General features: G+C 37.2%; 11 protein-coding genes and 2 long non-coding RNA genes across 26 annotated transcripts in view; 6 read left to right on the top strand and 7 right to left on the bottom strand.

Annotated features, from left to right (window-relative positions):
- Positions 1-1,716: 1,716 nt before the first annotated feature.
- Positions 1,717-6,219, bottom strand: mTerf3 (mitochondrial transcription termination factor 3). 2 transcript variants are annotated; one of them, XM_067786665.1, is made up of 4 exons: positions 5,228-6,219; positions 3,059-5,151; positions 2,857-2,972; positions 1,717-2,615 (listed from the first exon to the last, which is right to left on the bottom strand). In XM_067786665.1, exons 1-2 carry the CDS (start codon positions 6,174-6,176, stop codon positions 4,874-4,876), a joined length of 1,227 nt encoding a protein of 408 aa, XP_067642766.1. In that variant the 5' UTR covers positions 6,177-6,219; the 3' UTR covers positions 1,717-2,615; positions 2,857-2,972; positions 3,059-4,873. The 2 variants fall into 2 exon arrangements, with proteins under 2 accessions (XP_067642766.1, XP_067642765.1); XM_067786664.1 differs by having other exon boundaries at positions 1,717-2,972.
- Positions 6,220-25,037: 18,818 nt separating this feature from the next.
- Positions 25,038-31,652, top strand: LOC137253760 (vesicle transport protein SFT2B). The gene is made up of 4 exons (XM_067791190.1): positions 25,038-25,259; positions 26,103-26,272; positions 26,391-26,508; positions 26,587-31,652. The coding sequence occupies exons 1-4, from the start codon at positions 25,188-25,190 to the stop codon at positions 26,716-26,718; spliced, it is 492 nt and encodes a 163-aa protein (XP_067647291.1). The 5' UTR covers positions 25,038-25,187; the 3' UTR covers positions 26,719-31,652.
- Positions 31,653-86,261: 54,609 nt separating this feature from the next.
- On the bottom strand, positions 86,262-153,421 carry Pss (phosphatidylserine synthase 1 homolog l(3)77CDf). Of its 4 annotated transcripts, XR_010953581.1 has the most exons (8): positions 152,682-153,416; positions 102,563-102,821; positions 102,061-102,513; positions 96,156-96,268; positions 95,672-95,882; positions 95,501-95,594; positions 89,649-90,161; positions 86,262-89,376 (listed from the first exon to the last, which is right to left on the bottom strand). XR_010953581.1 is itself a non-coding variant. In XM_067788399.1 (7 exons), the coding sequence occupies exons 1-7, from the start codon at positions 153,008-153,010 to the stop codon at positions 90,109-90,111; spliced, it is 1,512 nt and encodes a 503-aa protein (XP_067644500.1). In that variant the 5' UTR covers positions 153,011-153,416; the 3' UTR covers positions 86,262-90,108. The 4 variants fall into 4 exon arrangements, 1 of the variants encoding a protein (XP_067644500.1); XM_067788399.1 differs by having other exon boundaries at positions 86,262-90,161; XR_010953579.1 differs by lacking the exons at positions 86,262-89,376; positions 89,649-90,161; positions 95,501-95,594; ... (1 more) ...; positions 96,156-96,268; positions 102,061-102,513 and adding an exon at positions 132,318-134,315 and having other exon boundaries at positions 102,683-102,821; positions 152,682-153,421.
- A 1,056-nt stretch (positions 153,422-154,477) lies between these two features.
- LOC137254062 (distal membrane-arm assembly complex protein 2) lies at positions 154,478-155,536 on the top strand. The gene has a single exon (XM_067791759.1). It carries the CDS (start codon positions 154,611-154,613, stop codon positions 155,463-155,465), a length of 855 nt encoding a protein of 284 aa, XP_067647860.1. The 5' UTR covers positions 154,478-154,610; the 3' UTR covers positions 155,466-155,536.
- LOC137254063 (coiled-coil-helix-coiled-coil-helix domain-containing protein 7) lies at positions 155,379-155,975 on the bottom strand. Its single transcript, XM_067791760.1, has 2 exons — positions 155,722-155,975; positions 155,379-155,666 (listed from the first exon to the last, which is right to left on the bottom strand). Exons 1-2 carry the CDS (start codon positions 155,932-155,934, stop codon positions 155,553-155,555), a joined length of 327 nt encoding a protein of 108 aa, XP_067647861.1. The 5' UTR covers positions 155,935-155,975; the 3' UTR covers positions 155,379-155,552.
- An 8,469-nt stretch (positions 155,976-164,444) lies between these two features.
- Positions 164,445-165,528, bottom strand: LOC137252106 (uncharacterized). The gene is made up of 2 exons (XR_010953451.1): positions 165,405-165,528; positions 164,445-165,123 (listed from the first exon to the last, which is right to left on the bottom strand). It is a non-coding gene; the product is annotated as an uncharacterized lncRNA (long non-coding RNA).
- A 5,197-nt stretch (positions 165,529-170,725) lies between these two features.
- Positions 170,726-217,371, top strand: Pitslre (cyclin dependent kinase 11B pitslre). Of its 4 annotated transcripts, none has more exons than XR_010947593.1 (4): positions 170,726-171,272; positions 208,872-211,896; positions 212,755-215,151; positions 215,206-217,371. XR_010947593.1 is itself a non-coding variant. In XM_067757407.1 (4 exons), exons 3-4 carry the CDS (start codon positions 209,104-209,106, stop codon positions 213,322-213,324), a joined length of 3,363 nt encoding a protein of 1,120 aa, XP_067613508.1. In that variant the 5' UTR covers positions 170,726-171,272; positions 172,918-173,268; positions 208,872-209,103; the 3' UTR covers positions 213,325-217,371. The 4 variants fall into 4 exon arrangements, 3 of the variants coding, with proteins under 3 accessions (XP_067613508.1, XP_067613507.1, XP_067613509.1); XM_067757407.1 differs by adding an exon at positions 172,918-173,268 and having other exon boundaries at positions 212,755-217,371; XM_067757406.1 differs by having other exon boundaries at positions 212,755-217,371.
- Positions 173,617-208,862, top strand: LOC137233889 (uncharacterized). Of its 2 annotated transcripts, none has more exons than XR_010947594.1 (3): positions 173,617-173,853; positions 173,946-174,190; positions 203,973-208,862. It is a non-coding gene; the product is annotated as an uncharacterized lncRNA (long non-coding RNA). The 2 variants fall into 2 exon arrangements; XR_010947595.1 differs by lacking the exon at positions 203,973-208,862 and adding an exon at positions 180,186-180,892.
- Positions 217,372-233,688: 16,317 nt separating the features above from the next.
- On the bottom strand, positions 233,689-235,111 carry Pex16 (peroxin 16). Its single transcript, XM_067757409.1, has 2 exons — positions 234,890-235,111; positions 233,689-234,824 (listed from the first exon to the last, which is right to left on the bottom strand). The coding sequence occupies exons 1-2, from the start codon at positions 234,999-235,001 to the stop codon at positions 233,824-233,826; spliced, it is 1,113 nt and encodes a 370-aa protein (XP_067613510.1). The 5' UTR covers positions 235,002-235,111; the 3' UTR covers positions 233,689-233,823.
- A 3,439-nt stretch (positions 235,112-238,550) lies between these two features.
- LOC137253626 (organic cation transporter protein-like) lies at positions 238,551-261,946 on the bottom strand. Of its 5 annotated transcripts, none has more exons than XM_067790904.1 (9): positions 261,304-261,515; positions 261,067-261,223; positions 260,766-260,998; positions 257,531-257,808; positions 257,185-257,443; positions 257,020-257,123; positions 250,863-251,632; positions 250,619-250,800; positions 243,027-245,359 (listed from the first exon to the last, which is right to left on the bottom strand). In XM_067790904.1, the coding sequence occupies exons 4-9, from the start codon at positions 257,788-257,790 to the stop codon at positions 245,180-245,182; spliced, it is 1,755 nt and encodes a 584-aa protein (XP_067647005.1). In that variant the 5' UTR covers positions 257,791-257,808; positions 260,766-260,998; positions 261,067-261,223; positions 261,304-261,515; the 3' UTR covers positions 243,027-245,179. The 5 variants fall into 5 exon arrangements, with proteins under 5 accessions (XP_067647006.1, XP_067647005.1, XP_067647004.1 ...); XM_067790903.1 differs by having other exon boundaries at positions 257,531-257,826; XM_067790905.1 differs by lacking the exons at positions 243,027-245,359; positions 260,766-260,998; positions 261,067-261,223; positions 261,304-261,515 and adding exons at positions 238,551-238,911; positions 261,810-261,945.
- LOC137253629 (vacuolar protein sorting-associated protein 26C) lies at positions 241,271-243,162 on the top strand. The gene is made up of 4 exons (XM_067790918.1): positions 241,271-241,423; positions 241,487-242,032; positions 242,732-242,954; positions 243,019-243,162. Exons 1-4 carry the CDS (start codon positions 241,364-241,366, stop codon positions 243,129-243,131), a joined length of 942 nt encoding a protein of 313 aa, XP_067647019.1. The 5' UTR covers positions 241,271-241,363; the 3' UTR covers positions 243,132-243,162.
- Positions 243,142-288,358, top strand: part of Trl (Trithorax-like) — a 291,079-nt gene continuing 245,862 nt past the window's right edge. The window contains exon 1 of the mRNA XM_067790909.1: positions 243,142-243,265. The gene's annotated coding sequence lies outside the window, so the exon portion shown is untranslated. The remainder of the gene's footprint in view (positions 243,266-288,358) is intronic.
- LOC137253628 (organic cation/carnitine transporter 2-like) overlaps positions 287,699-288,358 on the bottom strand; it is a 17,719-nt gene continuing 17,059 nt past the window's right edge. For both annotated transcript variants that reach the window (XM_067790915.1, XM_067790917.1), the window contains exon 7: positions 287,699-287,931. In XM_067790915.1, the coding sequence (XP_067647016.1) occupies positions 287,758-287,931 (174 nt within the window). In that variant the 3' untranslated portion in view covers positions 287,699-287,757. The remainder of the gene's footprint in view (positions 287,932-288,358) is intronic.

Consider the following 288,358-nt stretch of genomic DNA (forward strand, 5'->3'; position numbering starts at 1 on the left):
TATTGGGAAAAATTTTTTTTTAACTTTTTGTCTGATTTTATAATAAAATTAATACAACCGAGACCTGGAGAAATTTAGTTTAAAAATACGATTTTTATGTAAATGAAACAGAACTAGTTTGGCTTGTGGCACGGGTTTGCTGTAAGGTTTTTCGTTAAAACTATTATTTATATATGCCTTTTTGTTAGAATGAAAGTGTATGTGACTTTGTACTTTACCACAACCGGAAATCAAAGATTTTACAAAGAATTCGACACATTCGTGAATTGCCGAATTGTTTGCAAGCCAATTAAAACAACAAAATTTAGTGCATTTCTTTGGGATTTTGTCCTTCTTTTCGATGAATTTTGGTCCCAAATGAAAATATGGTGTGGCAGCCGTGCACAGGAGTGCCATGGTTTCGCCAGAAATGTCTGTGCTTCTCATTCTTTCTTGAGCAACGACCCCGTATGAACACATTCGATTAAATAACTGTATTCATGAGTTTTTTTTTTTTGTGTGGAATTTCAATTCTATTTGAGCACAAGATTTTTTTTCTTTTGTTTAGTGCATCGAACATTTTTTTTCGCAAAAATCAGTTCAATGCTTATATAGAATTATTGTAATTCGCTTTAGATTTGCGACTTTTCGACATGTTAACCCCCGGCTACTGGTCTGTTAAAGATTTGTGTTTATATTTGATGCTCGACGCTGCCGAGTTTACCAGTACACACATTAAATTTTTAAGCTTTTGATCTAAACTTTTTTCAAGTGTACTGTCAGAAACCATAAATCATTTGTAATTCAGAAACAATAAATTGAACTTCAGATTAGTCAAATATATTTCAGAGGACGAAAATGTTCTTCAGACTAGTCAAGTATACATCAGAAAACGTTAGTGTATTTGAGAATAGTCAATTTCAATTCAGAAACAGTAAATGTATTTGATAATAGTCAATTTCATTTCAGAAACCGTAAATTGTACTTCAGAATAGTAAATAGTTCTTAAGAAACCGTAAAATATGTTTCTTAAAGCGTTAAATGGACTTCAGAATACTCAACTGAACTTCATAAATCGTAAATTGTGCTTAAGAAACCACTTATTGTGCTTTAGTAGTTGCACTTCAAAAGTATTATACTTTACTTCAGAATCAGAACATGCTGTTCGAAGACAGACCCTACGGTGTTGTGACGTTCTAGGTTTCTGAAGTACAATTGACTTCTGAAAAATATTTTGCATTTTCCGAAATCCAATAGTTTGTTTTGAAATTAATTTTACGATTTCTGAAATGCAATTGGCAACTCTGGAGTACATTTTACAGCTTCTGAGTTAACATTTTTTATTCTGAAATCAATTTTACGGTTTCTGAAGTACAATTTACGTTTTCTGAAGTGCACCTGGATATGAAGTTGTTGCCTCTAAAAAAAACGTTTGCTACATACATATATATTGGCATTAGACCGTATCAAAAAGTAAAGTTTATCCCAAACCATTCAACACATATATATATTCAAAGTATTTTATGCAACTTCCAAAAAATACAATCTCCACACTTCGAATGAAATCTGAAATGTGGTACACACATAGATATATACAGCACAATTGTATTCGAATGACAATGATGTGAGCACTGCATTGCAAGGATTCTTTATATTGAATGTAAGGAGAACTTATTCATTTTCGATACGGTCTAATTACTATGCGTACATATTTATTCAAATGGAACAAATGGATTATAATTTTATTTTTAGATTTGATTAAAGAAATTTAAGTGAATTTTATTAAACAAGAAAAAAATACCTATTAGAAAATATCGTTAATGCGCATAGTAAAAACCTTTTCCCTATATACAATGAGTACATAAAACTATATTATATACATATATATATATATATATATATATCTACACCTGTGTATATGCATTATTATATAATTAATATATATTATAGACATTTTTGATAAAATAACAAAACAACAAATGGAAAAAATATAAGTAATGCATTAAAAAAATAATAAAAAAGAAAATATAAATTGAGAAAAAGAAAAAATTATGTTTTCAATTGTCTTTTCGATTTTAAGTAACTCTTCAGGGCTTTTACTCCACATCACATGGGGATAGATAGATAGGGGAGTAGTTGCCTTGCCAGAGCGCCGCATTCGCAGAGAATATGAACCGGGTTTTCATCCTGTAGCCCAAAAGAGCGACAGATTTGAGGATAGATTTAACTTACTTAAGTGATATCGTAGACTACAGCGTGTCCAGCATAGTATCCAGTGAGGGGTTGTAAGTTATAATTAAAAATTCTCTTTTTTTTTAATGTATTTTGGATTATATTTTCTGATCTTTTTAATTCTTTTATTTTACCAACTTCAAACAATGAAAATTTTTGATCATTGAATAATCAATATTGAAAATTAAAATATTGATAAAACATTTTAAAATTGCAAAGTTCAAAGTAACTAAAATCCAAATTTAAATAAAAATAATCACCCCTATCATGCATTTCGATTACGTTCCCGCTCTACGCTCCGTCGGAGTAGAAAGTAGGTATCATGCGTTGCAATTGGATTGAAAGAAGAAGAGGAAGAGCTATAAATCTTTCGAAATCAGCTGTTTGCCATGAAATATGTGAAACTGGAACATAACAAAGCAAAAATACACAAATTAGTGCTGTTCAAAGAAAATAAATAAAAGTAAAATTTTTATTTATTTATAATCCTTATCCGCGGCGATATTACTGGTTGAGGAGGAGAGCAGCGCATCTCAGAATGCTGTGGTGAGAATTGAAAGGAGAAGATTGCGAGATATGTGCGATCCCTTCCAGATGATCGATCGGCTGTAAGTAATTGCACGTGAAAGTAGACAATTTTCTTACAATTTGGAGCCTGCACATCTTCCTTCGGACGCTGGTGGAAACCGTTGGCTATATCTGGCTTACTCTCCATCATATCTGCCAATTTTCCATATTGCTCTGGTGTTGTTGTTTTTGACCTGAAAGCATATCAAAAAACATCATTCGAGCGCAAAAACTGGAAATATCGTGAGTTTTACAACTCTTAAATAAAAGTTTTACTTACATTTTAAGAAAATTAAAAAAAAATCACGCAAATTAATAAAATTTGTACAGCTAAATAAAAAAACAAAAAGTTCTCCGCCAACAAAATTGCAACTTAGAAAAACGGAGCTACGATCGAAGTGCATGATAGGCAGAATTGTAAATTTCGAAGTTGAACTGAATGGAAACGGAACGCATGATACCAAAGTTGCCAAACGGAGAAAATTTCCATCCAAGTCGAAATGCATGATAGGGGTGAATAAGAACCCTACAGGGGTTTCTGCTTAGATTGAGATTGGCTGATACTCTGGCTGCTGGGAGTATAAACAATTTGGCCTGCCTCTGCCCTGGGCAGTGCAGTTAATCTAGTGTCGTCTGAACGGCTAAGTTTCCCTAGTGTCTTTTTTTTTTAGTGTCTAGTGTGTGTCTTTGTGAGTCCACAAAAGCGATCTGAACCATCCTAATAAAACCTTGTTTGTGTTTCCATAGATCATTTAGGATTCCGTTGCGTTCATCCACTAGCTTAAAAGAAATTATGTTAAATTGTAAGGCACGTAAGGCTCCCGGGCTCTGATATAATAAGGATACTCCTCGAGCATAAGCCTCTTCGTAGCTCTTCAACCGCAAAGTTTTTTTACATGGATTTCTGCCTGAAAAATAGTGGGGTAGCATCCCATTGGTACCGATTTCTTGAAGTTTGGCCCATAGACGTCAGCTCCCGTTTATCAAGTTTAGATCCATCCAACCAGACCTCTGACTCAGGGTCAGTATATGGATTCCCTGTCTCCCAAAGAGTTCTATCCACAATGGGCAATGGACACCTCATTCCCGCTAGATTCTGAGCGTTGGGCCATTGCAATGCGGAGCTTGCTTTGAATTTCCTTATTAATTTCATATGCCGTCATGTTTCCGCCCTTTAGCTCAGAGATACTTTGAAGTTTTAGAGCAGCAAGCGGTACCTCTAGGGAAGGGAAATACTCCCGGTATTTCACGGTGAATCCAGTACTCAAAGAACAGTACCCAAAACTCCAAAACTTGCGGAAGAGGAACGCATACTCCCCAGGGAAACGCGAGTCACTCTAGCTCAACTTCGATCTGGATACTGTAACAGGTTAAACTCTTACCTATCCAGAATTAACCCCGACATACAAAACGTATGCCCCGCTTGCAATGTGTCCCCACATGACACCAACCATCTCTTTAATTGTAATGTGGAACCAACGCCTCTAACACCCCTCTCATTATGGTCCTCCCCTGTTGAAACTGCAATTTTCCTTGGACTCCCGTTAGAGGATATTTATGACAATTTGTGATCGGTCGCACCTATTGGATGGGGCGAAGCACTGCTACAACAACAACTTCCACTAAGACCTACTTGCAGAATGGCAAGTTATCTTTTTACTCAAAGTTAACCTGACACGAGCGGTTAAACTCATCCGGTATGCTCCGGTAACACAGCACCATTAACGAACGATTTATGTGGCCACATTAAACCTTCAGGCCACGCACGTAGAGTGAAGTGTGACTTATTAGTCCCTTCCAGCTCAATACTGATTTTTTCTTCTCATTAACATGTCTAACACCTAGCGAATAATCATGCTACAACAACAATAATCATGGGGCTTATTTCCTTGCCAATCATAGCACTCTTTTTTAATGCAACACAGGACTTACGGGAAATTGAATTTCATGCTTTGATATGGTGGATAACAAATAAATTACGGTACATGTTTTAAAAGTATAATATAGTTTGTTCTACAGTTTAAGAAAGTTGTGTGAATATATAGTGTAGATATAACAAAAACAAAATAACACATACATACATATTGTAATCTTTCTAAAGTGTTTTCAAAAACAGTTCATACGTCTGCAAATCGCTCTTAGCCACATTTCGCACAAATTGATAGTCGTTGCCACTAACTAAATCTCTTGGCGAAATATATAAATCTTTTTCAGGATCATATTGGGCCCGCCCCAGTGTAACAAGAAATCCATGACGTTGACTCAAACGGAATTCCCGCGATGCAAGCACTTCAGGAAATTGTAAAAGCATACCATGTGACAGCTGCATAGTTTGATGAGCATAAGCAAAACGTTCAATAACGTCATCACTTTCTGCAAATAAAAATAACAAAAAAATAAAAATATTTGCGTTAGCTATATTTATCTCAAAGCTATATCAAGGACTCACTCATCATCCATAAGCGTGGTTTATTTAAGAGCAAACATTTTATTTCATCTTTATCAAAACCCATTTCTTCGCGTATGCAAAATGTTGATTTGCGTATATGTTCCATACTGTATGTAATAAGACGTGGCTGTTTTGTTGTTAAAAAACGTATATCATCGCCACTCAATCTAAATTCTTTTTGAAAATGTCCCAAACGTCGATCGATACGTCGAGTGGAGAACATCAGCCAATATGGGTTGCGTGAAAATATGCGTAGACGCTGTTCAACTGTAAAGTTTTTCGATTCTAAATAATTTACCCGGGTTTGCAAATCATCCACGTCAATCTTGAAAATTAAAGGATTTTTTGTAATGAATTCACCGAATAAATCTGGCGAGACACCTTGATCTTGCAAAAAGTAAAGATATGGTTTCACATCCTTTTCAAATTCTAAGCCTAATAGAAATTTGGCCAAGCCTTTGCGTCTCTCAATGCTATGTAAATTGACGCCAAGTTTTACAAATTGTTGCAGTGTTGGCGATTTATTGACATAAGCTGCAAAGTTGAATGTGGGTACATAGTCTTTTTTTGCCTCACCAACTTCCAATGACGACTCTTCTTCATTTTCAATATTTGTGCTAATTGGCAAATGTGAGTTGTTGTTGTAACCAAATGAAGATGTTGCTTTAGTTGTGCTAGTATTCGGATCATGCTCCTTTTCCATTTGCCGCAGCTCATCTTTTAAATATTTATTCGCAGATTCTCTAATGCGGCTATGTATGTTATCAACTTGCGTTGTTTGTCTTCGATGATTGGGCAGCTCTCTATCAACTTCCTTTGCTTCGTCCAATTCTAAACTTTGTCTTGGCAGATTGCGCAACTCTCGTGCAATTTGTGGCACATATTTTACTGCAGCACCATTTTGTTTAACAACTTTTGTTAAAAAGCAAAAATTTCTACAAATCAACATTTTCAATTTTATTACCAAAACAAATACCAGCTGGTTTTGACAATTGCATGCCATGTGTACTTTATGCCGATGTGTGGGTGAGAGTTAATTGCACGGTTGCACTTTGTTGTACCAGAAAAAGCCTACTACCCAAACGCTCCACGTCATCTAGTCGCTTGACCGACATTGTGCGGTCACGGCCCTTGTTAAATTTTAGTCACGTTTGCACTAGCGAGAGTAGATTTTTTTACATTTTTTTCCCATTTCGTACCTATTTATGTGATTGTGCATTCCGCTCCCACTTATAGGATGTGGGCATAGTACTGTGCTGCTCACACACGTCACAATGCTCGTCAAATGGCGGTCAAATTTTCGGTTTTTTCCTCTACATTTTCGAGTCATTTGACAATCAATTTTACTGCGGTTTTACCGTTTATATAACCGCCATATAACTTGAATTTTACCTGCCGATTTACTTTACCTGTAGCAGCCACGAGAATAAAATATGAACCAAAATAATTTAATTTTCAATATTTATTTTTAATTATAATAACCAAACATAACATATAAAATAAAAAAAAAATAAATGTAAGGCGCGATAACCTCCGAAGAGATCTAAGGCCGAGCTTCTCTTCCAATTTGCGTCGTGCTCCTCTTGATTTTTCCCTACAAATTGGCCGGACGGGACCTACATGTTTTATGCCGACTCCGAACGGCATCTGCAAGGCAGATGAGTTTTCACTGAGAGCTTTTCATGGCAGAAATACAATCGGAGCGCTTGCCAGACACTGCCGAGGGGCGACCCCGCTTAGAAAAATTTTCTTCTAATTGAAAAATCTTATTTCTAAAATTTTGATGTTGCTTTGCCCGGGAGTTGAACCCAGGGCATACGGTGTGATAGGCGGAGCACGCTACCATCACACCACGGTGGCCGCCAACATATAATATAAACATTTATTTAAAACATATCATTAGATTTAGTCAATTTTTGCCAAATAAAGAATATATGAGGCGCCTAGATGCAAAACCAGATATTTAAAAATTTTAAAATGATATTTAAGTTGCAACAATATTGCATCGCCTAGCAACATTCTAAAAACCCGTATTGAAAATTCATAACAATTTACAAAATTTCAGCTTTTTTGTGCTTTTCTAAGTTTTACATATCATGGATTCATCTGGTTTTGCATCTTGGAGCCTCATATATTCATGAAATTGCAATTTAAATTAATACATTTAATATAAAAAGGAAGTAAGTACTTTAATAACAACATAAAAATATATTAATTGCTTTGAGCTATATTGCTGCAGCTAACTTGTTTACATGGTTTCGAATACAAAATTTGATTATTTGAATCAATTTAAGTCTAAAACTTAAAGCTAAGTAGAAATTCAGATTAGATTTACTCTTGTTTTCAAATCAGGAATAATATTCAAAGGTGTCGTGGAATCGGATTGCTGTCGTAATTGAATTTGAAAGTGATAAAGTAAAATATGAATTAAAAAATGTAGGACTATTAATTGAGTCAGAATTATTATTGTTCTAAATCTAATCATTCAAGCAATAATTCTGAAACCCTAGCAGGAGTATTGATTGGTTTCATATCTAATTCCAACAGCAATCGTATCACGACATACCTTATTATATATGTACATGAAATTGTAACTTAAATTAATACAGTTGATAAAAAAGAAAAGTAAGAATTTTAATAATAAATAAACTCGCCTTATTGGTTTTTATTTTCCAATTGAAATCTTTTCCAAGTGAACAGAAAATAATTTTAAGCTTCAGAAAAAACTCCAATTATTTAAATAATCTACAACTTAAAGCTTAGTAGAAATTCAGATTAGGTTTATTCTTTTTTCAGATCAAGAATATTCAAAGGTGTCGTGGAATCCGATTGCTGTCGTAATTGATGAACTTAAAAATGTACGAATTGTAATTGATTCAGACTTATTATTGTTCTAAATCTAATCATTCAAGCAATAATTCTGCAACCCTTAGCAGGAGTATTGATTGGTTTCAAATCTAATTCCGACAGCAATCGTATCACGACATCCCTTATTATATATGCACATGAAATTGCAACTTAAATTAATACAGTTGATATAAAGAAAAGTAAGTACTTTAATAATAACATAAACTCCTTAATTGGTTTTTGTTTTCCAATTGAAATATTTTCATGTGCAAGCACATCGCTAACCTGTGTTGGCAAAAGATATGATTATACTGTCTTCGATAGATAGTTGGACGAGCCGCTACTCGGCGAAGTAGAGATGACCGTTGTGTCGGTGGCAGCTGTTACAACAGCAGTTTCTAACTTTACACCATCCGTACAGTGTGATGAATGCTTTACTGCCTTTTCCAATTGCTTGGCGCCAGCAATTTTTGCTGTTTGTAAAGCTTTAGCTGTAATTCAAATATATAAGGGGGACTCATGTAACCGTATAAATGCCTTATAAAGTGTGTAAACGTATAAATTTATCTAGTTTACGCACGAGCTGTCAAATTTTGTATGAAAAATCATTTACACATGTTGTATAAATTTACGCGCACATTTCATTGTGTAAACGCGGTAAACTCAAAGGAATGCAACCTTGCAGACATTACAGCAGGCATTTTTATCAGAAATCTCCAACATCAGCAAGTCATTTACAAGAATAACTTAGTAAAGACGTTTTAGTTTTGATTTTTCACTTAATCCTGGCATTTTTTAATTTGTTAACAATCAAACAATTTTTGTTTGGCAATAATACATCTGATAAACAATCAAGTTTATCAAGAGTATTTCTAGGTGCGTTCATATAACAGCGTGTGTAAATGGATATAATTTTACACCTTATAAGTTTATATGCTATCATGAGTCCCCTAATAGATGGGCTAAAGTGGTTTTCGTATGTTATTCAACAACTCACCCTATACCATCATCACAGCCTCCTCATCGATTTTGAATATGTGTACTGTTTCAGTATTCAGACCAAGTTCGTTTGGTGCAATATTTTCGATTTGATGAATATGTATACTATGCGTTAGGCAGACAATTAGGTGCAATCGATTCATTCATATACTGTGGGTATTTGACGCAATGGCAGATATTTTGATTCTTTTTGAAGTGTAACATTTGTAAACAGTTGGGTTTCTCTGCTGTTACCATCACCACTAGAGAGCTATTGAAGCAACGCTCGACCAAGATAATATGTGAGATTTACACGCATAGATTTCTTCCACCTTTTCACAGTTATTGATGGAGAAAATGCGAAAGCCATATTTACCATCCAATACCGAAATAGAACTGTAGAGGAAGAAACATTTTATAAAATTTAATAAAATCAAAAAATGATAGTTGTGCTAAAATGGGGTAACGTATTGTATGTTAAAGTATAGCGAAGTCTCAGCGGCTTTGTCCTGGTGAAAATTGAGTTTGAATAGGTTTTATTCTTCATACTTAGAAACATGTACGAAGGTACCTGGTAAGATATTAAAAATCCTCAACGCTTTTTTTGCTATAACTTAAAAAAACTCATATTCAAACTTCTGCTTAACTTCTACATATCAATAGCTACCTTTACCACCAGGAGTCACTATTACTTCTACGCCTATGCTATTGTTTCCTACATCGATGAGCTTTGTAATAAAATAAACAGCTATCTCCCCAATCTCTCCAGTTTTGTCGCCTCGCGAAACCTGATATTGTCACCAACCAAATCATCGGTGACCTTATTTAAAACATGACCGCGCCAAATGTCGACCATATGGCATTACCCTACCGACTGTCTTACACCCTAAAATTTTGGGTGTGACTTTCGATCAGGATCTACATCTTGGAGAGCATGCACTAGCAATTGTAACGAAAATCGTCGTTGGTGTGAGAGCTTAGCCGATCTCCATAGCGCCGGACTATGAGGAGGAGCTGTTTAGGACTGGCATCTACGCTATTTCGCCTCATAGGAGGGCGGCGGGATGTCGGTGACCAAGAACTGCCAATCCCCTAATCCAGGGTGTTATGCGGACCGTGCCTATTGGACGATTTGTAGCCAGGGGATAAATTCGGCTGTATTCGAACGGAGCCTTCCCGATACCGGACCACCTCGGGAAGTAGGAATGATCCTATACAGTAAGCTGTCATGGAAGCTCAACGTGGAGGAGAGGGTGAGGAAGGCTTCAACGGCACTTTATGCATGTAAAAGAATGCAAAAGAACCGGCATATACGATCAGAAGGAACTCGATGACGATGCCTCAAAACTAATAACCAAAAGCAATAATTATCATTTCACTGACACAAATTTTATAGTTTTTTTTTTCAGGATTTGGACACAATGTTGTTGTTGTTTTTGTAGCGATAAGGTTGCTCCCCGAAGGCTTTGGGGAGTGTTATTGATGTGATGGTTCATTGGCCGGATACAGATCTGGTACGCTCCGGTAACACAGCACCATTAAAGTGATAGCCCGACCATCTCGGGAACGATTTATGTGGCCACAATTAACCTTCAGGCCAACCCTCCCTACCCACCAACCCACCCCCCAGACCCTCGTCTGTTAGTGAAACAGGATTCGCCGCGGATAGGTGAGGTTGACAATTGGGTTTGGAGAAGCTATATATTGCGCTGGCAACCTGAAGGGTTGCGCTACACAGCCCCTTGAATCTGGTATTTTAGTCGCCTCTTACGACAGGCATACCTACCGCGGGTAAATTCTGACCCCTAACCCGCTGGGGGGTATTTGGACACAATCTTTTCATTATATTACTTAACAATTTAAAGGCTTCATTCTGTATTACGAACGACAACCAAATCACACAATCCAAAACATATACACGAAAACCAAAGGCAAAATCAAAAAGGAGCAACTACACAATGTAATCTACGAAATACCATGTGGGGGAGGAAAAGAGGGGGAATTTTGCGGGAAGGTATACATAGCACAAACAAAAAGATCGGTCAACACGAGAATAAATGAAAACAGGTTAGACGCAAAAAACAACAAAAACACCACAACTTTAGCGCAGCACCTGACGGATTGCAAGCACGCAGCTGATTTCGATAATGTAAAGATTTTGGACGTGGAGAACAGAATAAGAAGAAGATTGACATTAGAATTGCTGCGCATACAACAAAATATATCGAAAGTTGTAAATTATCGAGAAGATGTAGACAGCATAAATTGCGCGTATGCAAGCGCCATCACATTAAATGTTTAGCTTTTGAGAGGGAATGATGTCACAGTGTTTTTATATTGTGTGGTTATTATCTACTGATGTAATGATATTATATTTAAATTTCATACAAAATTTGTGCACTAAGTAGCAAAAAGATGTAAGTCCAATATGTTCAAAACTGTGTATCGTCTTATGACTAAGCTAATTTCCAACAATTTATATGTTTTTCGTTTTTGTGTAATAAATAGAAATCCCTGAGGAAGACGCAATACAGCGTCGAAACGCGTAGGATGAAGAAGTAAACATTTGTTTTATTTTAAAGGAAAGCCGGCCAGAAAGCTCCAAAAAAGATGTCTACTAGAGTTTTACGGCTGGATTCACAATATCCAATAGTTTCATAATGGTTGCCCCATCATTTGAAATTGTGGCCTTACCACTGGAATCAACAATATGCTTGTCCATACTACGTGAACCCAATGTAGGGCGTACAGTGCCACAATTTAATGCGAGGCATTGATGTTGGATGTGAGTTGAGGTTTACCATGAGAGCTATCGGTACCCAAGCCTTTTTTACATAAATACTCATGTACCCAATAGAAGTTCAGGACATTCATATTTATCGACACGCTGTCCGGTATGGCCCAAATGTTGGAAATATGCAGTTGGCACTGTTGAGAAAAAATATGGATCAATGAACACATGTAAAAGTGAACGATTTTTTTACCATCTCTTGTTACTTTACACATTAGACATTGGAAACGACGACCAGCATCTACAAGTTGCTATTGAGCCTTGCAACGATTACATCTAATTGCACCCAATTCACCAAAATTTACAATGGGTGGCTCATATTCACCCTCAACCGTGCGTGCCATTGGTGAGACGGTAAGTGTGATGGACAAAGCTGTTGTTTTTAATAAATCAGCTGTTGCAGGTATGCAATACAAAGACGAACTGCAAAGAAGAAAGATCAATGTAATTGCTAAACAAAACATTAATTTCGATTATCGATACCTAACGTAACGTGGCGAGGAGTTACCCTGATCTTCCACCACATATTTTGTAGTCACCAATGGGGGTAATTAACCCTGTTCATTAGTAATAAAAGCACCACCAGCGGTATTTTGATTTTCAATGATAACGCTTATCGGATTTGGCATCTGATCGGGATCCAAACGGCGTTGGGCTTGATCATACTGTTGCGGCTGTTGATATTTACCAGTACCAGGTGCAGGTGGTTGCTAAAGAAAATAACACAAAAATAATCATCAGCAAATTTGTAAATTATTAGTTGTATTAGCATACATTATAACCAGGACGTCCCGACGTGTCCGGGTATTGGGGGTTGACCCGGATTGGGTGGTTGACTGAGCATTGGCGTCTATCCAGGTTGTGTTGGTGGCATCATAAAAGCCATCAATAACAAGTGCCAAGAATATATCCGCGGCATACCTGCCGACCAAAATGATTCGAGGGGTTGTGATTACCAACCTCACCTACCCGTGGCGAATCCTGTACCTAACAATTTGGTGTGAACAATTGGTGCCAGTTAACCCTCTGAAATAATCGGCGCAAGCCATTCGTACCATCGTGCCTTACATTGCTTGGCAGATTTGTGGTGCAGCAGTGATGCAATACGTGACCACTGGTTTTTGCCATATTTCATTACAGTGCCTGAAAGTTATCAATTTAGTTAATAAACGGCCAAGAGTAACCAGTCGCGTCAAATGCTTACCTCAGTGTTTCTCCACACACCACCTTTTATCATAATTCGCGGCATGGTGCTATATAATTGTGAATTCTTTCGATGAGCACAAAAATCAAATCAAAAATTTTTGTCGAAATAAACAGCAAAAATCATTGTATATTAAAGACTTTGGGAAAATTTTAGAATAGCACCCCCCGAGTTCGGGGTAAAACTTGGTATCAAATGAAAGAGGGAGTTCTCCCGATCACAAATATATATATTTTAAAGTGCGCAAACTTATAATTTAAAAGTTATTTGTTGTTAAAGTTTGCAAATTTAGCAAATTTTTATAGCACTTTAAATTACAATTTACATATCTTTCAAAACCTTAAACCACATACATATCTATATAAATTGGCAACGATAAACTTAAATTGCATTTTTGTATATTTCACATTTCATTTTTGCATTGTTTTTACTTATTATAAATGTTTTTATTAAATCAATCGCGCTTTTGTAGCAACATGCACATATATATATATCAGAGCTGGTGAAGAATGAAATCATTTGCTTTTTGAAATTAGAGTTTTTCTACAATCAGTATTTCACAATATTTTCTTCATAAGAGAATTATGCTTCATTTCTTTAATTCTGCAGTCATGCGGAGAAAGAAGGATTTCATTCAGCATCGCATGCAATTGTAGAGAATGCTAAATCAGACTGCAGAAATGAAAATACTGAAATCAATGAGTGCACTCAGGTGATTTCACATTTTTGTTGTGTGAAGTCATGCATTCAGTACCAATCACACACTACAAAAATGCTAAAGTACTCCCAAAAATGGTATGAAAACATTTTGAGTATTTTTTGTGAAAGTAAAGTTTTAAAAATTTGTTAGAACATTTTTTATGACAATCTGCCTCATGAAATAAGTTCAAGTCTCTTATTGACGTGTAATAAATTAGAAAATTTCAGAATAATGAAAAAAAGGTATGATAACGGGTCGTTGAACAGCCCTGTCTTTCATATCAACTTCTTCATTGGTGTGGCAGATGTGGTGATTTTTAAAATTCGGCGTATTAAAATTAACCCTTCAAGCACATATTATGAATATTTTTGAAACTATTTCGCTTTTTAAGATACCTCTTTCGAAAGAAATTTAGACAAGGATTATAAAAAATTGCAGGCTACCCAAAATGTCATTTTTGATATATAATCGTATATTAAATTTTGCATATTTGTAAAGTTAGTATGTAATAGGAGGAAACTTTTTATTTTAATTTGAGCAATGAAGAAGATACATTTTTTTTGTATTTAGCTAGAGGCAGACATGCAGAAATTTGAGTCTAAAACGTTTTCCTAGCCAAGTATTCATATATGATATTGATTTGCTTATATTGATATATAGATGTTTCGCGCTGAGCTAAAAGATACAGAAATTTCAGAGACTTTGGTGGTTGCCGCTGTAGTATTATAAGTGTTTGAGTATTTTGTTAAAGGTTTCTAGAAATTATGTTAGTTTCAAATCTAGGATTCCCGCTTTTTGAATCAAGGAAACTGTTGTACATTAAAACTTGTAGCTAATAAATATTTAAAACAAGTCTACCGAAATTCCATCGTATACTTATAAATCATTTTTAGTTCCAAAAATTGTCAGTCTTCAATAAAATTACAAATCAAAAATGTGTGAGGAATATTATTCAGAAAATATACTTTTGGCGGAGATAATTTCCGGCGAAGGGATGTGTTTTATTGAATCACCAAATCCATCTCAGGATATCCAACATGTAAAAGAGGCAGAGGACGTAATATCTATTTTGGACACTCAAGAGTAAAAATTGGAAAAGAAAAAGTTGTCTACAGTAAGTTTTCTACCCACATGTGAAGTTTGCATCATCGGTTTCAATAAATTTCTTTTTTCCCCGTGATCATTTTGATACATGAAAGTCTTTACTTATCTCGATTAGTTTATGCCATTACGATGCAGAGTGACAGATTAAACCAATAACCTTATTATCTTGGGTAGAATAAAGTAAAATAGATATATCCAAAATTTCACATCATTTGCACACCATACAATAACATATGGCACTTTTGTATAAAAACCTGTGAAAATCGGCGTGATATCGAGCAATCTATTTAAGTGCGCTTTGGGTGTAAACTATTTACTTTACTACAAAATTTCTAAACTGTACCTACTCGCTAAGAACCACGGATCTTAATGATCTTGGTATTCTTTATTTACGTTGTTTTTTTCGTGCTCTTTTTTCATAAAAAAAAGTTTCTTGCAGTTTTAATGTTTTTTATGTTATTAGTAAAAATATATATATAGGTACTTACCGTACAGGTTTCTGTGGTCTCGAAAACTATAGTTTTAGATAATTTTTTCTAGTTTCCAAATAATAGCAACATGTGCCGCCAAATGGGTTAATGAATATGCCAACAAATTCTAAAAATTCACCGTATATTAGGGATGTCAATATTTTATAATTTAGGAACCCCGGGATTTAGATATTCTTTTGATTTCACAAAGTTAACCTAACTAAAATTAATTCAGAAATAAATAGGTTTCAAACTTCGTTGCATAATATTTTCAATTCAAACTAACAATCACATATTTTGAAAAAAAAAGTAATATACATTGTATAATAAGACTATAATTTCTTGAAAACCATTTAATCTATTGTAATCAGATAAGTCAAAGAAATTTCATAACATCCTACTTATGTGTATGTTCTGCTTTTAATACTAAGCAACATTCAAAAACTTCAAAAAGTATTCCTTCATTCAAAAAAGTACTACTACTATAAGCTTGTATGTATTCGTATGTATATGTATGTGTGCATACTAAATTAATATTGAATTAGGTAAGCTTTAAAAAGCGATTTTCTGACGGCACTTCATGTTTCTTAAGAAATTCGGAGTCCCGAAAATGCTAGAATTTGTCTTAAAGGTGAACTCTCTGAATTTACATCGTTAGCATGCATGTTTAGGCAATTGTCAATTAAAAATAAAAAATGTATTCAAAAAATTTTACACACCAAGCGAACCAGTAGGAAATGAGCGCATGTATGGCAAAGTTTCTCCAAGCCTATTTAATGGGGATTTCCTTTATTTCTTATTGTTGCTACTTAATAATGTAAAGATCACTAAATTTGTACACAAAATGATGATTTTTCGGACAATATTTTATTAAATGAGGACGCAAACTTGCGGGAGAGCTGCGAAAATCATGTAATATTTATTCCAGAAAAGAACACAAACATGTCCAAGAGTGGGGAAAGAGTTTTACAAGTTGGTTTTATAAACTTTACTCTTAAATTGAACAATTGAAGTCTAAAGGGCCCATTACTCATACTTAGCATAGACTTAACTTGACTTGAGAACTGTCCTGTTAAATGAACATTGCATGTTACTGATTACTCAAAACTTAGCAACACTTAAAGCCCCCATTACTGATACTTAGCATAGACTTGACTTGACTTGTCGTGAACTTGGCAACTTAGCCACGATTATACTCAACTTGGCGCATAAAATCTGGCATCATAATCAGCGTTGAAATTTATTTTTAAATAAATGTCAATTTGTATAACAAAATGTCAAAATTAAATGGAAACAAACAAATGGCATCTCAAAATGTAAACGTCACTTAGAAATTACATAGAAAATCAAAATTCAACAGACTTCTAAGTCAAGTTAAGTTTTGAGTAATCAGTAACATGCAATGTTCATTTAACAGAACTGTAAGTGACAGTTCGAAAGCCAAGTCAAGTCTATGCTAAGTATCGGTAATGGAGCCTTTAACTTGACTCAGAAGTCTGTTGAATTTTGATTTTCTATGTAAGTTCTAAGTGACGTTTACATTTTGAGATGCCATTTGTTTGTTTCCATTTCCTTTTGACATTTTGTCATACAAATTGACATTTAAGTCAATAAGTGGAGTATAATCGCGGCTAAGTTGCCAAGTTTAGGCAAAATCAAGTCAAGTATAAGCTAAGTATCAGTAATGGGCCCTTAAGCACTTCCGCAGTATTACTTTAACAATTTTTTTTGCATACTGACACATTAATTCTGTTTAACCGTTTCCCCAACATTGTTTTTTTTTTCAGAAAAATATTCCCAGTACTAAGAAGTTGTTTTAATGATATAAATCAAAGTAGAAAATTATGATTGTTAGTGTACGTTTTGGCACCACCAATTAAAGGACTTAAAGGATTTAAGTTTTTATTACTTTCTTTTTAAATGATCCCATCAAGCAAATTGAGCATTTTAGAAAATTCTCTTTTAAACAAAAAGTGTTCAAAACGGAAAGAGTTTTTTTTTAACATTTTCTTTTATGAACGTTGTGATAGCGCACTGCCCTCAAATCGTCCAACGAAACCAGTTTAATCCTGTTCATGCCGAGTCGTTGGAAGGCAATGGTTTGTTAACCTCGAAATCTAAAATTGCTCAGCTACAGAGGAAACCTGATTAGCTAAGTAAAATAAATGCCGTATTAATATACATACATTTAATGGATGGAATTAGTGGAAAATGAATTCAATATGTTAATGAATGCAGTTAGTTGCTGTTAAGAGAGGACAGAACAAATTTTTTAATACAAAGAAGCGAGTCCGAAACATCAAATAAGCTAGATTGGGAGTTGTAATTGTGACACAAACAGCGGAACGGCTCATTTAATTCAAAATTTGATCTACAATGTTTTGAGTAGCGAGGTTTAAGATGTCTTAAAGGCCGGACTTCGCTCAACAGAAATAAGTTAGAGACCGAACCATTTAGTAGTTTAATCATAAATACAATTCCAAGCATTTCCCTACGACTAGCAAGGAAATCTCTTAAGGAGAAAAGTAAGAATTGTTTTTGGACCGATTCTAGTCGATCAATATGAACCTGGTAGCTCGGGTTCCAAACTATTCCAGCGTATTCTAATATTGGCCTGACTAATGTTGTAAAAAGAGCTTTAGTAACGTACGGGTCGCTGAATTCTTTATACCATCGCTTTACAAACATCAGAACACGTCTAGCCTTATTAACAGTTGCAGTAATATGAAGGTTGAAGTTAAGTTTACTATACGTATAAAGGTCTATAAAACTGTATACCTCTTCTGTGTTGATTATAATTGGTAAAGAGTGTAGGAAGCTGGCTGAAGTAATTTACATAAATCTGCATTTTTAAGTTTAAGTGGCATATAGTTGATGGTGCATCAATTGAGCAATGTGTCCAAATCTGTTTGTAAAAGGGACCTTTCTTCGCTTGACGTATAGGATAAACAAATTTGTACATCTTCATTTGCAAGAGAACAACTAATTATTATTATTAACTTTTTTATTTGCGCGAAATCGTAAATTTTCTTACTACCATATTTTTGGAAAAGACACGGCGATATATATTATATGAACAATAAAGTTTCCAATTGGGTAGGTAGTCCAATATTGTGCTCATGTCATTAATACAATTTTTTTATTTTTATATATTTTTTTGTTTATTACAATAGAAAAAACATCGACTTCCAGACACAGTGTAGCATTTTCAATAAACTTAAATATAAATAAAAAAAGCCTATAGCCAGCTAACGTGATTAAAAGTACAATATAGTTACGCTATTAATAAAAAATCATGTTGTCATGCAAATTTCATCTTTTTATATAAACGAATTTTCAAAAAGCCTTCAAAACGATACAGGTCATATTTTTCATTAAAAAACTGGCCAATTTTGATACAATTAGCTGCCAAAACTTTCTAAACTTTCAAAAGTATTGCAGGGGCTCCGAGAAAACAAAAAAATCGTTTTTGTAAATTATAATCTGTACAAAATTACCCTTTCTCTTTGGTTTTGATCCCGTTTATGCATTAATTTGTACCAAACGTAACGGGAAGCTTAGTCAGTGCACAGAGATATCACACCCCCAGATCTAGTGGAAATTAACTATCATATCTTGGCTTATTTTATGTTACGCACACAATGCCAAAGACTTTGTAAATCGGAAACATGGCTTTTTTAAGTGTCAGAGTATGTTTTTTGTAATCAAAGAATTATTATTTTTATTATTTATTTATACGGCTTTCTTAAATCTAATTTAAATCTATTTTACAATGTTTATAATTGTATTCTGGGCTATGCAATCTAGAATAGTTACATCTGTGTCCAACCGTAGAGTACTATGGATGGGAGATCATGCGAACAAAGTGTTGTGCTTGTGTAGTATGTAGGCATTTTACGCATGTTAGTAAAGCGCGAAGGCAACATCTGCACGGCGATGTACTGAGTTAATCGAGTGATGAGTTTCAGTATGTGCTTCGGCAACCTTTTTTGTATGCGTACAAGAGCTTGGAAGCCTTGGCGCTACATAGCAGAATAGTTTCGCTGCACTTCTATCGATGCTATGGAAGCCCGCCTGTCCAGCACTAACAAGCCAACCTAATAAAACCGCACTGCGTTTTTTTAGCGCACGAAAACAACCGGCGTTTTTTGCCCTAACCCAAATAAGCATGCTTTGCGACAATGTAAAGCATGTGTGCAAACGTCAAATCTAAATGTCACGCAGAACAAAAATTGGAAAACGAGTTAGGTTTTCACGCAGCAAATTCAATTTGAGTTGCTCTCATACAAGTTGTATGTGCATGAGACATTTTTGACAGAAAATTACTTGCGTGCGTTTATATTAGGTTGGCTTGTAAATTGGTAGTGTTCTACAATAATTGTACAATTTTTGTTTAAATTTGTTGGAATGACATGATTTAATATCATTTGGTAGTTCATTATAGGATTTAAGACCCTTATAATACAGATCACATTTGTCTGCTTCAGTTTTATAAGCCGGAAGATTAAAATAATTTTTATTACGCGAATTTACAGAGTACATATCTTTTACATATTCAAGTAACTTATGCATGGTGAAATAGACAGAGGTTTAAAATGGTTTAAAATTATAAAATGTTAAGTCACTGATTATCAAAGTTAACCATATCAAGAAATGTTGAAATAAATATATTGCAAATGCAAGCTTATATCTGCAAGTGAAATAGTCTCGCGGTCTGAGAATATATATTTGGAGAAGATCAAAAAATACCGCGCTTTTGAATAATACAATCACATTTTATGTGTTTTTGACATAAAGAGGAACACTGTGCACAACTATTTGACGTATACCGTTTCAGGTTTTTAAACGCATTTTTCTCCACCTCCACTGCACTATAACCCACAAAAAGCACTTCATTATATTCCTTATTTATGTGGCAATTGATTTCTTCTTAACTTTTAAAAAAATAATGCTTATTTTTGTAGAAAATACCAAAATACAGTTTTACAATATAAAATGTCAAAACATTGAGTCAGAGTTACCGTCGCTATTGAATGCGAGAACCACATTTGGGATTTATGATTGGAAATTATTTTATTGGAAATAATATTTTATTCAAATTATGTTTTATGAATAACTAACTCATTTATACGTGCTTCTTATTTATTTCCATCAGAATTGAAGCATGCAAAATTGAATTTCATTCATTTGGGGCAAAATCCCCGAATAAATCTTTTTAGAATCAAACATAATGTTTTAAATGAAATATGGCAGCCCGGTTATCTATAACTAGTTTGATACCTTCAAACCAATCACAGGTATGTTATACTGTTTTCACACAGAAACTTAATGATCTCATTTCACCTGATAATGAAATCGTAAATTTTTTGCTTTCACACAGAAGTAACTGCTCGATTAGTATGAAGGATGAGACAGACAATCATGGCGGAACGTTACAAGGTGGGAGCATGTTGACATACCTACAAACAAAAAAAATTCCATGTACTTGTAAATTCGATGGACAAATGTCAAAATCGTACTGCGCCGGTAGTTGATGTATCAAATCAAATAAAAAAGGTTATAATCAGCTGTTCGATGCGGCCACCTTGTATCGTTCCGCCATGCAGACAATAGGGGGACTCATGATAGCATATAAACTTATAAGGTGTAAAATTATATCCATTTACACACGCTGTTATATGAACGCACCTAGTAATACTCTTGATAAACTTGATTGTTTATCAGCTGTATTATTGCCGAACAACATTTTTTGATTGTTATACAAATTAAAAAATGCCAAGACTAAGTGAAAAATCAAAACTAAAACGCCTTTACTTGCTTATGTTGGAGATTTTTGATGAAAATGCCTGCTGTAATGTCTGCAAGGTTGCATTCCTTTGAGTTTACCGCGTTTACACAATGAAATGTGCGCGTAAATTTATACAAATTGTGTAAATGATTTTTCATACAAAATTTGACAGCTCGTGCGTAAACTAGATAAATTTATACGTTTATACACTTTATAAGGCATTTATACGGTTACATGAGTCCCCCTAATGACATTTGCTTCGAAAACTAAGAAACGGAAACGGAAGCGTAACGCTGCCAACAGAGTTGCATTGTGCTTTTGACCTCATTAGGCATTCGATTATCTACTAATGAAATAATAATAGATTCGAATTTTGTAGGGAAGATTGAGCTCAATAAGCGCCTTAATGTAGAAAATTACCTTTATTTTTCAATAAGCCGTCTGTGTGAAATTAGTATTAGCCATTAAAATTACGAAAGTATCAACCCTGAAAACGGTTATTTCACTGGAACTTGATGAAAAAGTGAATGCAATCAACAAATTTTGCAATCATTCGTGAGTGGGAGTGCTCTCGATGCATTCACAATCAAGCTGAATGCTTTTTTTACAGTCATGCAATCACTAAGGGAATTTTTGAATGGAAAAAATGAAATCGCATTCAAACTTGGCTTATATATTTGAAATCAAACAATCATATTTGTAAAATGAATCAATCTTGATTTATAACTGTATTGATTGAATCATTTTACACCTCTGATATATATATATATATTTTATTGATGACATTACAAAGCTGGGCTGCCACATATATATACGTATACACATATAAAATTTGTATAGAAATTTGCAAAGTTTAACACCAAATAACTTTTAAATTATAGGTTTGCTCACTTTAAAATATATACATTTGTGATCTGGAGAACTCTCTCTTAATTTTAAATCTTTCCGGAGATATTCCATTTAAAACTCTCAAAATTGAAAAAATTTTCCACCACCAAATGTTTTGCTGTCTCTGCTGAATTAGAAATGGCGGATTTTTTTGCACGCAAATATGACGTATTTTGCTATCCCTATAAAAATAAAAGGTGCGAGAGAGAACGATACATTGTGGGAAAGCAAAATTTGTCAGCATGCTATTTCATTTCCACAATTTTTCATTCCAAATCGTCACCCCAGTCAAAAATTCGTGTGGCTGTGTGCGTTTTTGGTCACACGATTTTTGCAGGGTACAACCTAAAGGACCAATTAACATGCCAACCTCATATAAACGCACGCAAGTCATTTTCTGTCAAAAATTTCTCATGCACATACAACTTTTATGAGAGCAACCCAAACTGAATTTGCTGCGTGAAAACCTAACTCGATTTCCAATTTTTGTTCTGCGTGACATTTAGATTTGACGTTTGCACACATGTTTTACATTGTCGCAACGCATGCTTATTTGGGTTAGGCCAAAAAACGCCGGTTGTTTGCGTGCGCTAAAAAAAACGCTGTGCGGTTTTATTAGGTTGGCATGTAATGGTGACTTATTCATAATCAGATAAGACAGCTGATCGAACCAACCTTATGGAAATCAATGTAATCGATTAATGGTGCCATACCATAACGCTAAAGCCATAATCAAATTATTAATCATATCATAGCCAACCAAATGGTTTTTGGTTTTTCGCCATATCCATATCCTGAAAATATTTGAGTTGGAGATTTTATTAACTTTTTGTAAATTTTATTTATTGTTTTGGATACGTTTTGACTAAGACACTTTTTTTTGTGGTATATGTTTATAATTTTTTGCGTTTTCTTCATTTTTATGAAATTTTCACGGTTTTTAGGTTAAGGCACCAATAACTGATGCTAAGAGATAAGTAAAAATATGGTTATGACTATGGTGTTAGGGTTAAGGAATTTTAATTGGCCCTTATCACGTTTACATATGTACAAAACTACAATTAACTCAGAATAGTTAATCTCTCACATATTTGCCACCCCTAAGAACTTTAATATTGGCTGTAAGGTTTTCTCGTTTCTCTTTTATTTCGGTCTTCCCTCTAGAGATGACACCAAAAAGATGGTTCTAAGTCTAGGAGAAAATCTTCATCTCGAAAATTTGTTTATAACTATCAGAAACGCCTTGCTGATTTGTTCGCTTTGAAGCTTTCAAAGCTCAGATTAACCTTCATCTATAAATGAATAACTGCACAATGGGTTTAAGGGTAGCTTAATTGACAAACTGAGTCAAACTTGTGCTGAAAAACCAGACCTATGTGTTACCAGACATTGTCACCGACCAAATCATCGGCAACCTTATTTACAACATGAACGCGCCAAATGTCGACCATATTGAACATCCACGTCAATGGCATCACACTACCGACTCTCTTACACCCTAAAATATTTTTAATGAATTCAGTAGGCAAAATTTGCAGTTTGGCTGTGTTTTGTCTGTTGAGCATCTTTTATCTGGCTCATTTTTTGACATTCCATCATAATTGCAATTAAATTAATTGCTGGTTGGCGTAAAAAAAACGATCAGAATGCGATTGATGCAAATGATGCCTAATAATTTAGTACTTTTTAGTTCATCGTTCTTATGTAGCTCTGTTTTTACATGGGTAATAAAGTTAAAGTTTCTCGCCGTGTGGCTCAGACTGTCAGTCCATTTGACATTTCAACCATTGTTTACTATATAGTTTGGCAGCTTAAAAGAGGTTATGTTGCGAATAGAGTGGAAGGCAGTGGACTAGGCAGTCGAATGTCATATAATGAAGGAATGGTGTTCGGAGTCTTTTCAAAGTTAAAAAAAAAATGATAAAGCGTTAATATAAATAAAACTATTGTTTTAATAACAACAAAAACGCCTTATATATTCTATAGACATAACTTCGTAAGGATTATCTCACTTTAAAATTTGAGTTAAAAAATCAAAAGTTTTTGTTTGAAACTGAGTCGAGAACTGTGCGTGTGAATGTGCGAATTTTCACCGATCAGCTGTTAGTTGCGCTACTTGGTAAAATTTACAATGATTTCAACTTTCCGTGTTTTGCCATTGTACAGGTCTACAAGTAGGATATGTAGCAGCACGCACATACACAGCCACGCTCACCTGATAAAATTCTTGTTCTTGTTCGTTTTTTTTGTGGATGCTATTTGGCACTGTTGTACTTCTTAGGACCAAAAAAAGTTTAGTAGCTGCTATCGAAAACTGCTTAAAATTTTATTTTCTTATATTACAAAGAAATATACTTATTTACTTTCAAACGAGCACTTAATTACATTTCTCTTTAATAACCATATATTTTGGACAATTTTAATTAACAAATTGTGATACTTTATTACCGGGGACGATTGCTAAAACACGACCAAAACCGTCGGGGGAGGTATTAATAGACGCGTTTTTGCCTCGCTTCCAATAATTCGAATACTTTTTCTCTTCGGACTATTGACAACAGGACAAAACGCGTCTATTAATTTTTCTTTCCGCTTTTTTGGACGGGTTATTGCAGTCGACCTCGGTTTCAAACTGTTTTTCGCGGAGAACTTTTGAACGGGTAGAAAAACTTTACTCCCGTGTTTGTATTCTTAATACTGAAATAACTACGCGTCCTCAGATACCCCAACTGAAGACTTTTTTATAATTTTCTGAAGGACCCATATGGGTGCACTTAAAATTTCCTACTAAATTCGTTCAAAAAAATTTACAATCACAGCAACCCATATCTGATATTCCGATCCCTTTTTTGCTTCCCTGTGTCGCTTTCGACGAAGCAACCCCGGTAATTTTGACACTTCGTTCAGTGTCAAAACTCATGTTCCACACAGGTTCCACGCTAGTTTGACACTGACCGAAGTGTCAAACTGCCGTGTGTTAGAAAGGGAAAGAAATTGTTTCCCTCTCATACATATCATACTTGTAAACCTGTACAATGACCTGTACAATGGTGTTTTGCGACTTTGTTATATTTTACAGCTTTTTCGTTTATTTGGGTTTTACCAATTATAGATTTTGATTTAGCGTTTTGGTGAAATATTTTGAATTTACCTTCTATTAACAAGCAAGAAATAATTAAATATAGTAAATATGGATAAATTAAGACGGGTGCTAAATGGAAATGATTCAACTCCGGAGGAGGAGAGCAGTATTATTACACAGGTGATATTATGTATACGTGAAATAAAATATTATGCTGATATATTATAAACAAATATATTGCTTATTTAACTTAAATTTAATCATTTGGAAAAAATAAACAGAGAAGCAAGTTTACCTAAAAAGTTACTGCGTTTGCTGACTCAACAAGTGTCCGTTAGCGATTAGGTGCAGGAAATTGCAAGATGAGGGGGTGGTAGTGATAATTATCTTTAAAAAAGCTAATAAACAGTAAAACGCTATTGAACTAACATAGTTGACTATTGTGTATTGCTAATAAAGTTCCAAGTAGAATGCATTGATGGGCGTCAATTTGCAGAAAGCTTTTATTCATGCTCGTAATTTTGTAAACCCAAATGGGACAGATATTTTTGTCTACTACTTATTCCAAACTGACGCCTCTTAATATATATATCCTCTTTGGTAAACCTAAATATGCTGCATGTCTAGACATTTAAAAACACCCCCAGCGGGTTAGAGGGTTGGAATATTCTCGGGGTAGGTATTCCTGTTGTCGTAAGAGGCGACTAAAATGCGGATTCAAGGGTTTGTGTAGCGCAGCCCTTTCAGGTTACCAGCGCAATACATAGTTTCTACAAACCCAATTGTCAACCTCACCTATCCGTGGCGAATCCTGTTTCACTAACAGACGAGGCTCTGGCGACCCCAAGCTCGTCATGGAACTTGCGGGTGGGGAGGGAGGGATGACCTAGAAGGTCGCATGTGGTCATAAGGGTTGCGCTACACAGCCCCTTGAATCTGGTATTTTAGTCGCTTCTTACGACAGGGGGGCTTTTACCCTTTCGAATATTATTGTACTTCATATATTTACACCATCCATTACAGATTAATGAAATGTCAACGCTCAGTTGGTCGACACGAATCAGGGGATTTTGTATTTGTTTTGTACTTGGTATCGTATTAACGTTTCTTGGCTCGCTAGCACTTTTCCTGCATCGCGGCATAGTTATATTTGCGGTCTTCTATACGCTTGGCAATATAATATCAATGACTAGGTAACTATTAACAACCATATATACGTATGTATTTACGTATTATTTACGCTCTAAATTATTTTACAATCTTATGCACACAAATAAGCTTCAATACTTATCTATTAATCTTCAATTACAGTACCTGTTTTCTTATGGGCCCAGTTAATCAAATCAAAAAAATGTTTTCATCCACACGTTTGATAGCCACATGTATTGTACTTGTGTCCATTGCTATGACATTTGTCGCTGCTGTTATGGTATAATTGCATTTTCAATTTTTTATTTTATCTTTGTTTTATTTTCATTTATTTTAATTTTTTTCTTTTAAAACTTAGCTACATAAACCTGGTTTGACATTGATTTTCATCATCATACAATCCTTAGCTATGACTTGGTACTCACTTTCATACATCCCATATGCTCGCGATGCCGTAAGAAATACAATATCTGCATGTCTTGAAGTTTAAGCAAAAACATTCATATTGTAATCATTAAAAGTAAGGTATATTTTGTGGGAGACAGTGGTATCTAAGCTGCCGCAGCCAAGCGCTTAAAGTGCGATTTTAGTTGCTTCAATTCTTCTCAATTAGAAACTGCATTTTTAAATGAACCCCCCACCCCCTCCCTATTGCGAGACCGCTGAACGATAATCAGGTATTTTCATAATGGTCAAAAAGTGTGTTATATATATATATCGAATAGCGAAAGAGTTTCGAAATTTGTTTCGAATAAGCATACTGTTTATAATGGTCCATAGATTAAGTATTAAGTTGCACATTTACAAAATTAAATGAAAAAGTTTGGATCGACAAATAGTCCATTCAATTCCGATCGACACTCGCAATAGGGTTGAAACTTTTAATTAGAATTTTCTCATAGTCTAAGAGCTGTGGCTGCCATACCTTTGTCATTTTATAAAAGTTGAAATTCCGTCAGTGCATACTTCCAACTGAAGCAGGATAGTTGGTCTATTATAAAACTTGAGTCATAGTGGCTTTAACAAATATCGTGCAAAAATTTTGCAGAAAATAGACCTTTCTTTTGTCATGTTGTAAAGACTGATTTTCATATATGGTCTTCGTCCAATATAAGAAGCCACTAGCCTCATTGCCAGACACTTTCCATAGTGGGTTTGCCCAGCCAGACACTTTTCATAATGCAAAACTGTACTTTTTCATAAAGCTAAATACTTTTTCATAAGCTGACAGTTTTTTTACGACAAACAAAATTTCAAACGTTTTTTTAAAGATTTTGTATTCGAATTTCAGTATAAAATTGCTTCGATGTTCTTTTAGGAGGATTAAAAGTGTCTGGCTCACAAAGCCACTATGGAAAGTGTCTGGCAATGAGGCTAGTGGCTTCTTATATCGTGACGAAGACCACATATGATAATCAGTCTTTACAAAATGACGAAAGAAAGGTCTATTTTCTACAAAATTTTTGCACGATATTTGTTAAATCCACTGTGACTCAAGTTTTATAATAGACCAACGATCCCGCTTCAGTTGGAAGTATGCACTGACGTAATTTCAGCTTTTATAAAATGACGAAGGTCTAGCAGTCAGAGGCTGTTGTTGTTGTTGTTGTAGCGATAAGGTTGCTCCCGAAGGCTTTGAGGAGTGTTATCGATGTGATGGTCCTTTGCCGGATACAGATCCGGTACGCTCCGGTAACCCCGCACCATTAAGGTGCTAGCCCGACCATCTCGGGAACGATTTATATGACCACGTTAAGCCTTCAGGCCTTCCCTCCCCACCCCCAACTTCCATGAGGAGCTTGGGGTCGCCAGAGCCTCGTCTGTTAGTGAAACAGGATTCGCCGCGGATAGGTGAGGTTAACAATGGGGTTTGGAGAAGCTATATATTGCGCTGGCAACCTGAAGGATTGTGCTACACAACCCCTTGAATCTGGTATTTTAGTCGCTTCTTACGACAGGCATACCTACCGCGGGTATATTCTGACCCCCTAACCCGCTGGGGAGCAGTCACAAGCTCTTCTTGCTCTATCAAGAAAGTTTCAAAAATAAAATTCAATACATTTCGGAAAAACTGAAAACGCTATTTGTTTGCACCGAGTTCTAAGATAGGGCATTTTTGAAACAAATTCTGAGGTAAGGCTTCTAAATTCGTTAATTTTTCAAATGTGCGCTTATATTATGTAAATTTTATAAATTAGTAAAATAGTTTTGATATCACACACGGCGTTTTGTTTTTTCTGAACAAATCAACTTATATACATATATTCGTGCACCCAATTTCAAGCAGAACCATTACAAATTGCCATTTTGTGGCATTCGGCTAAAATTGGCGAAGCTGTCAAACTTGAGAGAGTGAAATAGATTTATTATTTCTAGAAAAACCGTTATACGTTTTTACGAATTATTTAACACAAAATAAGAAATTATACTATTCACACAAATTATATATTGAATATAATCAGAAGGTTCATAGTCCGACTAGAAAATCTGGTACCTTACAAATTTACAAAGAAAAAATGTGTCTTTCTAAAAGCTTATAAGTGAACAGAATTCCTATAAGAGCACCACCAATTTTGCGCACTTGTTTGTAGACAATTCATCGCACTACTACTGATGTTTTGAAAAAAAAAATTCACCATTTAAATTGTATAGAATATTTTATTAGGAAGTGGCTATTTTTAAAAAAAGTTCTCTTATCGGGCAGACTAACGTATAACGAAAATTATTAGCGAAAAAGAGAGAAAACAAACGAGTTAAAAAATTCGGACATTTTTGGTACTAAATTTTCCCCACGAATGGGGATAGGTCTTTTTTCCGAAACTTAAGCATCCTTCATAAGCTTTGACTCAAAGAAAATACAAAATAATGAAATGCAATATAAAAAAACAAAACCACCATAGAATAGTTTTTTTCGAGTTTGTTTGTATAAGGTAGTCAGTTTTCATGTAGAACTAAAAACCCCTTAAAAGTACACATTCTAATATTTATTATATAACAATTAGATACGTAGAATCGTATCATATATATACTATTCATAAGGATGTGAAAACAGAAATTTTTAAATAACTGGACTTCAATAAACAAGGGATTTATTTTAATTGTGAAAAAAAGAAAAGCTTATATACATATCCGTAAAAAAGGAACTGCAACTCTGCAACTCGATTCGAACGGAAGTGCGATGCGAAAGCTGTCAAATCACATACACTTTTCAAATCCGAATGAATTTTGTTCGAGTCGAGTTGCATATGATACATTTTATATCAAAACCTATAAAAAGGCACATTGTGAACCCGACCCCCTCAGATTTTAACTATACAAACACCACCTCGTTTTTAGAAATTGCATTTTTGAAAAATTGTGGGCGTGGCAAGTTGTGAAAAATGCGTGAAAATATTACGGTAATAGGTACCTGTGAGCTGTGATAACTGCAGAATGGATCAACCGATCTCCAAGATCTTGGTACCATTAGAAAGGTATTCAAATAGGCTTTCAAATACGTATACTGCAAGCATTTTTTATTTCGTTGAAAAGCCTTTTTTTTTTAGTTTTTTAAAAACTAAACTTGGAAAAATTACAAAGATCAAGCATTTAAAAACAAACAAAAATTATTTTCAGTGTAATAAAAATTTTCTCAGTGTACGATTTCGATAACCGATTCGAATACCTTTCCAATGGTACAAAGATCTTGGAAATCGGTTGAGCCATTCAGTAGTTATCACAGCTTAAAGGTACTATGATATCAAAATATGTGACCCGGGCTATGAAAACGTGGCTAATGACTCAAAAAAGAAAAAAATATTTTTTTAAGATATATTTTATTTTAAAACACTTGGCCTTTGAATTTTTTTCCAAGTTTAAAATTTTATTTTTGAAACAAAAAATTTGCCAGTGTAATAAATTTTGCGTACAGTGTATATTTTCGAAAGCCGATTCCAATACCTTTCCAATGGTATCAAGATCTCTGAAATCGGTTGAGCCGTTCCGTAGTTCTCACAGCTCAAAAGTACCATAATATCAAAAATAAAGAGATGCATTTACTTAAAAAGAAAAAATTCCCCATTTTAGTTTTTGGATATGTTATATATATTAAATAGACCTTTCTAAAAATATATTTTATTTTAAAACGCTTGCCTTTGGAGTTTTTTTTTTAAGTTTAAAATTTTATTTTTGAAACAAAAAATTTTTCAGTGTATGTTTTCGACATCCGATCTGAATACATTTCCAATGGTACCAAGATCTTTGAAATCGGTTGAACCATTCCTTAGTTATCACAGCTCAAAAGTAATTTTTCACGCATTTTTCACAACTTTGACAACTTGCCACGCCCGTAAGTTTTCAAAAACGCAATTTCTAAAAATGAGGTTGTGTTTGTATAGGTTGTTGTTGTTGTTGTTGTAGCGATAAGGTTGCTCGCCGAAGGCTTTGGGGAGTGCTATCGATGTAATGGTCCTTTGCCGGATACAGATCCGGTACGCTCCGGTACCACAGCACCATTAGGTGCTAGCCCGACCATCTCGGGAACGATTTATGTGGCCACATTAAACCTTCAGGCCATCCCCTCCCTCCCCACCCCAAGTTCCATGAGGAGCTTGGGATCGCCAGAGCCTCGTCTGTTAGTCAAACAGGATTCGCCCCGGATAGGTGAGGTTGACAGTTTACAGCTGTTTTTCGCAAAAAAAAAAACAGTTCTCGCAATTTCTTTTTTGAGTCATAAGCCACCTTTTCATATATAATAATCCGTTATACGAAATTTATATGAGTCCCATTTCTTACAGATTTTTTTTTTGCATTCCGTTTCTACGAATATGTTTACAAGTTTTTCCTTAATTCCCTCTTAATCTAAATGCACTTTTTATTTGCGGCCATTCATGTATGTATGTATGCTAGTATGAAATATATTTTGTTGAAAACAAAATTCTTATTTTTAATGAACCGTAAAACATTAAGTTGAAATTGCTTAAAAAAAGAAAATTTACATTGCTATAAAACGTTATATTTAAGAGCTTTAATTTATTATATTGATCAATTAATTTGTTTTAAATTTTTGAAAATGCATACACTATTAGAGCAAGTTTTTTTCTTAAACTAATGTATGTATGTGACGCTCTGAAGAAAGTACCTCTGACACGAAAAATCAATTTTACATTTACGATTTATTACAAATGAAAGTTCCTTCATGGTTCATGGTAAAAACTGGAGATGGATATCTTAATTACTTTTTGAGTTATAAGCAGTCAAAATCGACAATAACTGTCGTCATGCGTAAGCTAGCGCACACGAACCACTTTACCTCTCGCCGTGTAAAGTCAACGGCATACGAATCAGCGGCCTTGGCGCGCAGAGCGTTACATATATACATACTATGTATACTTTGGAAAATGTTAGCTAATGGTTAATTCAGTAAAAATTTCTGATTGCTAAAAATATCGTTAGTTTCTGTTTTCAAAAACTAGAAATGGGGCTTGATGTAACTTACGGTACAATTCTTGCATATCGAGCGGCAACCGCCAAAAAGAAAGTCTTGCTGTCATCGGATTTTTGTTATCGAAAAAGTTGATAAAAATAACTGCTATCCATGTTTCAACTATATGGTTGGCTCATCTCTACAGCAACAACATACCTTTGTTCAGATTGTCAAAATATGCGCGTTGATGTTAGGCGAATGGAATGGAGAGAAACTATAGAATCTTTAAATTTTTGTGGGAAAATAATGCGCTAAATTAGATTCATTTACTAAGCTACAACAACAACAACTAAAAAAATTACTTAAAGTGATGTGAAACTATTTTTTAATAAAAAATTTACTACCACAGCTGTAAATAATTGTCAATGTGTTGGTTACATGTTCTTTTGACAATCCTTATGCTAGAGAAATGCAAAACAATAAAATGAGCTGAACCAACCATATAATTGAGCCATGCTGCTAACGCTTACAACTTTTTATCCCTTTTTTCTTACACATATTAAATTGATTAATACTATGTACAAACACACACCAAATTGGAAATTTATACCATTTGGGCAATTTATTGCGTAATTTCTCATAAAATAAATTGTAATAATAAATTGCCAATTTAAAAAAAAATTGCGTAATAAAATGTTTCAAACTGCAAATGCAACCTTGTAAAGTATGTTTATTGAGTAGATTTAAACGTCAGTTACGCATGGCTGAACTATATGGTCGGCTCATCTCATCAGCTGATTTTATTTTTTTTTCATCTCGCTGGAGTAGGGATTGTCAAAGGAAGGTGGCAAACTCAAAATGGAACCAAAACATTGAACACATTTTCTTACAACACACAAAAATTTCAAAGTTTTATGTTTTCATTCCATTCCATTCGCCTAATACCAACACGCCCATTTTGACCGTCTGAACAAATGAATGTTGTTGCTGTAGAAATGAGCCAACCAGCTATCAAATTATTATTGTGTGAGCTAAATTGAGTTACATGAGTTATTATTCTGTTTGAACATAGTAGAAGTAAATAACTATTGACCTTTGTAGTGATAAAATTCCCCATTTTAATACATAACGACACATCTGGTAACGCCATTGTCGACAATGCAAGATGTGTCATTGTGAATGGTGCACTCGGTAAGAAAGAGTAGGAAACATGTTCATATCATATTCTAATAAGTAGTCAGCTACTGTAATACAATGTGTAAGACAGTATGCAAAGTAGTTATGTAAAATGAAATATAAAAATGACGAAGGGCAATAGCACCATCGGCATTTTTATATTTCATCACGACCATTCCATTTTTGGGTAATAGTCTAGTTGAGGGGTCGACTGCTAATACGCTACCAAAAATATCGAGAGAGGTGTCAAACGACGCGTATTAATCTCGAGAACAATAATTTGATGTCGGAAAAGAAAAATTTTATCTCTGTCCGGAGATATTTGCATTTGAAGTTGGCGATTTCCATGTGGTTGTTGTTGTGTTTGTACCCCCAAAAAAAATTGTGCATCACCGTGGCGGTAGCCACGGTTATACCACACACCCGGACTTGGCATGGCGTAGCCCAGGGTTATTTTTTATAATCGCGGCCGAAGGCCGCCAACGCAGAAAGGTGTTCTGCGCAAAAATACTATGGATCCGACCCCCGGTTTCGGAGGTACCCGCGGGTCTTTTTTCGGTTTTTCGTTAATATCTTTTGAACGCGTTAAAATTTTTATTTTCCGCCTTCGGATTATTAATACTGATGTCAAGACGCGTCGTTTGACACCTCTCTCGATATTTTTGGTAGCGTATTAGCAGTCGACCCCTCAACTAGACTATTACCCATTTTTGTGCAACTAAGTGCTCGGAGGCAAATTTTAATAAAACTAGTCATTCCTTATTTCGGGTTAATATAAAACAATTAAATAAATAAAGTATTTGTTGAAAACCCATTCGAAGAGTTTTTAATTGTAAAAATCGGCACCAAGACAGCGATACCAAGGGATTTAATCCCAAGTAGCCACGGGTGAGTTACTTTTTGCTCGGCTAGCGAAGCCGGGCGCAATATGGCGACCGTGAGAATGGGCACCAGTGCAACAATATGGAGGCGGCGCCCTCCAGATAGTAAAGGACAACCGAAGTTGTTCACCGTGAGGCTGGAGCCTCGTTCACTTTCAATTTTGGCATCGTGGCGAACCGGACATTTTTTTCATTTTTGGACAGCAGCGGTGAGTAGAGTGGAGAAAAGTGGAAAAGTGTTGGTCAGTGAAACTAAATTATTAGAACAAAATTAAAACAAAGTTAATAAATTTATAATACAAAAACTTTAATGCTACGGAGATAACAAAAAAAAAAATTCTACAATTATAATATAAAACACTAATACTAGGTTCAAACACACACCAAATTAGCAATTTATACTATTTGGGCAATTTATTACGCAATTTATCATATAATAAATTGTAATAACAAATTGCCAATTTAAAAAAAAATTGCGTAATAAATTGTTTCAAACTGCAAATGCAACCTTGTATAGTGTGTTTATTGAGTAGATTTCAACGTCAGTTGCGCATGGCTGAACTATATGGTTGGCTCATCTCATCAGCTGATTTTATGTCTTTCATTTCACTGGAGTAGGGATTGTCAAAAGAAGATGGCAAACTCAAAATGAAACCAAAACATTGAACACATTTTCTTACAGCACACAAAAATTTCAAAGTTTTATGTTTTCATTCCATTTCATTCGCCTAATGCCAACACGCACATTTTGACAGTCTGAACAAAGGTATGTTCTTGCTGTAGAGATGAGCCAACCAGCTATCAAATTACTATTGTGTAAGCTAAATCGAGTTGTATGAACAGCATTCAATTCAAATCGAAATTTCCTCAATTTATTTTTCTGTTTGAACATAGTATAAATCTAACAGAAATAATAAAAGAGAAATCAATCAATATAAATCCTAATGCTACGGAACTAATGGAAAATTTTACAATTATAATTCCACAAAACTAAATTTAACAGAGATAATAGAAGAAAACTGGGTACATAATGCAAAGAACTTAATCCTACGGATATAATCGGAAATTTTACAAAACTAAAGTACGAAATTTAAGGACGGAAGAGAAAAATCAATTAAAAACGAAATTTTTTTACGATTAAATACAAAATTTACCAAAAGAGTAAAACCATAATATAAAACAATTTTAATCGACACAGAAATAAAACAAAATTTTCGAAATAATAAACTCAAATAAAACAAACAGATAATACAAACTAAGAACAGCGGAATTAGAAAGAAAATCGTTTTTCAAAAGATAATTTTAAAATACCTAATTCGCTTAAGTAAGAGAAAAACTATACCAACCACATTTAATAACGGCATAACATCCGCCATATTCCTCCACCTACTCACATAACGGAACGCGAAAAACCACTCCACCAATACAACGCCATTTTTACCGCCACCAGTAGCAGCAACAACACCAGCAGCAATTCAGGTCTGCCAGCGCAGCAGCAGCAGTAACGGAAACTAACAGCAGCGAAATTAAGTATATATATATGTGTGTATTTAAAATTTTTCTTTTGCTTACGGTTTTTTCTTCAAACATATATACGTATATAAAACATTTTAATTCCCATTAAATGCAATGCATTCGCTTTTCATATAATTAACTTGGATTGTTTCAATAGCATATAAATTTTGGATTTTGATAGTATGGTGGTTTTCGATAAAACCAATTAATTTTTTTAATACATACGGTGGTTTTCGATAAAACCAATTAATTTTTTTTTGATACATACGGTGGTTTTCGAAAAACCCAATTAATTTTTCGGTACATGCGGTGGTTCCGTTAAAAACCAAGTAATTTTTTTTGACAATATGCGGTGGTTCCGTTAAAAACCAATTTTTTTTAATACATGCGGTGGTTCCGTGAAAAACCGAATTGAGATTTTTTTGAATAAAGCGGTGCGTCCGTGAGTACATTTTAAGACTTTTACCAATTAATACGTACATACTTTTGAGCCATTTTAAAATCATTCATTTTTATAGATTTTTTTTTTTTTCATACAAATTTACTGCAGTTTCAATTAATTCTTCTAATAAATTGTTAAATATTTATTTAGCGACTATTCGCCTGCAAATCAGTTCCATTTTATAAAATTTTTTTTTTCCTTCGCTCTTTTTCCTCAACAATTTAACTTCAAATATAAATTCAACATTCAAACAAGTGCTTCATTAATTTCATATGTACAACCTTAGAAGTGGTAGACAAGTGCAAAAAACTTCAGATTCAGAATCCGATTCAGATAAATCAGGCTCAAGCTACGAAAGTTTAGCTTCATCTTCGACCGAAAAAGTCACAAACCAGGAAAATAGATTTTATTTATCAACAGATTTTCCAGGCTTCGAAAATTCTTCCATTAAAAATTTAACTTCTAATTTAGTGTCAAATCTTAACGATTCAAATAGTGAAATTTTAACTTCTTCTACTCTAAAATCAGATCCTAACGACCCAAATAGTACAAACTTAGTTAACCCTTCTTCTAACGTAAACCCAGATCTTAACGATCAAATCATGGCAACTCCAGAGGAAAAGAGAATTTTTATTAACACATGTGCTGATTCTATTAGAGAAAACTACAGTGGTGATCCACTAGCACTTGATTCTTTCATAGACCAAATTGCATTTGCCAAAAAAGTTGAAGATTTAGCTGACTCACTTGAGCGGTCTCTTATTATTGAAGAGATCACTCAAACAAAAGCTCATGAAATGGCAGTCGAACAAACGGTTAACGTGTGTCGTTTAAATGCAAAATCAAATTTAGTAAAAACCATCTTAGCCTCAACGGCATTTACTGATCCGAAAGACGTAGTAGCAAAATTAATTGTAGAACAAAACAATGAAGTAACTGAACGTCAGGTTTTAGCTTTTCGATCACGTGGTAACAACACATTCAGAAATTCACGTGGTAGTTATCGAGGTTTTTACCCAAACCGCGGCTATACTGGTTATAGAAATAATAGTTAATTTTCATATAATAGTAACTATAACGGTAACAATAATCAGAGATATCGCTATGATAACAGAAATAGATACCGAAATAACAACAATAATAATATACGTCCAAATTCCAATTCAAATACAAACAGCGGTAACATTAGAGTTAACAATTCTAGATCATCCAACGGTAGAGGTAGAAACGCAAACGTTCGCGCTTTAAACGCCAGTGCCCCTCAGGAGCGAACACTGAGGGAGGACGAATTAAGCGAGTAAGCGAACTTCCCTCACCAATAGCCATCTATTGTTTAAATTTAAATTACTCTGATTTTATAGAATTACAACTAAACGAGTCACAAAAATTTTGTTCTTTCCTAGTAGACACTCAAGCGGACATTTCCTTAATAAAAATATCATGTTTAGACAGAAGTATTTCCTTAAATACGAACGACATTATTAACATTACCGGTGTCACTTCCAATTCAGTTTCCACTTTAGGTAAAATTACCGTAAATTTAAATTTTCCCAACTTTTCTATTAAACATACTTTACATGTAGTAAATGAAGATTTTAATATTCCATCCGATGGCATACTGGGTAAAGATTTTCTGAAAATTAACAAATGCATTATTAATTATGAAAGAAATAGTATTTCCTTTTGGGTAGGTAATGAAAAAGTTGCGATACCAATCCTACACGGAACAGAAAGCGGCAGTTGTATCATTCCACCAAGATGTGAAATATTCAGACTTTTTGATTTAGGAGATTCACCCGAACCACTTTTCGTGAACTCGCAGGAAATTGAAAAAGGTGTTTTCACAGCTAGGTGCATTGTTAATTCCAGTAACCCAATAATCAAAGTCATTAACACCACGGATGATGTAAAGTATGTAAAAAGAAAAAGTATTCGGACAGAGAGACTTTCAAATTATAATGTTTATACAATTAACAAGACAGAAGCATAAGACAAACGTACGAAAAAACTGACTTCAATTTTAAAAAATCAAATACCTCAACATGCTCATAGTAAACTAATTGACCTTTGCATAGATTATGCCGACATTTTCGCTCTTGACACGGACAAAATGACTTTAAACAACTTTTACGAGCAAAAATTAAGACTGACAGACAACGAACCGGTATATGTTAAAAATTATAGATTGCCATACTCTCAACGCGAAGAAATAAATCGCCAAGTAAATAAATGATTTGATTGAACCCAGTTATTCAAATTACAATAGTCCTTTGATTGTAGTCCCAAAAAAAGATACTAAGGGTCAAACAGCATATCGTATGTGCGTAGATTTTCGCGCAGTAAACAAAAAACTCATAGCTGATAAATTCCCACTAGCTAGAGTTGACGATATTTTAGACAATCTCGGTAGAGTAAAATATTTTTCCACATTAGATCTTTTTTCAGGATTTCATCAAATCCCCTTGCATCCTGACTGTCGTGACATTACGTCTTTCAGCACTTGGCGCATTTAGATGGAAAGTGCTTCCATTCGGCTTAAATATAGCACCAAATTCATTCTCACGAATGATGACCATAGCTTTTTCGGGTATACCACCCAATGTCGCACTTTTATACGTCGACGATATCATCGACATAGGTTGTAGTGAAGCACACCATATTAAAAATCTTTCAAAAGTTTTCGAACTTGTAGGTCTTTTAATCTCAAACTTAACCCAAATAAATGCAACTTTTTACGACCAGAAGTTACATTTTTAGGTCACAAATGTTCAGCCAAAGGTTTGTTGCCAGACGACTCTAAAATAAACGCAATTAAAAAATATACAAAACCGACTGACAAAGACGCGGTACGACGATTCGTCGCGTTTGCAAACTATTACAGACGGTTTATACCTAATTTTGCGTCTCTGGCAACGCCTCTAAACCGATTAAGCAGAAAAAGAATTGAATTTGTATGGGATGTTGAGTGCGAAAGAGCATTTTTATCTTTGAAAGCAGCGTTACTTTCACCAAAATTACTTCAATATCCAGATTTTACGAAACAATTCATTATTACAGTTGATGCTTCCACAACTGGATGTGGCGCTATTTTGAGTCAAGAAAAACAAGGTAGTGATTTACCAATTTGTTTCGCTTCTAAAGCATTTAATAAAGCTGAACAGAAAAAACCCATTATAGAATTAGAGCTTTTAGCTATTTACTTTGCAATAAAGCAATTTCGACCATACGTTTATGGCACCCATTTCATTGTAAAGTCAGATCATAGACCTCTAGTATACTTATTCAACATGAAAGACCCATCTTCAAAACTTTCAAGAATAAGACTGGAACTATCTGAATATAACTTTACTATTGTATACATAAAACGTAAATCAAACGTTTGTGCTGATGCACTATCGCGTATAACAATCGATGAGATTAAAGAAGCTAACAAACAAATTTTGGCAGTACAGACAAGAGCCATGACAAAAAAGGCAAACGACAAAAATTTACATAGGAAAACAGACAAAAACGACGGAAAACAAATTACTTTACATGTCTACGACAAATTTTCATTTAATTTTTCGAAAAAAGTCCCACGAATAAGATCCGCCATTACGTACGATAAAAATAATAAAACAACAAATTTAAGAATTTTTGCACATATTAAACATAAGAAACTCGAGTTACTTAGTTTTGAGCTTGTTAACGAAATAATGACTTTAGAGAAATTACTTCCGAGGCTTGAAACAGAAGCCGGCAAACGCAAAATTAAGAAAATTGAATGGCCTAAAAACAATATTTTGTTCGAACATTACACCATTACAAATTTCAAAAATATTGGAAATAAAATTTTAAAATCATTAGAAATTATTTTATCAGATCCAGTGGAGACAGTAACAGATGAAGATACAAAATTAAAACTTATGAAAATTTACCATAATGATCCCATTTCTGGTGGACATTGCGGAATGAAAAGACTTTACGCAAAATTGCGAACAAAATTTTATTGGAAGAACATGACTCGTGATATATCGAAATATATCAAAAATTGTAAAGATTGTCTTTTAAACAAGGTTAAACCTAAAACAAAAGAAGAACTTGTTTTAACACCAACTCCTTGTAAACCATTCGATATATTAGTAATTGACACAATAGGACCCCTACCTGAGTCCAAATATGGTAACAAGTTCGCAATTACCATGATTTGCGACATGACTAAATATCTGGTAACAGTCGCTGTACCAGACAAATCGGCAAAAACAATCGCTTCAGCTATTTTTGAAGGATTCATTTTAACTTACGGCACAATGAATGCCATAAAATCAGATTTAGGTACTGAATTTAAAAATGAATTATTCGAAGAATTAACAAAGCTTTTAAATATTCAACATAATTTTTCAACTGCATACCATCATGAAACTGTTGGCACGATTAAACGTAATCATAGAGTTTTTAATGAATACTTACGTGCATATTTAAAGATACTTTTTCTGATTGGGATGTTTATTTAAAATACTTTACTTTCCTACACAACACTACGAGTAGCACAGTTTTCGACAACCAATTTTCGCCTTACGAGTTGGTCTTTGGGAAAAAGGCAACTTTGCCTAATGAATTAACAAAAGAAAAAATTGACCCGATCTATAATGTCGAAAACTATGCCAAAGAAGTTAAGTTTAGGATGCAGAAAACGCACAAAATGGCACAAAATCTAATTAATAAAAATAAGTTACAAAGTAAAAATCTATACGATAAAATGGCACGACCTTTAATTGTAAAAATCGGAGATATAGTACTTTTACAAAAAGAACCACATCATAAACACGAAAATATTTATCAAGGTCCGTTCATCATTACTAAAATTAACGAACCTAACGTAACTATTTTCGATGAAGTCAAAAACAAAGAAAAAGTAGTACATAAAAATCGCCTAAGTAAAGTAAATTAACATTACTTTAATACTCTGACTAAACTTTAAATTTAATTAAAAAACAATTCCAAATTTTACTTACTAGCATTTAAGCATCCACGAAGGCAAAAAAAAAAATTGTTAAAACATAAAAAAAAAGAACAAAAAAAAGCACAAAATTTTGTACATATATCCAACAAACATATTTCAAAACAGCAAAGACTAAAAATGTAAAACAAATCTAATATATATTCCAATGTAACTATTTACAAAAGAAAATTCAAACAAAACAAACATACAAAGTATTTTACTAATTTAAATTGAAATTAATATTCTCGCCAATAACTTTCTAGTTCCTACCAGTAAACAAACATGAATGTAAATAAAATTTGAGTATTTTTACTTCTAAGTTCATTTGTAATAATCAATCATAAAAATGGTTCCGAACCAACGAATTAAAAAGGGGAGGTACACCCTAATATAAATATATATTCGTTTGTTCGCAACAATTTTTATAAGTTTTTGGCCAAAGAAGAATGTGACAAAATTGATCACTTTGTCAATTCTTCTTTTCCCCAAAAAGGGTGATGTAGTGATAAAATTCCCCATTTTAATACATAACGACACATCTGGTAACGCCATTGCCGACAATGCAAGATGTGTCATTGTGAATGGTGCACTCGGTAAGAAAGAGTAGGAAACATGTTCATATCATATTCTAATAAGTAGTCAGCTACTGTAATACAATGTGTAAGACAGTATGCAAAGTAGTTATGTAAAATGAAATATAAAAATGACGACTGGCAATAGCACCATCGGCATTTTTATACTCAGTTGAGCAGAGCTCACAGAGTATATTAACTTTTTTTTTTTTTTTTTTTTTATGGACGTTGTGGCAGCGCGCTGCCCTCAAGTGGCCCAATGAAACCAGGCTAATCCTGTTCACGCGATCGATTTATATATATATATAATAACTTTTTTTTTTATTTTTTTTTTATTTTGCCGAGTCTTTGATGGGCAGCGGTTTGTCAAGCGTCACGATCTGAGACTGCTCAGCTACAGAAGAAATTTCATCAGCCAAGCGTAATACTTAAAGAGAACAGAAGCAAACGTATTATACATTAATTTAGAGAGGTGAGAACAATCTTTTTTATAGAAAAAAGGGAGTCCGAGCTATCAAATATGTTTGAGTGAGAGTTATAATCTTGGCATAAACGCCGAAAAGGTTCATTTTGTTAGAAATTCGTTCTACATTGTTTCAGCAGAAGAGGTTTGAAGTGTCTCGATGTCCGAGAGGGAACGCAAAAGTTCACTTCATTCAGAAGGAATGGGCTCGAAATTGATCCATTTAAAAGTTTTGTCATAAATATTACACCAAGCATTTCCCTTCGACTAGCAAGAGTTGGAAGATTGATAAGCTTTAATCGATTAGTATAAGGTGGAAGATTAGTTAAAGAGTCCCATTGGAAATTTCTTAAGGCAAATAGTAAAAACTGTTTTTGTATTGATTCGAGACTGTCTGCATGGACTTGATAACGCGGATTCCAAATTATCGAGCCGTATTATAATATTGGCCTAACTAATGTTGTAAAAAGTGCTTTAGTTATGTAAGGGTCGTTAAATTCTTTTGACCACCGTTTAACAAATGCAAAAACACCTTTGCCTTTATTCACTGTAGCATTAATATGAAGATTGAAACTAAGTTTGGAATCCATCATGACTCCCAAGTCAATAAAATTATTTACAGTTTCTAGACTATAGTTGTTAATTGTATATGAAGCTGGTGGCGAAACTCTCCGAGAAAAACACATGAATTTACATTTTTTGAGATTGAGCAGCATATAATTTACATTGCACCAGGTAACAAAGTGATTTAAATCCATTTGAAGCAAGGAATGTTCCTCAACCGAGGCACATGACTTGAAAAGTTTTACATCGTCTGCGTACATCAAGATTTTTGAGTATTTAATTGTACCAGACATATCGTTTATGAACAACAAGAACAGAATCGGACCAAGATGGCTGCCCTGAGGAACACCAGAAGAAACATTGATGACCCCAGAAAGTGTATTTTTAAAGATTATTTTTTGCGTACGATAACCAAGATACGAAGAAATCCAACATATAAGACGGGGTTGAAACCCGAGTTGACTGAGCTTATGAATAAGTAATGGGTGTGATACTTTGTCGAAAGCTTTACTGAAATCGGTGTAAATTACATCAGTGTGAAGGCCTTTTCTAAATCCATTAGAAACGTGGGTGGTAAATTCTAGTAAATTGGTGATAGGTGATTTGCCCTTGCAGAACCCATGCTGCGAGCTTGCAATTATGGGGGAAATAGAGAATGTTAGGTGGTAGGTAACAATAGCCTCAAATAACTTTGGGATAGCGGATAACTTTGCTATGCCCCGGTAGTTTTCTATTGAAGACCTGCTTCCATTTTTATGAAGCGGAATAAGAAAAGATTCCTTCCATATTGTTGGGAAAACGCCATAAATTAAAGATAAATTAAATAAATCTGTTAGCGGCTGATAGATGTTTGCAGCACATTTTTTAAGAAAGTGTGTCGGGATCCTATCGGGGCCGTATGAATATGATTCTTTTAAAGTTTTTAAATAAGATAATACATCTTCTGAAGATATAAATGGAGCTCTGATTGAATTACATGAATCAATATGGTATGGGTATTCATTAGGTGAAACGTTGGTCTCAATAGAGTAATTTGATTTGAAAAATTCCGCAAAGAAGTCGGCGATCTCTTGATCATCGCTGGAAATATTATCTTGGAATTTCATGGATGATGGAAACCCTTTCACCCTGTGTTTAGAGTTTACGAATCCGTAAAATGCCTTCGGGTTGCAAGTTATATTTCTTTTCGTATGATTTTTTAATAATCGGGGATTGCCCATATTGCTTTTCTAAATGTATGAAAACATTTATTTGAAGCAATTTTTTAATTTTATAATTTATTTAATAATTTGGGAAAAATTTGTATGATTTTTTAATAATCGGGGATTGCCCATATTGATTTTCTAAATGTATGAAAACATTTATTTGAAGCAATTTTTTAATTTTATAATTTATTTAATAATTTGGGTTGTTTAAATTTTTCCCAAATTATTAAATATATTTCTTTTCATTTTACAAAGATAAGCTTTGTAACACTTTTTGTTCAATTGAAAATACTTGCAGCATAGAATCGAGTACTGTAAGTAATGGTTATGTAAACCCGTCTTTTTGAACAACTTGAAAGATCGAGACTTTTTATTCTTTAAAATTTTCAGCTCTTTAGTGAACCATACTTGGCTTGTATCGGAATGTACACAAATCCGCTTAGGTACGTATTTTTCAAAAAGACAGTAAATGGTATTGTAAAAGTGAGAAACGCATTGCTCCACATCAGCATTAAATATTGGCCACACTATTCGAGATAGATCACGATTTAATTTTTTAAAATTGGCCTTCGCAAAGTCGAAGCGATAACTGGAGTTGCATCGTTTATTTCCGCTGTTACAAGCATAATTTACAACTTCGTAAACTATTTTGAGGGAAGGGTGGTAAGCATCTTCAGGTTCAATAATGGGTTCGCATCGACTAATGGAATATTTAGATTCATCATCCACAAAGGCTAAATCTAACACTCTTCCGAATTTATTCGATTGGATGTTGATTTGTTGAAGGCACAGCTCAGACATTCCGTCTAGAAATTCATTGTTGGAAGACTTTGACGAAACTGGTACAATATTAAAGTCAGAGATGCACCATGATATGTGTGGCATATTGAAGTCACCCAAGACAATAATGGAATCGGAAGGCTTTAGCATCGAATTAACAGTTCTTAGCAAGGAAATGTGATGCATATAAACGGACAGTTCAGAAGATGGCGGGATATAACAGATGGCCAAATAAATGTGGATATTTGCTAGTTGTGTGCGTATGCACAAGAACTCAGTTGTATCGGTGGCGGTTACGCAAATCTCTTCAGATGGTATTGAAGAGTGTACAGCAAGCAGAACCCCACCTCCAACCCTGTTCAGGCGGTCATTTCGATATATCTGGTAGTCATTACAGAGGATCTCTGAGTTAAAAACATGAGGTTTCAGCCAGGTTTCGGTTAAAGCAATTATATCGTAGCTTGAGTTAAATGATTTTAAAAACAGTTCTGTTAACTTGGTGTTTAAGCCTCTAACATTTTGGTAAAGAATATCTAAAGCAGATTTTTCGTTCAGTTTTTTGACTCAGTGTTATTAACAAGGATCTTTGCTAAGTTTGGAACACTCTTATTCCGCCTATATTCAAATTCCCGCACAAGTGCCCCAGAGGGCCAAAAATCGTTACTCAAGATAGTGTCAAAATGGTCAATAGCTACATCTAATCTAAAGGAAGATACGTTTCTTTCATAACTAAAATTAAATTTCCGAATTGTTACGTCATGGGTTATCCTTTTTGATTGGATAACGGTTGGTTGTACAGGTATAAAGGAATCGGGATAGATATAGACTTCCATATATCAAAATCATCAGTATCGAAAAAAAATTCGATTGAGCCATGTCCGTCCGTCTGTCCGTTTGTCCGTTAACACGATAACTTGAGTAAATTTTGAGGTATCTTGATGAAATTTGGTATGTAGGTTCCTGGGCACTCATCTCAGATCGCTATTTAAAATGAACAATATCGGAAAATAACCACGCCCACTTTTTCGATATCGAAAATTTCGAATAATCGAAAAAGTGCGATAACTCCTTACCAAATACGGATAAAGCGATGAAACTTGGTAGGTGAGTTGAATTTATGACGCAGAATAGAAAACTAGTAAAATTTTGGACAATGGGCGTGGCACCGCCCACTTTTAAAAGAAGGTAATTTAGAAGTTTTGCAAGCTGTAATTTGGCAGTCGTTGAAGATATCATGATGAAATTTGGCAGGGACGTTACACTTATTACTATATGCCTGTTTAATAAAAATTAGCAAAATCGGAGAACGACCACGCCCACTTTTAAAAAATTTTTTTTTAAATTCAAATTTTAAAAGAAAAGTTAATATCTTTACAGTATATAAGTAAATTAAGTCAACATTCAACTCCAGTAATGATATGGTGCAACAAAATACAAAAATAAAAGAAAATTTAAAAATGGGCGTGGCTCCGCCCTTTTTCATTTAATTTGTCTAGGATACTTTTAATGCCATAAGTCGAACAAAAATTTACCAAACCTTGTGAAATTTGGTAGAGGCTTAGATTCTAGGACGATAACTGTTTTCTGTGAAAAAGGGCGAAATCGGTTGAAGCCACGCCCAGTTTTTATACACAGTCGACCGTCTGTCCTTCCGCTCGGCCGTTAACACGATAACTAGAGCAAAAATCGATATATCTTTACTAAACTCAGTTCACGTACTTATCTGAACTCACTTTGTATTGGTGTAAAAATGGCCGAAATCCGACTATGACCACGCCCACTTTTTCGATATCGAAAATTACGAAAAATGAAAAAAATGCCATAATTATATACCAAATACGGAAAAAGGGATGAAACATGGTAATTGTATTGCTCTATTGACGCAAAATATAACTTTAGAAAAAAACTTAGTAAAATGGGTGTGGCTCCTACCATATTAAGTAGAAGAAAATGAAAAAGTTTTGCAGGGCGAAATCAAAAGCCCTTGGAATCTTGGAAGGAATACTGTTCGTGGTATTACATATATAAATAAATTAGCGGTACCCGACAGAAGATGTTCTGGGTCACCCTGGTCCACATTTTGGTCGATATCTCGAAAACACCTTCACATATGCAACTAAGGGCCACTCCCTTTTAAAACCCTCATTAATACCTTTAATTTGATACCCATATCGTACAAACACATTCTAGAGTCACCCCTGGTCCACGTTTATGGCGATATCTCGAAAAGGCGTCCACATATAGAACTAAGGCCCACTCCTTTTTAAAATTCTCATTAACGCCTTTCATTTGATACCCATATCGTACAAACAAATTCTAGAGTTACCCCTGGTCCACCTTTATGGCGATATTTCGAAAAGGCGTCCACCTATAGAACTAAGGCGCACGCCCTTTTAAAATACTCATTAACACCTTTCATTTTATACCCATATCGTACAAACAAATTCTAGAGTCACCCCTGGTCCACCTTTATGGCGATATCTCGAAAAGGCGTCCACCTATAGAACTAAGGCCCACGCCCTTTTAAAACACTTATTAACACCTTTCGTTTGATGCCCATATTGTACAAACGCATTCTAGAGTCAACCCTGGTCCACTTTTATAACGATATTCCGAAAAGGCGTCCACCTATAGAACTAAGGCCCACTCCCTTTTAAAACACTTATTAACACCTTTCGTTTGATACCCATATTGTACAAACGCATTCTAGAGTCAACCCTGGTCCACTTTTATAACGATATTCCGAAAAGGCGTCCACCTATAGAACTAAGGCTCACTCCCTTTTAAAACACTTATTAACACCTTTCGTTTGATACCCATATTGTACAAACGCATTCTAGAGTCAACCCTGGTCCATTTTTATAACGATATTCCGAAAAGGCGTCCACCTATAGAACTAAGGCCCACGCCCTTTTAAAACACTTATTAACACCTTTCGTTTGATATACATATTGTACAAACGCATTCTAGAGTCAACCCTGGTCCACTTTTATAACGATATTCCGAAAAGGCGTCCACCTATAGAACTAAGGCCCACTCCCTTTCAAAATACTCATTAACACCTTTCATTTGATATTCATATAGTACAAACAAATTCTAGAGTCACCCCTGGTCCACGTTTATGGCGATATCTCGAAAAGGCGTCCGTCTATAGAACTTAGGCCCACGCCCTTTTAAAATACTCATTAATACCTTTCATTTTATACCCATATCGTACAAACAAATTCTAGAGTCACCCCTGGTCCACCTTTATGGCAATATCTCGAAAAGGCGTCCACATATAAAACTAAGGCCCACGCCCTCTTAAAATACTCATTAACACCTTTCATTTGATACCCATATTGTACAAACGCATTCTAGAGTCACCCCTGGTCCACTTTTATAACGATATTCCGAAAAGGCGTCCACCTATAGAACTAAGGCCCACTCCCTTTTAAAACACTTATTAACACCTTTCGTTTGATACCCATATTGTACAAACGCATTCTAGAGTCAACCCTGGTCCACTTTTATAACGATATTCCGAAAAGGCGTCCACCTATAGAACTAAGGCCCACTCCCTTTTAAAACACTTATTAACACCTTTCGTTTGATACCCATATTGTACAAACGCATTCTAAAGTCAACCCTGGTCCACTTTAATAACGATATTCCGAAAAGGCGTCCACATATAGAACTAAGGCCCACTCCTTTTTAAAATACTCATTAACACCTTTCATTTGATACCCATATCGTACAAACAAATTTTAGAGTCGCCCCTGGTCCACCTTTATGGCGATATTTCGAAAAGGCGTCCACCTTAAGAACTAAGGCCCACGCCCTTTTAAAATACTCATTAACACCTTTCATTTGATACCCATATCGTACAAACAAATTCTAGAGTCACCCCTGGTCCACTTTTATGGCGATATCTCGAAAAGGCATCCACCTATAGAACTAAGACCCACGCCCTCTTAAAATACTCATTAACACCTTTCATTTGATATTCATATCATACAAACAAATTCTAGAGTCACCCCGGATCCATCTTTATGGCGATATCTCGAAAAGGCGTTCACCTATAGAACTAAGGCGCACGCCCTTTTAAAATACTCATTAACACCTTTCATTTGATACCCATATTATGCAAACGCATTCTAGAGTCACCCCTGGTCCACTTTTATAACGATATTCCGAAAAGGCGTCCACCTATAGAACTAAGGCCCACTCCCTTTTAAAACACTTATTAACACCTTTCGTTTGATACCCATATTGTACAAACGCATTCTAGAGTCAACCCTGGTCCACTTTTATAACGATATTCCGAAAAGGTGTCCACCTATAGAACTAAGGCCCACTCCCTTTCAAAATACTCATTAACACCTTTCATTTGATACCCATATAGTACAAACAAATTCTAGAGTCACCCCTGGTCCACCTTTATGGCGATATCTCGAAAAGGCGTCCACCTATAGAACTAAGGCCCACGCCCTTTTAAAATACACATTAACACCTTTCATTTGATACCCATATTGTACAAACGCATTCTAGAGTCACCCCTGGTCCACTTTTATAACGATATTCCGAAAAGGCGTCCACCTATAGAACTAAGGCCCACTCCCTTTTAAAACACTTATTAACACCTTTCGTTTGATACCCATATTGTACAAACGCATTCTAGAGTCAACCCTGGTCCACTTTTATAACGATATTCCGAAAAGGCGTCCACCTATAGAACTAAGGCCCACTCCCTTTCAAAATACTCATTAACACCTTTCATTTGATACCCATATAGTACAAACAAATTCTAGAGTCACCCCTGGTCCACCTTTATGGCGATATTTCGAAAAGGCGTCCACCTATAGAACTAAGGCCCACTCCCTTTCAAAATACTCATTATCACCTTTCATTTGATACTCATATCGTACAAACAAATTCTAGAGTCACCCCTGATCCATCTTTATGGAGATATCTCGAAACGGCGTCCATCTATAGAACTTAGGCCCACGCCCTTTTAAAATACTCATTAATACCTTTCATTTGATACCCATATAGTACAAACAAATTCTAGAGTCACCCCTGGTCCACGTTTATGGCGATATCTCGAAAAGGCGTCCACATATAGAACTAAGGCCCACGCCCTTTTAAAATACTCATTAACACCTTTCATTTGATACCCATATTGTACAAACGCATTCTAGAGTCACCCCTGGTCCACTTTTATAACGATATTCCGAAAAGGCGTCCACCTATAGAACTAAGGCCCACTCCCTTTTAAAACACTTATTAACACCTTTCGTTTGATACCCATATTGTACAAACGCATTCTAAAGTCAACCCTGGTCCACTTTTATAACGATATTCCGAAAAGGCTTCCACCTATAGAACTAAGGCCCACTCCCTTTTAAAACACTTATTAACACCTTTCGTTTGATACCCATATTGTACAAACGCATTCTAGAGTCAACCCTGGTCTACTTTTATAACGATATTCCGAAAAGGCGTCCACCTATAGAACTAAGGCCCACTCCCTTTCAAAATACTCATTAACACCTTTCATTTGATACCCATATAGTACAAACAAATTCTAGAGTCACCCCTGGTCCACCTTTATGGCGATATCTCGAAAAGGCGTCCATCTATAGAACTTAGGCCCACGCCCTTTTAAAATACTCATTAATACCTTTCATTTTATACCCATATCGTACAAACAAATTCTAGAGTCACCCCTGGTCCACCTTTATGGCGATATCTCGAAAAGGCGTCCACCTATAGAACTAAGGCCCACGCCCTTTTAAAATACTCATTAACACCTTTCATTTGATACCCATATAGTACAAACAAATTCTAGAGTCACACCTGGTCCACGTTTATGGCGATATCTCGAAAAGGCGTCCACATATAGAACTAAGGCCCACTCCTTTTTAAAATACTCATTAACACCTTTCATTTGATACCCATATCGTACAAACAAATTCTAGAGTCACCCCTGGTCCACCTTTATGGCGATATTTCGAAAAGGCGTCCGTCTATAGAACTTAGGCCCATGCCCTTTTAAAATACTCATTAATACCTTTCATTTTATACCCATATCGTACAAACGCATTCTAGAGTCACCCCTGGTCCACTTTTATAACGATATTCCGAAAAGGCGTCCACCTATAGAACTAAGGCCCACTCCCTTTTAAAACACTTATTAACACCTTTCGTTTGATACCCATATTGTACAAACGCATTCTAGAGTCAACCCTGGTCCACTTTTATAACGATATTCCGAAAAGGCGTCCACCTATAGAACTAAGGCCCACTCCCTTTCAAAATACTCATTAACACCTTTCATTTGATACCCATATAGTACAAACAAATTCTAGAGTCACCCCTGGTCCACCTTTATGGCGATATTTCGAAAAGGCGTCCACCTATAGAACTAAGGCCCACTCCCTTTCAAAATACTCATTAACACCTTTCATTTGATACTCATATCGTACAAACAAATTCTAGAGTCACCCCTGATCCATCTTTATGGAGATATCTCGAAACGGCGTCCATCTATAGAACTTAGGCCCACGCCCTTTTAAAATACTCATTAATACCTTTCATTTGATACCCATATAGTACAAACAAATTCTAGAGTCACCCCTGGTCCACGTTTATGGCGATATCTCGAAAAGGCGTCCACCTATAGAACTAAGGCCCACTCCCTTTTAAAATACACATTAACACCTTTCATTTGATACCCATATTGTACAAACGCATTCTAGAGTCACCCCTGGTCCACTTTTATAACGATATTCCGAAAAGGCGTCCACCTATAGAACTAAGGCCCACTCCCTTTTAAAACACTTATTAACACCTTTCGTTTGATACCCATATTGTACAAACGCATTCTAGAGTCAGCCCTGGTCCACTTTTATAACGATATTCCGAAAAGGCTTCCACCTATAGAACTAAGGCCCACTCCCTTTTAAAACACTTATTAACACCTTTCGTTTGATACCCATATTGTACAAACGCATTCTAGAGTCAACCCTGGTCCACTTTTATAACGATATTCCGAAAAGGTGTCCACCTATAGAACTAAGGCCCACTCCCTTTCAAAATACTCATTAACACCTTTCATTTGATACCCATATAGTACAAACAAATTCTAGAGTCACCCCTGGTCCACCTTTATGGCGATATCTCGAAAAGGCGTCCATCTATAGAACTTAGGCCCACGCCCTTTTAAAATACTCATTAATACCTTTCATTTTATACCCATATCGTACAAACAAATTCTAGAGTCACCCCTGGTCCACCTTTATGGCGATATCTCGAAAAGGCGTCCACCTATAGAACTAAGGCCCACGCCCTTTTAAAATACTCATTAACACCTTTCATTTGATACCCATATAGTACAAACAAATTCTAGAGTCACACCTGGTCCACGTTTATGGCGATATCTCGAAAAGGCGTCCACATATAGAACTAAGGCCCACTCCTTTTTAAAATACTCATTAACACCTTTCATTTGATACCCATATCGTACAAACAAATTCTAGAGTCACCCCTGGTCCACCTTTATGGCGATATTTCGAAAAGGCGTCCGTCTATAGAACTTAGGCCCATGCCCTTTTAAAATACTCATTAATACCTTTCATTTTATACCCATATCGTACAAACAAATTCTAGAGTCACCCCTGGTCCACCTTTATGGCGATATCTCGAAAAGGCGTCCACCTATAGAACTAAGGCCCACGCCCTTTTAAAATACACATTAACACCTTTCATTTGATACCCATATTGTACAAACGCATTCTAGAGTCACCCCTGGTCCACTTTTATAACGATATTCCGAAAAGGCGTCCACCTATAGAACTAAGGCCCACTCCCTTTCAAAATACTCATTAACACCTTTCATTTGATATTCATATAGTACAAACAAATTCTAGAGTCACCCCGGGTCCACCTTTATGGCGATATTTCGAAAAGGCGTCCACCTATAGAACTAAGGCCCACTCCTTTTTAAAATACTCATTAACACCTTTCATTTGATACCCATATCGTACAAACAAATTCTAGAGTCACCCCTGGTCCACCTTTATGGCGATATTTCGAAAAGGCGTCCGTCTATAGAACTTAGGCCCATGCCCTTTAAAAATACTCATTAATACCTTTCATTTTATACCCATATCGTACAAACAAATTCTAGAGTCACCCCGGGTCCACCTTTATGGCGATATTTCGAAAAGGCGTCCACCTATAGAACTAAGGCCCACTCCTTTTTAAAATACTCATTAACACCTTTCATTTGATACCCATATCGTACAAACAAATTCTAGAGTCACCCCTGGTCCACCTTTATGGCGATATCTCGAAAAGGCGTCCACCTATAGAATTAAGGCCCACGCCCTTTTAAAATACACATTAACACCTTTCATTTGATACCCATATTGTACAAACGCATTCTAGAGTCACCCCTGGTCCACTTTTATAACGATATTCCGAAAAGGCGTCCACCTATAGAACTAAGGCCCACTCCCTTTCAAAATACTCATTAACACCTTTCATTTGATATTCATATAGTACAAACAAATTCTAGAGTCACCCCTGGTCCACGTTTATGGCGATATCTCGAAAAGGCGTCCACATATAGAACTAAGGCCCACTCCTTTTTAAAATACTCATTAACACCTTTCATTTGATACCCATATCGTACAAACAAATTCTAGAGTCACCCCTGGTCCACCTTTATGGCGATATTTCGAAAAGGCGTCCGTCTATAGAACTTAGGCCCATGCCCTTTTAAAATACTCATTAATACCTTTCATTTTATACCCATATCGTACAAACAAATTCTAGAGTCACCCCTGGTCCACCTTTATGGCGATATTTCGAAAAGGCGTCCATCTATAGAACTTAGGCCCACGCCCTTTTAAAATACTCATTAATACCTTTCATTTTATACCCATATCGTACAAACAAATTCTAGAGTCACCCCTGGTCCACCTTTATGGCGATATCTCGAAAAGGCGTCCACCTATAGAACTAAGGCCCACGCCCTTTTAAAATACTCATTAACACCTTTCATTTGATACCCATATAGTACAAACAAATTCTAGAGTCACCCCTGGTCCACGTTTATGGCGATATCTCGAAAAGGCGTCCACATATAGAACTAAGGCCCACTCCTTTTTAAAATACTCATTAACACCTTTCATTTGATACCCATATCGTACAAACAAATTCTAGAGTCACCCCTGGTCCACTTTAATAACGATATTCCGAAAAGGCGTCCACCTATAGAACTAAGGCCCACTCCCTTTCAAAATACTCATTAACACCTTTCATTTGATATTCATATCGTACAAACAAATTCTAGAGTCACCCCTGGTCCACTTTTACAACGATATTCCGAAAAGGCGTCCACCTATAGAACTAAGGCCCACTCCCTTTTAAAACACTTATTAACACCTTTCGTTTGATACCCATATTGTACAAACGCATTCTAAAGTCAACCCTGGTCCACTTTAATAACGATATTCCGAAAAGGCGTCCACATATAGAACTAAGGCCCACTCCTTTTTAAAATACTCATTAACACCTTTCATTTGATACCTATATCGTACAAACAAATTTTAGAGTCGCCCCTGGTCCACCTTTATGGCGATATTTCGAAAAGGCGTCCACCTTAAGAACTAAGGCCCACGCCCTTTTAAAATACTCATTAACACCTTTCATTTGATACCCATATCGTACAAACAAATTCTAGAGTCACCCCTGGTCCACTTTTATGGCGATATCTCGAAAAGGCATCCACCTATAGAACTAAGACCCACGCCCTCTTAAAATACTCATTAACACCTTTCATTTGATATTTATATCATACAAACAAATTCTAGAGTCACCCCTGATCCATCTTTATGGCGATATCTCGAAAAGGCGTTCACCTATAGAACTAAGGCGCACGCCCTTTTAAAATACTCATTAACACCTTTCATTTGATACCCATATTATGCAAACGCATTCTAGAGTCACCCCTGGTCCACTTTTATAACGATATTCCGAAAAGGCGTCCACCTATAGAACTAAGGCCCTCTCCCTTTTAAAACACTTATTAACACCTTTCGTTTGATACCCATATTGTACAAACGCATTCTAGAGTCAACCCTGGTCCACTTTTATAACGATATTCCGAAAAGGTGTCCACCTATAGAACTAAGGCCCACTCCCTTTCAAAATACTCATTAACACCTTTCATTTGATACCCATATAGTACAAACAAATTCTAGAGTCACCCCTGGTCCACCTTTATGGCGATATCTCGAAAAGGCGTCCACCTATAGAACTAAGGCCCACGCCCTTTTAAAATACACATTAACACCTTTCATTTGATACCCATATTGTACAAACGCATTCTAGAGTCACCCCTGGTCCACTTTTATAACGATATTCCGAAAAGGCGTCCACCTATAGAACTAAGGCCCACTCCCTTTTAAAACACTTATTAACACCTTTCGTTTGATACCCATATTGTACAAACGCATTCTAGAGTCAACCCTGGTCCACTTTTATAACGATATTCCGAAAAGGCGTCCACCTATAGAACTAAGGCCCACTCCCTTTCAAAATACTCATTAACACCTTTCATTTGATACCCATATAGTACAAACAAATTCTAGAGTCACCCCTGGTCCACCTTTATGGCGATATCTCGAAAAGGCGTCCATCTATAGAACTTAGGCCCACGCCCTTTTAAAATACTCATTAATACCTTTCATTTGATACCCATATAGTACAAACAAATTCTAGAGTCACCCCTGGTCCACGTTTATGGCGATATCTCGAAAAGGCGTCCACCTATAGAACTAAGGCCCACGCCCTTTTAAAATACACATTAACACCTTTCATTTGATACCCATATTGTACAAACGCATTCTAGAGTCACCCCTGGTCCACTTTTATAACGATATTCCGAAAAGGCGTCCACCTATAGAACTAAGGCCCACTCCCTTTTAAAACACTTATTAACACCTTTCGTTTGATACCCATATTGTACAAACGCATTCTAGAGTCAGCCCTGGTCCACTTTTATAACGATATTCCGAAAAGGCTTCCACCTATAGAACTAAGGCCCACTCCCTTTTAAAACACTTATTAACACCTTTCGTTTGATACCCATATTGTACAAACGCATTCTAGAGTCAACCCTGGTCCACTTTTATAACGATATTCCGAAAAGGCGTCCACCTATAGAACTAAGGCCCACTCCCTTTCAAAATACTCATTAACACCTTTCATTTGATACCCATATAGTACAAACAAATTCTAGAGTCACCCCTGGTCCACCTTTATGGCGATATCTCGAAAAGGCGTCCATCTATAGAACTTAGGCCCACGCCCTTTTAAAATACTCATTAATACCTTTCATTTTATACCCATATCGTACAAACAAATTCTAGAGTCACCCCTGGTCCACCTTTATGGCGATATCTCGAAAAGGCGTCCACCTATAGAACTAAGGCCCACGCCCTTTTAAAATACTCATTAACACCTTTCATTTGATACCCATATAGTACAAACAAATTCTAGAGTCACCCCTGGTCCACGTTTATGGCGATATCTCGAAAAGGCGTCCACATATAGAACTAAGGCCCACTCCTTTTTAAAATACTCATTAACACCTTTCATTTGATACCCATATCGTACAAACAAATTCTAGAGTCACCCCTGGTCCACCTTTATGGCGATATTTCGAAAAGGCGTCCGTCTATAGAACTTAGGCCCATGCCCTTTTAAAATACTCATTAATACCTTTCATTTTATACCCATATCGTACAAACAAATTCTAGAGTCACCCCTGGTCCACCTTTATGGCGATATCTCGAAAAGGCGTCCACCTATAGAACTAAGGCCCACGCCCTTTTAAAATAGTCATTAACACCTTTCATTTGATACCCATATAGTACAAACAAATTCTAGAGTCACCCCTGGTCCACGTTTATGGCGATATCTCGAAAAGGCGTCCACATATAGAACTAAGGCCCACTCCTTTTTAAAATACTCATTAACACCTTTCATTTGATACCCATATCGTACAAACAAATTCTAGAGTCACCCCTGGTCCACTTTTATAACGATATTTCGAAAAGGCGTCCACCTATAGAACTAAGGCGCACGCCCTTTTAAAATACTCATTAACACCTTTCATTTTATACCCATATCGTACAAACAAATTCTAGAGTCACCCCTGGTCCACGTTTATGGCGATATCTCGAAAAGGCGTCCACATATAGAACTAAGGCCCACTCCTTTTTAAAATACTCATTAACACCTTTCATTTGATACCCATATCGTACAAACAAATTCTAGAGTCACCCCTGGTCCACGTTTATGGCGATATCTCGAAAAGGCATCCACCTATAGAACTAAGGTGCACGCCCTTTTAAAATACTCATTAACACCTTTCATTTGGTACCCATATTAAACAAACGCATTCTAGAGTCACCCCTGGTCCACTTTTATAACGATATTCCGAAAAGGCGTCCACCTGGAGAACTAAGGCCCACTCCCTTTTAAAACACTTATTATAACGATATTCCGAAAAGGCGTCCACCTATAGAACTAAGGCCCACTCCCTTTCAAAATACTCGTTAACACCTTTCATTTGATACCCATATAGTACAAAAAAATTCTAGAGTCACCCCTGGTCCACGTTTATGGCGATATCTCGAAAAGGCGTCCACATATAGAACTAAGGCCCACTCCTTTTTAAAATACTCATTAACACCTTTCATTTGATACCCATATTGTACAAAATAAATTCTAGAGTCACCCCTGGTCCACCTTTATGGCGATATCTCGAAAAGGCGTCCACCTATAGAACTAAGGCCCACGCCCTTTTAAAATACACATTAACACCTTTCATTTGATACCCATATTGTACAAACGCATTCTAGAGTCACCCCTGGTCCACTTTTATAACGATATTCCGAAAAGGCGTCCACCTAGAGAACTAAGGCCCACTCCCTTTTAAAACACTTATTAACACCTTTCGTTTGATACCCATATTGTACAAACGCAATCTAGAGTCAACCCTGGTCCACTTTTATAACGATATTCCGAAAAGGCGTCCACCTATAGAACTAAGGCACTTAACACCTTTCATTTGATACCCATATAGTACAAACAAATTCTAGAGTCACCCCTGGTCCACCTTTATGGCGATATTTCGAAAAGGCGTCCACCTATAGAACTAAGGCCCACTCCCTTTCAAAATACTTATTAACACCTTTCATTTGATACTCATATCGTACAAACAAATTCTAGAGTCACCCCTGATCCATCTTTATGGCGATATCTCGAAACGGCGTCCATCTATAGAACTTAGGCCCACGCCCTTTTAAAATACTCATTAATACCTTTCATTTGATACCCATATAGTACAAACAAATTCTAGAGTCACCCCTGGTCCACGTTTATGGCAATATCTCGAAAAGGCGTCCACATATAGAACTAAGGCCCACGCCCTTTTAAAATACTCGTTAACACCTTTCATTTGATACCCATATTGTACAAACGCATTCTAGAGTCACCCCTGGTCCACTTTTATAACGATATTCCGAAAAGGCGTCCACCTATAGAACTAAGGCCCACTCCCTTTTAAAACACTTATTAACACCTCTCGTTTGATACCCATATTGTACAAACGCATTCTAGAGTCAGCCCTGGTCTACTTTTATAACGATATTCCGAAAAGGCGTCCACCTATAGAACTAAGGCCCACTCCCTTTCAAAATACTCATTAACACCTTTCATTTGATACCCATATAGTACAAACAAATTCTAGAGTCACCCCTGGTCCACCTTTATGGCGATATCTCGAAAAGGCGTCCATCTATAGAACTTAGGCCCACGCCCTTTTAAAATACTCATTAATACCTTTCATTTTATACCCATATCGTACAAACAAATTCTGGAGTCACCCCTGGTCCACCTTTATGGCGATATCTCGAAAAGGCGTCCACATATAGAACTAAGGCCCACTCCCTTTTAAAACACTTATTAACACCTTTCGTTTGATACCCATATTGTACAAACGCATTCTAGAGTCAGCCCTGGTCTACTTTTATAACGATATTTCGAAAAGGCGTCCATCTATAGAACTTAGGCCCACTCCCTTTTAAAACACTCACTAATACCTTTCATTTTATACCCATATCGTACAAACAAATTTTAGAGTCACCCCTGGTCCACCTTTATGGCGATATCTCGAAAAGGCGTCCACCTATAGAACTAAGGCCCACTCCCTTTTAAAACACTTATTAACACCTTTCGTTTGATACCCATATTGTACAAACGCATTCTAGAGTCAGCCCTGGTCTACTTTTATAACGATATTTCGAAAAGGCGTCCATCTATAGAACTTAGGCCCACTCCCTTTTAAAACACTCACTAATACCTTTCATTTTATACCCATATCGTACAAACAAATTTTAGAGTCACCCCTGGTCCACCTTTATGGCGATATCTCGAAAAGGCGTCCACCTATAGAACTAAGGCCCACTCCCTTTTAAAACACTTATTAACACCTTTCATTTGATACCCATATAGTACAAACGCATTCTAGAGTCACCCCTGGTCCACGTTTATGGCGATATCTCGAAAAGGCGTTCACCTATAGAACTAAGGCCCACTCCCTTTTAAAATACTCACTAATACCTTTCATTTTATACCCATATCGTACAAACAAATTTTAGAGTCACCCCTGGTCCACCTTTATGGCGATATCTCGAAAAGGCGTTCACCTATAGAACTAAGGCCCACGCCCTTTTAAAATACTCATTAACACCTTTCATTTGATACCCATATTGTACAAACGCATTCTAGAGTCACCCCTGGTCCACTTTTATAACGATATTCCGAAAAGGCGTCCACCTATAGAACTAAGGCCCACTCCCTTTTAAAACACTTATTAACACCTTTCGTTTGATACCCATATTGTACAAACGCATTCTAGAGTCAGCCCTGGTCTACTTTTATAACGATATTCCGAAAAGGCGTCCACCTATAGAACTAAGGCCCACTCCCTTTTAAAACACTTATTAACACCTTTCGTTTGATACCCATATTGTACAAACGCATTCTAGAGTCAGCCCTGGTCTACTTTTATAACGATATTCCGAAAAGGCGTCCACCTATAGAACTAAGGCCCACTCCCTTTCAAAATACTCATTAACACCTTTCATTTGATACCCATATAGTACAAACAAATTCTAGAGTCACCCCTGGTCCACCTTTATGGCGATATCTCGAAAAGGCGTCCATCTATAGAACTTAGGCCCACGCCCTTTTAAAATACTCATTAATAGCTTTCATTTGATACCCATATCGTACAAAATAAATTCTAGAGTCACCCCTGGTCCACCTTTATGGCGATATCTCGAAAAGGCGTCCACCTATAGAACTTAGGCCCACTCCCTTTTAAAATTATCATTAACACATTTCATTTGATACCCATATCGTACAAACAAATTCTAGAGTCAGGCCTGGTCCACCTTTATGGCGATATCCCTAAATGGCGTCCATCTATAGAACTATGGTCCACTTCCTCTTAAAATACTCTTTAATACCTTCCATTTGATACACATGTCATACAAACACATTCCAGGGTTACCCTAGGTTCTTTTTACAACATGGTGATTTTTCCTTACTTTGTCTCCACAGCTCTCAACTGAGTATGTAATGTTCGATTACACCCGAACTTAGCCTTCCTTACTTGTTATATTTCATCACGACCATTCCATTTTTGTGCAACTAAGTGCTCGGAGGCAAATTTTAATAAAACTACTCATTCCTTATTTCGGGTTAATATAAAACAATTAAATAAATAAAGTATTTGTTGAAAACCCATTCGAAGAGTTTTTAATTGTAAAAATCGGCACCAAGACAACGATACCAAGGGATTTAATCCCAAGTAACCACGGGTGAGTTACTTTTTGCTCGGCTAGCGAAGCCGGGCGCAATACCTTACAGTATCTGCACTGAATAAACTAATCAAATAAAGTGACAATTGGCAAGACTAAAAGCTAAATAAATTATTGAAGACCTTTATTGATATTAAAATAATTTATATATTTGTATGCTGTAGCTATATTTTTGATAAATCTTATTGTAACAAATATACAAATAAAAAAAAAAAAAGAAAAAAAAAATAAAAAAATTAAGTGTGTTATTATGCACCAAATTTGACAGTCTTATTCAAAATGGAGCAGAATTTTTGGAGCACTACTCCAAATCTTCACAAATAAAAGAATGTTGAACTTTACATTTATTCTTGATTTATTAAAAAAATATACATAAGAAAATATTAAATCAATCAAAACATGTCCATTAACCTGGGTAGATTTGTATGGACGAAAGTTAACCGATATCGCGCCATCGATTTTTCTATAGGATTTGGGCTCAGGAAAAAAAGTTCCACTACGCATACCCAAAAATAAAAATTTTCGAGCCTGCGAAAAAAAATGGCGAAAGGGTAAATTTTTCGACCAAAACACTCCCCAAAACCCAAAAAATATTTTTTTTTTTTTTTCAAAAAACTGTAAAAACGTTGGCGTCGCAGGCTCGAAATTAGTTTTTTGGGTATGCGTAGTGGAACTTTTTTTCCTGAGCCCAAATCCTATCGAAAAATCGATGGCGCGATATCGGTTAATAAATCGACCCAGTCTAATGTCGGGATTCATGGGGTGGTGTAGCGCAATATATAGCTTCTCCAACCCAATTGTCAACCTCACCTTCGAGCAGCGAATCCTGTTTCACTAACAGACGAGGCTCTGGCGACCGCAAGCCCCTCATGGAACTTGCGGGTGGGGAGGGAGGGATGTCCTGAAGGTTTAATGTGGCCATATAAATCGTTCCCGAGATGGTCGGGCTAGCACCTTAATGGTGCTGTGTTACCGGAGCGTACCGGATCTGTATCCGGCAAAGGACCATCACATTGATAACACTCCGTAAAGCCTTCGGGGAATAACCTTATCGCTACAACAACCCAGTCTAATGTCCATATCACAGTAAACAGTAGTTTCTCTCAAAATATGTTAAACAAATTAATAGTGAACTTGATAGTTATCTCTTCTCTGTAGTTCTTGCGTCAAATAAAAAACGTGTTTAACCCTTTGATTTAATAAAAAATTTTAATATTATATAAAATTCTTTCGTTTTAAAAATTATGTTGAAATATATAGCCATTGTGGATAAAACAAGTGTGATATCTTATCCGTCAACTGCCTGGCATAGTGTACCTATACAAGTGTGTCAACTAAACGATAAACGTCAAAACTACAAACAGCCTCGCTCACCTGATGCAAATCTCAGGTCTAGAGTTGCATTTTTGGTACGTAGGAGTACTTCAAGCTGAGTTGCATTTGATAGTTTAATAAAACTTTGTAGTATTTACAGATGAAATAGTTGCATATTTTCCGCGAAAATTTATTTAAGTTAGAGTCAAAATATAAAGCGCCACACGTGTAACATGGACAAATTTCACTTCTAAGGCTGTTTACACAAATCGCCAACTTCAACTGCAAATATCTCCGGATATAGATAAAATTTTTCTTTTCCGCCATCGGATTATTGTTCTCGAGATTAATACGCGTCTTTTGACACCTCTCTCGATATTTTTGGTGGCGTATTAGCAGTCGACCCCTCAACTAGACTATTACCAAACAGAAAAAACCCATGTTCTGTGCTACCCTTCGTACCAGATAATATGCGTCTGGACTGCCTGTGGAAGTAGCTACGGTGGTTCTTTACATTAGCCCCAGCTGCTATGTCTCACCCAAGAAATATCGCGACAGGTGCACACAGACGCGCTTTGGGTCCAGAATCACGGATCCGAACGCGGAACTCAAAAAGTTACATCTTCCGAGAGATATTTGCAGAAGAAATTAAAAAAAACTTCATATGGTTGTCGTAATTTTGAGGGTTTTGATACCCAACCAAAAAATTGTACACTTATATAAGTGTTTTGCTCAGATTTGCGTTTTTATGCCCAGACTAATTAAAACTGTTTTTCTTTTCTTTCTTCATTTATTTTCCAGTGCGTACCTTAGGAAACTCCAGCTTTAGGTCCTTTGTTCCCTGTTGCCACACTAGAGCGGGACAAGGTGCGCTCCAAGCCCAACGCGGGGAACACCCACACCCTAACACGCAAATATAGTGAACTTGGGTACAGGAATTCAAATTAAAAAGTTTTTCACAATAATTTGAAAAACTACGTTTTCTTTGCTTTTTATACTTAAAGGAGTAACCATCCGTAATAAATTAAACTTTTAATGAAAGTCAATAACTCTGAACTGAACACTTTTCGCCATGATATGAAATTAAAATGCTGTGGAACAGGAGCAACACTTTTGTGACTACATAAACCCTGTATCAATCTTTTAAGTCTCTGCACAGAACCCTAATTGACCGTTTTCAACCGAAACAACAATGGCAACCCAGATTTTCCCGTTATGCTCACTTAAGCGAGTGCTGCCTGGCTGGATTATGGTTACTTTTTAGCGTTTTGGCAGCGTTTTGACAGGGTGTTCAATATGGCGGCGCATAGGGCCGGCTATCTTCAGCGGGTAATAGAAAGAGATATAGAATGAGAAAGCGATAGTCAACAAAAAATCAGGTGATCCATTATAATTGTAATTTTATGCGGAAGTTATCACACTTGTCTTATCCACAATGTATATGGCGTTGAATTACGAAAATCATATATGCATATAATCGAGTCTAACGGTTCGTTTTGTTGTGTTCCTATATACATCGAGTCTAACGGTCCTTAGGGCGCACAATAAGCGAAAATTTGACAATTTGTGTTAGCAAAAATGTTACGCGTATTCGTATAAAAAATTACGAGATCGAAAACATTGACGCCTTGTGCTGTTTGCGAAGGTTGCCAGGATAATGGCAGCCATTCGGTGCTTTAGGAATTCTAGTTGCGACAAAAGGCGGCGCCGATGTGAAAAATAATTGTGGTCTGGCGTTAAGCAACCCCGCATATTTGCGAAAAACATTTCGCAGCGCAAACCAGTGCTTATAAGAAGGCACGTTTGTTGCCCAGTGCGGTACCTGCACTTTGGCAGTTGCAAGAGCCCAAAGTATTACTTGATGCACCGCCTCTGTACGTTAATAAAGAGTTTTTGTATAGAGATGCGCAGACGCAGACTGAGTAAATGTAGGAGCAGCCAGTATTCTGGATCACAGTTGTTGAGGTTCGCAATTTAAAAGCCGTAACGGTAAGGCGTTACATGGGTTAATCGGTTTATGGATAGCTACTGTGGTGACTGGCAGATAGCCAAGAACAAATTGTCTTTCATTCGTTCAAATCGAAACACTGGTCGATTTCAACGTTATCGATGACACAGGGATCCGATACTTATGTAAGATCGCTGACAATGACATTTCCATCTTTCCTTTTTATACTCAGTTGAGCAGAGCTCACAGAGTATATTAAGTTTGATTGGATAACGGTTGGTTGTACATATATAAAGGAATCGAGATAGATATAGACTTCCATATATCAAAATAATCAGGATCGAAAAAAAATTTGATTGAGCCATGTCCGTCCGTCCGTCCGTTAACACAATAACTTGAGTAAATTTTGAGGTATCTTGATGAAATTTGGTATGTAGGTTCCTGAGCACTCATCTCAGATCGCTATTTAAAATGAACGATATCGGACTATAACCACGCCCACTTTTTCGATATCGAAAATTTCGAAAAACCGAAAAAATGCGATAATTCATTGCCAAAGGTGGTTAAAGCGATGAAACTTGGTAGATGGGTTGACGTTATGACGCAGAATAGAAAATTAGTAAGATTTTGGACAATGGGCGTGGCACCGCCCACTTTTAAAAGTTTTGCAAGCTGTAATTTGGCAGTCGTTGCAGATATCATGATGAAATTTGGCAGGAACGTTACTACTATTACTATATATGTGCTAAATAAAAATTAGCAAAATTGGATGAATTGCACACGCCCACTTTTTAAAAAAATTTTTTTTTAATTCAAATTTTAACAAAAAATTTAATATCTTTACTGTATATAAGTAAATTAAGTCAAAATTCAACTCCAGTAATGATATGATGCAACAAAATACAAAAATAAAAGAAAATTGCATAATGGGCGTGGCTCCGCCCATTTTCATTTAGTTTGTCTAGAATACTTTTAATGCTATAAGTCGAACAAAAATTTACCAATCCTTCTCAAATTTGGTAGAAGCATAGATTCTGTGACGGTAACTGTTCTCTGTGAAAATGGGTGAAATCGGTGGAAGCCACGCCCAGTTTTTATACACAGTCCACCGTCTGTCCTTCCGCTCGGCCGTTAACACAATAACTTAAGCATAAACCAATATATCTTTACTAAACTTAGCCCACATACTTATCTGAACTCACTTTATCTTGGTATAAAAAATGGCCGAAATCCGACCATAACCACGCCCACTTTATCGATATCGAAAATTACGAAAAATGAAAAAAGTGCCATAATTCTATACCAACTACGAAAAAAGGGATGAAACGTGGTAACTGGATTGGGTTATTGACGCAAAATATAACTGGAAAAAACTTTGTAAAATGGGTGTGACACCTACCATATTAAGTAGAAGAAAATGAAAAAGTTCTACAAGGCGAAATCAACAGCCCTTGGAATCTTGGCAGGAATACTGTTAGTGGTATTGCATATATAAATAAATTAGCAGTACCCGACAGATGATTTTCTGGATCACCTGGTCCACATTTTGGTCGATATCGCGAGAACGCCTTCACATATACATCTAAGGGCCAGTCGCTTTTAAAACCCTCACTAATACTTTTAATTTGATATCCATATCGTACAAATACATTCTAGAGTCACCCTGGCCCACCCTAATGGCGATATCTCGAAAAGGCGTCCACCTATAGACCTAATGCCCACTCCCTCTTAAAATGCTCAGTAACATCTTTCGTTTGATACCCATATCGTACAAACATTCTAGAGTCACCCCTGGCCCACCCTAATGGCGATATCTCGAAAAGGTGTCCACCTATAGACCTAATGTCCACTCCCTCTTAAAATGCTCAGTAACACCTTTCGTTTGATACCCATATCGTACAAACATTCTAGAGTCACCCCTGGCCCACCCTAATGGCGATATCTCGAAAAGGCGTCCACCTATAGACCTAATGCCCACTCCCTCTTAAAATGCTCAGTAACACCTTTCGTTTGATACCCATATCGTACAAACATTCTAGAGTCACCCCTGGCCCACCCTAATGGCGATATCTCGAAAAGGCACCCGCCTATAGACCTAATGCCCACTCCCTCTTAAAATGCTCAGTAACACCTTTCGTTTGATACCCATATCGTACAAACATTCTAGAGTCACCCTTGGTCCACCTTTATGGCGATATCTCGAAAAGTCGTCCACCTATAGAACTAAGGATTACTCCCTTTTAAAATACTCATTACCACCTTTCATTTGATACCCATATCGTACAAACACATTCTAGAGGCACCCTGGCCCACCCTAATGGCGATACCTCGAAAAGGCGTCCACCTATAGACCTAATGCCCACTCCCTCTTAAAATGCTCAGTAACACCTTTCGTTTGATACCCATATCGTACAAACATTCTAGAGTCACCCCTGGCCCACCCTAATGGCGATATCTCGAAAAGGCGTCCACCTATAGACCTAATGTCCACTCCCTCTTAAAATGCTCAGTAACACCTTTCGTTTGATACCCATATCGTACAAACATTCTAGAGTCACCCCTGGCCCACCCTAATGGCGATATCTCGGAAAGGCGTCCACCTATAGACCTAATGCCCACTCCCTCTTAAAATGCTCAGTAACACCTTTCGTTTGATACCCATATCGTACAATCATTCTAGAGTCACCCCTGTCCCACCCTAAAGGCGATATCTCGAAAAGGCGTCCACCTATAGACCTAATGCCCACTCCCTCTTAAAATGCTCAGTAACACCTTTCGTTTGATACCCATATCGTACAAACATTCTAGAGTCACCCCTGGCCCACCCTAATGGCGATATCTCGAAAAGGCGTCCACCTATAGACCTAATGCCCACTCCCTCTTAAAATGCTCAGTAACACCTTTCGTTTGATACCCATATCGTACAAACATTCTAGAGTCACCCTTGGTCCACCTTTATGGCGATATCTCGAAAAGGCGTCCACCTATAGAACTAAGGATTACTCCCTTTTAAAATACTCATTACCACCTTTCATTTGATACCCATATCGTACAAAAACATTCTAGAGTCACCCCTGGCCCACCCTAATGGCGATATCTCGAAAAGGCGTCCACCTATAGACCTAATGCCCACTCCCTCTTAAAATGCTCAGTAACACCTTTCGTTTGATACCCACATCGTACAAACACATTCTATAGTCACCCCTGGCCCACCCTAATGGCGATATCTCGGAAAGGCGTCCACCTATAGACCTAATGCCCACTCCCTCTTAAAATGCTCAGTAACACCTTCCGTTTGATACCCATATCGTACAATCATTCTAGAGTCACCCCTGGCCCACCCTAAAGGCGATATCTCGAAAAGGCGTCCACCTATAGACCTCATGCCCACTCCCTCTTAAAATGCTCAGTAACACCTTTCGTTTGATACCCATATCGTACAAACATTCTAGAGTCACCCTTGGTCCACCTTTATGGCGATATCTCGAAAAGGCGTCCACCTATAGAACTAAGGATTACTCCCTTTTAAAATACTCATTACCATCTTTCATTTGATACCCATATCATACAAACACATTCTAGAGTCACCCCTGGCCCACCCTAATGGCGACATTTCGAAAAGGCGTCCACCTATAGACCTAATGCCCACTCCCTCTTAAGATGCTTAGTAACACCTTTCATTTGATTCCCATATCGTACAACTAGATACACCCCTGGTCCACCTTTATGGCGATATCTCGAAACGGCGTCCACCTATGGAACTAAGGATCACTCCTTTTCAAAATACTCATTAACAGCTTTCATTTGATACCCATATCGTACAAACATATTCTAGAGTCACCCCTGGTCCACCTTTATGGCGATTTCTCGAAAAGGCGTGCACCTATAGAACTAAAGCCCATTCCCTTTTAAAATACTCATTATCACCTTTCATTTGATACCCATATCGTAACACATTCTAGAGTCAGCCCTGGTCCACCTTTATGGCGATATCCCTAAATGGCGTCCATCCATAGAACTATGGCCTACTCTCTCTTAAAATACTCTTTAATACCTTCCATTTGATACACATGTCATACAACCACATTCCAGGGTTACGCTAGGTTCATTTTCCTACATGGTGATTTTCCTTATTTTGTCTCCATAGCTCTCAACTGAGTATGTAATGTTCGGTTACACCCGAACTTAGCCTTCCTTACTTGTTTCTTTTGATCTTAGATCCGATCGCACGTGTAAAGCAAACTTTATAACTTTTAATATATTGGTAATTAAATAAAATATAGATTAGAACACAACCGTACGTATACTTTCATTTGGATTAACCAGCATCCCCAACAATTGGTGACCCCGACGTTGCAAAACACAATGGTCAACGGGCAGGCAGACGGAGCTGCCGCAGCACCACCAGATGATAGAACGATCATTAATAAAGTTTCGGTGAAGGTTCCACCATTCTGGCCGGAGCAACCAGAGATTTGGTTTGCGCAGGTCGAAGCGCAATTCAGCGTATCTGGAGTGTCCACCGACATTTCTAAATTTAACACTGTAGTTGCCGCTATAGAGTCAAACGTTCTAGCGCAAATTTCCGACGCCATTTTAAGTCCACCTGAGACTGGCAAATATCAGAACCTTAAAACACGTATTATAGAACGCTATTGCGAGAGCGAACAAAAGAAAACTCAAAAGCTGCTTTCGGAAATAGACTTAGGAGATAAGCGACCAACGCAACTTTACAACGAATTAAGCAGCCTTGGGAAGGGCAAAGTTGGTAGCGAATTTCTGAAATCACTTTGGCTACAGCGGCTGCCGGCGCAGGCAAGAGCCATTTTGCAGGCATCAGATGCTAAACTTCCAGAGCTTGCAAAGCTGGCCGATAAAATTTTGGAAGTAGGCGATTTCCAACAAATGGCAGTCGTTGGTGCGCGTAGTACCGGAGATCCATCGGATTCCCAAATAGATAAACGTATCGAGCGCCTCGAAATGAAGTTCGAAAAACTAATGCGAAAAGGCAACCATCATCTCGTCACGACGTCGTAGCCGTGCAGACACACCTAAACGGGCAAAGGAAGAATACTGCTGGTATCATCAAGTACAAGGAGAAAATGCTCGTAAATGTCGGACACCCTGCACGTATGAACAATCAAAGCCAGAAAACTAATACAAATTTCGGATCAGGCGAGCAGATCTGAAAATATCCAACGAATTGCTCGCATACTTGTTCATGACGCCAATATAAAAACGAAATTTTTAGTTGACACCGGCGCAGATGTGTCGGTGTTATCCGAACAAAACGCTAAGGCATTCAAAAATGTAAGCTCGACGAACCTCTACGCCGCAAACGGATTACTCATAAAAACCTATGGCGAAAAGCGACTGCGGCTATCTTTTGGCTTAAGGCGTGATTTTTTATGGACGTTTATTCTAGCCGATGTCAGTTCTCCCATAATAGGTTCCGATTTTTTAAGGCACTACGATCTTCTCGTAGATAGTAAGCGAGGTATGCTCCTAGATAGGCATACGCTTTTAGAAACGAAAGGTACTTTCACGCAAGCAAACGTATCACAGATCCTTGTTTATGACGTCCATGGAAAATACGCAAAATTACTGCGTGAGTATCAAGACATCGCCACGATCAACGCAAACAAGAAACCTGTCAATTTAGATGTGACACATCACAACGATAGGTGCACCTGTGTTTGCAAGGCCAAGGAGGTTAGCGCCAGACAAGCTGCGTGAAACGAAAAAGGAGTTCGAATACCTGCTGCAAAAGGGTATTTGTCGGCCGTCAAAAAGCAACTGGGCGAGCCCTCTACACCTCGTTCGAAAGCAAGGCGGGACATGGAGGCCGTGTGGGGACTATCGAGCACTAAACGCTATCACGGTGCCTGATAGGTACCCAATTCCATATCTACACGACGTTACGAGCATTTTACATAAGAAAAAGATTTTTTCGGCAATCGAACTTCAGAAGGCCTATCACCAAATACCCATAGAATCATGCGATATTCCCAAAACGGCTATAGCCACACCATTTGGGCTATTTGAATTTGTTTTTATGACATTCGGTCTGAGAAATGCTGCACAGACATTCCAGCGACATATCCACCAGGTACTAAAGGGACTCGACTTTACCTTCGCATACATCGATGATATTTTAGTGGCTTCGGAGTCTGAAGAAGAGCACGAAAAGCACCTGCGAATAGTGTCCGAACGCCTTCGTCAAAGTAACCTAGCCAAATCACTCGGCAAATGCAAATTCGGAATGAGATAGCTTAAGTTTCTAGGCCACACGATAAATGCAGAGGGTATAAGACCACCCGATGACAACGTTGAAGCAGTACGCAATTTTAAATTGCCAACCGTAGCCAAGGAGTTGAAGAAATTCCTAGGCATGATTAATTTGTATCGATCCTTTATTCCACATGCGACGAAGAACCAGGACATCCTTCAGCGCCTCATCGTTGGCAATCGAAAAAATGACAATACTACTATTACTTGGTCAACGCGTGTAAAGATGACTTGGCGAACGCAACATTAATTAGCTATATGGCACCGAATTCCAAACTGATCTTGACAGTAGACGCTTCACACGACGCGGTAGGAGCGGTGCTGCATCAAATTGTGGATGGGCAAATTCAACCTTTGGGTTTCTATTCACAGAAGCTGACAGCGGCGCAGAGAAAATATAGTGCGTACGATAGGGAGCTCACCGCGGCGTACCAAGGCGTACTTCATTTCAAATACGCTCTCGAAGGAAGGGAATTTACATTGTTTACCGACCATAAACCTCTCATTTTCGCGTTCCGTCAAAGCAGCGACAAGGCACCCCCACGAAGAGCACGTCAACTTGACATAATTAGTCAATTCACTACAGATATTCGTCACTTACCTGGACGTGACAATAACATAGCCGATATGCTCTCCAGAATTAGCACAATACAGAGCGACGCCATCGATTTTGATCCTATGGCGGTAGCGCAAGCGAACGACCAAGAACTCCAAGACCTCATCAGTTCAGGTGAGAATAGTTCAATTTCGTTAAAAAAAGTCTCACTTCCAGGCTCACAAGAAAAACTTTTCTGCGACGTCTCCAACGGAAGAGTGCGACCTTACGTACCAAACAGCTTTCGGGTAAAGGTGGTTCATAAGCTACACAATTTGTCTCACCCTGGGATAAAAACAATGCAGATTTTAGTAGCGGAGCGATACATTTGGCCTCGAATGGCCGTCCAAGTTGCTAAAATTGTTCGCGGATGTATTCCGTGTGAGAGAGCGAAGATACAACGACACACGAAGTCACCACTAGGAAGTTACGCGAACGTACTTACTTACTTAATTGGCGCTTAATCGTCTAAACGGTTATGGCCGTCCAACAAGGCGCGCCAGTCGCTCCTTCGCTCCGCCAACCGGCGCCAATTGGTCACACCAAGGGAGTTTAAATCGTTTTCCACCTGGTCCTTCCAACGGAGTGGGGGCCGCCCTCTACCTCTGCTTCCATAGGCGGGTTCCGATAGAAACACTTTCTTGGCCGGAGCATCATCTTTCATTCGCATAACATGGCCTAGCCAGCGCAGCCGCTGCGTTTTAATTCGCTGGACTATGTTGATGTCTGCGTATAGCTCGTACAGCTCATCATTAAATCTTCTTCGGTACTCGCCATCGCCAACGCGTAGAGGTCCATAAATCTTTCGAAGAATTTTTCTCTCGAACACTCCCAAAGCCGCTTCATCTGCTGTTGTCATGGTCCATGCTTCTGCCCCATATAGCAGGACGGGTACGATAAGTGACTTGTAGAGTATGATTTTCGTTCGCCGAGAGAGGACTTTACTTTTCAATTGCCTACCTAGTCCAAAGTAGCATTTATTGGCAAGATTGATTCTTCGCTGGATTTCAGTGCTGATGTTGTTGCTAGTGTTGATGCTGGTTCCCAAATAAACGAAGTCTTTTACTATTTCGAAATTATGGCTGCCAACAGTAGCGTGGTTGCCAAGGCGCATATGCGCTGACACTTTGCTCGATGACAGCAGGTACTTCGTTTTGTCCTCATTCACCACCAAACCCATCTTTACCGCTTCTTTTTCCAGCTTGGAGTAAGCAGAACTAACAGCGCGGGTGTTTAGACCGATGATATCAATGTCATCAGCATATGCCAGTAATTGCACGCTTTTATAGTATATTGTTCCAGTGCGGTTAAGTTCTGCAGCTAGTATAATTTTCTCTAGCATCAAATTAAAGAAATCGCACGATAGGGGGTCACCCTGTCTGAAACCTCGTTTAGTTTCGAACGGCTCGGAGAGGTCCTTCCCAATTCTGACTGAGCTGATGGTGTTGCTCAACGTCATTTTGCACAGCCGTATAAGTTTTGCGGGGAAACCAAATTCAGACATAGCGGCATATAGGCAGCTCCTTTTCGTGCTGTCGAAGGCGGCTTTAAAGTCGACGAAGAGGTGATGTGTGTCGATTCTCTTTTCACGGGTTTTTTCCAAGATTTGGCGCATTGTGAAAATCTGGTCGATGGTAGATTTACCAGGTCTGAAGCCGCACTGATAAGGTCCAATCAGCCGGTTCACGGTGGGCTTCAATCTTTCGCACAATACACTTGAAAGGACCTTATATGCGATATTAAGAAGGCTGATTCCACGATAGTTGGTGCATTTTGCAGTATCCCCCTTCTTGTGGACTGGGCAAAGAACACTTAGATTCCAACCGTCGGGCATGCTTTCGTCCGCCCATATTTTGCTAAGAAGCTGCTGCATGCGCCTTACCAACTCCTCGCCGCCGAACTTGAATAGCTCCGCAGGCAATCCATCAGCGCCCACGGCCTTGTTGTTTTTCAATCTGGTTATTGCTATTCTAACTTCGTCATAATCGGGCGGGGGGACATATATTCCATCATCATCGATTGCGGGATCGGGTTCTTCATCTCTGCGCGGTGAATTGCTGCCTCCATTTAGGAGAGCAGAGAAGTGCTCCCTCCATAATCTAATCGCGAACGTGGATGATAGATTTCAGCACATTAATATTGACATCATTGGACCACTACCAACTTCTTACGTGTATAGAAAGGTTTTCGAGATGGCCTGCGGCCGTACCTCTAGTTGACATAACAGCAGAGAGCGTAGCTAATGCGCTGATTAGTGGTTGGATATCAGAGTATGGCATACCACAGAATATTTCCACCTACTTAGGGCGCCAGTTCGAATCAGAGGTATTCAAATCATTAACGAGAATCCTGGGCGTACAACATTTCCGTACTACACCATATCACCCCAGTCGAACGGGCTTATTGAAGGCTGGCACCGCACACTTAAATCGTCAATCAAGTGTTGCCCTACCAGGAACTGGATCTTTGCTTTACCTCTCATCCTTCTTGGAATGCGTACTTCCGTGAAGACAGACATCGGCGCGAGCCCCGCAGAAATGCTTTATGGTACACAGTTACGAATACCAGGCGAGTTCCTACACGAGAGAAAAAATCAACTTACAGAAGCAGAATTCATCGAAGTTTTAAGAAAAGCAATGAGGGATTTGCCAATAACAAAACCAGTTCGACATGGAGAAGTCTCAGCTTATGTACAACCAGCGCTAAAAGATTGTAAATATGTTTTCGTACGAATGGATCGCGTTGGCGAACCATTGGAGCCAAACTACGAAGGACCGTACGAGGTTATATCGAAAAACGAAAAATACTTTGTAATACGAATCCGACAGAGAGAAACAAAAATCTCTATCGATCGATTAAAAGCGGCATTCATTTTTAACGATAGCGATATCGAGGATACGACGCCCACAGTACAAGGTCCACAGATTGAGCCCGCGACGTCCAACGCAAAAGACGCAGTGGCGGTAAAATATTCATCATCAGGACGTCAGGTCCGAATCCCTCTTCGGTATCGTTAGTCGAATAACTAGCCGGGGGGTATTGTGGTGACTGGCAGATATCCAAGAACAAATTGTCTTTCATTCGTTCAAACCGAAACACTGGTCGATTTCAACGTTATCGATGACACAGGGATCCGATACTTATATAAGATCGCTGACAATGACATTTCCATCTTTCCTTTCTTCTTTTGATCTTAGATCCGATCGCACGTGTAAAGCAAACTTTATAACTTTTAATATACTGGTAATTAAATAAAATATAGATTAGAACACAAACGTACGTATACTTTCATTTGGATTAACCAGCATCCCCAACACTACTTTCCATTTGTGTGTATCTCTTGAACCAAACTAAATGACGAAGTTTTTATTTTAGATTAATCCACAATTTGACATAAACCTCTATCATTAACCCTTCAGGGCAAAATGGGAACTTATCGGTACAGAAATGACCCAGTGCTTAAATTGTCCGATATCTCTTGAATCAAGCAAGATTTTTGAAACTTTTTTTTTGTATTATATAGCTACCTACTTGTAGATTAATCCACCACATGAAGTTCCATCATTAACCCTTCAATGCAAAAATGGGAGTTAACCGGTACACCAATGACCCAGCTCCTAAATTGCAGTATATATCTTGAAGCAAGCACGATTTTTTAAACATTTGTTTTTCATTATAAAGCCGCCTACCTGTAGATTAATATACAATTGGTTTCAAGGTTCTATCATTAACGGTTCAAATGCTACGTGAGATATACGGTTTATCGACAACTACTGTCACTTTGCGTATATCTCTTAAATCAAGCCAGATAACATAGTTGTTTTGCAATACATAGGTACTTGGTTTAAGCAAAAATTTTTGAAGATAAAGATGTTGCATACGCGAACTTCAGTGGGAAGCAGCGGAGCGTAACAAAATTCTAGTAGGTTACTTCCACCACACCACAAACTTTAACACAAGTTTTAACAAAATTCAAGCACACAAAATACACTGATTGTAGTTTCAGAGTGTAAAAATGTAAATTCTGAACAGATTAGTTGAATAAAAAGTGTTAAATAACAAATACAGACAGTGGCAGTTTAACAAGTTCTGCTGTGGTAAGTGGTGAATGTGACCTACTAGAATTTTGTGAAGCTTGCTTCACACTATTTTTCGTCCCTGCAACATCTTTATTCTTCGATCAATCTTTGGTTTAAGATTAATCCATTTTTCGATATAAACTTTTTAACCCTTCAAGGCAAAAATGGGAACTTATTGGTACAAAATCGTTTTTGTTGCATTATATAGTCACTTTCTTGTAGATTCAGGCAAGATTTTATTCAATATTCTATCGTTATTAGTAAAGGCGCTAGATGGATTAATCGGTTTTTCGATAAATACTGTCACTTTGTGTATATCTCTTGAAGCATGCCAAATAACATATTGTTTTTGCAATACATAGGTAGGATGGTGTTTTTGGTATTTTCTCAGAAATTTAGAGACTTTCTTTGTGCTACATAGTCCATAGCAGTTGGGAACGCAAAACGCAGGGAAATAAAGAATTTTAATATCGACTTTTACCTGAATTTTCGGACGTAGCTTCGAGTCGAATGAAAATGCAATATTGGGGATAAAAAAATCTGCCAATTAAGACAGGGATCGAGTTTTAAGGAAAATGCATATAGAATAGAGGTTTACGCCGATCACTTTATCGGCGGCGTAGGCGGCGCGCCGGCGTACGCCGGTGTTCTTACTTTAAAAAGCTTGATTTTTTTTATTTAAAAAAATAATATTTAGGAAAGGTTTTGTTTGTATGTATTTAAGGAAATCAACGTGTTGGCCATTTCGAAAGATCCGTGGTTTTTGCCTCAGGATCTCGCAGACCGTTCAAAAATGTTCAGGCGCAGCTCCTTGCGGAGGCATTGTCCCTCGTTCACTTACTCCAGAGGGGCTTCGAACCTAACCCCGGTCTTTGGAATTGGTACTGCTGCGTCTGCAGAAAAGAAATAGATATACATAAAATATGCATACTTTTGTCTGTATATTTGGTTGGTTTATTTATTTTAAACCCCCAAATTGCTTCCAGTTACGAGAACGACTATTTAATTATAAGTAAAAAACTGCGGTTAATAAAGATCAATATTTTATTAACTATTGTAACTGAAAAAATATGTTGATGATTTTTTATTTCGCTATGGTATATGCGCGCACTTGTTCGCCAGTAAGTATTGCAAAAAGAATGGTGGAGAGAAAATGAATAACAACTACAGGTGTACAAAATAGAACATATATAGTAAAAGCTAGTATGTATGAAGATGAAATAGTGCAGGGTGCCACAGTACTCCCCCGCTAGATGAAACTACCGGAATCGATGTGGTATGCTAACGTGTCTACCACTGCGAGTATGTTTCATCGAAGTATGTTTAGACTGCTTCTCTGTATTTTGCGTGACAGTCGATTCCGTACAATCGGGATTTGCTATGAATGCTGGCTTTAGGCGGTCTATGCTTATATTCGTATGGCGTCCTCGTACAAGTAGTTTGAAAAATTTCGGCGATCGCTTGACTACAGGATACGGCCCGTCGTAAGGACATGTTAATGATGGTCGTACAGTATCGTTGCGCACAAAGACGTTAGTTGATGTTTGTAGGGCGGGCGATACGAACATTTTTGCTGTTGTATGATGTGCTGTCTGTGTGGGTTGAAGGTTCTGCATTGATAGTCTGAATTGCGATACCGTGTCTTCGTTGACATCGTTTAGCTTCCTAGTTTGGAAGAACTCGCCAGGAATGCGTAGTGTGGTACCATAAACGAGTAAAGCGGGACATGCTTTGATGTCAGGCTTGAAGGCGGCGCGTAACCCCAGCAAAATCATAGGTAACTGTTCAACCCATTTTGATGGCTCGTGGCATAAAATGGCGGCCTTTAAACTCCTATGCCACCTTTCGATGATACCGTTTGATTCCGGGTGGTGCGGAGTCGTTCGGAGATGTGTTGCACCGATTGTGGACATTAGTTTTGCAAAAACTGCAGAGTCGAATTGCCTGCCTTGATCTGACGTTATGCGTTCTGGAACACCAAACCGTGCTATCCAATAGAATATGAGTGCTTTTGTGACGGATTCGGCGGTCATGTCAGGCATAGGCGCAATTGATTGTTAAGCAATATCGTTGCCCCTCACTAGGTGGGAAAGGGCCAACGATGTCTATGTTTATATGAGAAAATCGGTCTTTTGGAGGTTCATATCTCGAAGGCAATGATTTCGTATGGCGATGAACCTTCGCTCTTTGACATGCTTCACAACAGCGAACGAAATTTGCGGTGTCTTTCCTGATACTCGGCCAAACAAATCTTTGAGTCATTAGCTTAACCGTTGCACGGACACCTGGGTGTGACAAACCATGAACTTTTCGTAGCACGATCTCTCGAAACTCTTTTGGGACGTATGGGCGGACGGCTGATGTTGATGTGTCGCATACTAATTGAGCTGTGCTGTTGGATATCGGAAACATTTTTAGTACTAGTGAGCTGTTATGCATACCTGGTTTATTTAGAAGTGATTGCACCTGAGTGTCAGTTTGTTGCGCGGCTGCAACTTTTGTGTAGTCAATCATATGCTCGATCGATTGTATCCGCGAAAGTAGACCTGCTGTAACATTTCCTTTTCCGGCTACATGACGTATGTCGGTTGAAAATTGCCCAATAAAATCGAGTTGTCGGAGTCGGCGGGGTGCAGCTTTTTCGGGCTTTTGACGGAATGCATAAATAAGTGGACGACGGTCGGTCATGATGTAGCATTTTCGGCCTTCAAGCATATAGCGAAAATGTGACACGTCTTGGTATACCGCAGCCAATTCGCGGTCGTACGTGCTGTAGTTGCGTTGCGAAGCAGTGAACATTTTTGAGTAAAATCCGAGCGGCTGCAGCTCACCATTGACAACTTGATGCAGTGCAGCTCCGACAGCGGTATCTGATACGTCGACGTACAATGCTAACTCTGCATCCGATGCGGGGTGTGCCAGAAGCGTTGCGTTTGCCAATTCGTGTTTGCAGCGTTCAAAAGCGGCTTCGGCTTCGGCATCCCATTGAATAGGTGTGCGGTCGTTTTTCTTATTGCCGATGATGAGACTATGTAGATGTGATTGATACGACATCGCATTTGGTAGGAACTTCCTGTAGAAATTTACCATTGCTAAAAAACTTTTTAATTCTTTGGCGACGGAAGGCTTCGGAAAACTGCGAATGACCGAAACTTTCTCGGGCAATGGGTGAATGCCTTGGGCGTCGAGCAAGTGTCCCAGAAACTTAAAGTGATTTCTGCCGAACTCGCATTTCGAAGGATTTATAGCGAGGTTATGTTCGCAGAGACGTGTAAAAACTGCTTTTAAATCGTGCCGGTGTTGCTCGATGGACATGGATGCAACGCAAATGTCGTCGATGTAGGGAAATGTAAAATGCAGCCCACGCAAGACCTCATTTATAAGCCTTTGAAAGGTCTGCGCGGCATTGCATAGACCGAACGTCATGAAACTAAATTCATACAAGCCGAATGGTGTCGTAATCGCCGTCTTTGGGATATCATCCTCATGTGTTGATGATTTTTTATTTCGCTATGGTATATGCGCGCACTTGTTCGCCAGTAAGTATTGCAAAAAGAATAGTGGAGAGAAAATGAATAACAACTACAGGTGTACAAAATAGAACATATGTAGTAAAAGCTTGTATGTATGAAGATGAAATAGTGCAGGGTGCCACATATATCTCGTGCAAAGCGTAGTTACCTAGTCACCCTCATCGCGAAGTTCACGCGGAAAAGTATTCGCCTTCACTTTTTTTGTTCGGGTGAACTTTTTCCGCCTATCAGCAGTTTCGGGCTCTGATGCTCTATAGTGCACTAGCAGTGAACAAATAATTTACTTGCAATTGTGTAAATTTTGTAAACAAGCATATATTTCCTTAAAATACAACAAAAATAGAAATAAAAAATGTATAAAATAATGTTTAGTATTGCACTTAGGTTGGTATTGATTGAGCGCGAGGAGAATATAAATGTGAAAGCGATTCGGAGGCAATTAAGGGACAGTTCTAACTTTTGAAGCTGAATGATTCACTGTAAGCTAAAAATTTTCAGCACTTTTGAATAACAAGTTATATTTTTTTCAATTAGCTTTCGCCAATATGACAGGGTAAACAAGCCGACATTCTAATATTTTTTATAGATATCTTACCAACTCCTTGCCCCCATTGAAGCACAAATTTGGAGTTCCACCAATTGTAAAGTTGAGTACATGTCTTCGTTTTTCGCATAGGGAAAGGCGTTGGAAAGGACCAAGGAGTGGGTCTTAGCCAATCTTGTTTCTGCGAGGTGCTCAACATTTTGGAACCGTTGCTTTGTCCACAATGGATAACTTGGCCGACTGATACGTTGTCATAAAAAATAGAATTTACATACTTAGCAATACAGGAATTTAACTTATTTTCCACTCAGCTTCCGATTGTGCATTATTTATTGATTTATTTCTAATAATAAAAGTACAAATAATTATAAGAGTACCAATTTTCAAAACAAAAAATTACTTACATGTTTTCCTCTCGTTCGCCTGTAAAATATAAGTGAACAAATTTGGGTTTCCCCGCTGTTCATTTCGCCCGAACAAAGAGTTGCCGATAAGGTGAAATCTTTTTCGAACACGAAAAATTCTTTCGCCATCCTCTGCGATATGGTGAACAAAAACTGTGAATATTTTCGGGCGAAAAAAATTTCGCGATAAGGGTGAGTGTTAACTCCTAATAATCGTCTCGAACACAATTTCTCTAAATCATTTGTGGCTCTTTGGTGGTCACGCACAAAGGCGACTTACGGTTGCTATTAATGGTCTATTAATACTCATGACTCTCGTGGCACAGGGCGCCTCCAGTTTTTTCGGCTGTTTTTAAGAGCTACAATTCCCGGTGTGCGAACAGTAGTAATCCCGAACACCAGTCGCTACCACGCCTCCTGACCCTCACACCATATGCCAGCACAGAAGCTATATAAATGCGACTTCGAACTCATACCTTCGTCGACGTCACTTTCCTAGAAGCTCTAGGTGTAGCTCCGATGACTTTCCAACGGATGCTTTTGTCGCGCTATGCTGCCGTGCTACACCAGAGAAACACCTTGAAACGTTAGGGAGTGACTATTCGGCCAAGGATGCCGCCCTCGAAATCATAAGCAGTCTAAAAAGATGTCATTGGGTAATGGGTGAAAATCGTATAATCCTCGGCGCTTCTACATATATAAAATTTTACAAGGACCCTGGTTAAAATTTTTAAAATGTAAAGCAAATTTTGCAGACGTTTCTGTTCACAACATTGATTTCAATAGTCTTCGTTAAATCAAAACGATATTTTAAAATGAAAGTTGACAGATTTTAAGTTGAAAGATGTTAACTGCTGTTTTCCGGCCTTATGATATAAGATCCCGTTATGGATGACTGCGTAGCTTCAGTTTTCAGACTAGTTCGACTGTCCACTACGTTAGGGTAGTAGCACACACGGTCATTAGTTCGACTGTCTTGGGAAAGCTTTTACTTCGCCACTTTGAGTGTTCTTGCGAAGGACAAAGCCTCATCTGGTAAATATATGTGCCTACGTATTCACATTTGTAAAAGGAGCCGTAACGTGTATTTAAACTTGGTTGATAGGCTATAATCAATGTGATTCACTCCAAGGGACTAGTTTTGGATAGGGCCGCCAACTTTGTGAAATGTCAAACCGGGAGACATGGGTGATGACCGATGAAGTGTGAAAATCAAAATTTAAATTTCACTGACTTCGTTTATTCTTTCAGCGAATCGCAATATAAAATTAAAAAAAAATCGGCACCTTTTTGGGTAATTTGGTTTTTTTTTTAACAACTTGAGGACAATTTGAAAACATGTTCGCCTTGGGTAATTTTATTTGAATTGATTGTTCATTATTAATTTTTTGAAAAAAATATCCAAAGTGAGCATATAAATTTATAATATAACTCTTCTTTTAGTGTTTTGTTTTAATAAGTCCGTGTTAAGCTGCATTGAAAGTGCCTGTTTTTTTAAATAACTTTTGAAAAGTTAGAAAGGGTTAAATTTCGCAATTAGTTTCTTATAACTGGCAGCGATGAGCATCCGTTGATACCACTTTCGACCATATCCGACCAATTTTCGCCATGAACAATAAATGGCCTAAACAGTCTTAAGCTAGTAGAAAATATAGTACCGCGCCGATATTTTTGACATTCGGCGGCGGCGTGCGAAAACGACCTAAATCGGTGGCGTATATCTCTAATACAGAAGAGGAGAAATCTTTCGATCAATTTCCAAAAAACTTCCCATTGAGATTCAAATTCTTTAGGTGTAACTTTCCTACGAGCTAGAGACTTAAATCTTTAAATGATGGTGTTGTGCATGAGACAAAAAGGTTCTGTGGTTTAGGTGGAGCACGCGCGAATCGAAATAAAAAATGGTACGAAACGGTAAAAATCTTGCGACACATTTTAAGGAGTTTTTTCATTGACATACAACCGAACAGTGCCGAAGCAATGTAAAGACAATTTTTGGTAGTAGATTTAAGCCACAACTTTTAATTAGTTTCAAAATCGTCCAAGATTGCTTGAAATTTTCCGCTGAATTTGCATCCATATTATAGGAATGATCCAGAAATAAGTAGATCCTGCAGGCTGCCAGATTACAGCAGCGTCTCTCAGGCGGAAACTGTAGCCGCCGCAGCAATTTAGGAACTGGGCTATTGGTGTACCGATAAACTCCCATTTTTCCCTTGAAGGGTTAATTATGGAACTTTATGTCGCTTTGTAGATTATTCTACAACTAGGCAGCTATATAATACCAAAAAAGTAAAATCTTGCCTGATTAAAGAGATATGGGACAATTTAGACGCTGGTTCATTTGTGTACCGAAAAGTTCCGATTTTGCCCTTAAGGGTTAAGGTAGAAGTTTATGATGTATATTGGAACGATTTTCCGTCATCCCTTGTCAAATTTGGTTTTGAGACAAACCGGTTTCGGCGTTTTGCCATCATCAGTGTCGATTTTCGTTCTGATCTGTTGTTGTCGTTTGTCCTGTATTTATAGTTCGTAGGTATATGAGCAGGTATTGTCAAATTGATGCTTGTGTATATTTAGTTATGTGTATGTGCTGTGTGTTCATCAGAACCGAGGGTGGTTTACTAATCGATTTGTGTGGCTGACTGGGGCAGGTAGAAATCTGTGATTTTAGTCGTTTTACCTTCTTTGTCGATTTTTTGTTTTGGTGTGTTAATTGTTTTGTGTTTATTTGTTGTTGTGTGTTTTTCTGTTGTACCTGTGTGATTAAGTTGTTTCCTGTAAACAAGTTTTAAAGGCTCGAATATTGTGTCAGAAATTGTGTTTATCTGTTCGTTTATTATTCTACCGTCGAATGTTTTCTGTTTGTAGATTTCCATGTTTTCGAGTACGTTGAGACGTCGGCCCTTTTCTTCTATGTGAAGACCCCTAACTGTTTTATCGATGTTTGCTGGGAAACATTCATTCTCGACCATGTGATTCGCGAAGTTAGACTCGGGTATAATGTTTGGATTCCGTATTTTTTTGTTGTAATCTCTAATATGTTCTCTGAACCTCGTTCTTATTTGCCGTCCTGTTTGTCCTATGTTGATTGAATGTTACTCCGAAATTCGCAAAAATAACAATAAAGGCAAATACCAAATCTAGCAGGAAACAGTTAGAAAAGCGGAAAAGGATTTTTTAAAATATGAATTGGAAAGCTTATACTCGAAGAAGGATGAGATAAATGCCGAGTTATTATCTATCCATTTAAGATTGGCAGAACAACTACATACATTAATGGAATGTTTCGACCGCATTAAGGCAGAGGTCGATCAGGAACTATAACAAAAATACAGGTCGCTGAACCGAAAATTGGACAAGCTGGCAGGACGACAAGAGGGTAACCAAAACCAAAACACTCACCAGTTTGATGACAAGTTCGTTAACCTCACAACAGTGGCCATTACCAAGGAAGAGGCACAACTCCTCGAAAAGGACCTGAAGCACAATATCATGGACCAGAATACAGTAAGAAAAACGGAGCAAGCGATTGTAGATGCGGAGATCGTTGATACCACAGGAAGAACAGGACCACGCAAGACACATGTGCAGGGAAATCATAAAAAAGGAGGTGAAAGCACAGGAAGGACAAAAATCGAATACAGAGGAGAAAACAATAAAGAATCTACGGCATAAACTAAGGAAAAACAATATTGTCACAACGACAAGGAAAAGGAAACACCACTGTGCTAATCGAAAAAGAGCAATATATATCCAAAACCGAGGATCTCATAGAGGAAATGAAATGTCGTAGAATGAGAGAGGATCCCACAGATGAATACCAAAAACAAATCAAAGTTGCTATAAAAAATGCAACAAGTATAGTAAATTCTAACATGGCACATAGATTGGTCCAAATGAACCCTTCGGCTCGTCCACTGGTTGCGCTACCAAAAATCCACAAGCCGGACACGCCAATTAGGCCCATCATTAATTTTAAATCGGCACCATGCTACAAACTGTCCAAATATTTAAAAACGATATTGATAGATACTCTGGAGCTAAGGAACGAATATGCAATAGCTAACACAACAGAACTAATAGAGAAACTCGAGATCATAGAGCTAACAAGAAACAGCAAATTGGTATCTTTTGACATAAAAGATTTATACCCATCTATACCACTATCGGAGACTTTGGACATAGTTAGCTCAACAATAGTTCTTAACACAAAAAACAAAGTGAAAAGTATGCAAATCACAAATACGCTAAGAACCACTTTACGTCAAAACTATTTTCAATTCAACAATAAAATATATAGACAAACAAACGGTCTTGGAATGGGAAGCCCCACATCAGCAATTTTTATGGAAGTGTTCATGCAAAATCTGGAAGAAAAGTACATACAGGAGCTGAAGTCCAAATTAGGCGTGTCATTTTATGCTAGATACGTGGATGATATAATATGCGTTTTAACTACTAATAACGAAGAGCTTGTACTGGAGTACCTCAACAAGCAGCACGGAAATATAAAATTTACAATGGAAACCGAAAAAGACGGAGGAATCAACTATGTAGACCTCACGATAAATATTGATAAAGAAGCCAAAAGATTTAACTATGACATATATAGAAAGTCAACGGCCACCGACACAATAATACGCAATACCTAAATTACCCTCAACAGCATAAAAACGCAGCATTAAGGCACTTGGAAGAACACCTCTTACACAAGAGGCATATAAGAGAGAACTTGAGGTCATATATAATATCGCTGCAAACAACGGATATAAAAAAGCACTAGTAGATAAGCTCAGAAGGACAAATGGAGAACCAAAAAGAAATAATGAAAAGGAAAATAATAGCTGAACGACTATGACATATACTGGAAAAGCAACATATAAATTGGCAAACTTCTTTAAAAAATACAACATTAACACAGCATTCAAAACATCGAACAATCTAGGGCGAAAACTAAGAACTAACATTAACTCAGAGGATCCGTTTAGCAGCCACGGCGTATACAAGCTTACCTGCGGATGCCAGCAAAGTTACATAGGACAAACAGGACGGGAAATAAGAACGAGGTTCAGAGAACATATTAGAGATTACAACAAAAAAATACGGAATCCAAACATTATACCCGAGTCTAACATCGCGAATCACATGGTCGAGAATGAATGTTCCCCAGCAAACATCAATAAAACAGTTAGGGTTCTTCACATACAAGAAAAGGGCCGACGTCTCAACGTACTCGAAAACATGGAAATCTACAAACAGAAAACATTCGACGGTAGAATAATAAACGAACAGATAAACACAATTTCTGACACAATATTCGAGCCTTTAAAACTTGTTTACAGGAAACAACTTAATCACACAGGTACAACAGACAAACACACAACAACAAATAAACACAAAACAATTAACACACCAAAACAAAAAACCGACAAAGAAGGTCAAACGACTAAAATCGCAGATTTCTACCTACCCCAGTCAGTCACACAAATCGATTAGTAAACCACCCTCGGTTCTGATGAACACACAGCACGTACACATAACTAAATATACACAAGCATCAATTTGACAATACCTGCTCATATACCTACGAACTATAAATACAGGACAAACGACAACAACAGATCAGAACGAAAATCGACACTGATGATGGCACAACGCCGAAACCGGTTTGTCTCAAAACCAAATTTGACAAGGGATGACGGAAAATCGTTCCAATATACATCATTTATCCACCCTGTCGGAAAATCAACCAAACATGATAAGTAGAAGTTTATGTCAAATTGTGGAGTAATCTAAAAGTCGGAGCCTATATTTTATTTAGGATTTATTTAATTCATTCTGTACGAATATTTCTTAAGTAAATACAAAAAAAAAAATAAAAAATGAAAAAAGTCCCAAGAATTTTTTTTCGAAATTTCCAAAAAAAACTTGCAGGTTTATTTCACCAATAGGGCAAAGTTAGACATGTTTACGAAAAATGGAAATAAAAAACTACCTGTATACGTCAAATTTTTTTTAAGCGAAACTATCTTCAATATTTCGTGAATCGAATATCGCCCTATCTCGGCTGCCGCTTCGAAAACGCCCTATTTCAGAATTTGGTTGAAGACCGCCCATGGCGAATCCATACCAGGTGGTGACTGTCAAGTCAAAAGAAAATTTTCATTGATTTCATTTAACTGACATATTGTAGTACAAGGCGTTGTATGGATCAAGAAGAAGCAATCAGCTGTTGGGATATCAACACCTGGTACTGAATTCGCCTTGAGACCGCCCTATCTCAGGGTTTTTTTCATAAACGACCCAGCTAATGTCAAAATGTTTTGAATTTGAACTCAGATGGGGCGTTTTTGATTCAAATTCTGGGAAAGAGCGTTTTTGAAAGCTACTCTGAAATAGGACGTTATTCAAAAGATAAGGCGGTTCGGAACGGTAGTTGCGATAGCGTAATATTCCACTCAGCGGTCGATTTATACATTGGTTCCAAAGCGAATCCATACAAGGTGATAACAAAGCGAATTCAATCCAATTCGCCGTGCAGCGCCGATTTAAAATCCAAAATTGAGAATTAATCTGACAAAGAGATCTAGTCACTTTTTATAAAAATGATGAATGCATAACAATGTACACATATTTATTTAATTATTTATTATTTTAATACAAAAATATGTGCCTATACATTTAAAAAAAAAATTACACCAGATTATAGAAAATTTTAAACATTAAAAAACTTGTATGGAAATGTTAAAAAAATCAAAGTTATGATATTTTTAATGATGTACATTTTTCTTTTTTGTCATACATATACTTAAATCTTAAATTTGGCTTTTATTACAAAACTATTTTTTCCCTACGAATGTTTTTAACTTTTTCAATATTTTAAACAGCAGACCAAGGTGAATTGAGTACCAGGTGGTGTTACGCATCAACTGATTTCCAAGCAACGTCTTTGTACAACTTTATGTCAGTTAATCGAAATCAATGCAAATATTTTTTTGACTTGACATTCTTCTGTACTTCGGATTGGTGAATTCGCTTTGCCACCTCCTGGTATGGATTAGCCTTGGTATAAATTTATGTCAGTTAATCAAAATCAATGCAAATTTTTCTTTGGCTTGACATCCTTCTGTGCGGCGAATTGTGTTGAATTCGCTTCGCCATCACCTTGAATAGATTCGCCTTGGCGCGAAGAGAAAGTTTAATTTTTTAGCCTAGGATTTAAATTGAGAAATGAAATGCTTTCAGACTTTTGCAATCTATACAAGGTGACGACAAAGCGAATTCAACCCTATTCGCCGCACAGAAGAATGTCAAGTCAAAAGAAAATTTGCATTGATTTTGATTAACTGACATAAATTTGTACCAAGGCTAATCCATACCAGGTGGTGGCAAAGCGAATTCAACCAATTCGACGTGCAGAAGAATGTCAAGTCAAAAGAAAATTTTCATTGATTCCGATTAACTGACATGTTGTAGTACAAGGCGTTGTATGGAAAATAATCAAGAAGAAACAATCAGCTGTTGGGATAACAACACCTGGCCTTGATTTGTACAAAGACGTTGCTTGGAAGTTATTAAGAAGAAGCAATCAGCTGATGGTAATGAATTTGCCTTGCTTCGTGCACAGGCAGAGTTCGCCACCAAGCATAAATACAACATAAAACGATCTAAGCAAGGCTTATATTGTAACTTATTTATATAAAAACTAAAACTTCAATTAATCTTGCTATAATTAATTTTTCCTTAAGAAAATATGACTATCTCCTACCATAACGTGCCCGTGAATCACAAAAATCGACTCAGTATAATGCTAGATTTGTTTAACTACATAAAACATCTTAGCTCTCATTTTTTATAGAAATTTCTTGATGTTTTCTAGCCTAAATGATTAGCACTTGGGTTGGGTATATAAAAAATTTAATATATATTTCAAAATTTAAAAGCTCCAATCTATGTAACATTTAAGAAAACTAGTTATACATTTTATTTGTTCTTTTTTTTAATCTTCTTAAACTGTTTTATGTTTGAGGAAATCGGTCTTTTATGTGAAAACACTCACGAGACGTCGATCGATAAAGGTCAGGCTTTTAGCTCTTTCATTTACCACGCATCTACCCTTTTTTTTTGTATTCAATACCCAAGTTGTTCAATTAGGTTTGTTTGTTTAATGGTGTGTTCAATTTATACTTATTATTTAAGGATTAATGAGCTTCACACCGGCTTATAATAATTGAATATTCAATTATTATGTTTTTCTAAGAGAAACTGAAAAGAAAGAAAGAAATAAACATTTACTGGCATATTGCGATGGTACCATTTCGAAAACCACCACGTAACCATCATCAGACAATTTCGTAATGTTATCAAAAATTGCACCGAGATTCGAACCGCGAATCACACGGTGAAACTGCAGTTATATATATATTGCATTGCCTGATGATGATTACGTGGCGGTTTTCGAAATGGTACCATCGCAAAATGCCAGTAAATATTTCTTTCTTTCTTTTCAGTTTCTCTTAGAAAAACATAATAATTGAATATTCAATTATTATAAACCGGTGTTAAGCTCATGAGTTCTTAAATAATAAGTTGTACAGTTAGTTTTCTTCGGTTTTCAAAATTTCTCAATTGTAGATACGTGGTTAACGAAGAAAGGGAGCGATATATTTTAATTCGAACATTTCTTAATATATCATAATGTACTTTATATATGTATGTATATATGTATGTTTTTACATAATTAAATATATGTTCTTACATAATTAATTACTAATTTCACCTTAATAATAAGGGAGAGCCCTTTTCGTCCGGAAAAAAGAGTACACATGTTTTTGGATTTTTTTTCTTTTTTTTTTGCTATTTATCTTCACTAAAATTCATTCTGGCTTACAAAAAAAAAATTCCGGACGAATAGCCACTTCTAATTTTTAATTGTAATATATTATTTATATCAACATTTTTTACGAATATCAGCCTCTCCCTCTGCTGAATGTAACTTATTCAGAGAGGAATATCTTGGGAAACGAACATATGAACTTTCGATAGAGAGCTGAGGAAGAGTTAAAGTTATTTTTAAACAAGAAGACTCCTTTAGAAAAATTTGTCGAAAAATACAAACAATAATGAACTGCAAAATAATTAATTTTCAATGTGAAATGGTGGTATCAAGGCGAATTCAGTTCCAAGTGGTATTATGTTGTTGTAGCGATAAAAACACCCCCGAAGGCTTTGAGGAGTGCTATCGATGTTGATGGTCTTTTGCGGGATATAGATCCGGTACGTTCCGCTAACAAACACCATTAAGCTGCTAGCCCGACCATCACCGGAACTATTTATTATGACTACATTGGCCCTTCTAGGCCTTTCCGGCTCCCTTGATTATTCGCTCTTCCATTTTGCATAGCAAACTTTGGATGTCAATCAAGTCAAATCTATACAAGACGATTCAACCCAATTCACCGTGCAGAAGAATGTCAAGTCAAAAGAAAATTTGCATTGATTTCGGTTAGCTGACATATTGCCTACCCAAAGAGGATAGATATAATAAGAGACGCCAGTTTGTACTTTTTGCGATATTCATTTGTAACGTACCACTTGCGGGATAATTTTAAACTGCTACTACACATTTTCCTGAGATATTTTTGTTTGTTTTAATGGAGTGTATTAATTAAACAGTTCATTCTCTTTTAAACAATCACAATATGTATAAATATAAACTTTTAAAAAATGTGTAAAAGACAAGTAGGTACCAAGGCGAATCCATACCACGTGATGGAAAGCGAATTCAACCAATTCGCCATGCTAAAGAATGTCAAGTCAAAAGAAAATTTTAATTCATAATTGATTTTGATTATTTATTTACATACATACGGTACCGGGTGCCATCAACATATTCACGGATGGTTCTAAGCTTGACGGGAAGGTGGAAACAGATCTCTTTTCACCGGATCTGGGTCTAGAGGTCTCTTTTCGCCTACCAGATCACTGTAGAGTTTACCAAGCGGAAATGCTGGCAATACACAGGGCTGTGAATTATCTCGGATGCCTAAGGATGGTAAATGGGTGTTTATTTTCTCAGACAGCCAGGCCGCATTAAAGGCCCTGGACTCATTCGTCGACAACGCAAAGTCGGTCACTGAATGCCGCAGATCTTTTAACGAGATGACTCAGTACTTCAGTATCAGCCTTATATGGGTACCTGGGCACAGGGATTTTGAAGGAAACTGCAGAGCAGACGAGCTGGCCAGAAGAGGCACCACCGACCATATCCTTCCGGGAAATCATTCGGTAGGCATACCCATGGCCACTTTCAGGCTTCGTGTGAATACGCTTAGTAGGCGTAGGTTGGCCATCCTTGGTAAACCTTTTCTACATTACCTTGCTAAGGTCTCTAGCTATGAAGTCAAGGCTCTAGCAAAATATATAAATTCCACGAAGTGGTTTGACCCGCTTTAGGCAGGGTAGGGGTCCTCTTTGAGACCGTATAGGGTATTACAATGGGCTCATTGGTGGCCTTAGTAGTGAGCTGTTACCATGGTATCCAGCTCAGCCCTTGCAACCTAACCTACTTAAATACATTAAAAGCCTTCACATACAGTAGTGGGCTGAAAAGTCAAGCTCAATAGATCTAAATGAAGATCGCAGTGCATCGAGGCCTAATAATAATAATAATAGCCTAGCTCCCTAGTATGGGGCGTCCACTTTTTCAAACTTCTATAAATATTGATTATACATACGAGTGTTCAGATAAGCGGATTTTCGTGAAATTGAGTGTTTGCTGATAACATTAGTTTTTAGAAGTCAGTCCGAAATCAGATAGAATGTCAGATTTCTCAACAACTAAAATTTTGCTATTCAACCCATGTTTTCTTTGGAGTGTTCTCATGGCGGTATTTGTTGTATGCTATAGATATCTTCTAAAATTTCGATTCAATTCGTTTTTGAATTAGTTTGCTTAAATTTAAATTATCAATAAATAAATTTATTTGTTATTACTATATGCCGCAGTAATTTGAAATAAGCTAGCATAAAGATTTACATACATAAGTATTAATATTTTATCATCTCAACCATATTAAGTTTTTTATTTCTTATAGATTTTATTGTTTTTCTTTTTTTAATCTTTTTTATACATAGTTTGATTATACACAGTTTACTCTTTTAATTAAAAAAATTTTTTTTAATTTTTGTAATTTGTTTATTTTTTCTTACTTTTTTGTTTTTGTTTAAGCCCAACTTTCGAATTTTATTCAATTTTCTGTATATTGCGCTTTGGAGATTTTTTTGGTGATAGGTTGCCTAAAAAAGAAGAGAGACAAAAATAAAAAAATCAAAGAGAAAAAATTTGATTAACTAAAATAAGCTAGGTATAGTAATAGTAAAATATGGGATGAATTTGATCGTGAAAGGAAATATAAAACATTTTTTTTTTAAATTTGTAAATGAACATTGAAATCAGGCTAAACAAAAACAAAGTGGGCCTTGCAGTGAACGAGGGTAAGGGAAGACTTGTTGACCGTGTTGATTTCTAAAGGATTTTGACAACGAAGGAATCAGTATTAAAGCAAAAACAATTTCAGCCTATAAATCCAATGGAGAATCTTACTCGCCAACGAGTGTGAAAATCGCACTCTATAAGTCCATCATAATACCTGTGGTGCAACTCACTAACTTTTAACGATGCGGTTTTTCGAGACTGGTCAAATGGGCAACTATTCCCACAGAGGTCGCGTCACACAGAACACAGAACACGTTACCCAACACTCCACACTTGACACAAGCAGACAAATACACACATAAACATAGACACTTATTGTAACACAACACACCACACCTGTCAACTTGTTTAATTGTTTTATCCCAATTTTGCGAACATCAACGCGACAACACGTCGATCTATTGTGCCGCCAATAACGTGCTTCCTACGCCTCAAACTCGTGCGTTACGATTTATTTAAATTTCGACGTAAGTAGTGCCGTGCAAGTGGCCCTTGGTCTCTCTTGAGTGAGTGAAGCGCCCCAAAGTCCCCTAGCACTTAGAACCCGGAAACACTGCGCGAGTGCGAATGCCCCTGAGCCCATACCCAATTGTTTAGAGACTAACAATCGATTTTTTGTTTAAAATAACGACTGTGCTTTCCACTAACTGAGTTTTAACATGGCTAACGAAGTGAACATAAATTTTAGTTTGAATGCAAAAATAATGGAATTCCAGTCAGTGCCATTGTCAATCTTAACATTAGCTTCCATAATTTAGCTACAATAGCTGATCAAAGTCTAACGAATATCGATAAAAAGTGGTTACTGAATATCAAAATCTTTATAGTTATCGATTCGCCAATATATCGATCGCGAAAATCGTTCAAAAAGTTATACAGCCCATACATGACACAAAAACCTTGCGCAAATATAAAACGACGGAATTTGTGCAAATGAAAATTTTTACATACACGGCTCAAAAACACTGCGCAATATTCATTTTTAAAGTAGCGCAACAAATGAAACATGTATTTTAATTGTATAAAAAAGGCATTAATTTTATAAAAATTCACTATTTATTTTCTACAGTGCTGGTAATTCACGGTATTAGTCGAAAAACTCGATTGTATTTATAAAATATATATTTTAATTGCAAGACCAGCTCAACTCATTGCAGCACTGCGCAATACTCATTTTTCAACTACCGCAACAAATGAAACATGTCTTCTAATTGTATAACAAATTATTATTTATTATTGAATTTGTGTGAATTCCTGTTACAAGCTAGAGATGGTCCTTGCGCCTTTGATATTAACATTTTTAAGCAATAATTACTGATGTTATATTATCAGGAACCACAGGTAAACTGTGTAAGATTCACCACACACGAAGAAAAAAGCATGTGCAATATTTGCAGACATGCGTAAATATCAAAATCGTTTTGAGTTTAGCGCAGTTTTCTGCGCAAATAGCGCAACCAGTGCACACACCGGGCAAATCCTTGTGCAAATTGGTAATTGGCACAAGGATACTTGAGCCGTGTAATTGGCGTATTAGTGAATTTCACTACTGACCTGTAATGGAATGCGCTACCTTTGATTTATGGACTTTATCGAAATTAACGAATTTTCGCATGTGATGCCGATTGTTCTATTTAATCAAGGTCAACATCGCTAACAGGATGAGAATTATATTTGGTTTAAACGAGTGAAAAGTGGCTTTAAAGATAGCACCGTTAGCGACTTTAAAAAGTTCTTGTATCTTTATCGACAACAGCTGATTATAACTTAACGAATATGTATAAAAAAAATATTATCTGAATACCGAAATCGTTTTAGTTATCGATGCCGAATGTTGTTAAAAAAGTTAGTGTATTCCACTCGAAATCAGAGACAATGTCTCGAGAAGATAAGATGGCGCGTGGAGTATTCGAGAGACAAGTTCTCCTAAAGATTTGGATATATCACCGGCAGTTTCAACTTATCATCCCAGTAACTTCTATTCCCATCTAAATAGTTTCTGCACGCTGTCTCGTTTCTGTATCAGAAAGCTTATACCTATTCTGAATAATTGCGATATCTTCTGCGGTGTTTTCCGCAGAACAATCCTATCGTAAAAGTGACATCCGCCATAGAAAATGCTGGCAGGGTACATAAATCCATTTATAAAGCGAATATGGAACACCGGAATTAAGTTTCAGAAAATGTTCCAAACAACGACTTTGTACACTATATATAAGATGAGGTTTTTAAAGTTACAGCTCACAAAAGAGTTAAGTCATTACTTTCGAAAACAATTAACTTTTATTTTTCAGTGTTGACTGATTTCATGGGCTTCTATCGCGATCCCTAATTGAAAGTTCAAAATTAAGTGTCAAAAAAATTACAAATCTATGATATAAATTATTTAATGTTTTTCAAGAAATGAAAAAAGGATTTTTTACAATAAGTTTACGAGCTGATATTTGGAATGACTATATTTTATACTTCTACTTTCACAATCCATTTGTTGAACAAAAGGTTAGGTTAAAAATGTTATATATAAAAAAAATAATAATTAATTGAAGTGCTATTCAACTGAATGTAACTTCTAACTGAAAAAACATTCTTTAAATACTAAATAATTTTTTTATTATTACAATCGTTATTTATTATTTATACTCTAAGGTATTTTATAAACGCAATATTAATTTATTTCATAATTAAATAATTTTTATTTTAATATCATAAGACGATTCCTCAATTAGGTCGATATTTTCGCTAAAAACACTGTTTAGCTTGTGGATTTGCACATTATTGCTGGCTAAGGCTAATAATTTCGGATGCCAAAGGTAATCGAAAGCTGTGCTGGGACAACAAATTAACGACAATTTTATGGAGAGAAAGAAATGTATAGTTTAATAAGTACCATAATGTGCATAGTGAAAATGTAACATGGTAATGAAGTGCAATTTATAAAATAAAAGTATTAGTTAAATTAAAAGTTAAAAAGCGTTTAAAGAGTAAAGAGATTTAAATACTTTGTAAAACTACTTAGCAACCTTTATAGAATGGTGCAATAATGTAATGTAACATCACTGTATCACAATTTTTTTCTATGATATAAAAACGAAGATAATCTTATGGCATCATTCTGTATTACAAACGATAGCTCAGACGAACGTTTCGGGTCTGAGGTAATTGGATCTAGCATTGGGCGCATTCAGCAAACAACACTGTTGCTTAGTCGTTGAGTGATAACTTTCTGAAAGCAACGTTGAGTATTTTTGATCTACAATCAATTTACTGAGCATACATGTTTTCGCTTCATTCACTCAACCTATTTATTCGCGTGTCTTGCAGTTCTTTGACATTTTTCGTCTTAATATAATAATAACTTGAGAAGTCCTTTTCCTTAAAATTAAAGATAATTGTTTCATTTGGCAATTGGCTGAACTCGCCCTTCATAAAACCAAATTTTTATTATATATTTTTATTGCAACGTATCAATAAAACTTGTGTTCGCTAAAGTTTCATGCACATTATACGACGCGACATGTAGCGACACGTTTCGACAAAATTTTCTTTGCATGTATTCTTATGGAACCATGCAGACCTAGCGACAGTCGTACGACACGACACGACCCGACACGACCAAGTTGACCAACTAGGCAAAATGCCGCGCCGTGTGGTTCCATTGTCGCTAGGTGTGCATTCCCTCGCGGCACTTCTACGACATGTCAAATCATGTTCAAATATTTATTTACAAGCATGTCGCTGATGCCCAACATGGCCTGGACTTATTGAAATGGTATAAAATACCTTATTACTTAGTTCAAATGTTATTTTACAAATTTATTGAAACACGTGTTTACACAAAAAAAAATTATTTTTGTCGGAACGTGTCGCGTCACTGTCGCTTAGTGGCATTGACAAATTTTGTCGGAACGTGTCGTGCCGGTGTCGGTACATGTCGCGTCGTATAATGTGCATGAACCTTAAAAACGCTCTCTATCATTTTCGTTCGCCATTTGCCTTGTTAACGTTATGTGAAAGAGGAAGGCGAAAGCAAAGACACGAAAGATTCGACTATGAGGCGAAATATGAGCCCCTTAATATGTGTGAAGTTGGCATAAAATAGTAGTTTTGCGTAATTGCCCTAGAGATGCTACCAATTAAAATTACAAAACACTAAGGGCGTTCAGGTTTTTGTGCAAATGGCTTAGCATAATTGCATTGTAAACTTCCGTAGCATATCTTTTACAGCACATTAACAAAATCCACGGCTATGAATTTGCTACGTCATTGCAAAAACGCAACATCAAAAACCCGAGTTTATTTTTTCAATATTGAATAGCAAGTCATCAGCTGTCAAAACAAAACAAAAAGTGTAAAAACAAAATTCAAAATGAAAAAGGTTGTCCCGATCCATAGCTTATATTTGCTAAAGCAACGTTTCCAATGTCAAATCACAAAATTCTGAACTCCCTTAGTATCTTCTGTTTATTTTTAGATTTCTAAAGTTTTTTTGCAATACCGCTTTATTTTTTCACCAACTTTTTCTTACAGATCCGGTTTACAACGATCTTCTGACAGAAAACCCCGCCATCGACTCGCTCCATAGAAGAGTATGGACCTGAATACCATCTTTTTATATCATCCTACGACAACTGAGGACCCAGCTCTAGCCTATGACCCCCCTGCAACAGTACAAGAGACCATAGACCTATCCTCAATTTAAAGTTTAGTTCCTAAAACATTTCAGCTTATTACAAAGTATCATCGATATTCTCCTACTGAGCGAGGCCTATAAAACTATGTAGTTCTGTTTTGCTAGGTTTGAAGGTCAAACGCCCGGGGAAATTGAGTCCGAACTTATCTTTCAATTCGTTGCGTGCTACATTAAAAATTCTACTAAAAATAAGCCTACTCAAAACGACATCTGAAAGGCAGGGGAATTTGAGGTTTTGTTATATACACTAAATTATTATTATTTAACTTTCACTGGGACTTGAACCTAGGACCTTAGGTATGACAGGCGAGCATCGTATGATAAAATATAATATGCCACTTCTGAATTTACGCTATTTCAAATACGAAACTAAAAGATGATATAACTTTAAAAATGATACTGAATTTTATGCAAAATTTACTTATATCATTATATATTACACAAACTTACTTTTTGCTTCCCTTTTCACCGCTGTATTCGACTTTTGTGCGTTATTCTTTTTACTTGGTGATTCTGACAATTTATTGTATTTTTCTTGGGCACGCTAAATAAAAAAGAAACAAGTTTACAAAATTTTAAAAATTTACTTAAGACGCAGACATTTAACGACTCGAAACTAACCTGCCACAACATACAGCCGTAAACAAATGCGACCGAGACAACGACCTGTATAATTAGCCACAGAACAATATTTATGGCTTGTGTTCGTTCAAATAGTTCCTTGCCATTCTTTAGACAAAGTATTGCTTCAGATACCATAATAGCACCATATACCCAACATTGGGTGCCGACGCGCTTGCAACGGGTATCTGTCACATAAGTGTAATATTGTCTGAAAGAGATGAGAACTTATGAAACAAACCAATCTTACAAATATATAGCACCCTCAACCAAAAAGGAGTATCGTTTAAAAAACAAATTAAATTGATATTTTGGATTTATTCGACTCATGAAACCATCACGAAATAACTCTTTTTTTTTCTGAACAATAACACTTAATTTACAACTAAAGAACGATCGTCAATAAAATCTGGCTGATTTTGAGTTGTGACTCCCTTCGGCTTAGTGTGTAATATGTACACCGAAGTTTACAAAAACTACTTACCTCACTGAGGGCGCCACAAAAAGGCCAATAAATACGAGCCGGCCAATAACTAGGTAATGATCTGCTGGCATTTCAAATATATGTTTTAGGAAGAATGTATTCAGTTCGGTCACCTATGAAAAATTAGTACAAAAACAAGTAAGGAAGGTTAAGTTCGGGTGTAACCGAACATTACATACTCAGTTGAGAGCTATGGTGAAAACATAAGGGAAATAACCATGTAGGAAAATGAACCGAGGGAAACCCTGGAATGTGTTTGTATAACATGTGTATCAAATGAAAGGCATTAAATAGTATTTTATGAGGGAGTGGGCCATAGTTCTATAGGTGGACGCCATTTAGGGATATAGCCATAAAGGTGGATCAGGGTTGACTCTAGAATGCGTTTGTACGATATGGGTATCAAATTAAAGGTGTTAATGAGTATTTTAAAAGGGAGTAATCCTTAGTTCCATAGGTGGACGCCGTTTCGAGATATCGCCAGGGAACAGGGGTGACCCTAGAATTTGTTTGTACAATATGGGCATCAAACGAATGGTGTTAATGAGTATTTTAAAAGGGAGTGGGCCTTAGTTCTATAGGTGGATGCCGTTTCGAAATATCGCCATAAAGGTGGACCAGGGGTGACCCTAGAATTTGTTTGTTCAATATGGGTATCAAAAGAAAGGTGTTAATAAGTATTTTAAAAGGGAGTAATCCTTAGTCCCATAGGTGGACGCCGTTTCGAGATATCGCCATAAAGGTGGACCAGGGGTGACCCTAGAATTTGTTTGTACGATATGGGTATCAAATTAAAGGTATTAATGGGGGTTTTAAAAGGGAGTGGTGGTTGTTGTATTAATGAGGGTTTTAAAAGGGAGTGGTGGTTGTTGTATACGTGGTCGCCTTTTCGAGATATCGCCATAAAGGTGGACCAGGGGTGACTCTAGAATGCAAAAGGTGTTAATGAGTATTTTAAAAGGGAGTAATCCTTAGTTCCATATGTGGACGCCGTTTCGACATATCGCCATAAAGGTGGACCAGGGGTGACCCTAGAATTTGTTTGTTCAATACGGGTATCAAAAGAAAGGTGTTAATAAGTATTTTAAAAGGGAGTAATCCTTAGTCCCATAGGTGGACGCCGTTTCGAGATATCGCCATAAAGGTGGACCAGGGGTGACCCTAGAATTTGTTTGTACAATATGGGCATCAAACGAAAGGTGTTAATGAATATTTAAAAGGGAGTGGGCCTTAGTTCTATAGGTGGACGCCGTTTCGAAATATCGCCATAAAGGTGGACCAGGGGTGACCCTAGAATTTGTTTGTTCAATATGGGTATCAAAAGAAAGGTGTTGTGAAGACCCCAAAGTGCAGGCGTTTTGGGACTCCACAAATATTTTATAAACTTGAATACTTTAAGCTTATACACATTTTTTCTGAATTGTACCTTTGAATTGTATATTTTAATTTTATAACATGAAGTACAACCATATTAATTTAAACTATGTCTTTTTTATACATATATATATTATATACAATATAAGTTCTATATAGTATACACCTAGTATAAATTACTTGAAGTTTTAGGCGAATACTTTTGGCACAGCCTATAGGAAGTCATGAACATACATATGTACACATAGATAAGGAATGTGAAAAAGCACAGCAAGAACATTATTGATGTAAAGCCAATAGATTATTGCTAAGCAGCAGCGACCGACTACCACAATCGTATAAAAGGAGCGGCCACTACCAAACAAAAGTTAGTTAGGGGCTGACCAGCCAAAGAGTAGGCATATAGTGGGACGCGTAGCGACCACTACGGAGCAACTGGTAGTGACCACTCAGGTTGCTTAAGTTACGTATATTACAAGGCAGGAAAGTATAGGTATATAGTGGGACGCGTAGCGACCACTGCGGAGCAACTGGTAGTGACCACTCAGGTTGCTTAAGTTACGTATGTATATTACAAGGAAGGAAAGTATAGGTATATAGTGGGACGCGTAGCGACCACTACGGAACAACTGGCAGTGACCACTCAGATTGTTTAAATTACACATTTTTCGAGTTAAGAAGATATAGGCATATAGTGGGACGCGTAGCGACCATTACGGAAAATCCATACCCTAATAAGAACCGAATAAATAAATTGGATATTTTAATTTAACATAGAGGAATTATTTTCTTTGTAAGGGAACCCATCGACCGAGTTATACCCTGGCTATAGACCCGGACGACCGGGGTTCGTTACAGTGTTAATAAGTATTTTAAAAGGGAGTAATCCTTAGTCCCATAGGTGGACGCCGTTTCGAGATATCGCCATAAAGGTGGACCAGGGGTGACCCTAGAATTTGTTTGTTCAATATGGGTATCAAAATAAAGGTGTTAATAAGTATTTTAAAAGGGAGTAATCCTTAGTCCCATAGGTGGACGCCGTTTCGAGATATCGCCATAAAGGTGGACCAGGGGTGACCCTAGAATTTGTTTGTTCAATATGGGCATCAAACGAATGGTGTTAATGAGTATTTTAAAAGGGAGTGGGCCTTAGTTCTATAGGTGGATGCCGTTTCGAAATATCGCCATAAAGGTGGACCAGGGGTGACCCTAGAATTTGTTTGTTCAATATGGGTATCAAAAGAAAGGTGTTAATAAGTATTTTAAAAGGGAGTAATCCTTAGTCCCATAGGTGTACGCCGTTTCGAGATATCGCCATAAAGGTGGAACAGGGGTGACCCTAGAATTTGTTTGTTCAATATGGGTATCAAAAGAAAGGTGTTAATGAGGGTTTTAAAAGGGAGTGGTGGTTGTTGTATAGGTGGTCGCATTTTCGAAATATCACCATAAAGGTGGACCAGGGGTGACTCTAGAATTTGTTTGTACAATATGGGTATCAAAAGAAAGGTGTTAATGAGTATTTTAAAAGGGAGTAATCCTTAGTTCCATAGGTGGACGCCGTTTCGAGATATCGTCATAAAGGTGGGCCAGGGGTGACTCTAGAATTCGTTTGTGCAATATGGGTATCAAACGAAAGGAGTTAATGAGTATTTTAAAAGGGAGTGGGCCTTAGTTCTATAGGTGGACGCCTTTTCGAGGTATCGCAATAAAGGTCGACCAGGGGTGGCTCTAGACTTTGTTAGTACGATATGGGTATCAAATGAAAGGTGTTAATGAGTATTTTTAAAAGGGAGTGGGCCTTCGTTCATAGGTGTTCGCCTTTTCGAGATAACGCGATAAAGGTGGACCAGGGGTGACTTTAGAATATGTTTGTACGATATGGGTATCAAATTAAAGGTATTAATGAGGGTTTTAAAAGGGAGTAGTGGTTGTTGTATAGGTGGTCGCATTTTCGAAATATCGCCATAAAGGTGGACCAGGGGTGACTCTAGAATTTGTTTGTGCAATATGGGTATCAAAAGAAAGGTGTTAATAAGTATTTTAAAAGGAAGTAATCCTTAGTTCCATAGGTGGACGCCGTTTCGAGATATCGCCATAAAGGTGGGCCAGGGGTGACTCTAGAATTCGTTTGTGCAATATGGGTATCAAACGAAAGGAGTTAATGAGTATTTTAAAAGGGAGTGGGCCTTAGTTCTATAGGTGGACGCCTTTTCGAGGTATCGCAATAAAGGTGGACCAGGGGTGACTCTAGACTTTGTTAGTACGATATGGGTATCAAATGAAAGGTGTTAATGAGTATTTTTAAAAGGGAGTGGGCCTTCGTTCTATAGGTGTTCGCCTTTTCGAGATATCGCCATAAAGGTGGACCAGGGGTGACTTTAGAATATGTTTGTACGATATGGGTATCAAATGAAAGGTGTTAATGAGTATTTTAAAAGGGAGTGGGCCTTAGTTCTATATGTGGACGCCGTTTCGAAATATCGCCATAAAGGTGGACCAGGGGTGACTCTAGAATGTGTTTGTACGATATGGGTATCAAATTAAAGGTATTAATGAGGGTTTTAAAAGGGAGTGGTGGTTGTTGTATAGGTGGTCGCATTTTCGAAATATCGCCATAAAGGTGGACCAGGGGTGACTCTAGAATTTGTTTGTACAATATGGGTATCAAACGAAAAGAGTTAATGAGTATTTTAAAAGGGAGTGGGCCTTAGCTCTATAGGTGGACGCCGTTTCGAAATATCGCCATAAAGGTGGACCAGGGGTGACTCTAGAATGTGTTTCTACGATATGGGTATCAAATTAAAGGTATTAATGGGGGTTTTAAAAGGGAGTGGTGGTTGTTGTATTAATGAGGGTTTTAAAAGGGAGTGGTGGTTGTTGTATACGTGGTCGCCTTTTCGAGATATCGCCATAAAGGGGGACCAGGGGTGACTCTAGAATGCGAAAGGTGTTAATGAGTATTTTAAAAGGGAGTAATCCTTAGTTCCATATGTGGACGCCGTTTCGAGATATCGCCATAAAGGTGGACCAGGGGTGACCCTAGAATTTGTTTGTTCAATATGGGTATCAAACGAAAAGAGTTAATGAGTATTTTAAAAGGGAGTGGGCCTTAGTTCCATAGGTGGACGCCTTTTCGAGATATCGCCATAAAGGTGGACCAGGGGTGACTCTAGAATGAGTTTGTACGATATGGGTATCAAATTAAAGGTATTAATGAGAGTTTTAAAAGGGAGTGGTGGTAGTTGTATATGTGAAGGCGTTTTCCAGATATCGACCAAAATGTGGACCTGGGTGACCCAGAACATCATCTGTTGGATACCGCTAATTTATTTATATATGTAATACCTGCCAAGATTTCAAAGGTTTTTATTTCGCACTGCAGAACTTTTTCATTTTCTTCTACTTAATATGGTAGGTGTCACAACCATTTTATAAAGTTTTTTCTAAAGTTATATTTCGCTTCAATAAAACAATCCAATCACCTTACCATGTTTCATCCCTTTTTTCCTATTTGGTATAGAATTTTTTTCATTTTTCGTAATTTTCGATATCGAAAAGTGGGCGTGGTCATAGTCGGATTTCGTTCATTTTTCATACCAAGATAAAGTGAGTTAAAGTAAGCACGTGAACTAAGTTCATTAAAGATATGTCGATTTTTGCTCAAGTTATCGTGTTAACGGCCATGCGGAAGGACAGATGGACGACTGTGTATAAAAACTGGGCGTGGCATCAACCGATTTCGCCCATTTTCACAGAAAAGAGTTATCGTCATAAAACCTATGCCCCTACCAAATTTCAAAAGGATTGGTTAATTTTTGTTCGACTTATGGCGTTAAAAGTATCCTAGACAAATTAAATGAAAAAGGGCGGAGCCACGCCCATTTTGAAATTTTCTTTTATTTTTGTATTTTGTTGCACTATATCATTACTGGAGTTGAATGTTGACATAATTTACTTATATACTGTAAAGATATTAAATTTTTTGTTAAAATTTTACTTAAAAAAAAAATTTTTTTTAAAAGTGGGCGTGGTCCTTCTCCGATTTTGCTAATTTTTATTAAACGTACATATAGTAATAGGAGTAACGTCCCTGCCAAATTTCATCATGATATCTTCAACGACTGCCAAATTACAGCTTGCAAAAGTTTTAAATTACCTTCTTTTAAAAGTGGGCGGTGCCACGCCCATTGTCCAAAATTTTACTAATTTTCTATTCTGCGTCATAAGTTCAACTCATCTACCAAGTTTCGTCCCTTTATCTCTCTTTTGTAATGAATTATCGCAATTTTTCGGTTTTTCGAACCTTTACTCAAGTTATCGTGTTAACGGACGGACGGACGGACGGACATGGCTCAATCAAATTTTTTTTCGATCCTGATTATTTTGATATATGGAAGTCTATATCTAACTCGATTCCTTTATATATGTACAACCAACCGTTATCCAATCAAACTTAATATACTCTGTGAGCTCTGCTCAACTGAGTATAATAAATTTGTTATTCTATCAAATTTTGTAGCAATCTACTCACCTGCCAAAATACAACCAATTGGCAGACAGCTGCAAAACGCATTGCTGTCGATTTTGGATCCAGCCAACGTATTGATGTGAAACTCTCTGGCGTAAATTGCAGTACAACACGCTTAATTTTGCCCGTAGTAGTTGAGATATCTTTAATGCTTGCCCATTTATATTCACGCATTTCGAGCGCTTTACAAATTTTCAAACCCACCCAAATGCCCAAACCATTACAGATGATCACATCCAAGATGACTGCATCCCACCAGCATTCTACGAAATTTGGCAGTAAATGGGCAAAGGTAATTTCTGTAATTTCCCACATCACCGATATACACCACAATATTCCAGCGTGCCGTATGAGTACGGCTTTGAAGGCCCAACCAAAAAAGTGGCCCCATGCGAATACATCTATTGTGCTTTTTATGCGTTCAAAACTGATATCAGAACAATTGGCACCATATTCCTAATAAATAAATTGTAAATAGAAATATTAAAGAAATGTTTTAGCTCACCTTATCCATGTTGATTTGGAAATCTTTTAACTTTGGATCCAGCCAATAGAATATATTCATTATGGTTTTGTAATTTTGAAACATAAAGAATTGTAGCATCAATAAGTACAATACCGAACAGCCGAATATGATACGCCATACTGCTGGATGTGGGCGTGTAAATGGACCGTTCGGAAATGCCAATAATGAAATAATTAAGAAGAAAAACACAACACACAAAATGCCAGCCCATATGTTATCCTCAATACTCGTTTCGTTTCTGGAAATTAGTAAAATATCAAAAAATTTATAAGTACATCTTCAAATATACGAGTATACTAACAAAAAACTATGAATGGGTCAGCTTTATGTTCATTTGGCCTAAAATAAAGGAATACATAAAATAATTTTAAAAAATGTTAAGTTAAACGGTTTTATTGAAAACAATACTTACATGAAGTAATGATAATACTAAAAGCTAGAAAATAATTAGGTAGGTCCTAGGTACTAGTCATCACACTCATCAATCTAGGGCGTTGATCAGACAATTAAATAAAAGCGTTGGGCGCGTGAAATTTCTAAAAATGTGAGGCGTAGCACAGACCCTGATTAAGGTTCAGTTGGTCTTACTTATGACTATGAATAGAAATTTTACGCGGCCAACGCTTTTATTCATTTGTCTGATCAACGCACTAGATTGATGAGGAGTGTGATGACTAGTACCTAGGACCTACCTAATTATTTACTAGCTTTTAGTATTATTATTACTTCATGTTTTCAATAAAACCGTTTAACTTAAAAATTTTACTCGACTCTGCGCCACGTATGCTTGTCCCTCCTCCAACTCCAAAATATTTTAATGTCACTGCTAACGGACTGTATGTACAAATATGAGCCAAATTGGACATTATCGCTTTCTATTCATGCATGTATTATGTGTTCCAAATATGGACCAAATCGGACCACAAATACGATTTTTGTGAATATCTCGATATCTTTGCGCCACCTAGCGGCCATTTTTTCATAGGTCGCTTTCTGTTCTTGTATGTATTGTGTTCCAAATATGAGCCAAATAGGACCACAAATACGATTTTTGTGAATATCTCGATCCTTGCGCCACCTAGCGGCGATTATTTTTCATAGGTCGCTTTCTATTCTTGTATGTATTGTGTTCCAAATATGAGCCAAATCGGACCACAAAACGATTTTTGTGAATATCTCGATCCTTGCGCCACCTAGCGGCGATTTTTTTCATAGGTCGCTTTCTATTCTGTGTTCTAAATACACTGTGTGTATTATGTGTTCTAAATACAGTCAGAGAAAAAATCATTCTAAAACGAACGAAACAAGTTCAAAATTAAGAACATTCGTTGTCAAAAGTCTTTTAAGTATGTTTTTTCTTAACTCCTGACCGATGGGCTTGTTTTAAGAACAGTTTTTCCAAGCACACCGTTCGTATTTTATGACAACTTTGGTATTGATTTGTGAACCTTCTGTGCTCATTTCAACTCGGGCTTGATTTAAGATTTTTCGTTCTCACGCTTCGAGAACGATTTGTGTTCGATTTAACAGTTTTTGGTCTCAATTTAAGAACGGTTTGTGCTTGACCATTGGTGGGAGGAAGATAATTTTTTAATTATTACCCATTTATTTATTTATTTTTTATTAATAAATAATTTTTTGTTATTAATAAGAAATTTTAATAACAAAAAACTATTATTAAATGCCAAAAAGGTTTGAAAAAACGCATGATATGCATTTTTTCATAGATTTCTCCATAAAAGAAATCTTTCTTATTTGATGATGCAATCTGAATATATATTTAAAACATTTCATAACAAGTTTGAGAATTACCTGAATGGAACTGAACGAAAAATAAGAGTTAAAAAAATAGAATATAAAAAAATAGTTTTTTAAAAAGCTTCAGAGTTTGACGGCGATCGAACTCGCGCCACACCATCGCAACCGCAACAACATGGCCGCTGGGCCACTACAACTGCTTGGTAGTTCGTGCCAAATGTTGTATTTAACATTGTAGTGCACACGAATTATACCGTTTCTTTTTTCTTGAACTTAATTTAAGAACATTGTTCTTAATTTAAGACCATTCGTTCTCATTAATCGAACATTTGTTCATAATTTAAGACCAGCCGTTCTCTTTTCAAGAAAATGGTCAGTTCAAGAACAAGATTATTGTTTTAAGAACAGGTCGTTCGTTTTTCAAGAACAAAAAAGGAAGAACATGAAAATCTTGAATTGAGTCCGGTGGTGCTGGATTTTAGAACGGCGTTTTTCTCTGAGTGTATGAGCCAAATCGGACCACAAACAGGATTTTTGTGAATATCTCGATCCTTGCGCCACCTAGCGGCGATTTTTTCTTATTATTGCATTGTCATCGGGTTCTGAACTATATTCCAACTTTCAAGCTTGTAGCTTATCGGGAAGTTACTTAAATTTCAATTACAAAAAAAGTGCTGTCCAACCAACCCTGTCAAGTCAACCTAAACAAAACCGTTTAAAAATCAAGAAAAACTGCAAATAAACCAACATACAAACATACGCAGTCCACCCTATTTTAATTACTCGCACGAGCATGAACAATTTCTAAGAGCCAAAGTAAACTTCAGAAATTCCAGTTTTAATTCAGAAAAATACAATTCACGTTCAGAATCTTCATTTCCAAGTTCAGAAAACTACCATTCAAGTTCAGAAGTTTATTTTATAAGTAGGGTGTTCTTTTTTGAAAGTTATTTCAATTCATTTAAAAAAGAGCATCCAATACTGCCTTGGCGAGTTTAATTAATTTGGTTGTAAAGTTAGCGGTTTATAATTTTTAAAATCAGATTTCAGATTTGTAATTCCTTTGCTCGACTTTTCTCTCTTATACGCCACCAAATTCCTCCCCCTCAACCTTTCTCTATTTTTCTTCATTTCCTTCTCTTCTCTATGTTTCTCTTCTTTCAATTTTCCCCTCGCACTATCTCCAATTTTATCTCCTTTTTCTACTCCCACTTTTTTCCTCTCCCTCGCCCCCTCTATTTTTCTTCCACCCTTGTCATTCTCTCCGTCTCCAATTCGCACTTCTTTCTCTTAATTCCTTTTTCTCTTTTTCAGCCTAGGCCTTTTTGTATAACCCTCCCTTTTCCTCTAGCTCTTCTTTTTAACCACCACCGCTTGTTAAAACCATCAATAACACATCATATTTGATACCAATATTGTGAAAACACCTTCTCGGATCACCCTGGTTAACATTTTGAAATGAGCCCACATATGGAACTAAAACCCGTTTCCAACCATTGGATCTTGAGTTATAAAGTTATCAATAGATTTGTATATAAGATTGAGTTATTCGAAAGACTGACTAAATTATAAGTTTCAAACAAATTGCACCATCCAGGTTCACTTTTCGGAGAGAAAGGCTAATATTTTATTTATTTATTACAGCGTAAGGCTAGTTTGAACAATATTTATTAAATCACATTATCTTATAGGTAAGGTTTTACAATGTTCATATAGCCTGCTTTTAAATACATAAATTTCTTCGCAATTTTTTATTTCATTAGGCAATTCATTAAAGTTTTTAAATCCTTTATGGAAAAGGTTTTGTTTGTCCACTTCAGTTCTATAGCGTGGCAGTTTAAAATCATTTTTTCTACGGGTATTAAAATTATGGGTTTCGTTAATATATACAACATTATTTGTTAAGTATTCAGGTACATTTCCCTTTCGTATATTGAAGATCATTTTCATAGTATAATAAAAAATAATTTGTTTGACACTTAACCATTTTAGTTTTATTAGCATGTCGCTTATCGACGCATCTGACTTTTCCCGTAACACAAATGTCATACACCTATTTTGCAATATCTGAAGTCTATCTATTTTTGTATCTGGTATAATGAATAAGACTGATGGGCAATATTTAAAATAAGATTCAATCAATGTTTTGTATACAATATCCTTAAACTCTCTATTTATAAATTTACAGGTTCTTTGCATAAAACCGACTTGTTTAGCTATCTTTCCTACAGTGTATCGAATATGTTCATCAAATTTGAGTTTGTTGTCAATTACAATCCAAAGATATTTTATTGATTTTATTTGCTCTAACATTTCATCTTTCACCCTGAGCTGAATACTCGCAACTTCGCTTTCGATTTTTTGGCTAATAACCATATATTTTGTTTTAGTCACGTTAAGTTTAAGTCTGTTACCACATAGCCATTTATATAAACTATCTAAGTCACACTGCATTTTTGTCAATGCAGTTGTTAAATTACTTTCACTTATTCTAAGCAGAGTATTATAAGGTACGGCTTTGCTAGCCGACCCATTAAACTCACCCTCGATCACCTGTGTATTGCTCTTGGAGGGCGCCGCCTCCAGATTGCGGCCATCGTATGGAACTTAATTCCGTGGCGGTCTTCTACGCCATACACCCATTTATGAAAACGCTTTTAAAAACAAAATCTTCTTTTTAAACAATTATCTTTTTATTTAAAACAGTTCAAGTAAATAGTACTATGGATAACTAAAGCTTTTTCTCTTTTTAAAATACTTTTCGGGACTATATTGTACGCTTGGCAAATTTATAATGATGGCGGTGAAATATGAAAATCGCGAGGGCACTATTGCAAATCGACATTTTCATATTTCATCCCACATATGTATCTTATTCTATCTCCCTTATACGCCAATTACACGGCTCAAGTATCCTTGTGCCAATTACCAATTTGCACAAGGATTTGCCCGGTGTGTGCACTGGTTGCGCTATTTCCGCCGAGAACTGCGCTAAAATCAAAACGATTTTGATATTTACGCATGTCTGCAAATATTGCATATGCTTTTTTCTTCGTGTGTGGTGAATGTTACACAGTTTACCTGTGGTTTCTGATAAAATAACATCGCTTAAAAATTTAATTATCGAAGGCGTAAAGACCTTCTCTAGCTTGTGCCAGGAATTCAATAAAAGTGAAAAAGCGAAATTATAAATACAATGGAAAATAAACGCTTCTGGTGCGAGTTTTTCGACTTGTATCGTGAATTACCAGCACTGTGGAAAATAAAGAGTGCTGATTACAGCAATAGAACGCTAAAAAGCAGCAGCTACCAAAAGATGGTAGAAAAATTGAAGGAAATCTACCCGGAGGCGAATAGAGAAATGACAGTAAAAAAAATTAACAGTTTTCGCACCACATATCGTAAAGAGCTTAAGAAAGTAAAAGATAGCCAAAAGTCAGGTGCTGGGACTGATTATATATACGAGCCCACCCTTTGGTATTATGATAAATTGTCCTTTTTGGAAGACCAGGAGGAATGCATAGAAGGAACATCTACAATATATAAGAAAAGAAGAGCACGTAAGAAGAAATATTAAGAAATAAAGTAATTTACATACAAATCTTGGTAAATTTTCTCTTATTTCAGAAAATGCATATAAAGAAAAAAAGTCAAAAGAAGACCAGCTGATACAATTAGCTTGTAGCAAACTACAATCAAACGGGAACAGCAACTGTGACTTTGATATGCTGGGCAAATCTTGGGCATCGCAATATCAAGAAATGGACGAACAGCAGAAAGTGATTGCGCGTAAAGTTATTTCTGATATATTGGACCACGGATACATGGGTACTCTCCAAAAGAACCATGCTTTAGAAATACAGGATTTCCTACGCACGTCTTCACGTCAGCGACCTATTTATCAATCAACAGAGTCTTCATCTGAATTTATTGTGCCACAAAATATGCTCGAATTTTCGGATCAGGAGGTACCAATGCCTAGTAATTCTGAAGCGTTCTCAAATCGACGTGGTAGTGATCTTCAATGCTTTTATGAGGGCTTCAGTGAGGAGTATTAAATCAAACCAATTTTAAAGTGATTATATTGAACTAAAAGTACAAAATGTATGAATGAAAAGTACAAACTGAATTATAAGTATTCAGTCATTGTTTTCTTTACCAAGTGGAATCTATATAATTTATTATTTATTTAAGAAGTGCATTATCATTCAAATGATAATGGCAATTCAAGCGAAAATATCTTTTCTTTATTTTTTAATCCAAAAAGTGCATTATTATTCACATGTTAAATCAATAAAAGTAAAAGTATCTGTCTAATTTAAAGTGAGTCGATGTCGTTGCACTTTTACTTTGGCAAATTGGAGGCGGTAAACCGGTGTTATGTTTCGGCGGCTTTGGTAAATGTCGTAATTTGTTTATAACTTATAGGGAATCCACTATGAGCACTGGCAGGTTATTGTTGTCGATGGAGGCGTTTGTGCATTCTGACTGGAACATTTGTGCCTTCTTCTTGTTAATCAAAAGCGAAAGTTTTCAATGTGGGATTACCATAGTAATCTGGGTAGTCCATATTGATTGTCATCTTTGGCACTGACTCACAACTATACATAATGTCCACGGATTTGTAGTTCCTTAAAAATTGTTATAAAGAAATTTTAAATGCTATGATATGTATCAAGCCCCTTGATCTAATCAGTTTTCAATTAGAAGAAAAGCTCAGATAACTTCGACTGCCTGCGCTAAAGCAATTTTAATTTTCCTTTTTATTTCTGTTACCATTATGTGCACCCGTCGGCGTATGATGCTATGGTAATTCCTTCTGGTGGGGAAGGGAGCTTGAGGTACTCATAATTAACCACTGGATGGTTTTTCCAACAAAGGAATACATTACGTATTGCCGGCAGAAAGCGCCTGCACTGTTCTTCGCATCCAGTAACACTTTATCGCCAAAGGTGATGGCTATTTTGTCATTGTACGTTGTCGGATTGGAGCAGGAACTTACGGCTTATCAAAGTTTACCAACACCCTCAGAGAGACTAGATACAGTTTTTGTAGGTTCCTCCCATTTCGACCGATCATGTGTATACACTCGGAAGTTCATGACCCTGATTTGGGGGTTGATAGGGTCTACTATTTTACGTCACGCCCTCTCGCCAAGGTTGCAGCCTCCGTTGTGAAATTCGGTCGTGAATAAAAGATTCTTCGACAAAACAAATAATAAAAAATGATTACTTTTAATGATCAAAAACTGAAAATCAAACAGTTATAGTTCATACAATTTTTTATTTTGACTCATAAATACAAATGTAAATGCATATTATATTAGTTGCTTATTACTATTTGGCATTTTTGTTTACGAGTTTACTATACACTTTATCTTACCATGGAACCATGCCAACATAACTAAAATATATTCTAAATTTGTTTCTTATATGTTTTTCATTTGCAGATGCATTTCTAATTGCTTTGGAACTTAAAGAATCTAAGACATCTCCCTTTTCTTGCGAGCCAAAGGTTTCGAAAGCTTCTATGTTTTCCACATTTGAACAGGGCTCAGCAGTAAAATATGTTTCACATTTTGATTTACGCAAGAAGTTGTGCAAATAACAACACGCCAAAACAAATTTTGTGGATTTTTCTGACGAGAAATTTAAAGTATTCAAAAGGATTCTAAAACGCGACCAAGATTCCGAAAACATTTTCGACCAATCCACGTGCGCGCGATAGCCTATAATTAAATATTATATCACTCTTCTCGAGGGAGTTGCGGCTGAGAGATTTCATTATATATTCCATTAGTGGAAATGCGTCGTCAGCGACAAACACAAATGGAATTTTTTCATTATATCCTGGAAGCGATTCAGGTTTTGGTAGTTGTAATTTATTTTATTTAAGCTGTTTGAAAAACTTGGTTTGACTAAATAAACCAGCATCTGAAGCTCTTCCATTAGCACCAACATCGACCATAAAAAATTCATAATTTGCGTTTACTACAGCCATCATAATAATAGAGAAATGCTTTTTTATTTATTTATTTATTTATATAGTAAAGAATGGCTGTATCGTTAAGACATAGTCTTTTATAGTACATCAACTTATAGGTAAATACAGGAATTATAAAAAATAATAACTTAAAAATATTTCTATATAACTAATTGCGTATGTTTATATTAGAATGTATGAGAATTAAATATGGTATTTGTTGGAGAAAATAAGATTTTACGTCAAAGAAGTAAGGACTTATAATAGCACACTGAGATAGAAATAGAAATAGGATGGAGCTGAACCGCAGTTACATTTACCCATTAGTTCCAAAGTAATTCTGTATAACGATCTTATAGTTACCTCGATTTATGATTGCCTTAATAGATTCAGGAATGGAGTTCCATAGTCTCACAGCATGAACAAAGAACAAAGAACAACCGCGAAGAAGATAAGTAGGAGTACTTAGGGAGAATTAAATTATGATGCCTATTAGATCTTGTGAATTTTAGCTTCTTGTAAAGATAGCTAGGAGTTTTGAATTCAATAAGCTTATACAGGAATATACAGTTCCTAGCTGCAAGATAATCTAAGATACTGCATCCCAGAAGTTTATTCTTCCACAAGGAGATGTGGTCATATCGCTTTAAGCCGTAGACGTAGCGGGTAACATTATTGAACAGCACTAGAATTTTATGAGAGGAGACAGAGTCCAGCTTACTATATACAAGATCGGAATATGTAATATGAGGTAGAATTAATTGCACAGCTAATTTTTTTCTTATGTCTAACGGTGTAAACGAGGCTGACATACTTAGCCTGCGCAAAACAGTGTACACGTTGCTTACAACTTTGTTTATATGGTTCGAACAGCTCAGCGAAGAATTCATAATAAAACCCAATTTTTTTATCTTGTCAGTAAACATGAGACAGTTATTACCAATAAAAAGCTTGGGAATATCTTCAACATGGACAGTACTATTACTGATGGGTAACACATACGACTTGGACGCGTTTTTCCGGGCCCATTCGGAAATGGCTAGCAGATCACAGTTTATTTTAAAGCACAAATCCTCGACAAGACCAATTCGACTGGACAAATACAACTGAATGTCATCAGCATAGGCATGCACACTGACATACTGGCACACAGAGAACACATCATTAACAAAAAGACTAAACAAGAGCGGACCAAGTATAGACCCCTGTGGAACTCCGGATCCAACACCACTTGACAACGAAGACCAAGCCCTACCCTTTACTTTTATAATTAAAGTAAAACGACCCCGACCCAGGTGGTTTTTTTATGTTATCGTGCTTGCCGTCAATCGCACCGATGCAGTGGGGAAAATTCCATCGCTGGTTAAAGGCGTTTGCTTCCATCTTTCACTCATTTTCATTTGTTGGCAACTGTAAGATGATTGAAATGTATTAATTGTTTAAAATATGTAACAAATGTGTACCTTTATGTAGTCTTTTAGCTCTTCTATTATAGCATCGCAAGTCTCGCTTACAATCTTGCCGATAGCTTGCGGAGAAATTGCTGTAAGGAATTTTAGGTCCTTAAAACTATTGCCGCTTGCCAAAAAACGCAATGTTAAAGTTAAACGATGACGCGCAGGAATAGATTTCCTCATCACAGTGCCTCGTTTATTAATTCGATGCGCTATTTTAGACAAAATTAGTTCAAATGTTTCTTTATCCATTCTTACATAATTTTTAAAGTCACGTTGAGACGTAAACTCCAGTTCCTGAAGTAATATTTTCTGTCCCAATACATTCGTTTTTTATACCACAATTGTGACCAAATCCGTTTACCCTTTTGCTTTCTCTTCTTTCTTTTTAATGCAATCGAAAGAAGTGAAGTCGCACTTGCCTTTTTTATGCAATTAGAACACATGTTTCATTTGTTGCGCTAGATTAAAAATGAATATTGCGCAGTGGTTTGAGCCGTGTATGTCAAAATTCTCATTTGCACAAATTTCGTCGTTTTATATTTGCGCATGGCTTTTGTATCGTGTATGGGCCGTATTACAGCCTTACGATGGCTGAATACTTATTTATGTATATATTTCCTATTCCTCTTAGTATTCACAATGACATGTTAGTGATGAAAGTTATAGTGTTGCCATATATGTCATTGAAAAGATGACTTGGGTCATTTTACCATTACATCTTCCTTTTTGGGGAAAAGAAGAATTGACAAAGTGATCAGTTTTGTCACATTCTTCTTTGGCCATAAACTTATAAAAATTGTTGCGAACAAACGAATATATATTTATATTAGGGTGTACCTCGCCTTTTTAATTAGTTGGTTCGGAACCATTTTTATTACTAATTGAAAAAGATTTTATACATCGAATACTCAAATTGTAGTTAAATTTTTGTAGCTTATTGTAACTTAAATAAAAGCTATAAATATTAATAATATTTTAATTTACGACAAAATATGTTGAATGTTTTTTGTAAATATTTGTGTTTTATATATTCAATTTAAAGTTTTACATTTCTATTACATATTAAATATGTATTTTCTTTTGTGTTATGAACGATTTTTATGAAATAGGTTTTTTTTGAACATACAAAATTTGTGTTATTTTCTCTTTTTTTTTTTTGTTTTAAAAGTTTTTAATCCTTCGTGGCTGCTTACATGCTAGTTAAAAAAAATTTTGGATTTATTTTTCAATCGAATTTAAAGTTTTATCAAAGCATTAAAGTAATGTTAATTTACTTTACTAAGGCGGTTTTTATGCACCACTTTTTCTTTGTTTTTAACATCATCGAAAATAGTTACGTTAGGTTCGTTAATTTTAGTTATTGTAAACGGACCTTGATAAATATTTTCGTGTTTATGATGTGGTTCTTTCTGTAAAAGTACTTTATCTCCGATTTTGACAACTAAAGGTCGTGCCGTTTTATCGTACAGATTTTTACTTTGTACCTTATTTTTATCAAAAATTTTGGAATATAAAGATATTGCATGCGCGAACTTCGGTGGAAAGCAGCGGAGCGTAACAAAATTCTAGTAGGTCACTTTCACCACACCAAAAACTTTAACACAAGTTTTAACATAATTTAAGCACAGAAATACACTGATTGGAGTTTTAGTGAGTAAAAGTTAAAATTCTGAACACATTAGCTGAATAAAAAGTGTACAAATAATTATTAAATAACAAATACAGACAGTGGTAGTTTAACAAATTCTGCTGTGGTAAGTGGTGAATGTAACCTACTAGAATTTTGTGAAGCTTGCCTCACACTATTTTTCGTCTATGCAATGTCTCTCTATTATATCGTTTCTGTTTTTATTAATTAGGTTTTGTGCCATTTTGTGCGTTTTCTGCATTCTATACTTAACTTCTTTGGCATAGTTTTCGACATTATAGATTGGGTCAATTTTTTCGTTTGTCAATTCATTAGGCAAAGTTGCCTTTTTAACTAACTCGAAACTTTGCTACTCGTAGTATTGTGTAGGAAAGTAAAGTATCTAGTTTTAGGTTTAATCTTGTTTAAAAGACAATCTTTACAATTTTTGATATATTTCGATATATCAAGAGTCATATCTTTCCAATAAAATTTTGTTCGCAGTTTTGCGTAAAGTCTTTTCGTTCCGCAATGTCCACCAGAAATGGGATCATTATGGTAAATTTTCATTAGTTTTAATTTTGTATCTTCATCTGTTATTGTCTCCACTGGATCTATTAAAATAATTTCTAATGATTTTAAAATCTTATTTCCAATATTTTTGAAATTTGTAATAGTATAATGTTCGAACAAAATATCGTTTTTAGGCCATTCAATTTTCTTAATTTTGCGCTTGCCGGCTTCTGATTCAAGCCTCGAAACTAATTTCTCTAAAGTCATTATTTCGTTATCAAGCTCAAAACTAAGTAAATCGAGTTTCTTATGTTTAATATGCGCAAAAATTCTTATACTTGTTTTATTATTTTTATCGTAAGTAATTTCAGATCTTATTCGTGGAATCTTTTTTAAAAAAATTAAATGAAAATTTCTCGTAGACATGTAAAGTAACTTGTTTTTCGTCGTTTTTGTCTGTTTTGCTAGGATGGTTGTTGTTGTTTTGCCGTTTTGATTGATCATTGATCTTATCTGTACTGCCAAAATTTGTTTGTTCGATTCCTTAATCTCATCGATTGTAATACGCGATAGTGCATCAGCAAAAACGTTTGATTTACCCTTGATATACAAAATAGTGAAATTATATTGAGCTAGCTCTAGTCTTATTCTAGAAAGTTTTGAAGATGGGTCTTTCATATTGAACAAGTATACTAGAGGTATATGATCTGACTTTACAATAAAATGGGTGCCATAAACGTATGGTCGAAATTGCTTGATTGCAAAGTAAATAGCTAAAAGGTCTAATTCTATAATGGGTTTTTTCTGTTCGGCTTTATTAAATGCTTTAGAAGCGAAACAAATTGGTAAATCACTACCTTGCTGTTCTTGTCTCAAAATAGCGCCACATCCAGTTGTGGAAGCATCAACGGTAATAATGAATTGTTTAGTAAAATCTGGATATTGAAGTAATTTTGGTGAAAGTAACGCTGCTTTTAAAGATAAAAATGCTCTTTCGCACTCTACATCCCATACAAATTCGACTCTTTTCCTGCTTAATCGATTCAGAGGCGCTGCCAGAGACGCAAAATTAGGTATAAACCGTCTGTAATAGTTTGCAAACGCGACGAATCGTCATACCGCGTCTTTGTCAGTCGGTTTTGTATACTTTTTAATTGCGTTTATTTTAGAGTCGTCTGACAACAAACCTTTGGCTGAACATTTGTGACCTAAAAATGTAACTTCTGGTCGTAAAAATTTGCATTTATTTGGGTTAGGTTTGAGATTGAAAGACCTACAAGTATCGAAAACTTTTGAAAGATGCAATTTTTCAAATTTAGAAAAATTAAAAAATAACAATAATTATCATTAGAAAAAAATTATTGTTCTGGCCTTGAGCTCGAATCGAACCTTGAATCTTTTGAAAGATGTTTAATGTGGTGTGCTTCACTACAACCGATGACGATTATATCGTCGACGTACAGAAATGCGACGTTGGGTGGTATACCCGAAAAAGCTATGGTCATCATTCGTGAGAATGAATTTGGTGCTATATTTAAGCCGAATGGAAGCACTTTCCATCTAAATGCGCCCACCGAGGTGCTGAAAGAAGTAATGTCACGTGAGTCAGGATGCAAGGGGATTTGATGAAATCCTGAAAAAAGATCTAATGTGGAAAAATACTTTGCTCTACCGAGATTGTCTAAAATATCGTCAACTCTAGCTAGTGGGAATTTATCAGTAATGAGTTTTTTGTTTACTGCGCGAAAATCTGCGCACATACGATAAGCTTTTTGACCATTAGTATCTTTCTTTGGGACTACAATCAAAGCACTATTGTAATTCGAATAACTGGGTTCAATCAAATCGTTGTCTAACAATTTATTTACTTGGCGATTTATTTCTTCGCGTTGAGAGTATGGAAATTGATAGTATTTAACATATACCGGTTCGTTGTCTGTCAATCTTAATTTTTGCTATTAAAAGTAATTTAAAGTCATTTTGTCCGTGTCAAGAGCGAAAATGTCGGCATAATCTATGCAAAGGTCAATTAATTTACTATGAGCATGTTGAGGTATTTGATTTTTTAAAATTGAAATAAGTTTTTTCGTACGTTTGTCTTCTGTTTCTGTCTTGTTAATTGTATAAACATTATAATTTGAAAGTTTTTCTGTCCGAATACTTTTTCTTTTGACATACTTTATATCATCCGTGGTATTTATGACTTTAAGTATTGGGTTACAGGAATTAACAATGCACCTAGCTGTGAAAACACCTTTTTCAATTTCCTGCGAGTCCACGAAAAGTAGCTCGGGTGAATCTCCTAAATCAAAAAGTCTGAATATTTCACATCTTGGAGGAATGATACAACTGTCACTTTCTGTTCCGTGTAAGATTGGTATCGCGACTTTTTCATTACCTACCCAAAAGGAAATACTATTTCTTTCATAATTAATAATGCATTTGTTAATTTTCAGAAAATCTTTACCCAGTATGCCGTCGGATGGAATATTAAAGCCTTCATTTACTACATGTAAAGTATGTTTAATAGAAAAGTTTGAATAATTTAAATTTGCCGTAATTTTACCTAGGGTGGAAACTGAATTGGAAGTAACACCGGTAATGTTGATAATGTCGTTTGTATTTAAGGAAATATTAATGTCTAAACATGATATCTTTATTAAAGAAATGTCTGCCTGAGTGTCTGCTAGGAAAGAACAAAATTTCTGTGACTCGTTAAGTTGTAACTCTATGAAATCTGAATAATTTAAGTTTAAACAATAGATGCCTATTGGTGAGGGAAATTCGTTTACTCGGTTAGTTCGTCCTCCCCCAGTGTTCGCTCCTGAGCGGCACTGGCGTTTAAAGCGCGAACGTTTGCGTTTCTACCTCTACCGTTGGACGATCTTGAATTGTTACCTCTATTGTTACTATTGTTTGAATTAGGATTTGTATTTGAACGCGTATTATTATTGTTGTTATTCTGGTATCTACTTCCGTTATACTTAATTCCTATATCTTTGATTATTGTTGCCGTTATAGTTACTATTGTATGAAAATGAACTGTTATTATTTCTATAACCAGTATAGCCGCGGTTTGGGTAAAAACCTCGATAACTACCACGTGAATTTCTGAATGTACTGTTACCACGTGATCGAAAAGCTAGAACCTGACGTTCAGTAACTTCGTTGTTTTGTTCTGCAATTAATTTTGCTACTACGTCTTTCGGATCAGTAAATGCTCTTGAGGCTAAAATGGTTTTTACTAAATTTGATTTTGCATTTAGACGACACAAGTTAACAGTTTGTTCGACTGCTATTTCATGAGCTTTCGCTTGAGTGATCCCTTCAATAATAAGAGACCGCTCAAGTGAGTCAGCTAAATCTTCAACTTTTTTGGCAAAATCTGTATAATTGTTACCGTCAACGTGCAACGCTGCAATTCTCCCTTTCGAGTTGTCTGGTTTGATCCTATTACGTAGAGCTGTTTTAATTTCATTGACTGAAGTTACTTGTGTTGGTATTGCTTCACGGGCTTTACCCTCTAATTTTGATTTTAAGAACGCTATAAAAGTATCAGTTAAATCTGCAGTAGCGAATTGTTCAAGTAATGCAATTTTGTCTATAAAAGAATCAAGTGCTAGAGGATCACCACTGTAGTTTTCTCTAATAGAATTAGCACATGTGTTAATGAAAATTCTCTCGTTAAGATCTGGAGCTGAATTAGCAGAAGGTGAGGCCACGTTTGTACTATTTGGGTAGTTAAGATCTGATTTTAAAGTAGAAGAAGTTGAAGTTAATATTTCACTATTTGAATCGTTAAGATTTGAAACTAAGTTAGAAGTTAAATTTTTACTGGAAGAATCTTCCAAGCCTGGAAAATCTGCTGACAACGATAATTTATTTTCCTGTTTGGTGACTTTTTCGGTCGAAGATGAAGTTAAACTTTCGTAGCTTGAGGCTGATTTATTGGAATCGGATTCTGAATCTGAAGTTTTTTGCACTTGCTTACCACTTCTAAGGTTGTACATATGAAATTAATGAAGCACTTGTTTGAATGTTGAATTTATATTTGAAGCTGAAGTGTTGAGGAAAAGAAAAAAAAAATTGTAAGAAGGGAACTGATTTACAGGTGAATAGTCGCTAAAGAAATATTTAACAATTTATTAGAAGAATTAATTGAAACTGCAGTATACTTGTCTGAAAAATCTATAAAAGTAATTGATTTTAAAATGGCTCAAAAGTATGTAAGTATTAATTGGTAAAAGTATCAAAATGTAATCGCGGACGCACCGCTTTATTCAAAAAAATCTCAATTTGGTTTTTCACGGAACCACCGCATGTACTTAAAAAAATTTAGTTGGTTTTTAACGTAACCACCGCATATATCAAAAAAATTAATTGGTTTTTAACGGAACCACCGCATATGTCAAGAAAAGTTAAAAGTTTATCAAAATCCAAAATTTATATGAAATGCGAAATTAATTTTTCCTTTAATTTTTGAAATTTTAAAATTTTTGATTGAAATGCGAAAGCACTGAATTTTATAAAAGTTTTAATATACATACATACATATATGCGTAAGAAAAATACCCGTAGGCAAAATGTTAAATACATATATGTATACTTATTTTATCTTCTTCTGGTCACTGCTGCTGCTGCGCTGGCAGACCTGAATCGCTGCTGGTGTTGTTGCTGCCTTTGCGTGTTAATGTTGTTGGTGGTGGAAAATTGCGCTAACTTGCGTGTATTTGCTTTTGGGTTCCGTTAAATGCGCCGTTATGCGTGGCGTGGTGCGAGTGCCGTTATGTACAATTTATAGAATTTGTAAAATTTTGAGTTAAATTTTCATCATTAAATTGTATTTTAATTTTGTTGAATTTTGCTTTTGTTAAATGTTGATTAATAAAATTGTTTTTGTGGTTTATTAAATTCAATGTAGAAAATTGTACTGTCGTTTTTAAATTTAATTTATAAAATTGAATTGTAGAATTGTTTAAAGTAGTATTATAAAAACATATTGTAGGTTTGTTAAATTTTATTTTAAGAAATTATATCGCAGTTTAGTAGAATTTCATTTAAAAAATTGTATATTGAGGTTTTGTTGAATTTTAGTTAGAAAATTGTATGGTAGTTTATTAAAATTTTATTTAGAAAATTATGTATTGAAATTTATTTGAATTTTATTTAGAAAATTATATCGTAGATTAGTAAAATTTTATTTAGGAAATTATGTATTGCATTTTTATTCAATTTTTTTTTAGAAAATTACGTCGTAGATTAAAATTTTAATTAGCAATTTATGTATTAGAATCTCAGAATTTATTTAGAGAATTGTATTATTAAATTTTTGCACATTTCTCGCACCACACTCACCTTTACTTTTTTGTCCAAAAAAACTGCTGTCCTCCGAAAAAAAAATTTTTCACTCACCGCTGCTAATGTCAAAGACGTCCGGTTCGTCGCGTTGCCAAATTGAAAAAGAAAAGTATGAACGAGGCTCCAGCCTCACGGTCGCCATATAAGGTACGGCTTTTCTAGCCGACCCATTAAACTCACCTTCGATCACCTGTGTATTGTTCTTGGAGGGCGCCGCCTCCAGATTGCGGCCATCGTATGGAACTTAATTCCGTGGCGGTCTTCTACGCCATACACCCATTTATGAAAACGCTTTTTAAAAACAAACTCTTCTTTTTAAACAATCACTTTTTATTTAAAACTGTTCAAGTAAATAGTTATATGAATAACTAAAGCTTTTTTTTTTTTAAATACTTTTCGGGACTCTATATTGTACGCTTGCCAAATTTATAATGATGGCGGTAAAATATGAAAATGGCGAGGGCACTATTGCAAATCGACATTTTCATATTTCACCCCACATATGTATCTTATTCTTTCTCCCTTACAGCCTTACGATGGCTGAATACTTATTTATGTATATATTTCCTATTCCTCTTAGTATTCACAATGACATGTTAGTGATGAAAGTTATAGTGTTGCCATATGTGTCATTGAAAAGATGACTTGGGTCATTTTACCATTACATCATCATCCGCAAACAGTTTTATGTTACAATACTTTACAGCTTTAACAATATCATTAATATAAATCAAAATTAATAAAGGAGCCAATACAGAACCTTGCGGTAACCCTAATGGGACCGAAATTTCGTTCGATACTTCATCACCGATTATGGCTTTTTGTTTTCTGTTAGTCAAGTAATTTTGGAACCACTTTAATTCTTTACCCTGAATTCCCATGACTTTCATTTTCTGGAGCAAAATGTCTCGGTCCACTGTTTCGAATGCCCTTTTCAGATCCAGGAAAACGCATACAGTGTCCTTTTTGTTATTTAGATCTTCCTTCCAGTTAGCGATCACTATATTCAGTGCCGTTTCACATGAGTGTTTTCTTCTAAATCCCGATTGTTCACTTATTATTAATTTATTGTCTTCCAAGTAATTTTCTAACTTATTTTTTATAACTGCTTCCATAATTTTTTCATCACATGGTAGTGTATTTATAGGTCGCATTTCCTCAGGTTTATACGTATTTTTTATTTTTTTAACTGGTATAATGGTCGACGTTTTCCATCTTTGTGGTCCAATGCCCGTTTCCATGCTTTCATTTATAATTTTTGCATAAAAATAAGCTGTATACTCAATTGAATCTTTTAAAACTCCTTCTGATAAAAGATTTTTGCCACCAATTTTGTTCTTGAATAACCGAACTATTTTGACAATGTCATCTGCTACAACTTTATTAAATTTGAATGTCGAACTGCTCTCAGATACGGTTAAATTTAAATCAAAATGTTCGATACTTTGGTTTATTTCTAAAACACTGTTTACGAAAAAGTTATTGAGCTCATTCGCAATTTCGATCTTTTCTTCGATTTGCTTATCTAGTATTTGAATTTTGTTTATTTCTTGATGATCTTTATTCAGGTTTATGGTTTGCTTTAGATTTTTCCACATTTCTTTGCCATTATTTTTACTAATTAAGATTTGTTTTTCCATATATTTCGCCTTTTTCTTTTTGATAAGTTTTTTGTATCTTTTATTTATTTCTTTATAATTGTCCCAATTTCCTGTTTTCCTAGACTCATTTAAAAGATTATATTTAAGTTATTTAATTGTGTAAGTTCATGATCATACCACTTATTCATAAGTCTTACTTTCACTACTTTTTCAAATGTTAATCCTGTCATACATTATAGAATTGCATTGTTTACTATGTCTAATTGGGATTCTATACTGGTTGAATCATTTATCACAAAACTGCATGCGCGCAACAAGTTAAGTAGATTTTCTTTATTATAAAGCTCCCATGAGGTAATTGTTTTTGTTGTTCTCATTTTATATGGTGCTGATGTATTAATTTTTATTTCTATCGTTTCATGGTCTGATATTTTATACTTGTCCATGTTTTAACAAATAACATCATTCGAATTTGAGTATAGAAGGTCGATTTTTGTTTCAGTTGTATCTGTGATGACACATCTGTGATAAAACAGTAACTTGGCCACAGAGGTGGTCCCGTGCCAAATTTCAAGTAAATCGCACCATAAATCTTTTTTTAGAATAGGTCGACTTTTGGTTCACTTTTCGGAAGAACAAGAAAGAAAACGGACCAAATTGTGAATATAAAGCATTCTCAATTTCATAAAAGTCGGTCCAGTCGTTTAGCAGGAGTTCAGTCACAAATACAGGTACAGAAGAAATATATATTTATAGCAGTGTAATTTCCATTTTTGTCTAAAATTTATCAAATTTAAAGATGAATTTTTAAGCACCCTTTATGTATGTATTTATATATATTTTAAAGTTTAGGCATTTCATTTTCAGAAAAGTACTAAATTTTTACAGAAATCAATACGTTTCTCGAGTTTGGTAAAAATTGGTAAACCCGTTACTAAGATACCATTTTTTAACAAAAGTGAGCAGTGTGACGCCTCTTTTCCGAAACTTATTGGTTGCTTTATCGTTTCTTCAAAGCATACATTATTGAAGAACTTTTAAAAACTTTTATACAGTAATTAATAAAATATTAGGTTCTTGAGTTTTTAAAAAATGTGTAAACTTTTACGGTAAATTTCGAAGCACCCTGTTATTGTGATATATCTGTATATTCATTCTTAAGGACGTGCCACAATGAAATGTTTCATATAGATGCGTTTAACGCAAGCTTATGCATCAGCCAACATGTTGCGTTTATAAGTATGAAGGAACTTCAGACTTGGCAATTGAAGTTTATTTCGTCTTGCCCATTCATACATAAAATTTCGCGAAGCACTGTTATAAACATTCTCCCTATACAACAAAAATACTTGCTAACATATTTTGTGTCGTATTCATTTGTTATATTGCAATTTTTAGTTGTGAATCATGTTAGAAAAGTTAGCCACGAGTGAGAAAAATAATTTCACTTGCAAAGTGTGCCAGCACCCTTAGCCAAAGCAAATGTCAAATTCTTCATCTTGTGCTTTGCTTGCAACCAAAGTTGCAAGTTGGCTACTTTTTCATGTCAGATGGCGCCAGTGTCGCTCAATCTATCGTTCTCCTAAAAAATACGTGCAATCTACTCATAATGCATAAGCTGTGACGAGGCATTTAGGCTTGGTCATTTCTAAGAAAATTTTAAACGAAACAATGCGTCTTTCGAGTTTGGTAGATATTGATAACGTAGCTGCTAAGATAAAACCAAGCCTCTTCATCAAAATCAATAGTTTACCTGTGTTTATGCTTAAATACATCTTTATGAGCCCAATTTCATGTGTCCGTCAGTTTTTACTAAAAAATGTGTTTTTGCATTTATCTTTGACTGCATATTGTGAAGTTCCCTGTTGTTGTGGCACTCTTGGTTTTCAACTATCGAAAGCTCAAATAATTAGCTTTCATGTTCAATTTAAAGCTTTAAGATATCTTCAATGGTTCAAATGTTATGATTTTTGCAAAGAAAAATCTCAAAAGGTGCCATAGTGCAAATCCTCTAACACTTATATCTCTCTGGTCCAACTCTGCTGAAAGTTTCCTTCTACTCCCATTAGAGATTACTGATGACAATTTGTGAGCGGTCGCACCTACTGGATAAGGCGAAGCAATGCTACAACAACAAAAGGAATGCGTTTCAGTATAAAGCTGCAGTTACTCATGAACGTACGTACAAAAAACGTGTCAGCTGACACGACCTATCTTATGAATGTGCAATGTAAATGAAAACTCACCGAGGTTCAACGTATGTACGTAATCCGGAACGTAGAAATCAAAACAATTTTGATTTTTTCCGTAAGAACGTGTCAGCTGATCGCTCTCTCACTAGACAAAGTTGCCTAGTAAACTTTTGTGCGCTAATTTTTGACCGTTTGCAGTTTTATGCAAAAACACCTAATTAAAGTTTGAAAAATTGTGAAAATAATTCGAATTAATTATGTAAAAGTGCAGATTATAAATATGTAATCTATACTGATTTAATATTAATTCCAGCCTTTTACAACATCAAAAATTAAATTAGAAAAAGTTGATGTTTCCATAAGCATGCATTCAAACAGGTCAATGGCAATATTTTTTTCGTTGCCACTACGGGCATAAATTTCGCTCAAATGTGTACGTACGGCACACGTCGGTGAGGTAACTGCAGCTTAAGCTTCGGCTACGTTTTGTATACGAGGGGATGTTTCCAACTTTCAGCGCAGAATACTGGGAATATTTTTTTCGTTTCAAAAGCGATTTCAAATAGGATTTACTGTTATTTATCTAGATATGGAAGTTGTCAATGTAACAATACTGCTATAAGCGATGCGACTTATGCGCATTTACAAACTTCCGCTTACGTATCACTTGGTAGCTTTCATTTGCTTTTTTGTCCAGACAAGGTGACCAGCCATCACAAATATGGGAAATTAGTGTAGTATATAGTGTTGTGCAATGCGAGAGCAATGTAATGACGAGTTTAAAAATATGTTATTTGAGAAAGCTAGTACTACATTTGAGACATCTAAATAAAATACCATCGTTTTTAAGCACTTAATTTCAAATACCTTTAAGAAAACCTAATTTTTGATGTGTAAACATCTGTGCTCACGGTATGGGGGAATCCTGAACGTAAGCGTAAGTGTAAGCGTTAGCATAAGAAAATGGATTCACACTCTAACTACTTGAAGTAGTCTATATTGCGTCATAAATATTTTGAATTAAACAAAAAGTGTTACAATACCCATCTCTGTACGATGAAAAAGAAAATAACTTCCAATCCGAAAGCTTTCTATGATTTCAGAAACTCTAAACGTAGGGTTAAAGGGTTTCCTTTTGGTATGAAATACCGTGATGATTTCTCTAGCGACGATCAAGTAATTGCCAACTTCATTGCCCAATTTTTCAGTTCCAACTATTCCGCTGAATTAATTTCTTTGTCTAATGAATGTCCGTATAAACTTAAATCAGTTAACGCAATTAATATTCCAACAATATCTTCTGAGGAGGTTTTTTCACATTTAATGTCTTTGAAATACGGTCCTGACCTTATTCCCACATGTTTTCTTAAAAAATGCGCTGAACATATTTATCAGCCCCTAGATAGATAGATAATTAATTGAGGATCGCACTGAGACCATTGGTCTATTGTGCCCTCAACTGCTTCACAGCACCTCATCCAAGCCGACATCTCTGATGAACCCTGGCAGTTCACCTGGCTTGAGGGATTTGATGTGAGAATGCTCTGGCCATGGTGAGCCCATAAAAGGCCTACGTCTTGAGACTGCGTCTCATTCCAGGAGTACATGTTCCGCCGTCTCCGCTGATCGATCACAAAATCGGCATATGTTGTTCGATAGTATGCCCAGCTTCTGCATGTGGCTGTTCAGTCTACAATGTCCTGTAAGAATAGCTGTTAGGATCCTTATATAAAGACATATTCTTGCTAAACTCTGACCGTTTAGACGGTTAAGCGCCAATTAAGTAAGTAAGTAAGTAAACTTCAATGTCCCATCACGGACGTCAGAACATTACAAACCTCTTCTTTTGAGGTAGTGCAGAACTAATTTGGAATTAAATGAACGTTTTCGGTGTTTGTGTCATGATTTTAACTCTCATTCGAACTCATTTGATATAACAGATTCACTTTTTACTATAAAGAAAACTGTCCTATCCTATCTTAACTCGTAACAAAATAACAAACAAAAAATAAAATAAAATAATCTTTATATAAAATGTTCACTTATTTAACAATGTAGTATATGTATTATTTCCAACTGTTATGCATAATACTCAGCTGATGATATTTATTCTGTAGCTGAGCAGTTTTAGATCTCAACGCTTAACAAACCTCCGCCTATAAACAACTCGGTAAAAACAAAATCCGTGCGTCATGCGGATGCGCCCCTCGTGTCGGTTGGGCGGGCTTTGGAGGGTATTTATCCGTTGGGCTTATTATTAATATTATTAAGGAGTAGTTTGTAAGTAGTATCCTTTATGGGGGATATACATACATACATATCGCACTTGTTACGTTAAAGTGTAACAACTCAAAATTTCCAAGTTTTAGTTTTTCGCAAGAAAACAATGTACAGTGGTCATCTCTACCCACTGTAAAAATCGTTCAGTGGTTTGCCTAGGCTTTCGTTAAAAAAACCGTTATGACTCCCTCTTTGTTTTCAGAATGACTTCTTTAGACTCAACTAAAGAGTTACATTTTTAGTTGTCTCCAACTGTTTGAACAAATTGGCTCGTTGGTGTATCACATAAAGTGTAACATTTTTAATTGTGCCTATTTACAACATATAACGGTTTGTTTAAGTTACGTGTTATTTCGGTTTATCACTCTTTAGTTTCATTAGGTAAGTTTATTCTACTGTGTTATATCGTATTGTTACCACTATGTATATACAAAAATTTCAGGAAAAGAGTAATAACTTAAAAATTTGTTATTTTCCTGCAACTACTAAACAAATAAAAATTAAACAACGGTTATATTATTTTTAATGATATTTTCGTGCAATTACATTTTTTTCCTTGTAATATATTATTAATATTTACGGAAACAGTTTTTCGTCTCTAATGAAAATGTTCAAATTTTGAGTTGTGACACTTTAACGTAACAAGTGCGATATGTATGAAGAAAGTAAAAATGTGTAATATTGGTATACATATGTATTGTATGGAGTACTAAAGAATGTGTAAGCGCAGGCGCAGTATAATTTGGTATACATATGTATATACTATATGGGGTACTAGAGAATGTGCTAGCATAGGCGTAGTGTGTGGTATTAGTATGCTGAATGGAGTAATAAAGAAAGAGAGCGTAAGTGCAGTCACTCCACTGTAGCATAATGTGGGAACATGGTACTTGGTAAAGTGGATATGGGCGAAATCACACAACAACTTAAGGCAAACACGTCGCTTACATATACATATGTATTGTGACGAATATTAGCATCACTAATTGATCTCACATCCCTAAGCTTATTAAATAAAGGCACAACAACATTAAAGCAAGCTACATAAACACATTAATCATCATTTACGCACATGCATACAAGCCAACGAAGAGATAACTCACACACAGATGTAATCATCAGCCGATGTAGTACTCACATATACACGCGCATATGGCTATGCGAGAGACTATAAACTACAAATATACATGTACATATATGGCTGGTAACCAAGCATGAAGTTCGCGAAGTTACTATACCTTAGGAGAAATGGGTGAACGAGACAACATAGAGTATAAAAGCAGCGAAAGCTGAGTAGTCAGTAAACAGTTTGATTGCGAAGTATAAGTGTTATTGTGAAGTACTTTCAAAGTAGTCTAATAAAGACTATTTTGCATTATTGAATATTGGAGTTATTTATTCAACAATTTAGCGATACGAACGTTAGTAGACGGTGTAAAATAAGCGGAGTTTCACTAAATTCGTTACAATTGGTGTCAGAAGTCTCTGAGCATATACACAATGTTTGTGCATGCAAGTGCAAGAGGTAGGTAGGCAATTGAAAAGTAAGGTCCTCTCTCGGCAAACGAAAGTCATGCTCTACAATTCACTTGTCATACCCGTCCTGCTATATGGTGTAGAAGTATGGGCTATGACAACATCAGATGAAGCGGCTCTGGGAGTGTTCGAGAGAAAATTTCTTCGAAAGATTTACGGACCTCTACGCATTGGCGACGGCAAGTACCGAAGAAGATTTAATGATGAGCTGCATATGGGAACCATGTTATAAACATGCTCTTTTAGCTCGAGGGTATAGTCAAATTATACCAATTTGAGGGGTTCGAACCCATTTTATCGAAAAAAGGGTATCATGGAAAATTTTTTACCAGCGATTCGTGCTTAACGTAAAAATTTCCTAATGAAATATAGGCTTCGTATTATAGGCGGCCACCGTGGTGTGATGGTAGCGTGCTCCGCCAACCACACCGTATGCCCCGGGTTCAACCCCCGGACAAAGCAACATCAAAATTTTAGAAATAAGGTTTTTCAATTAGAAGAAAATTTTTCTAAGCGGGGTCGCCCCTCGGCAGTGTCTGGCAAGCGCTCCGAGTGTATTTCTGCCATGAAAAGCTCTCAGTGAAAACTTATCTGCCTTGCAGATGCCGTTCGGAGTCGGCATAAAACATGTGGGTCCCGTCCGGCCAATTTGTAGGGAAAATGAAGAGGAGCACGACGCAAATTGGAAGAGAAGCTCGGCTTTAGATCTCTTCGGAGGTTATCGCGCCTTACATTTATTTATTTTTATTATATGCATAAATTAACAGCGCCCGGGTTATTAGTGTCTAAAATATGATGATATAATTTAATTTAGTTACAGCTTTCTAAATTTTCAGGAAAAAATAGCGTTCTTAGCGCAAATGTAAGTAATAGAAGCAATATATGTATGTATTGTGACGAATATTAGCAACACTAAGGGATACTATCATCTCTAAGCCGATACTGAGCAGTGACTTGTACGGACATAAACAAATCAATCATTATGCCCATACAAGCAGCGGAGAGAAACGCACAAACACATGCCTATATCTGAGATAGTCCCAAAAGTACGCAATCATCGACGGAAGTATCGCTCACGTATACACGCGCATATGGCTATGCGAGAAGCTATAATAGTGTATCTGTAGTTATAGCTGGTAAACATGCAGTACATTCTAGAACCGCCTAGAAATGTGCAAACGAGGAAACCGAAGAGTATAAAAGTAGCGCCAGCTGAGGCATGGCAATCAGCTTGATTTAAGCACGCTATCTGTTGAGAAGTAGAAAAGTTATTGTGAAAGTAGTCTAATAAAGACCGTTTTGCATAATTGAATATTGGAGTTATTTATTCAACAATTTAGCGATACGAACGTTAGTAGAAGGTGTGAAATAAGCGGAGTTTCACTAAATTAGTTACAGTATATATCAAAAAAAGCAAAAACAAGAAAGATATTTTTGTGTATCGAGTGACGAGGTGTATTTTTGGGAAAAATGCATTTAAAATAATGCCCAATGGCAGTTCAAAGAAACAAAAAAGAAATAAAAATAAAATAAAAAAATTTTTTTAACGTAAAAATTTCCTAATGAAATATAGGCTTCGTATTATAGGCGGCCACCGTGGTGTGATGGTAGCGTGCTCCGCCAACCACACCGTATGCCCCGGGTTCAACCCCCGGACAAAGCAACATCAAAATTTTAGAAATAAGGTTTTTCAATTAGAAGAAAATTTTTCTAAGCGGGGTCGCCCCTCGGCAGTGTCTGGCAAGCGCTCCGAGTGTATTTCTGCCATGAAAAGCTCTCAGTGAAAACTCATCTGCCTTGCAGATGCCGTTCGGAGTCGGCATAAAACATGTGGGTCCCGTCCGGCCAATTTGTAGGGAAAATGAAGAGGAGCACGACGCAAATTGGAAGAGAAGCTCGGCCTTAGATCTCTTCGGAGGTTATCGCGCCTTACATTTATTTATTTTTATTATATGCATAAATTAACAGCGCCCGGGTTATTAGTGTCTAAAATATGATGATATAATTTAATTTAGTTACAGCTTTCTAAATTTTCAGGAAAAAATAGCGTTCTTAGCGCAAATGTAAGTAATAGAAGCAATATATGTATGTATTGTGACGAATATTAGCAACACTAAGGGATACTATCATCTCTAAGCCGATACTGAGCAGTGACTTGTACGGACATAAACAAATCAATCATTATGCCCATACAAGCAGCGGAGAGAAACGCACAAACACATGCCTATATCTGAGATAGTCCCAAAAGTACGCAATCATCGATGGAAGTATCGCTCACGTATACACGCGCATATGGCTATGCGAGAAGCTATAATAGTGTATCTGTAGTTATAGCTGGTAAACATGCAGTACATTCTAGAACCGCCTAGAAATGTGCAAACGAGGAAACCGAAGAGTATAAAAGTAGCGCCAGCTGAGGCATGGCAATCAGCTTGATTTAAGCACGCTATCTGTTGAGAAGTAGAAAAGTTATTGTGAAAGTAGTCTAATAAAGACCGTTTTGCATAATTGAATATTGGAGTTATTTATTCAACAATTTAGCGATACGAACGTTAGTAGAAGGTGTGAAATAAGCGGAGTTTCACTAAATTAGTTACAGTATATATCAAAAAAAGCAAAAACAAGAAAGATATTTTTGTGTATCGAGTGACGAGGTGTATTTTTGGGAAAAATGCATTTAAAATAATGCCCAATGGCAGTTCAAAGAAACAAAAAAGAAATAAAAATAAAATAAAAAAATTTTAAGCACTTCCTTTATATAAATGGACAAAAATCAGCGAACAATTTCTCCTTATATAAAGACATATTCTTGCTAAACTTTGATTTTTAAATTTTGACATAGAAATTGCAAAAATATATAACCTATGTGTTCACGTTTGTAGCTGAATGAGAAGTTACTTAAAAGTCGATTTCAAGGTTTGTATGAAAATCGTACAAACATTCAACCGACCTAATATAAAGGAAGTAAAAAAAACTTATTTCATTAATCTAAACTAAAAAGTCTATATCGTTATTTGTTCCTATATCACTTGTTTAAGCGATTACCCATAAAGGACATACACCTGTTTATGGTGCAGTTTTAGCCTTTAGGTCAATTTTTTTTTGCTACAGATGCCCCGTTTTTTTACAGATGTTATATTTTATACATACAAACATTTTGTCGACGGTCTAATGTACATTGAACTTCACGAGTATTTTGTACACACGAGTTTTTTGGTAAGCGCGGCCGAAGGCCGTGTATAAAGGAGTTTTGGGAAAAAATACTATAGATCGCAGCCCCGGTTTCGCAGCGGTCTCTGGTAATTTTTGGTTTTAAAGTGAAATCTCGAATTTCCGCCTTCGAGTCGATCCGTGTTGTAAACTCTTTCCCAATAAGGAATTTACGACCAATTGCAAATAATTCATGGCGATAGACGATAAAATTATTTGCAATTGGTGGCAGGAATATTTCGGCGAAAGAATTTTTTTTTTTGAAATGGTCTAATGTATATACAAAATTTGTTCAAACATGTTTGAACTCCCCACTTTTTGCCATACGATTTTGAATACCACTTTTTTTTATTGAACTTAAGTTTCTTACATACATACATGTATCTAGATTAAAAATTCTCTCATGACAATTTTTTTTTTGAAATGGTCTAATGTATATACAAATTTGTGCAAACATGTTTAAACTCCCCACTTTTCGCCTTACGCTTTTGAATACCACTTTTTTATTTGAACTTTTTGCCATACGATTTTGAATACCACTTTTTTTATTGAACTTAAGTTTCTTACATACATACATGTATCTAGATTAACAATTCTCTCATGACAATTTTTTTTAAATGGTCTAATGTATATACAAATTTGTGCAAACATGTTTAAACTCCCCACTTTTTGCCATACCATTTTGAATACCACTATTTTTATTGAACTTGAGTTTCTTACATACATACATCTACCTAGATTAACATTTGTCTCATGACAATTTTTTTTTTAAATGGTCTAATGCATATACAAATTTGTGCAAACATGTTTAAACTCAACACTATTTGCCATACGATTTTGAATACCAATTTTTTATTGAACTTGAGTTTCTTACATGCATACATGTATCTAGATTAACAATTCTCTCATGAGAATTTTTTTTTTTTTTCAAATGGTTTAATGTATATACAAATTTGTGCAAACATGTTTAAACTCAACACTATTTGCCATACGATTTTGAATACCACTTTTTATTGAACTTGAGTTTCTTACATACATACATGTACCTAGATTAACAATTCTCTCATGAGAATTTTTTTTTGAAATGGTCTAATGCATATACAAATTTGTGCAAACATGTTTAAACTCAACACTATTTGCCATACGATTTTGAATACCACTTTTTTATTGAACTTGAGTTTCTTACATACATACATGTACCTAGATTAACAATTTTCTTATGACATTTTTTTTTTTTTGAAATGGTTTAATGTATATACAAATTTGTGCAAACATGTTTAAACTCAACACTATTTGCCAAACGATTTTGATTACCACTTTTTTATTGAACTTGAGTTTCTTACATACATACATGTACCTAGATTAACAATTTTCTTATGACATTTTTTTTTTTTTTGAAATGGTTTAATGTATATACAAATTTGTGCAAACATGTTTAAACTCAACACTATTTGCCAAACGATTTTGATTACCACTTTTTTATTGAACTTGAGTTTCTTACATACATACATGTACCTAGATTAACAATTCTCTCATGAGAATTTTTTTTTTTTGAAATGGTCTAATGTATATACAAATTTGTGCAAACATGTTTAAACTCTCCACTTTTTGCCATACGATTTTGAATACCACTTTTTTTATTGAACTTGAGTTTCTTACATACATACATGTACCTAGATTAACAATTCTCTCATGACAATTTTTTTTTTTGAAATGGTCTAATGTATATACATGTTTAAACTCTCCACTTTTTGCCATACGATTTTGAATACCACTTTTTTTATTGAACTTGAGTTTCTTACATACATACATGTAACTAGATTAACAATTCTCTCATGACATTTTTTTTTTTTGAAATGGTCTAATGTATATACAAATTTGTGCAAACATATTTAAACTCAACACTTGTTGCCATACGATTTTGAATACCACTTTTTTATTGAACTTGAGTTTCTTACATACATACATGTACCTAGATTAACAATTCTCTCATGAGAATTTTGGGAAAATTTTAGAATAGCACCCCCCCGAGTTCGGGGTAAAACTTGGTATCAAATGAAAGAGGGAGCTGTCCTGATCGCAAATATATATATTTTAAAGTGCGCAAACTGATAATTTAAAAGTTATTTGTTGTTAAAGTTTGCAAATTTAGCAAATTTCTATAGCACTTTAAGTTACACTTTACACATCTTTCAAAACCTTAATCCACATATAACTTACAGTTCCCAGGATAGGAACCTTTAAAAAATTAAAGTTGTGACGAACCAGCAGTTCGCCAATGGTTAAATCAAACACAAGAATTCAATTGAAATTCGCAAGACAAATTTATTGTGCACTGGTGGCACTCACTATCATAACTAACTCTAAACATAATTACTTCTTCCCATGAAACCTTTAACTCTACGCTACTTATGTTAACGTTGAAGATCCCACCACCATCAAATATTTCGCAATCGATGAGTTGTGCGTGCACGTCAATATTGCCTATGCTGCATTTCTCATGGGTTGTTGATCGTGTTGTGTTACCATTCGCTTGCGCGTGGACTACGTCAGCGAAAGTTCTATATTGGCCAACAAACTCACATGCACGGCAACTTGAGTAAAGGGTGCGCCATTGGGGTATTGGGAATATGGGTGTGATAACTCCTCCCCCTTTAAAGATCTGCGTCCCGCAGATCAAACGAAAAACGTGAAAGGTTTATGGTAGGTATGGAGTGGTCAAGGCTCCCTGTTGGTCGGCTAGTTCATGAGTAATCAAGCTAAAATGTAGATGTGTCCTTCGTGATCGTATTGGCCTTTGTGCGATATGCCCCGTGTTCGAATATTTCTGGAAGGTTTAGCTTTCTAGTGTACCATCTCCATAGGATAGCAGCGGCCACGACTATTCCGCATACTGTTAGGGCTTCTGTAATGATAGACAAATTGATTTTTTCATTAACGTATCCCAGATACCTTACGTTGTCCATTGTGATATCGTGGACATATTCCAGGTTTATCTTCATTGTATGATTTTTAACTTTGGAAAGGATGGCTGGCATAGCCTGCACTGTTATGGCTTGGTTGCTGGAGAAAACTTGATAACCGATCTTGATAGTTTCGTTGTTTAGTTGGATGACGTAGGTGCCGTTGATGGTGTTTGTGGAATTATTGCTCCTGATCACGCCTTGGTAATTCGAGAGGAATATCGTATTGTCGTTTACCAATTCTATAGTCGATCCATTTCTCCTGGTGAATTGGCAGCTAGCGTCTCCCCCTTTTAGTAATCGTGGTATGCAGCTATCTTCATCCAATTTTGATAAGGAGTCTGACCTGCATACTGTAGACGAACTGATTAGTATACAATTACCCGTCAACCCGTAAGTTTCCTCTTGGTTTACGAGCATCCTGTCAAACGGTAGGTCCAGCTGTTTGTGTCCGTATATGCCGGCGCGAGTGATCAGCATATTATATTTTTTTGCTATTACCTTCGGCATTGAGAGCACATAGAGAAGCAGTGTCCCATTTGTATATACTGACGGTTGACCGTACTCAATCGCTTCGATTATATTTTCATACGGAAGGGTCTCCATTTCCGACAGCACCTGATTGATCTCGTCATTGTCAAGTAAGTTTGTGTTGACAAAACCACTTTTTGCCAGCTGGCATGCCCGCACTATTTCGTTGACCTCTTCGCGAACGAGCAGGATATTGTGCAGTGCATTTTGATCAAATTCTGTTGCCTCGTTCTCCTTTGTAACATAGTTTGTGCGGTCCATCACCTCGTCAATTTTCTTCACGATGTCTTGGGTGGCCGTAAAAAGCTTCTTGTTAACTTTATATTGGTGGTTATTGCTCTCAATTACTTCGTTTTGGCTGCGGAGAATATTATTCCAGTCGGTTGCGTCGGGTGACCCTGCCAACCATTTCCATGCTGAGCCCAGCCAATCGATTGAGCGGGTTTTCCTAACATTGCTTGTGTTGCCCGTTAATTCCTGGAGTCGCTCTAGTGTTTGGTTAATGTAGAATTGAGCCAAAATCTTGTCGTCGGTTCGCTTCATTAGCCGGCTTGTCAATTCTTCCATCTGCATGGTAATTGTAGCATATTGTTGGAGGTTGATAGCGTGAATCAGCTTGAATGATCCGCCAATGATCCACCCATTTCCGTCCTGGATGGTTATGATGGGTTCTTTATAGTGGAAAATATGAAGGGCGCTGATGGCTGGTGCCAGCAGTGGGAATCTGCAAGGATGTTATTCTTGTTAGTGTGTTAGTAAAGTAATTCCTAAGTTACTTAAAAATTTTGTTAGGATTTGTAGTTTTTACTAACTAGTGTGAGAAAAGAAAAATTTAACTTTGCCTTTAGGGCTGTAAATGTAGTTATTAGTGCTAGGTTTACAGAAAGGGATTTTATTTTGACATTTTATTATTATGCATAGCTTTGGTCTTCTTGCTTAGATAAAATATTTTTTAGTGTGTTAGTAGCTTTTATTTATTTATTTATGTTTTTAGAATTAAAAATTTCGATAAATGTTTAGTAAAAATTTCGATACATGTTTAGTACAATATCTATAGGAATAGTTTTCATTGTCATTGTGGTTAGTCGAGAGAAAAAAAAGGATAAAAAATAAAAGGATGGTAGTTTTTCTTCAATTATTATTTTTTCCCTTATTACGCCTTTAAAATGGGAAAAAATAATTTGTTTTCTTGTTTAAGTGTATTCCCCATTTCTGGTGCGGTAAGCAAAAAATGTAACTCTAAATTGCGGTTAAAAGATTTGTAAGTTGTAATTTTGATTAGTGGGGGAAAGGGAAACAAAATTTAAAAATATGAAAGGATAAAAAAGAATGGTTTATTGTTTTTATTTATACTTTTTTTTGTTCTATAATTTTTCATTTCCCTTTTTTCCTTTGGCAATAAAATAAAAGAAAAAAGGAAAAGACAAATTTAAAAAAGTTTGGTTTTTGTTTTTGCTTTTTTTTTTTTTTTTTTTTTGGTTTTTTTGCTTAGCGGATTAGGCGAAGAGCATAATTTTTTCTTTTTTTCACTCAACGGATTAGGCGAAGAGGATAATTTTTTCTTTTTTTCACTCAACGGATTAGGCGAAGAGGATAATTTTTTCTTTTTTTCACTCAACGGATTAGGCGAAGAGGATATTTTTTTCTTTTTTTTCACTCAACGGATTAGGCGAAGAGGAGATTTTTTTTCTTTTTTTCACTCAACGGATTAGGCGAAGAGTATAAAGTCTCATATTTTTTCTTCCTGCGGGTTAGGCGCTAGGATTAAGTATCAATGTTTTTATAGGCTAGGGGATCATACTGTTCTCGAACCAGCTATGGGGGATCGTGGAATCCGGTTTGGGAGTGGCGTAGCCATTTGTCAAATTCGATGGCGTCACAACCTACTAAGGCACGATTTGTCCCACTAACAAGCCCGCTCTTGTAGTAATGATCATTTCCTTTTGTTTCGATTTCTTTTCGTTTTTGTTTTTGAGTTATTATAATTTTTTCATTTATTTTTCTGTGATTTTTTTCTCTATATTTTTTATTTTTGCAACGATGTTTTTTTTTTTGCTCAGTTATGTGCTAGGATGTGTGTTCCTGCGTTTGACATTTTTAATGTGAGTTTTGTGAATTTTTTTACCACTGACTGTGGTTACTGATACCCTGTTATCCTTTGCGACAATTTCCTTTCTATATATGGGTTTTTGTTTACCCTTGATCTGGTTGTCCTTCACGTATATGACATCATTTTCGTCATAACGCTCAGGTAAAGACCTTTTCCTATTATGTCGTTCAATCTGGGCTTCTGCTTTTCTGTCAACAAAGTTTTCAAATATTCATTGGTCTTCCTACTTTTTTCTAGAAGTTCTTGGTAGTTGGAAGCTCTTGCGCGGTTGAAAAATATTTCGCTGGGCTTCCGGTTTGTAACAGAATGGATAGAATTGTTATATCGATCTACTGCTATGGTTACTAACTGCTTTGTTTTTAGGTTTGCGTTATCTGCCTTTAGGCACCTGATGATTTCGATTAAAGTGAAATGTAGTCTTTCCACCTGACCATTAACTTCGCTTCTCTGGGTCGATGTGCGATACAACCTAACCCCTAATGATTCCAAGAGGTTTTGTATAATTGGACTAATCAGACCGCGCTCGTTGTCGGTCACTAGGATATCTGGGGTCGTAAAATAGTGTAGGAGTTTCACTATTTTGTCCTTAAGGTGCAAAGTAGACTTGTTTCTCAAGTGAAAGAGTTTCGCAAATTTTGAAAATTTGTCAATACAACTGAGAAATGTCTCTCCTTGTATTTCAAATATGTCCACGTGAATAATTTCACAAGGACGTGATGGGATAGGTGTGTTTTGTAATTCTGGTTTATTTGGATGTCTATCGTATTTGTTAATTTTACACGTCTCGCAGGACGAGACGTATTTCTTGATGATGCTGTTCATTTTTGGGAAGTAGTATTTCTCTAAGATTTGCTTTTTATTTTCGGTGGCGTTGCGATGAGCTCTTTTGTGCTCTGCCCACACTATCTCGCAAATCCTATCAGGATCTCTCAAATCCTCTACAATAGACTGAGTTACACGGATTTTATATTGCATAAAATTCTCTAGGTATACTTTTTGGAGCAGCCCTAGATTACCTTCTGGCATTTTAATGCCGTTGACAACATTCGGCCTAAGCTTCTCTTTGAGTACCCTAATAAGCTCCTCTTCAGTGATACCTTCTATCTTTAGGTAGTGTCTCGAGTAACCTGGATGAGGTTCTTCAAATATTTCTAGTCTGCCCCTAAATACAAGCTGGTTCCTAAATACGTTAAGGGGCACTTCAACGAACGGTATGAGGTCAGAATTGTCCTGTTCTGCACTGTGGATCGTATCATCGTCCTCGCTTTCAGAGTTCGCTGTTGATCCTGTGGTTGCGTTCCGACTGGCGGCTTCGGATGTTGACGTTGTGAGTGGGTTTGCTCGAGTTTTGAGTCGAGACAGAGCGTCAGCCACGACGTTAGATTTCCCTGGTTTGTAGATTATCTCGTAATTGTATTCCTCAATCCTAGCCTTCCAACGTTTTAGCTTGGCATTGTAATTACGATTGCTTAGAGAGAAAGTTAACGGTTGGTGGTCAGTAAATATACGTATCTTTTTAGCACCATAGAGGTAGTTCCGGAGGTTGTCCAAAGCACATACGATAGCAAGCATTTCTTTTTCGTTTGTTTCGTATGCTTCTTCCGTAGTGGATAAACTCCGCGATATAAACGCTATGGGTTTGTCCTTGCCATCGTGGTCTTGTGATAGTACTGCACCAATAGCGAAATCGGAAGCGTCCGTCGTCAGGTTGAAGAATTTATCGAAGTTAGGTAAGGTCAAGACTTCGGAGGTTCAAGGTAATCGGCACCTTTTTCGATTGAGTTGCCCTTACTTGGGCATGTTCCCCTCGCGTAAGGTTGGTAAGTGGCTTTGCTATCTTCGCGTAATCGCGATTAAACTTCCTATAATATGAAGTTAGCCCTAGAAAGCTCTTGAGTTCTTTTAGGTTCGATGGAGGCAGCATCTTTTTAATGGAATTGACTTTCTTTGGGTCAGGGAGTATTCCTTCGGGAGTCACGATGTACCCCAAAAATTCCACACTTCTTTTCAGAAATTGCGTCTTTTCAAGGTTGACCGGTCAAAAGCCTGGCAAGGATAGTGTCGATGTCCCTTAAATGTGTAGCTTCGTCTCTGCTGAAAATTATGATGTCGTCGATATATACGAAACAAATACGACCTATGTATTCTTTTAGCACGTCGTCTATCATGCGCTGGAAGATAGAGGGTGCATTTTTCAGACCGAAAGGAAGCCGCAAAAATTCATATTTTCCATTCATTGTGGAAAATGCGGTTTTTGCGATGTCGCTCTCCTTCATTGGGATTTGGTGGAATCCCGAAGTAAGGTCGAGTGTCGTGAAAAATTTCGCATTACCAAGACTCGCGATAGTGCCATTGATATCAGGGATAGGGTACGTATCGGGGATTGTTACGGCGTTTAGCCGCTTAAAGTCAATGACCATTCGATATTTCTTTTCTCCATCGGATTGAGATTTCTTTGGTACGATCCATATGGGTGAATTGTAGGGACTCTTGGAAGGACGAATGATGCCTTCTGATAGTAAGTCCCGGATTTGCTTTTCCAGCTCCTCGCGCATATTAACGGGGTAGGGGTAGCTTTTTGTATAGATGGGGTTATCGGTTACAGTTTTAATCTCTGCCTGGACATTGGTGGGGATTTCCATGCTTCGGTCGATCGGTCCGAACAAAATTTCATATTTTTCTAGTATCTGGTATAGCTTATTTCTTGTAAAATGGGTAATATTATTATCAAGGGGGATATTTGTACTGATACTATTCACCTGCTGCGCTTTTTTTCGTTTAAGAGGAAGCAGAATGTCTGGTTTTAAAATGAGAACATTCAGTTCCCGGTCTAAGACTGCCTTGATTTCTGACAACGTATCGTCGCCTATTATTCCGTCGAACGATTTGAGGCCTGGGAGAACAAAAAAGGTGGTGAGTAGGTCTTTGCCTAAAAATTTAAAGAAGTGTCCACATATTTTCCTGTCCACCTTTATAGTTCCACCCGCGGAGATTACATGAAACGGCTTTTCTACCGGTGAAGTATTTTGTGCTATGCGTTCACTTATATAATTTTTATTCGCCCCCGTGTCCACTAAAAATTCTAGAATACCCAAATCTTGTGTAGCGTATTCTAAATACGGTACGCCGGACACGAGGCTCCCATGGTAAAATTTACCTGATCGCCTGTTGTTTGTTCGCTGTTGTTGTTGGTTGAGGTGCTCGGGCTCTCTTCTTCGTCTACTGGAATCAGATAGAATAATTTCTGTTGCTTACTCGGGGTTTTGTTTGCATATCTTTGTAGCTTGTAGAACTTGCCCCCCTTTTGGTATTGTCGTATCTAGAGAATGTGCCGTTGCCTCTTTGTCGGCTCTGTGAAGATGGTTCGGCATCCATTCTTACTACCGTGTTGTTTTTCCAACTTGGGGTGGACTGATTGCTCAATTTCGTTTGACCTGAGCTTGGGTAAGAGGGCCGTTGCCCGGTTTGGTTGTTATCTCTCCAGCTGCGGCCCGAATTGTCTAAATTAGGATAATTTCTTCCATTGCGGGAAAAAAATTTTGGAGCTGAAGGTTGATAATTGTCATTTCTATTATCCCTGTGGACGGGTGGGCGGTAGATTGCATTTCTCCGATCCGCATTCAAAATTTTTAGGCATGCAGAGTATGCCTCAGGTAGGGTTTTCAGGTTTTGGACAAGAAGCAGGGCAGGAAGATCTCCGTTTAGCCCTCTTATGAAGACGTCTAACGCCCTTCGGCGGTGAGCCTCGGCCAATGCCTCTATGGTTTCTCCGTGTACGTATTTGTCTACCTTTATTGTATTTATCATTAAAGAAAGCTGTTTCTGCACTTGAGCATAAAAATCGGACATCTTTTGCCGCCCTTGCGACATTAGTGTCAGTTGTTGCTCTAACGTTTAAATGTCCCTAATGTTTGCGTAATGCAGGATTTCCTTTATCCTCCTCCAGTCCGAATCTAGGATATTGTGCGCAAGCAGCGCAGAATCTGCCGCGCCCCTAATCTTCCCTCTAATGTGCCTTAAGATAGCAGTGTATATTGGCTTATGCCGCACTATTTCATAATCACGTATAACTTGTTCGACGCTATGGACCCAGGAGCCGTAGTGCTCCCGTGATCCATCGAATACCTGCAATTCTTTTACACAGCGACCTCCGCCAGCTCACTCTCTGTCCGAGCACTCACTAATGGCTCTACTATTAGTTCTTCCCTGGTGTCCGAAGACTGCCTTCGCACTTCCCGCACTTGGGCCTCTAGCCTTTCCAAATTATCACTCAATCCAGACAAGGATTCATCGCTGTTCTTTGATTCTACACCTTTGAGTCGTTGGTCAATTTTTTTGAGTTGGGCTAGTATGGCGTTAATGGCGCCATTCTGTTCCGTAAGCGATTTCTTCACCTCGTCTGCGTCCATGGTTTTATCTCTGTGAAAAAATAAGAAAAGAAATATACAGCAGGGATTAGTTTATACTCACAAGATCCAATATCTCATTGGAACTTTCTGGTTGAAACTTATTGAGATTTTCGTAAGGAAAAAATGTATTTATCTGTATTTTCCCTTTGCTAGTTCACTCTTTTTCAATTAGAACTTTTTCAACGTGTTGAAAATTTGTTTATTGTTTTTTACCCAGTTTTTTCTTTATCTGGGTTTTAGTTCACTTCCTCTTTCACTTAGAACAAGCACTTCGCACCGATTGCTCGGGCGCCACTTACAGTTCCCAGGATAGGAACCTTTAAAAAATTAAAGTTGTGACGAACCAGCAGTTCGCCAATGGTTAAATCAAACACAAGAATTCAATTGAAATTCGCAAGACAAATTTATTGTGCACTGGTGGCCCTCACTATCATAACTAACTCTAAACATAATTACTTCTTCCCATGAAACCTTTAACTCTACGCTACTTATGTTAACGTTGCAAATCCCACCACCATCAAATATTTCGCAATCGATGAGTTGTGCGTGCACGTCAATATTGCCTATGCTGCATTTCTCACGGGTGTTGATCGTGTTGTGTTACCATTCGCTTGCGCGTGGACTACGTCAGCGAAAGTTCTATATTGGCCAACAAACTCACATGCAAGGCAACGTGAGTAAAGGGTGCGGCATTGGGGGTATTGGGAATATGGGTGTGATAACTTATATATCTATATAAATTGGCAATGATAAACTTAAATTGCATTTTTGTATATTTCACATTTCATTTTTGCATTGGTTTTACTTATTATAATGTTTTTATTAAATCAATCGCGCTCTTGTAGCAACATCCACAATATATATATATATTTTATTGATGACATTACAAAGCTGTGCTGCCACATAAACAAAAAAAACAAATATAAATATTAACTTACCACCATTCAGTTAATAAAGAAAAAGTAAAATATATATTTTTACTACTCATTTTGACAAGTTGAAACACCTTTCCGCGTAGGCGGCCGCCACGGTTATACCACACACCCGGATTTGGCATGGCGTAGCCCAGGGTTATTTTTTATAAGCGCGGCCAAAGGCCGCCTATGCAGAAAGGTGTTCTATGCAGAATTACTGTGCATGGCGTAGCCGGTGTTGGATCGGCTAACATAACAATAAACATAAGAGTTATAAGGTAATATCAGCTCGTTCACGAATGCAAAAAAGAGCTTTTTCAAATTTTTGGTAAATAAAGACTAGAAAAGTTAAAGATATATATGGGGTATTCCATCCCATTTCTACCAATTTTGAACCCGACCCCTTTAGAATTGGCTGAAAGTTTTTGTTCTTTTTCTAGCTTACGAAAGACGTTTTTCAGAAGTTTTTCAAATTTTTTCAGCCAACTCAAAAAAAGTTATGTTTTTTTTTTGTAATTTTTCAGTTTTTCGAGATTTTTTGAATTTCGCCCTTTTTTTACTCATAAAAAACTTCAATAAATTCTGCAATCATCCCCACTAATCCCGGAGTGGGCCGAGAATATTTGTTTTTTTTTTTTATTTAATTGAAGAAAAAAACTTTAAATTTTTTTTTGTATTTTTTCCGAAAAATACATTTAAAAACATATTTAAAAAAAAAAAAGATCCCAAACGGTCAATTTTTTAAAAAGTTATAGCATTTTGAAAAAACTCCGTTTTCCAACTCAAAATAAGTTTTAAATACACCCGCTTGCCAAACACTGCCGAGGGGCGACCCCGCTTAGAAAAATTTTCTTCTAATTGAAAAACCTTATTTCTAAAATTTTTGATGTTGCTTTGCCAGGGGTTTGAACCCAGGGCATCCGGTGTGGTAGGCGGAGGAATTTTGAATTTTTTCCGAAAAGTACATTTAAAAACAAATTTAAAAAAAAAAAAGATCCCAAACGGTCAATTTTTTAAAAAGTTATAGCATTTTGAAAACAAAAACGGTGTTTTTTTTTAAATTCATAACTTTTTTTGAGTTGGATGAAAAAATTTGAAAAACTTCTGAAAAACGTCTTTCGTAAGCTAGAAAAAGAAGAAAAACTTTCAGCCAATTCTAAAGGGGTCGGGTTCAAAATTGGTCGAAATGGGATGGAATACCCTATATACATCAGATGAAAGGTATTTTTATGAGTTATTTTTCGATTCTGCGCTTGTTCCGTTTTTTAGATGTGGCAGCACAGATTTGTAATGTCATAAAATATATTGTTACGAATATTAGCAAAACTAAGGAGTGGTGCCGTCTCTAAGCCGGTGCTAAGCAGTGACGTGAATGCACATCAATAATTCAATCATTATGTATCTATATAAACGAAACAATAACTGCGTCTACATATATGTAGCATGTACGTATACGAGCAGCGGAGAGTCAATGCACTAACACATGCATATATCTGAGATACTCCTATAAGTATGCAATGAGAAAAACTATAAAATTGTGCAATTGTAGTTACAGCTGAGAAGTTTGAGAGCTACTGGACTATTAGATTCTGGAAGCGCCTAGAAGATGTATAAAATTGTGCAATTTTAGTTATAGCTGAGAAGTTTGAGAGCTCATGGAAAATGCTAGTAGATTCTAGAAGATGCGAACGAGGAAACCAAAGAGTATAAAAGGCGACAGATGTAGAGGCGCTGTAATTCAGTTTGATTTGAGTTGTCAAGCAGTTACGACTAAGACGATATCTAGCGAGCAATAGCAGTATTATTTTGAAAGTCAGTTTCATTTAAGCTATCAGTTTGGTTATTAAGCTATTCGTTGCACAGTTTGAGTGTTATTGTGAAGTATTTTAATAAAGGCCATTTTTCCATTATTCAATATTGGAGTTATTTATTCAACAGTTTAGCGATACGAACCTAGCAAAAGGGCAAATAAGAGGATTTGCAGCAAATTCGTTACAATTGGTGTCAGAAGAGGAATTGTTGAATAAATTCCAGAGGACAACAAGGACATGGCAAAGTTCAGTGAATTGAAGATCCAGCAACTAAAGAAGGAGTTGGAGAGCCGTGGATTGAATACAAGCGGCGTTAAACTTGAACTTCAGGCACGGCTACGAGAGGCAATGGAAGCAGAAGGAATTGATGTGGAAAAGTATGACTTTCATCTTGATGGCGAGGAAATAACAAAAATGGAAGAAACACCGCAGACAATGGCGAACACAGACCTGAACATGATATTGGCTGCAATATCGGCACAAATGTCCGAAATGTTATCACAAATATCCACCAACATGTCATCACAACTGGAAGAACAGAAAACGTATATGTCATCACAGATGGAATCCCAAGAGACACGAATAACATCCAAGATGAAAACACAGCTCCAAGAACAGAAGACATATATGGCATCACAATTGGAAGAACAGAAAACACACATGGCGTCACAAATTGCAGAACAATTAAAAGAACAAGAGGCACGCATAACATTACAGCTCGAAGCACAAGAAGAACGTATCTCAACAAAGCTGGAGGCACAGGAAACAAAATTCTCATCGCAGCTGGAGGCTGTTAGTGAACGACAAAATAAAGTGGAGGCCGAGATGGATGCTTTGAAAGATCGGATTCAGGAGTTACAATTGAACCGTCCAATCACTTCAACGTCTACTCTGAAGGTAAAATCCCCAACGTTTGATGGTTCTGTTCCATTCCAGGTATTTAAGCTCCAATTTGAGAAGACGTCGGCAGCGAACAACTGGAATGCTGAAGATAAAGTTGCAGCTCTGTTCGTGGCATTGAAAGGGCCAGCAGCCGAAATCCTACAGACGATTCCCGAAGGAGAGCGGAACAACTATGAAGCATTGATGGCCGCTGTCGAGAGACGATATGGAAGCGAGCATAGGAAACAGATATTCCAAATTGAGTTGCAAAACCGTCACCAAAGAGCGAATGAGACTTTGCAGGAGTTTGCCTCGGATGTTGAAAGGTTGACTCATCTCGCAAATGCGGACGCACCCGTGAAATACACCGAGAGGGTAAAAATCCAGAGTTTTATAAATGGCATACGGGACGTGGAAACGAAGCGGTATCACATGCATTGACTCAGGAAACGGCCTCACTATTGAGTAAACCAGCATACAAAGCTCATCGTGTGGAAGTGGAAAGACCAGATTGGGTAGACACAATTTTGGAATCACTGAAGGGATCACAACAGAAAAATGCCAGAGTTATTAAATGTTTCAAGTGCGGCAACCCAGGTCATATTGCACGACATTGTAGCAGCGGTCCCAATAGCTCCAACAATGTGGGTGGCCGTAAACGCAGAGCTGAAGGAGATGAGCAAATCTCCAAGTCCACTCAATCGTTAAACTAAAGCGAGTCAGCCGCAAGGGGCGACAGCTGGCTCCCTCAATTGAATGCCCCATAATCTCTATCTCACAAATTGGAAGAAGGTCAAACAATCTTACTGTCGGAGGACATGTGGATGGAAAGGAACGTTTACTGACTGTAGATAAGGGTGCATCTCATTCCATCATTCCAGCGGATTTAGTCAACAAGAAGATAAGACCATTGCATGGAGCAAGATTGCGTACAGCCACTGGAGAAGACAGCACGGTTCTAGGAGAAGAATCATGTGAAGTCGCAATTGGGAACGTCACGGTAGTACACAATTTTATAGTGGCAGAGATTGTTGATGAAATCATAATTGGAGTGGACTTCTTAATCGACCAGGGCATCAAGATCGACATGCAAAGCAAGACGATGCGATATAAGAACATGGATGTACCACTTAATTTCGGCTACGAGAGAGGCTACAGCAGTAAACGAGTGCTGGTGGAAGAGAGTCAGGGAATACCACCAAAATCCGAAGCAGTCATCTGGGCAAAGGTTGATGGAGATTGTGGGACAAACAAATTGTGGGTTGTCGAAGCAGCAAATAAATCAGCACTGAACATACTTGTAGGAAAAACCCTGGCTATGACAAAAGAAGATGGACGTATTCCGGTAAGAGTACTCAATGAGTTCAGGTCACCATTCAATTTTACCAAAGGAGCTATTTTGGGAAGATGCCAAGAGGCCGAAGTAGTTATTAACTGTGAACAGCTCCAGGAACACGTTTCATCTAGTAATACTGATCTTTCAAATGATATCACGGCATGGACGCATGGGCTAGAGGAAGCCTATCAGAGTAAGGCAAAACAACTGCTCATAAAGTACGCGAATATATTTGACCAGGATGGTTCCAAACCAGGCCGCACCAATGTTGTGAAACATCAAATTGACACTGGAGATGCGAGGCCGATCCGTCAAGATCCACGTAGTGTTCCACTGGCGAAGAGGAAAGTTGTGAGTCAAATCATACAAGAAATGAGTGACAGCGGCGTCATCGAACCATCAGCTAGTCCATGGAGCTCACCGGTAGTACTTATAAAGAAGAAGGATGGAAAAAGAGGTTTTGCGTGGACTACCGGAAGTTGAATGACGTTACGAAAAAGGATAGCTACCCGTTGCCAAGAATTGACGACACTCTGGACTCGCTATCTGGTACGAAATGGTTTTCCACACTGGACTTGAAAAGCGGCTACTGGCAAGTTGAGCCTTCAGTGTCGGTAATGGTCTTTGGCAATTTACAGTGATGCCTTTTGGACTTTGTAATGCACCAGCTACTTTTGAGAGACTCATGGACCAGGTACTGAAAGGACTACATTGGAAAAATGCTTGGTGTACCTGGACGACATCATCGTATTGGGCAAGAATTTTGATGAACATCTTAAGAACTTGGAGGAAGTTTTCCAGAGAATAGCTGGCGCTGGTCTGAAGTTAAGTCCCAAAAAGTGTACGCTTTTTAAAAAGGAAGTAAATTATTTGGGCCACAAGGTAACGACAGAAGGTGTCTGTATAGCGAATGAAAAGATAGAGGCAGTAAAGGATTGGCTAAGACCACAGAATCTGCATGAATTGAGAAGTTTCCCTGGGCTGTGCACATATTACCGCCGATTTGTACCAAATTTTGCCAGCGTAGCCCATAGTATCCACGATCTAACAAGAAAAAATAAAGCTTTTGAATGGAAGAAGGAGCAAGAAGTAGCTTTCCAAACATTGAAAGAGCGGTTGTGCACTGCCCCAATGTTGGCATACCCGATTCCAGGAGCAACGTTTATTCTAGATACAGATGCGAGCGGATATGCTATAGGAGGCGTTTTATCACAACTGGTCGAAGGACATGAGAAGGTAGTTGCATATTACAGCCGTTCAATTGGAAAACCAGAGAGGAACTATTGCGTTACACGGAGAGAGCTGTTAGCATTGGTAGAGTGCATTAAACATTTTCATAAATACCTCTACGGCCAGCGATTCCGTGTCAGGACAGATCACGCAGCGTTGAAATGGCTTCTGCAGTTCCGTAATCCGGAAGGACAATTGGCACGGTGGATCGAGCGACTACAAAGCTATGACTTTTCCATTGCGCATCGAAAAGGTAGTACCCATGGAAATGCTGATGCAATGTCACGAAGACCATGTAGTCTGGAATGCAAGCACTGCTCAAAGGCCGAGGCTAAAGAAGACATTATAGATGTCCGGCTAATGACTATAACGTGTACGGATGAATGGGACAAGGGACAACTAAGAAAGTGTCAGCTAGAAGATACAGATCTGTCAGATGTTATGCAAGGGCTCGAACGAAACGAAAGACCAAGCAGAGAGATGTCAGCAGAGAGTCTCATTGCGAAGTCATATTGGGCACAGTGGAACAGTTTAGAATTGATATCCGGTTGCTTGCATCGAGTATGGGAGAGTGAGGATGGTCAATGCAAGAAGAAACTGATAGTTGTTCCCAGGAAGAGGATTCCTGACGTGCTCAGCGAGCTGCACAGTGGTCCAAGTGGAGGTCATCTTGGAATCACGAAGACACTCGAGAAAATTAAGCAGAGATTCTATTGGGTTGGTTGCCGTCAGTCAGTCACCGAGTGGATTGCCAACTGCGAGGTATGCAACAGAGCGAAAGGGCCCAAAACCCGAAGTCATGGCCAGATGAAGCAGTATATTTCAGGTGCACCATTTGAAAGGATCGCCATGGATGTCGCAGGTCCATTTCCTACTAGCAACCGCTGAAACAAATACGTACTGGTGGTTATGGATTATTTCAGTAAATGGCCAGAGGTGTACCCAATCCCAAACCAAGAAGCAGAAACAGTAGCAGAAGTGGTTAAAAACGAATGGGTTGCAAGGTATGGTGTACCAATGGAGTTACATTCTGACCAAGGCAGGAATTTTGAATCAGCTGTGTTCCAAGAAATGTGCAAGAAGTTGGGCATTCGAAAAACACGGACAACTGCATTGCATCCTCAGTCCGATGGTATGGTGGAACGCTTCAATAGAACATTGGAGGAGCATTTAAGGAAAGTAGTAGACAAGTACCATAAGGTCACTTATATCACACATATCATTATTCTTGATGGCCTACCGATCGGCAGTACATGACACAACGGGCCAAACTCCCGCAAAGGTAATTTTTGGCAATGACCTTCGACTGCCGGCTGATTTGAAGTATGGGATAGATGCCGATGCGGAGAGGAATGTCAAAAAATCCACTGGTGTCTTGGAAGAAGAGCTGAGAGAGATGCACGATCTGGTAAGGCAACGAGCAAAGATTATGAGTGACAAGATAAAAGCGAGGTACGATAAAGCAATTAATTCGGAAGGGTTTCAGGAAGGAGATTTGGTACTGCTATACAACCCACAACGAAAAAAGGTTTGTCCCCGAAATTGCAGTGTAACTGGGAAGGCCCATACAAAGTTGTAAAACGGATCAACGATGTAGTGTACCGCATACAAACCATTGGCAGACCACGAACCAAAATGAAAGTGGTTCATTTGTAGAGGCTAGCAGCGGTTAAATCGAGAGGATTGTCTAATCGGGACGATCAGACTTAGGTAGAGGGCAGTGTTACGAATATTAGCAAAACTAAGGAGTGCTGCCGTATCTAAGCCGATGCTAAGCAGTGACGTGAATGCACATCAATAATTCAATCATTATGTATCTACATAAACGAAACAATAACTGCGTCTACATATATGTACCATGTACGTATACGAGCAGCGGAGAGTCAATGCACTAACACATGCATATATCTGAGATACTCCTATAAGTATGCAATGAGAAAAACTATAAAATTGTGCAATTGTAGTTACAGCTGAGAAGTTTGAGAGCTCATGGACAATGCTAGTAGATTCTAGAAGATGCGAACGAGGAAACCAAAGAGTATAAAAGGCGACAGATGTAGAGCCGCTGTAATTCAGTTTGATTTGAGTTGTCAAGCAGTTACGACTAAGACGATATCTAGCGAGCAATAGCAGTATTATTTTGAAAGTCAGTTTCATTTAAGCTATCAGTTTGGTTATTAAGCTATTCGTTGCACAGTTTGAGTGTTATTGTGAAGTATTTTAATAAAGGCCATTTTTCCATTATTCAATATTGGAGTTATTTATTCAACAGTTTAGCGATACGAACCTAGCAAAAGGGCAAATAAGAGGATTTGCAGCAAATTCGTTACAATATATACGTATACACATATAAAAGTTGTATAGAAATTTGCAAACTTTAACAACAAATAACTTTTAAATTATAAGTTTGCGCACTTTAAAATATATATTTGTGATCGGGAGAACTCCCTCTTTCATTTGATACCAAGTTAAACCCCGAACTCGGGGTGTGCTAAACTAAATCGCCGCCACAATTTTTTTTGAAATGGTCTAATGTATATACAAATTTGTGCAAACACGTTTAAACTCCCCACTTTTTGCCATACGATTTTGAATAACACTTTTTTTATTTTTTTTTTTTTTTTTTTTTGTGATTTAAGTTACTTCATTGCGTGTATATAAAATACCGGATGAAGATCGAATAAAATTCGAATTATTTGGCCAGCTCGAAAGCTAAAACGCCAACGCCAATTCTTCTGTTTAATTTTGTGATGATATTATATATTTCGATTTAATGGTTTACTCCAAGTACTAAATATTGATTTAATGGTTTACTCCAAGTATGCTAACTTTTTAGTTTTAAGTTCAATTTTTTGTCAATTCGCTTCCCTCACTGTCCGCCATTTTGTTGTCAACCGCATGAATCGCGTCCCTTTATAGCACGCGGTTGAGCTGTGGGGAAACGAACTTGACGCGACGACGTTTAAACACGAAGTGCACTTTTTTTATTGAACTTGAGTTTCTTACATACATACATGTACCTAGATTAACAATTCTCTCGTAACAATTTTTTTTTGAAATGGTCTAATGTATATACAAATTTGTGCAAACATGTTTAAACTCCCCACTCTTTCCCATACGATTTTGAATACCACTTTTTTATTGAACTTGAGTTTCTTACATACATACATGTACCTAGATTAACAATTCTCTCATGACAATCCTTTTATTTTGAAACTTACGCATCCATTTTACGAACTAGGAGGGCAGCAATTGCTTAGTTGATATCAGGTTTGTTGTTGTTTAAGTTTTTTTTAATGCATGCCCAATATTGATTTCGCCAAACATTGCACTAACAAAATAATTTACACTGTAAATGCAGTTTTCTCTTTTGATTACTCAATTGATAATTAGATTTTTTTTTTTTGTATAATTTAGTATGCTTTTAATAAATAACACTAGTTGTCAGCATTAATTTATGTACATTTTACATGTACCTATGCATCAGCTGCAAAAACCGGCTAAAACATTTTTTAATATTAAATTTAAAAAATTCACTGTCTTCAAAATTTTGATTAATTTTTCGGAAGCGCTTTAGGTTATATCACAATTTATTTAACAGAATGTAATGTTATGGAAAGAATAAAGATTTCCTTTACATCGCATTTTGCTCCTCAAAAAGGAAGATAGAACCACTTTCGCGTAAGTTAATCGACTTTGGGACTACGACGAGCATGACAAATCTGCGAAAACGATATTTTGTTTTTGTTCATTGTGTAACTTACTCCATTCGGCCGTTACATATGTATGTATGCATGTATATGCATGCATGTACACACGTCGGAATGTTTGTTAGAACAGCGGTTTAAGAATGAAAAGAAAGGAAATAATAGGGGAAACACGCGTGAAAAATAAATAAACTAACAACTTTTTAAATAAATAAAAAAATATATATGTATATTAAACCGAAGCGAGAGCTGCGAGTTAGCCGAAACAGTAAGGGCATTTGGAGACCCCTCGCGGATGAGGTGGCTTGGAATATATCCGGTATGCCTGTCGTAAGAGGCGAATAAAATACCCAAATGATTCTAAGGGTTGTGTAACGCATACCCCTTCAAAGAGTTGCTAGCGTAATTAATAGCTTCTCCAATCCAATTGTTAACCTCACCTAACCCTGGCGAATCCTGTTTCTTTCGCAGTCGAAGCTCTGGCGAACCCAAGTTACTGCTGGAACTAGGAATTGACGTGTTTTACGGGGTAGAAGGTTCAATGTGGTCATATTAAATAGTTCCCGAGAACATTAAGGTACTAGTCCGACCATCTCGGGAACGATTTGGTACGACCACATGAAACCTTCTGGGCCATACCGCCCTCCCACCCCCTACAACCATGAGGAAATTGCTCAACTTCGTTCTGGATACTGTAACAGGTTAAACTCTTACCTATCCAGAATCAACCCCGACATACAAAATGTATGCCCCGCTTGCAATGTGTCCCCACATGACACCAACCATCTCTTTAATTGTAATGTGGAACCAACGCCTCTAACACCCCTTTCCTTATGGTCCACCCCTGCTGAAACGGCAAGTTCCCTTGGACTCCCGTTAGAGGATATTGATGACAATTTGTGATCGGTCGCGGCTATTAGGTGGGGCGAGCATTGCTACAACAACAACAACAACAATGAGGAAATTGAGGTCGTCAGCGCCTCGGCAGTTAAAGAAACAGGATTCGTTCGCCACGGGTAGGTGATGTTGACAATTGGGTTGGAGAAGCTGTATATTGTGTTTGCAACCCCTTCAAATGGTTGCGCTACACAACCCCTTGAATTAATTTGGTATTTTAGCCGCCTCTTACGACAGGCATACCTACCGGGGGTATATTCTAAGCCACCTAACCCGTTGGGGTGCTAGTACCTTAACGGTGCTTGTTACCAGAACGGATCTGCATCCGACAAGGAACCATCAATATCGATAACACACCCCAAGGCTTTATCGTTAATACAACAACAGCAACACCAATGCTTTTGGGGAGTGTCCTTATCGCTACAACAACCACAATTAAAACAATACGCGAAGGTTTTAGGGAGTATTGTCAATGTTGGATGGTCCTTTGCCAGATATAGATCCCGTACGTTCCGACAACAAGCAGCATCAAAGCTAGCACCTTGCACGACCATCTTGTGAACGATTAATATGACAACATTAAACCTTCTAGGCCTGAGGCACTTGGGATCGCCAGAGCTTCGCTAGCTAAATTAGTGTATGATGCATTCATATTTGTAACAGGATTCCGCTCGCATAGATGAGGTTGACAACAGGGGTTGACTGATAATACGCGTGCAATAAACCGTAAAAAAAGTTTGCGTCTATAAAAAGATATGCACGAAAAACCAAAGAATTATAACGGACCTCTCCGAAACTGGGGGTGGAAACCGAAGTATTTTTGGCCGGAACACCTTTCGGGATTGGCGGCCTTCGGGGGCGCAGTCTGGTCCACCAATGCAAAACCCCCTTTTTCACTTTTGTTTTCCTGTGTATAAATAAATTACAACAAACACATGCAAACTTTCAATTTAACTTCAATTTTTTCCTTGTAGAGTTAAAATTTTTTCTTCCCTTCGGACTATTGATGCCGAGGTCAAGGCGTGTTGCTGTTGTTGTAGCAGTGCTTCGTCCCATCCACTAGGTGCGACCGATCACAAATTGTCATCAATATCCTCTAACGGGAGTCCAAGGAAACTTGCTGTGTCAACAGGGGTGGACCATAATGAGAGTGGTGTTAGAGGCGTTGGTTCCACATTACAATTAAAGACATGGTTGGTGTGATGTGGGGACACATTGCAATACATTTTATATGTCGGGGTTGATTCTGGATAGGTAAGATTTTAACCTGTTACAGTATCCAGATCGAAGTTGAGCTAGAGTGACTCGCGTTTCCCTGGGGAGTGTCCATTCCTCTTCCGCAAGTTTTGGGTACTGTTCTTTGAGTACTGGATTCACCGGGCTATTCCTGGCATAAAGGTCCGACGCCTGTTTGTGGAGTTCACCGAGGGCCCCTATTGTTTTTTTTTTGCTTCATACGGCTGAGTTCTCAGGTGCCGTATTTCCTCATAATTCTTACGGAGATGGCTCCTTAAGCCCTTGGGCGGTGTTGGCTCATCAATCAGATTTCTGGGCATTCAACATGAACTGGCCGGTCAGCATCTCATGTCTCTCCCTGATGGGGAGTATTCTCTCCTCATTATGTAGATGGTGTTCTGGGGACATGGTTTAAAAAAACCACAAGCCGCAACTCACGGCGGATTTATCTGTATGGTTATTGAGGCCCTTAAATTAAGAACACTCATATTTTTAGATTTAGATTCTCAAAATCATAATTACACATAACTTAATAACAAGCATAGATATATCACTCACCTGACAAATGCAAAATACATCACAGAAAGTACTGAAATTGCAAACAGTGTTATTGTATGAGGTTTGTAAAAGAAATCCAACGATATATCGTCCACTGGTCGTTCATTGACAATCACAAAGGTCTCAGCGCACTCGTCAAGTGCTTTGTCTTTCAAACTAGGCGATGAAGGATCATGCAGTTTTGTAGGTGTGGTAGGTGCACTAGCGGAGCCTAATTTATTGGCGGAGACATGGCTATTGACGTTTGTTGTAGTTGCTGTTTCCTGCGTCTCACCACCGCTTACGTCGGGTGAGCTCCTGCCGCGCGTACCACTTGCACGTTTTTTCATAACTGCCTTGGTTTTTATTTTTATTTTTTGTGAGTTTTTGTTATATTCTTTGCGAAATTGTTTCCCTTGTTATATTAACTTCCATTCAATAAACATTGATTACCGCACTATTTAGCCGTCACTCTTAAGGGTTGAACTGGGTTGCGCAATGTATACCCCCGAATTGCAACCGAGATCTTTGGTGTTGTTTTGTTGTCGATGGGATTTCTATTTTAATTTAAGTTCCTGAATGGAACGTTACTGATTTCTTATCACAATGATAGTAGTGCCGTCTGAGAACTATTAAATCATAAAGAGCACTATGAACTAGCGACTTTATTTAAAATATAGAATTATTTAAATGATGCGAAAAGCGACTCCGATCAAATATGTGACAATTAAACAAAGAACAAAACAGAAGAAACAATTTTTAAAAAATAAGGAGTGCTGTAAGCGACACCAAGGCGAATTCAGTAGAGGTGGTATTATCCCAACAGCTGATTGCTTCTTCTTGATAATTTTCCATACAAAGCCTTGTACAACAAAATGTCAGTTAATCGAAATCTATGAAAATTTTCTTTTGACTTGACATTCTTCTGCACGGCGAATTGCTTGAATTCGCTTTGCCACCACCTGGTATGGATTCGCCTTGAAGCGACACTGAGCAGTTTTTCAGTCAAAGTTTAGGGCCGCCTTTGGGGTATACTTTTTTGTGCGGCAACATTGGTTTTTTATTATCTAGATAATTTATAGGTATGGGAACAGCTGGATTTTGTTTACCCAACAAACATGGAAAAAAATATTCTAGAGCGAAATATATATCTAGTTCCGGAAATATCCAACATCATTAGCCGTGTTTTTTTACATCTATAGATGTTTACGCTAAAACTTTGTATGGACTGCTAAGCGTCAAAATTTATCTACTCTTCTGAAATTGCTGCGCATAAAATTTTTCCTACTAAATTTCAATACGTATTATACTCAGATGTAACTGAAATATGTGTCTATGTTTCACCTCAACACTAATTCTATGTTTCATTCCTCTTTGTTTAGGCTCATATAGGACGACCATTGCAAGAAGAGAAATAGATTGGTTTCGACCTCCCAAATGAGCTCATACCGACTGTAAACGCTCCAATTTAGATATTTTTCAAGACTCTTTTTTGACTTAAAATGTGTACTCGGTAAACTTAAATTTTTAAAACGGCATGCATTTTTGGCTAAATATTTTTGAAAAAAGCTGGATTACAGATTAAAACTAATTCAACCGATAGCATAATTGATAACTACTCACCAATATAGGATAAATTGGGTACATTTTGGATTGAATTTGTGTGTTTGTTTCCCATACTTTTCAAAAGTTTATTTTTACCTTTCTTTTGGGTACATATTTGGGTATTTACCCATTTTTACCATATATAAAGAATTTACCGGGTATTTAACATTTGGGTATTTACCCCTTTCCATCTCTAGGCATGCTAACTAGCAGACAGCGTTCTTGTTGGGGCTTGTAACGGCTGTAAAAACAGCTGATATTTGTGAAAAATTTGTATTAAGTGAAAAAAAATTACTTCTGTTTTAATAAAACTAATATCAACTATAAGTAGTGCAGTATAACAAAATGATTCAATACATGAGTGCAACTTTAGTAAAACGACAGTTTGTCCTACCAATGTATGGTATGCGCTTGAAATATATGTGTACCGGACCACATGATAGCAGTGGAAAGAGCTCAACTCGGGACAGCTTACGTGAAAAGATGGATACTGATAAAAAGACATTACAATGGCGTAAGCATTCTGGACAACGAACCGGTGATTGGTATAGTAAACTGAAAGTTTTTGACAATGAAGAGCAAACATCTGATTACATTATAATGATGCAGCAACCTATGGATTTGACACCGAGTGCCCTAAAGGAGTGGTGGCGTAAACGCAATCTACATATGAAGCGAAAAATGCAAAGTTATATCCCAGAACGACATGAAATACTTGGACCAGATTTAGCTGCTGCGCATTTCCTTTTGTTTCGCGGAGGTGCAGTAAAGTTTGTGCATGAACAGAATTTTATGCGCGCCAACGAAAAAAAAGAATTCAACTTGCCAACCAAATATCACGGTGCCTACAAAATTGAAGCACTGAAGTGTGATGGAATGAGCCTCTACTATGAGGGGCTTGAGAATTTACGTAACTTGGAAGAATTGAAATTCCTGTCTTTTCATAATGTAATCACTTTTGATGATTGGTGTCTGGATCGTGTATCTGGTTCTGGTTATCCAAAGCTGGAAGTTTTGGATATATCCGGTACTAGCTGCACTCTTAATGGATTTTCGTGCCTGTATCGCATACCAACATTAAAACTACTTATTGTGAATGATCCTAAAGAAACATTGGAATATGAGCTTGCATGCTCGATGCTGCTGGAAGTTATACCAAAGCTAAAAATTGTTGATTCAGCGTCCATACATAATTTGTAGCTTAAGTATAAACTAAAATATTTATATAAACGTAAATTTATTAAATTTAAAAATATTTAATGAGCTCTTAATTCTAAACAAGACTGTTTAATCCTTTGGTGGTTTGGTTTTCATGTATTTAGCTTTGATATCTCTACGCTCTTCCACGTCTGGCAAATAGGGTACAATACCTTTTGCACGACGCTCCGCACGTACTTTGCTCTGAAATATTTGTATACATTGAATATATTTATTACTTTTAAAGATGAATGCATACCCAAAATTCCTTGCAATTGTTGTAATTGGCAAAATACAGTTCGCATTTCTCTTTGTCGTAGTTATATTTATTAAGGCATTTAAATGACAGCTCTTGTTCCGGTAGGCAGGGATTGTCACGTTCAGCATTTGGGTTGCGCGGCATATCTATTAGTCGGATTCTATTAATTTTTATCTTATATAAATTCCGGATATTTAATTCATTTTTGTGCATACACCATTTCTTATTTCTTTTAAAATCAGCTGTGAATATTTAGAATGAGCAGTATAAATAGTGTCAATATAAGTATAAAGTGTTGTAAAACAAACGTTCAAAGCAAAAGCTGCAGGCAACGGTGCGTTATCGGTAACCGTATCGGTAACCTTATAACAGCTGATTCGACCAACTTTAAGCCGGAGTCATTGGTGCCGTATGTCGTATCGCTGTATCCGTATCCCTAACGTAATCAGCTGTTTATCGTTACGACGGTAAACCAAAACCCAATTGGTTGGCTACGATACGGTTACGACCTTAGCGGCACCAATAATCGATTGCATTGATTCTCATAAGATTGGTCTAATCAGCTGTTATAAGGTTACCGATAAAGCACCAACGTCTCCAGCTTTATGGAAATCAATGCAATCGATTATTGGTGCCGCTAAGGTCGTAACCCAGCAAAAATCTAGTGACCAAAGATGGCGACCAACAACAAAATATTCCACAATTGTTAGTATGGCAGAATGACATGGCCTAATTGAAATACCCGATACATATATGCTTGCCTTTTCTTACATGCTATGTACCCTCAAATACGCCACAAAAATTTTCTGCGAATCCGCCGTTCCTTTTACCATTTCATTCGTGTCAATTTTTTGCTGAATATTTTGGGTTGGTCGTCGTTGTTGCTAATTCTTAAAACGTTCAGAAAGTGTTAAATTTGTATGGAAAAGAATAAATAATAAGGAAAAACAAAATGTTGCCCAAGTGCGTTTATATATAACATATTTAAATAATCGAAATCATTAATGGTTCGTGTAGAGATTAACCAAAAATATTTAATATTACGAAGGTTAAGGTGGTGATTGCAATATTTCTAAGAATTCGAGTGTACATTTCATTCGTGCCAATTTCTTAAAACGGTCAGAAAGTGTTAAATTTGTATGGAAAAGAATAAATAATAAGGAAAAACAAAATGTTGCCCAAGTGCGTTTACATATAACATATTTAAATAATCGAAATCATTAATGGTTGGTGTAGAGATTAACCAAGTATATTTAATATTACGAAGGTTAAGGTGGTGATTGAAATATTTCTAAGAATTCGAGTGTACATTTCATTCGTGTCAATTTCTTAAAACGGTCAGAAAGTGTTAAATTTGTATGGAAACAATAAATAATAAGGAAAAACTAAATGTTGCCCAAGTGCGTTGACATATAACATATAAATAATCGAAATCATTAATGGTTGGTGTAGAGATTAACCAAAAATATTTAATATTACGAAGGTTAAGGTGGTGATTGCAATATTTCTAAGAATTTGAGTGTACATTTCATTCGTGTCAATTTCTTAAAACGGTCAGAAAGTGTTAAATTTGTATGGAAAGAATAAACAATAAAGAAAAACAAAATGTTGCCCAAGTGCGTTTACATATAACATATTTAAATAATCGAAATCATTAATGGTTGGTGTAGAGATTAACCAGAAATATTTAATATTACGAAGGTTAAGGTGGTGATTGCAATATTTCTAAGAATTCGAGTGTACATTTCATTCGTGTCAATTTCTTAAAACGGCCAGGAAAAATAACATGTTGCCCAAGTGCGTTTACATATAACATATTTAAATAATCGAAATCATTAATGGTTGGTGTAGAGATTAACCAAAAATATTTAATATTACGAAGGTTAAGGTGGTGATTGCAATATTTCTAAGAATTCGAGTGCACATTTCATTCGTGTCAATTTCTCAAAACGGTCAGAAAGTGTTAAATTTCTATGGAAAAGAATAAATAATAAGAAAAACAAAATGTTGCCCAAGTGCGTTTACATATAACATATTTAAATAATCGAAATCATTAATGGTGGGTGTAGAGATTAACCAAAAATATTTAATATTACGAAGGTTAAGGTGGTGATTGCAATATTTCTAAGAATTCGAGTGTACATTTCATTCGTGTCAATTTCTTAAAACGATCAGAAAGTGTTAAATTTGTATGGAAAAGAATAAATAATAAGGAAAAACAAAATGTTGCCCAAGTGCGTTTACATACAACATATTTAAATAATCGAAATCATTAATGGTTGGTGTAGAGATTAACCAAAAATATTTAATATTACGAAGGTTAAGGTGGTGATTGCAATATTTCTAAGAATTCGAGTGTACATTTCATTCGTGTCAATTTCTTAAAACGGTCAGAAAGTGTTAAATTTGTATGGAAAAGAATAAATAATAAGGAAAACAAAATGTTGCCCAAGTGCGTTTACATATAACATATTTAAATAATCGAAATCATTAATGGTTGGTGTAGAGATTAACCAAAAATATTTAATCTTACGAAGGTTAAGGTGGTGATTGCAATATTTCTAAGAATTCGAGTGTACATTTCATTCGTGTCAATTTCTTAAAATGGTCAGAAAGTATTAAATTTCTATGGAAAAGAATAAATAATAAGGAAAAACAAAATGTTGCCCAAGTGCGTTTACATATAACATATTTAAATAATCGAAATCATTAATGGTTGGTGTAGAGATTAACCAAAAATATTTAATATTACGAAGGTTAAGGTGGCGATTGCAATATTTCTAAGAATTCGAGTGTACATTTCATTCGTGTCAATTTCTTAAAACGGTCAGAAAGTGTTAAATTTGTATGGAAAAGAATAAATAATAAGGAAAAACAAAATGTTGCCCAAGTGCGTTTACATATAACATATTTAAATAATCGAAATCATTAATGGTTGGTGTAGAGATTAACCAAAAATATTTAATATTACGAAGGTTAAGGTGGTGATTGCAATATTTCTAAGAATTCGAGTGTATATTTCATTCGTGTCAATTTCTTAAAACGATCAGAAAGTGTTAAATTTGTATGGAAAAGAATAAATAATAAGGAAAAACAAAATGTTGCCCAAGTGCGTTTACATATAACATATTTAAATAATCGAAATCATTAATGGTTGGTGTAGAGATTAACCAAAAATATTTAATATTACGAAGGTTAAGGTGGTGATTGCAATATTTCTAAGAATTCGAGTGTATATTTCATTCGTGTCAATTTCTTAAAACGGTCAGAAAGTGTTAAATTTGTATGGAAAAGAATAAATAATAAGGAAAAACAAAATGTTGCCCAAGTGCGTTTACATATAACATATTTAAATAATCATTTGTGTCAATTTCTTAAAACGATCAGAAAGTGTTAAATTTGTATGGAAAAGAATAAATACTAAGGAAAAACAAAATGTTGCCCAAGTGCGTTTACATATAACATATTTAAATAATCGAAATCATTAATGGTTGGTGTAGAGATTAACCATAAATATTTAATATTACGAAGGTTAAGGTGGTGATTGCAATATTTCTAAGAATTCGAGTGTATATTTCATTCGTGTCAATTTCTTAAAACGATCAGAATGTGTTAAATTTGTATGGAAAAGAATAAATAATAAGGAAAAACAAAATGTTGCCCAAGTGCGTTTACATATAACATATTTAAATAATCGAAATCATTAATGGTTGGTGTAGATATTTACCAAAGATATTTAATATTACGAAGATTAAGGTGGTAATTGCAATATTTCTAAGAATTCGAGTGTACATTTCATTCGTGTCAATTTCTTAAAACGTTCAGAAAGTGTTAAATTTGTATGGAGAAGAATAAATAATAAGGAAGAACAAAATGTTGCCCAAGTGCGTTTACATATAACATATTTAAATAATCGAAATCATTAATGGTTGGTGTAGAGATTAACCAAAAATATTTAATATTACGAAGGTTAAGGTGGTGATTGCAATATTTCTAAGAATTCGAGTGTACATTTCATTCGTGTCAGAAAGTGTTAAATTTGTATGGAAAAGAACAAATAATAAGGAAAAACAAAATGTTGCCCAAGTGCGTTTACATATAACATATTTAAATAATCGAAATCATTAATGGTTGGTGTAGAGATTAACCAAAAATATTTAATATTACGAAGGTTAAGGTGGTGATTGCAATTTTTCTAAGAATTCGAGTGTACATTTCATTCGTGTCAATTTCTTAAAACGGTCAGAAAGTGTTAAATTTGTATGGAAAAGAATAAATAATAAGGAAAAACAAAATGTTGCCCAAGTGCGTTTACATATAACATATTTAAATAATCGAAATCATTAATGGTTGGTGTATAGATTAACCAAAATATTTAATATTACGAAGGTTAAGGTGGTGATTGCAATATTTCTAAGAATTCGAGTGTATATTTCATTCGTGGCAATTTCTTAAAACGGTCAGAAAGTGTTAAATTTGTATGGAAAAGAATAAATAATAAGGAAAAACAAAATGTTGCCCAAGTGCGTTTACATATAACATATTTAAATAATCGAAATCATTAATGGTTGGTGTAGAGATTAACCAAAAATATTTAATATTACGAAGGTTAAGGTGGTGATTGCAATATTTCTAAAAATTCGAGTGTACATTTCATTCGTGTCAATTTCTTAAAACGGTCAGAAAGTGTTAAATTTGTATGGAAAATAATAAATAATAAGGAAAAACAAAATGTTTCCCAAGTGCCTTTAAATATAACATATTTAAATAATCGAAATCATTAATGGTTGGTGTAGAGATTAACCAAAAATATTTAATATTACGAAGTGAAAAGTGTTTAAGTTACAGGCGAATCCTGCTTTGTTTATTATTTCAAATTTATTAAACAGGCTCTTCTGACCAGCTAAATCTTTTAGCAGTTGTGCTAATTTTCGACCTAGACTGGATCGCCATGAAAAGTGTTTAATTTTAAAAATGAAAGAAGCTAAGACGTTCGTAGTCAAAACATGAATCTTCTTTATTAAATAATTGCTTTCTCTTTTATAGTAATTTACTTAACCTATACATTCATAATAATCTTAATACTAATAAACTAAAAATATGTACATTGGTAATGGGGTATGCATATATGTAAGTTTGCATACAGTCTTTGTATACATGTAGAATTGTATGCATGACTCCATACATGTAGGTCTGTATACGTTGTTAGCAACGTCAGCAGATCAATGCAAGTAATTTGGTTAATGTTAGGCATACATGTAAGTTTGTATGCTTGTCTCACAACGTCTGGTGAATGCTATGCATATATGTAAGTTTGTATGCCTGTCTCGGAACCTAAGCAGATCAATGCGGGAATTTGGTTAGTTCCCATAATTGGTTGTATGTAAATAATAAGCAAAATTTATTAGCTGTGAACGGACACGGGTTTCATATTCGGCATTCCATTGATGTTAGTTAACCGTCTGGGTTAGTTCAATAATTTATGTTGTATAATATTGTAATATGATTGCTATTAAAATATATTTGGCATGGAGGTTCATGATGCGTAATGCCGCAAGTGTATTACATAGATGGGTATGACGCATAATGCTACAGAAGGTTAAGGTGGTGATTGCAATATTTCTAAGAATTCGAGTGTATACACTTTACCACAAAAAGTCTCATCGTGATTTCGTCGACCACATTTCACATGTTGATCCTATCGACGGGGTAGTTTTCATCGATCCCGAAAAAAGATCGCAAGGTGTTTGGACAAGTACTTGCCGCTTTCAGATATGGACGTGAGGATTTGGACGTGCTTGGTCTGACATTTCGTAAAGACTTGTATTTAGCGCATGAGCAAATATATCCGCCACAACAAACTGAACGTTTGAAGTTCCTCCTTATTGTCTAGTTTCTGTGTCACTACAACCCGCGCCTGGCGATACGGAAAAATCTTGTGGCGTTGACTATGAGTTAAAAGCCTTTGTTGGTAAGTATAATTAACAGTAACCAATAGCTACATTGTAAAAAAAATAATGCACAAGTATATTAAAAAAAAATACTATTTGGAGCCTGAGAATCAGATTCACTTGGGCAAATCATAAGGGTGGTATTCGAGTAAAATGTTCAGTTGTTTCCATTGTTTCAAATATATAATTTGATTAAATCATAGCGTAATTCTTTAGTTTAGCTCACAACTGCTAAAACTCGTGCAAAATTATTCGGAGGGGTGTCAAAAGACGTGCTTTGGGCCCAGGATCACAAATTAGAAAATTTTCATGTGGTTGTTGTAATTTTGATGAAAAGCTGGGTAAAAGTGTTTTGCGCAGATATAGTTTTGGTCTTCAAACCGGTGTTGGACCCACCCAGGAAAGGTGTTCTGCGCAAAATTACTTTGGATCCCACCCCCGGTTTCGGAACTCCCCAGGGCCATTTTTCGGTTTTGGAAATATCTTTTGACAGAAACTAATTATTTAATTTCCGCTTTCGGATTCGTGGTCCTGGGTTCATAACGCGTCTTTGACACCTCGCAATATTTTTGGTCGAGTTTTAGCAGTTGTGAGCTAAAGTAAAGAATTATCATAGCTTCTCCAACCCAATTGTCAACCTCACCTACCCGTGGCGAACCACGTTTCTTTAGCATCCGAGGCATTGGCTACCCCAAGTTCCTCATGGAACTAGGGGCTGGGGCGACATGGCCTAGAAGTCGAGAAGTGTGGTTATCGCTATAACATCAATGTCGTCGCATTTAAAATTCGAACTTTCATATTTACTGAAGTATCCCGTGATCTTGTAGTTCGCCCATAACCTATTATAATCTCACGGTTTTATAATAATAATTTATTTGAAATTATATTAAGCGATACAGAAAACAGTTTAAATTATGGTAAGAAAAATCTTCGACTGAAAAAATATGACAAAACATTTTTTTCTTCATAAACTTGAATTACATCGATTGCTACAATTTCAACAGTGATAATGCCAGGTTTCGCGCGGTGAAAAAACTGGAGAGATCAGGGAGGTAGCCGTTTATTCTGTTGCAAAGCTCATCGGTCTGTGGCCATTATTCTGCAGTCATCGGCGTAGGAAACGATAGCAACTCCTTCTGGTGGCAAAGGTAGCTTAGATATGTAGAAATTAAACAAAAGTGGGGATAGGACACCACCCTGTGGCATTCCTTGTTTAATTCTTCTTGGTTTTGATGTTTCGTTTCTAAATTGCACAGATGCCTGCCGACCACCCAGCCAATTTATGGTTTCCCTTTTGAGACAAGGAGGAAGAGGATACCGTTCCAAGTCCAGCAGTAATGTGCCGTATTTTACTGCAGGAAGAGCAAAATTGCTTCGTGTGTCTGGCTGAAGAAGGTGGACAAAGACTGGTTGAAGACATGTGCTAGATATTTGAATCCCTCATTGTTTTTGAGCACCGGCATGGCTATCTAGCGCTACTGCTTTGGATGTTTTAACATGTTTTGATGGCATCTTCCTCTTTGGCGGGGAGGGTAATAGAAGACGCGCTATGTTTTTGTTTATGTGCGTGTTTGACGTCCTGCCGTTTAGATTTGTCAACCGAGGAATGCAATACATATTGCCGACAAAAAGCGACATCTTCCTACCATACGTATTGGGGCGTCCCCGTTTATCGTGCAGAACACCGTTTCTTCCATTTGATCCGCCAGCATCTCCTTCCTGCTGTCTGCTTGTTGACCAGAATGCCACAGATTGTCATGCGCACTAAAATTGCCTAGAAGGATGCGATTTTCACCAGTGCGCATCCCCTGGGGCATCAAGTGACAGGAGGGATGTAAATGTTGATAATTTCTAAAGTTGCATCACCTGACCGGACAGATATGCCTTGACGTTCCAGGACAGTGTCCTTGTGGCCGATGTCGGGATCAAATAGATTATATTACACTGAGTGGTGTCTGATAAATGCGAGTCCGCCTCCATTTCCGCTCTCACGATCTTTTCTATGGACATTGTACCCAGGGCAGGTCTGCAAACCAAATCTTGCCATGAGTTTAGCCTCTTGAGGAAGGCTATCTCGCAAGTGCTGTTGGGTTTCTGGGCAGAATACGAGACAGCCTTAGGCGTAAACAACAAGGTGCCAAAAAAGATTTGTAAAACAGATTTATTTAGACACACGCAGCAAAATTAATTTGCTGAGCCAGGATTAGGTTCTGGACCCGGATTGGGTTCAACGCCTTCATGCAGACGCGCTATGTTTTTGCTTATGTGCGTGTTTGACGTCCTGCCGTTTAGATTTGTCAACCGAGGAATGCAATACATATTGCCGACAAAAAGCGACATCTTCCTACCATACGTATTGGTGCGTCCCCGTTTATCGTGCAGAACACCGTTTCTTCCATTTGATCCGCCAGCATCTCCTTCCTGCTGTCTGCTTGTTGACCAGAATGCCACAGATTGTCATGCGCACTAAAATTGCCTAGAAGGATGCGATTTTCACCAGTGCGCATCCCCTGGGGCATCAAGTGACAGGAGGGATGTAAATGTTGATAATTTCTTCTGCAGTCCCTCTGCAAAGATCTACTGGGGGATGACAACTTGTAGGAAGGCCGCAACAACTTGATTGGGGTAACGCAAAAACGACAGCCCTTGGTCGGGTTTTCCCGGTTCGCTCCGGTATATAGAACCGTCTATCGTGGGAAGCCAAACATATATTGCGGTGCCCTTTAGCAATGCCAAAGGGCGGGTAAATTAAAAAATTGTTTTTGCAACTCATTTTAATTTTCATAATTAAATAGAATTTTATTTTATTTATTTTCTGACCAACTTTTTAACATTGAAGTCTACCCCAAGATCGTACATAATCGACCACAATTCACTAGATGTCACACCATACCTAAAAGAACGCACAACAGGTACAAAGAAAAGTAGCTCACGTATTCGCAAATGTCTCTTCTTCAAATAACTGCGTGGCCACCAACGCCACCAACTTTCATTTGCTCCATTTTGTTTTTGATTTGTTGAGCTTTCGTTATTAGCGTTGTTGCCGCTACCGTATTTTTATGCGAACATACGCAGTTCCTCCCGATGTCCAATAGTTTTTGGTGGGGAAGGCTCTTCCCATTCACCCAATTCGGCATCATAATATTGAGCAGCACGGAATGGTCTCAATTCCCATGGTACTTGATCTTCCATAGCTGTCAGTTGAACACCCAAATCCTCTAAGCATGGTACATCTGCGCGCACAACATCGGTAACAAATTCTCGTTCAACACGTTCCAAACACAAATTGCCAATGGGTGCCCCAGGATAAATAATCTCTGTAAATTTTGTTTTGAGGACGAAGGTAGGATCGTAACGCATGTCGTAGCGCCAATAGCTGATTACGTTAGGGATACGACTACAGCGATACGAGAAACGGCACCAATGACTCCGCTTTAAAACCATAGTGTACCTATACCATAGTGTACCTATACAAGTGTGTTCACTAAGCAATAAACGTCAAAACTACAAACAGCCTCGCTCACCTGATGGAAATCTCAGGTCTAGAGTCGCATTTTTGGTCTCAACGACAACATTTTTGACTACCAATCGTATCGACTTTTTCAATTTTTCAATCATTCGGCGCACTCGGTAATGGTATCCATTTTGAATTCGCTGTCATTCCGAATTCAGCGAGTGCCTGTCAGAATGTTTGACAGATAAGTCAACACACTTGTACTTGTACACTATGACCTATACAAGTGTGTCAGCTAAGCGATAAACGTCAAAACTACAAACAGCCTCGCTCACTTGATGCAAATCTCGGGTCTAGAGTTGCATTTTTGGTACGAAAGAGTACTTCAAGCTGAGTTGCATTTGATAGTTCAATAAAACTTTGTAGTATTTACAGATGAAATAGCCTGCAACAATGCGGAAACATACGGAAAACAAAATTTATTTAAATTGGAGTCAAAATATAAAGCGCCGCACGTGTAACATGGAAAATTTTCACTTCTAAGGCTGTTTACACAAATGCATAAGGGCAAAATTATATAAACGCTTTGGTCGCTTCAAAGCAAATATAACGTACGGCGTTTCATTGTTTTTCGTCTGGTGTTGTCAAGGCGTAGGCACGCAACCAAAGCATTTATGTAAATTTTTCGATACTTCGTCCGACAGATGAATTAATGAATGCAATACAACCAAAGCGTCTATGTGCAAACAAATCAAACTCCTATATGACACTACTTTATTTTCTATTCTTGTATTTTTTCTTATATTTTTTGTCTATGGAGCCAATAAGATTTCAGTACTGGTATAAGTGTGTGAACAATTCAATTTTCAATTCAATTTATTTATAAGACTCGTTGGTTGAGCGTAAGACTAATATCTTTTAAACCCATCATCATTAATTAATTTACAATAGTTTCATGTTTAATTAATAATAATAATATCTAATAACAATAATAATTACTGTATATGCATATCATAAAAAATTGCATTAATTTAAATCATAATTAACAACTTATAACAAATATTTTAGGTATAGAAAGATTTATTCCTTAAAATATGAAAAAGAGAAATTAAGGTCATAAGAATGAAAAAGTAAAAGAAAATAGGAAGAAATGTTTAGATATTTAAAAACTTAAACACTTCCAATTTAAAGCGCCTGGGATTTGTTATCGATTTAATTTTGTTTGGTAAAGAGTTCCAGAGTTTGACAACACTGACAAAACACGTTCGTGATGAAGTATTATAATAATGTTTTGGTACGATGAGGTTGCGTGTTCTACTCGAATGCGCAAAAGCCAACTTTTCAAAAAGGTACTTCGGATTTCTCATATTAATGAGCTTATGCATATATATAAGATTACGGTACTTCAAGTAGCAAGTCAGATTGCAATCGAGTATCTTGTAACTAAATTGTGAGATGTGGTCATACTAACGCCTACAAAACACATACCTAGCACAGCTGTTTATGGCCATTGCAAGTTTTCGCTCAGATGCGCTATCTAGGTGCCCGTAGATGAGTTCGCCATAAGAAATGAGTGGAACTATAAAGGTTTTCACCAAACGTAATTTTGTGTCCTGCGGGACGAAGTTAGCTGTGTACCACAGCTTTCTTAGAATGAAATAAATTCTAGATATGATTTGGTTTATATAATCGGAGCACCCAAGGTATGAATTAACTTTGTAACCAAGGCTAGTTACAACTGACTCGAAATTTATAGACGAGTCCTCTAAAATTATTGGGGGAAAGAATTCCTCACAATTCGTCCTGTGTGAAATACATTTGGCTTTGGTTTTTTTTGCGTTAAGACTCAAATTATTACATTTGGCCCAAATAGAGATTGATTGCAAATCATCTTTGATTCTAGCTATCAAATCTTCACATAGTCCTGTTGGACGGGATAGATATACTTGTGCATCATCCGCATACAGGTGTATGGACACATTTTTACAGCAGTAGACCATATCATTAATAAAAATACTGAACAAAATCGGGCCCAAAATGGATCCCTGAGGTACCCCCGAATGCAATCTTCTTAGCTCAGAAGCCATATTTTTAGTCACAACCTTTTGCCAACGATTACTAAGGTAGTTTTTGAGCAGATTTACCGCGCTTTTAGAAAACCCAAAATACTTTTCAAGCTTGTGCAAAAGTATTGTATGGTCAACTTTGTCAAAAGCCTTGGAGAAGTCCAATAGAGTTAAACAGTTAAATCACCTTTATCGAAGGACGGTCTAATATCATCAATTACTTTAAGCATAGCAGTTGCACAGCTGTGACCCTTTTTATATCCTGACTGGTTTTGGGCAAGAAGATTATTGTTGTATAGATAATCAACTATTTGCGTAACCATTAGCCTTTCCAAAACCTTTGACAAAGAAGGAAGTATGCTAATTGGCCGAAAATCTGCTGGAATGGCACCCGAACGATTTTTAGAGATTGGATTAACTTTAACTATTTTCCAGGAGTCCGGAAACGTCGAGGTAGTGATGGAAAAATTCAAAATGTGTGTTAGGGTTGAAAGTATGAATGGAATTATCAGCTTTATAAATTTTAAGCTTACGTTGTCCTCTCCAATGGCATTCGATTTAATTGAAAAAATACTTTTTAGAATATCATACTCAGTCACGGTTGAGAAGTCAAATGTTTTTTCTGTTGCAAGTAGTAAGCTTTCATTCAGTTTAAAATCTCTGCTGCTTTGGATCATGTTTGATTCTAAGAAGTAATCATTCATAGAGTTGGCGTCTAAATTGCATTCTATACTAGTTTTACTCCCAATTCCAACAGACTTTAGATGGTTCCACAATACTTTGCCAGATAAGTTTACATCTAACTTGGTAAGGTAGTGCTGCCCTTTAGAGTTTTTTGTGGTCATATTAGCTTTATTACGGGCAACGCGGTATGCTTCCCAGTTTTCGCGCGTTGGTGTACGTTTCCAACGTATGTATAGCTGGTTTCTCGTTTTTATACTTTGTAATACCACTCTTGTAAACCATGGAGGTTTTTTATTGGAGACTTTGGCCATTCTTACAGGGATATTTAAAAAAAAAAAACTAACGATATACAAGAAAAATACAACGTAGTTCATTAAAAACAAACAAGCCAGTTTGTATTTCGATAGGGTTTTTTGACATTAGGCTGTTTTTATTAATTTTTTCTAACAAATGAAAATTTTGTTTTTAGTTTCAAAATTTTGTGCATAAAAACACAACTAAATTCAAAGTGTAAATGGTGTGTGCAAATGAGTTTTCAATAAGTGTACATTTTTCAGTTTTTCATAGTTAAGGAATTGACCACCAGATTCTTCTGTTACACAAATATAGTGAACTTGGGTACAGAAATTCCAATTAAAAAGTTTTTCACAATAATTTGAAAAACTCTACGTTTTCTCTGCTTTTTACACTTAAAGGAGTAACCCTCCATAATAAATTAAACTTTTAATGAAAATCAATAACTCTGAACTGAACAATTTTCGCCATGATATAAAATTAATATGCTGTGGAACAGGAGCAACACTTTTGTGACTACATAAACCCTGTTTCAATCTTTTACGTCTCTGCACAGAACCCTAATTGACCGTTTTCAACCGAAACAGCAATGGCAACCCAGAGTTTCCCGTTATGCTCACTTAAGCGAGTGCCTGTCAGAAAGAAGTCAACACACTTGTACTCAGGCATGCTTAACCAACGAACCGATATCATTTCGTTACGATAATTAACGTTAATAAACGAAACAAAGTCATTTCGTTTCGTTTATTAACGTTAAGAACGTCAAATTAACGAAGTGATTTTGCTTCGTTTTCTGCCATATCAAAACGAAATCAAATCGTTTATGTTGATTATTAATTTCAAACTATGCTGGCAAAGCTGATTGATGGCGGAGTCATTAAAGGTGAAGGCATTAGCCAAGCTGATTGCAACTTTTCTCATGAATTTTGACAGTACGAACATTTCTCAGAGTATTTTGACATTACCACCAACGAATTACACAAACAAATTACATGGAGTTCGTGTGTATGTCCGCTCGCTGTTAGCACCTTACTGGCTTCACCATGGCTATAGCATTGCCAGCACAATTCAAACTTTAAGTATCACGTTTTTGTTAACGTTTTTACCGTTAACGAAAGCTTTTCGTTTCGGTTAAAAACGAGATACAATTTATCTTGATAATTCCTTTATCGATAATATTTCGAAGTGTTTCAACGGAAACGGTGGAAATTATTTGATAAACGATTAGCTTAACGTTAAGGTGCATCCCTGCTTGTACTTGTACAAAAGAGGATAGATATATAAGAGACGTCAGTTTGGAAAAAGTAGCGAAATGCTCGCTGCAAAGCGACGAGATGTCAAACGTAATGTTTGGTCGGGGTCAAGGCGAATTCATTGCAGGTGGTGTTATCCCATCAGCTGATTGCTTCTTCTTGATAATTTTCCATACAAAGCCTTGTACAACAAAATGTCAGTTAATCGAAATCTATGAAAAATTTCTTTTGACTTGACATTCATCTGCACGGCGAATTGATCGAATTCGCTTTGCCACCACCTGGTATAGATTCGCCTTGGTCGGGGTATCGCTGATTCCTTTTCTACCAAATTCTGACATTTCGCACCTAATTTTTATGGGAATTCTTTGAAGAATTTGAGTGTTTTTAATTTGCAGATATTTACTTATTTGTTGAGTAAACGTTTATAATATGTATGCAACATGTTAAATGTCTGACAAATATAGGATCTATACTTTATGTTTGAAATTTGGGATGTGGGCTATGTATTTACTATCAAACTAAAATAATGCTTTGCAATAATATACATACATATGTAGGTACGTAAATAAATATTTGATCATAGGGAGGCAAGCTTGGTTGCACAAATAAAACACGTACTGCTTTGACCTGCCAAATTCAATACCACCCACCCCCAAATTAACCTATAAGCTGTTGATAATTGCATATACATTTATGAAAATATAAACAGACATAATGCTACATATTTAATACTTCGACAAAGTAGTAAATATACGTACATATGTCAAACATGTGGCAATTTGACAAAGCGACAAATCTCGTGTTAAGATAATGGTGATGATATAACATTTAACTAAAAAGTTATCATTATTTCATTATAGTGACTTCTTATATTTTGCAGGAGCCATTTGGCGATAGGATTATGAATAAATAATATTGTGGGATATGTAACGCGTGTCTATTAACAAGCCAAAATATCACTTTTATGTTAACTGAAGATATGTATTTTTGTCAAATTGCCACGGATATATTGGCAAGACACAAAATAGCCGACAGAATATAGTTGATACGAGCTCAAATTCTGTCTTCGCTTGTTAAAAGTGTTGCCGCTGACTCCTCCTAGGATCGAGTCAAAATAAAGGGAATTTATTATTAATTATGAAATAAAGGCAACTTCATTATTTTGCTAAGATAATCCTATATATCTTATCAAAATTATTTCAAATAATTTGTCTTCAATCTTCTTTCCCTTTTCACCTAAGAAAATTATGGAAAATTCGAATAAAATACTGCTTAAGGCTTAATTAATCAGATTTTTTAATACGAAGTGTCAGTGCACATTGGTGCCAAAAAACGGTAAACAAAGCATCGAAGCGCAGAGCAGTTGCAAATCTGTTTCACCTTTAACAAATGTCACACTGTCGATTTGGCAGCACTGCCCGTACGCCATTTTCTTGTATTCCTTTTTGACGCGACGTTTTCAAACGTATTGACTGGAGAGATTCACGAAATGGTGAAGTATAATTTTGTACGTGGTTTGAAAAATCATTAATAAAATTTCACCAAAAGTATCGCAAACAATCTAACCAACAGTAAAGTGTGAAAATTTCATAAATTTATGGAAGCATAAGGGGATATAAGTAGTATAAATTGCGTAAAAAATTTGGAGTACCACTAAAGAATTGCTACATAATTTGTCTGTCGTGTGAAGGACGAGTAAAACCCGAAACAAAGCAACCATCTGTACACTTGAGGGAAAAAAATTAAAATATTTTAAAGCACATTTCAACGTAATCATATTTCACAATATGTCCGGCAGTGAAGACGGACAATTGCAGAGTCCTGGATTTGACAATTATGGATTAAGGTGTGTATATTGTGTTAAGAAAAACCATGGAAAATTGTGTGCCCTATTCATGTAGATTTGTAAATGTTTTCTTTGGGGGAACGGGGAGTAGCTTGGAAATCACGTTGTGTGTATAACTCGTGTATTTAGTCACGCACATGGACACATGTTTTGTGATATGCTTAGTAAATATGGGCAATTGAAACAAATTTCCATGGATTGACTTATTTTTCACATAATTTTTAAAAAATTGTTGAATTGTGGTTTTTTAGGCAATTATTGAAAGCGTAAAATCACGTATGAAAATTATGAATTTGTTATAAAAAAGAAGAGATGTGTGAGAAGCATGGCGCAGATTTATACGCAAAACTGAGCAATGTATAAACATTTAAATAATAAAATTATTGATAACGCTGGCTGGAGTAACGTACATATAAATAAAAACGAAATTACTCAGTTTTGCGATTATTCATTATTAAATATTTTGTACTATGCAAAACATTCCATTATATTCATAAATACTCCTAATACGCTCACACAGGCCGACAAAATATATAAAAAAACATTTTCTGGGATAAACTATTTATGTGGATTTAACATGGGGAACGATATTGACATACTTCATCCTTTTTAAGATTCATTTATTTATTCGCCTCTGTATTAAGGCTAGAGAACGGCAAAGTTTACGGCGCGATAGTGAGTATCGTATATACTATAAAGTAAAATGGTTATAAATCGAGCTGATATAAGCTAAAGCCATAGAGCTTGGACCAATGAAATAGTATGTTAGATAAATTAGTCAATGTAATGTAGAGGTGTGTACTACGATGATGATTGCCAAAACGCTTGTAGATCATCCATCGGATTGCACGTTGCTATCCTTTCCAGCCTTGCAAAAGCAAAGCTTGGTCCGTTTTACACGATGAAACAAGCACGACCATATTACTACATTGATTCATGAGTAAGCTAGGTTCGACAGAGCCTCGTCCGCTAAGTAAACAAGATAACTGCGCTGGCAACCCCTTGAGAGGGTGGCGCTACATAACCCCACCTTCACATTCGTTATGTGTTATATAAAACAGAATTAAGGTATTTTCGAGGGGTGTACTACAAAGTTGATTACTATGTAAGCAGTGATCAAAGTTTCGCCAAAACGCATGTCGTAGATCAACCATCATCCGTTCCAGAATCTTTTGTTATCGAAAAAACAAAAAAATTGGTCCGGTTTACAGGGCGAGGACTGTTGGAATAACAACATATCCGTCAATAGCTTCGCTATGAAGATAATATTCAGCATACATCAAAAGACTCAGTCGCGGTTAATTGCTTATGAAGGTTATAATGTCAATGCAATCAATTTACGCCAACATTTGTCTGTATATAAAAGTATATAACTTTGACAAAACTTCATCAAAATACTTATGCAGGATCAAACTAGAGACTATAATATGTTATGAAAAAGGCGTGTGCTGGTTTCAAGATTTGAAAAATGTCGGTCTGTGTTGCTCGCCCACGAACCTACCTACCCTACTACTTTCTACTCCTAACCTTAACCTCTTGAACCTATGATCTACCAACATATCCACTCCTCAGCCCATTAGGTCTATACAATATGCATTTTAAGTGTGTACTTTTTTATTTACTCAAGTTTTTTCATTGCAAATAGGCCAAAAAGTGTGTACATGTCCAAAGAACGATGCGCGCGATGGCCACCATCAATTCACATTAAACATAAAAACAAATCTATAAAAAAAATAAAACATTCAAAATAATAATTTTAATAATTCTGAAAAAAAAAAACAATTTAAAAATGTTAAAATGAATTCTAAATATCGCGTATGTTGAAAAAACAATATGGTGCATATTATTTGCAATAAGAAGCGTGAGATATTTGCACGGCAGTCAGTTACGTACATATACATATGTATACCCAACACACTTCACGTCACGTTTCTTCTTAAACAACATTGGTGCGCGCGCATGACTGTTTGCAGCGTAACAAGACGAATAAGAGGAGGCAAGTAATTAGTGCAAAGAAGAGAATTGTAAAGCTGGCGAATGCTTTCTAATAATTTAACTGAATAAAAGTAAATAATATTCATAAAGAACAAATACTAACTTGCACCTGCTAATACAATTCGAGCCTTATACCACTGCGCAGCTATGTAGAAAATGCACTGAGTGGTGTTATGATGATATCTACTATGCTAGAGATTGCACGACAGGTAAAAGGGAGCAAATACCATACAACTACTGTCTATTTAACTGCTGCCAGTAACAGCTTTGTGTCTTCGCCCACCACCCACCTAATGTATAGATAACAACAACTTTAAGCTGGACAACGGGCTTGTTGGTGTGGTAATATTAATTTTTGCCAAACAGTATATAATTTATTTACAACATTTTTCAGTAATTTCTTTTCTCTGAAAAAAAGTAGCGAAACAAAATTTTTCTATTTACATTTTTTCTCCCAAATTGAAATTAAGTCCTTGGGTTACAAACCTATTTGCTGCTGATGTCGATTTACTTTTTGTGTGCTTCGGGCAATTTACTTGATTGAATTGTTTAAATGAGCTTGGACAGATTTATACAACAACTCAAGGTGAGTTTTTGTTTGATTTATATACAAATTTGTATGTTAAACATGTGAGTTAGTATAAAGTACTCATATATGTATGTTACTTTATTTTTAAGGATATGGCTTCCTTGTGTAAGTATACCAGATCTACTTAATATTGATAACCATCGCGGTGCCAATAAATACCCTAAAACGGTCGTGTAAATATTGCATACATATAGGCGAATGCGCATATATACAAATTCATATAATATACAAAATATGTGGTTATCATTTGGAGATGAAACAAATTTGAAATTCACTTCGAATTATGTGAAATACAGTAGAATTGATGTTTAGTGCTGCGGAGATACTATCTAAGGTGCGTTGTAAATTTATTAAAAATATATATGTATGTGTACGTATATATACTTTTTTGGTTAATTTTAGTGTGTATGTTTTTGCATATTACTCACTGACAAAAAAGTAAATATTCTAGGGCCAGAATCGCTGCTTTGTCGGCGTTGGTTCTTCTCTACCACCTCTGGGATACCAAGTTATTTGTACAGCTGCTATACGTTGGTATACGCTGAACTGAACAAGCAATTTAAAAGCTCTTTTTGTTTCATCGAAAATGTTTTCTCATTATACTATGGCTCTCAGTTTATTTGGTACGAAATAATTTTGTTCAATATAAACCCCCCATATTCATAAAAAAGTTTATGAAGCTTTTTCAAAATGAATGTTGTTGTTGTAGCAGTGCTTCGCCCCATCCAATAGGCGCGACCGATCACAAATTGTCATCAACAGGGGTCGACCATAGGGAGAGGGGGTTTGAAGCGTTGGCTCCACATTGCAATTGAAGAGATGGTTGGTGTTATGTGGGGACACATTGCAAGCAGGACATACATTTTGTATGTCCGGATTGATTTTGGATAGGTAAGAGTTTAACCTGTTACAGTACCCAGATCGAAGTTGAGCTAGACTGACGCGCATTTCCCTAGGGAGAGTGCGTTCCTCTTCTGCTAGTTCTGGGTTTTTTCTTAAGAACTGGATTCGCCGGGCAACTTCTGGCATAGAGGCTTGACGCCTGTTTGAGGATATTTCGGCAGACCTGTTTGTGCTGTTTTGCTTCATAAGGCTGTGTTCTGAGGTGCCGTATTTCCGCATAATGCTTACGGAGATGATCTCTTAGACCCCTGGGAGGTGTGGCCTCTTCAGTCAGATGTCTGTTGGGATGTCCAGGTTTCTGGGTATTCAACAGAAACTGTTTGCTCAGCATTTCATTTTTCTCCATTGTTTAGGTGGTGTTCTGGGGACATAGGAAGACAGCCCGTAGCGGTTCTGAGAGCAGTGTTTTGGCAGGCATGTTTTTTCTTCCAGTGAGTAACCTTTAGGCTTGGCGACCATATCGCGGACGCGTAGCATGTTGTTGTTGTTGTTGTAGCGATAAGGTTGCTCCCCGAAGGCTTTGGGGAGTGTTATCGATGTGATGGTCCTTTGCCGGATACAAATCCGGTACGCTCCGGTACCACAGCACCATTAAGGTGCTAGCCCGACCATCTCGGGAACGATTTATGTGGCCACATTAAACCTTCAGGCCATTCCCTCCCTCCCGCCGCGGATAGGTGAGGTTGACAATTGGGTTTGGAGAAGCTATATATTGCGCTGGCAACCTAAAAGGTTGCGCTACACAGCCCTTTGAATCTGGTATTTTAGTCGCCTCTTACGACAGGCATACCTACCGCGCGTATATTCTGATCCCCTAACCCGCTGGGGTGACGCGTAGCATGCAATCGGCCAGCCAATTGCTTTATTAGTGGTAATGAGCGTTACTTTGTCTTTACCCCAAGTGCTGCCGGCAAGAGATTTAAGGATTTTATTACGGCTCTGGATTTTAGGTACAATTGCGGTTGAATGTTCGCCAAAATGTAGATATTGATCGAACGTCACACCCAATATTTTTGGGTGTAAGACAGTCGGTAGCGTAATGTCATCGTCAAATCGTTTCCGAGATATTCGGGATAATACCTTAATGGTGTTTGTTACCGGAACGTACCGGATCTGCATCCGGCAAAGGACCATCAACATCGATAACACTCGCCACGGCCTTCGGGGAGTGGCCTTATCGCTACAACAACAACAACTATTCCATACCAATTTCCGATTATCATTTTTTAGTCGTTACATTTAAGTGCAAATTTCTGAAAATTTCTCAAATGCTCAGTTATATTTTTAGTTAAAATTTTTTTTTAAAGAACGAGTGCTTGTTTTATTTTGTATAAAGATAACCATTTGAGTAAACAATTATAGGAAATCAGTAAAAATTTGTAAATCTTGTGTATAAAGTTGCATGCTTTAAAAGCTTTTTTCTATCGTCAAAATTAGAAATTCTGAGAAAAAACTTTCGGCATTGGTTGATTATACAGTATTACAAATCCAGCAAAAGTGAAAACACGTATGAAGTGATGCCACTTTTCTTGTAGATCTGGAAGATCTAAGAATAAGCGCATGCAAGATTTTTCCCGGCACCCATCGTTAGTTACAGGTATGAAAACGCCTTTTCGTACCTTTGAATCCTTACGAACCTATTGGTTATAAACCGATTTTCGGCTTTTCTTCGTATCTTGAAAGAAGAGATTTAGACCTTTCCAATGATATATATTTCGACTAGGAAAACATTACGCAACCTCTTCGGGTTTTGTCAATAAATCTGTGTCATTTTAAAAAATGAAGTTTTGTCTATCCAAAACTGGTTTTAAGTTGGTTGATAACTACTTAAATTAAAGCCATTTTCGTCTGCAAAAGGTGGTTCTTAAATTGGACGACAAAGGGACAAGTATGCATTACTGAGTCGTTGCGATAAATTCAATTTTTTTTTATTAATTTGGGTTTTATAAAAATATTAATATTTCTGTCAATTTCATATATGAGAAAATAAATACTCGTTACACTCATTATTATTTTGCAGTTTCGATGAAATTCAGGGTTGGTATAGTCTTATAAAATGTACATGCAGATATCACCAAAGTTGACAAAACTTAATAAAAGGTAAAAAATTAGTTTGTGGAGGAAATTCTGACAGGTGCGCTATGTTTTCCTAGTTGATATATCTGTGGTAACAAGTCAAAACAGCCTATTTCTAAAATCACGCCACTGATAAAGTTGTATAAAACGCTTCACCGTAAATTATCTGAATGGTCGGCAAGGGTCGGTTAAATTTAGGAACGAAACCTCAAAGCCTAGGAGAATTGAACAGGAGGTACCATTGGGTGGTGTCCCATCCCCGCTTGTGTTTAAGGAGAGTTAACAATAATTTCCCGTGCCCACGACCGCCCGATAATGGCAACGGGACCTGGCCCTCCAATAGATAAATTAGTGTCTATAATAAACAGCTATATCCCCAGTCTTTCTATTTAGGAAAAGATAAGAAACCCAGTTTGGTCGCCTGGTCTTAAAAACACTTACTGGAAAAGGCTACAAGCCTGTCAAAATGCTGCAATCCGAACTGCCACGGGATATCTCCTTATGACCCCTGAAAATCATCTAAATGATGAGGTCAAAGAACTAAACATTAAATAGCATAACGAAATGCTGAACAGGCAGTTTTTGCTAAATTGTCACAAGCCGGGGCACCCTAGCAAACTACTGCTTGATCTGGCCCCGCCTCCAAGAGGGTTAAAGGAATAAGCACTATGATTAGATCCGGCACCTGCCAACACAGCCGTTTGATCCAGACGAACGTAAGAAGGCCACTGCTACAACAACAATAAGGCCATAAGCCAAATCCATATAGATTGTGTAAAAGCTTTTGCTAGGACTCGCTTGGTGAACCCTTTCGAGATATGGGTCCAGAAACGTCAGAAAATGCTCGGTAAGAAATCAGCAGCGCCACGCCCATTTCCACATTTTTTTTTTATTTATTCCCTTTCCTGTTGTAAATACACTTTAGAAGTAAAATAGCGTTGATATAAAAACGACTACTACATTCGCCTAAGGTCTCTTTAAAAAGCTTTTATATAAAAGTGGGCGGGGTCCTCTACTGATTTCGTTCATTTCCAGATTTGTTCCCTATGACAAGGGCAGCTTTGTGATGATAGTTTAAACCGTTTCTGATTAATGACCAATAACAGTTTACAAAAAATTCACAAGTGAAAATACCTGGGGAATTATACCATTTTCTAGTAGATCTTGAAGATCTATGAATAGCTGCATATATCGTACCTTTGGACCCTTAGCATATAACTTTGTTGCCTATAAACCGATTTTCAGTTTTTCTCCGGATGCATATATATATATATATATATACTATGGAGCAAAAGTGAACAATTAAGAATCAGTTTTTCAGATTACGTCATGCACAACAGGTGGTGTTATAATATGATAGAAATAAACCAGGTTATTAGCATTGCCATTGTTTTTGTAGTAAAAATAAATTAATAAACAAAAACAACAACAAATGCATTTAACACAATTCGTCTTTATGTAAGGATAGGTATAGTGTTCTCTTTTGCACTCATTGAAAATTTTTTGCACTTGAATAAAGTAGGAGCGTCGTTTAATACTGTTATTCGATATTTTACAAAGATAAGTGGTTGACTTAAATAAATAAATAAATGTAAGGCGCGATAACCTCCGAAGAGATCTAAGGCCGAGCTTCTCTTCCAATTTGCGTCGTGCTCCTCTTGGTTTTCCCTACAAATTGGCCGGACGGGACCTACATGTTTTATGCCGACTCCGAACGGCATCTGCAAGGCAGATGAGTTTTCACTGAGAGCTTTTCATGGCAGAAATACACCCGGAGCGCTTGCCAAACACTGCCGAGGAGCGACCCCGCTTAGAAAAATTTTCTTCTAATTGAAAAACCTTATTTCTAAAATTTTGATGTTGTTTGCCCGGGAGTTGAACCCAGGGCATACGGTGTGATAGGCGGAGCACGCTACCATCACACCACGGTGGCTGACTTGGTATTTGCTATTCCAGTTATGATCAGATTGTCTTAGTTCGCTGTGAAAATTTATTCACAATATGAAGCCGCGTAACAACAACAGTAGATTGTCGAGGTAGAAAAGCTGATTCAACTGGTCAAGTCTACGTGGGAAGTTGCAATACACGTTAAAATCTCACAATCACAAGTGATGAAAGTGAAGAAATTTAGAAATTTGGGTACTAAGCATTGCAAAAATGCTCGACCAAAGAAGATTGGGAATAGCGAAGCGAAGCTTATGGCACGTTCCTTACTGACCGGGAAAGCAAAAATACCAAAAGAAGCAGCGCAAAGTATTAATTGTGAAGCTAGTGTGTGGACGACTGTCCGGCGTGCGCTTAAAGGAGTTGGTTGTTTTCCTGCAAAAAGGCCCAAGAAGACAAAGCTTTCAGCAAAAAACCGAAAAGCACGAATGGCGTTTGCAGCACGTCATAAAAATTGGACTCTTAATGATTGGAGACGCGTTCTGTGGTCAGATGAATGCAAAATAAATGGATTCAATTCAAATGGCATCCAATATTTTTGGTTGAAAACCGGAAAAACGACGCAAAGCCATCAGGTGATCGAGACAGTGAAGCATGGTGGAGGGTCGATTATGGTTTGGGGGTGTTTATAGGTATTTGGTGTTGGCCTGTTAAACTTAGTGGAAGGTATAATGAATAAAGAAATGTACCTTGGTATACTGTACGAAAATTTATCAGTTGCGATGGGTAAAATGGAGTTTAACGATGAGGATATTGTCTTTCAACAAGACAACGACCCAAGCACTCATCAAGAAACTTGCCAGAATTTAATTGAAAGTATGCCAAGACGTAAAGAGGCTGTTCTAAAGAGCAAAGGAGGCTTTACAAAATACTAGCTGAGGCAAACTTCCCACCAAGATGCTAGAGTGCAAAACTGAACACAGTTTTTCAATAATATTTATTTTACAGTTAAGACTGAAGTTTTTTTTGTATTTACATATATATGTTTCTTTAATGTATAAAGTAATCGATTAAGTTGATACATGTTTAGAAAAATCCAAATAAATTATGAATTTTAAACAAAATATAAGGCTACGGGGCTTAAGTGTTTACTTTTGCTCCATAGTATATATATATATATATGAGTTTAACCCTTAATGTCAGGTTAACCCCTAATGTGAGTTAAAAAGATAACTTTCCATTCTGCAAGTTGGCCTAACTCGCTGGGGACATATCATTGCCTTCAGGTGCCTTTCGTGGCCGTCTGTTTTCAGAATGAGAGGATAACGTAGCCCAATCCATATATTTCGTCTTGAAACTCCTAAGAGATGATTTATTGCAATGTACTTCGCCTACAGTATCCATATTTCGCGAGTGATTTGCCGTATGTAGGTAATAATGTTCTTTGTTTCTTGTTGTTGTTATAGCGATAAGGACACTCCCCGAAGGCCTTGGTAATTTAAAAGTTTTGCAAGCTGTAATTTGGCAGTCGTTGAAGATATCATGATGAAATTTGGCAGGAACGTTACTACTATTACTACATGTGTTCTAAATAAGAATTAGCAAAATCGGATGAAGAACACGCCCACTTTAAAAAAAAAAATTTAAAAGCCAAACGTTAACAAAAAATTTAATATCTTTACAGTATATAAGTAAATATTGTCAACATTCAACTCCAGTAATGTTATGGTGCAACAAAATACAAAAATAAAAGAAAATTTCAAAATGGGCGTGGTTCCGCCCTTTTTCATTTAATTTGTCTAGAATACTTTTAATGCCATAAGTCGAACAAAAATTTACCAATCTTTGTGGAATTTGGTAGGGGCATAGATTCTATGGCGATAACTGTTTTCAGTGAAAATGGGCGAAACGCTTGAAGCCACGCCCAGTTTTTATACACAGTCGACCATCTGTCCTTCCGCTCGGCCGTTATCACGATAACTTGAGCAAAAATCGATATATCTTTACTAAGCTTAGTTCACGTACTTATCTTAACTCAATTTATCTTGGTATAAAAAATGCCCGAAATCCGACTATGACCACGCCCACTTTTTCGATATCGAAAATTACGAAAAATGAAAAAAATGCCACAATTCTATACCAACTAGGAAAAAATGGATGAAACACGGTAATTTGATTGGTTTATTGACGCAAAATATAACTTTAGAAAAAACTTTGTAAAATGGGAGTAAAAGGCGCCCACCTATTAAGTATAAGAAAATGAAAAAGTTCTGCAGGGCGAAATCAAAAGCCCTTGGAATCTTGGCAGGAATACTGTTCGTGGTATTACATATATAAATAAACTAGCAGACCCAGCAGACGTTGCTCTGCCCTAAATTTGGTCGATCTGCATACATTTTCATAAGCTTTTTCCGTCTAACTGCCCTCGCCCCTCTACACTTTTTCCTAATCTTTGTATTCACTTCTCCCTCCGTATTTTTCGCTTCATCTATCTCCATCTTCGTCTCATTCCATCTCTTTCTCAGTCTCCTTCTCTCTTTTCTCTTCTCTCAAGTTTTTCTCATTCTTCTTCATATCTTATTGCCAGTCCCAGAGGGTGGTACGTATTTTGTTCCAGTCCCATTCCGAGTCTGAGTCCCAGTCCCAGTGCCACTCCGAGTCTCAGTCTCAGTCCCAGTCCTAGTCCTAATCCAAGTCCGTTTCGGGTCTACTTCCCGGAAAAAGCATCGTAAATACTAATACATGCAAATTTATATACCACATTTCAGGCAAAACGAATAGGACGTATGTAAATAGGTATGTGGGTATTATTAATTCATGTCATTATTTCGGCTTCGCATGCTTATTTATCAGTTTTGCCAGGTTGATGCGACTAAATCGAATACCACAATAAAAATTACTTTAAAGCTCTCAACAACAGCTTTCATTTGATATCCATAATGTAAAAACACATCCTAGTGTTACCCTGATCCACGTTTTGGCCTTTATCTCGAGACCCTAGTCACCAATAGGTATGAAAACTACACTATACTAAAGCACTCTTCAACAGCTTCAATTTGATACCCACAAAAAAAAAACACTATCTAGGCGTTCACGGGCCCACGGTTTGGCCTATATCTCGAAACCCTGGTCACCAATAGGTATGAAAACTACCCTGTACTAAAGCTCTCATCAACAGCTTCAATTTGATACCCATAATGTAAAAACACTATCTAGGCGTTCAAGGGCCCACGTTTTGGCCTATACCTCGAGACCCTAGTCACCCATGGGTATGGAAATTACCCTCTACTAAAGCACTCATCAACAGCTTTCATTTGTTATCCATATTCTATAAAGACATTCTAGGGGTGCCCGGGTCCACGTTTTGGCCTATATCTCGATACCCTAGTCACCCAGGGGTATGAAAATTACCCTTTACTAAAGCACTCATCAACAGCTTTCATTTGATATCCATATCCTATAAACACATTCTAGGGGTATCCGGGTCCACGTTTTGGCCTATATCTCGAGACCCTAGTCACCCAAAGGTATGGAAATTACCCTCTACTAAAGCACTCATCAACAGCTTTCATTTGATATCCATATCCTATAAACCCATTCTAGGGGTACCCGGGTTCACGTTTTGGCCTATATCTCGGGACCCTGTGTGTCGATCCTGAATTTTCTTTGCTATAAACCTCACGGAGCCCGATTCCTTTCCAACGAATGCAAAATCGTGGAAATCGGTTCGTGCGTTCTGGAGTTATACCGTCAGGAAGGAAAACCCGACATGTTTTTATATTATAGATTAGCTGGTCCACCTTTATGGCGATATCTCCAAAAGGCGTCCACCTATAGGACTAACGCCCACTCCCTTTTAAATAATAATTCCACACCTTTCATTTGATACCCATATCGTACAAACACATTCTAAGGTCACCCCTTGTCCACCTTTATGGCGATATCTCGAAGAGGCGTCCACCTATAGAACTAAGGCCCCCTCCCTTTTAAATAATAATTAACACCTTTCATTTGATACCCATATCGTACAAACACATTCTAGAGTCACCCCTGGTCCACCTTTATGGCGATATCTCGAAAAGGCGTCCACCTATAGAACTAAGGCCACTCCCTTTTAAATAATAATTAACACCTTTCATTTGATACCCATATCGTACAAACACATTCTAGAGTCACCCCTGGTCCACCTTTATGGCGTTATCTCGAAAAGGCGTCCACCTATAGAACTAAGGCCCACTCCTTTTTTAAATAATCATTAACATCTTTAATTTGATACCCATATCGTACAAACACATTCTAGAGTCACCCCTGGTCCACCTTTATGGCGGTATCTCGAAAAGGCGTCCACCTATAGAACTAAGGCCCACTCCCTTTTAAATAATCATTAACATCTTTAATTTGATACCCATATCGTACAAACACATTCTAGAGTCACCCCTGGTCCACCTTTATGGCGATATCTCGAAAAGGCGTCCACCTATAGAACTAAGGCCACTCCCTTTTAAATAATAATTAACACCTTTCATTTGATACCCATATCGTACAAACACATTCTAGAGTCACCCCTGGTCCACCTTTATGGCGTTATCTCGAAAAGGCGTCCACCTATAGAACTAAGGCCCACTCCTTTTTTAAATAATCATTAACATCTTTAATTTGATACCCATATCGTACAAACACATTCTAGAGTCACCCCTGGTCCACCTTTATGGCGGTATCTCGAAAAGGCGTCCACCTATAGAACTAAGGCCCACTCCCTTTTAAATAATCATTAACATCTTTAATTTGATACCCATATCGTACAAACACATTCTAGAGTCACCCCTGGTCCACCTTTATGGCGATAGCTCGAAAAGGCGTCCACCTATAGAACTAAGGCCCACTCCCTTTTAAATAATCATTAACACCTTTCATTTGATACCCATATGGTACAAACAAATTCTAGAGTCACCCCTGGTCCACCTTTATGGCGATATCCCGAAATGGCGTCCACCTATAGAACTATGGCCCACTCACTTTTAAAATACTCTTTAATACCTTCCATTTGATACACATGTCATACGAACACATTCCATGGTTACCCTAGGTTCATTTTCCTACATGGTGATTTTCCCTTATTTTGTCTCCAAAGCTCTCAGCTGAGTATGTAATGTTTGGTTACACCCGAACTTAGGCACGTTTACTTGTTTGATAGTGTCATTGATTTGCTACGTTAAGTTTGCATAACTAGCTGGCAACTCCTCCACTTACACTTATATCAAATTTAGTGTGACGACTCCACACATGAAGGAGTCGAATGACGGAGCAAAAGATAATGGCTCAAATCCATATTTCTTTTTAAATTGAATAACTTTCTCTTTTTAGTTCCGCAGTTATTTAGGATAGGTGCGAGTTTGCCTAAATTGAGAAAAATAAAAATTAATGGAAACTGTCGGTAAGGCAGTGCAAAAAAGAAACTTTAGAATTTTTTCAAGAATACTTTTCAGCCTAAATGTAAAGTCAAATGTTAAAAACAAAAAAGTTAAGATTTTTTATTTAATTGTTTCAATTTATAAACGCAAACAAAATGCGCCTAAATACAATAGATAAGGAGTTCTATATAAACCATGGGTCTAGGATTCGTGCAGCCGTTGGTGTCCGATTGATTCTTGAGTAGTGTAGTGATGTTTCCAAATAGCATCGCTTTATTGCTAGCGGAATAAGAATTGGATCGAAATCGGATCATACTCCTCAGCACCCCATCTCTGCCCTGAAGCAAGCTATTTGGGCCACACAGAATGTTAGTCATATCATAGGGTTCAGCTTGAGATGGTGGCATCCGCCGCTCTCCACGTGCTCCACGATGCCCGAAAAACACCCTATAAGCTGAAGACGCTACATTTTTTAGTACTTCGATTTAGGGATGCTTTCCCTCCCTTGACCACTCTCCTGTTGAAGCATGCATATACGATGGCATCGCATTTTTAACACGCTTTTATTAGCTTGGCCTGTATGTAACGGAATCTTTGAGCTTAATTTTCACCGGTTTCTAGAAGACTGATTAATTTGAAACTTTGCATACGTATCAACGACCGATGACAATACATTAATGTGATGGTGTGGTGACATAAGGTCAACGGCAATAAGGCCAATTCGCCTTATTACTACTTTGAATGGCCATAAGTTTGATTGAAACTTTGCACACGTATCAAGACTGGATGACAATGCATTAATGTGACGGTGCGGTGACATAAGGTCAACGGCCATAAGGTCAATTGGCCTTATTACCACTTTGAATGGCCGTAAGTTTGATTGAAACTTTGCACACGTATCAAGGCTCGATGAGCCTTAGACAATGCATGAGTGTGATGGTGTGGTGACATAAGGTCAACGGCCATAAGGTCAATTGGCGTTATTACCACTTTGAATGGCCATAAGTTTGATTGAAACTTTGCACACGTATCAAGGATCGATGACAATGCATTAATGTGATGGTGCGGTGACATAAGGTCAATGGTCATAAGGTCAATTGACCTTATTACCACTTTGAATGGCCATAAGTTTTATTGAAACTTTGCACACGTATCAAGGCTCGATGACAATGCATTAGTGTGATGGTGTGGTGACATAAGGTCAACGGCCGTAACATCAATTTGCCTTATTACCACTTTGAATGACCATAAGTTTGATTGAAACTTTGCACACGTATCAAGACTCGATGACAATGCAATAATGTGATCGTGGGGTGACATAAGGTTAACGGACATAAGGTCAATTGAACATATGACCACCCCAAATGACCAAAGATTTGAACCTTGCACATAATGCGAAAAACGAATTCCTTTAATAATGATAGAAGTGGATGCATGGCACATCTACGAAAGAGCATACTGGAGCCCTTTTTAACACACTTTTATTATCTTGGCCTGCATCTATCTATGTATCCATGTATGTATGTAACGGGATCTGGAGTGGAGCCGAGGGCCCCGGTAATGCAGAGCTCCGAACTCCGTTGCACCTTTTGAAGTATTTTAAGATAGGTGCAGGCCACCAGACCAAGTCACCATAAAGAAGAATCGGGCGCACAATAGCTGTGTAAATCCAGTAGGTCACCCTAGGGGAGAATCCCCAGGAGGTGCCAATTTCCCTCTTGCAGGTGAACAGCTCTGCTGCTGCCTTCTTGGATCGCTCCACTGTATGGTCACTCCATAATAGCTTCCTATCCAGAATGACTCCCAAATACTAGACTTGATCGCTAAACGCTAAGAACGTACCCCCAATTCTTGGCGGCGTAAGATTTGGTACTTTGTACCTCCTCGTGAAGAGGACAAGCTCGGTTTTATCCGGGTTGACTTCCAAACCTGTGGCGGGTTGTACTCCTGGAGCAGCTCCAGGATGTCAGCTGGGTCCGTGGGCGTCACTGGAACCCAGGCTCTAGCCCTTGGTCGTGAGGGGATATCACGCGCCCCCACTACATTGAGACGCGCGCCCAGATATACCACCCCTATCAGCGTGATGGCGACCCTATAGAGGTTTACCGACCTGGCGTCGTCACAGGCAATTAGCTTGACCGTACCCTGGAACCACCCTGCATCGGTGTAAGATGGCAGTGGACCAGGGTTGTCTTTCTTAACCTTAACGGCCATCGTAGCGAGATCGGCCTCGATCCACTTCCACTGTTGTTTCGGGATCCTGCCATTTTCGCAGCTCTCGGCTACAATGCCAATGATCTGCCGACCCTTGGCAATTTCGGCGAAAGACCGCGTCCAGCCTCCTCGCGTCTTGGCCCTTTTCGGTGCCGTGGGGTTGGATTCATCCATTACCCGCTGGCGTTTCGAGGATCACTCTCGACTTAAACTTTTAAAATTACTTGAACTAAAAAATTAAAAATAAATAATAGTTAAAAATAACTAAAAACACGCTTTTATAGCTAACCGAACTAAAAAATAGAAAATAATTTTCAATTAAAATGAGTTTATATAACAGTAGTAGAAGGTCAAACAATCGTTCATAGTTAATCACCTCAAAATAAAATTATAATAAAATTTAAGTTATTGACAGAGTAATTTAATTCAGATTAAAAAGCGTGCAGTGCATTTAACTACATTTCATATCTTTCCTCTCAGATAGTTGCCAATAGAATAATTGTAGCATTCAATATCAAGCACCCCACGCTTTTTACTGTGAATTAAATTATTCTGTTAATAACTTAAATTTTTTTTTGGGGTGATTAACTATAAACGATTGTTTGACCTTCTACTACTGTTATATAAACTCTTTTTAATTGAAAATTATTTTCTATTTTTTAGTTAGGTTAGCTATAAAAGCGTGTTTTTTTTAGTTATTTTAAACTATTATTTTTGTATAATTTGCATAAGCAAACAATATTTAGTTGGCAAATTAACTCGCACAGTTTTGACAGCTTTTTGTCTAAAATGTAGCAGTGCTGGAAAGTTCCACTGGAATATTAGTTTAGGTACCTGAAATTTAGGTGAGCTCGCACCCTGCCTCAATTATACTTTTTATATACAATCTTTCGTTTCCTTCGTTTAATAGAATTATTGCAATTTCATGATGGAGTCGAATAACGGAAGATTTGATCACTCAGTCATTCGACTCCTTCATGTGTGGTCGTGTCACACTAAATTTATTTTAAGTTTAAATGGGCAACCCCGCCATCTAGTTATGCAAACTTAACGTAACCAATTAAGGTCACTATATCTTCTTATTTGTCTTATTAGCCAACAAAAGCAACTCTAATACAAAAGCACCACATATAGGAAAAGCAATAACATTAGAACAGCCTTACTTAAAATCCCCGGTAGTTCTGCAGGTCTGCCAATATGCATGAGAATTCGTATACCCTTTGTAACAAGGGCAACTCCCGTCTAATAACTTTATATGTCCTTTTAACCCCCGTTTCTCTGTTTTTTCGAAGTTAGCCTCTAAAATATGGTTACGGAGTTTAGTAGTATGAAATTTTAATGTTCATAATCACCCTTATCGCGAAATTCACTCGGAAAAGTGTTCGCCTTCACTTTGTTGTTCGGGTAAAGTTTTTCGCCCATCATCAAGGAAGCAAACTGTTATATCGAACCAAGAGTTTGCCTTTGGGCAAAGGTACCCAAGACTTTCGAGGAATGGTATTGTGCAGACCTGTTAAGTAATGATTACTAATGGTAATGATTAGCCGTTCCATTGATTATTTTCTTTAAACGCCATTTAATGATTACTTGCCATTATTTTCGATTTTTAATGATTACTTTTCAATTGATTAAAAAATAATCAAAAAAGTTATATTTTTACGATTATTGAAAAAAATCAAAAATAAAAAAAATCAAAAGTAATTGATTATTTTATATTTTTTTTTATTATTATTATTTTTGATTAAATTTTTTTATTATTTTTAATTATTTTTGATTATTTTTCCGCTTTGTTGAAAGAAAAATTCTTGTTTGTTGCATGCTTACAAGTACATTTTAGGATGCAATAGTAAATCGTAAGCGCCTATCGAGGTGAATATATACATTAGGGTGGGTCGATTTGTATGGACGAAAGTTAACCGATATCACGACATCGATTTTTCGATAGGATTTGGGCTCAGGAAAAAAAGTTCCACTACGCATACCCAAAAAAATAATTTTCGAGCCTGCGAAATCTCATTTTTTTTACCTTTTTTTCGACTTTGATTTTTAAGGTTTTTTTCATGACCTACTAAAAAATTTTCATATACATATATACCCTGTCCGAACCAAAAATGTCCGCTAAAAACGTTGTCGATCAAAAAACTGTTATCGCCAACGTTTTTAGCAGATATTTTGGGTCGGAAAATTTTTTTTAGTTCATAGGTAATGAAAAAACCTTAAAAATCAAAGTCGAAAACAAGTAAAAAAAAAAAAATGAAATTTCGCAGGCTCGAAATTTATTTTTTTGGTTACGCGTAGTGGAACTTTTTGTTCCTGAGCCCAAATCCTATCGAAAAATCGATGGCGCGATTGCGGTTAATAAATCGACCCAAAATCGACCCAGTCTATTGCACACGGTTCCACGCCACCTATGAGGTATTGTATTTGGCGAGTTTTTTTAACGTGGTCTCCCCAGTAGGCCTTTTTCACGAGTAAACACATGTTTTCAGTACAGCGTATAGCTCGAGACTAACGGCCTTTCATTTGTTTTAGGAGGTATAAAACCCTAGCGCCGCACACAATTGAACAACAGTCAGTCGATCATACATGTCCATATGTCCCTGATGATGACTTCAGATTGAAGTCCAAATATCGACCAAAATTAAAATTTATGAATATAAAACAAACCAAAAGGAAGTTTTATTCATTAACCGCGGCCTTCCAACTCAACTAATCTAATTAATCGTCACGAATCTCAAAATTGTAAGTCCTTAAAGGAAAATAGATAGACCCACCAATAAGTTTACTGAAATGATCAGGATGAAGTGCTTAGTTGATTTAGCCAGTCCGTCTATCTGTTTGTATGCAAACTAGTCCCTCAATTTTTGAGATATCTTGATAAAATTTGGTGAGTGGGTATATTTAGGTGTCCGATTAGACATTTGTGGGAACCGGTCGGATCGGACTATTATAGCATATATCACCCATACAACCGATTTTTCAGAAAAGAGGATTCTTGTCATATGTTCCCCAATTTATCAGATTGAAGCTTCAAATTTGCCATATGCTTTCGTATATTGTACATATTGTTGGCTGAAAAAATCATAGAGATCGGTCGTATATATGGTATGCATCTCATACAACCGATTGTTCAGATAAGAAACTTTTCGTAATTTCTGCCCCATTTTTACAGCTAGAACTTTCAAATTTTACCATATGCTTTCGTATATAGCAAAAATTGTTGTCTGAATTCGAAGAGATCGGCCGTATATATAGCATATGTCCCCTACAACCGATTGTTGAGATAAGTGATTCACGGTCATAGCTATTTCATACAGACCACAAAAAACGTGAAACTTTGCATCTTTACACAAAGTATCTACCTATTTTTTATTTATCTTAAAAATCGCTTAGGTATGTACATCTGTTTACTAAATATTTGATATCTTATACAGCCGATTATTTAGATATTACGAATGGGATAAGGTTATTGTTCAGCTCCATTCATGAAAGGTATGTGCCGAAAACAATCCCGTCCTTACTTGTTAGTACCAATTTTATGCTTAACAAGTTTAAGTAATATATGCATATAAATACATGTAAAAAAATAACCGCCATTATTAAACGGTTTTATTTAGCTTGACTTGACAGGCTAGGCTGGCTGGTTGGCTGGCTGGCTGGCAGTAATTTTGTAATTGAAATTTAAGTAAATTTCCGATAAGCTACAAGCTTGAAACTTGAAATATAGTTCACAACCCGATGACAATGCAATAATAAGAAAAAAATCCGATAGGTGGCGCATGGATCGAAATATTTAAAAAAATCGTATTTGTGGTCCAATTTTTTTCATACTTGGAACACATAGTACATACATGAATAGAAAGCGACCTTTGAAAAAAAAATCCGATAGCTGGCGCATGGATCGAAATATTTCAAAAAATCGTATTTGTGGTCCGATTTTTTTTTTCATATTTGGAACACATAGTACATACATGAATAGAAAGCGACCTATGAAAAAAAATCGCCGCTAGGTGGCGCAAGGATTGAGATATTCAAAAAAATCGTAGTTTTGGTCCGATTTGGCTCATATTTGGAACACATAATACATACATGAATAGAAAGCGACCTATGAAAAAAATCGCCGCTAGGTCCGTTTTGGCTCATATTTGGTCCGATTTGGCTCATATTTGGAACACATAATACATACATGAATAGAAAGCGACCTATGAAAAAAATCGCCGCTAGGTGGCGCAAAGATTGAGATATTCACAAAACTTTGTGGTCATATTTGGCTCATATTTGGAACGCATAATACATACAAGAATAGAAAGCGGCCTATGAAAAAAATCGCCGCTAGGTGGCGCAAAGATCGAGATATCAAAAAAATCGTATTTGTGGTCCAATTGGGTCTATATTTGGAACACATAATACATACATGAATAGAAAGCGGCCTGTGAAAAAATCGCCGCTAGGTGGCGCAAGGATCGAGATAGTCACATAAATTGTATTTGTGGTTCGATTTGGTCCATATTTGGAACACATAATACATACATGAATAGAAAACGACCTATAATGTCCGATTTTGCTCATATTTGGAACAAATATTACATATAGTCCGGTAGAAGTGACATCAAAATATTTTGGAGTTGGAGGGGGGACAAGCATAAAAGTCTTTGGAAGGATTATGTATTGTAACAAATTGTCAGGAAAGAGTCCTTGTAGTAATGAGTCACTAAATGAACTAAATAGAATGAGAAATAATAGGGAATTAAATAAAGACTAAAAACTTGGAAATAAAATAATTAAAAAAAATATTAAGTTAAACGGTTTCATTGACAACAATACTTACATGAAGTAATAATAATACTAAAAGCTAGAAAATAATTAGGGGGGTCCTAGGTACTAGTCATCACACTCTAATCTAGGGCGTTGATCAGACAATTAAATAAAAGCGTTAGACGCGTCAAATTTTTATTGATAGTCATAAGTAAGACCAACTAAACCTTAATCAGGTTATGCTACGCCTCACATTTTGAGAAATTTCACGCGCCCAACGCTTTTTTTTAATTGTCTTATCAACGTCCTAGATTGATGAGGAGTGTGATGACTAGTACCTAGGACCTACCTAATTATTTTCTAGCTTTTAGTATTATTATTACTTCATGAAGTATTATTTTCAATAAAACCGTTTAACTAACATTTTTTTTTTTTAATTTTTTTTTGAAATGCGAAAATAAATAATAATCTCCTCCGAAGTTGCTACTCCGCTTGTTCAACTACGACTAACTTACTCAATTTACGAAGTAGCGAGGCACTCTATGTGAATCGATTTTTACACAATTGTACTATGAAATGACGACCCCTGCTATAGAGCGTACGTACCCTAACATAGGTAGCTCTGCAATTGCATTTTTCCGCCAGCACAGTAAAAAAGACACAAAAGATACAAATCATGCAATCGATTTTTAGGTAACTTTTCATTGAGATACAAACGGGAAACTACACATAGGTTAGAACACCGTGACAATGCAACAAAAGGAAACAAATCCGTTAGGTGGCGCACGGATCGAAATAATTAGATAAGAATTTGAAAATTTTCAAACCAGCTTTTAGGTAACTTCTCGATGTGCTAGAAACTTGAAATTTCAAACTTAATTCAGAGGACGATGACAGCCGATGACACGATACAAAAAGAATCGCTAGGGGGCGCACGTGATGAGATATTTAGAAAAATCATACGGAACGGAGGGAATTTTGGGATTGATTTTTATGTAAGTTCTCATTGAGCTACAAGCGTAAAACTTAAGAGATAGCTTAAGACACCGACAAAATGTAAGAAAAGGAGAAAACAAAAATAAAATAAAAAAAAATGTATGCACTTCCTTTATATAAATGGACAAAGATCAGCGAAAACTGTCTCCTTATATAAAGACATATTCTTGCTAAACTTTGATTTTTAAATTTTGACATAGGAATTGCAAAAATATTAATGAGAAGTAAAAATATAAAGCTGGAGCGCAATTGATTGACTAATAATATCTCCTTTCCTACCAAATTTCCAATCCAAGTAATGTGCGCTCCACTTTTATATTTTTTCTTATAAATGTTTTTGCAATTTCTATGTCAAAATTTAAAAATTAAAGTTTAGCAAGAATATGTCTTTATATAAGGAGACATTTTTCGCTGATTTTTGTCCATTTATATAAAGGAAGTGCGTAAAATTTTTTTATTTTATTTTTACTTCCAATTGGCAATCTGTTAGTATAATTTTGCCGACTGAATTCAAACAGTTGGGAGGGCTTTGCCAACTACTGCCAAGATCTTTCTTATCTTACCTTTGCAGTAGATCATTTGTGATTTGTTACAAACTTAGACTTTTAATTACCCAGTATTTTATGAAGAGATTTCGCCAGGCGTAAAAAATACTAATTTCAAAAGTTGGTTGTGCGTAAATTATGATCGAGGCCGAAATTACGCAAGGCATGTTGTCACATACTTTTGATACAAGTTCTAGACTCGGGGTATGCGTTTGCATAGTTAGGGGGTATTTCAAAAGAAAAGCTTTATTTACAATGACTGACGAACAAATTATCTTATTATGACATATAGTTCATAACTATCTTCTAAAATTCATTTGCAGACCATGTAGCAAGAGCAAATCAAACAAACAGACGAAATAAGGTTTTCAACTGTGATTTCAGCGGCCCTTGCGTAAACCACTCCACAACTAAAGTATAAACCAATTAGCAGACATCAATGAAACTCAAAATGCTACGACCTTTTCCAAGGTTTTCAGTAAGAAAGTGTTGGTTCTTCTAGTCGTTCCCTTAGTCCTATTATTTTTTTTTACGTATTTAAAGAAAAGTAATCAGAAACCAATTTCATGTTTATATTGTAACGAATTTAGGGAAATTCCGCTTATTTGAAACCTGCTAACATTCGAATCGCTAAACTGTTGAATAAATCACTCCAATATTCAGTATTGCAATATGGTCTTTATTTAGTCTATTTGGGAGTAGTACAATTATACTTCAATATCACGTACTTCACAACAGCGTGTTTAAATCAAACTGATTACCGATTGTTCAGCTTGCGCTGCTTTTCTCCGTTGCTTCGTTTGCATATTTCTCTGAAGGGCTAGACTTTTCACCATCTAGAACTCTTTTATCTCCTGCTTGGTAATTTGTTATATGCATGCATATCTGAAGTTCATTCCTCTCGCATAGCCAAATGCTTGTGTGTGAAATATCTCTTCGTTGCCTTGTATGTATGTGTGTAAATGATGACTGATGTATTCATGTATACAATTGTGGCTTGCTTCGTCTTTTTTTTGTTGTTGTGTGATTAAGTCAATAGGGGGACTCGCTTTGTTTTGCAAGTAGCACGGATTGCTGGGATTGTTTATATCCTACGATAAAATATGCAAGACTACGCGGGCACACCATTGCGAAAAATTGGCATAGAAAATAACAAAATATGTATGAGGAAAAATTATGAAAAACAGTTGCTCAATTATTGTGAGCGAAATGAGAGGAATGCCGTTGAAACAGGGTTGATTTTCATTTCCTACAATTCGTTGCACAAAAATATACATAGTTTTTGGCATACCATACATTGTACGGATTGCATATAAGCTTTTGTGTGTATTTTGTTGTTGTGACTATACAATTCGTGCAATTCATGCATTCCGTGCAATTCGTGCGCTTTTTGCATCCGAATTCGGACTTACATGCCGCTAAATAAAAGAAAACTATGGGTTTTAAGCGATGAGTACAAAGGGCTGTAAAAAATATCCAATCAATTTCAACGTTATTATACTCAGCGTGCTTTGCACACAGAGTATATTAACTTTGATTGGATAACGGTTGGTTGTACAGGTATAAAGGAATCGATATAGATATAGACTTCCATACATCAAAATGATCAGTATCGAAAAAAAATTTGATTGAGCCATGTCCGTCCGTCTGTCCGTTAACCGATAACTTGAGTTAATATTAAGATATCTTCACCAAAAGTGGCAGACGAGCTTGTCTGGACCCAGAATAGATTGGTATTGAAAATGAGCGAAATCGGATGATAACTACGCCCACTTTTTATATATATAAAATTTTGGAAAACACAAAAAACCTGATTGTTTAGTAAATAATACACCTAGAATGTTGAAATTTGATATGTGGACTGATATTGAGATTCTTGATGAAAATTGGAAAATTTTTTTTTAATGGACGTGGCACCGCCCACTTGTGATAAAATCAATTTTGCAAATATTATTAATCGTAATCATAAATCAAAAATCGTTAAACGGTCGTAACAAAATTCAGCGGAGAGGTTGCCTTTACTATAAGGAATGCTTTGAAGAAAAATTAACGAAATCGGTTAACGACCACGCCTACTTTTATATAAAAGATTTTTAAAAGGGTCGTGGACTATAATAAAATAAGCCTTATCTTTGCAAAGAAGAGCTTTATATCAATAGAATTTTATTTTCTAAATTTAATTTTAACATTAACGTGAAAACACTAAAGTTTTTGAAACTGCCCCTTTTATGACTAAGCAAGAAGAAAAATTAACATATCGTAATGAAATTGTGTACACATATCTTCCTTATAGCAGAAAATATTTCTAGTAAAAATGAACGGGATCGGTTAAAGACCACGCCCACTTTTATATAAAACAAGTTTAAAGGGGTCGTAGACTGGAATAATAAGCTATAACTTAGCAAAAAATAGTTTTGAATCAATGATATTTCACTTATCAAGTTTTATTGTAAGAGAAAATGGGGAGAATTTTTTTTTTTTTAAACGGGCGGTGCCACGTGTTATGTAGAAAAGTAATTTATCTGATATGAAATGTACAATTGAAGCTCACGCTGAGTATATAATGTTCGGTTACACCCGAAGTTAGCGTTCCTTACTTGTTTTTACTAAATTTCAATTGACTAAATGAGAATTTATGGTGAATTGTTTCATTTTTTTGATGTTACTTTTCCCAGGACAAAAAAATTTTAAACACAAAAAGGCTGATTTGGTTGTCGCGATTATTCACATATTTTCCCAAAACCGTTGTACAGCAGCGAACACGAAAAGAGCAATGCCAATTGTTCTCAAACTTCGTCTATTGAATTATTCTTTTCCCATTTTCCATAATTTATGAAAAAAATTCTTTGTATTTTCTAACTAAAACCATGGTATAAATATTACAAGGTAAAACTGGTGAGAAGCCGAAATGACGTTTAAAAAAAATTTAAAATTCTCACTGCTCTCACATTTTTATTTTTTTGATTTTGGTGTTGTTTTCATAACAAAAATATAACAAATTGTAATATATTTGGTAATTCTATACGACAGCATGACTCTAAATACACGTCCAAAAATATCAAGAGGGGTATCAAAGGACGCGTTTTGGATCCAGGATCGCGAACCCGAAGCGTAGGTAAACAATTTTGGTTCTGCCAAGAGATATTCCGCGGATATAGTTTTAGTCTCCAAACCGGTGTTGGAGCCACCCAAGGTAATTTTTTATAAGCGCGGCGACAGGCCGCCAATGCGGAAAGGTGTTCTGCGCAAAAATACTATGCATCCCACCCTCTGTTTCGCAGCACTCCGGGGTCATTTTTCGGGTTTTCGTTAATATCTTTAGAACGATCTAAAATTTTTATTTTCCGCATTCGGATTATTGTTGTCGAGGTCAATACGAGTCTTTTGACACCTCTCTCGGTATTTTTAGACGCGTATTACCAGTATCATGCTCTCGTATAGAATTACCATATATTTTTGCGTTCAAACATTAATATTATGATATTTTATCCAAAACCGAATTTTTTATTGGTGGAAATAACCAGAAAATTAGAAATCTCAACGGTCAAAAACATTCCAGAATTTTCAATTCAAGAATTGTATTGTGGTTTGCCGCAAAAGGAAGCATCAGGCCACGATCCTCTTCTGAGGAATTTTCTTCAACAAGTTGTTTAGAAATGTATCAGCGTCTGCGCGACGAGAGGAAAAACCCGACTTACCGCCAAGGTGTACGGAAGAGATACATATCTACTAATAATAACAAATTGGTGTGATATATACTACTTACCGTGTATTCGTTTTTCTACGAACTGGCTCACCTAAATACATACATGTTTTGTGCCGACCCAAAAATTTATCTGCTAATTCGGACGAACTTTTGGTGCCAAGGTAATGCCGAGGGACAATCAATACCATTTATACAAATTTTCTTAAATATTTTTGATGGATAGGCCAACACACTAGCTCTACACTATGGCGGCAGACTTTGACCGTTCAGCCTCCACGAACTATCATACTCCAACTGGACGATGATGTTTAGCTAAGCTGCGAAGAGCTACAGCGTTTTTGCTGGCGTGGGCAAGTTATGGGAAGATCTCCACGAAACAGGGTTAGCTGGAGTGACTTGTTACGGAACGACCAGCATTTCCTAAACGGTTAAGCGCCAATTAAAAAATGTATGTTCCAACCGCGAGGAAAAGGACCAAAACAAACCAAAGAATATCTCCAAGATCATTTTTTTCCGCAGTAGCGAGGACACTTGAGACTGGTGATCTCTTATAAAGTGAAGTTTCAGCACATTTAAGGGTTAAAGACGTATCAACCAAGTGAAGAAGGATGAATGAAAAATCAATAGGGGTGGTCTCCAACATTCGCTTCTTAATTAGAAGAGGTTAAGAAGTAAGGCCTTTTCTTTTGCCCTTTGAAAAAATAGCACGTGTTGAGGCATCCATTATATTGGTAACTAATTTTTTTGCCATATATGTATGTACATAAAAACCGATTTCAAAAATTTTCGAAATATTTTTACAATTATTTCATAAGCATTTTATTTTTTTGGCATTTAAAAAAAAAATGAAAATGTCAAATCAACAATTTTTTTGTGTTTACTTTGGTTTGGCATTTCCACTAAGTTTAATAGAGTGATTTTAAAATTTTTTTAAAAATCAAAAAACCATTATGGCCGCCAAGAAGAGTAAATGGTTTTACTTGGTAATATTTATACCTTGACTAAAACTATGCAAACTAATCTCAAAATATTTTCGTAAAAATTCGAGAATAATTTGGCACTTTATATTTAGAGTCTTCTAATTTTTTTTTATTAAGGGCTTCATTCTGTATTGCGAACGATAGCTCAGACGAACGATTCGCTTACAAACGATTTCTTCTAGCAATGGTATTCTCTACCATTTTCGGTCGGCCTTTACGTTTTTTTACTTTATGTCAAACATGAAGGCGAAAGCAATTGTCAAATGATATGTTGCCATCGTTTAGGTTAGGTTAGAGTGGCCACCGGTGCGGGCACCAGTGCACTTAGGCCCATAAAGGCCCCTTTCTTATACCACGTGGAACTCCCCCTACTCAAACCAACAGGTCGTCAGGAATTTGTTAGGTTTCAACTTAGCCAGATCACAAAGATCTTCAAAGAAGGGAGATCCCGGAGATTTATTCCTCTTGTGCCAAAGCGTAGGACACTCGCACAGTAAATGCTTGACTGTTTCTATCTCCTCTTCGTCTTTGCACGCCTGCAGTAATCATTATAAGGAGCACCCACCTGTTGTGCATGCCTCCCGATTGCTATGTGGGCGGGTATAAGTGCAACCACCAGAGATTTGTCCCCCCTTCGAAGAAGAAGCAGACTTACGTGCGTCTCGCGTCCCATTCAGGCCACAAGAGCTTAGTGTGATAGCAGGATTCGCTTCCCTAGGGAAATTTCCTTTCAAAGTGAGCTAACAGGTAGCGAGCGGCATGCTCAATCCCTTCCTGGACGACGAACCCGGAACGGATGTGCCCGGTATATCCGTGTCCGGCAGCCATACCAGACTAAGGGAAATTTGCTCGAGAGATCTCGTTAAGAGATTTGCGGCACTTCTCTACTGTCCTGAACTTACATGTGACGGATCCAAGTGCCTCTAGTGCAGCCTGGCTGTCAAGAGTAAATACAAATTTGGTTATTGCCGTGAACAGCCTTTCTCAGGTGACCAACGGCCTCGTTAATAGCAGCCACCTCCGCCGGAAAGACGCTGCAATAATCGAGTAGGCTAAAGTATAGAATCCAACCTAGTTGAGGCGCAAAAACACCGCTATCCACCTTATTATCCAGTTCTGAGCTGTCAGTATATATCTGCAGCCTATCGCTCAGGTCAACTCATTCAAACAACAATCTCTATCCGGTATAACAACCTCGTACTTCATACCGAAAAAGACAGTCGGAGCGAAATAGTCCAGCGCCTCTGCGGGGGTGGTGCGCAGAGCACCCCAACGCAGACTAGAGCATTTCTTTGTACCTTCTGGAATACCCGTAGGTTTGATTTAGTATCTAATCTCGTCCACCAGACCAATGCCGCGTATAAAAGGATTGGTCTAACTACAGCAGTGTAGAGCCACAGGCTAATATCCGGTGATAACTCCTAAGTATTTGACAGAGTCCCTCAGCGTCAGGGTAGTACCCGCTAGCACCGGCGGCTGCAACGCAGGTATCTTATATTTCCTAGTGAACAGAATCAGCTCAATTTTGGCTGAATTCACCGATAGACCTTTACTCCTGGTCCAGTTCTCCACCAGTCTCAGTTTAGTTTGCATTAGATCGCATAGTGTCTGCGGAAACTTCCCGCTAACTAAAAGCGCGAGGTCATCTGGTTTAACATAGTGCAAATATACTAGCGATTCATCTCTGAATCGAAACGAACGTTTGTTTCGTAGTAGAAAATGAGGCCCTAGGTTTCGCTACGGATAATTGATACCGAAGTCAAACGCGTAAGTTTTAACATCAAAAACATTTAACAATGTGTTTTAGAGCTGGGAATCCAAAAGTTCTCTAGAATATTTAGGGTATAAAATGTACAATGAGTTACCTTCTGAGATAAAAGACTGTGAAAATATTAGTAAGTTCAAAGAAAAACGGTTTTTATATTGTACGTCGCTAAATGTGACATGAGTATTTATGTTAATCTGTTAATTTTAACCTAAACTAGGTCTTAAAGACCGTAATAATAAATAAATAAAATTAAAATAAAAAATAAATATACGAATATCCGGATATCCATACGGATATCCGTTGATACGGATAAATCCGAACGGCATGGGTATCCGGTTAATATTCGTTTGTGAAACTATCCGGATTTATGAAGTTCCGGTTATTGACCGTATTTTTGGATATCGAGTGAAAGCAACAAATTGATGTACCATATATTTTTATTTAACATTAATAAGAATAAATTCGTGGGGCATTTAAATCAATTAACAGCGTTTTTTCACAATATAAACAAAAGGCACTGTTCTTATTTTTACTCGTTTGTAAAATTGTAGCTTTTTAATTTTTGACGTTAATTTAATAATCTACAAACATATTTTGTGAATAATTTTTCGATGTTTGCTTCGTTCAATTCTGATATGCAGATATTCAACTTTTATATTCCAGTATCCGGATATCCGGATTTTCCGTTTACGTATCCGGATATTCGGATGGCCGGATTTTTTGCTTAACTATCCGCGGTTATTCGAATATCCGGTTTACCCGGATAGTTGAAAAATCCGGATGCAGTTCACAGCCCTAGTGTGTTTATCCAAATTTTATTAAATACCTTTTTTTGAGTATATAATTTCTGATAAGATTTTTTGACGTGGATGGTTTTTCTAAATGAATGGGTTTAAAATTAATATAATGTTATTATTTTATGGCATTAATAATTTGTTGTTTGACTTATGCCTGGTTTTTCAGTACGATTTCAAACTCCAGTTAAAGCTTACTAGAGTTTAACCTTACCACTTTGTTCTATAACAGAAAATTTTGCCTTTTCATATATTTTTGGTAAGCTTTTCCGATCTATTCGGGAGTAGTGCAAATAAAACAATTTATTTCACCTTACAGCTCGACGTTTCGCCAAATTTCCTTGGCTTCTTCTGGGGAAATTCTGTATTTGTCAACAATAAAAACATAAAAACAACAACAACATTAATTTGAAATTATCACAATTACACATATTAACATTTAACATTGATTTATAAATTTTTAAATTTTCACTTACATTTGGATTATGGTATTAAATTAAAGAAATAAAACATAATTTACAAGGATAAGAGATAGAAACTATAGAAGATTAAAGAATATAAAATAAACGATACCATCTACTGTGGTACACTTGTCATACTTAAAGTAAAATGTTATAAACATAATATGTATGTGGCAGCGATACTATCTGTGTCCTCTTTCTTATTCATAGTTTCTTCCCTATTTTGTAAAATTCGTATGCTTTCCAAGGTGTATCGTGTTTTCTCTATAGCTTCTTTGTCTATTATTTTCGTGTTTTCGAAGTCAGCGAGGTGGTTGTGTGTTACTGCGTGTTGTGAGAGAGCTGTGTTTTGTTTTTGTTTCCTAATATCAGCTTCATGTTCGGCTAATCGTGTACCCAAAGCGCGCTTAGTTGTTCCTATATAAACTTTGTTGCATTTTGCTTCGTTATTCCCTTTGCATTCTATTTTGTAAACCACATTGCTTTATTGTTCTCTGTTTATAGAGGTTTTTGTTTTTGTAAAGCATCTTGATAATGTGTGGTTGGATTTGTAAGCTAGTGTGATGTTCTTTTGTTTAATTACATCTTGTGTTCAATTTTCTGTTAGCCTGGGAATATGAGTGACACTGTGATATTGCTTTGTTTCACTGTTTGTTGTTGTTGCTAGTGATTGGTTTTGCTGAATTTGATTTAATTTTGTTCTATAAGGTCAGATATAAGATAGTCAGGATAATTATTTCTTTTTAGCGTCATTTGTATTTTCTTTATGTTGTCGTCATGAAATTGCTGATGGCTTACAGTCAAGATTTTATGTATGAGGTTTTTGGCGGTGTTAATTTTATATTTTCGTGGTTGTGATGAAAAAAAGTTTATTAGGCCCCCAGACGCTGTTGGCTTAGAGTACCAGTCTAATATTAAGTTATTGTTTGTTTTATGTATGCGGACATCTAGAAAAGGTATGCTGTTGTTTTCTTCCATTTCCATCGTGAATTGTAGTCTGTTATGGTATTGGTTCAGCGTTTTAAGTATGATATTTGTATCATCTCTTTGGATAATGGCAAATATGTCGTCCACATACTTTACAAGAAACTTAATGCCTTTCTGCTGCTTTTTGAGCTCCGAGTATGTGCTATTTAAAAGATCATCGATTATTATATCCGCGATCGTGGGGGAAAGAGGGTTACCCATCGGCATTCCAAAAGACTGACTGTATATATTATTGTTACATATAAAATAATTGTTGTCCTTTAAGCAAAACTCTAAAATACTTTGAAATGTATTCCTCGGTATGTTGGTATTGTTTTGAATCTTGTCACATTTTCTCATGATTATCTTTATAGCTAGGTTCGTCGGTATGTTGGTAAAGAGGGAGATAAGATCAAAGGATACCAAAACATCTTCATGGCTAATGATCGTGTCTTTCAATCTACTCATCTCAGCTTAAGCGGCCGAAGTGGCAGGGTTAAACTCTAGCCAACTTTAACTGGAGTTTAAACTTGCGCTGAAAAACCCGGCCTTAGCAAAATGGTATGGGCTGTAGAGTGGAGAATCTCAACAGAAGCGTATAGGTGGACGCCATTTAGGGATATCGCCATAAAGGTGGCCCAGGGGTGACTATAGAATGTGTTTGTACGATATTGGAATCAAATGAAAGGTATTAATGAGGGTTTTAAAAGGGAGTGGTCCTTAGTTGTATATGTGAAGGCGTTTTCGAGATATAGACCAAAATGTGGATCAGGGTGACCCAGAACATCATCTGTCGGGTACCGTTAATTTATTTATGTATGTAATACCACGAACAGTATTCCTGCCAAGATTCCAAGGGCTTTTGATTTCGCCCTGCAGAACTTTTTCATTTTCTTCTACGTAATAGGTGGACGCCTTTCACTCCCATTTTACAAAGTTTTTTCTACAGTTATATTTTGCGTCAATAAACCAATCAAATTACCATGTTTCATCCCTTTTTTTCATATTTGGTATAGAATTATGGCATTTTTTTCCATTTTTCGTAATTTTCGATATCGAAAAAGTGGGCGTGGTCATAGTCGGATTTCGGCCTTTTTTTATACCAAGATAAAGTGAGTTCAGATAAGTACGTGAACTAAGCTTAGTAAAGATATGTCGATTTTTGGTCAAGTTATCGTGTTAACGGCCGAGCGGTAGGATAGACGGTCGACTGTGTATAAAAACTGGACATGGCTTCAACCGTTTTCGGCCATTTTCACAGAAAACAGTTATCGTCATAGAAGCTATGCCCTCACCAGATTTCACAAGGATTGGTAAATTTTTGTTCGACTTATGGCATTAAATGTATTCTAGACAAATTCAATGAAAAAGGGCGGAGCCACGCCCATTTTGAAATTTTGTTTTATTTTTGTTTTTTGTTGCACCATGTCCTTACTGGAGTTGAATGTTGACATAATTTACTTATATACCGTAAAGATATTCAATTTTTTGTTAAAATTTGACTTAAATTTTTTTTTTTAAATGACCGTGTTCGTCAATCGAGTTTGCTAATTTTTATTTAGCACACATATAGGAATAGGAGTAATGTTCCTGCCAAATTTCATCATGATATCCTCAACGACTGCCAAATTACAGCTTGCAAAACTTTTAAATTACCTTCTTTTAAAAGTGGGCGGTGCCACGCCCATTGTCCAAAATTTTACTAATTTTCTATTCTGCGTCATAAGGTCAACCCACCTACCAAAATTCATCGCTTTATCCGTCTTTGGTAATGAATTATCGCACTTTTTCTGTTTTTCGAAATTTTCGATATCGAAAAAGTGGGCGTGATTATAGTCCGATTTCGTTCATTTTAAATATCGATCTGAGATAAGGAACCTATATACCAAATTGCATCAAGATACCTTAAAATTTACTCAAGTTATCGTGTTTACGAACGGACCGACGGACATGGCTAAATAAATTTCTTTTTTCGCCAGATCATTTTGATATATAGAAGTCTATATCTATCTCGATTAGTTTATACCGTTACGGATTACCGTTATGCGAACAAAATTAATAAACTCTGTGAGCTCTGCTGAGCTGAATATAAAAACGAAATCAACAGAGCCACTCTCTATATCCGAAACGTATCCAGATAAATATCAAGATCACAACGTTCTTGTTGCATTTGCATGTTACATTTCTATCGAGATCTGCTCCAAAACTCCAATATGCTAAAACTCCATTGCCAAAAATATCTAAACCAGTATCAAGTGCGCTGAAAAGTATGCAACATTTAGTAACATATGTTTATAAGGAATAACCGCCTGAATCCTATGTCAAAGTATAGGAGTTAAGGGACAATTAATGGCGACTTATTAAAACCATAACCAGAAAAAAACAGCTGATCGAACCTACCTTATGGAAATCAATGTAATCGATTAATGGTGCCATACCATAACGCTAACGCTATAACCATACTATAGCCAACCAATTGGTTTTTGGTTTCTCGCCATATCCATAACCTAAAAATATTTGAGTTGGTGAATTTAATAACTTTTTGTAGATTTATTCATTGTTTTGGATACGTTATGACTAAGAAACTTATTTTTTATGGAATATGTTTGTAATTTTATGCGTTTTCTTCATTTTTATGAAATTTTCACGATTTTTAGGTTAAGGCACCATTAATCGATCACATTGGAGATGGTTATGGATATGGGTATGGTTACGACTATGGCGTTAGGGTTAAGGAAGGTTACTTGGTGCTTTAGGCTGTTATTCCTTGAGAAGATATCATACTTTTCGGCGCCTTGATACTGTTTTAGAATTTTTTGGAAAAGACGTTTTGGCGTTAGCGAATGTAGGAATTTGGGTCCTCAAAATATAGGTTAAATACAATAACAGATTGGATAAATTTATAACACACCTTAAATAGTGCTCGACTTTCATTCCATTTCGCATTATCTATATACTACATAAACGGTTTATTTTAAAAAGTACTCATGGATTTGGCTTTGTGAATTATACAGGTATGTTATATACTTAATATTTATGCATATGAAAATAAGTTTATTGTGCTTCAACTACATGTCAATATTTCACACAAACCAGTGCTGGCCATATTACGCTTTCAAATGGTTGAGCATTTGCGGTCACACTATTTCTCGATCATCGTGCCTATGAAAAGGTGACTTATGACTCAAAAAAAGAAATTGCGAGAAACAGCTGTTAAAGATAAACAATGCATTTCTTCAGTTTCTTAATAGTATTTCTTTTGCATTATGAACAGTCATGCCCAAAAGGCAACCAAAAAAGGCAAAAGAGCATAAATGAGATACGTTTGTGTGTGTAATAAAGAGCGATGTTTTTTCAATGCAAAGCACAATCCAGTTTCTGACCGAAAAAAAAAATCGTGTGAGTGCTCAGATTTAAAAGCAATGCTGAACGAGTAGTACGTGTGTCGCTTGTGAACAATGTCTGTCGAAGAAGAATTTAGCGAGGTTTTTCAACATATTTCTGTGAAAACGAAGAGAATGATGATGATTCTTGATGATGTTGGTATCAATTACGAGGACGAACTACAAGCATTCTTTCAAGCTGAAGGTGAAATGGAAGTGGATGAAAATATCTTCTCCAGAACACTTCTAAGCTAGTTAGGACTTTCTAGTTTTCACCACGTGAAAGTGCGTCTCAACAACTATCGAAACCAGAAAAAAAGTGGAAAAAATTTTTTTTTAGTCATAAGCCACCTTTTCATAGACCGGGTCACATATATGAACAATGTTAAATATGATTTTATTAGTTTGGCCGTCACTGACACCAGCGTAAGGAAAACATTACTACACTTTAATCATAAATATTTTCTTAATCTTATTTGCTTAACACTTTAACAGCAAGCTTTTTGAAAACAATTTCAATCTGAACCAGGCATAAAAAAGTAAATTGACATCAAGGCGAATTCCAAATTTTTCGTTGATTATATGCGAATGTAAGTTAAAAGAAAAACTACTATTACATAAAAAGATTTTGAAAATAAGGCGTAAAGAAATGTGTTAAGACTGACTGGCCATTGCAAATCATCAAATTATCATAACGGCACTTGTACATTGGAAGCATCCAGCCAAAATGGTAGCAGGCACATTACAGTAGATACCAAAGCGAATCCATACCAGGTGGTGGCAAAGCGAATTCAACCAATTCGCCGTACAGAAGAATGTCAAGTCAAAAGAAAATGTTCGTTGATTTCGATTAACTGACATGTTCTAGTACAAGGCGTGTTTCAAGGCGAATCTATACCAGGTGGTGGCAAAGCGAATTCAACCAATTCGCCGTGCAGAATGTCAAATCAAAATTAGTTAGGAGTTGCATATAATCCATCAAGCAGGAAAGGCGTGGGCAGAAGAGCAGGACTGCAACATTTCTAAAATCATGTACAAGTCCTACGATAGCAGAATCACAAAGTTGCTCATATCTCTAAATAGTGTATACATAAGGCTCTCGATGGGCATACTAACGGGACACTGCCTACTGGTGTCACATCCTTATAATATAGGCCTGTTTTTGTTCTTGTTGTAGCGATAAAGACACTCCCCGAAGGCTTTGGCGAGTGTTATCGGTGTTGATGGTGCTTTTGATATAGATCGGGTACGTTCCGGCAACAAGCACCATTAAGGTACAAGCCAAACCATCTCGGGAAGATTTAATACTTTCACATTGAACCTTCTATGCCATCCCACCCCCTGATTCCATGAGGAACTTCGGGTCGCCAGTGTCTCGCCTACTAAGTATGTGTATGATACATTCATATTTTTAACATGATTCTGCTCTCGTAGGTGAGGTTGGCAATTGGGTTGCGGCAGCTGTGAATTGCGCTTATCGACCCCTTGAATCCCATAGCTGTTTCCTCTACATCTTCTCTACTAGCTATTGCACAAAATCGATACAATTTCAGTTCCATTATTCTGTCGGATATCTTAGTATTGGTTTGATCGGTTCCCAATGAAAAGTAAACGTCAACGCTCCCGCATATTTCCTCATAATCCTTTAAACTGTCTTTAGTATTTTTGAAATTATGCCTGAATAAAAAATGGACGACTGTTTCATTATAACACGGAATACTTATGACAGACACCAGGCGCTTTGTTGTGCCAACTGGCGCTAATTGCTCACACTAAAGGACTTTATATCGTTTTCCACTTGGCCCTTCCAGCGAAGTGGGGGCCGCATTCTTCATCTGCTTCCATAGGCGGGTTCAGATAAAGATACTTTCTTAGCCGGAGCGCCATCTTCATCATTCGCATAATATGGCCTAGCCATTGTAGCTGATGCAGTTTAATTCGCTGGACTATGTTGATGGCTGTGTAGAGCTTGTACAGCCCATAATTAAATCTTCGTTAGTACTCGCGATATACTTATGACTGCTTGATAATAAAACCACCTTCACCATTAACCTGAAAACATCTTTTTCAAATCAAAACAAAATTTAATTTCCTTCCTCCAACTGAAGGTAATGGCGAAAGATTTGAAATAATTGTAAGCGAATTGGCTTTACTTAGTCTGATATGTATGTATATTATTTAGTGACCAGAAAAAAGTTCATGAGTTTTTATAGATCACTTTTTTCTAAAAAAAAACGTATATCTTTGACTCACGGTTACATAATTCAATAGAGAAGCACGGGTTCATGCGCTTCATTACGTTTCAAAACTTATCAACAATTGCTTAGGGAAAGACGGGAAGGTGGGAGCAGGCCTCTTTTCACCGGATCTGGGTTGTTGTTGTTGTTGTAGCGATAAGGTTACTCCCCGAAGGCTTTCGGGAGTGATCGATGTGATGGTCCTTTCCCGGATACTGATCCGGTACGCTCCGGTAACACTGCACAATTAAGGTGCTAGCCCGACCATCTCGGGAACGATTTATGTGGCCACATTAAACCTTCAGGCCATTCCCTCCCTCCCCACCCCCAAGTTTCATGAGGAGCTTGGGGTCGCTAGAGCCTCGTCTGTTAGTGAAACAGGATTCGCCGCGGATAGGTGAGGTTGACAATTGGGTGTGGAGCTATATATTGCGCTGGCAACCTGAAGGGTTGCGGTACACAGCTCCTTGAATCTGGTATTTCAGTCGCCTCTTACGACAGCCATACCTACCGCGAGTATATTCTGATCCCCTGACCCGCTGGGGTCTAGAGGTCTCTTTTCGCCTACCAGATCACTGTAGTGTTTACCAAGCGGAAATTCTCACAATACACAGGGCTGTGAATCATCTCGGGTCTATGCCTAAGGATGGTAAAGGGGTGTTTATTTTATCAGACAGTCAGGCCGCATTAAAGGCCCTGGACTAATTCGTCGACAACGCAAAGTCGGTCACTGAATGCCGCAAATCTTTTAACGAGATGGGCTCAGCACTTCAGTAACAGCCTTATATGGGTACCTGGGCACAGGGATATTGAAGGCAACTGCAGAGCAGACGAGCTGGCCAGAAGATGCACCACCGACCATATCCTTCCGGAAAATGATTCGGTAGGTATACCCATGGCCACTTTCAGGCTTCGTGGGAACACAAGCACTATAAGAAATGCAAATGGACGATGGTCAGCCATATCATCGTGTGAGACATCCAGGCAAACCTGGCCCTCATATGATATGGGGCGAACAAGAACGCTTCTGATTTTAAACAAATCAGTTCTATCGTTCCTTATAAGGATTATAACGGGGCATTGTTAATTAGGCACGCATGGTGCTAGAATGGGGGTAATGACCTTCGACTATTGTCGCAGCTGCAGATGTACAGAAGAGGAGGAGAGTGTCCAGCAGATTCTCTGTCAGTGTCTATCGCTTAGTAGGCGTAGGTTGGCCATCTTTGGTAAAACTTTTCTACATGACCTCGCTGAGGTCTCTAGTTATGAAGTCAATGCTCTAGCAAAATATATAAATTCCACGAAGTGGTACGACTCGCTTTAGGCAGGGTAGGGGTCGTCTTTGAGACCGTATTACAATGGGCCCATTGGCGACCTAAGTAGTGAGCTCTTACCATAGTGTTCAGCTCAGCCCTCGCAACCCAACCTAACCTAGGGAGAGATATCGTTATCTTGGCTACCAGTGCGAAATGCGGCTATTCACGAAGTTTCTAAAGAAAGCGGTGTGGCGGAATTTATCTCTGCAAATGGTTACAAAAAAACGATTTGTACCGATGTAATTCACAAAGTTTTTTTTACTTGAGATATGGCGTTCTTCAGCCATCAGTGCTCTCTTGATATTTTCGGAGATGGTGTGTTTTCAAACTAGCTACCGAAATATGATGATCATCCCTTCAGCTGTTGATGTATATGTGATTTTAAGGCCATAACTAATTACAACAATCAAACAACAGAACAATATATGCGACCCGATCTATGAAAAGGTGGCTTATGACTAAAAAAAAAAACAGCTGTTTACAGCTGTTTCTCGCAACTTCTTTTTTGAGTCATAAGCCACCTCATCTCATAGACCAGGTTACATATATCTCTATTATACTTTTACTTCAAACTTTCACCAATTTTGTTTCATATTTTGATCGTAATTAAAATTAATTAGCGGAGAGGAAGATGCAGACTCACTGGACATTAAACCACCACAGGCGAATGTAGTACGAGATTCCACTGGCTCAAAGCGCAAAGACAAATCGTCCAAGGATAAAAAACATTCCAAAGAAAAGAAACATCGTGGCGACAGAGAACGTAATACTAGTGGACATGAACGTGGGGAAAGAGAACGTGATCAACGCGATCGCGAAAACAGAGGAGGGGGAGAAAGCAGAGAGCGTGACATGCGTAATGATCGCGGTGGTGGTGGTGGTGGTGGTGGCGGTGGTGTTGCACGACCTGCTGATATGGAGCGCAATCATCGTGCTGATCATCGCAAAGGTGGCGAAGAACGCAGTGAAGATATAGCACGTTATCATCAACGTGGCAATGCTTATGAGCGTGGCAACGATGATGGTGCCAATAACAGAAATATGATGCACACAAATGAACGTCGTTACGTGAAACATTATGATACTCATAATAATGATATGCGACGAAATGCTGGTGGTGGCGGTTATCATCAACAATATCAGCATCCACATATGCAACGACAACGACATGATTACTATGAACGCGGTACAGGTGGTGGTGGCGGTGGTGGAGGTTACCATCATCATGGTGGCATTGATTATTACAACAATCGACATCAACATCATCATCAACAGCAGCAGCACCAGCACCAGCAACACCAGCAACAACAACAACAACAACCGCAACAGCAATATGCTGGTGGAGGTGGGAAACATTCTCATATGGAGTATAAAGAGATTGGATATGAAATGCAACGTGAGCGCCGCAAATACAATTACGATGCACCAAATGATTCGGAAAGTATTGAACAAGATTTGCGTTCACGTTTGCTTAGCAAACGGCATAAATATGTTAAGGGTAAAGGAGGCGATATTGTTGAGTTAGCAGAAAGTTATGAGGCGACAGAGATTGTACAAAAGAAGTCGAGATATACCACCGATGGCGAACGAATCAGTAAACGCACCGAAAGGCATCGTCAGAAACGTGAAAAAGCACGTCAATCTGTTATTGTAATCGATAGTCCAGAGCACGGGCTGGGCGATGGTGTTGTCGAGGATGCAGAAGCGCGTCGTCAGCGGCGTAAGCATAAACGTCGTAATAAGGAGCGCGAAGCATTGCAACTTGAAACGGCTACTGCACCAGTTGTGCAGACAACAGAACGTGTGGATAAACGTAAAACACCAGATGATCCTGAGGCATTGTCACGCCGTGATAAAATGTTGGCTAGTGAACGTGATAAAGATAAACGCAAAGAAATGGCGCGTGAAGAATTGGAAGCAAGACGTCGTGATAGAAATGCCTTGAGCCCAAGCACGGTGGCAGCTTCTGTCACTGCTGGACTAAATATTATGAAGCGCAAGAAACATATAGATGCTAGTGAAGGCATAAAATCTAAACGTTCAAAGAAAACGAAATCATCAAAACACCAACGCAGCATAGAAGACGAAGAAGAGGGTGAGGCGATAGACAGTGATTATGAAGATGATGAGCAAGATGAAGATGAGAGTGAAAGTCCGGAATTGGAAACGGATAGCGGTGATAGTGGTGATAGTGAAAGTGATAGCGTTAGTCAATCCGAGGCGGAGGAAGTGCAAGAGCGTCGTAAAAAACATCGCCATCACCGCAAACGTAGCAAAGTAGAGCGCAAGAAGAGAAAAAAGAAACATCGTAGTCGTAAAGCGCGTAACGCTAATACGACAGATAATGATGACGATGCGGAAGACGATGATGCTGACGAAAATGACGATGATCATAATGATAATGATGTTGACGACGATGATGCTGAGGACCAAGAACTGCCTGATAGTCCACTCTCTGTTGGTATACTTTATAAGTCGCCTAAACGTCTACATCGTGCAAGGAAGCACAAGAAAAAGAAGAATAAAAAACATCATGACATTGAAGAAGAGGGCGAAGAATTGCGTTCATCACGCTCACGTTCAGCTTCTCATTCAATATCACGTTCACGATCACATACGCCTCGCCAATCGCGTTCACCCCAACGTACGCATTCACCTTTGCGTTCGGGCTCGTCAAGACTAAACTCACGTTCACGCTCACGTTCCGGTTCACATTCACAGTTTGAATCAATTTCAATGTCGTCACGTTCCGGTTCGGATTCATCCGATTCGGATTCGCGTTCTAGATCACGAACGCGTACACGTTCGCGTTCACGCTCAGAGGAGCGTCACATGAAATCGGCACATAAATCTGAGGCAGAAGCCACAGCTGCGGGCAACAAACGTCATTTGGGGAGTAGTAATCGTGGTGGTTCGCCAGTACGGGACGAAAAAGGTGCACCTTTACCCGATTATTTTCCCGGCATACAAGGCTGTCGATCTGTAGAAGAGTTTCAATGTTTGAATCGTATTGAAGAGGGCACTTATGGTGTGGTGTATCGTGCCAAGGACAAACGTACCAGTGAAATTGTAGCATTAAAGCGTTTAAAAATGGAAAAAGAAAAGGAAGGTTTCCCTATAACATCGTTACGTGAGATTAATACGCTACTAAAGGGCCAACATCCAAATATAGTGACAGTACGTGAAATAGTTGTTGGTTCCAATATGGATAAGATTTTTATTGTTATGGACTATGTTGAGCATGATCTGAAATCGTTGATGGAAACTATGAAGGCACGAAAACAATTCTTCCTTCCTGGTGAAGTAAAATGTTTAGTGCAACAGTTATTGCGCGCCGTCGGTCATTTACATGACAATTGGATATTACATCGTGATCTTAAAACTTCAAATCTTTTACTCTCACACAAAGGTATACTGAAAGTGGGCGATTTCGGTTTGGCACGTGAATATGGTTCACCCTTGAAAAAGTATACATCACTTGTTGTCACACTATGGTATCGCGCACCCGAATTGCTGCTCTGCTCACCCGAATACTCTACACCAATTGATATTTGGTCGGTGGGATGCATCTTTGGCGAGTTCATGCAAATGGGACCACTTTTTCCAGGCAAAACCGAAACAGATGAATTGAACAAAATTTTCAAGGTGAGCTAATGTTCTATGGCGCTTTCTTTTCTGAAAATAATGTCGCCCTGTTGATTCTTCTCAGCTTTCTCGTGAGATTGTGTTCTTTTCACAAAATATTTTGAACCGAAAAAGAAAAAGGGTACCATTACCTACAAATAGAGCCATTTTGTATAGCGCCAGGCAACCTAGTTCAAAAGTTAAAATTAAAGAATGCAACATGAGGGTAACATATTTTCTAAAAAGAAAACGTCATTGTTACAGTTGTGAACACGAAAATAGAGATAGCAGGGTTGAAATGTGTTACGGGAGAAAATATGATGCATGTTTCGCCACATTTTTTTTGTTAAACTATCATGTTGTAGCAACAAAAACACTTCGGGAAGACTTTTAAGAGTGTTATCGATGTTGATACCCGTTTGCCGGAAGAGGGAAAGGGAAATCGGGAATAGGAGGGAGTTGTGATGTGGCGAGACAGGAAGGTGAAGATGAGGAGAGGAAAAAGGAAAAATGGAAGGGGCAGGGGCTGGAGCACGGAAATTTAAAGGGAGAAAATGAAAAGGGCCGGAAACAAGGTGAAGAAAAACACAACGGGTAAGACGGAAGAGCTAAAGGGTGGAGAAAACCGAAACAGAATGGAGAACGGAGCAGAGGGCTGGGGAAAGGAAAGGGAAACTAAATCTATAAAGAAAATGATACTTAGATGAACACAGGGAAATATTATGCAATGACTTTTTAGATAACTTTGGAATTGTTTTTATATTAATTTCCTTAGAATGAAGCCCTTTCCCTTCAAATGAAATCCTTTATATCTATTTATGAACAATGTTTTATCATATACATAACTTTTATAACATTTTATAATATTTCATTTCACAGGAGCTTGGCACACCCAATGAACGCATTTGGCCTGGTTACAAGGAATTACCTGCCGTCCGTAATATGCTGAGTCAGAATTCACAATTCGCTGACTACCCAGTTTCCAATATACGTAAACGTTTCGCTGAAAAAACCACCGACATTGGCATTGAATTGCTACAGGGTCTACTTACCTATGACCCCAAGAAAAGACTGACCGCCGATACGGCATTAAAACACAGCTACTTCAGCGAAATACCGCTACCCATCGATCCGTCCATGTTTCCCACATGGCCGGCAAAAAGTGAATTGGGTGCACGTAAAGCGCTTACCTCATCGCCCAAACCGCCTTCAGGAGGCTCACAATTCAAACAGTTGGGACGCGATGAAATTATTGTTAGTAATAGTACTGGTGCCGCTGGTACTGGTGGTGGTAGCAACAATGCACCATCTGCTGCCAGCAATAGTAAAGTTATATCTGGTATTATAACTGGAAATAAGAAGTCCACTACGAATACCGGTTTTGTGCTGAGTGCAGGTGTGGAGCAACGTCAACTGGCTATGGGACCTGGATTCAATTTAAAATTCTAAAAAGTAAAAATGAGCATAGAGCGCTTTATTAGTGTCAAGTCATGTTATCTTTTATGTAAAATTGCGTTTAGCAAAATTTACTTCTATACACGTATGTATGAAGTTGGACATGAGTCATAGTTCTTGATGTATAGTTTTATAAAAAAAAAAAAAAATATTTACAATTACTATTGGTAACCACATATATATGTATGTATGTAGTATATAAGCTGCACTCCAGATCGTTTGTTACAAAATAGAGGAATCTTTTTTTTTTTATGTTCTAGTGACCGATGGCCAATTAAAAATAAATCAAGCCAAACATATAAGAGATCAGAATATTTTACTACTTGCAAAGATTAGGAACTACTACTTTGTTGTATCAATCTTACACAGAGAAGCTTAATCATTGTAAACTTTACCAAGTAGCGCAACTAACAGGTGATCGCTCAAAATTAACACACACACACAAACATCACTAATGGCCATATTACGGAAATATTTAGGGAAATTGAAGTTAAATTTTTAAACAGACATAAAATGTTATACTTTTGGAATATATAGCATCTAGGACACCTTAATTGCAGTAATTGAAAGAAAATGTTTGCTTATACTCAAGTATTAAATTTTTTTTTTTCTAAATTTATCTTTAATATTGGTACAATGATTGAAGTTATATTAATCCAATGCAACCCTGCTCTTCGTACTGTTCTTCATTCCACTCCATTCGAGTGCCTTCTTTCACTGAATTCGAGTGCCTTCCACTATATTCGCAACATAACCTCAATTTAAGCTGCCAAACTATATAGTAAACAATGAGCTTAATTTAATAACTAAAATTTTGAGACGATTATTTTCTCCCTTTCCCACGCAACCACTTGCTTAATGAGTGTTTTTTAGTTTAGTGTTTTTACCTTAAAATAATATCTTGTTCATGATGTAATAATAAAGGTGATGTCAACAAAATAACCTCACTTTTTCGGTAGCTCTATTTTCCAGTATATACTTGTATTACAAAAGTATTAAATTTTGATTGCTTCATTTTCATACAAAATTCTCCAAAGAATTAGTTTTCTGCAAATTTTTTTCCATATTCTTTTGGGGAACACAAAGTTACGTTAATCTTTTTTGCTAAACAATTCTGGTAGCGGCTTATATAGTTATAATCACCCCTATTCTGCATTTCGATTACGTTCCCGTTCTCCGCTCCGCTTTAATCGAAGTTTGGTATTCTGCATTACGACGGAATCGTAAAAAGAGGAAGAGCAAATGATTTTTCGAAATCATCTGTTGGTACGGAATGTGTGAACATTGGAACAAAATAAATTAAAGCAAATTTGGAAAAAACACTGAAAAACGTTTATATTTTATTATCCACGCCATTTTGTACAAAAAAAAGCAATAGAATATATTGCCGCAGTGTTATATTTTTTTGAGTGAAGTGCTTTCATAATTGTAAGTGTGTTTTTGTTGTTCTTTTGGCCAATTCCCTGCCGTGGCCACCAAGTTTTGTTAAAACGGATTCCTGCACGAATATAGTTGACATTATCTGAATTTTAAGGATGCTAATTTCATTGCACTGGCCTAAAATACTTTATAAAGGTTTATTTATTCCTTCCGCAAGGATTGTTTACGTTTTCGCTTCACCTTCCTCTACGCCGGCAGCTTGCTTTGGCATATAACTGGATCTAACGAACAGACACAAATTATAGCTGTCTATTATAATGGAATCAATAGCCGCGGCATATTTGTGGAGTTGGAAAGCAACGCATACGAAAATGGCCAGACGAGAATGGAAAGGCAAATATTGCGACATTTGTGTAATCCATTTGAGATGAGTGACGAATTGTAAGAAATTGAACTTAAAAGTGGTAAAGTTTAAAGACTTATTCTCTTATTTAGGTTCAAAAAAACTCTCGACTTAACAAGGATGCTTTCAAGTATGTGTTAGATACTTTTTCGGAGCAAATACGTACAAGGACTTCGACATCCTGGAAACATATAAAAAAGAATCATCATCAAGCCTTCTACGTTTCTTAACAAGTTTTACTTACATTTTTGTTAAAATTCTGTTATAAATTAATAAAAAAATAAAAAGAAAATATTTTTCCGCCAACTAATTTGCAACTTAGAAAAACGGAACTACGATCGAAATGCAGAATACAAAAAATCGAACGATTCGAAGTTGGATCGAAAGAGATTGGAACACAGAATACCAAAATTGCCAAATCGAAAAAATTCCAATCCAAGTCGAAATGCAGAATAGGGCTGAATATTTCTAAACGTATAGTAGAATTTACTCCGATCGCATTAGAACTCAAAGGCAGTTCTGTATGATAGACAACCCTCTAAATTATGCATGCCGAACTTGTCAGAATAAGGGAAAACGTCAACGGGATGACACCTGTTATTCATTTCATTATGATTTTGTTTTTCATCAAAAAATGGAAAGCAGTCTTTTTCTTCTTCACCTGAATAAAACGCATGTCTGAAGTGTTCATAGAAATTATATAAAAAGCCATAATACGATCAAATTTAGCTTTCATTGGTTTTTATTCTTTTATTTCTCATAAAATAATAGTATAAATTTATTTATCATTTGGTGCTAAAACAATGAAACACGAAGATTAAAGCAAAATTTATGAGATTCTTATTTTCATTTTGAAACTTAAAGACCAAATTAAACTTCCTTAACCCTAACGCCATAGTCGTAACCATACACATATACATAACCATCTCCAATGTGATCGATTAATAGTACCTTAACCTAAAAATCGTGAAAATTTCATAAAAATGAAGAAAACGCAAAAAATTACAAACATATTCCACAAAAAATAAGTCTCTTAGTCAAAACGTGTCCAAAACAGTGAATAAAATGTACAAAAAGTTAATAAATTCACCAACTCAAATATTTTTAGGTTATGGATATGGCGAAACACCAAAAGCCAATTGATTGGCTATGATTATGGTGTGGTGTTAGCGTTATGGTATGGCACCATTAATCGATTACATTGATTTCCATAAGGTAGGTTCGATTAGCTGTTTTATCTGGTTATGGTTTTATGGTTATAAGTCACCATTAATTGGATCTTAATCAAGGCGAATTCAGTGTTATCTGGGTGTTATGTTATCCCATCAGCTGATTGGTTCTTTTTGATAAATTTTCAAGCAAGGCGAATTCCTACCAGGTGGTGGCAAAGCGAATTCAAGGAATTCGCCGTGCAGAAGAATGTCAATTCAAAGGAAAATTTTCATGGATTCCGATTAACTGACATATTGCTGTACAAGGCATTGTATGGAAAATAATCAACAAGAAGCAATCAGCTGTTGGGATAACAACACCTGGTACTGAATTCGCCTTGGCCCTGGCACAGCGAGATGTCAGTTAATCAAAATCAATGCTAATTTAATTTCTGCACGGTGAATTGGGTTGAATTCGCTTTGCCATCTACAAAGATAGCCTTGGCACTCAATAAAGCACTCACTGAATAATTAAAAAAATTGGTTTGTTATATGGGAAATAATTACAAACTGAAAACTGAAACTTTATGTACTTGAAATTGAGTTCTTCTGCTTATTACTTCATTACCTGTGGGTGCGAAACTGGCATTACCTAAATTATTTGAAACCGATACTAATATGAACATTGTACAAATTAATAATTCATTAAAGAGAAAATATCTACGGCGCTGAGAAAAAATGCTGTGCTATCCAAATTTTTTTTAAATATTTTAAATGGTTGAATTGCGTTAATTGTAAGTTTTTTTTATAACAATTGTTTTTGTTTTATCGGCCTATTGGTAAATGATTCAAGGTTCGATTCGAGGTCAAGGCCAGAACAATAATTTTTTTCGAATGATAATTTTTTTTTTAACTTTTCAATAATTGAAAAATGTTATGTATTTTATTTTTGGAATAGGTAGAAAATTTTTCAGACAACCATAATAATATACTATGTACAAACGCACACCAAATTGGCAATTTATACCATTTGGGCAATTTATCATATAATAATAAATTGCCAATTAAAAAAAAAACGTAATAAATTGTTTCAAACTGCAAAAGCAACCTTGTAAAGTGTGTTTATTGAGTAGATTTACACGTCAGTTACGCATGGCTCAACTATATGGTTAGCTCATCTCATCAGCTGATTTTATTTTTTTCATTTCACTGGAGTAGGCATTGTCAAAAGAAGGTGGCAAACTCAAAATGAAAATCAAAACGTTGAACACATTTTTTTACAACACACACAAATTTCAAAGTTTTATGTTTTCATTCCATTCCAATCGCCTAATAAGAACACGCACATTTTGACATCGGAACAAATGTATGTTGTTGCTGTATAGATATATTGTGTAAGCTAAATTGAGTTGTATGAACACCACTCAATTTAAATCGAAATTGCATCTATTTATTATTCTGTTTGAACATAGTAATAGCTGTGCAGATAGATCTATTTTATTTGATTGTCAAATGGCTTAGCTCAGAATTTGGTTCGAAAACATTTTCATATCGACTGCTGAGTAGAACATCACCTGATCTCGGCTGCCGTTTCAAAAACGCGCTATCTCAGAAACTTTTGAAGAACGCCCTATTTCAGAATTTGTTTCAAAACCGCCCTATCTACTATGTTTGAATTCAATACATTTTGATATTTGTTGGCTCGTTAATGAAATAACAAAAGACCCAACCGAATCCTTAGATACAGCGTTTTTGAAACAAATGCTGAAAAAGGATGTTCTTCAATAGTTTTCTGCTGTAAGGAGTTTTCGAAACGGCGGCCGAGATAAGGATGTTCCACTCAGCTGTCAATATTAGGATTTGATTGAAACATGCTTTAATTGTATTCAATTAATCCCGAAAAAACTGAAATCTAAGAAAACTGAAAAAAGTTTCAACCGTTTTCTGATTGAGCGTTTTCCAAAAAATTAGGTGGTGATAGGGAATTCACTCAACCGTCGAATTAATAAACTAATTACAGAGCGATAAATGTACACATATGTACATTAAAATACAGTTAGTTGATGGCTACTTACAAACAAGTTTACAAAAGCACACAAATTAAAGTTTGTCTCATACATGGGGCTAACCCCATGTTTAGATCTTTTTTGTAATTTAAAAAAGAAGTACGAACCATTTAGCTGAAAAAATGTAAAAAGAATTGTTAATAAGTAAAACAAATAAAAGCATATAATTTTTGCGTAAAATATTTAAAAACGGTATTTTATTACAAAATGTATAAACATTTGTTTTCAAACTTTTGTATCACTTCAAAGAACGGAAAGAATTGCCGTGTGAAGGATGTAAAGTTCCAGAATTCGACTAAATAATGCCTTCTGTAAGGACATGACTGAAGATCACACTATGGAAGAATATAGTTGAAATTCTGACGACGGTTTATTTTAGCATATTGTGGCGAATGTTGACATCACTAGGCTATTAGTGAATAATCACGGAACAACAAAAACATGAAGGAGCCACTCTTATATATATATACACATTAAAGCTAGCAACACTTATGTAGATGGCGACGAAGAGATATCTCTCACACACATGAAGCCATCAGCCGAAGTAGTTAGACACACATACACAAGCATATGGCTATAAACTACAAATATACACGTATATAGCTGGTAACCAAGCATGAGCTACAACAGTTCTAGAAGGTGAAACGTCTAGACCTTTGGAGAAATATGCGGACAAAAGAGGGTAAAAAAACAGCGTAAGCTGAGTAATAACGAATCAGTTTTGATTTAAGCACGCTATTGGTTGTGAAAAATAATTGTGAAGTACTACTCCCAAAGTAATCTAAATAAAGACCAGTTTGCAATACTGAATATTGGAGTAATTTATTCAACAGTTTAGAGATTCGAACGTTGGCAGAAGGTGCATAATAGTAGCAATTCCCGAAATTCGCTACAATATCCACTCTTCGTTTCTTCAATGTATAAAAGCCCACGAAAGGATTGTTGTTGTTGTTGTTGTAGCAGTGCTTCGCCCCATCCAATAGGTCTGACCAATCACAAATTGTCATCAATGTCCTCTAACGGGAGTTCGAGGAAACTTGCTGTTTCAACAGGGATGCACCATAATGAGAGAGGTCTTAGAGGCGTTGGTTCCACATTACAATTGAAGAGATGGTTGGTGTCATGTGGGGACACATTGCAAGCAGGGCATACATTTTGCATGTCGGGGTTGATTCTGGATAGGTAAGAGTTTAACCTGTTAGATTATCCAGATCCAAGTTGGGCTAGAGTGACTCTCGTTTCCCTAGGGAGTGTGCGTTCCTCTTCCGCAATGACCAACGGAAGGGTCATTGTATCCAGCACAGTATTCCAAAGAGTAATTCCCGAAAGACAATTTTATAAAAAAAAAATAAGATAACAGTGGTTGGTTAGCTTTTTTTTTATAAAATTGTCCATCGGGAAATTTCATTCGAGCCTCTCCGAAAAATATTTCTGAATAGGTTTTGCCTGAAAGATTCGAGGTAAATTTTACGTTGAGCATTTTCGAGTGACTGCGTATGGAAATTTAGGAATAACGAAGTATATGAAAATCCATAAATTTATGTACTTAATTTTCTGGGCGAAAAGGGAGACTGAATATCGGCCCCTATCAAATTTGTGTGTTTGTAATACACAAGTAAGGTGGTACTATCGCAGCCGCTGATTGCTTGTACTTACAAAAGCTAAGTACATCAGGGCGTCGGTAAAACGAGATCAATGCTAGTTTTATTTTGATTTGGCATTTTGCTGTACGAAAAATTACCGTGAATTCGCTTTGCTATCATCTTGTATAGATTCGTCTTGATAACACCGAATCGAAATCAAGTATGCGTTATTTCGTTTTATTGACTATCTGAACACCCACAATTTGTGTGCCATCGCCCAAGGCGAAGTTTTGGCTAGCGATAGCATAAAAAACTCAACAAAACCCGCCATGTCGAAAAATGTCAAATCAAAAGAAAATTGTCGCTGATTTCGTTTTACTGACATCCTACTGTACCTAATTTTGTCTGGTTAAACGAAAGAAAAAGCAATTAGTTGATAGGAGCGAAATTAGACCGAAAACAAGGAAGGAAATGGAAATCGGACGACGTATTATCAATTTGTTATTGAAGTGCTAACGGTTTGTTTCTGATGAGTTACTGGCTTGATATCGACGGGTTGTGCACGTGGTATCCGCTTTTTATGGACGAGCGATCAATTTGTAATCAACTCTTATTAACTTGCTATCGATAGCACAAAGGCTATCGATGAGGTGTTGATTTTTTATCGACGAATTTTCGAATTCATTAACTAACGAAAATTTATCGATATACTGTCGAGAAGTAATCTTTGTCGAAAAGTTTTGTACAAGGTACATGTTATCAAAACCTATCAATTTCTAATCGAACTTTTTTCGAAGTGTTATCGAAAAGTAATCGATTTGTTATCAAAAGTATATCGATTGTTTACGAAATATATCGATTTATTATGGAAAATTTATCGATATAATGTAAAAGTTATCGAATTGTTTTTGAAGAGTAATCGATTTATACGATTTTTTTTTATAAAAACAGGTTTATAGACGTTCACCGTTTAAGTTTTATACAATGTACATGTCATGAAAATCTATCAATTTCTAATCGAACTTTTTTCGGAGTGTTATCGAAAAGCAATCGATTTGTTATAAAAAGTGTATCGATTGTTGAGGAAAGATCGATTTATTATGGAAAATTTATCGATATAATATAAAAGCGATAGATTTGTTAACAAAAAGTTATCGAATTGTTTTTTGAAGAGTAATCGATTTATACGATTTTTTTCATGAAAACAGGTTTCTACACGTTCACCCATTTGTTTACGAATCGATCTTCACAAGTACTTTTTTATTCCCAGTGTTAACTTGTATAAATTGTATTGTATAACGATAGTATGTAACGGCATAAAGGAATCGAGAGATTTACTTCCTTAAATCAAATTTATCAGCATATAAGATTTACGTTGATCCATGTCCAAGCGAAAGTAAGATTTTGTAACGAATTTTGGGAAATTCCTCTTATTCCAAATATTCTGCTAACGTTCGAATCGTTAAACTGTTGAATAAATAACTCCAATATTCAATAACGCAAAATGGGCTTTATTAGACTACTTTGAAAGTACTTCACAACAACACTTATACTTCACAACCAATAGCGTGCTTAAATCAAACTGACTACTGATTACTCAGCTTGCGCTGCTTTTATACTCTCCGTTGCTTCATTCGCATATTTCTCCTCAAGTCTATACGTTTCGCCTCCTAGAATTACTGTATTTCCTGCTTGGTAATTAAGCTACATATATGCGTGTGTATGTGCGAGTAACACTTCGGCTGATGACTACATCTGTGTGTGAGTTATCTCTTCGTTGCCTTGTATGTATGTGTGTAAATGATGATTGATTTGGTATTGAAAATGGGCGATATCGAAATAGCCGGCCTACTTTTCGAAAAATTAAAAAAATGCGATAATTTTATGTCACATACAGATAAAATAATGAAACTTGATATGTGAGTTGACTATATCGAACTGCCTATATTTAGAAATAGGGAAATTTAAATAATTTGGGAAAAATTGTCCGTATTGATGTCACGTTGTTTAAATTTTTCCCAAATTATTAAAATAAAATTATAAATTAAAAATTGCTTCAAATAAATGCTTTCATACATTTAAAAGCAATGGGGGCAGTCCCCGCTTAATTCATACAAATAGGAAATTTAAAAGTTTCTTAGCTGTAAATCAAAAGTTCAACCGTCATTTGCGTCGTTATATATGAGTAAATATAAAACGAAAAATAACTCCCAAGTAAATTTTAGAAAAGTGCATTTTTATTCTAGTCTAAAACATGGTTCAATAATATTTATACTTTTATTCCCTATTTATGTAAATAAAATATTCGTCCCAATCCAAACGGAAACTTCATTACTCAATAATTATTTATTCGTCCAGAGCCCGTATCGTGTGTTACGATACGTGATCGAAAACTATTTCTGAAAACACAATAGCTCTAAGGTGGCGAATCCGAGTAATAACATATCTGAGATAGAGACAATTCGTACTCATAATATCCATAACACTGTGCAACAGCCGGCTGGGTATTGGACCAAACCCACTTTTTTGTAGAGATTGAGGCTTAAGTAGACAAAGTACTATCTCCTTTTTTCGAAGTTAGCCTCCAAAAAATAGATATCGGTTTTCGAAGTTCGAAATTCTACATTTCGAAATTTTATTTTTTTTTTGTTAACGCGTTCATCAAATTAAAAGAGTAAAAATGTGGTAGTGGTCCACCTTTTTATTTTATTTGAATGGCTGAATTCTTTTTTTTTTTTTGAAAAATTACAGTACGAGCAATTCCAGTGCAGAGTATGTGCAGACATGAAAGTAGTAGCCTCTATAATGGGACTATCTGATTTTTCACCTCGTATTAAAGCTGTTATACTAAATTTCTCAAAAAAAGAATTCAACCCCTTAAATAAGGGAACCACGACCACCAAGGCAGTCGGTTCTATGTACCGGAGCGACTCGGGATTTTTCCCAACCAAGGACTGTCATTTCAGTGTAACCCCTTTAATTTATTGCGTCCATCCCACAAATTGTCATCCTCCCAGCAGCTCCTTGCAGCGGGACTGCTCCATATTCTCTTGCTCCGGGAAAGTATCGAATCCAATCAGGGTCCGTCTCCTGACCCCGGTCCTGACAAATGTCTTTGCTGCATCTGCCGGAAAACAATCTTTTTAGGACGGTCATACTCTGTTCAGTGTGTCTCGTGTAAGGGATGGTTGCATCGGACAGGTTGTTCTGGGCTTGATCCCAAAACCCGATGTGGCTCCGTGCTGTTCACGCCCAAGGGCGTCCCGTAGTCTACGCCTTAGCGCTCCCCCACTACCTTCCAGCAGCCCCGCTGCTCAGCAAGCCACAACAAGTACCTGCTGCTGCTCGCGCCCCACGGCGCCAAAAACTCAAACGGCTGCTAACACTCATAGCTACTATCTCCGTAGTAGAGTCGGTAGCAATGCTGAGCATCAGCCCCTGCCCCCGTCTTCTCCCCCCTTCTTTTCCGGCAGCAATCGTGTAGGTCAGGGAAACAGACTCTTAGTCCCTACCCCCGTTTGCCAGCACAGAATATATATGTTTGCGACATCCACCCAAGGCAGTAACTGCCACTTTCCTAGATGTTGTGGTCTCCGCGACGGCAACCCCACGACGAGTTTCATTGTGCCATGTTGCCAGGTCGCAAACCTAAATCAACCGGGTACCCCAATGCTTGCCCAAGGACGTCCAGTCCCAGGGCAACAACAGCAGTTGCGTCCTAGTCTTCCTCAACCCAGGCGTAGTCACCCGTCACTTGCTCCCAGAGTGGCAATGTCTCCCCCTATGCACTTCAGAATTATGCAGTTAAACTGTAATGGACTAACTGGGAAGATCACGGAGATAGTCGATTTCATGAACCGGCACAACATCCGCATTGCTGCGATTCAATAGACTAAACTCACAGCAAGATCTGCACTGCATACTTAATCTGGTATAATGTCCACAGAAAAGATTGCTTGAGCGGAAATGGAGGCGGCCTCGCGTTTATCATACACCACTCTGTGCAATATCATATATTTGATCCTGACATTGACCGCAGGGACAATGTCTTAGAATTCAAGGCCTATATGGCCGGTCAGGCGATGCAAACCTAGAAATCATTAACATCTACATCCCTCGTGCCACCTGCTGCCCCAGTGGATAGCGCCCTAATATCAGCGCCTTACTCACTGGCAACAATCGCATTATCTTAGGCGATTTCAATGCCCATCACGATCAATGGCATTCAAACTAGCGGGCGGACAGTAGGGGTGAGATGCTGGCGGATCAAATAGAAGAAACGACGTTCTGCACAATAAACGGAGACGCCCCCATACGTATGGTAGGAAGCTGTCACAGTTCGCCGAATATCTCAATCTTGAGCGCAGAACTCGTAAACTGCGTCAACTGGCCGCCGATGGTAACATTGGCATCCGACCACCTGCCTATACTTATTTCGCTCGAGCGTACCGCCGACTTCATCGTCACGGAAAAACGCACTTTCATAAACTTTAAAAAAGGAAAGTGGGACGAATACAAATCCTTTACAGACAACCTCTTTGCTGCCCTCCCTATCCCGACTGATGCCCGCCAAGGGGAGCGTGCCTTCCGCAAGGTCATTAAATCCGCCTCGGCACGTTTCATTCCCGCCGGTAGAATTCCCGAAATTCGGTTGTAACCTCTCTGCCGGTGTGGGTAAACTTTGGTCCACCGTCTTCCGTCTAGGCACAATGACAAAGTTTCCATCGCCTTTGGCGATAAAGTGCTGTCGGATGCGAAAAAATGCTCGAGCGCTTTCTGCCGACAATATATAATGAATTCTACGGTCGACAAAGATAGACGGAAGCCCAACAGACTCGCACATAAACATAAATTCAGCGCGTCACCAATTACCATCACCGTCAAAGAGGTTGAGGATGCCATCGGTCACGCTAAACCATCCAAAGCAGTGGACCCAGACGGCATAGCCATGCCGATGCTTAAAAGCCTGGGGAAAGAAGGTTTCAAATATTTAGCACATGTCTTCAACCTTTCTCTTTCCACCTTTGTCATATCCGAAAAATGGAAAATGGCCAAGGTTGTCCCGCTACTAAAGCCTGGGAAACCAGCTAACATAGGAGAGTCGTATCGTCCGATATCTCTCCTATCGCCAGTAGCAAAGATGCTGGAGGCCATTTTGCTCCCTACTTCCAAGCAAATTTGCAGCTAGCCTGTCATCAGTGTGGCTTCAGAAAACTCCATAGCACCACCACCGCGCTAAATGCCATCAGCGCCCAGATAAATTGCGGTTTAAATCAAAACCCCCACCATAGAACAGTACTCGTTGCGCTAGACCTATCAAAAGCTTTTGATACGGTCAACCATGGCTCGTTACTGCAAGACCTGGAAGGGTCTACCCTTCCCCCATGTCTTAAAAGGTGGACCGCTAATTATCTGGGTGGTCGGCAGGCTTCGGTGCAATATAGAAATGAAACATCAAAACCAAGAAGAATTAAACAAGGGGTGCCACAGGGTGGTGTCCTATCCCCACTTTTGTTTAATTTCTACATATCTAAGCTACCTTCACCACAAGAAGGAGTCACTATCGTTTCCTACGCCGATGACTGCACAATAATGGCCACAGGCCCAGGCGCGCAGATCGATGAGCTTTGCAACAGAATAAACGGCTACCTCCCTGATATCCAGTTTATTCGCTTCGCGAAACCTGGCATTATCACCGACTAAATCTTCCGCGAACTTATTTACAACAAGGACGTCCCAAATGTCGACCATTTTGAACATCCACGTCGATGGCACTACGCTACCGACAGTCCTACCCCCCAAAATCTTGGGTGTATCGTTTGATCAGGATCTACGTTTTGGTGAGCACGCAGCCGCAATTGTTCCGAAAATCCAGAGCCGTAATAAAATCCTGTTGTTGTTGTTGTAGCGATAAGGTTGCTCCCCGAAGGCTTTGGGGATTGTTATCGATGTGATGGTCCTTTTCCGGATACAGATCCGGTACCACAGCACCATTAAGGTGCTAGCCCGACCATCTCGGGAACGATTTATGTGGCCACATTAAACCTTCAGGCCATCCCCTCCCTCCCCAACCCCAAGTTCCATGAGGAGCTTAGTGTCGCCAGATTCTCGTCTGTTAGTGAAACAGGATTCGCCACGGATAGGTGAGGTTGACAATTGGGTTTGGAGAAGCTATATATTGCGCTGGTAACCTGAAGGGTTGCGCTACACAGCCCCTTGAATGTTGTTGTTGTTGTTGTAGCAATGCTCGCCCCACCTAATAGCCGCGACCGATCACAAATTGTCATCAATATCCTCTAACGGGAGTCCAAGGAAACTTGCCGTTTCAACAGGGGTGGACCATAAGGAAAGGGGTGTTAGAGGCGTTGGTTCCACATTACAATTGAAGAGATGGTTGGTGTCATGTGGGGACACATTGCAAGCGGGGCATACATTTTGTATGTCAGGGTTGATTCTGGATAGGTAAGAGTTTAACCTGTTACAGTATCCAGAACGAAGTTGAGCAAGAGTGACACGCGTTTCCCTGGGGAGTATGCGTTCCTCTTCCGCAAGTTTTGGATAATTTTCGTTAAGTACTTGATTCACCGGGCAATTCCCGGCATAAAGGTCCGACGCCTGTTTATGGAGTTCACCACGGACCTGCTTGTGTTTTTTCACTTCATACGACTGGGTTCTCAGGTGCGGTATTTCCTCAAAATGCTTACGGAGATGACTCCTTAAGCCCCTAGGCGGTGCTGGTTCATCAATCAGATGTCTGTTGGGATGCCCAGGTTTCTGGGTATTCAACAGGAACTGTTTGGTCAGCATCTCATTTCTCTCCCTGATGGGGAGTATTCTCACCTCATTATGCAGATGGTGTTCTGGGGACATAAGAAGACAGCCCGTGGCGATTCTGAGAGCAGTATTTTGGCAGACCTGTAGTTTCTTCCAGTGGGTGATTTTTAGGCTTGGCGACCATATGGGTGACGCGTAGCACGTAATCGGCTGGCTAATTGCTTTGTATGTAGTCATGAGCGTTTCTTTATCTTTTCCCCAAGTACTGCCAGCGAGGGATTTGAGGATTTTATTACACCCAGCGGGTTAGGGGGTCCGAATATACCCGCGGTAGGTATGCCTGTCGTAAGAGGCGACTAAAATACCAGATTCTGCACAATAAACGGAGACGACCCAACACGTATGGTAGGAAGCTGTCACAGCTCGCCAGATATCTCAATCGTGAGCGCAGAACTCGTAAACTGCGTCAACTGACATTGCAGACCTGCTCTGGGTATAACGTCCACAGGAAAGACCGCGAGAGCGGAAATGGAGGCGGTCTCGCGTTTATCATACACCACTCTGTGCAATATTATATATTTGATCCTGGCATCGACCGCAGGGACAATGTCTTAGAACGTCAAGGCCTATCTGTCCGGTCAGGCGATACAAACCTAGAAATCATCAACATCTACATCCCTCCTGCCACCTGTTGCCCCAGTGGATACCGCCCTAATATCAGGGCCTTACTCACTGGCAACAGTCGCATTATCTTAGGCGATTTCAATGCCCATCATGATCTATGGCATTCAAACTTGCGGGCGGACAGTAGGGGTGAGATGTTGGCGGATCAAATAGAAGAAACGACGTTCTGCACAATAAACGGAGACGCCCCCACACGTATGGTAGGAAGCTGTCACAGCTCGCCAGATATCTCAATCGTGAGCGCAGAACTCGTAAACTGCGTCAACTGGCAGCCGATGGTAACATTGGCATCCGACCACCTGCCCATACTTATTTCGCTTGAGCGTACCGCCGACTTCATCGTCACTGAAAAACGCACTTTCATAAACTTCAAAAAAGGGAAGTGGGAAGAATATAAATCCTTTACAGACAGCCGCCTAGCTGCCCTCCCTATCCCGACTGATGCCCGCCAAGGGGAGCGTGCCTTCCGCAAGGTCATTAAATCCGTCTCGGCACGTTTCATTCCCGCCGGTATAATTCCCGAAATTCGGTCGTAACCTCTCTGCCGGTGTGGGTAAACTTTGGTCCACCGTCTTCCGTCTAGGCACAATGACAAAGTTTCCATCGCCTTTGGCGACAAAGTGCTGTCGGACGCGAAAAAATGCGCGAGCGCTTTCTGCCGACAATATATAATGCATCCTACGGTCGACAAAGATAGACGGAGAGCCAATAGACACGCACATAAACACAAATTCAGCACGTCACCAATCACCATCACCGCTAAAGAGGTTGTGGACGCCATTGGTCGTGCTAAACCATCCAAAGCAGTGGGCCCAGACGGCATAGCCATGCCGATGCTTAAAAGCCTAGGGAAAGAGGGTTTCAAATATTTAGCGCATGTCTTCAATCTGTCTCTTTCCACCTTTGTCATACCTGAGAAATGGAAAATGGCCAAGGTGGTCCCGCTACTAAAGCCTGGGAAACCAGCTAACATAGGTGAGTCGTATCGTCCGATATCTCTCCTATCGCCAGTGGCAAAGACGCTTGAAGCCATTTTGCTCCCTTATTTCCAAGCAAATTTGCAGCTAGCCCCTCATCAGCATGGCTTCAGAAAACTCCATAGCACTACCACCGCGCTAAATGCCATTAGCACCCAGATAAATTGCGGTTTAAATCAATACCCCCACCATAGAACAGTGCTCGTAGCGCTAGACCTATCAAAAGCTTTTGATACGGTCAACCATGGCTCGTTACTGCAGGACCTGGAAGGGTCTATCCTTCCCCCATGTCTTAAAAGGTGGACCGCAAATTATCTGGGTGGTCGCAGGCATCGGTGCAATTTAGAAACGAAACATCAAAACCAAGGAGAATTAAACAAGGGGTGCCACAGGGTGGTGTCCTATCCCCACTTTGTTTAATTTCTACATATCTAAGCTACCTTCACCACCGGAAGGAGTCACAATCGTTTCCTACGCCGATGACTGCACAATAATGGCCACAGGCCCAGGCCCTAAGATCGATGCGCTATGCAATAAAATAAACGGCTACCTCCCTGATCTCTCCAGTTTTTTCGCCCCGCGAAACCTGGCATTATCACCGACCTTACTTACAACATGGACGCCCCAAATGTCGACCATTTTGAACATCCACGTCGATGGCACTACGCTACCGACTGTCCTACACCCCAAAATCTTGGTTGTGACGTTTGATCAGGATCTACATTTTGGAGAGCACGCAGCCGCAATTGTTCCGAGAATTCAGAGCCGTAACAAAATCCTCAAATCCCTCGCTGGCAGTGGGGAAAAGATAAAGAAACGCTCATGACTACATACAAAGCAATTAGCCAGCCGATTACGTGCTACGCGTCACCCATATGGTCGCCAAGCCTAAAAATCACCCACTGGAAGAAACTACAGGTCTGCCAAAACACTGCTCTCAGAATCGCCACGGGCTGTCTTCTTATGTCCCCAGAACACCATCTGCATAATGAGGCGAGAATACTCCCCATCAGGGAGAGAAATGAGATGCTGACCAAACAGTTCCTGTTGAATACCCAGAAACCTGGGCATCCCAACAGACATCTGATTGATGAACCAGCACCGCCTAGGGGCTTAAGGAGTCATCTCCGTAAGCATTTTGAGGAAATACGGCACCTGAGAACCCAGCCGTATGAAGTGAAAAAACACAAGCAGGTCCTTGGTGAACTCCATAAACAGGCGTCGGACCTTTATGCCGGGAATTGCCCGGTGAATCCAGTACTTAACGAAAATTATCCAAAACTTGCGGAAGAGGAACGCATACTCCCCAGGGAAACGCGTGTCACTCTTGCTCAACTTCGTTCAGGATACTGTAACAGGTTAAACTCTTACCTATCCAGAATCAACCCCGACATACAAAATGTATGCCCCGCTTGCAATGTGTCCCCACATGACACCAACCATCTCTTCAATTGTAATGTGGAACCAACGCCTCTAACACCCCTTTCCTTATGGTCCACCCCTGTTGAAACGGCAAGTCTCCTTGGACTCCCGTTAGAGGATATTGATGACAATTTGTGATCGGTCGCTGCTATTAGGTGGGGCGAGCATTGCTACAACAACAACAACAACAAAAAATCTATGCCCCGCTTGCAATTTGTCCCCACATGACACCAACCATCTCTTTTATTGTAATGTGGAACCAACGCCTCTAACACCCCTTTCATTATGGTGCACCCAGTCCAGTCCTTGGACTCCCGTTAGAGGATATTGATGACAATTTGTGATCGGTCGCAGCTGCTAGGTGGGGCGAAGCACAGCTACAACAACAACAACAACCACATTTTTACTTTTTTAATTTGCTGAACGCGTTAACAAAAATAAATAAAATTTCGAAATGTAAAATTTCGAACTTCGAAAACCGATATCTATTTTTTGGCGGCTAACTTCGAAAAACGGAGATAGTACTTTGTCTACTTAAGACTCAATCTCTACAAAAAAGTGGGTTTGGTCCAATACCCAGAAAAAAAGTTGATTTAGTCGTATAGTGTAATTGATTGTTATTTTCAAAAAAAGATTGGCGTATCATATCTATAGTTTGAGTGCAAATGGATTATCCGTGTTCGTGAAACACGATGCCGTCCCAGAATTTTTATTTAGGTTCTTGCTTTTATTTTTGTAGTTATCATGTAAAGTTGCAATTTACGCGATCATATAGATATAGATGTTATATGTATTTCCGAAACCTGGTTTTCTTCATGTCACAAAAATGATTTGGTGCAACTAAATGGATATCAACTGTTCAGGGCTGATAGACGTGGTCATGGTGGTGGTGTTGCTATATATGTTAAAAGTAGTTTATCCTGTAAACTTTGCTGCAGTGCTAGTCCAAGTGATCTTGTCGAATATGTGTTCGTAGACGTGTTCTCTGTAAATAATGAAAGGCTTCTTATCGGCTGTGCATACAGACCTAATCGTGGAGTTGACTTCTCTGGCTTTATTGAATTTCTCGAGCCTCTACTTATAAGCTATGATAATATAATCATCGCTGGGGATTTCAACTCCAACCTTCTCGTCGACTCAACTCTAAAGCTAAGTATGGAGTCTCTTGGACTTTTTCCCACCAATTTAACTTCACCTACACACTTTACTGACTCAAATTCTTCTTTGCTGGATCTATTTTTTGTGAATGATCCCCTGAAATTGCTCCACTACGATCAATTGTCGGCATCTTGCTTTTCAAAACACGATCTAATATTTCTTAGTTACAACTTCCAAACGTCACACATACAATGTTCCTTTACATATCGTGATTTTAGAAGCATAGATTACAGTTCCCTTAATGCAGCGGTGGAGTCGGTTGAGTGGAGCTTGATTCGTACACTGACATCGGTCGATGATCAGGCATCATTCCTACAGAACCATATCATTAGGCTTTTCGACAACTATGTGCCAGTGAAACTCAAAGCTGCTACACACAATAATACCCCTTGGTTTAGTGCCAATCTAAAACACTTAATTCACCAGCGTAACCTTGCTTACTCACGATGGAAAAGATACAAAACCCTGGAGGCTCACAACTGCTTCAAAACAGCTAGGATCGCTGCAAACAAAGCCATTAGGTCAGCTAAGCAGAAATTTTATAATAACAAGTTTAGTGCTGCTTTGAGTTCGAAGGAAACCTGGAAGTCGATTAAACATATTGGTATCGGAAAATCCAAATGTGATATTTCTGTCCTCCCTGATGTAGACATTAATGAGATAAATATAAATTTTGTAAATCTGCCAATCTCAACTGACAATATATGTGCTGATAATCATTGTATTCGCGCTAATGTTGATTTTGGTCCTCTTGAGTTTGCTAGTGTCGATGAGTGTGATGTCGTTCAAGCCATTCTTTCAGTAAAGTCTAATGCTATGGGGTTCGATGGTATATGTCCGAAATTTTTAAAAATAATTCTTCCTAAAATCCTTCCTCACTTAACCTACTTGGTTAACTCTGTGCTGACGTCCTGTGTATTTCCCAAATGTTGGAAAGTTGCTAAGGTAATCCCAATCCCCAAGCAAAACAAGGAGTATAGGCCTATAGCTATTCTGCCTTTCCTTTCCAAGGTCGTCGAACGAATTTTGCACTGCCAGATAAATACTTATGTGCAGAATAATAACCTTCTCACAGATTCCCAGTCTGGATTCAGGTCAAATCGTAGCTGTAAAACGGCGCTCCTATCGGTGATAGAGGATATTCGAGAACAAGTTGACAAAAATTTTACTGCTTTCCTGACTCTTCTCGACCATTCAAAAGCGTTTGACTCGGTCGACCACACCGTTCTCTGCAAGAAGCTGGACAACCTATTTAATTTCTCCAACTGTGCAACAGCCCTAATCAGATCGTATTTGGCCGACCGAACTCAGGCAGTAAGTGTTGGTAGCAGAAAGTCTGACTTCGTCAGTGTTTTAAGAGGAGTCCCACAAGGCTCAATCCTTGGTCCCCTGTTATTTGTTTTGTATATAAACGATTTGCCTGGTGTTCTCAAGTATTGTAATATTCACATTTATGCTGACGACGTACAATTGTATATGTGCTGTCCTAGTGATCGTACCAGTTCATGTATTAATAACTTAAATTACGATTTGTGTCAAATTGGTACGTGGGCTTCTATGAACGGCTTATGTCTTAACCCTAAGAAGTCGAAATGTATAGTCATTCATAGAAGGTCACTAGATAAAAGTGGAATGGAAAATTTAATTTTAGACAACACTATTATAGAATACGTTGACACGGCAAAAAATCTAGGTATAGTTTTTAACAAAACCCTGACATGGAAAGATCACATCTTCCGCACAGTGGGAAAAGTGTATGGGATGCTTCGTACACTCTGGCTTACACAATATTTTACTCCGTTACATATTCGTCTACTAATAGCAAAAGCGTACTTAATACCTACGCTCCTTTATGGTTGTGAGGTTTACTCCAATTGTGACTATGTATGTAAGAGGAAACTTAATGTTGTGTATAACAACATTGCTAGATACGTCTATGGGTTGAAAAAACTTGACCACGTCTCTCAACATGCTTACAGGTTGCTAAACATTTCTTTCGATAACCTTATTAAACTTAAAACGCTCACTACGCTACATAAATTAATATATATGAAGGAACCTGACTATCTGTATCGGAGGCTAAATTTTCTCCAGTCGTCTAGATCTGTTCTCCTTACCCACTTCAGACATCGTATGCTAATATCTGATCGCCAGTTCTTCATTAATTCCATACGTCTTTGGAACTCGCTCCCTTCTAGACTTAGGCTTATAAGCAATGCTCTGCTCTTCAATAAAGAATTAACAAGTTTCTATAATAACCTAGACAATTAAAATACTGATTCCTTCTAAGCAAATGTACTCTATCATTCCTTTATTTATCTATTTACTATTTATTAAATATATTATTTTTTGTAACCTTTTCTTAGCCATAGTCATTAGCTTTAAGTTTCAAGATTAGATTGTTCCTATTTTATGCCTTTTACCGACTAGCACTGTAAAATAATTTTTGTCAAATTGTTGTGCTGGGATGAATTGCCTAATAAATACAAATACAAATATGTATAATTTATCCATAACACTACAGATATACCGGCCAAGAAAGTGTTTCTATCGGAACCCGCCTATGGAAGCAGAGGTAGAAGGCGGCCCCCACTCCGTTGGAAGGACCAGGTGGAAAACGATTTAAACTCCCATGGTGTGACCAATTGGCGCCGGTTGGCGGAGCGACTGGCGCGCCTTGTTGGACGGCCATAACCGTTTAGACGGTTAAGCGCCAATTAAGTAAGTACGATATACCGGACACTTACAAAATAAAATACCTTTTATAATTAATAAAATATATAATACATTGCGCAATAAAAAAAGTGTTTTTTTATGTACACATGTATGTTAATTACCCGATAATATATAGGTTTCATAAATCGTTAAGCTTATTCAATCGTTTTATATACATAATTATGTTGACCACAAATAAAAGTATGTATCCTGCCAATAAGGTATATATTCGCGTATTGGACCGGCTACCAGTTTAATCAACGGTACATTTTCAGCGACAAAGCCCAATGCACGATCTAAACGTGAGCGTGTCACACTTTCATAGAATGGTGAACGCATTAAGTATAACAATAAATTCATACAACGGCGTGACAATTCCAACTTTTGTTCTTTACTCATGTATTGTCGTTGTTGATGGTACAAACGTATACTAGCAAAATCCAATGCTAACGAAATTACATATTGTTTCCAGCGTTTTTCGCCAAATAAACCCATAGCGGTCAAATGTATTAATGGCTTCGCTATGTACAAATACTCAGCTTGTACTAAAGCATAATTTATGGGCGGCATGTTTGCATTCATTGTTTGTTGTTCCTCTGCCACCGACGCCAACTTAAAGTCACGAAATTGTATTGGTGGTGCACCTTCTACTTTACGCATTAAACGGCCGGAACGTTTCAATTGGAATGTAAAACGATTATCCATAAATCCATTATGTTGCGCGTGGCCATTTTGTGTTGGCGGTAAATCTGTAACAATTGTGCCATATTTCATGGCTGATTTTTGTTTTTTAATTATAGCACGTCGATTGAGTGCTGGTAGCACCGGTGATGTGATTATTTTTTCTGTCGAATGTTTAAGTATGATAAAACGGCCTGCCGCTTTGGCAAATTGTACAATTGTTATGAATAGCCATTTTCCTTTGTTACCAAAAACACGTTTCGCTGATATTTCAATAAATACTTCACAATATTCTAATGTGGTCAACATGACCTTTAGACGGTAAATGAATTTTTGTTTTTTGCTGTTACCGTAAGCTACCGCACTAGTACTGGGTGCTGTGATTTCACTTGAATGCATATTGTAATGCGATTTGCAAATTATGCGGTCATTGTAGAGCACCAACATATTGGATAATGTATAAACAAGTTCGGATAGCACATTTGAATCGGAAATACGTCCTGCAAATCCAAGCAGTTAATGTTATTAAAATGCATTTATGAATGAAATAGTTTAGTTTACTTACCAGCTATGAAATAGGATATCCATTTTGATGTGGTTTCAACATCACATACAGTTTCAGGATTTGCAGCCACCCAGGCCTCGTATGATTTTATAAGCCTTTGTAATTTATCCATCGTTAAGTTGTAACTTCAACGTATATTCAATACCACCAAATCCACAATTTTCTATTGCAGTGGAGTAAACAACGTTGTGCCAAAGGCCGACCTTTATTGAAGTGATGCACAATGATTATCGATAGTATTTTTTAAATATAGGTGGACCAAGATCGCTCGAAGTTGATTTTGATTGTACTAAATGTTCGATCCGAATAGTTCGATCTGTGCAAGCTTTAAGTGTAAATAAAACTTTCTTAAGCCGGAGTCATTGGTGCCATATGTCGTATCGCTGTATCCGTATCCTTAACGTAATCAGCTGTTTATCGTTACGACGGTAAACCAAAAACCAATTGGTTGGCTACGATACGGTTACGACCTTAGCGGCACCAATAATCGATTGCATTGATTCTCATAAGGTTGGTCGAATCAGCTGTTAAAAGGTTACCGATACGGTTACCGATAAAGCACCAATATCTCCAGCTTAAAAGTCAAATTAAACTTCCTTAAGCCGGAGTCATTGGTGCCGTATGTCGTATCGCTGTATCCGTATCCCTAACGTAATCAGCTGTTTATCGTTACGACGGTAAACAAAAACCCAATTGGTTAGCTACGATACGGTTACGACCTTAGCGGCACCAATAATCGATTGCATTGATTCTCATAAGGTTGGTCGAATCAGCTGTTATAAGGTTACCGATACGGTTACCGATAAAGCACCAATGTCTCCAGCTTTAACCCTAACGCTATAGTCGTAACCATACCCATATCCATAACCATCTCAATGTGATCGATTAATGGTGCCTTAACCTAAAAATCGTGAAAATTTCATAAAAATGATGAAAATGCAAAAAATTACAAACATATTCCACAAAAAATAAGTATCTTAGTCAAAACGTATCCAAAACAATGAAGAAAATCTAAAAAAAGTTATTAAATTCACCAACTGAAATATTTTTAGGTTATGGATATGGCGAAAAACCAAAAACCAATTGATTGGCTATGGCGTTAGCGTTATGGTATGGCACCATTAATCGATTACATTCCTTTCCATAAGGTAGGTTCGATCAGCTGATTTATCTGGTTATGGCTTTATGGTTATAAGTCACCATTAATTCGCCCTTTAACCCTAACGCCATAGTCGTAACCATACCCATATCCATAACCATCTCCAATGTGATCGATTAATGGTGCCTTAACCTAAAAGTCGGGAAATTTTCTTAAAAAGGACGAAAACACAAAAAATTACACAAAAAATAAGTATCTTAGCCATAACGTATCCAAAACTGTGAATAAAATCTACAAAAATTATTAAATTCACCAACTCAAATATTTTTAGGTTATGGATATGGCGAGAAACTAAAAACCAATTGGTTGGCTATGGTATGGTTATGGCGTTAGCTATAAGTTTCCATAAGTTAGGTTCTATCAGCTGTTTTATATGGTTATGGCTTTATGGTTATAAGTCACCATTAATTGGCCTTTGAAGCCCGAATTAAAGTTGACATAGACATAACGCCATAGTCATAACCATATTTTTACTTATCCATATCAAATTGGCATCTGTTATTGGTGCCTTAACCTAAAAATCGTGAAAATTTCATAAAAATGAAGAAAAACTACATACATATTCCACAAAAAATAATTCTTTTAGTCAAAACGTATCCAAAACAATAAATTAATTAAAAAACCAAAATTAAACCAAGCTTCAAGACAGAAACAATGCGATCGTGGAAAAGCTCTTTAAAAACAATATGATAGACATGAAAGAAAAATACCGACTCTTGAGTAAGACCGCTAATGCACCAAGACTGTATGGTCTACCGAAGATTCATAAAGAAGGTATCCCATTGAGGCCTATATGTTCTTCCATCAATTCGCCTTCGTACAACCTATGTAAATTCGTTGTAAATATTTTGATGAATATAACCAAAGAATCAAAATACAATGTAAAAGATTCCGTTGAGTTTAAAAATAAAATTAAGGATACATATGTCTTTGATGATGAGAGCCTGGTTTCGTTCGATGTTGTCTCATTATTCCCTAGCATTCCAGTAGACCATGCTTTGGAAATCATTTCGTCCAAATGGAACCAAATTAAAAAGCATACAAAACTTACCAAAGATCTCTTCCTTGAGGTAGTACGATTTTGTATTAAAGAAAACAGGTACTTCAACTACAACAATAAGATTTATGAACAACGTGCAGGAATGCCTATGGGGTCACCGGCATCTCCGGTCATAGCAGATATTGAGATGGAAGAACTGCTAACTAAATTTGAGGAAGATACACCATATAAACCACGCCTCCTCACTAAATATGTAGACGATCTGTTTGCCATTGCAAGAACGGACCATATTGATAAAATGCTGGCTAACTTAAATGAATACAACAGATCTATAAAATTTACGTTACGTTAGAAGAAACAACAACCACCTCACGTTCGATTGGTATAGAAAGCCTACTGCCTCCGGTAGATTATTAAACTTTTATTCGAAACACGACAAGTCCGCAATTGTAAATACGGCCAAAAATTTCGTAAGACGTGTTCTCACAATTAGCGACGCGATGTACCATAAGAAAAATATTGAAATAATTCAAAAAGTTCTTGAAAATAATGAATTTCCTGCTCAACTTATAAAACAATTCATACATAGCCATTTCAAGACGACTAGAGACAAGAAAGCCAAACTAGATAAAATATATAAATCCACCACTTTTGTACCAGGTTTGTCGAATAGGATAAAGCATTCGAATTTGTACGACAGGGAAAAATTTCAAATTGCCTTCACATATAACAACACTTTACAAAAAATATTTACAAATTCAAAAAGCAAAATCGGAAAATATGAGAAATCTGACGTTATATATAAAATTAAATGCAACGGCGACGGGTCCCACGTATGCAATAAGGTATATGTGGGGACAACTAAATCCAAACTAAAGACAAGGATTTCCTCTCACAAATCAAACATAAAAAATAGGGACCACACTAATGATAACAAAACGGCCCTCACTCAGCATTGCAAAACAACTGGACACTCTCCGGATTTCGATGAGGTAGAAATTCTACAACAAGAAAAACATTATACGAAACGCTATATTTTGGAGATGCTTCACATAATCAGCACACCCAACGATAAAAGAATGAATTTTAATTCAGACACAGACCAATGCGCTCACGCAAACAGACAATTGGTAAAGCAAAATTGCAAAAATTAATGCTGAGAGTGTTATAAAACAACATTTACCTGGTGGGAATTTAATACATACTTATGCTAAGGGTGTCGCTCACAGTTTAACTTTTTATGCTATATTGTTGTTAGTTAAGAATTGTGTTTATAATTACGGTTCTTTATTTGTTTACTTTTTATGTTTATTTTCGTTTTTGTCATATCAAATTTTAAATTAGTCGATCTGGTACATCCAACGATGTAAGTCAAATGTATACATGTACTTTTATGTTTTTTATTATAATACTTGTATTTTTGTATTCCTAGTGGTGAAGATGACTTCTAATTGAAGTCGAAATATCGATAAATAAAAAACGACAATATATAACATATACAAATAAACAGTTTTCTTTGTTTGTTATTTAATATTGTATGGCCTCGAGCTCGACAATTTACAAACAAAACAATAAATAAAATCTACAAAAAGTTAATAAATTCTCCAACTCAAATATTTTTAGGATATGGATATGGCGAAAACCAAAAACCAATTGGTTGGCTATGGTATGGTTATGGTATTAGCGTTATGGTATGGCACCATTAATCGATTGTATTGATTTCAATATGGTTGGTTCGATCAGCTGTTTTATCTGGTAGATATGTCACCATTATCTGGCCCTTAAGCTCTCAAAATTTTTTTATAACTTTCATGAGAATGAAATGGTATATTAATTTCTTCACGAATCCCAAAATTGTAGGTCCTTAAACGAAAATAGATAGACGCACCATTAAGTATACCGAAATAATCAGGGTGAAGAGCTGGGTTGATTTAGCCATGTCCGTCTGTCCGTCTGTCGGTTTGTATGCAAACTAGTCCCTCAAGTACATATAGTATATATATGGTGACGTATATAGTATAAAGGGGCAAAAATGACAGTTTACATGAGGTATATACTATATATACCACCGATCTCTATGACTTTTTAAGACAACAATATACGCTATATACGTAAGCAATTGGTGAAATTTGAAGCTTCTAGCTGTTAAAACGGGGCTGAAATTGCGAATATACGCTATATACGTAAGCAATTGGTGAAATTTGAAGCTTCTAGCTGTTAAAACGCAAATTATTGGCAATTTCAGCCCCGTTTTAACAGCTAGAAGCTTCAAATTTCACCAATTGCTTACGTATGTAGCGTATATTGTTGTCTTAAAAAGTCATAGAGATCGGTGGTATGTATAGTATATACCTCATGTAAACTATCATTTTTGCCCCTTTTTTACGGCTAGAAGCATCAAATTTCATCACAAACTTATGCTTACCTCATATATTGTTGAAATAAGTGTTTCGTGGTCATAGTTTTTACATGCAGACCAGAAAAAACGTGAAACTTTGCATCCTCACACAAACTACCTACCTATTTTTCTATTTTATATTTATCTTAAAAATCGCTTAGGTATGAACATCTATTCTTATCTTATCTCATCATATTTCTTATCTTATACCCCCGATTATTTGGAGGTAACGAATGGGATAAAATTAGTGTTCAGCCCCATTGATGAAAGGTATGAAGTTTTCGGCACAGCCGAAGATAGTCCCATCCTTACTTGTTTTTTTTTTTTTTTTTTAATTTTTACGGTAAAAGTCTAGAAAAGCGATTGTTGTTCTTGATGGAACACTCTCCCAAGGTTTTGAGGAGTGTTATCGATGTTGATAGTCCTTTGCCGGGTTCACTGCGTTCCGGTACCAAGGAAAATTAAGGTACAAGCCCAACCATCTCGGAAACGATTTGATACGCCACATTGAACCACCTCTTAGTTCTATTCGTCAGGGGTAGTTGAAGTTGACAATTGGGCTGGAGAAGCTGTAAAATACACTGGCAACCCTTTGAAAGGGTTACGCTCAAAAACCCCTTCAAACATTTGGGTATTTTAGCGCTTCAGGTATGTATATTCTAAGCGCCCTAACGCGCTGAATGTCTAGAAGACGGGTCGGCTGGTGAAATGCATCCAAAAATTTTTATATAGTAGTTGCAATTTTTATGATTTCGTTTTACATGAAATTTCTAATTCCCGTTTTCGGATTTGTGGTCTGGGCTCTAAAATGTGTCTTTTAACACCCCCTCACATATTTTTAGACGTAATTTAGCAGTTGTGAGCTAAGGTATACAGACCAATTCTAAATATTCTCGCGGATTTTTTTATTCCCGCGGAAAAATTCCTCCAATTCTTTCTCCTAGGGAGAAGAATAATTGGGGAATAGGAATTTCGAATTTTCGATGTCGTTGCGCATTTCTTATTTTGTTTAAAAAATTGAAAAGTTTAATTATTGTTGCGAATTTGTTTGAAATTAAGAAATAAGGTATAAACAATGCACATTATTGTATTTCATGTGGAATTCACGGGAATGAGTAATGAATTGGTGCCACAGAAACATTAACAGAGGAGCATAAGAAGAAGAAGAAGACGGTGGGATAACAAAAATCCGCCGGAGTTGCATGCATTCATTCTGCAAAGCAATTTTCTGGCGGCCAAGTCGAGTTGAGTTCGTCTTTCGCCATATGCCAAAATCTATTTAAGCCTTCTTAAAACATCCTTGCGCAATTTCTGGATGGCTGCATCAAATATACGAAGAGCTCTTCCGTTGCTTATGATATACTTTTCGACTTAAAATAATGAATATTGTGGTTGTTGTTGTTGTATTAACAGTGAGAATATTGTGGTAGAATGTAAATACAGATTTTAGCACAAATTTGTACAAATAAGTGTTTTTTCTTAAAAGAACCAATTTCCTTTAACTATTTTAATCCATTCCCCTCAATTTAACTAGTGAAAAAACTCCTATGAAATGGCAGGGAAATCTCCCTCTCCCTCAAATTCATAATACGTACTTTTATCCTATAACCGGTTTCCGATTTTTCGAACATTGTTCAGAATAGGAGGAAAGGGAGAAGTGAAAAAACTCACAAGAAATTTTTATTTAGAATACGAGGAAAGGGAGAAGGTAAAAACTCGTACGGAATTTTCGTTTGGAATCGGGCTGATTGATTTTGGGATGGTTCCTTTTTGTCACAAAAATCGATTAACATATACCAACTCAAACGAAACAGTTTGAGATGCGTTGTAAACAAATTGTGATCAACAACAAACAGCAAGAATAAGAACAGCTGGGACTTTCGCTTCAAGCGCTAAAAAATTGCAACAGGAAATAAAATGAGTGCTATAAATTTCGAAATTAGATTAAATAAAGAGAATAAAATATATCACGAAGGAGTAAGTATTGCAGATAAACCGTTATTGTGAAAATGTATAAAATTTCAAATCCAAAATTGACAGGAACTGTTAAAGGGTAGTGTGCACTTCAATTGCCCAGCTGAGGCGAAACACGATGGCATCATATTAACAATGGAGGGCGTAGTCAATTTACAATTAAGTACAAAAAATGTTGGACTTTTTGATGCTTTTTATAATTCTGTGAAACCTATAACTCTGCTCAATAATACACTTGAACTGGATGCGCCCGGTAAATTAACTGCCGGAAATTCTGATTTCCATTTCGAGTTGCCGCTGGTATGCAAAAAAGAACCGCGCATACTCTACGAAACATATCATGGTGTTTTCATTAATATTAACTATCAATTGCGTTGTGATGTGAAACGTAGCTTTTTAGCTAAATCATTACAAAAGATACAACAATTTTGCATACAAAATAAGCCAACTGTGGTGGATGCCAAAGCACTTAAAGCGAGCGAAGTAAATTTCAGCATAAGCCCGGAGACTATACAGAAACATACTAAGGAACGTGTAGCAATGCCAAGATTTTTAATAACGGGTAAACTTGATCAAACCGAATGTTGCGTTACACGTCCACTAACTGGCCAGGTAAGTATTTGCAGGAACCTAATATTTCGCATAGTTGATGAATTATATTCTTTCCTATAATACCAAAACATCTCCAATTTTTCGCAAGATCGCTTTCAATATTGCGGAATAAATGGTGGAGCCGTGGATCTAGGCTAGTTGTGAATATATGGGATAATAATGTTTTCCCCAGTCCACTAAACGAATTTCATTTGTGAAAAGAGAAAAGTGCAAAATATTGTGAAATCATTTAGGAAACTCTTGATTATTTTCTATTCGAATCGCTGAACTGTCCAATAAATAACTCATATATTCAGTACACCAATATATTCTTTATTTACAACACTATTATGGCAGTAGTACTTCCAATTGAACTACTCGCTTGCGCTGCTTTTATACTCTCAGTTGCCTTTTTACATATTTCAATAAACAACCTTCTCTAATAGTTGCTAAGTTATTTATCATTTATGTATATCATATTCACTGTCTTCTAGGTACTATGTGGGTGTATATGTGGGAGTAATAACTGCGATTTCAGCTACTGTTTACATGTACACATATGCAATGCTGTCTGAACTCTAATGCAATCTCAGTGTGGCCTTTTATGCATATGTGTGTATATGTTTTGTCTTTCAGTGGCATCTGACGTATCGAAACTTCCAATATTCGCCACAATATATACTGTATATAATGCAAATATTTCTGTTTTTCTACTTTCAGTTAACTGTACAGCATACAGAAGTGGCTATTAAATCTATTGAGTTGCAATTAGTGCGTGTGGAGACATGCGGCTGTGCAGAAGGTTATTCCAAGGATGCCACTGAAATTCAAACAATTCATATTGCTGATGGTAATGTTTGTCCGAAATTAGAAATACCTATTTATATGATACTACCACGACTATTCACGTGTCCAACATTGGTAACGAAAAATTTTAAAATTGGTAAGAATGAGAAAGGTTGAAGTTTTTTGTTATAGCTACTAATTTCTATTTTATTGTTTTATAGAATTCGAATTAAATTTGTTAGTGATATTCAAAGATGATTACGTTGTTACAGAAAACTTTCAAGTAGTATTTAAGCGTACGGAGTCGCCAAGTGATAATAAAATTAGAACATAATAAAAACGAAATAAAAAAATTAACAAACCTACCCCTCCAATCCTTCCAGTTGAGCAATAAAATCGAAAGTACATACTTTCTTCAATGGCTTATGCTGAATACTAAAAGGGGATGTATTATACATATGAAATCGGGTATGTACGTAACATCATAAATAAAACACTTCTTTATGTATTACAGTAGATTTCGGAACTGGAATAAAATGCTCTGTCTTTCTAAGTAAACTCTCTAAGGGACGAGAAATAATATAAATAAGTATAATTTAATAAGATTAATCGAAATAATGGCGGCCACCGTGGTGTGATAGTAGCGTGCTCCGCCTACCACACCGTATGCCCTGGGTTCACACCCCGGGCAAAGCAACATCAAAATTTTAGAAATAAGGTTTTTCAATGAGAAGAAAATTTTTCTAAGGGGGGTCGCCCCTCGGCAGTGTTTGGCAAGCGCTCCGGATGTATTACTGCCATGAAAAGCTCTCAGTGACAACTCATCTGCCTTGCAGATGCCGTTCGGAGTCGGCATAGCACATGTAGGTCCCGTCCGGCCAATTTGTATGGAAAATCAAGAGGAGCACGACGCAAATTGGAAGAGAATCTCTGCCTTAGATCTCTTCGGCGGTTATCGCGCCTTATATTTATTTTTTTATTTTTATTTAATCGAAATAAGTAATCAGAGTCAGAGCGAAAAGTACTGAGCGCTCTACTTCCACACCACTTCTACAAAACTAGAGGCCTTAAGCCTAATCCACACAGAATCGATAAACACCTTCGCAATATCGCGGCCGGTGAACCCCGTCCTGCTTTCTTAGGCTACCAAGAGAGAAACAAGTCACTCTAATCCAACTTCGTTCTGGATACTGTAACAGGTTAAACTCTTACTTATTCAGAATCAACCCCGACATACGTATTGTATGTATGTCCTGCATGCGATGTGTCCCCACATGACACCAACCATCTTTTCAATTGTAATGTTGAACCTACGCCTCTAACATCAACTTTTCCATGGTCCAATACTGTTGAAACTGCTAGTTGCCTTGTACTCCCGTTAGAGGATTTTGTTGTTGTTGTTGTTGTAGCAGGATGTTGATGACAATTAGTGAGTGGTCGCACCTACCCCAGCGGGTTAGGGGATCAGAATATACCCGCGGTAGGTATGCCTGTCGTAAGAGGCGACTAAAATACCAGATTCAAGGGGCTGTGTAGCGCAACCTTTCAGGTTGCCAGCGCAATATATAGGTTCTCCAAACCCAATTCTCAACCTCACCTGTCCGCGGCGAATCCTGTTTCACTAACAGACGAGGCTCTGGCGACCCCAAGCTCCTCATGGATCTTGGGGGTAGGGAGGAAGGAAATGGCCTGAAGGTTTAATGTGGCCACATAAATCGTTCCCGAGATGGTCGGACTAGCACCTTAATGGTGCTATGGTACCGGAGCGTACCGGATTTGTATCCGGCAAAGGACCATCACATCGATAACACTCCCCAAAGCCTTCGGGGAGCAACCTTATCGTTACAACAACAACAACAGAGGTTGCACCTATTGAATGGGGCGAAGCCCCACACAACAACAACTTGTATGCCATCGCATGGGACTAGATGTTTTGAAAGGCAGTAACGATTTTTGTTGGGTTTAGAGCTTCCTAAGATATAATTGAAAAAGTTCTTTCAAATCTAGTTTATGGTCTTTTTGACCATATTCTTGATATATTTTCTTTAATGCATAATTTTTTGTATTAATAAAAAACGGAAATAAATATGTAACTATACGCAACTAATGTAACTACACATTTTAGCTTTCCTACATAGATATAATTATTTTTTGGATACATAAACTAACTACACCTAAATGCCCATTAACAACCCATTCAAAATTGGCATGCTTTAACCATTTATGTACATAGAAATTTTCGTCTTAATTTCATAATTTGTTGCATAGAACCCAAATTTCAAAACAGTATAAATCTAAGTACCTAACGTTGTTCATGTCTTTTAAGAATTCAAAAAGAGTTTTCTACGCTTTCCAAAAACACTTTTCTAGTACAGTACACAATTAGAAACATTCAATATTATTTGTAGAATTTTTTTGTTTTTTATCACTCAAGTGTTTAGCATCATGTAGCGTTGTTGGTAGCACCTTGTCTGTTGTTTCTGGAAATAATAGAGTTAATGTGCCGCTTAAGAAAGCGAAGCTGGCGAAAAGTATTTGTGGTGCAAACTCATAATAATTGGCCTGTAAAAAAATATTAAAAAATAAATTGTTTACAGAAAAAGTATCTGTATTTCTTAAGCGCGGTACTGAAAAATAATTTCCATCTTCACGCTATTACCATTCATTAACCGGTCGTTGTTGTTGTTGTTGTTGTTGAGGTAGCGATAAGGTTGCTCCCAGAAGGCTTTGGTGAGTGTTATCGATGTGATGGTCCTTTCACGGATACAGATCTGGTACGCTCCGGTAACACAGCACCATTAAGGTGCTAGCCCAACCATCTCGGGAAGGATTTATGAGGCTACATTAAACCTTCAGGCCACCCCTCCCTCCCCACCCCAAGTTCCATGAGGAGCCATCAATATCCTCTAACAGGAGTCCAAGGAAACTAAAGACTTCTCACTGGAAGAAGCTACAGGCCTGCCAAAATACTGCCCTCAGAACCGCCACGGATTGTCTTCTTATGTCCCCAGAACTTCATCTACATGAGGCGAGAATACTCCCCATTAGGGAGAGAAATGAAGTGCTAACCAAGCAGTTACTGTTGAATACCTACCCAGCGAGTTAGGGGGTCAGAATATACCCGCGGTAGGTATGCCTGTCGTAAGAGACGACTAAAATACCAGATTCAAAGGGCTGTGTAGCGCAACCCTTTCATGTTGCCAGCGCAATATATAGATTCTCCAAACCCAATTTTCAACCTCACCCATCCGTGGCGAATCCTGTTTCACTAACAGACGAGGCTCTGGCGACCCCAAGCTCCTCATGGAACTTGAGGGGGGGGGGGGGTGGCCTGAAGGTTTAATGTGGCCATATAAATCGTCCCGAGATGGTCGGGCTAGCACCTTAATGGTGCTGTGTTACCGGAGCGTACCGGATCTGTATCCGGCAAAGGACCATCACATCGATAACACTCCCCAAAGCCTTCGGGGAGAAACCTTATCGCTACAACAACAACAATACCCAGAAACATGGGCATCCCAACAGACATCTGATTGATGAGCCAACACCGCCCAGGTGCTTAAGAAGTCATCTCCGTAAGCATTATGAGGAAATACGGCACCTGAGAACACAGCCCTGTGAAGCCAAAAAACACAAGCAGGTCCTCAGTGAACTCCACAAACAGGCGTCGGACCTCTATGCCAGGAATTGCCCGGTGAATCCTGTACTCAAACAACAATACCCTAAACTTGCAGAAGAGCAACGTACACTCCCTAGGGAAACGCGAGTCACTCAAGCTCAACTTCTATCTGGATACTGTAACAGGTTAAACTCTTACCTATCCAGAATCAACCCAGACATGAAAAACATATGTCCTGCTTGTAACGTGTCCCCGCATGACACCAACCATCTCTTCAACTGTATTGTGGAACCAACGCCTCTAACAGCCCTCTCATTCACGTTCTGTGTTCGTGTCCTGCGCCCGCCAGGTCAAGGCTCCAGCTATTAGGGGTGGCAGAGTTGCTCTCGGGGAAGCAATTAAGCTGGGTCGTAGAAAACTGCTAGTATATGCCAAGAGGACGGAGTTATTCTAGAACATATGTCCTGGCACCTGATTGTGGTTCTTCCGTTTGGTCGTCAAACATATTCTGGTAACACTATGGACACATTCAGTGTATGTGAGGTCTTTATTGACCGGCTAGTTCAACCTAACCTAACCTAAGACAAGTTTTCTTAGCTCTCTGCGCTACGCAGCTTTGTACTTTCGAAATCTTTGCAAAATATTTGGCTTCAGGTGGATTTTAAAGGAATTCTCTCAAAATCAAATATCTCGGCAATGACCAGAGTTGAAGAAGAAATTATGAAAACAATTTTGTCCCTGGCGAAAACTCAGTCCCCGAGCATAAACTCAAGACATCCAGTTTTTATGTGGCATTTTAATGTCCGAGCCGTAGAACAAACTGGAGAGCTATCACCCAGGCAGCATGGCTTCATGTCCGGAAAATGCATTTTAGGCGCAATTGAAGATGTCCTTCCTTAAAAGCGTAGAAACAGCATAGCGGGGTAATGCTAAATCCAAGCGAGTTGTTCTCCTTGCAGTCTTAGACGTTCAAAACGCGTTCAACAACGCGAGATGGGCAGCCATGCTGTCCGCTTTACAGCAGCGGTTCCAAATATCATGCTACCTACAGCGCGTCATTCGAAGCTTCGTTTGGGTCCGCGAAGTGTGAAAATCACATGTGATGCAGCACAGGGTTCAATTTTTGGTACTGACCTGTGGAACGCCAGTTACGATGAAATTTTCAGTCTTGAAATGCTTAATGATACGCAGACATTATTGCTGCAGCCAATACCGCCCGAAATACAGAAGAAGCACACCTAAAGCTAAATCGAGTCATGCTGGCCACAAAGGAGTGGCTGGACTCGTCTGGACTCCACCTGGCAGTAAAAAAAAAAAACAACAGCTAATTCGTTGTAAGCTGTACAGCGAACAGCAACACTAGAGTATCCTCCGCTTATCGCACTGTATCAGGACCAGTTGTATAAGTGATTCGCGCAACAATCTCCATCGACCTAGTAGCGCTGGAAAGAACAAGTTTATGGAAAACCAAAAAGCGGACGGATCAAGAGCGCATGAATTCGTTAGCATAAAATCTAAGGAAAAAACGTTTAGGTTGTGGCAAAAACGATGGGAAAATGAACAACGAGACAGATATGTAGCGAAACTAATAACAATTAAAGCATGGAGCACCAGAAGCTTGGGCGAGATAAGTTACTGCGCTATATTTGCACAGGACAAAAAAGCTCATCTCAAGTGCGTTTACAGCGATGCACACGAGGACACTGCTGCCCCCAGCGGGTTAGGGGGGTCAGAATATATCCGCAGTAGGTATGCCTGTCGTAAGAGGCGACTAAAATACCAGATTCAAGAAGCTGTGTAGCGTAACCCTTCAGGTTGCCAGCGCAATATATAGCTTCTCCAAACCCAATTGTCAATCTCACCTATCCGCGGCGAATCCTGTTTCACTAACAGACGAGGCTCTGGCGATCCCAAGCTCCTCGTGGAACTTGGGGTGGAGAGGGAGGGATGGCCTGAAGGTTTAACGTGGCCATATAAATTGTTCCCGAAATGTGCTGTCTTACCGGAGCGTACCGGATCTGTATCCGGCAAAGGGCCATCACATCGATAACACTCCCCAACGCCTTCGGGGAGCAACCTTATCGCTACAACAACAACAACAACGACACTGCTGCACACACATTCTTCAAACACTCCCGATAGAGGTAGAACCGAGGAAAGAGTCGGCCGGTGAAATCACTGTCGATAATGTTACAGAAATAATGCTGACCGGCCCAGAAAAGTGGCAACAAATCAGTAACTTCGTAGAAACCATACTCAGAGCAAAGAAGCGCGATCTGCCCCGAATTTCAACCTTCGCTAACGCTAAAGATGGAGTTCATCGCCAAAAATATCTAAAACAGTAACAAGCACACAGAAAAGTATGCAAATGTAGTATCATATGGCGACAAGGAATAACCGCCTAAGTCCTATGTTAAAGTATGGGAGTTAAGCTGTTATTCCTATTGACCTTATGGTATTAAATGTTGCATACTTTCTGCGTGCTTGTTACTGTTTTAGATGTTTTTTGCGATGGAGTTTTAGCGTTAGCGAAGGTTGGAATTCTGGAGCTGGACGCAGAAACAACATAAGACTTTTAAAAAGCGAGACATATGAAACGTCAACCTGAAGTTATGCGAAAGCCGTTCCGGGGCGAACGACGGTTCCAAATAGGTTGTTTTTTAGTCCACGGACACATAGTTGCTGTGACGGCAGCATTTATGGTGTACTAGCAGACCCGTCCCCCCTCACTTTTTCTTAATCCTTTTATTCCCTCCTCCCTCCGTCTTTTTCGTTTCGTATATCTCTATCTCCGTCTCACTCTATCTTTTTCTCACTCTCCTCCTTACCTCTTTTCTCTTCTCTCAAGTTTTTCCCATTCTTCTTCATGCCTTATTGCCAGTCCCAAAGGGTGGTATGTATTTTGTTCCAGTCCCATTCCGAGTCCCAGTCCCACTCCGAGCCTCAGTCCCAGTCCTTGTACTAATCCCAGTCCCAGCCCGTCTCTGGTCTACTTTCCGGAAAAAAGGATCGTAAATACTAATATAGGCTAATTTATATACCACATTTTAAGCAAATCGAATAGGACGTTCGTAAATAGGTATGTGGGTAATATTAATTCATGTCTTTATTTCGGCTTCGCATGCATATTTATCAGTTTTGCCAGGTTGATGCGACTAAATCGAATATCACAATGAAAATTACTTTAAAACTCTCAGCAACAGCTTTCGTTTGACATCCATATTACACACACTAATAGGTATGAAAATTACCTTGTACTAAAGCACTCATCAACAGCTTTAATTTGATACCCATAATGTAAAAACACATCATAGTGTTACCCTGATCCACGTTTTGGCCTATATCTAGAGACCCTCGTCACTAATAGGTATGAAAATTACCCTGTACTAAAGCTAACGCAGCGAATGCAATGTATGTACGTATGTGTCGCATCATGCCTCACTCAAAAGCAATTTGCGCGCACAGTTGACAGCGAACAACCACACGCACGCATTTTTTGGTAAAAATGGTACTTTTGTTTGAACAATTAGGCTGATAAAAGAAAGGAATCAAGTACATATATATTTTTTTTTTGATGCAGAACGAAGGTAAATATTTCAAAGTTTTACTGCAAAGTAGAAATCCATCCATCCGTTTATGAGTTATAGCTATGTAAACAAAAATTTTATGATTTTTTTCTACATTTTGGCATTTTTCCACGCCCCTATAATATATATCTTCAAATTATATTGAAAATATCCATCTCACGTAGCTGAGCTTTCAAATGCAAAAAACCGTTTTAAAATCGGAGCATTCTGTGTGAAGTGATGTGCGTACAACGACATTTAGCCACTTTATTTTATAAGATTTATAGATTAGGCATTTTCTATCACAACCCGAAAAAAAAATTTGTTCGATAACTAGACCACTCCACCTTGTAGTTTTACGTTGTACTCTAGCAAATATGCAAACATTACACGAGTTGTTATGAGAAACATTTCTTTAAAATTTCCCTTCTATCTCAGCGTTAAGGCGTTAAGAGGCCTTTTCCTTCCTTTAAAGCTGTTAACTCGCATCATTCAGGCAAAAAAAAAAAACAAAACAAAAAACGACTAGCGCATCTTGCTGGACGCGGTCAAAATCGTATTGTATATACATATAAACAAATTTTTACGGGCATGAACAAACGAAAGCCCTTTCCAATAAAACACAAATTTGCATACCAAAAGTGGAGCTTGCGGTGCCAGCATTGAACCGAAACGTCCAACCATAGAACAAAACGACAGCAAAGTGTTACGCACATTGGTGGGAAATATTTCTGAGGTGAAAAAGTATAAAATCTGAAAACTGCATGTGATCGCAAATTTTCCAATTAAAAAGAGCACCAGCTCAATAGTAGCATGTTCTAAAAAAAGAAAAAAATAAGAGACACATTTTATAAATAGAAGAAAAAATTAAGAGACTCACTTCGCCCCAACAACGCTGTACCACCCATACAAATCGCACAAATCAGCATCGAACCGCATAGCGAGTAACGTCGACCAACTCTATCCACAATCAGTAATGGCAAAATTAAGCCAGGTATTTGTATCAAACCATTCAACTGGAAGTTAACATATTTATTACCGGCCAAAGTTACCGAAGTCAGACTCAATCCCAATGCTATTAATGTATGCGTGAACCAACAAAGGCAACAATTCATAATCCGCCAATGAAACAACTTTAAAGCCTTCGCTATTGGATATGAACTTTCATGCGATTGTTGTAATTTCACTTGATTTTCACTTATCAATACTTTCAAATCCTCCTCGGGTATTTCACGTTTATTTATACGCGCGGCACGCCTTAACAAACGTGACGCCTCTTCCTCCTTACCTTGACTCAATAGCCAGCGCACACTTTCTGGTAAGATTAAGAGAAAAACTATATGTAAAAGTGCTGGTGTATAAAGAACGCGCAAAAGATGACGCCAATTTTGAAATTGTTGCGCCAAAACTCCCAAAAGTGCTTCCCCCAACGCATAGAAAATCGTTATGATAGTAGCTGCAGCAACGCGTCGCCTCGGTCCTACTAATTCGATGGCCAGTAAGAATGATGTTGGATAAAGTGTACTACCAACAGCCATATCGAGAAATTCGCAGGCGATGAACATATAATAATTAGTTGATATAGAACGTAACATTCCCATAATGGCGCTGAGAAAACCGCCTACCGCTAACATTGTACGACGACCAAAACTGTGGGTATAAAGAAAACAATATATATAACTCTGGTATGGATATGAATGTAAATAGCGTAAACTCTCGTGTTATGTCGCGTTTTAATTTCAAGTGAAGCAACAATTTTGTAACTAATTTTAAAAGTGTAGTATATATTGTAACGTATTTAGTGAAATTCCGCTTATTCCAAACCTTCTGCTAACGTTCGAATCGCTAAACTGTTCAATAAATAACTCCAATATTCAATATTGCAAAATAGTCTTTATTAGACTACTTTGAGAGTACTTCACAATAACTCTTACTTCACAACTAATTGCGTGTTTAAATCACACCGCTTAGTCATGCCTCAGCTTGTGTTGCTTTTATACTCTCTGTTGCCTCATTCACCCATTTCTCCTAAGGTCTAGTAATTTCGTGAACTTCATGCTTATTAACCAGCTGTATACATGTATGTATATTTGTAGTTTGTATCCATATGCGTGTGTATATGTGAGTACTACTTCCGCTGATGATGAAATGTGTTTGTGAGTATCTCTCTGCTGCCTTGTATGTATGTGTGTACATGATGATTGATTTGTTTACGTACATACGAATGGCTGCTTAGTATCGGCTTAGTGATCATAATATACGTCTTAGTATGATGGGCATCATCATTAATTGGCGCTTAACTGCCTAAACAATTTTGGCCGTTTCGTAACAAGTCACGCCAACTATCCCTGTTTCGCGATAACTGAAGCCAATTGTGACCAACAAGGAAGTTCACGTCTTCCTCCACCTGCTTCTCCCAACTCAGTGGAGGTCTCCCTCTTCCTCTACTTCAAAAGTGCGGTGTCGACTTTCTTGGCCGAAGCATCTTCTTCCATTCGCATAACATGACCTAGATAGCAAAGCTTTTAAACTTTTATTCGCTGCACTATCTTCATATCTGCGTAAAGCTCATACTACTCATCAATTATACCTCCTTCGATACCTGCCGTCGGCATCACGGCTAGGTTAGGTTAGGTGGAATTGTCTGGTCTGGATCTTACATAGACTGAATGAGTCCATAGTGTTACCAAAAGTTTGCTCAACGGTGAAACGGAAACACAGAGCGTGAAACGTAGACCTATGTTATCAAAACACTCCGCATTCTTGGCAAATACTAGACCTTACTGCTTCTAGATCTGATAGCTGTGCCACTCCTAATAGCTGGAGCATTGGCCTTGCGAATGCAGAGAACAAGCACAAAACGTGCACGACTGTTTCCTACTATAATTCGCACTTCCTACATCTTTTATAACTGACAAGGCCTAATTAAAGAGCATGTGACGCCAGAGAGCAGTGCCCAGGCAGCATACGCATTATGAGCCTACAGTCCCCTCGATTATGTGCAGCTCTTGCCATCTCCTAATCTCGCTCTTATTGGAACGTGTGCGGTACCAGCTTCGGGGAATGAGGCCTGTTTAGCTAACTCACCCGCTTTTTCATTCACATCTGTTCTTACATATATGTGCTGAGACCCAATTCTTTCCAGGGATTGCTTACACTCTAACACACTTTTGAATGTGGTGCTTTGCGAGATTTTTGCCTTCATTGCTGCTTGGATGTCAATATTAAAGTTGAGGCGACTGCGGCTTAAGCTATTCCCTTCCAGTGTTTCTGCTGCTTTGAAAAACATTACAGCGATTTGGCAGCTAGTAGGCTCTGTTCATTCTCGGATCAGCGCAGTATACCGCAGACTCTACTCTTTTCATTACTTTTGAACCATCGGTGTACACATGTATCGCCTGGGCTGCCATTTGGGCACCTTTGCGCCAACCATCCGCCTCTATGTGACTATACCCCGACCATCTCGGGAACGATTTAATATGAACACATTGAACCTTCTAGACCATCCCGCCCCACGCCCTATTTCCACGAAGAACTTGGGGTCGCCAGAGCCTCGGCTGCTAAAAACACAGTATTCGCCATGGGTAGGGAAGGTTGACAATTGGATTGCAGACCCTGGCTGGCTGCTCTACACCACCCCCTGAATCACTTCGCTATTTTAGTCGCGCCGCGCCTGCCGCGGATATATTCCAAGCCCCCTAACCCGATGGAGGTTAGGGCGCTGAGCCTCGTTGCAGTTGTTAACGCTATGTTTTTCGTCACCCGATATTCATGTGAATATGCAGAATGACATACAGTGCAGGCGTCGGGGTTGTTCGCAGAGCTTCAGTAATGCTTAGCATTGATAGCCTACATACCCCGTCTAATTTTTTAAGGTAAGCTCTTCTTTGTTTAGCTGTCCACCAAATAAGGGCTTTATGCTTTAAAATCGCTTACCGATATAGTTTAGGTACACCACAGCATTCTTTCACTTGCGTCGAGGCCTCCTTCACTCTCTCCTTTACGTTGAGCTCCCACGACAACTATATGTCTAGAATAATTCCTAGTTATTTTGTACGAGGTCTTTCCTGCAGAATCACCCCTCCAAGTTATGCCTAGTTCAATTTGGGACTTTACATCTCTTCGTAATCAATGGAGAAGTATTTTGAGTAACACACGACAAACTAAGAAACAATCGAATCGTACAACGGGTGATTAACATTGTATGTACATTAGACTTGGTCGATTTATTAACCGATATCGCGCCATCGATTTTTCGATAGGATTTGGGCTCAGGAAAAAAAGTTCCACTACGCATACCCAAAAAAATAATTTTCGAGCCTGCGAAATTTATTTTTTTTTGACTTTTTTCGACTTTGATTTTTAAGGTGTTTTTCATGACCTACTAAACAAAAATATCGGTTAAATTTCGTCCATACAAATCGACTAGGGCTGGGACTATCCGCATATTCGAATATCCGGATATCCATACGGATATCCGTTGACACGGATAAAATCCGGACGGCATGGATATCCGGTTAATATTCGTATGTGGAACTATCCGGATATCCGGATTTATGAAGATCCGGTTAATAACCGTATTTTTGGATATCCAGTGCAAGCAACAAATTGATGTACCATATAGCATTAATAAAAATAAATTCGTGGGGCATTTAAATAAATTAACAGCCTTTTTTCACAATATAAACAAATGGCACTGTTCTTATTTTCACTTGTTTTTAAAATTGTAGCTTTTTAATTTTTGACGTTAACTTAATAATCTACAAACATATTTTGTGAATAATTTTTCGATGTTTGCTTCAATTCTGATATGCACATATTCAATTTTTATATTCAAGTATACGGACATACGGACTAGAGGTTTAAGCCGATCACTTTATCGGCGGCGGCGGCGTAAACTCTATTATATACCGGCGGCGGCGGCGTACGCCAGTTTTCTTACTTTAAAAGCTTGATTTTTCTATTTAAAAAAATAATATTTAGGAAAGGTTTTGTTTATATGTATTTAAGGAAATCAACGTGTTGGCCATTTCGGAGAGATCCGGGGGTTTTGCATCAAAATCTCGCAGACCGTTCACAAATTTTCAGGAGTAGCTCCTTGCGAAGGGATTGTCCCTCGTTCGCATGCTCCAGAGAGGCTTCGAACCTAACCCCGGTCTTTGGAATTGGTACTGCTGCGTCTGCTGAAAAGAAATAGAGATACATAAAATAGTCACACTTTTGCCTGTATATCTCGTGCAAAGCGTAGTTTCACCTAGGGTTAACTCCTAATATTCGTCGCGAACACAATTTCTTTAAATCATTTGTGGCTCCTTGGCGGTCACGCATAAAGGCGACTTAGGGTTGCTATGAATGGTCTATTAATACTCATGACTATCGTGGCACAGGGCGCCTCCAGTTTTTTCGGCTGTTTTTAAGAGCTAAAATTTCCGATGTGCGAACAGTAGGAATCCCTACCACCAGTCGCTACCACGCCTCCTCACACCATATGCCAGTACAGAAGCTATAGGACTGCGACTTCGAACTCATACCTTCGTCGACGTCACTTTCCTAGAAGCTCTAGGTGTTGCGCCGAAGACTTTCCAACGGATCTTTTGTCGCGCTATGCTGCCGAGCTACACTTTGAAACGTTAGGAAGTGACTATTCGGCCAAAGATGCCGCCCTCGAAATCATAAGCAGTCTAAGTGGATGTCATTGCGTCATGAGTGAAAATCCGTATAATCCTCGGCGCATCTACATAATTAAAATTTTACAAGGACCCTGGATAAAATTTTTAAAATGTAGACCAAAGATTGCAGACGTTTGTGTTCACAACATTGATTTCAATAGTCTTCGTTAAATCAAATTTAGAATGAAAGTCGACCGATTTTAAGTTGAAAGATGTTAACTGCTGTTTTCCGGCCTTATGATATAAAAGCTCATTATGGATGACTTGTTCGACTGTCCACTACGTTAGGGTAGTATCACACACGGTCATTAGTTCCACTGGCTTGGGAAAGCTTTTGCTTCACCACTTTGAGTGTTCTTGCGAAGGACAAAGCCTCACCTGGTAGATATATGTGCCTACGTATTCACAATTGTAAAAGGAGCCGTAACGTGTAGGTGATATTTAAACTTGGTTGATAGGCTATAATCAATGTGATTCACTCCAAGGGATTAGTTTTGGATAGGGCCGCCAACATTAGGAAATGTCCAACCGGGAGACTTGGGTGTTGAAGGATGAAGGGTGAAAATCAAAATTAACATTTCATACGCTATTGTATAGCTTCGCAAATAAACAGCAGATGTTTGAATGCAAGACTTAGTGATTTTTCAAACCCTTCTCATAAGTACATATATCCTCAACTTAAGTATGAGGTAAGAATAATTTCAAAGGAGTGTTTATGCCCCTAGAACCTACTAAAGGATTTTGCATCACTGATTTCGCTTATTCTTGAGGACAATTTAAAAACATTTTCGCCTTGGGTCATTTTATTTGAATTATGCAAAGTGAGCATACAAATTTATTATATAACTTTTCTTTTAGTATTTTGTTTTAATAACTTGCTGAATTGGGTGATGGAAAGTCCGTGTTTAGTTGACATCGAAAGCGCCTGTTATTTTAAATAACTTTTGAATAGTTATAAAGAGTTAAATTTCGCTATTAGTTTCTTTTAACTGGCATCCGTTGATACCACTTTCGACCATATCCGACCAATTTTCGACATGAACAATAAATGGCCTAAACAGTCTTAAACGAGTAGAAAATATAGTAACGCGCCGGACGCCGCGCCGCCACGCCGATATTTTTGACTTTCGGCGGCGGCGTACGAAAAACGCCCAAAATCGGCGGCGGCGGCGGCGGCGTTTATCGGCGGCGTATATCTCTAATACGGACATACGAATATCCGGATTTTCCGTTTACGTATCCGGATAGCCGAATTTTTTGCTTAGCTATCCGGTTATTCGAATATCCGGTTTATCCGGATAGTTAAAAAATCCGGATGCAATTCACAGCCCTAAAATCGACCCACCCTAATATACATACTTTACTTACCGATCTGCAAAGAAACCACCCAATGGTATGCCAACAAATTGTCCAACATTATTAACTGTACCGACCATTGACAGCATCCATACATTTGAACAAAAGATGGAAAACTGTAATTTTTTATGTAATTATTTAGTGGTTATCACGAAGCTGGATATATCCTTTAGATACCTCATTAGAGATAGTATACTCTTCATCACGAAATTTTAAATCATTTGTACATCTTTCCATTGTGTTTTGATCGAAATAATCAGGCGTACAAAATGCACTCGATGCATTTGTATATTTTGTTGCAAAACTCTGCGCACGCCTATTTTTGGCAACAAAACGTGTACATTGCTCGTAGCTGGGTCCCTTTATGGGTATTGTATAATTTAGCCATGGCTCATAATAACCACTTGTTGGACTATCGCATTGCGTCACATTGCATCTGTGATTATTTGTTGTACAATGTAGATAATATTTTTTTTTTATTCATTACAAGCAAAAGGCAAGAGCTTAACAATGAATTACCCACCTGTGCACCACTGTACTTGCCGTAAATGCATAAGAAATTGAGAAAAATGCATTAAAGATCATGGGAATGCATAACAACACATAATTTAAAAGTTGAAAACGTCCAAATTGTCCATTGCGCACCAATATACCATCCAATGTACAATCATCATCCGTACCACCCTCCTCCTCCCCTCCATCATTTTTTGATCGTTTATTTTCTTCAGCGCTAAATACCGCGGGGGATGCATGATGATTTGTTATTTCAATTTCTGCTGTCATTTTGCTCTCAGTCTCGGGCTGTGTTGCATTAAAAAACTAAATAATTAATAGGTAATAGTGATTTTATAACACCTTTGTTTTTGTGACTTATCGGTACATAATTTTGATTGCTTTACGATAAGTTTGTTTAATAGCATACGATAGACGTTCACGTTTACGCGTGCTACCAACAAACCCTATTTGAGCGACGCACAGCCGACGAATGAATAAAAGACTCTTTTGAAAAGAGGTGTTGAGAGCAAATGTAATCTCAACTGTCTGATCTCAATTTAACGTGATTTAGATTTAACTATAACCCAGCAAGCGTTTGTGTAAACTGCGATTACTGCCATCAGTAACTATATAACACTTGGGCTAATCTAAAATGAAAATCACAATTATTCAACTACTTAACCCAGATTTCTAAGATATGCTGTTATAAAATATAAACATTTGTGGCGCACTTGAGGTATACGAGGGTTGCTATTTATATTTTGAGCCTAATAATGAAAAAACAGTAATTTATTATCGAAAATGGCTTTATTGTCGAAGTATTCTCCATGATAATCAATACACTTTTGCATGCGTTCAAACCAATTTTCGTAGCACTTTTTCCACTCCGATTGAGGTATTGAGGATTGAGGTTTTGTCAAATTATGCGGGATCCAACGCGAACAAATTTTTTTCACAGCTAAATGTTCATGCAATATCTTATTGATGTTCGTCATACTAATGCCCAGGGATGCCTCAATCTCACGATAAGTCGTATGACGAACTTGCAATATAAGTTCGCGCACAGCGTCAATGTCCTTGCAAAAATCGTTGGATCATGTGGTCCACTGGAGTACTTACCATTATACTCCAATGTAATGCAGCAATGGACCAACTCATGTTTCTACACGAACATGTTGTAAGCCGATCATTGCTCGTTTTTAACGATTGTAATCACTGCACGATGTTTATTGGACTGTGGGTACTCCATGGATTACACTGATGTAATGCGGAGCTGGAGTATATGGTCCAGTCCTAGGACATCTCAATGTTAATTGGACCGTATTTTTTGTATGAATTGTGGTTAATTTTGGAGCAATCGGTTGATCCATACATGCATGCATGGAGTACTAGCGATGTTTGCAGGGTAGAAACGGCATTTAAATTTGGTGATTTATTCGATTTGATATAGCTGATTGCAGATGGCGCCACATCTAATTCTAGGGCTAACTGCTTCCCTTGAACACCTTTGCCAAGCTTTTCCAAGATCTGAACTTTGGTTTCCAAGGAAAAAGTATTTTTCTTACGTTTGTTTGGCGTTTCAGCGAATTACTTTTACTTTTAAACAAACAAAGCCAAAACACGTGCACGCGTATCGAATTGTACACAGAAACTGTACAAAACCGAGACGAACATCCAACGACTACCGAGCGTAACATGTATAAATCGGGGATTCCCCTTTTTATACCTATTTTGCAACAAAACAAAAACAAAATACGCTCAGAAATTAGAATTTTCGATTCTAATTTCAGATCGTGTAATGTATTGAAAAAGTTGGTTCTAATTTCTGGACATTCTAATTACTGATGGTACTAATTTGTGAGCGACTACTGGACATGCTGTTATAAAATATAAACATTTGTGGCTCACTTGAAGTATACCACGTTGGTCAATAGCCAACCAGTTCTACTTTGGACTGAGTAGGCAATTGAAAAGTAAAGTTCTCTGGCAAGGAACAAAAACTACGCTTTGCAACAGAGACAATTTTAAGATGGAGATGTTGCAGGCGCGAACTTCGGTGGAAAGCAGCGGAGATTCTCAAAATTCTAGTAGGTCACTTCCACCACACCACAAACTTTAACACAAGTTTTAACATAACTTAAGTACAAAAATAAACACGGATTATAGTTTTAGAGTTTAAAAATGTAAATTCTGAACACATTAGCTAAATTAAAAGTGTACAAATAATTGTTAAATAATAAATACAGCCAGTGGTAGTTTAACAAATTCTGCTGTGGTAAGTGGTGAATGTGACCTACTAGAGTTTTGTGAGCTTGCTTCACACTATTTTTCCTCCCTGCAACATCTCTATCTTAAAATTGTATCTGCTTTGCAAGTCACATCAAGCCTGTTCTGTGGCGCTGGCGCTACTCACTAACTTTTTTAAGAACATTTGACAGCGGTAAGTTAGGTTAACAATAATTTTAACAATTCTGTTATTCACAACTTTTTCCTCGACCCTAAACTCATCAAAACAAACGCAGCTCGATTTGACAATTGGTTATTTATCGTGGCCTTTGTTGACATTGTTAAGTTGTCGGGAAAGTTGGTAAATTGTATTTACTGACTTAAGTACCGAAATTATTATTATTTAGACGCTTGTTTTGTGATTTTTCTTAACAAAAAAATGGAATTTGAGTTTGTGGCGGAACGCAACTGCAAATAATGCAAGAGAGGTGAACTGACGTTTACTTAGCGATATTGGCAACCCCTTTGAGCTGGCGCCAACGGAGTTCCGGAAATTAAACCGTGTGCTACCGATGTCGCTCAACGTCTGGAAGGACATTTTTTCATATTTGTTGCATTTTCCAAGTTAACTATTGAAGATAGAAAAAAAAACTTGAATAGCAGTTTTGTAGTTTGTCTGATTGCTGGCCCAAAAGTCCTATGCAAATTTTTCGTATCATTACAACCAACAATGTATTGAGGTTGTAATTTTTGTGGCCTACCCTAATGTCAAGTGAGCATTGCTTTAGAACCATGTAACACTTTGAGCTTTAGAACTTGCACTTTAATTGCTTATTGGGTAATTGTGTATAAAAATATCGCGAGGGGATATCAATGTAGTGTTTTTTGTTAACATGACAAGTACATAAGATCAGGAGCCATTCTCTAACAAACTCTACCACTTTGTATGATTTAATTCATGCTAGCGAGTATTGTTATCACTATTTATAGCTTTTCTGAATTTGTTTTTGTAAACGAAATAAATCAGAGATACTCACACACACTTTACGATTATATGTGCATTGTACGCCTACTCATACATATGGCGCTTTCCATTCCAAATCAACAAAACGAATATTTTGCTTCATTAATCTTTGCCGACCATAATTTTTAGCCGATTTTAAAGTTTTTTGTTTTTACCGAAAGATTCTGAGATTAAGAAGAGAATTAAGAGCTCTCGTTGATTTTTACTGAACTTTTCTCTGCAGTTGTTGCTTTACATCCGTTACTGCTATGGATAAATTACAGAAAAAAATTTATTTAAATCAAGGAAAATTCTTAGACCTTTGAACTTCTGACCATTCAACCGGAGCACATGTAAGTAGACGCATTTTTTCTTGCCTATTAGTAAGCTTAGACAGAGCGACGTTCAATTCAGCGGTTACTTTTGCGTCTGAAAGAGTATCTTCTGGTCCTGACTCCTTGCTTTTCATACGAGATACGAAGAAGTATTCCTCTATTATATGAGAATTATACATGTATGTAAATAGGTGTTTATAATGACCATGAACTGTTTGATAGTATAATCAATCATACCTTCTGAGTCATCAATATATAAGTTAGGTACGTCATATTCGGATTCGCTCGTTTCGCCTGTTTTTGGAAGTTCTGCTTTTCTTTTACTTATTTCTAACCGACACGTAGTACACAAATACTTCCCGATTATCGTTTTATAATTAATACCCCAATTATCACTCACTAATCTTAATCCATGGCGAACATGGTTGTGCTTTTTTTTAACAAAGGATTACAACAACAATTTGGTGCTGGCATGATTACGGAAATTTCTAATAATAATATATTTAGTGTTAAGAGCTAACGTCAAGCTGTATAGTTTGTTTTGTATCTGTGCTCTTGTCTTTTTTGATAAACAAATTGTTTAATATTGTTAAAGATAGTTTTATTGTTGACATAAGTAGTGAAGTGAATTCATTGAGTGTGCTAATTAAAGAAATTCAATTAATTTCAGTTGTTTTAGTTAAATATTTAATATAAAAACTAATTTTTCATTAATTTGCATATACACACACTTATTTACATACAATTGATTTGCCGAGTGTTTTCTGCATTGCATTGTGTTGTTGCTGTTGATAGGCATCAGTTTTAATAGTGTAATTGTTTTTATTTTTGATTTTGCGCGCACACTTCATTTCTCTTTCTTAGTGTCACAGCTGTTTGCGCGGTTTGTTCAGTGTTATCACAGTGCATCTCAAACTGCTCATACAGTGCATCCAAACTGTTTTTTTATTTTTTCTTATAACCCGCTGTGCTATTTTTCAATTAATCAACTTACTCTCACTATTTTATTAATTTCTTTTTTCTGTCTCTTAATTTTTATTAAAATGTCTTGCCTATATGCGAACTGCTTGACAAAAAGTGATTCCCATCCCTTCGTGTCATGCTGGCTTTGCGATTGGCTCGCCCATATGAAATGTGCCGGTTTGTCAGCAAGAGTGGTTGACGCACTCAACGATAGTGATAAGGGAGTTCGTTGGGCCTGTTTGAAATGTAGACCAACTGAGATTGATCTTTTCAAAGTTTTCAAACAGGCTCGTGATGGGTTCTCTGAAATAGGCAGGGAAATTGACGCACTGTCTAAGAAATTCATCCAGTATGAAAACTTATTTAAGTCTTTCAAATATCCGGATGACTTAACTAACGTAAACCAACATAGAAATTGTAATGCCTCCTCTAGTGCTCCGTCACTCAATGCCGTTGCTGAAGTTCCTCCACCCGTAGTTACAGCACCCCCAACTATCGAATTAATAAATCTGGCATATCCAAGTCCCTTACCAGCTCAGCCATCTTCATCCAAGGTTTCTTTAACAAAACCTAAAAAAATATTCTGCAAAAGATAATCAAGATCCACAAAACCCTTCTACGGAATCCGAACCGCCGTCTAACATCTTATTGTTGTCCCTATTAAAAAATCTGTTTTTGTGTCAAGATTTGATAAAGACACCACAGAAGAGGACCTAAAGTCGTACATCATCGCTAAGCTTAAATTTGAAAACGTGACAGTTCGAAAATTCAATTTTAACTATCCTAGGGATATTTCGTCTTTTAGGATTGATGTATCCGCACAACATTTTGATACTATATTAAATAATTCTTTTTGGCCGCCCGGTGCTTTTGTGCGGGAATTCGAACGTAGGCGTAATACTAATATTTCAAATCTTGCTACACTTCCACATAACAATATTGCATCAAAAAACTGAATGTTAAATCGGTCCTAAATTTGTTTTATCAAAATGTTAGAGGTTTAAACACTAAACTAACTGAATTGTATTTGAAATCGTTTAACTGCAATTACAACATTATCGCTTTAACTGAAACTTGGCTAAAACCTCATGTATTTAACTCAGAGATTCTTTGCCATGATTACCAAATATACAGAAATGACCGCTTGAACAGAATTGGAGGTGGAGTTTTGCTTGCGGTACATTCTTCTGTACCTTCAGCTGAGGTTAATTTACCCATTATTGATTCTACAGAATTCAAATGCATTAGAATCAATCTCGGAATGGGTTGTGTCTATATCGCGGTCTGCTATATCCCACCATCTTCTGATCCTTCGGTGTATATGGATCATATTTCCCTGCTCAAAATTGTTAATTCATTGATGAAGCCCATTGATTCGATGATAGTCCTGGGTGACTTTAATCTCCCGCATGTATTATGGACCATATCTGATCAGAATATTGTACCTATTTCTTCTAACCTGTCCAACAACGAATTTTTAGCCGAAATAACTGAACTTTGCCTTAAACAGATAAATATAATTCCTAACATGTTCGGGAGGACCCTTGATTTGGTATTTGTCGATGATACATCAAAATGTACTCTAAGCCGGGGTGAACCTCTTACTGTACCTGAAGACCCTTACCATCCTTCCCTGGAAATAGCATACGAATTCGAAAGAAATTCTCCGAGTAGCATTGCTACTAAATGCGACTCTAGTTTCAGATTTCAATTCGCGAAGGCTAATTTTAGTAAACTTAATCAAACTTTATCTACAGTGGCTTGGCCCAAATATGGTGTAGATATTGACAAAAATGTTTCCGACTTTTATACCACCATTTACGGTATTTTGGAAAAACACGTACCTAAGCGAAAACGTGTGTCTACCGACTCAGTCCAAATATGGTTCACTAAAGAGCTGAAGTCCTTAAAAAACAGAAAATCTCGCTTCTTCAAATTATACAAAAGGTCGGGTTCTCACTCCGATTACTTGCATTACTCTTTTTTGCGTCATAAATATTTTGAATTAAACAAAAAGTGCTATAATACGTACATCTGTAAGATGAAAAGGAAAATAACTTGCAATCCGAAAGCTTTCTATAATTTCGTGAACTCTAAACGTAGGGTTAAGGGGTTTCCTCTGCTTTAAAATACCAGGGTAATTTGTCTAGCGACGATCAAGATATTGCTAACTTCTTTGCACAATTTTTCAAGTCCAACTATTCCAATGAATTTAATACTTTTTCAAATGAATATCCATTTCAGCTTAACTCACCATTAATATTCCAGAAATATATCCGGATGAAGTTTTTTCATATTTAACGTCCTTGAAAGAATCTTACAAGTACGGTCCTGATTTAATTCCCACTTGTTTTCTTAAAAAATGCGCTGAACACATTTATCAGTCTCTAACTGATTTATTCAATATGTCCCTAAAAAGTGGAGTCTTTCCTTCTGCTTGGAAGGAATCTTTTCTCATACCCCTTCACAAAAGTGGTAGTAGGTCGTGTGTAGAGAACTATCGAGGAATAGCAAAGTTGTCGGCCATCCCAAAGTTGTTTGAAGCTATCGTTACCAATCAGCTAACATTTTCCATTTCTACTTTGATTGCAGGACAGCTAAACGGATTCTTAAAAGGCAAATCTACCATTACTAATCTACTTGAATTCACAACTCATGTTTCTAAGGGATTTAGAGAAAATCTTCACACAGATGTTATTTATACTGATTTCAGTAAAGCATTTGACAAAGTATCCCACTCCTTACTTATATACAAGCTGGATCGGCTTGGCTTCCAACCTGGTCTCACCCAGTGGATCTCGTCGTATCTCTGCGGTCGAACGCAAAAAGTTATATTTAAAAATACTTTTTCAAATGTCATCGATGTTCCCTCTGGCGTCCCACAAGGCAGCCACCTTGGTCCAATTCTGTTCTTGCTATTTATTAATGATATCTGTACCACTATAAAATATTCCAAAATCTTAATGTATGCTGATGATGTAAAACTTTTTAGGTCTTATGCGTCTATCGAAGAACGTCCCTTGCTTCATGCGGATTTAAACTGCCTAGTTACTTGGTGCAACGTAAATTCAATGCCGCTGAACCTCAATAAATGCAAATTCATGTGCCTATCTCGAAGATCTTTGCCAGCAGCCTCTTATGTAATTAATAATTTTTGTCTTCTATCAGTAAACTATTTTGAGGACTTGGGAGTCACGATAGATGCTAAACTTAGTTTCAACCTTCATATTAATGCTACTGTCAATAAGGCTAAAGGTGTTCTTTCATACGTGAAACGGTGGTCCAAAGAATTTAGTGACCCTTATGTAACTAAAGCCCTTTTCATCATCTTAGTTAGACCGATACTAGAATACGGATCAATAGTCTGGAATCCACAATATCGAGTTCATGCAGATAGAATTGAATCAATACAAAAGCAATTTCTACTTTTCTCTTTAAGGAATTTTCAGTGGGACTCTGCGTATAATCTTCCACCTTATACTAGTCGGTTAGAGCTTATCAATCTTCCAACTCTTGCAAGTCGTAGAGAAATGCTAGGCGTTATATTTATGGCTAAACTCCTGAATGGACTGATTTCTAGTCCAATTCTTTTGAACGAAGTAAATTTCAACGTCCCATCACGGGTGTCAAGACATTACAAACCTCTTCTTTTGAGGCAGTGTAGAACTAATTTCGAATTAAATGAACCTTTTCGGTGTTTGTGTCATGATTTTAACACTCATTCTAATTCATTTGATATAACGGATTCACTTTTTACCATAAAGAAAACTGGCTTATCCTATCTTAACTCTTAACAAAAAAAAAAAAATCAAATAAATTAAAAATGTTCACTTATTTAACAATGTAGTATATATATGTATAATTTCTATGTAATTTCTAACTGTTATGTATAGTACCCAGCTGATGATTTTTATTCTGTAGCTGAGCAGTTTTAGATCTCGACGCTTAACAAACCTCCGCCTATCAACAACTCGGCAATAACAAATCCGTGCGTCATGCGGATGCGCCCCTCGCGCCGGTCGGGCGGGCTTTGGAGGGTTTAATCCGTTGGGTATTAAATAAAAATAGCTTGTTGACTTACTGAAAATTGTCTGCTTACTTCCTGTTTCCAAAGAAATATAAACAAAAACTAATTATTACTTTAACAGGTGGAAATATGTATTATAGTGACGTTGGGAGTGGAGCAAATATTTGCTTTTATGGCTCAACGTAAAGAGTCACCATCTTTTTTTCGCCGGAATTCAGTTTGCAAGATTCCAGTGAACCTACTGTTTTTTTTTTTCCAAGGCTGAGAACATTGATAAAAACCAATTATCCTTAAAAAGGATACACCAAAAAATTTAAAAAATCGCTTTTATTAAAATTTTTCAAAAGTATATCAAAATATACACAATTGCTTTTCATATGCCATCCATCGCATTCAATTTGGATAAACCGTTGAATTTTAACGATTTTTAAAAAAACGAAGAGTTAGTAATTAATACAAACTTATTTTGCGAATAGGTAGGTAGGTTGAACTGGCCGGTCCATGAGGACCTCACATAGACTGATTGAGTCCGTAGTGTTACCAGAAGCTTGTTTTAACGACCAAACTGAAAAATCCTATCAAAAACCAGAGCCTATGTTATAAAATAACTCCGTCCTCTTGGCAAATACTAGAAGCTTCCTAGGACTTAAGCCGCTTGCTGCTTCTAGATCTGACAGCTGTATCACTCCTTATAGCTGGAATCTTAGCCTGGCAAGTGCAGGGCACAATCACAGAACGTGCTCGATCGTTTCCTCCTCCAACCCGCACTTCCTACATCTGCTATCACTGGCCAAGCCTAATTTAAAGGCATGTGGCGCCAGAAGGCAGTGTCCAGTCAGAATACCCGTCATGAGTATACAGTCGTCTCTTTTTAATGATAGAAGCAACTGTGTTAGTCTAAGGTTGTAAGACCTACACATAATCTTCGACACTTTACAGCCCCGCGCTTGAGCCCACGCCTTTCCCGCTTGGTCGATCATGTGCACCTCTCGCCTTCGCTTAATCTCGCCCAACCTAATTGGGACATCTACGGAGAAAGCTTCAAGGGATGCGCCATTTTTAGCTAGTTCGTCCGCTTTTTCATTCCCATCTATTCCATATGACCTGGGACCCAATATAGATGTATGCTTCTCCCTGTCCCGATTCTCTCCAGAGACTGCTTACACTCTAACACGCATTTAGATGCTGTGCTATGTGAGATTATTGCCTTAATTGCTGCTTGACTGTCAATATAAAAGTTAACACGGTTGCAGCTTAAGCTATTCTCTTCCAGGGTTTCTACGGCTTTGGTTACGGCTAATATTTCCGCTTGGAAAACGCTACAGTAATCCGGCAGCCTGTAGGATCTGCTTATTTCCAGATCAGCGCAGTATACCGCATACCCTACTCCTTCCACTACTTTGGAACCATCCGTGTACACATGTATCGCCTCGTCCGCCATTTGCGCACCCTTGCGCCAACCGTCCACCTCTATTGTGGCCTCCCTCGAAGCGCAGATAGGGAATCATGTAGTCTGTTCGTCTTGTGATTGATGACCCTATATGGCCATATGGTCGGCGCTCAAGCTGCCCCGAAGCACCGAGCCTGGTTGCGGTCGTTAACGCTTTTTTCTTTGCTACCAGGTCTACAGATGGGATGTGCAGAATGGCATACAGTGCAGCCGTCGGGGTTGTTTTCAGGGCTCCCGTAATGCTAAGCATCGCTAAGTTATTTTGCGAATAAATTGCAAAAATTAAAATTTTGCTAAAGTATTTTCGGGACTAATTTATTTCACGTAGACCTAACGATAAAGATGCAAGTCAGCAAAATATATGACAAATTCTGTCCCACCTATGACGCTAATACCTGTGGAAAATATAAAATCCGGATAAATATACTTTTAAACTTTCGTAGTTTTTTATTTGTATAAATTACACATAAGTACATTTCATTTCTAATGATTTTATTTTATAATAACTTACATCTGAATTCAAATAAACAAAACTTGTTCCGAATCACCATCTAAAGCTTTGTACGAAAGTATGTTGCCATATATATACGTAAATATGTGAATACATAAATACGCATGCTTGCTACATATGTATATGTATATATGCTACATACATATTCACACACGCCTTAGTACATGCTCTAGCGAAAATAATAGCATGTACCGTTTGTTAAACCACATTGGCGTCGGTTTCAAGAACTTTATTTCAACTTTACAATTAAACATTATACACTTTATTACTATGTTTTATTAAAGCACTTTCACCAAATTTTATTTTTTATAATTTACTAGCAGACCCGGAAGACGTTGTTCTGCCCTAAATTTGGCCTATCTGCATACATTTTAATAAGATTTTTTCGTCTAACTCTGCCCTACCCCTCTACACTTTTTCCTAATCTTTTTATTCACTCCTCCCTCCGTCTTTTTCGCTTCATCTCCATCTTCGTCTAATTCTATCTCTTTCTCAGTCTCCTTCTCTCTTTTTTCTTCTCTCAAGTTTTTCTCCTTCTTCATCTCTTATTGCCAGTCCCAGAGGGTGGTATGTATTTTGTTCCAGTCCCATTCCGAGTATCAGTCCCAGTTCCACTCCGAGTCTCAGTCTCAGTCCTAGTCCTAATCCCAGTCCCAGTCCGTTTCTGGTATACTTCCCGGAAAAAAGCATCGTAAATACTAATATAGGCAAATTTATATACGAAATTTCAGGCAAATCGAATAGGACATATGTAAATAGGTATGTGGGTATTATTAATTCTTGTCTTTATTTCGGCTTCGCATGCATATTTATCAGTTTTGCCAGGTTGATGCGACTAAATCGAATATCACAATGGACTTTAGAGCTCTCAGCAACAGCTTTCATTTGATATCCATAATACACACATTCTAGGAGTATCCGGTCCATGTTTTGGCCTATATCTCGAGACCCTAGTCACTCAGCGGTGTAAAACTTACTCTGTACTAAAGCATACATAAACAGCTTCAACTTGATACCTACAATATAAAAACACATTCTAGGTGTATCCGGGTCCATGTTCTGGCCTATATCTCGAGACCGTAGTCACCCAGCGGTGTAAAACTTACTCTGTACTAAAGTATACATCAACAGCTTCAATTTGATACCCATAATGTAAAAATACATTCTAGGTGTATCCGGGTACACGTTTTGGGCTATATATCGAGACCCTAGCCTCCCAGTTGTATGAAAATTATCCTGTACTATAGCACTCATCAACAGCTTTCATTTGATATCCATATTGTATAAACACATTCTAGGGGTGCCCGGGTCCACGTTTTGGGCTATATCTCGAGACCCTAGCCTCCCAGTTGTATGAAAATGATCCTGCACTATAGCAATAATCAACAGCTTTCATTTGATATCCATATTGTATAATCACATTCTAGGGGTGCCCGGGTCCACGTTTTGGGCTATATATCTAGACCCTAGCCTCCCAGTTGTATGAAAATTATCCTGTACTATAGCACTCATCAACAGCTTTCATTTGATATCCATAGTATGGAGTGACAATCAAAATGTACACTTCTTTTTATTTTTTTTTTTTAATTTTGAATTTTTTCTAAAAAAAATCATAACTCAAGAATGGCTAAACCGATTTGGGATTTCAAAATCAACTTACCATCATCTCTCCTTCCTGTATCTTTCCTAAAAATTTCATGGCAATCTTTCTATCCGTTCTCGAGTTATGGAGTGACAATCAAAATGTACACTTCTTTTTATATATATAGATTTAATTTATTGTTTTGAACTTCGCCGCGCGTCACTTTACTGCTTATTCTCAATTTCTTCTCTGGCATGTTAAGTTGTCACACGTAAAATTTTCGAATAAAACTTATAGCATAAATGTTTGATATAACATTTTAAATAGAGAACTTGTATGCTATAGAAAAGTAAAAAATGAAATCGCTGGAAGGTAATTCACCACTCCAGTGAACTGGAGTAACTTTACATGTAATTCGGCAGGTTTAATTTTCGTAACACTTTATTTTGAAACGATTCCAAAACAACTCAAACTTTTATGCTGTCGGAAACATCAACATTAAAAAATTATGTTTTTTTCGTATCTTATTAGATTCATTCGCGTGAGTGAAAATTCGTAAAAACTTGAACAAAATGTTACTAATTTTGGAAAAATCCTGTTCGTGCAAACAAAAGTTTTGCAACAAGAGGGCCAAATTTTGCATTTCGCTTGGAGGAGAAGTTGCAAAATTGTACCCGATAAATAGGTGTCCCGGTATCGCATAACTTTTTGCAGTGTTATGCACATTAAATTCAAAAAAGGGTTTTTTGTTTTGTATTGATAACTGAAAAACAATTTTTTTGTTGTTTTCCCAATTTGTGTGTTTTTTCGATTTGGCGCTTTTCTTATTTTGGTGTTTTTTTTTTAAACAAGTGGCACCATCGTCATAAGTACAAAGTAGAGAGCGCAGTGAGCATAAAATTCTCTTCGAAATTTTCTCATGCATTGACTGTTGTTCGCTGTTGAAATAACCTGTAATATCAGTTGTGTTAACAGAAAAATCAGTCAGATTGATTAGGAATCTGTCAATTTTACAGAATTTTGTTAACTTAAGAGCGACAATTTCTCTTCTGTTGAAATAACTAAACTAATTTGTGCGCTTGACAAAGAACTCGGTCGAATTAACCATAATTTGATCAATTTCACCGAATCTCGCTTAAGTCAAGAACAACAGAACAGATTTGTTTATTTTACTAGCACCATTTCTTTCAGTGTAGCAACTTTCAAATGACTTACGTTTCTAAATCCGATTTTCGGTCCAGCTTTTTGATATCACAGTTATTGTCGAAGTCGATCCGCTGTGTCAAGCAATATAAAAGTACTTTGGATTGAAAATGGTTGGTGGTTTTCAAGTGAATACAATTTTAGGTTCTTGAAAATTATTTTGTAACTTTTACAAAATTTTATTTCACCATAGCAAAAGAACGTAATAGATTGAGTAGATCTAGATAATGAGTATTCTTGATCACTAGTTCACATATCTCTCTAATCCGATTCACTATTTCAGAGCTATTTCGATCTAAAATTTGGTCTTCCTTCACAGATCATATTACTTTCACCATACCGTCCCAGATTCCGGTCACGGTGAACTCACTACAGCAACATCCCTAATGTATGTACATGCAATCACGAAAAACTTCAAGATTAATCATTGCGGAAAAACAAATGTAATAAAAAATGTTGACAATTTGTAAACACTCTTACCAATAGCTAAACGATATTATTATTTTGGTGACAACAAAATCTGCCATTTTTGATAGTTAAAAAGGTAGATAGCCTGAAATTGGGCTAGCATCTTTCAAACCAAATCAAATAGTCAAACTTAGGCCTACTGATCAATTCTAATTCAATTAGTGTGCGCTTAAAGTATTTTTTGCTTTCTTAAAGGGCGAGACATAGAACTGGATCCGTGGACCTATTCTTAATAAAACTGGGCGAAATCGGATGATAACCACGCCCACTTTTTCGATATCGAAAATTTCGAAAAACCGAAAAAGTGCGTTAATTCATTACCACAGACAGATAAAGCGATGAAACTTGGTAGGTGGGTTGACATTACGACGCAGAATAGAAAGTTAGTAAAATTTGGACAATGGGCGTGGCACCGCCCACTTTTAAAAGAAGGTAATTTAAACGTTTTGCAAGCTGTAATTCGGCAGTCGTTGAAGATATCATGATGAAATTTGGCAGCAGCGTTACTCCTATTACTATATATGCGCTAAATAAAAATTAGCAAAATCGCATGCCGAACACGCCTACTTTAAAAAAAAAAATTGTAAAAGTCAAATTTAACAAAAAACAAGTAAGGACGGGACTGTCTTCGGCTATGCCGAAGACTTCATACCTTTCATGAATGGGGCTGAACAATAATCTTATCCCGTTCGTAATCTCCATATAATCGGATGTTTAAGATAAGAAATATATAGTGAACAGATGTACATACCTAAACGATTTTTAAGATAAATACTTTGTGTGAGGATGCAAAGCTTCACGTTTTTTGTGGTCTGCATGTAAAAACTATGACTGCGAATCACGTATTTCAACAATATATGACGTAACGTAACTATTTGATGAAATTTGATGAATTTTGAAGATTCTAGCTGTAAAAAAGGAGCAAAAATGACAGTTTATATGGGGTATATAATATATTAGACTGGGTTGGTCCCCATACAAAAAAAAAGTTTCTAATGTCCGCCCCTAAATTTGAAGATTATGTTGAGAGGGCTTCGGAAAATTTTTTTTGATCCTTCGAAATACAACCGAAAGGCCCTACTCCTTCCACTACTTTGGAACCATCGGTGTACACATGTATCGCCTCCTCCGCCATTTGCGCACCCTTGCGCCAACCGTCCATCTCTATTGTGGCCTCCCTCGAAGCGCAGATAGGGAATCATGTAGTCTGTTCGTCTTGTGATTGATGACGCTATACTACTATGGCCATATGGTCGGCGCTCAAGCTGCCCCGAAGCACCGAGCCTGGTTGCGGTCGTTAACGCTTTGTTCTTTGCTACCAGGTCTACAGGTGGGATGTGCAGAATGGCATACAGTGCAGCCGTCGGGGTTGTTTTCAGGGCTCCCGTAATGCTAAGAATCGCTAAGTTATTTTGCGAATAACTTGCAAAAATATTTTCGGGACTAATTTATTTCACGTAGACCTAACGATAGAGATAGATGCAAGTCATCAAAATATATGACAAAAAATATGTTATGCTGATTTGACAAATTCTGTCCCACCTATGACGTTAATACCTGTGGAAAATATAAAAGCCGGATAAATATATTTTTAAGCTTACGTAGTTTTTTTATTTGTATAAATTACACATAAGTACATTTCATTTGTAATGATTTTATTTAATAATAACTTACATCTGAATTCAAATAAACAAAAGTTGTTCCAAATCACCATCTAAAGCTTTGTACGAAAGTATGTTGCCATATATATACGTAAATATGTGAATACATAAATACGCATGCTTGCTACATATGTATATGTATATATGCTACATACATATTCACACACGCCTTAGTACATGCTCTAGCGAAAATAATAGCATGTACCGTTTGTTAAACCACATTGGCGTCGGTTTCAAGAACTTTATTTCAACTTTACAATTAAACATTATACACTTTATTACTATGTTTTGGTTAAGCACTTTCACCAAATTTTATTTTTTATAGACAAAACACAAGGTTTCTCTTTTGCTCCTACGCGTTTCGATGAAATTTTTTCATGTTCATCAGGGAGACTGTATATTTATCATAAAATATGATATAAAACAAAACAAACATTAACCCATTAGTTAGAATTACACAATTTACATCACTCTGTTGTTAACATAATACTTACATTCAATTTATAACATTGAAACTTTCAACATCTAACACATAAATAAACAAAACTTTACATTTAATTCACTAACTCCATTCATGTTTCCTGCTTCGTCCATTTGCTGATAATGCCGTCATATAAGCGCAGTTTATATTGTTGACGTCTTCTTTGAAATTCATTGCATTATTGATTTTTTGGTGTATTCGTGGAGCTTCCAGCGTCATTTGTGTTCGTTCTTTCCCCTCAACGTCTAATATTTTCGCGTTTTCGAAGTCCGCTGTTGTCCTTTGTTGGTCAAATGTTCGTATAGTGCTGTTGTTGTTTTTCTATTTTTGGCGTCTAGTCTATGTTCGTTTATTCGTACACTTAGCGATCGCTTCGTCGTTCCAATGTATATTTGATTGCAAGTTTCTCCTGCGCTCCCATTACATTTTATTTCGTATACCACATTATGTTGTTGTTCTTTGTCGATTTTGTCTTTTGTTTGTGTAAAGATTGTGTGCAAAGTTCGATTTGGTTTATGCGCAAATTTTATACAATGTAAAGACTACGGGATAACGCCATCACATCTAAAGGGTAAGACAAACAATATTATACATGGGTTCAAATTGGACAAAACAAGAAAAGAAATGGAAAAAATACAGCAACAATTTATACAAAAAATCTTCAACCTCGAAATAAAGGAAGCGAAAATTCAAATCAAAATTACTAGCAACAGTATGAATCATATTAGGGAGGATCTTGAAAAGAGATTAAACGGACAGGACTTAAGCTTAGTTTTGGAAAACCAAATACAATTTACCAAGAAAATAAACACTGCTACAGAACAACATTTAAACTCAAAAATACGAGCGCACGTGACAAAAAGTTTTGATACCTTTGGATTAAGATGTAATGCGGACTGGTTTGTGAACGAAACGGATATAATTGTACCCCCAGAGAGCCGTTGGTTGTTATCAATGGGAAAAAAGTTTGCACTGCCAATATCAAAGAAAACATTTTCTCCTATTCACTTGATTGCAGACCTGGAACAAGGTATTCAAGCAATAGGAGTTGACAGAGAAAAAGATGCACTTAGATGCAATGTGGGAACAAAATTAATACATTTAAAAACAAGATACGCAATAACCCGACAGAAAAAAGGATACTGAAAATTTTTGATGACACCAGACAGCTCATAAAGAAGCACAAAGACATAGCTATCATTACAAACGCGGATAAAGGTAATAAAACGGTCATGATGTACAAGGTGGATTACAAAAACAAAATGGAACAATTATTGCAAGACAGACAAACATACAAAACAATGCGGACGGATCCAACGCAACAATTATTAAGGAAAAACAATAATATTATAAACGAGATATACAAACAAAAGAATATTAGTCTGTATTTAAAAAAGCAATTAATTTGTACTGCAGCCACAGCCCCAAGACTATACGGCTTACCAAAAATACACAAAGATAAGATCCCACTTAGACCTATATCCTCATCAGTAAGTGTGCCATGTTTCAAATTATCAAAATGCCTAGGGAAAACACTGAAACATATTATCTCGGATAGTCTCAATATAAAAAACTCTTTTCAACTGAAGCGCAACTTAAATGATATCACAATTGCCGAAGATGAAATCCTAGAATCTTTCGACGTGGTATCCCTCTTTACTAATATACCAATTCATCTAGCGATAAATACGATCATGAAACAGTGGGGTAACCTAGAAATGCACACAACATTATCGAAGAAACAATTTCAAGCCAGTCTCGAATTCTGCTTGAGGGATAACAACTATTTCACCTATGATGGTACGTTCTACCAACAGGTGTACGGCATGCCTATGGGGAATCCTCTATCGCCCACTGTAGCTGATATAGTCTTAGACAAAATAATTGACGACAGCATTGCTGAGCTTAAATTAAAGGACATATATATCAAATACATAAACAAATATGTAGATGATATATTCGCTATAATTAAAACTAAGGACGTGGAAGAAATACTTAAAACACTAAATAACCAACATACCAAAATAAAATTTACAGTAGAGAAAGAGAAAAACAACAAGTTGCCCTTCCTAAATATCGAAGTTATAAAATCGAACCAAACCCTAAAAACTAATTGGTATGCTAAAGCCGTATCATCATCTAGAATAATAAACTACCATTCAAATCACCCATGGTTGCAAAAAAAGAACACGGCCATAAGCTTTATAAAGAAAATCTACAATTTACAATGACCACAAATTTTAAAAAAATTAAAAATATTTTATATAAGAATGGCTACCCTAATACATTAATAGACGCATGGATAACAACAACAATTAGTCAAACCAACTGCGCGCAAAGCATCACTGAACAAAAGAATGTAAAAGAAAAGCAAATATATGCAGGCGTCAATTACATACCAGGATTAACGGACAACAAAACATTGTATAGCATCACACGCAACAACAATATAAAATTTTCGCATAAACCAAATCGAACTTTGAACACAATCTTTACACAAGCAAAAGACAAAATCGACAAAGAACAACAACATAATGTGGTATACGAAATAAAATGTAATGGGAGCGCAGGAGAAACCTGCAATCAAATATACATTGGAACGACGAAGCGATCACTAAGTGTATGAATAAACGAACATAGACTAGACGCCAAAAATAGAAAAACAACAACAGCACTATGCGAACATTTGACCAACAAAGGACACACAGCGGACTTCGAAAACGCGAAAATATTAGACGTTGAGGGGAAAGAACGAACACGAATGACGTTGGAAGCTCTACGAATACAACAAAAAATCAATACTGCAATGAATTTCAAAGAAGACGTCAACAATATAAACTGCGCTTATATGACGGCATTATCAGCCAATGGACGAAGCAGGAAACATGAATGGAGGCAGTGAATTAAATGTAAAGTTTTGTTTATTTATGTGTTAGATGTTGAAAGTTTCAATGTTATAAATTCAATGTAAGTATTATGTTAACAACAGAGTGATGTAAATTGTGCAATTCTAACTAATGGGTTAATGTTTGTTTTGTTGTATATCATATTTTATGATAAATATACAGTCTCCCTGATGAAGATGAAAAAATTTCATCAAAACGCGTAGGAAGAAAAGAGAAACCTTGTGTTTATGTCTTTATTTTATCGGTCGAAAAGCTCCAAATAATTACAATTGTAACAAAAAATTGGCCCAAAATAAATATATTTATTTTTTATAATTTACTAGCAGACCCGGCAGACGTTGTTCTGCCCTAAATTTGGCCTATCTGCATACATTTTAATAAGATTTTTTCGTCTAGCTCTGCTCTACCCCTCTACACTTTTTCCTAATCTTTTTATTCACTCCTCCCTCCGTCTTTTTCGCTTCATCTCCATCTTCGTCTCATTCTATCTTTTTATACTCAGTTGAGCAGAGCTCACACGAAAAACCGAAAAATTGCGATAATTCATTACAAAAGAGAGATAAAGCGACGAAACTTGGTAGATGAGTCGAACTTATGACGCAGAATAGAAAATTAGTAAAATTTTGGACAATGGGCGTGGTACCGCCCACTTTTAAAAGAAGGTAATTTAAAACTTTTGCAAGCTGTAATTTGGCAGTCGTTGAAGATATCATGATGAAATTTGGCAGGAACGTTACTCCTATTACTATATGTACGCTTAATAAAAATTAGCAAAATCGGAGAAGGACCACGCCCACTTTTAAAAAAAAAATTTTTAAAGTAAAATTTTAACAAAAAATTTAATATCTTTACAGTATATAAGTAAATTATGTCAACATTCAACTCCAGTAATGATATAGTGCAACAAAATACAAAAATAAAAGAAAATTTCAAAATTGGCGTGGCTCCGCCCTTTTTCATTTAATTTGTCTAGGATACTTTTAACGCCATAAGTCGAACAAAAATTAACCAATCCTTTTGAAATTTGGTAGGGGCATAGATTTTATGACGTTAACTCTTTTCCGTGAAAATGGGCGAAATCAGTTGATGCCACTTCCAGTTTTTATACACAGTCGTCCGTCTGTCCTTCCGCATGGCCGTTAACACGATAACTTGAGCAAAAATCGACATATGTATCTTTAATGAACTTAGTTCACGTGCTTACTTGAACTCACTTTATCTTGGTATGAAAAATGAACGAAATCCGACTATGACCACGCCCACTTTTTCGATATCGAATATTACGAAAAATGAAAAAATGCTATAATTCTATACCAAATACGAAAAAAGGGATGAAACATGGTAAGGTAATTGGATTGTTTTATTGAAGCGAAATATAACTTTAGAAAAAACTTTATAAAATGGTTGTGACACCTACGATATTAAGTAGAAGAAAATGAAAAAGTTCTGCAGGACGAAATAAAAAACCCTTAAAATCTTGGCAGGTATTACATATATAAATAAATTAGCGGTATCCAACAGATGATGTTCTGGGTCACCCTGGTCCACATTTTGGTCGATATCTGGAAAACGGATTCACATATACAACTACCACCACACCCTTTTAAAACTCTCATTACTACCTTTCTTTTGATACCCATATTGTACAAACAAATTCTAGAGTCACCCCTGGTCCATCGTTATGGCGATATTTCGAAACGGCGTCCACCTATAGAACTAAGGCCCACTCCCTTTTAAAATACTCATTAACACCTTTCGTTTTATGCCCATATTGTGCAAACAAATTCTAGGGTCACCCCTGGTCCATCTTTATGGCGATATCTCGAAACGGCGTCCACCTATGGGACTAAGGATTACTCCCTTTTAAAATACTTATTAACACCTTTCTTCTGATACCCATATTGAACAAAAAAAAAAAAGAGTCACCCCTGGTCCACCTTTATGGCGATATCTCGAAAAGGTGACCACCTATACAGCAACCACCACTCCCTTTTAAAACCCTCATTAATACCTTTAATTTGATACCCATATCGTACAAACACATTCCAGAGTCAACCCCGGTCCACCTTTATGGCGATATTTCGAAACGGCATCCACCTATAGAACTAAGGCCCACTCCCTTTTAAAATACTCATTAACACCATTCGTTTGATGTCCATATTGTACAAACAAATTCTAGGGTCACCCCTGTTCCACCTTTGTGGCGATATCTCGAAACGGCGTCCACCTATGGAACTAAGGATTACTCCCTTTTAAAATACTCATTAACGCCTTTCTTTTGATACCCATATTGTACAAACAAATTCTAGAGTCACCCCTGGTCCACCTTTATGGCGATATTTTGAAAATGCGACCACCTATACAACAACCACCACTCCCTTTTAAAACCCACATTAATACCTTTAATTTGATACCCATATCGTACAAACACATTCTAGAGTCAACCCTGGTCCACCGTTATGGCGATATTTCGAAACGGCGTCCACCTATAGAACTAAGGCCCACTCCCTTTTAAAATACTCATTAACACCATTCGTTTTATGCCCATATTGTACAAACAAATTCTAGGGTCACACCTGGTCCACCTTTATGGCGATATCTCGAAACGGCGTCCACCTATGGAACTAAGGATTACTCCCTTTTAAAATACTCATTAACACCTTTCATTTGATACCCATATCGTACAAACGCATTCTAGAGTCACCCCTGGTCCACCTTTATGGCGATATCTCGAAAAGGTGACCACCTATACAGCAACCACCACTCCCTTTTAAAACCCTCATTAATACCTTTAATTTGATACCCATATCGTACAAACACATTCTAGAGTCAACCCTGGTCCACCTTTATGGCGATATTTCGAAAGGGCATCCACCTATAGAACTAAGGCCCACTCCCTTTTAAATACTCATTAACACCATTCGTTTGATGCCCATATTGTACAAACAAATTCTAGGGTCACCCCTGTTCCACCTTTATGGCGATATCTCGAAAAAGCGACCACCTATACAACAACCACCACTCCCTTTTAAAACCCTCATTAACACCTTTAATTTGATACCCATATCGTACAAACGCATTCTAGAGTCAACCCTGATCCACCTTTATGGCTATATCCCTAAATGGCGTCCACCTATAGAACTATGGCCCACTCCCTCATAAAATACTCTTTAATGCCTTTCATTTGATACATATGTCATACAAACACATTCCAGGGTTTCCCTCGGTTCATTTTCCCTTATGTTGTCACCATAGCTCTCAACTGAGTATGTAATGTTCGGTTACACCCGAACTTAACCTTCCTTACTTGTTCCCAGTCTCCTTCTCTCTTTTCTCTTCTCTCAAGTTTTTCTCCTTCTTCATCTCTTATTGCCAGTCCCAGAGGGTGGTATGTATTTTGTTCCAGTCCCATTCCGAGTCTCAGTCTCAGTTCCACTCCGAGTCTCAGTCTCCGTCCCCGTCCTAGTCCTAATCCCAGTCCCAGTCCGTTTCTGGTATACTTCCCGGAAAAAAACATCGTAAATACTAATATAGGCAAATTTATATACGAAATTTCAGGCAAATCGAATAGGACGTATGTAAATAGGTATGTGGGTATTATTAATTCTTGTCTTTATTTCGGCTTCGCATGCATATTTATCAGTTTTGCCAGGTTAATGCGACTAAATCGAATATCACAATGAACTTAGAGCTCTCAGCAACAGCTTTCATTTGATATCCATATTGTATAAACACATTCTAGGGGTGCCCAGTCCACGTTTTGGGCTATATCTCGAGACCCTAGCCTCCAAGTTGTATGAAAATTATCCTGTACTATAGCACTAATCAACAGCTTTCATTTGATATCCATATTATATAAACACATTCTAGGGGTGCCCGGGTCCACGTTTTGGGCTATATCTCGAGACCCTAGCCTCCCAGTTGTATGAAAATTATCCTGTACTATAGCACTCATCAACAGCTTTCATTTGATATCCATATTGTATAAACACATTCTAGGGGTGACCGGTTCCACGTTTTGGGATTTATCTCGAGGCCCTAGCCTCCCAGTTGTATGAAAATTATCCTGTACTATAGCACTAATCAACAGCTTTCATTTGATATCCACATTGTATAAACACATTCTAGGGGTGTCCGGCTCCACGTTTTGGGCTATATCTCGAGACCCTAGCTTCCCAGTTGTATGAAAATTATCCTGTACTATAGCACTAATCAACAGCTTTCATTTGATATCCATATTATATAAACACATTCTAGGGGTGCCCGGGTCCACGTTTTGGGCTATATCTCGAGACCCTAGCCTCCCAGTTGTATGAAAATTATCCAGTACTATAGCACTAATCAACAGCTATCATTTGATATCCATATTGTATAAACACATTCTAGGGGTGCCCAGTCCACGTTTTGGGCTATATCTCGAGACCCTAGCCTCCCAGTTGCATGAAAATTATCCTGTACTATAGCACTAATCAACAGCTTTCATTTGATATCCATATTGTATAAACACATTCTAGGGGTGCCCGGATCCACGTTTTGGGCTATATCTCGAGACCCTAGCCTCCCAGTTGTTTGAAAATTATCCTGCACTATAGCATTCATCGACAGCTTTCATTTGATATCCATATTGTATAAACACATTCTAGGGGTGCCCGGGTCCACGTTTTGGGCTATATCTCGAGACCCTAGCCTCCCAGTTGTATGAAAATTATCCTGTACTATAGCACTAATCAACAGCTTTCATTTGATATCCATATTGTATAAACACATTCTAGGGGTGCCCGGATCCACGTCTTGGGCTATATCTCGAGACCCTAGCCTCCCAGTTGTATGAAAATTATCCTGTACTATAGCACTCATCAACAGCTTTCATTTGATATCCATATTGTATAAACACATTCTAGGGGTGCTCAGTCCACGTTTGGGCTATATCTCGAGACCCTAGCCTCCAAGTTGTATGAAAATTGTCCTGTACTATAGCACTCATCAACATCTTTCATTTGATATCCATATTGTATAAACACATTCTAGGGGTGCCCGGGTCCACGTTTTGGGCTATATCTCGAGACCCTAGCCTCCCAGTTTTATGAAAATTATCCTGTACTATAGCACTAATCAACAGCTTTCATTTTATATCCACATTGTATAAACACATTCTAGGGGTGCCCGGATCCACGTTTTGGGCTATATCTCGAGACCCTAGCTTCCCAGTTGTATGAAAATTATCCTGTACTATAGCACTAATCAACAGCTTTCATTTGATATCCATATTGTATAAACACATTCTAGGGATGCCCGGGTCCACGTTTTGGGCTATATCTCGAGACCCTAGCCTCCCAGTTGTATGAAAATTATCCAGTACTATAGCACTAATCAACAGCTATCATTTGATATCCATATTGTATAAACACATTCTAGGGGTGCCCAGTCCACGTTTTGGGCTATATCTCGAGACCCTAGCCTCCCAGTTGCATGAAAATTATCCTGTACTATAGCACTAATCAACAGCTTTCATTTGATATCCATATTGTATAAACAAATTCTAGGGGTGCCCGGATCCACGTTTTGGGCTATATCTCGAGACCCTAGCCTCCCAGTTGTATGAAAATTATCCCGTACTATAGCACTAATCAACAGCTTTCATTTGATATCCACATTGTATAAACACATTCTAGGGGTGCCCGGATCCACGTTTTGGGCTATATCTCGAGACCCTAGCTTCCCAGTTGTATGAAAATTATCCTGTACTATAGCACTAATCAACAGCTTTCATTTGATATCCATATTGTATAAACACATTCTAGGGGTGCCCGGGTCCACGTTTTGGGCTATATCTCGATACCCTAGACTCCCAGTTGTATGAAAATTATCCAGTACTATAGCACTAATCAACAGCTATCATTTGATATCCATATTGTATAAGCACATTCTAGGGGTGCCCAGTCCACGTTTTGGGCTATATCTCGAGACCCTAGCCTCCCAGTTGCATGAAAATTATCCTGTACTATAGCACTAATCAACAGCTTTCATTTGATATCCATATTGTATAAACACATTCTAGGGGTGCCCGGATCCACGTTTTGGGCTATATCTCGAGACCCTAGCCTCCCAGTTGTATGAAAATTATCCTGTACTATAGCACTAATCAACAGCTTTCATTTGATATCCACATTGTATAAACACATTCTAGGGGTGCCCGGATCCACGTTTTGGGCTATATCTCGAGACCCTAGCTTCCCAGTTGTATGAAAATTATCCTGTACTATAGCACTAATCAACAGCTTTCATTTGATATCCATATTGTATAAACACATTCTAGGGGTGCCCGGGTCCACGTTTTGGGCTATATCTCGAGACCCTAGACTCCCAGTTGTATGAAAATTATCCAGTACTATAGCACTAATCAACAGCTATCATTTGATATCCATATTGTATAAGCACATTCTAGGGGTGCCCAGTCCACGTTTTGGGCTATATCTCGAGACCCTAGCCTCCCAGTTGCATGAAAATTATCCTGTACTATAGCACTAATCAACAGCTTTCATTTGATATCCATATTGTATAAACACATTCTAGGGGTGCCCGGATCCACGTTTTGGGCTATATCTCGAGACCCTAGCCTCCCAGTTGTATGAAAATTATCCTGTACTATAGCATTCATCAACAGCTTTCATTTGATATCCATATTGTATAAACACATTCTAGGGGTGCCCGGGTCCACGTCTTTGGCTATATCTCGAGACCCTAGCCTCCCAGTTGTATGAAAATTATCCTGTACTATAGCACTCATCAACAGCTTTCATTTGATATCCATATTGTATAAACACATTCTAGGGGTGCCCAGTCCACGTTTTGGGCTATATCTCGAGACCCTAGCCTCCCAGTTGTATGAAAATTATCCTGTACTATAGCACTAATCAACAGCTTTCATTTGATATCCATATTGTATAAACACATTCTAGGGGTGCCCGGGTCCACGTTTTGGGCTATATCTCGAGACCCTGGTCTCCCAGTTGTATGAAAATTATCCTGTACTATAGCACTCATCAACAGCTTTCATTTGATATCCATATTATGGAGTGACAATCAAAATGTACACTTTTTTTTATTTTTTTTTTTCAAATTTTGAATTTTTTCTAAAAAAAAATCATAACTCAAGAATGGCTAAACCGATTTGGGATTTCAAAATCAACTAACCATTATCTCTCCTTCGTGTATCTTTCCTAAACATTTCATGGCAATCTTTCTATCCGTTCTCGAGTTATGGAGTGACAATTCACATGATTAGGTCAGCTAACAAAATGGAAGCTGTTTATGAGTACTTTGATACGGGGTATTTTTCGTACCCGTGGGTGACTAGGGTCTCGAGATATAGGCCAAAACGTGGACGCGGGTACCCCTAGAATGTGTTTATAGAATATGGATAACAAATGAAAACTGTTGATGAGTGCTTTAGTACATGATAATTTTCATACCTATGTATTTGTGACTAGGGTCTCGAGATATAGGCTAAAACATGGATCAGGCTAACACTAGGATGTGTTTTTACATTATGGGTATCAAATTGAAGCTGTTGATGTGTGCTTTAGTACAGAGTAATCTTTATACCCCTGGGTGACTAGGGTCTCGAGATATAGGCCAAAACATGGACGCGGGTGCTCCTAGAATGTGTTTATAGAATATGGATAACAAATGAAAGCTGTTGATGAGAGCTTTAGTACAGGGAAGTTTTCATACCTATTGGTGACTATGGTTTCGAAATATAGGCCAAAACGTAGACCAGGGTAACACTAGGATGTGGTTTTACATTATGGGTATGAAATTGAAGCTGTTGATGTGTGCTTTAGTACAGAGTAACCTTTATACCCCTGGGTGACTAGGGTCTCGAGATATAGGCCAAAACCTGAACCCGGATACCCCTAGAATGTGTCTGTAATATGGATATCAAATGATTTCATTGTGATATTCGATTTAGTCGCATCAACCTGGCAAAACTGATAAATATGCATGCGAAGCCGAAATAAAGACATGAATTAATAATACCCACATACCTATTTACATACGTCCTATTCGATTTGCCTGAAATTTGGTATATAATATTGCCTATATTTGTATTTACGATCCTTTTTTTCCAGGAAGTAGACCAGAGACGGGCTGGACTGTGATTAGGACTAGGACTAGGACTGAGACTCGGAGTGGGACTGGGACTCGGAATGGGACTGGAACAAAATACATACCACCCTCTGGGACAGAGAAGAGAAAAGAGGGAAGGTGACTGACAAAGAGATAGGGTGAGACGAAGATAGAGATAGATGAAGCGAAAAAGACGGAGGGAGGAGAGAATAAAAGGATTAAGAAAAAGTGAAGAGGGGGGGAGGGCAGGGCTAGACGGAAAAAGCTTATTAAAATGTATGCAGATAGACCAAGTTTAGGGCAGAACAACGTCTGACGGGTCTACTAGTATATATATATACTATATACATATATACTATATATACCACCATATACATAAATATATACTATATATACCACCGATCTTTATGACTTTCTCAGACAACAATATCTGCTACATACGTAAGCATTCGTTGAAATTTTAAGCCTCTAGCTCTTAAAATAGGGCATTAATTACGAAAAGTTTCTTATCTGAACAATCGGTTGTGGAGGATATATACTATATATACGACCGATGTCATACATTTTATCAGACAACAATATGTGCAATATACGAAAGTATATGTTGAAGTTTGAAGCTTCAATTTGTTAAATTGAGGAAGATATGACAAAAATCCTCTTTTTCTGAAAAATCGGTTGTATGGAGGATAATGCTATAGTGGTCCGATCCGGCCGGTTCCGACAAATGTCTAATCGGACACTCAAATACACCCGCTCACCAAATTTTATCAAGATATCTCAAAAATTTAGGGACTAGTTTGCATACAAACAGACAGACGGACAGACGGACATGGCTAAATCAACTCAGCTCTTCATCCTGATTATTTCGGTATACTTAATGGTGGGTCTATCTATTTTCCTTTAAGGACTTACAATTTTGGGTTTCGTGACGAAATTAATATACCATTTCATTTTCATGAAAGGTATAATTAAATATCTTTACAGTATATAAGTAAATTATGTCAACATTCAACTCCAGTAATGATATGGTGCAACAAAATACAAAAATAAAAGAAAATTTCAAAATATACGTGGCTCCGCCCTTTTTCAGTTAATTTGTCTAGAATACTTTTAATGCCATAAGTCGAACAAAAATTTACCAATCGTTGTGAAATTTGGTAGTGGCATAGATTCTATGAGCGTCACTGTTTTCTGTGAAAATGGGCGAAATCGGTTGAAACCACGCCCAGTTTTTATACACAGTCAACCGTCTGTCCTTCCGCTCGGTCGCTAACACGATAACTTGAGCAAAAATCGATATTTCTTTACTAAACTAAGTTCACGTACTTATCTGAACTCACTTTGTATTAGTATAAAAAATGGCCGAAATCCGACTATGACCACGCCCACTTTTTCGATATCGAAAATTACGAAAAATTAAAAAAATGCCATAATTCTATACGAAATATGAAAAAAGAGATAAACATGGTAATTGGATTGGTTTATTGACGCAAAATATAACTTTAGAGAAAACTTTGTAAAATGGGTGTGACACCTACCATATTAAGTAGAAGAAAATGAAAAAGTTCGGCAGGGCGAAATCAAAAGCTCTTGGAATCTTGGCAGAAATACTGTTCGTGGTATTACAAATATCAATAAATTAGGTGTACCCGATAGATGATGTTCTGGGTCACCCTGGTCCACATTTTGGTCAATATCTCGAAAACTCCTTCAAATATACAACTAAGGGCCAATCCCTTTTAAAACCCTCTTTAATACCTTTAATTTGATACCCATATTGTACATCTAAAATTTAGAGTCACCCCTGGTCCATCTCGAAAAGGCGTCCACCTATAGAACTAAGGATCACTCCCTTTTAAAATACTCATTACCACCTTTCATTTGATACCCATGTCATACAAATAAAACATTCCAGGGTTACCCTAGGTTCATTTCCCTTATTTTGTCTCCAAAGCTCAGCTGAGAGCTTGTATGTAATGTTCGGTTACACCCGAACTTAGCCTTCCTTCTTGTTCTTTCTTTCTTCTTTTATTTTTTTGCTTCTTCATGTCCCTTTTCATTATACTCTAGCTCTTTCTAACTTTATACATATTTCTCTTTTTGTGCCGAATCATCTTGCTAATCCTATTCTTAGGTATATACGTTTCATATCCTCCCTTATTTTTATCATATCCTTAATATACCATTACCTTTCCTATTGTATTCCAATTTCTATCCATATTCCTTTTTCTTTTCTTTTCCTCTTCTGTTCATTTTTCTTTCCTTTCCCTTTTCTTTTTCCTTTCCATTCCCTTTTCCTTTAAATTTCCCTTCATTCTCTTTCTTCTTCTTTTCCTTGCGATAACGAGACTCAAAGTTTTATCGATGCTAAAGATCCTTTGCCGAATAATGATGCTGTAAGTCCCGAAAAACAGCACACCTTTTCGGTTATTCAGACCCTTCCTGCCGTGTGGAGCTGGGGGTCGCCAAAGTCTTGCATATTATATAAACAGGACTCGCAACGGATAAGTGAGGTTGACAATTGGGTTGAAGAAGCTACATATTGCGCTGGCAATCCCTTAAAAGGCGACGTCAAATAACCCCTTGAATCCCTTTCCTTTCTCTTTCTTGTTTACATTTCTTTCCCTTTATTTCCCTTTTCTTCTCCCACTTCCATTTTCTTTCCTTTTTCCTTATGCGACCTTTTGGGCCATTCCGCCCTCCCACTCCCTAGATCCATGAGGAGTTCGGGGTCGCCAGAGCCTCGGCTGTTAATAAACAGGCTTCGCCACGGATAGGTGGGGTTGACAATTGGGTTGGAGAAGCTATATTTTGAGCTGGCAACACCTTGAAAGGGTTGCGCTACACTACCTCTTGAATCTCCTAACTCTATTCTTCCTCGCCTATAGAATCTATCCAAAACTGTACAGTCTTTTTTATATCCAGATACTATATGAATCAGCCAGAGATCACGAGGATCGGATTCGCTGTTATTTACAACACAATGTTACCCGACAGATGCTATCTTGCCCTATAATAACGTGCAAGTAAGCAATTTTAAACATTTTTTTCCAGAGAGCACGTAGTACATATGTTTTTTTTTCTAAACTTTTTCTTAACGCCGGCACCATCATTAACCGGCTATGCAATGAATTAGCGAGGAAAAAGTCTTCTACGCTGTAACGCCCAAGGGGGATGTTGTGGAGTATTGGCTTTAGGCTTATCAGTTTTGCCGTTGGAGTATGAGGATTTTTTTATTGATAGCAAAAAACTAGAATACATACTTAAACTCTTATCAAAAATATTTTGAAATCACATAAATAATTAAACTTAATCAATATTTTTTGGCAGATCCTTTTGTTTTTTATCACTCAAGTGTTCGGCATCATGTAGAGTTGTTGGCAACGCCTTATCTGTTGTTTCTGGAAACAATAGAGTTGACGTGCCGCTTAAGAGAGCAAAGCTGGCGAAAAGTATTTGCGGTGCAAACTCATAGTAACTGGCCTGTAAAAAAAATCATAAAAATAAATTGTTAATAGAAAAAAGTATTTGTAAGCGGAAACCAAAATTACTTTCCAACTTCACTCTTTTATCATTCATTAACGAACTAGGCAATTTTGACCGTCTCGTAGCAAAACCAGCCAACCATCCTTACTTAGCGTTAACTCACGCCAATTAGAAACACCAAGGGCGAGTCTCTCCAAGTCTCTCTGCAATTGATCCTTCAACGCATTAAAAGTCGATTTGATAACGATGGTCGATGCCGCATAACATTACCTAGCTAGCAAAATCGTTTACCTATATACCGAACTCTGAGTTCATTAAGAGTGAACTGCCTACTTAGTGGCTCTCCGTTTGATTAAATGCTTGATCAGCAATCGCCAGGAGTTATAGTATTTTCTAGTAAATAACACCTGTAGAGCTTAGTTCT

This window comes from Eurosta solidaginis, chromosome 5 (genome assembly GCF_040869045.1).
Source record: "Eurosta solidaginis isolate ZX-2024a chromosome 5, ASM4086904v1, whole genome shotgun sequence".
Taxonomy (NCBI): Eukaryota; Metazoa; Arthropoda; class Insecta; order Diptera; family Tephritidae; genus Eurosta; species Eurosta solidaginis.

What these genes read in the sequence shown, in the direction of transcription:
- mTerf3 (XM_067786665.1), bottom strand. Translation starts at nt 6,176, where the DNA reads ATGTTGATTTGTAGAAATTTTTGCTTTTTAACAAAAGTTGTTAAACAA. An exon ending in ACCACGCTTATGGATGATGA is followed by an intron (nt 5,152 to 5,227) that starts GTGAGTCCTTGA and finishes TTTTATTTGCAG; the next exon opens with AAAGTGATGACGTTATTGAA.
- LOC137253760 (XM_067791190.1), top strand. Translation starts at nt 25,188, where the DNA reads ATGGATAAATTAAGACGGGTGCTAAATGGAAATGATTCAACTCCGGAG. An exon ending in AGAGCAGTATTATTACACAG is followed by an intron (nt 25,260 to 26,102) that starts GTGATATTATGT and finishes CATCCATTACAG; the next exon opens with ATTAATGAAATGTCAACGCT. An exon ending in CATTTGTCGCTGCTGTTATG is followed by an intron (nt 26,509 to 26,586) that starts GTATAATTGCAT and finishes TTTAAAACTTAG; the next exon opens with CTACATAAACCTGGTTTGAC.
- Pss (XM_067788399.1), bottom strand. Translation starts at nt 153,010, where the DNA reads ATGAAAAAACGTGCAAGTGGTACGCGCGGCAGGAGCTCACCCGACGTA. An exon ending in TCCAAATCAACATGGATAAG is followed by an intron (nt 102,514 to 102,562) that starts GTGAGCTAAAAC and finishes TTTATTTATTAG; the next exon opens with GAATATGGTGCCAATTGTTC. An exon ending in ACGGCTGTATGTTGTGGCAG is followed by an intron (nt 95,595 to 95,671) that starts GTTAGTTTCGAG and finishes TTTTTTATTTAG; the next exon opens with CGTGCCCAAGAAAAATACAA.
- LOC137254062 (XM_067791759.1), top strand. Translation starts at nt 154,611, where the DNA reads ATGATTCAATACATGAGTGCAACTTTAGTAAAACGACAGTTTGTCCTA.
- LOC137254063 (XM_067791760.1), bottom strand. Translation starts at nt 155,934, where the DNA reads ATGCACAAAAATGAATTAAATATCCGGAATTTATATAAGATAAAAATT. An exon ending in ACAATTGCAAGGAATTTTGG is followed by an intron (nt 155,667 to 155,721) that starts GTATGCATTCAT and finishes CAAATATTTCAG; the next exon opens with AGCAAAGTACGTGCGGAGCG.
- Pitslre (XM_067757406.1), top strand. Translation starts at nt 171,214, where the DNA reads ATGTCCGGCAGTGAAGACGGACAATTGCAGAGTCCTGGATTTGACAAT. An exon ending in TTTGACAATTATGGATTAAG is followed by an intron (nt 171,273 to 208,871) that starts GTGTGTATATTG and finishes AAAATTAATTAG; the next exon opens with CGGAGAGGAAGATGCAGACT. An exon ending in AATTGAACAAAATTTTCAAG is followed by an intron (nt 211,897 to 212,754) that starts GTGAGCTAATGT and finishes TTCATTTCACAG; the next exon opens with GAGCTTGGCACACCCAATGA.
- Pex16 (XM_067757409.1), bottom strand. Translation starts at nt 235,001, where the DNA reads ATGGATAAATTACAAAGGCTTATAAAATCATACGAGGCCTGGGTGGCT. An exon ending in GATATCCTATTTCATAGCTG is followed by an intron (nt 234,825 to 234,889) that starts GTAAGTAAACTA and finishes TTGGATTTGCAG; the next exon opens with GACGTATTTCCGATTCAAAT.
- LOC137253629 (XM_067790918.1), top strand. Translation starts at nt 241,364, where the DNA reads ATGAGTGCTATAAATTTCGAAATTAGATTAAATAAAGAGAATAAAATA. An exon ending in CACGTCCACTAACTGGCCAG is followed by an intron (nt 242,033 to 242,731) that starts GTAAGTATTTGC and finishes TTCTACTTTCAG; the next exon opens with TTAACTGTACAGCATACAGA. An exon ending in AACGAAAAATTTTAAAATTG is followed by an intron (nt 242,955 to 243,018) that starts GTAAGAATGAGA and finishes ATTGTTTTATAG; the next exon opens with AATTCGAATTAAATTTGTTA.
- LOC137253626 (XM_067790901.1), bottom strand. Translation starts at nt 261,917, where the DNA reads ATGAAGTGTGCGCGCAAAATCAAAAATAAAAACAATTACACTATTAAA. An exon ending in GCAAGTACAGTGGTGCACAG is followed by an intron (nt 257,444 to 257,530) that starts GTGGGTAATTCA and finishes AAATAATCACAG; the next exon opens with ATGCAATGTGACGCAATGCG. An exon ending in CACCGCAAGCTCCACTTTTG is followed by an intron (nt 245,360 to 250,618) that starts GTATGCAAATTT and finishes ATTTTTTTACAG; the next exon opens with GCCAATTATTATGAGTTTGC.